We start from the raw sequence: 249071 nt of genomic DNA, 5'->3' as shown, positions 1-249071 counted from the left end.
GACGCGATCTATCTGACTTTCCGAAAGTGACATCTCTGGGTCCAAGCTTTATCCTTCATGAGATCTTATGACATCCCCGTGGAACCTGTCCTTGCTAACTCTTTGGTGAATTAATCGAACAATAAACCACAGATCAAAGGGAACGCAGAAACTAACACAGAGAGGTCAAGCTCTTTGAACAAGGTTACAGAGCACTTTAGCTGTTAAATTTGTATGTTGAAGTTCTGAACTCCTCAGGAACGGTAGTAAGGCAGTGGAGAACAGAGTGACCTGAGTTACTCAGCCTCCTCAAGCCTTGGGCAGAGCAATCCTTAGTTCAATCTTGCCTCCCCGATTCCTTTGTGGAAACTGAACAAAGAAGCCAGCAAGATGGCTCAATGGGTAAATGTTAATCCCACAGATTCGAGGAGAAAGGCCACCAACCCAAATCAGGACCAAGATAATTAAAGCAAACAATTAGTTAAAGCAAGCGTTTTAATTTACGTACATGGGTTGTCTCTCTCTAAAGGCCGGTTTAAGACATCAGTCAGCATGGACTGTGGGGAAGAGAAGTTTGTTTGATTTTTGGCGGTTGTTTTGTTTTGTTTTTCATTTTTGTTTTGAGACAGTGTCTGTCTCACTTTGTAGCCCTGGTTGTCCTGGGACTGGGACTCAGTATGTAGATTAGGCTGGCCTCGAACACAAAGATCTACCTGCCTCTGCCTCCCAAGTGCAGGGATTAAAGGAGAGTGCCACTAAACTGGGATGGAAGATGAGGTCTTTATAACTCAGGTTGAGGGGTTTCCAAATGGAGGGTTTGGGAGGCAAATTGGGTTACAGAAGCAGATCATAAGGGTAACTGGTTGGTCATAACACCCACCTGAAACAAAGACGTGTCATGACAAGGTAGTCACAACGTTTTGAAATTAAGACACGGTTGTCCTTTCCTGAAACTGGTAGTATAGAAAGAACCATCTGTAGTTAAGGCTACAGGTGGGACATAGCCCCAGCCTTGAGAAACAGAGACGTAATCATAGGCAGGACTGAGCCTGGATTGTCTTTACTACAAGATGGCTTTCAAGCCCAAGATGGAGTCAGCCTGGTCCTTCTTAAAGGTACTGACCTGGCCACCAGCCCCAATGATCTGAATTTAATATCCTAACCCATACGGTGGAAAGAGAAAACAAGAGTCCCAAAAGTTGTCTTTTGACCTCTACACACCCATGCTATGGCTTGTTCATGCCCAAGGCCGGCCCGGCTTCTCTGTGGAGCAGAGGATTGTGAGCAGGCTTTGCAATTGCCCACAGTGGAGGGACATACACCTGTCCCCAGAACCATTTCCTCTCTGATTTCCCAATAGCCTTTCTTTAACCTTCCAGACATGAAGAAAACAGAAATGAACTCTTTTTTCCCACATGTTTTGGGTGGGGCCAGTGCAGATCAAGTTTAGCAGCAGAGCATCTTGGAAGGAAGTCAGGTTAAGCTTAATATTAAGGCCTCAGGTTTCAGGGCTGTGTAAAGCCCCAAACTCTTCATCCCCAGTGTTCAAATGGGCAGGCTCACATCATGCAAGCTAATTTTGCAGGCCACTGTGGGACTCCCCATAGACTAATTCACTATAAACTTCCTGGCAAGAACGAAGATATTCTAAAGAAATGAGTCAGAGGTTAAGACCACTCTGCTCTTGCAGAGAACCTGAGTTTAGTTCCCAGCACCCATATGGAAGCTCAGAACTATCTGAAACTCCAGTCCCAGAAACTCTAATGTCCTCTTCTGGCCTCCACAGGCCCTGCACACACAAGGTGCACATAAATTCATGTGGGCATACATACATACACAAGGGTGGCATCTTTGCCCCTCCCTTACCTATCAGAATATTTAACAAGGGTCTCCAAAGATTAGAATTTCCCCAGGGACCAGGGGGTGGTGGCACATGACTTTAATCCCAGGACTTGGGGGGGGGGGCAGAGGCAGGCAGAGGGCTATGAATTCAAAGCCAGCCTGGTCTACAGAGTAAGTTTCAAGATAGCCAAGGCCATATAAATATAGAGAAACCTTGTCCCTCCCCCTGACACCCACACAAAAAGAATTTCCCCAGGGACCTAAGCCTCGAGCAACCGAAGTCAAAACTTAATTTGCCTGTAACAAGGATACCACACAATTCCAGCATCCTGTCAGACCTTTCAGGAGAGACTGAAGCTGAGCCAGCAATGGGCCAGCGACAGACAAAGGACTGTCGCCTGGACGGGACCACTTGGCTATTTACAGCTCTTGCCTTCTGTTCACACATGCAGGAAGATGGTTCAGCTGGTGAAGGGGCGTTGCCTAAACCTGGACTTGGGAATCAGCAGACCTCTTTACTTGTTCCTCTTCCCAATGTGGCCCTTCACTCTACCTGTTTGTCAGTGCGTGCGCCCCTGTGCAGGGGCCAGAGAAGGAAACTTGGGCTCTCCACCTTTCCTTGAATCTGGATCTCAAGGCTGCTCTGACAGCCGGCGAGCCCCAGCATCCTCCTGTTTGGACTCACCCGGCCCAGCCTTACGATGACAACCAGGTGCAGCCATGCCCAGAATGCTTTTCATGTGGGTGCTGGGGCTGGAGATCCAGAGCCTTATGCTTGCTTAGTGTAGCAAGCCATCTCTTAGCCACCAGACCATCCTTTTCAGCTCACACAGCCTTTGATGAGACAGGGTATCACTCTGTAGCCCTGGCTGGCCTAGAGCTCACCATACACACCGGGTTTGCCAGGAATTCAGAGACCCACCTACCTCTGCCTCCCCAGGACTAAGATCTAAAGGCCTGCACTGCCACGCTGTGCCTCCCAGGTTTAAGTTTTGATTCAGGGTTTCATGGAGCTTACACCGAACTCAAACTTGTATAGCCAAGGAGATCTTGAATTCCTGATTCTCCTGCCTCCACCTCCTGAGTGCTGAGGTGATAGCTGTATGCCGCCATGCCTGCTTTACGTGGTGCTGGAGATGGAGCCCAGGACCTCACGCATGCTAGGCGAGCACCAGTCCAACAGAGCCCCAGCCTGGACGCACCTGTGTCTTTAACTGGACCCTGGGGATGGATGGCTCAGCCTGACTTGTTATGGCCACCAGAGGCCAGGCTCCACCCCACAGCTCCAGCAACAACAGGGTCAGATGGCCAAGCAAAGAGGATGATGTCCCTGTGCAGAGAGTAGAGAGCTTCATTGTGGTCCTGCCAGGCTTTGAGGCAGAGGGAGGGAAAGAGGAGGGAGGGAATAGGGAGGGAGGGAAGGAGAGCTCCCAGAAGGCCTCATGGCTCCCTACTGATGCCAAGTGAGGCAAGGGTCAGGCAGTGGTCCAGCACTGAACTGAGCTGCCTCTACCAGTGATGCCAGCGTCACCAGCGGGGTCTGGGTATGGAAGCAGCTGACACTCCATTATGGCCCCACAGTGAAGAGCACTTGGCAGGGCTCCCAGCCTCTCTGCATGCTTGGACCCAGGCAAGATACTGTCTCCTCTTCCCTGTTTCCTCTCCCTCTGGGAATCCCCGGGTGTGTGTGTGTGTACACGGGTTGGGTGGGGGAGGGGCATGTCTTCAGTCCACTGTTGGCCAGGATCAACTAAAGCCAAAATGTCACCTGTCCAAGATTAGAGAAGGGGCCTCAGCACAGTGTGGCCTTTGGAATGGGTGCAAGTCTATGTCTCACCTGGAAGGTGGGGGTGGGGGAGCTTATGGTCCTAGAGTCCTGGAGGCTTGTCAACAATGAAAAGGTAGTTGTGGCAGAGCATGCTGGAGGCAGAGACAGGAGGGTCAGCAGTTCAAGGCTATTTGCTGCCATGTAAGAAGTCTTGTCTTAAAAAGAAAAAGCTGGGTGGCAGTGGTACAGGCCTTTAACCCAGTGCTTAGGAGGCAGAAGCAAGTGGATCTCTGAACCTGAGACCAGCCTGTTGTACAGAGGGAGTTCCAGGAAAGGCTGCGCAAAGGAACCCTATCTCAAACAAACAAAACAAAACAATAAAAACAATGACAACAAATCAATACTCAAACCAACCAAACAAAGATAAGGCCAGTGGCTGAGAGCGCATACAGCTCTCCCAGCAGCCTCCAGTTCAGTCCTCAGTGCTCACACCAGGTGGCTCACAGACTGCATCTCCAGCTAGAGGCTCCGATGCCTTTGGCCTCCACAAGGGTCTTCACACTGAATGGAGAGAGAGAGAGAGAGAGAGAGAGAGAGAGAGAGAGAGAGAGGACAGAGAGAGAGGAAGAGGAGGAGGAGGAGGATGGTGAAGGAGAAGGTTTGTAGATGTGAGGGAGAGTATAGCCAGCACAAGGCCATCTGGGGGGGCAGCATGAATGTGACCCTAAACTCAGCTATGTGAGCAGAGAGGGAAAGGAGAACAAGAGAGGATCCCTTCCCCCAACAAGGATGGTCCAGTTACATAATGGCTGAGTTATATAGTGACCAGGAGCTTGGTGGGGAGGGAAGGCCAGCCCAATGTCTGGGCTGGAGAGTTCAGGGGAGAGAGTGGGGTATGCCAACCAAGAGAGCCCTATACTGTAACAGATACGGACTGAGGGATGCTGGGAGAATCTGATGGCCAGTGTCTGGTTTGATATGTTAACAGGCTTGGGCTGGAGAGATGGCTCAGCGGTTAAGAGCACCCGACTGCTCTTCCAGAGGTTATGAGTTCAATTCCCAGCAACCACATGGTGGCTCACAACCATCTGTAAAGAGATCCGATGCCCTCTTCTGGTGTATCTGAAGATATGTTAACAGGCTTGAGACCTAACTCACACAAATGCACATAATTAAAAATAATAAAAATACTATTTTAAAAACCAAAACCAGGGGCTGGGGATTTAGCTCAGTGGTAGAGCGCTTACCTAGGAAGCGCAAGGCCCTGGGTTCAGTCCCCAGCTCCGAAAAAAAGAACCAAAAAAAAAAAAAACAAAAAAAAAAAAAACAAAAACAAAACCAAAGTAACTGGGTATGATGGCACATGTCTTTAATCCAAAGCTTGGGAGGCAGAGGCAGAGGGATCTCTGTGAATATGGGCTATCCTGGTCTGTATAGCAAGTCCCAGGCCAGCCAGGGCTACGTGGTGAGACTCTGCCTTGATTTACAAAAAAAGGAAGGAAGAAAGGAAGGAACAAACAAACGTGTCAGTCCTATTCTCTGGACCCTGAGTGGGTCCCCCGCTACAGACACCCTGAGCACAGCAAGGGTAGGGTGTCTTTGGATCTAGATTGTGAGAGGCGATTTCATTCTCCTTTTCAGACTATTTCTCTAGTGACACAGTGAGGTAGAAGCTATGCCAGACACAAACACGGGCTCTTACAGTAGCTCCCCCTTCAGCCCATCTCTCCATGTTATTAAGCAAGTGTTAAAGAGCAAGAGGGCCCCTCCTCAGAGAAGGAGACACCTTTGAGGGGCGTCCTCTGAGTTAGGACTCCCGGGGAGCTAAGGCTGTGACACAGCTAGCTAAAGCAGGGGAGGTCTGAGGTGGCCCAGTGCAGATGACTCAGGTTGCTGAGTAAGGTGACATGGATGTGTTGTCTCCAGCCCTTTGTGAGGCCCCACCAGACCTGGCTCCACAGAGCAGCAGGCACAGCACCCTGCAGAGCTGGCCCAGAGGCGGCGGCTGGGGCTGAGCATGGCTTCCGCACTCATGGAGGCTGCGGCAAGAAGCACCCACAAGGAGTGCACAGAGTGGGGCAGACAAATGTGGGAGGCCGCAAGCACGGCGACCTCTGTTCCTCGGAGTTGATCGATTGTCTGTTTCTCCAGCTCCATGGGATTCAATGCCCTCTTCTGGCTTCCATGTGTCCCCATGCACATGCCCATAAATAAATATTAAAACAAACACCAAGCATCAACAACAAAAAACTGGGATGGCTGGAAAATTAGAAAAAGCTGAGGGGGGAATGGTGTGATGAAGGAGTCTGTGGGGTGCAGTTTGGTTTTGAATGGAAGGCAAGGGGAAGCCAGGGGCAGGCTGGGAATGTGTTGGGGTGAGAACTACAGGGCCAGCCCCTCCCTCAGTGTCCCTGCAAGTGTCCCAGGAACACCTATCCCTGGGACTAAGGAATAGGGTTGAAGCCTGCCTACAGTCACACACATCACTGTCCCAGACACTAAGTTATGCAATCTAGGCAGTATAGGACTAGGAGACCCTTCACCTACATCCTGGTGTGTCTGTCCCCTGAGAGTGGAGAAGGCCGAGGTGACCTGGTCCAAGGTTCATGTCTATCCTTGAGCTGGCAGGGCCTCTCCCTGTCCAGTGGGGGAAGCCCAGACATCAGTGTGTCTGAGTTAGGATAACCCCCTACACACACACACACACACACACACACACACACACACACACACACACACTCACTTTGAAGAGCTGCAGAAGCAATGGCTGGTTCCCATGGAAACCAAGAGCCTTCTGGGAAAGGCATACCAGGTCCAGAGCTATGAGAGGGGGAAGGGAATATGAGACAGAGGCAGGAGGTTCTGAGGCCATTCTGAACCCCATGGGTCACACAAGTTCAGGAGCAGCTAGCTGCTTAGGAACCTGCAGAATGTTGGGGAGGTGGTGTGGGCATTTGAATTGGTGACAATGGTGTGCATTTCACATTGGGGAAACTGAGACTCAGAGAGACGTGGGCTGCCTAAGATAGTGAGGAATGTCAGGGTAAGACTGGTCTGGGGCAACATTCCCCGGATGACAAGGGCTGGAACTAATGATGCCTGTTCCCCTCCGTGCCCAAACACCCCATTGTTTCAGAAATACAGCAAGGCTCCCACAAGTCAGGCTAACTGCTTTCAGCCACAGATCTCAGATAACTGTCCTTGACCCCAGTCTCAGTGGCCTATAAAGACCAGGCTCTGGCCCAAAGGCCCCTTGGGCCTATAGCTACCTCAGGTGCCCTGCTCTCACTGAGGCTGTGGTCACAGCCCCAAGAGAGCTATGAAGAGACCCCACTAGCCTGCACTAGCAGGCTGCAGTATCAGGGACGAGGGGTGGGGCAGACCCTGACGGATAAATCTGAAATCCCTGCCCCCACCAGCAGTCCGGTTCTCGACCTATTTTACAGGTAAGAAAAATGAGACGCTTTAAATTTACACTTCTTTATTTAGTATGTGTGTGTGCACCATAGCACACATGTGGAGTTCAGAGGACAGTTTGAAGGAGTCACCTCCCTCCTTCCACCGTGTGGATCTTAGGGAATTAGCCTTGGCTGAAGCACCTCTACCCAGGACGCCTGCCCAAGGAGCAGGGTCATCAACTGCTTGGAGTGGTGCCCAGATTGCAGGCTGGCTCTGCCGGGACACCAGCTGGTAGAGGCCCCAAACTCCAGACAGAACACTGCAGTTCCATGTGCCCTTTGCCCCAAAGCTGCCGAGAAAGGCTGTGGTCGAAAGGGCACTGGGAACGGTGGGCCTCCATGTCATCACTGCTTCTCCCCACCCCCAACCCTAAGCTAACACACTTGTGCTCTGGGTGTGGGGACAGAGAGGCAGGGCCCATAGCCACCCCATGTTTTGGAGTCAGAGCTCTCTGAGCCAGGGTCACGGTGCCAGGTTGCCCTTCTTTCCTGTCCACAGTTCACGAAGCTCCACACGGCAGCCCAGGTCTCGCAGTGCAGCCTTGGCCACATCTTCACAGTCCGGGTGAGCAGCTCGGGCTTGCAAAATGAGCTCCTCCGCCCCCAGGTCCAGGATGGGCTTGGAAAAGACCTGGCTGCGGGACACCAGGTTTCGGATCAGCATGCAAGCCTGTTTCTGGAAGACAGAGAGGCTGTAAATAGGGGGAGCGGCCTGGGCTGGGGTCCACTCTGACCTCTGTACTCCTCAGAATATAATAAGACAGATATTCAGTAGACAGCTACATCAGACCAGGCTAGACCCATGGTTCCATGTGACCTTCTCAGTCCCATGTCCCACAACTCCTAAGTGAGCACTCAGGACAGAATCTGGGACCCAGGCAGCCACCCATGTCCCCTGAGGCGGGCCCTGGAGATGGTGCACAGAGGACATGGGGAGAGGGTGCCAAAGTTTGTTTCTCAATGAGTCACCCATTTGGGTCAGTTGCAGGACCCTTCAAGTTTTGTTTTTTGTTGTTTGTTTGTGTTTTGAGACAGGCTCTCTCTGTGTAGCCCCGGCTGTTTCAAAACTCACCCTGTAGACCAGGATGGTCTTGTACGCAGAGATCTGCCTGTCTCTGCTTCTTGTGTGCTGGGATTAAAGGTGTGCACCACTACATCCAGCCCTCCCTTGTGGATTTTAAGTCACTGATGCACAGGCACCGTCTTCCACAGCTGGGTCTGTGGAACAGCGTACATGCTCTATGGGCTGTCCTCTTGGCTGGGTGGCTCAGAACACAGCACAGTGGTGGCCGTGTGCATGCTGACAATGTTTACTGGTGACAGGTTGGTATGGTGGCACAGGCTGATGATGAGCCAGTGCCTAGAAGGCTGAGGCTGACCTCCATGCCTGCAGGAACTACAGACCTAGAGCTTGTTCCAAAGGAAGACTGGAGTGGGTGTCAGGGTCAGAGGTCAGTTGGTACAGTATTTGCCAAGCATGTACTAGACCCTGGGGTTGGTCTCAGTCATAAGTGTGGTGGCGCAGGCCTGTCACTACAGCAGTCACTGGGGAAGGCAAGAACAACAGGTGGTGAAGGTTGTTCTTGTAGCCAAAAGAAGTTGGAGACCAGTCTGTCTACTCTGTCTCAAAGGAAGAAAAGGAGGGAGAGGAAGAGGAGGAGGAGAAAGGGTATAAACCTAGAAAGACAATTTCAGGCATTTGTGCCTGCGCGTGCGTGCGTGCGTGTGTGTACACTAAAGTCCTTGTGTATGAAAGTGCCCAGGCTGTCCTGTAGTGTAGGCTGGTCAGTCTTGAATTCATGCCTTTTGTGGGATTAAAGCCACCACACCTGGCTCAATGTGCTTAGCTGATGGGAAGGAAAGGGCCCTATGGGCTCAGACTGTAGTGGGCACAGCCGCTTACTCACCTGGACACCAGCCTCCTGTGGATGCGCCTTCATGGCCTGCAGAGCAGCCAGTGCCCCGCCGCCCTCGATAATGACCCGGCTGTTCTCTGGCTTGCGCAGGGCCAGAACACAGAGTGCTGCACAGCTTTGCTCACACACCTGTGAGTGTGGAACAGGCAACTGAGACTGATGAGTGGACAGAGTCCCCCTCCCCGTCAGCACAGCTGACCACCCCAGCCTGGATATTCTGCAGCTCCCCTCAGTGGGTCTCTGCTGACTTGTGTGCCACAGCAGTGGTGGGCTGGGTGCCCAGGGGTGGTGAGAGCAGTGACCCGGGAAAACCTGACGTGGTGTAGCCTCCTAGGAGTACGGAAACCCCAGTCCTTCACCCAGCCTTGCTGACAGTGAGGAGGCAACCCTGACCATCTGGCCACTGTCCCGCCCACCCGTGTGTCTGGGGTGGTTACCTGGGGGCTGGCCAGGTGCCGGGTCATGGCAGCTACGATGGACTGAGTACCGCCTGCCCGCACAATAGCATCCTTCACGTCGTCATTGCCTGCGATAGCCCTCAGGGCACTGAGCACTTGCTTCACGAGGTCCTGTGTGGATGGCAAGGTGAGACCACCCTGGCTCATATGCCATCTGCAAGCCTCCTACTTGCTTGATGGTGGGAGGAGGGTGCTAAAAGGAGCACTCTGGCTGTTTCTCAGTCTGAGCAATGTGGCCATCCCAGGGCCTCAGGCCTGTCTGTGACAACAGGATCATGACCCGCCATACAGAGGAAGGGCAGACTGGAGGAGGGCAGGGCGGGTCTAAGTGAGATTTGCCTAATGCACCTCACATGAGTTGGGCATGAGACGTGGCCGAGGGAGGGAGAGCACTGAGCCCCCAAGCCAAGGATGTTCCATTGCCTCACTCCTGCTCCCAGGAAAGAACGTACAAGTGGGGCCTGGGCAGTGGCTCAGGGAGCAGTGTGTTCGCCTCCCATGCACAAGGCCCCAAGTTTTAGCACCCAAAACAACCACAATGAGCCAGGGGCAATGTAGCACATATGGGTCAAATTAAGGCCAGTCTGTCTCCCTGTCTATCTCCCTGTCCGCGCCACCCGCCCTACACAAACTCGCACACACACAGCCAGTGTGGTAGCTCATGCTGGTCATCCCAGGACTTGGAAGGCTGAAGCAGGAGGATTGCAGTATCAAACCCAGCCTGGGCTACAAAGACTAAAAAGGGCTGTGGTGTGATTTGTTGGCAGATGGCTTGCATGCAGAAGGCTCTAAGTCTTGCCAATATAGGGAAACAAGAAAAAGAAACAAAGAAAAGCCGGCAGAATGGAACCATGAGCCTAAGAGTGTGGGCAGGTCTTCTGCATTCAGACTTTCACCCTTCCTCAGTGGGGTCAGCCTGGCCAGCTGTGGCCTCAGGAGCCCTGGGGAAGCAAGACTTTGGGCTCCACCTGGTGGTCATTGCAGTCAGCCAGCAGGGTCACAAGGATGCCAAGGCCTCCGAGGTCTATAACCTCCTGGCAGAATTCATTCCGAACAGCCAGGCGGGACAGAGTGCTGCAGAGTTCGCTCAGGACCCCCGGGTTGTCAGAGAAAGCTGTGCAGAGGCAAGAGAGAGAGAGTTAGCGCTGAGAGGGACCAGGGACAAGCAGCTGTGTAAAGAGGAGCTGTCAGTCTTGGGAGAGCTTCCCACTTAACAGGCTGGCTGAGGTCATCCAATAAGCCCACGGGAGAATTGGTCCCTGGCTGGGCCTGCCATGCCCCATGCCAGCAGCTACAGAAACTGACACCACAGTGGCAAATAACTGGCAGACAGGCTCCTGGCATCCCCTAAGCAAAGAAGGGATGGGCATGGTGCACACCTTAATTCCCGGCACTCAGGGGATTTTAGTGAGCTCCAGGATAGCCTGGTCCACATAGCAAGTTCCAGACCCTCATCATGAAACACAGTCTCAAAGAAAGGTAGGAAGGAAACCAAACAATGACATGACTTTGAGGATCCTGTCTGGGAAGGAGTTTTCTAAACACCACAGGAAGCTGGTGAGGACACATGCAGATCAACTGGAGATGTACTGGGGGTCACCTGTAGGCTCTCTGTGGCACTTGCTACCTATGCTCACTGGTTCCCTCTTTTTCCGGCACAGGTTGATCTGAAAGGGACATGGATGTACTTTAAGTAATAAAAGGATGTGGTGGGCGGCCCATCCAATCAGGTAAAGGCTTTGGTAAGTAGGACACTGAGGTTTCTCAGTGGAGAGTGTCTGGGGGCATCTGGGAGTCTCTGGTCTGCCCTGGGGCCTTCAGACTACCAGAATGTGAGCCATCTTCTTAAAAAAAAAAACTACTTACGGGCTGGGGGGAAGCTTAGAGCTGGGCCCTGGGCTCAGCACAGAGTAGCTTGTGCTTAACATGAAGCACATGCTGTGCTGGGTTCCACAGCAACACCAGGAAGCAAAATGCAAGATGGACAAAGCTCCGAAGTTTGCACTCCTGCTCTACCCCTAATTAGCCAATTTCAAGCTGCCATAAACAAGCACAGAAGTGCAAACAATTAAGAAGCTGGCCGGCTTTACAGATGGTCAGGCGGGCCTCATTCCTCAGCCACTGTTGGGGTACAGAACAGGGACTGAGAAAGGTTTTCCCATCTCCCAGAGGAGTGGAGATCCCATGCACAGGCCCCCTATGGAGGTGGAACCACAGGGCAGGCTGGGAGCTCATTCTTCTAGCTGAGAAGCAGGCCTACCCTCCTCTTACCAGTGCTGCTCCTACCTCTGGCAGCCTCAATGAGCACCTTCAGGCCTCTGTTCTCCTGAACAATCATCTTGGCATGCTCGTGGGCATGGCCAAAGGGCACTCTGATATCATCATCGAAGGTCATGACCCGCAAGGCCCAGCAGGCCTCCCTGACCACATCGGCGTGTTGACCATGCTGTGTAATAGCAGCCGTGAGCAGGGGCAGCACACCGGCTTTCACCAAGCCCTGCCGATTCTGTTCATGCTTTAGGCAGACATGGCGCACACAGCGAATCCCACAGCATGTGAGTTCAGTGTTGGCAGCATTCCGTGCCAGCGTGGCCACGAGAAGATGCAAGCCCTGAGTATCCAGGAGGTCAGGTTGGCCATCAGTCAGCACTGCCAGGGCATTGAGAGCCTGGAGCAGAAGACCCTGGTCGCTAGTGGCAGCCAGCTGCCAAGCAGCCAGGAGGATTGGGTAGGCCCCCTTCTGGGCTGCCAGGTAGCGGCTGGCTTTCTGCTGCTTGCACTGGTCACAGAAACGGACAAGATGGGCAGACACCTCCTGGAGCTGAGAGCCAGTCAGGGCCTGCTGCAGATCATTGAGAGCCTGGGGAGAATGTCACAGTATTAGATGCTGATGATAGCCTCAGCCCCACAGGGAGTCTCAACCCAGAATCTGGGCCCAGGCTGGGAGATAGGGCCAGACCCATCTGGACACTTCTACAGCTATACTGTATTTTAAGATACCTAGACTACTCTTTTAAAACAGGATCTTGTGTGTGTGTGTGTGTGTGTGTGTGTGTGTGTGTGTGTGTGTGTGTGTATGTGTACACAATACCCTCAGAGGCCAGAAGAGGAGGTAGGATCCATTGGAGCTAGAGTGACAGGCTGCTGTGAGCTGTCACTGCTGAGCCATCTCTTCAATGCCAACACAGGGGCTTGATCTATAGCAAAGGCTGGCCTTGAAATTATGTTGTCTAAGCTGGCCTTGAACTCATAGAAAAACTCCTGCAACAGCATCCTGAGTGCAGGAACCCCAGCTTTGAGCCACCATATATGTATAATCACCCTATTTTAAAAATCTTGGAGTGTTATTCTATGCGTATGGGTGTTTTGCCTGCATATCTATCCAACAACTGAACCACTTATGGTGCTTGACACCTGAGGATGCCAAAAGAGGGTGTCGTACCCCCTCGAACTGGAGTTACAGATGGTTAATGAGCAGCCATGTAGGTGCTGGGAATTGAACCCAGATCCTCTGTAAGGGCAGCCAGTGTTCTTAACTGCTGAGCCAGCTCTCCAGAGCCTGCATTTTTTTTTTTTTTTTGGTTCTTTTTTTCGGAGCTGGGGACCGAACCCAGGGCCTTGCACTTCCTAGGCAAGCGCTCTACCACTGAGCTAAATCCCCAACCCCTTGCATTTTTTTTTTTTTTTCCGGAGCTGGGGACCAAACCCAGGACCTTGCGCATGCTAGGGAAGCGCTCTACCACTGAGCTAAATCCCCAACCCCTTGCATTTTTTTTTAAAAGATTTATTTATTTATTTTATGTGTATGAGTGTTCTGTCTGCATGTACACCTACCTGCACACCAGAAGAGGGCATCGGATCCCATTACAGATGGTTGTGAGCCACCATGTGGTTGCTGGGAATTGAACTCAGGACCTCTGAAAGAGCAGTCAGCGCTCTTAACCGCTGTGCCATCTCTCCAGCCCTGTCCCTGCATTTTTAAGTATTGTGGATTGAACCTGGGGGTCCATGTGAGATGGAAAATGCTCTTCCTCTGAGTCACATATATCCCAGCCCTCAATTTTTTTTTTTATTTTTCATTAATTTTTTTCTGTCTATCTGTCTCTGTCTCTCTCTTTTTCTCTAACACATGCACACACACACACGCACACACATGCACACATACACATACACACGCACGCATACACACACGCGCACACACACACACACACACACACACACATGCACATGCACACGCACACACGCACACATATACACACCGTGCATGAAGATAGCAAAGGACAACTCCTGGGAATGAGGTCTCTCCTCCTCCCATGTGGAGTAGCCCTGCACGGCAGATGCGTGCTCCATCATGGCCCACACCCATAGTTTAGAAACCTTGACTACAAGGCCATCGACTACAGAGCTGGGTCACTCAAGTGAAGTGAGAAAAAGTGAGCTTCCTTCAACTTTTAGTATTCGATGTATCAAAAATCAGAAAGTGAGCCCTTTCACGGTGCCATTTATGGTGCCATGTAGAGACGTGCCAGCCATCTCTACGGCTCTGCTAAGCAACTGCACGAGTGAGTGAAGACACACTAGAGTCTAAGTGCACTAAGAAGCCCTGGGCAAAAGAAGCAGATGAACTGCCTGGCTGAACCCAGCCGACAGAGCATTAGAAACACTTCAATGGCTGCTGCGGGGTTGTTCTACAGTGTAACTGGTCCAGACTGCTTCTGGAGGGAGAAGGCCTCTTCTTCAGACTTGCCCATTTGGACAGCTCCCTCTCATCCACTCCCCAGAAATTTACCTGCACAGGGAAGCCGCATTACACACAGGTTCCCAAGATGCAACTCTAGGCCATCAGGGGGAATTATGAAAAAAATACTAAAAGCAAACCCAGCCAGTCTGGATGACATGGCCTTAGGATGTACCCCAATGTGAACCAAAGTTAGGTCAATGTGCCTAGTGCTACTGAGATGGCTGGCAACCAGTCAATGAAAGGGAGGCTCAGCTGAAACCAGCAGCCTGGCCAGGGGGATTTGGTTCAAATTCAGCTACCAAAACAGGCAAAAACATCTGTCATCCAGCCTTTCCCAAACCAGCCTCAGGAAGCTGGCAGACCATGTGACAATGGAATGGAACATTAAAGAAGCCAAGGGGCGGGCTGGAGAGACAGCTCAGTGGTTAAGAGCACTGACTGCTCTTCCAGAGGTCCTGAGTTCAAATGCTAGCAACCACACGGTGGCTCACAACCATCTGTAATGGGATCTGATGTAGTTGATGTCTTTATGCAGGTGAAGGCAGGCACAAGATAAGGCTAGGCCTGTGATTGGGCAGTGAAAAAATAAGGCAGGCACAGAGTTTTGGAGAAGGGAAAGAGGAGAAGGAGGAGAAGAACCAAGATGGACATAGAGAAGGACTCAGATCTGTGTGGCCTTAAATGGCTATAGGTAGCTATGAAAATCTTATAAAGGATGGATTATTACAAGATAATTTGTCTTATCTAGGTGGGCAGTTTATATCATTGCTAATCGGTCTAGAGTTTATTGTGTGGACGGTTTGTGGAGTGAGAATTCACTGATATAAATCTGATTGATAAATTACAAGCTTATTGAATTTTGATCTTAACGGGTTACTGGTAGTTGTGACTGTAACCACAGGGCGCGGATGCTGGAAATGTGAACAGAGTTTACAGCAGAGAGTCGCAAGAGGGCTGTTGCTGCAGGGCCCAGAGAGTAGGCGGCACCAGCTTGGGATGGAAAATGGAAGCTTAGCAAGTCTGGTTGTGATGCTTTGCTGACTGAGATGAAGATATCCTTCAGATGCCATGCGGCCCACCGGAGTCGGCACTAGCTTGGGTTGGTAGATTCTCTTTTAATATTTACTGCTACAATGCCCCTTCCGGTGTGTCTGAAGACAATTACAGTGTACTTATATACATAAAATACATAAATCTTTAAAAGAAAAAAAAAAGCCAAGGGGCCAGGGAGGTGGCTCCGGGTACAGTACTTCCTACACAAGCCTAATGACCTAGGTTCAATCCCTGAGACCTACAAAGGGGGTGGGGGATACAACAGATTCCTGAAAGCTGTTCTCTGGCCTCTATATGTGCCCCCAATAAGAACCCTGATGCTGTTCAAACAGGATCATATTATGTGGCCCTTGCTAGCCTGGGTTCAATACCCCTCCTGAAAGGGTGGGGTGGGGCATATATTAAAGGCATGTGTCATTGTTTCTATAAAAGTCAAGGCCTGGGAGGGGAGGTGGCTGGGTGCACAGACTTGTTTAGATCCTCAGAACCCACATCAAGCGGGGTCAGAGGCTCTTGACATATGTGTGTCCTTGTCTCACTTGGGCAGTGAGATCATGTAGGTACTTGTATGTCTCAGACATGTCCTCCAAGTGGCTCAGCTGTCCCCAGAGGCTGGGCTGCCCTCACATGGACTTGGGAAACATGGCTATAGACTTCTACTGATCACAAGATGGACAGACTACTGACATTCAAATACTGATTTCTGCCATAAGGAACATGGGGAAGAGACCCGCCCCCTGCCCCCCTGCCCCCCCCCCCCGCCTCCCCCCCCTAGATTGTTCCACCGTGATTGGGAGACCATGGCTCCTACCTGTAGGACATCATGTGTGGGCTCCTGGAGGCCATCCAAGGATACTTTCGGTACTGTCTTCACAATGTTGCTCAGATCAACCCCTGCAGAGAGGAAGATGGGACGAGTGCTGGGGTCAAGTGACAGCTATCCTTTCTCAAGTCCCCCAGGTCAGGAGGTCCCTGCTGGAGGCCTTCCTTCTGGGGTTTTTCCCAGTACTACCTAACCACAGGCTGCAAGAAAGGTCATGCCATACCTGCTGTCTCTGGTTAGTGAGGTAGCAGCTCTTACCTGGCAGACAGATGGAGGGGTCCCCACAGAGTCTTTCCCTTGGAACTCACAGCCCTACCAGTCCCATTTGTATCCTGCCTCCTGAGGCCTCAAAGGCATCCCCTCCTGTGGTAGGTATTTCATGCGTGTGTGTGTGTGTGTTGTGTGTGTGTGTGTTTTAGAGAAATTTTTGTTTGTTTTTGAGACAGAGTCTATGTAGACCAGGCTGGCCTTGAATTTACTATGTAGCCCAAGCTACCTCGAACTTATAGAGCTCCACCTTCTTATATCTGCCAAATACTGAGATGACCAGAGTGTGGTTAAGGTGTTTTTTCAGGTAGTCTTGCTTTGGAGCCCACACTGATCTCCAATTCACAGTAATCTTCCTACCTCAGCTTCCCAAATCCTGGGATCAGCAGGTAGTGTTGATGAACACTTATTATCCCAACATTGGGAAACAGAGGCAGAAAGATCAGTATTCAAGCTAGCCTTAGTTACATAATGAGTAAAGAGGTTAGCCTAGGCTATATGAACCAGTCTTGAAACAAACAAACAAACAAACAAACCCAGTAACCAGGATGAGGAAGAGTTGGCAGTCACAGGTCTTTGCCACTGGGCTGTGCCTTGTTGGACACTATGTGTGTGTTTGTGTGTGAATGTGTTGAAGCGTGTGGGTGGTTATGGGGGAGAGATTTGTGTGTAGGGGTAATGGAGGCCCAGACTCAAAGTCACAGATGGCTCCTCAGGACCTCACTGGAACCTGAGACTCACTAACTAGACTAAACTAGTTGATTAACAAACCCCAACAATCTATCTGTGTCCACCTCAGTGCTAGGATTACAGACATACTCTACTGCCTGTGTACTGGCTGGTTGTATGTCAACCTGACAAAAGTTAGAGTCATCAGAGAGGAAGGAGCCTCAGTTGAGGAAATGCCTCTATGAGATCCAGCTGTAAGGTGTTTTCTGATCAGTGATTGATGGGGGAGGGCCCAGCCAATTGTGGTTGGCATCATCCCTGGGCTAGTGGTCCTGGGTTCTATAAGAAAGCAGGCTGAGCAGCACCTGTCCATGGCTTCTGCATCAGCTCCTGCCTCAGGGTTCCTGTCCTGACTTCCCTCAGTGATGAACTGCAATATGGAAGTGTAAGGCGAACAAACTCTTTCCTCCCCAATTGCTTTTTGCTCATGGTGACTCATCACAGCAATAGAGATCCTAACGCAGACACCTGGCAGTGGTGGTGCACACCTTTGACCCCAGCACTCAGGAGGCAGAGGCAGGTAGATCTCTGAGTTTCAGGCTAGCCTGGTCTACAGAAAAAGTTCCAGGACAGCCAGAGCCACACAGAGAAACCCTGTCTTCAAAAACCACAAAAAGACCTGCACACTTCCCCCAAATCAAACACATCTCATTATGGCTGGCTTTTTATGTGCGTTCTGGAACAAACTCAAGGCAAACTCAACAAGTATTTTAGCAAGTGGGCGGCCTCTCCAGTCATGTCCTCAGTGTTACCTGATTGTCCACTAGGACACCCATTTGTGTGTCCTGGAGGCAGGACTTCTCTCTCTTCCCTTCTGGCTGACTTTACTGGTCGCACGGAGAGCGAGACAGGAGGGAATGGGTTTGCTGCTACCTAGCACCCTGGCTCTCATCTTGAGCCTCTACCCCCTGCCCAGTGGCTCATGGTCTCCAAACCTTACCATTGCCACCACCACCATTCAGCAGCCCTACCACCCACTGTCCTCCATGACACTCAGGACCTAGACATGGCACATGCCATGTGGCTCTGTGGCTGAGGACTGCCAGCCCTTTCTTGTGAGGCAAAGTGGGATGCTGGTGACAAGGTAGAGACAGGCAGCAGGGCCGAGGTCGGCCGCACCTCACTACTGTGTTAGGCTGAGGGCTGTGGCCTCGTGTTACTCCAGCCTCTAAGAGCCAGTACTAAGCCACTGCCTACCTTGCGATTCAAACTGCTCCACAGCCTCTCGAATGGCCTCCTCAGCGCCCATCTCAAACTCCTCAATGTTCTCCCTCACTGCAGCATCAAAGGTTTCCTGGGTGATGCGCTTGGAAGCCATGGCTGCCTGTTGAGTAGAAAGGAATATTTGGTCAGAGGGACAGCAGGCAACCAGGAGTCTGCTACCTCAGGAATCCCAGTCTAGGGAGGGCAGAGACAGAAGTCTCTTGGCCAGGAGGAAGCCAGATAGTGAGAGATCGTCTCAAAAAGCCAGAGAGATAAAGCAAAAGGCCAGCTGGTGAGATAGCTCTGTGGGTAAAGACCTTGCTACCCAGTCTCTGTCGTAATATCGAACACGGTAGAGAATGGGCTCCTGAAAATTGTCTTCTGACTTTGGCTATGCAGGCTATGGCATTTGCATGCCCATAAATGTAAGATGAATAAAACATAAAAGAAAAGGAAGAAGAATGGAGGGGTTAGGGATTTAGCTCAGTGGTAGAGCGCTTGCCTAGCAAGTGCAAGGCCCTGGGTTTGGTCCCCAGCTCTGAAAAAAAGAAAAGAAAAAAAAAAAAAAAGAAAAAAAAAAAGAAGAAAAGAAAGAAGAATGGGCACTCAGGGGACTGTCTACCAGGGCCAGAGCAACTATGAGAATGCTCTTCTCACCTATACCTGACCTACCCACTGAAGAGCTCAGGCCAGCCATCCTAGCACTTGGGGAGCAGAGGCAGGTGGATATCTGGGAGTTCAAGGCCAGTGTCATCCACATACAGAGTTCTAACCCAGGCAAAGCTACACAGTGAGACCCTAACAAACAGGACAAAGGCAAACAAACAAATAAACCCAAGCTACGGGAATTGGTCTCAATAAGCAGTGAATTGGTCTCAATAAGCAATCCACCGAGATGAGGGGGAAAGGTAGCATTTGAGTAAACACTAAGGAATAAACAGAATACAATAGATGACAGGGTTACTTGGCAGTGTGGGGATGGTGCCCAGAGTCTTACGCATGCTAACAAGTTCCCCACCAAGCCTGACTCGGTTTTACAACCTATTTTATTTAATTTTTTTAAAAACTGCATTTTAGGGCTGGAGAGATGGCTCAGTGGTTAAGAGCACTGACTGGGGGCTGGGGATTTAGCTCAGTGGTAGAGTGCTTACCTAGGAAGCGCAAGGCCCTGGGTTCGGTCCCCAGCTCCGAAAAAAAGAACCACAAAAAAAAAAAAAAAAAAAAAAAAAAAGCAAAAAGCACTGACTGCTCTTCCAGAGGTCTTGAGTTCAATTCCCAGCAACCACATGGTGGCTCACAGCCATCTGTAATGGGATCTGATGCCCTCTTCTGGTGTGTCTGAAGACAGCTACAGTGTACTTATATAAATAAATCTTTAAAAAACAAAACAAAACTGCATTTTATCCACTTGTAAGTGTTGGCTTGCATTTGCTGTGTCACAGGCAGAGGTCAGAGAACAGTTTGTAGTTCTCTTCAACATGGAGATCTTGGGGGTTGAACTCACATCCTCAGGCTTGGCAGAAAGCACCTTAACCTGCTGAGCCATCTTACTGGCCTGAGTACTCTTTCTGATGATGTTCTTTAGAACACTTCATATTTGCCCATCCACTCTAAAATCACGAATCAGATGTGGTGGTATACAACTTTCATCTCAACCCCAGAAGTCTTCAGGTCAGGGATGGGGAATTCAAAGGTCCAAGAGATTGTCTCAGAAAACAAAAACAAAAATTCCATCCCTGAGGCTCACAAAGCCATAGAAGAGAACTGACTCCTGTAAGTCCTCTGATCTATCTCTACATGAGGGCCACGGTACATATCACTCACACACACACACACACACACACACACACACACACACACACACTTATACAGGACACACATATACAGTAAATAAATGGATAAAAATCAAATTTAAAAACCCATACTCTGGGGGGTTGGGGATTTAGCTCAGTGGTAGAGCACTTGCCTAGGAAGCGCAAGGCCCTGGGTTCGGTCCCCAGCTCCGAAAAAAAGAACAAAAAAAAAAAGCCATACTCTGGTTAGCTGGGCTTTATGGTACAAGCCTGTGATCTCCAGTCCCAAGCCAGCCTGGGCTACAGAGTGAGACCCTGTGTAGAAGAAAAGTGTGGAGGTTGAGGTGCTAGGGAGAAAGCTCAGAAGGAGAGGGTGTGCTGCTCTATCATTAGAACTGAGTTCAGTTTCCCACACACACATCTGGTAGTTCATAACTTGTGCACACATGTGAATGCACAATAACAATAACAAATATGTTAAATAACAATAACAAATAATTTATTAATAATAATACTTATTAAAGCATGAGTGAAGCAGAGGTAGGCTAACCTCTGAATCGGAGTTCCAGGGCAGCCAGGGCAACACAGAGAAACAAACTCTGTCTCCTTGAAAAACAACAAAACAAAACACACTAATCCCAGAACAATGGAGGCAGAAATGGTAGATCTCTGTGAGTTCTGGGCCAGCCTGATCTAGTCTAGTAAATGAGACCCTCCTGACACCTCCGCCCCGCCCCTCAAGTAAACAAAACCAGTCTGGTTCAAGCAGCTCGACTCTTCCATGAAATAATCCCCTCTTTTTTTTTTTTTTTTGTAAGTTAAGGCCTCAGGTAGACCTGACTGTCCTTGAACTCCTGGTCTTCGAGTCCCCAAACAACTCCGCTGACTTATCTGTTGTTTTTTGAGGCAGCGTCGGGTTTGGTATGAAACTCGCAGCAACAATCCTCCTGACTCCGCTTCTTGAGTGCACCACAACGCCTGTTCTTGCTTTTGGTTGTTTTTATTCTGAAATATGGGCTGACTACGTAGCCGAGGCAGGTCTAGAACTCATCAATACTTCTGCCTCTGTCTTCCTAAGGCACTCATGACAAGTCAAGCAACCACGCCCGCTCCATCACTACTATATATGAACAGCAACACCTTCGTCCCCTGAACCCAGAGCTACACAGTCTTGAACCTCCTGTACTCCAGGCTCTACTGCCTAAAATGCAGCTGAACACGTAGCAGGTGCTCAGTACACCGTTGCAGCATGAATGAATAAAATGAATGAAAGAACCTGCACCCCAGAGAGGCGAAGCATTTGGTTCCGAAGTATCTTTGGTACGAACCTCTCCTTCCCTCAAACCAAGTCCGAGAGTCGTGCAGACACCACCACCCCGACCCCACGGCGCCCACTCCCCCTCGGCGCCAGCCACAGGCACAGGCGGCCGGTGCTCCTCACCAGGTCTACGCAGCCACGTGGGGAAAGGGTGGGGCTCGCAGCTGTCACCGGAGACTTGACTTTACTTTGGCTCCTTCCGGCCACTGTACACGCGCAAGCGCAGAGGCGTCGCCTCGGCTCGGCGTCCCTCCTTCAGCTGAAAGGCTCCTTCCCGGGGCAACGAGGGCGACCGCAAGCACAGGTAAAGCAAAGGGAGACACAGAGTACGTGTGGGCCTGAAACCCTTGCAGTCTTCTCAATGCTCCTTCTAGGTGTCGCTTCCCCTTAAAAGAGATAGTTTTCACCTAGGTATAATCTGCCCTGAGAATTCAGCAACGCGCCTGCGTGAAAGAGCCAACATGGCTACTTTCGACGCTTGCGTATGAGGACCTAGGCGGTGGCAGCCAGCGCCTGCGCACCAAGGCAAGGCAGCGGCTTGCGCCTGCGCGACGGGGCGCTGCGGAAACCGTTGGCTCATTTGCATCTCCCCGCCTCGCTAGGCGGTGGATTAGGAGGCTGAGGCGGCGACGGCGGGGGCGGCACCGCGCGCGGCAGGCTTAGGGTGAGGCCCGGGCCCTGGCGACCTGGGAGGGCGGGCCCGGGGCGGGAAGGACTCTGAGTATCCCTGAGGCGAGCGCGCTCCTCCGGCCGGTCTCGCGGGTCCATTCATTACGCTTGAGCCCGCACTCGGCCGGGCGAGCTGGGCGTAACGGCGAGCGGGCTTCGGGCCTCCACAGGCTCCGTGGCTGTCAGTCCCATATACGGGGAAACGGAGGTGCAGACGATTAGGTACCTTGATTAGATTTCAGGACTAGCTGACCCGGAGGAGACCCTGCTGTTAAATGACAGAGAGAACAGGGGCGCCCTACAGCTTTCCCAGGGCGTAGGGAAACGGGGTGATGGTTATATAAATGACCAGAAGGGAGGTTTGCCTCTTGAAGTGTCGTAAGGCAGGCAGGCTGTCACTGATATAAATGCTACCTAATTTTTTCCTACATAAAGTGCTCTCACAATGAATGCCCTGCTGGTCAGGCTCAAGACTAGGATGCCTGACTCGGTGGTTCACTTCTCCAAGTCTGCTTTTTCTCCTGTGTCAACCTCTTTTTTTTTTTTTTTTTTTTTTTTTTGGTCTCAAACGGAGTATGATATTTCACCTCTGTAATCCCAGTGCCCAGGAGGCAGAGATAGGGTGGATTACACTTTCAATGCCAACCTTGGGGTGTGTGTGTATATACCCACACACAAAGTTTTGAGGCCAACCAGAGATGTGTGGGTAGATCATATTTGGAATCCCTCCTACTTGACCATGCTACCAAAACATCAAAAAATAGTAAAAATAAATAAAATGAAAAAGACTGGGTCTCCAGAACGTGGCAGTACACACTGGCAATTCTAGTACTTGGAAGGCAAAAGCAGGAGGATCAGAGGTTTAGTACCTGTGCCAGTGTAGACTACTCTCATGTAGTTGCAAAAATCCAAACAACAACAAAACAAAACCCTCATGCACACAGAAAACTGGGTCTTGCTATGTAACCTAGGCTGGAATATACTAGGTAGCCCACAGGCTTTAAACTTGCAGTGCTATTGCTCAGCCCCTTAAATAGCTGGGATTACATGCTTGTACCACTAGGTCTTATCCTGTATGGGGTGGGGGGAGAAAAGACCAAAAAGTGATATCTGGTCACTGATATTCAGTGATCTTCCTTGTTCTTTATCTTCATCAGAGATTACAGGCACATGTGTCTTCATGCCCAGCTTTGTTTTTCTGCTTAATTTTGTGTATTTCTGGGTACATGGGCACATGGGTAGAAGTCAGAAGATAGCTTGGCCAGATTGGATGCAGGCTGTCTTGTTTGGCCCCTTACTGAGCCAGTTCAGCCCCCATTCCCCTTTTAAGACTTTGTGATAGTTGCCCAGTGTGGATGCTGGGGACAGAATTGGGGCTCTCTGCAAGAGCAACAAGCACTCGTAACCACTGAGCACCTCTCCAGTCCCTCAGCCCCTTTTGTAAGTTCTCACTATAGTCTCGTGGCTGGCCTCGAACTGGAAATCCCATTGCCTCAGCTGGAATCACTGCCTGCAGCACCACACCCAGCTCCTTCTGTGCTTTAGGGACTCAGCTCTTGGGTGGGTTGTTGAAAGAAGCAAAAGAGATCTTGCTCTGAGACTAGCCCAGAGAATCCAGTTGCTAGCTTATTGTCCTCGTGTGAGATGCCACTCACTCATCCAGAGAATTTTCAGAGGTGAAATGAGCTCTGGGAAACCCTTCTCTAAACTGTGAGTCAGAGCGGTCACACCCTTCCCAAAGACTCTTCTAGGATCATCTTCCAGTTCTCTGGTGTGGGTGGTGACTTTTGACCTGAGGCAAGCTGTCTTGATTAGTGTGACTTCTCTCACTATAGGAGAGAGAAACATGGCAGCAAGGCGGATGGCACAGGAATCTTTGGACACCGTTCTACAGGATAAATCTAAACGGTACGGGGATTCCGAGGCTGTTGGTGAAGCTCTCCATCTTAAAGCTCAAGGTAAGTTAAGATGTTTGGCCTGTGCAGGAGGAGCTCTGTGGACTCTCATTCATTGGGTACAAGCTGAGCTGCTGTGAGGAGATCCTTGCGGGATTTGTCAAGAGGAGATCGTATTTTCTTGTGGCCCACTTGCCAGCTAAGTATGCAGAAGGTACTGTTGTCAGTAAGTAGAGTATGTCAGCCAAACATCATCCTCACTAAAGAATTTGAGCATGGCCTTACTTGTGCTAAAGCACATATTCTGCCACTGACTATACCCCAGCTTCTACAAATGGGTTCCTTTGTGTGTATATGTGTGCACACCACCTAAAGCAGAGGGCAGAGGACACTGCAGAAGTTGGTTCTCTCCTTCCACCATGTGGGTTCCAGAGATTGAACCCAGTTATCAGTCAGGCTTGTGGCAAGGGCCTTTACCCACTGAGACATCTCAACAGCTGTCCTCCATCATCACCCCCTTTTTTTTTTCTTTTCTCTTTTTCAGAGCTGGGGACTGAACCCAGGGCCTTGTGCTTGCTAGGCAAGCGCTCTACCACTGAGCTAAATCCCCAACCACCATCCCCCTTTTTAAGACAGTGTTTCTCAGTGTAACCAGAGCTGGGTGTCCTGGACTCGACTCACTTTGTAGAGCAGGCTAGCTTCGAACTCACAGATGTCCTTCTGCCTCTGTCTCTGCCTCCCAAGTACTGGAGTTAAAGGCATGTGCCATCATGCCTGAATGGCTGCCCCCCTTTTTAAGACACTGCCTGGGCTGGGGATTTAGCTCAGTGGCAGAGCGCTTACCTAGGAAGCGCAAGGCCCTGGGTTCGGTCCCCAGCTCCGAAAAAAAAAAAAAAAAAAAAAGACACTGCCTGGGCTCCAGCAAAGTGGCTGTACTGAAATCTTAGTTCTTAGTTCTAAACCACAGCTTGTGGTTTGCTATGGAGGTAGCCTGTACAAAACTATAACTTACTGAAAGATTTGTTGTTTAAAAGTTTTTTTTTAGCTTGATTTAGTTTTCCTGTGTAAACTTTATAGATTACAACCTATATCAAAAGGTTGAACATGCCACGATACTGAAGTGCCTGATGGGTCTTTGGGGACTCCTCTGAAAGAGGTCATGACCCACAGGTTCAAAAACACTGCTTCATGTAGTTCTAATTGACATGGAGCTTGCTATGGGATTAAAAGCCTGGTTAATCTGTTTTTTGTTCTTGTTTTAGGGTGTGGGTGTGTATGTGTGGTGGGGGCAGAGGGAGACACAAGATGACTCAATGAACCTGAAGCTCACCATTTATTTCGGCTAGACTGGCTGGCCAGTGAGCCCCTAGTATCTACCTGACTCTAACCTTAAGTGCTATGGCTGCAGCTTGCACAGTCATGGCTGACCCTTTTGTGGGTGGTAGGAATTTGAACTTAGGTCCTCTTGCTTGCACAGCAAGCATTTTTACCGACTGTGCCTCTCTCAACACATCACATCTTAATTTCCTCAAGAAGACTAGTGAGGGCTTGTGTTGTGATACATACATAGTAAGGAGCCTGAGGCAGGATGGTCCCTGTGGGTTTGAGGCCAGTTTGGGGTATATATCAAGGCCCTGCCTCAAAAAGAAAGAGAAAGGAAAAACTGATTGGCAGAGAAACAATAAGCCTTACAGGGTGCCGCGTGGTGTTGGAACAACGCTGTATGGGTGTTAGTCATCCTTTTTTTTTTTTTTTTTTTCGGAGCTGGGGACCGAACCCAGGGCCTTGCGATTCCTAGGTAAGCGCTCTACCACTGAGCTAAATCCCCAGCCCCTAGTCATCCTTTTTTAGGCTTCTGCTCTATCCTGGACATTTCTCTTTTCTGTAAACCTGGCATAGAAAATGCCTGGTGCAGCCACGATTCCTCTTTTTAAATTTTGTTTTGTTTTGTTTGTTTGTTTTTGGCTTCTGAGACAGGGTTTCCCTATGTAGCCCTGGCTGTCCCAGAACTCACTCTGTAGAGCAGACCGGTCTGAAACTCAGAGATTCTCCTGCCTCCCTTTGCCAAGCTGGGGATTAAAGCCATCAGGCCATCACTACCTGGCTCTGTTCTTGCCTCTTAACTCTGCTACCTTGACTGCACCAAGACCACAGTTAGGACCCAAGGTGATTTCCGTTTGTTTCTTGCTGGTGGAACTTCATGTCTGGCCCCACCCCTTTAACACCAGCTACTGTCCCTTCGCACATGATGAGAGTGTCTTAGGATGATATTTCCCTCTGTATTCCTGCTTATTGGATTGCCCTGCTTGGCACCCACCTTCTGCCAGTGTATGTATATGCATGGGGGTGGGGTGGAGGGTGTTCTTTTTCTGAGCTCAGGGTGAACTCAGGACCAGATATCTACTAGATAAGAGCTCTGCCACTGAGCCATCCTTCCCTTCAGTAATGGCAGTGCCTAATGTGTACACTTCAGTAAGAGCTTACTGAAGACAGGAACTTGTATTTGCCCAGGAGTGTGGATTTTTGTGTTTTCTTCAATTACTTGACTACCTAGTAACGTGTTCCCTTTCTTGCTCTTTTTTTACTGGGGAGGGGGAAGGTGTGCGCGTGTTCTTATTTATGTGCATTCATGTGGGGATGCCCAGGGTAACATTTGGTATCTTCCTCAATCATCCACCACTTTGTTTTGCTTTTTAAAGATGTCTTTTATTTTTAAGTTATGTGTTTGCGTGGGTGTGTGTACCTGAGTGAAGGTGCCAGAAGAGAGCATCAGCTCTCTTGGCTGAAGTTACAGACTTGAGGCTGTGTAATTTGGGGAACGGAGCCCAGGTCCTCTGGAAAAGCAACAAATGCTCTTACCACTGAGCCATCTCAGCCCCACCTTGTGTTTTGGATACTGGGAGCTTGCTGATGTGGCTGATTGGCTAACCAGTGGGCCCTGAGATTTCCAGTCTCTGCCTTCCCACCACTGGGGTTACAGACTTGTGCTGATATGTTAATGTGGGTCTTAAGATGGAATACAGGTTTTGCTTGTCCAGGCTAGCCTTGAAACTCAGTCCTATCTCCCCTCATCTCCTCAATGTTGGCCTTCCAGGTGTTTGTTACCAGTACCTTTTTGTCAGATTTTTTTTTTTCTTTTTTTTACTTTGTTGTAGATTTTGTTTTAAAATCCAAGTGCAAGAAAGATGCCTGGGGCCTGCTGCCACGACGGACAGCTTCTGGGGCAGCTTCTTGCAGTGTTTCTTTCTGTGTGCAGGAGAGACTGCAGCAATATCTGCTCACCCTTACCCTATCCCTGGGTGACACTTCACTCTCCTCCACCACAGCCTTACTTAGTGTGACTTCTACCCCTGCCTGCCTCTGTCTCTGCTTCAGCCCCAGAGACAGGAGGGTTAATGCCAGGCAGGTCTTTCTACCACTTTGGGGCCAGGGATCAGGTGGTTGCCTGTTCAACGTTGTGGTGGGGGTGGGTCAGGTTGCTGCTGCCTTCCAGTGGCAATTTGGGACAGGAAGTCTTGCAGGAGGCAGAGAGAGTGGCACCCTCTGTAAAACTTGTGAGAAAGTAGTGAGAACTCTGAAGTGGGCTAGGTACGATGAAAGGTCCAGGCCTATAAACCAAGTCTCTTCTCTAAAGAGTAGCTAGCTAGATTGATGGTGAACTCGGGAGCCTATGTCTGATGCTAATATGTGCCTGAAGGGTTCCCCGCTGTCCTGTCTTGGCCAATGGCCATAACAGGCACCAGGTAAGCACAAGCCTGGTGCTTGCAGACATGTCCTTGGTGCCCATAAGACATGGGTGTAGTTCTCAACCTTCTGTGTACCCAGATGCCTCTGGGAACCCCAAAAGAGTTGTGAACAGGGGCTCCCATACTCCTGTGTACCCAGATATTGCTGGGAACCGTGACAAGTTGAGAATGAGGCCCTGAAGACCTGGGATGAGCCCATGCTGTGGGGGATGCATATGACTTACTCAGGGTGGACCTAGATAAAATTCCTTTTGCAGTGCTCGCTTCGGCAGCACATATACTAAAATTGGAACAATACAGAGAAGATTAGCATGGCCCCTGTGCAAGGATGACACGCAAATTTGTGAAGCGTTCCATATTTAAAAAAACAAACAAACAAAAAAAAAAAAACCCAGAGACCTCAGACTGTGAGGTAATAAGAAATATCAAAAAAACAAAACAAAACAAAACAAAAATTCCTTTTGCAGGACTGGAGAGATGGCTCAGTGGTTAAGAGCACTGGCTGCTCTTCCAGAGGTCCTGATTTCAATTCCCAGCAACCACATGGTGGCTCACATGTAATGGGATCTGATGCCCTCTTCTGGAGTGTCTGAAAACAGCTATGCTGTACTCATATACATTAAATAAGTAAATACATTTTTTTCTTTTTTCTTTTTCTTTTTTTTTTTTTTTTTTTTTCGGAGCTGGGGACCGAACCCAGGGCCTTGCACTTGCTAGGCAAGCGCTCTACCACTGAGCTAAATCCCCAACCCCTGTAAATAATTTTTTTTTTAAAAAAGATTTCTCTTTTTAAAAAAATACCTTTTGCAGGAAGGGATGCCTGGGAAGGGAAGTTCATTGGGTAAAACTCGGGGGCCCTTGGATACCTTATTAGCATGGAGAACTCTAGGCTCTATGCTACATGACAGTTTGTCACAGTCCTCTTATTGTGGTCACATCCTCCAGGACAGGAATCTGGCCAGGAGCTAGTTTGGACTCCTGCCATTCTCAATTATAGTTTTATCAGGGTTCTGAACTTTGCTACTACTTTACAGGTTCTTCTGTCTGGTGGCCCAATCCATTGCCCCACACATGGGTTTCTAGCCCCTATATAGTGCAAACTTAGAAGATGCTTCCTGGTGGTGGTTTGGAGAGACGAAACTATGTCTTATCATTAATTATTATGTGAGAGCCTAAGAATTTAATCAGGGGGAAAGTGTGGAAGAGGACTAGGATCCAAATTGGCGTATTTCCCGACCTTCGCTGCTCTCTCGGCCCTTCCGCCAGCCTCGATACCAGGGTGTATCTCCCTTACTTCATCCCTGAAACAGCCTCTTTAACCCGTTTAAATGAGAATGTCCTTGGCCCAGAGAGTACTGCTCGCCTGGCTTTTCACACTGCTCTTCTTCATCATGTTGGTGTTGGAACTGGATGAGAAGGCACCCTGGAACTGGTTCCTCATATTTATTCCAGTCTGGATATTTGACACTATCCTTCTTGTCATGCTGATTGTAAAAATGGCTGGACGGTGTAAGTCTGGCTTTGACCCCCGACATGGATCACACAATATTAAAAAAAAAAAGCCTTGGTACCTCATCACAATGTTACTGAAGTTAGCCTTCTGCCTCGCACTGTGTGCTAAACTGGAACAGTTTACTACCATCAGTCTCTCCTACGTCTTCATTCCTTTATGGGCCTTACTGGCTGGCGCCCTAACAGAACTTGGATATAATGTCTTTTTTGTGAGAGACTGACCTCCGAATACATCATCTCATTTATGTTGCTGTTCAACAAGCTCTACAGTATTTTAAATCTTTGCAAGTTTCAAGAATAACAGAACCAAGGGAAAATACCAAGTGTAGTCTTAAACTACTATAAAACAGGATTTGTGCGGCATGAACTTGTAGCCAACCCAAAGCTAAATTATTGAATATTCGAGTTGATATCTTTATTATCCCTGTGTAAATAAAGCTTGTTTCTGACCTCATTTTTCCACATGCCTCCTCTTACCTTGTGTATAGTCAGAACTTGATGTAAATACAAAGTCTTTCATTACATAACTGCATATGCCTTTACTAGACTGTGGCTCTGTATAAACAAAGTAAATATGCTTTTAAATTATGAAGTAAAAAATTGGTTATGGAAATATCTTAGGAATGCCCATTCATGTTCCAACTCAACAGTCTCGGTGTGGCAGTTTTGTATAGGATGGCTCACTTTGAGCTTTCCCTACTGCTTAAGATGAGTGAGCTGCCTATTACTGCTATTACCGAAGTCAGGAGCCTACTTCCCACTCCATCAGAAACCAGTTATGCCAATTGTTTATCTTGGAAATCTCAGACACAGTGCCTCATTCACTCTGAAAGTGTTCAGGTTTGAGAAACTATGTGGCTACCACAACAAGGTACTTAACCAGTGCCGATGAAATCCAGGCAGCAATACTTCTGAAAAGTTTGGAAGTGACACACTTCAAAACCTGAAAATAAAACTATTTTGTTTGAAAGAAGAAGGAGAAGGAGAAGGAGAGGGAGAGGGAGAGGGAGAGGGAGAGGGAGAGGGAGAGGGAGAAGAAGAAGAAGAAGAAGAAGAAGAAGAAGAAGAAGAAGAAGAAGAAGAAGAAGAAGAAGAAGAAGAAGAAGAAGAAGAAGAAGCAGCTTCCTCAGATGAAGAAGAAGAAGAAGAAGAAGAAGAAGAAGAAGAAGAAGAAGAAGAAGAAGAAGAAGAAGAAGAAGAAGAAGAAGCAGCAGCAGCAGCAGCAGCAGCAGCAGCAGCTTCCTCTTCATATGTAATGGCATGGTGGTATCTGCATAGCAAAGAGGCACTCATCTTCCATGTGTTTTGAATCTTCCCAAGTACAGCCAAGAACTGTGGGCAGCAGTGCTCCCTGCTGTTGTATAGGGGGAACGCTGGGAAAGGCCATCCTGTGAGTGCAGGTGCAAGTTTCCCATGTATTTTTACTCTGGCTTGGTTGAATGCATGGCTGCAGTTCTCAGTGGGTCAGTGCAGACTAGCCAGTGGAGAGCTGGAGGGGGGAGGGGCACTATAGGCATTTTCCTTATGGTGTGTGTGTGTGTGTGTGTGTGTGTGTGTGTGTGTGTGTGTGTGTACACCTGTGTCCTCGGTGTGTGCAGTCATTCCCCAGGCATTTTCCACTTTATCTATTGAAGCTGTGGCTCCTCCTGAACTTGGAGTCACCAATTTTGGCCACTGTGGCTGGCCAGTTTGCCTCAGGAATTCCTTATCTCTACTTCCTGAGAATGGGACATTACAGGCAGCCATGCCTGCTTCGTTTTTACTGTGGGTTCTGGGGATTTGATCTCAAGTCCTTACACTTGCATGGCAAGCACTAAGCCATCCTGATGCCTCTCTACTTAATTTAAACAATGTTAGAGCAAACTGTTTACTTGTCTAGAGTGCGGGCCATTCCCTTGCAGTCCATGTTGTAAAGTGCCTTCTGTCTGTCTGTGGCCATCTATTTCAGATCTCTTACGGACAGGCTCCAGAGCCAGAGCAGATGTCTATGAGGACATCCATGGTGACAGCAGGTGCTCTGTCAGCGGATCTGCAGTGTACTCACTAGACCTGGGAAGAGAGGGTCTGAGAGGTGACATGTTTGTGGGACCCTCCTTCAGATCTAGCAACCAGTCAGTTGGCGAGGACAGCTATCTTCGAAAAGAATGTGGCCGGGATCTGGAACCAGCCCATACTGACTCCCGGGACCAGAGTTTTGGCCATCGGAATCTGGGACATTTTCCTTCTCAGGACTGGAAACTTGCGCTCCGTGGCTCTTGGGAACAAGACCTGGGCCACTCAGTTTCTCAAGAATCCTCCTGGTCACAAGAATATGGTTTTGGGCCCTCTTTGTTAGGAGACTTGGCCTCCTCTAGGCGGATGGAGAAAGAAAGTCGGGATTTTGACCTGGACCATCCTGGAGAGGTGGACTCTGTGTCTAGAAGCAGTGGGCAAGTCCTGGCCAGAGGCCGGTCTCTAAATATGGCTGACCAGGAAGGCACTCTAATAGGAAAAGGGGACACTCAGGGCCTGCTTGGAGCAAAGGGTGTTGGGAAGCTTATCACACTGAAAAGCATGACCACGAAGAAAATACCTGTTGTCAGTCGTATTACTTCCAAACCTCAGGGCACTAACCAAATCCAGAAAGCCGCCCCAAGTCCTGATGTGACTGTTGGGGCAAGTCCAGTGCTGGATGAAATCCAGTTCGCCGCTCTGAAGATTCCCTTGGGGATGGACCTCAGGACCCTCAGCTTCCCTAGAAGAAAGCTGGGTTTTGATGCCATAGACAAGGCAGATGTGTTCTCAAGGTTCGGCATAGAGATCATCAAGTGGGCAGGGTTCCACACTATCAAGGATGACCTCAAGTTCTCCCAGCTCTTCCAGACTCTGTTTGAACTGGAAACTGAGACCTGTGCCAAGATGCTGGCCTCCTTCAAATGCTCCTTGAAGCCAGAGCACAGAGATTTCTGCTTTTTTACCATCAAGTTTCTAAAGCACTCTGCTCTGAAAACGCCCCGAGTTGATAATGAGTTTTTAAACATGCTTTTAGACAAAGGTGCTGTGAAGACCAAAAACTGCTTTTTTGAGATCATCAAGCCCTTCGACAAGTATATCATGCGGCTCCAGGATCGGCTGCTGAAGGGCGTTACGCCCTTACTCATGGCCTGTAATGCCTATGAGCTGAGTGTCAAGATGAAGACCCTCACCAGCCCGCTGGACCTGGCCGTGGCCCTGGAGACCACCAACTCTCTTTGCAAGAAGTCTCTGGCACTCTTAGGCCAGACCTTCTCCTTGGCTTCTTCCTTCCGGCAGGAGAAGATCCTAGAGGCTGTGGGCCTTCAAGACATCGCCCCATCTCCAGCTTACTTCCCAAATTTTGAGGACTCCACTTTGTTCGGAAGGGAGTACATAGACCACCTGAAGGCCTGGCTCATGGCCAGTGGCTATCCCCTCCAGGTCAAGAGGGCTGTGCCCCCAGAGCCCCGAGAACAGAAAACCACAGCTCAAACCTGGGCTGCAAGCACTCTGAGCCAAGGTAAGGGTTTCTTTTTTTAAACAATGTTCTCTCTCTCTCTCCCTCCCCCCCCCCCTCTCTCTGTATGTAATATTTACTTATTTACATACATGTGCCTGAGTATGTACACTACATACGTGTAGGAACTGATGAAGATCAGAAGAAGGTACTAGGTTCCGTGGAGCTGGAGTTCTAGGCATTTGTGTGCTGCATAACATGGGTGCTGGGAATAGAACTTGGCCCTTTGCAAAAGCAACATGTGCTGTTACCTGCCATCTTCTCTCTGGAATGTTTATACACCTTTTTAAATGTTGAGACTTAACTCAAGGACTTGATTTTTTTTCCCTTTGTTTTGAGACAATCTCATGTAGACCAGGCTGGCCTCAAACTTCTGATCTTTCTGCCTCCACTTTTGAGTTCTGAGATGACAGTGTGTACTACCTTCCCTACCCCTACTTTCTGAGGTGCCAGGGATGGAGCCCAGGGCTTCATACATGCTACACAAGTGCTGTACCCACAAAGCCCAGTTCCCCAGCTTCAAGATTATTTTGAAAAAGAGACCTATGTGGGAAAGAGGTACAAAACTGCCTGGCCTTCACTAGGAACAATGCATGCATGACCCCGTTCAGCATGGGTTGGAAGTTAGGACTCTGTGTTCTGAAGTACTTTGTCCTAGGTGTCAATGAAGGCAGAGAAAGCAGGACTCCAAAACCCAGTGGATCCTGTGCCCGGGTGGTGGGAGGGGTGGTTACTAGGCAGGCTGTGATTGGGTACTGATGGGTGTCGAGGAGCAGCTGAGTCGTTCCAGGTGGTATTGGCACCTTTCATCCAATTCCTTCTAGACAACAGTCAATGGCGGCTCTGGTGCTGGTCAGGAAGTAGGATAGAAAAGCTGCTTGGTTTCCCTCTCCTCTCCTGTGATCCCAGCATGCTGTCACACCCAACCTTCAGAGGACATGGTACTCATCTTTTCTCTCCTGTGAAGTTACCTCTAGACCAGGAAGTGTCACTTTTGCCCCTGCCCTCCCCTTTATGGATCCCTGATTGCACCAGGTAGCAGATGTCCCAATACAGATATGTGACCACACTACTTCTAAAGAAAGGTTCTTTCCAGAAGCAGGCTAGACGCATTTCCTTTCCCATCCTCAAGTGCTGGAGGAGAAATGAGGACAGCAAGCACTGGGTGCTATGGGAGGCAGGGCTACAGGGTCAGACTTACCCAGCTCTCCAGGCAGGGCCCAGGCACTGCAGCAGCATACACACTGTCCTGAAGGTGCAGCTGCCTCTCCTCTCTTTTTAGGAGGAAGAGGAGGAGGAGGATGTTGTTGTTGGTATTGTTGTTTTAAAGAGTCCTTTTATGTAGCAACCGCGGCTGATCTGGAATTCGCTGTGTTACCAGGCTAGTCTCAAATGCAGAGAGATCTACCTGCCTCTGCCTTTGTGCTAGGTTTAAAGGTGTGTGTGTGTGTGTGTGTGTGTGTGTGTCCATCTATCTTTAATTGTAATAAGAACAGAAGCATGGGTATTAGGTCCCTTGACTGGGTGAGGAGATTGGCTTTTTGCTTGGGTGCTGGATGGACTCTGCACTCCAGTCCTCATGAGCACCAACAAGGACTGCTAACCACTGGAACAAAGCCCTTATTTGTCTTTTTTTTAAGTTGGGATTCTTGATATGTAGCCTACACTAGTTAGTCTCAAGCTTTAAATTCCCTGCCTCAGTTTCTCCATATGCTGAGAGGACTGATATCTCAGCTTATCTGAGTTTCTGCCATACTTGCTACATCATGACACTGATCATGTGTAAATGACCCCACTTTTCCCTCAGGGGCTTCCATTGTCTGGTAGTAGTAGAAGTTTCTGACACTTTGCTCTGAGTGCACAGCTGTGTGGCCAACCATAGGACTGCCCAGCTGCTTCAGCTAGTGTCACCTGTCCTTCTACAGATGCTCAGTGCTCATTGAGCTTGGCATGATGGCACAGGCCTGTCATTCTAGCCTGGGCCAAGAGAGACAAGATGCTGTAAGACCTTGACTCAGAAAGCAAAAGGGATGCTGAAGAAATGATTCAAGAGTTAAGAACACTAGCTGCACTTTCAGAAGACCCATATGCTAGCTCACAACTATCTGTAACTCCAGGTTGTCCAATGTCCTGACCTCCATGCTTATCAAGCCCATAAGTAGTACACAAACATGTAAACAAAACACTCATACACATAAAATAAAAATTAAAAAACTAAAAGAGGACATGATAAGGTGGGTTAAAGGCACTTGCCACCTAGTATGACAACCTAAATTCAATCCCTGTAATATTACTATATTGCCCAGGCTGTTTGGGAATTCTTGGGGTCAGACAGTCCTCATGCTTGACCTCCTGAGCTGTACCACGGGGCATACAACACTAACTCTGCCTCTAGCTGCATCTCACACGCATGTTTTCTAGGTTGATCCTGAAGCAGTCAGAATTTAAGCAGTGGCAGTGTAGTACAGTGGTAGTGGATGCATGTTTAACAGCTCCTCTCTGGAGTCTGCACCTAGCTCTATGCAGCCCAGTGACTCTCACTACTTCTGGCTACTGTGGGACATCTTTCAGCAGGACATTTTCTTCCTCAACCAGGCTTTCCTCTTTTCAACACCAGTGTTTTATGATTAAGGTTCCAGCTGCTATTGGCCTTGTGGATTTCTGCTGCCTTCCAGTTCTCTGTCCTGTTCTCCAGGTCTTTGTGGTTCACCATTGTTTTACAACATCCATTCTGTATATTGCAGCAGTTCCCCAGCGGGCAGATCACAGGGTGGTGGACACCATTGACCAGCTTGTCATGCGTGTCATCCAAGGAAGGCTATCTCCCAGAGAGAGGACACTTCTCCTGCAGGACCCTGCTTACTGGTATGCATGGTTTTTTTTTTAAACCATTTTATATTTTTAAGGACATGTCCTTATTTAAGAACTAATTATATTATGTGTGTGAATGTTTTGCCTGCATGTATGTCTGTGTACCATATTCATGCAGTATCTGAGGAGGCTAGAAGTGTGTATCAGATTACCTAGAGATAGTTTTCAGCTGACTATTTATTTATTTATTTATTTAAGATTTATTTCTTGGGCTGGGGATTTAGCTCAGTGGTAGAGCGCTTACCTAGGAAGCGCAAGGCCCTGGGTTCGGTCCCCAGCTCCGAAAAAAAGAACCAAAAAAAAAAAAAAAAAAAAGATTTATTTCTTTTTATGTATATGAGTACACTGTTACTATCTTCAGATACACCAGAAGAGGGCTCTAGATTCCATTACAGATGGTTGTGAGCCACCATGTGGTTGCTGGGAATTGAACTCAGGACCTCTGGAAGAAGAGCAGCTGGTGCTCTTAACCACTGAGCCATTTCTCCAGCCCCTCAACTGACATTTAGGTGCTGGAAATTGACCTGGGGTCCGCTGGAAGAACAGCAAGTACTCTTAAAGAGTTGAGCCATCTCTCCAGCCCTATTTTATTTTTTGCAAGAACAGTTGAGCACCACTCACCTTCTCTGCTGGAGTGTCCTAGGGTGCAAAGAGACAAGTATCCCAAAAGCACGTGGTAATAAAGGGAGTTTTATAGCCCTGGGAGGCAAGAAGATCAGAACTGACAACCAGCCTAGACTACAGGATAAAGACTCTCTGAAAAAGCCTAAGGCTAAAAGTGTACCACATGCTTGGTGCTGGAGAGATCAGAAGGTGGCATTGGATCTCTGGAATTGGAGTCATGGATGGTTTTGAGCCACTATGTGATTCCTAGAAATTGAACCTGGATCTACTGCAAGAGCAGGAAGTGCTTTTTTTTTTTTTTTTAAAGATTTATTTTATTTATTATATATAAGTACATTGTAGCTGTCTTCAGACACACCAGAAGAGGGCATCGGATCTCCTTACAGATGGTTGTGAGCCACCATGTGGTTGCTGGGAACTGAACTCATGACCTCTGGAAGAGCAGTTGGGTGCTCTTAACCGCTGAGCCATCTCTCCAGCCCTTTTTTTTTTTTTTTTTTTTTTTTTTGGAGCTGGGGACCGAACCCAGGGCCTTGCGCTTTCTAGGCAAGCGCTCTACCACTGGGCTAAATCCCCAACTCCCTTCCAACTCTTTCTTTCTTTTTTTTTTTTTTTTGGTTCTTTTTTTCGGAGCTGGGGACCGAACCCAGGGCCTTGCGCTTCCTAGGCAAGCGCTCTACCACTGAGTTAAATCCCCAACCCCTCCAGGAAGTGCTCTTAATCACTGAGCTAACCCTCCAACCTCTCTTGATTTTTAAAATTTTTTTTCTTAATTATAAGATAGGATATTAAGTTGTGGCTCAAGCTGTGCTCAAACTGTCTGGGCTGAAGGGACTCTCCTGGCCCAGCCCTGGGTGCTGTTGACTCCACACTGGCAATTTGTGAGTTGGTCTGAGGCTTCCCTTGCTTTACAGATAGAGGCACTGTGCTTGCAGGATGGATAGATAGGATGAGCTGGAGCGGAGATCAAGAGCAGGGGAGGAGGCTGGACAGCCTTAGCTTGGTGAGGGAAGCTGAGACCCCTTGATAAGAAGGCATCCTGGTGGGGTTGGGGATTTAGCTCAGTAGTAGAGCGCTTGCCTAGGAAGCGCAAGGCCCTGGGTTCAGTCCCCAGCTCCGAAAAAAAAAGAAAAAAAAAAAAAAAAAAAGGCATCCTGGTATAGAGGTCTAGGGTGATGTCACCAGAGGGACCTGATCTAGAGAGGACTGCCTCTGCCAGAGACACTGGGCATAGCCTAACAGCTGATGGTCACACTAGAGGTGGCAGATAGAAGCCATATTTGGTAATGTGTGGTGGAGGAGCTGACTTTGAACTCTGGCATTTCTCCTGCTTTAACCTCTACTGCTGGGGTGGCAGGTGAGACGAGCACAGAGGTGTGTAGCCATGCTTCTCTTTGTTGCTGACTCTCTTATCACTTGTCATTTGTAAGGGAAGCAGGGCTCTGGCTCTGCCAGTTGTTCCCTTGGCCTTTGGGTAACTGTCAATCACTGTTACAGGGACTTTTCAGTTGTCACCTCCAGTATCAGCAAAGGGCTGGGTTCAAAACCGTTGGGTCCTAAAGTCTGGGTGTTTGGTGCCCCATGCAGACCAGTGTTCTGTCTGCATGAGACACGTCACCTCCAACACACGGTTTGCTCCGAATTTTGAGAGTCTCTGTGTAACCTGGGCTGATCTGGCACTTGACATCCTCCTGCCTCAGCCTTCCCAGTGCTGGGGTTGTATGTGTGTGCCACCTCATCCACAGTCTTGTGTGCTTTACATAGTCTCTAGCTGGAAGCACTGGCAGCAGTGTGACGTGTCCATAGCTTCATTGCGAAAGGGCAGCGGCAGCAGGGCTGTCCTTCTCTTCCTGTTACATCCAAGCTCAGCTGACGACTCAGCAGCGAACCTGATAGTAGAGGGCCAGCCATGACAGTTGTCTGGGTTTTCGCTGTTGCTGTTTTTTGTATTTTGTTTTTGTTTTATGAGCTGGTGAATGCCAGGGTCCAAATGGAGGACACAGTTCCCATTCCTTCTGTTCTTTCACAGACAGCAGAGATTTGACATCCTTGTACCTGAGGGAGGCAGTGAGGTGACCATCTCAGCCTAGTTTATTCAGCTGTCCCTAGTACATTTGTGGGTGTCTGGGACTCCCCTCAGTCTTGCCACACCTCCCTCACTGGCACAGGGAAGCTCACAGAGCACTGGACCGTCTGGCCGTGTGAGAGGCGTGGTGCTGCAGGACAGTGGAGCCTGTAGCTTCCCAGGCTCTGAGCTCCCTCATGGCTGCTCACCAGAGTGGAAAAGGAATCCAATAAATGCTTGATTGCACACCTTTAATCCCCGCATTCTATAGACAGAGACAGATAGATCTCTGTGAGTTTGAGGACAGCTGGGTCTACGTTGTGAGTTCCAAGCTAGCCTGGGCTACATAGTAAGGCTATCTCAAAAACAAAAAACAAATGAAAAGATAATGTTTCACCAGTAGTGGTGCATTCTTTTAATTCCATCACACTGGAGGCAGAGGTGGGGAGATCTCTGAGTTCAAGGACATCCTGGTGTACAGAATGAATTCCAGGACAGCCAGGACTACACAGAGAAACAAAAAAAGAGAATGCTCATTTTGTAGTCCAGGCTGGCCTTGAATTCGCTGCAGTCCTCCTGCTTCAGCCTCCCCACTCTCTGCATCCAGCTGAATCACAGCTCCTGAACTCCTGGGGGCACCCGGGGAGCAGAGGGCAGCTGTGCCTTGCTGCACACACTACCGCTTTCATAGTGCTCTGCCCCTTGTCTGCTTGGCAGGTTTCTGTCTGATGAGAGCAGCCTGGAGTATAAGTACTACAAGCTGAAGTTGGCAGAGTCACAGCGACTGAACCACAGCTGGCCCATCGTAGAGCGGAGGCCCACGCCAGCACAGTGTGCAGTGCGTGCCATGCTGTATGCACAAGCTGTGCGAAGCCTCAAGCGCAGACTCCTCCCATGGCAGCGCAGGCGGCTGCTTCGTTCCCAGGGTCCTCGGGGCCTGAAGCCCAAGAAAGCCACCACTGCCCAGCAGATATCCCTGTCCTCAGGCACTCGGCTAAAACACCATGGCCGACAGGCCTCTGGCTCCTTGAGGGTAAAGCCACCACCACGGGATTCAAGTGATGCTGCCCAGGACTGCCTACCAGAGCCTGCCAAACCCTGTGCTCAGCCCTCCAGCCCTGGAGCCTTGGGCCCATCTCCTCAGCCAGCAGCAGGGGATGACTCGGAAGCCCTGCCAGCCTCTTCTCGATGCTCCTCTGCTAATAGTAGGTGATCACCCCTACCCCATTCTGTCCTGTGCTCATCTGGGTCCCTTGGGGTGGTAGGTATCGGGGTGCTAGGTGTTCAGTAGTCTGGAGCAGATAGCAAGCTAGAGTAGTCAGAAGAACCTGGGCAGGATGGGTACATGGCTGCACTGTCCTTCATATTCCTCCTGACATAGTGCTACCCAGGTCCTTGGCTGGGCACCCTCATGGGCTGCTGATATTGGGGTAGCCAGGCCAGGCCTGAGTCTCTATCACATGTGCCACCGTTAACTCCACATGTGCCAGAGCACTGAGGTAAAAGTCATGTGGAAAAGGACACAGTTTTCAGAGAACCTGCACGCACAGTCTTACTGCTTTGCTTGGCATTGGTTGTGTTTATGAGAGGTTTGAGACATGATCTTTCCATGCAATTCTGGAGCTCTCTCTGTAGACCAGACTGGGCTCAAACTCACAAAGATCCATCTATCTCAGCCTAATCTCAGTGCTGAGATTAAAGGCATCCACCACCATGGCCTGCAAGAGCTTATTTTGTGGGGCTGGAGGGAGATGGCTCAGTGGTTAAGAGTACTGATTCTCTTCCAGAGGTCCTGAGTTCAAATCCCAGCAACCATATGGTGGCTCATAATCATCAGTAATGTCAGTAATGAGATCTGATGCCGTCTTCTGGTGTGTCTGAAGACAGCTACCACCTATAGATAATAAATAAATCTTAAATAAATCAAAAAAGAGCTTATTTTCTGTAAGACAGAGTCCTGTAGCTCTGGCTGGCCTGGCCAGGACTGGGGCTGGGACTTAGAGCCACTGACCTGCTCCATGCTTATCTTCATGCCTGGCCTCTACTACATTTTCATCCTGCCTGGGTTGCTTACAGCATCTAGCAGCACCCACACTACATGAGGCTGGCGGTTGTAGGGCACACCTGTCATCCTAGCACTTGGAAGGGGGGACCCAGGAGGACCCAGACTTGCATGGTCAACCTCACCTATATGAGACCTTGTCTCAAGTAAGAGAAATAATTATTCCTGTATTATTTGGGGTGGGCAAGAACGTGAAGTATGAGCAGAGGCAGTGCTTTCTCTTTTTTTTTTCGGAGCTGGGGACCAAACCCAGGGCCTTGCGCTTTTGCGCTTGCTAGGCAAGCGCTCTACCACTGAGCCAAATCCCCAACCGAGGCAGTGCTTTCTAAGTGTCTTCATTAGTCTGGGTTCAGCAGTGCTAGCCATTGAGTGCAAGGCCACAGGCCTGCTGGGCAGACACTCACCACCAAGCTGTGCCCCAAGAGCATCGCAAGTATTTCCAACCTGGCCTGGGGTCCAGGTACTGCACACCCTCCATGGTATTTTCTTAGATGCCTCTTGTGCCACTCTGCCTCTGTGCAGCTGCACTGCTGATGATACAACCCCTTTGGTTACCGCCAGCTTTCCTTTCTGGCCCAGGGGTCCCTGCCAGCTTTAGGTGGGGACATGCGCAGACTGCACAATGCCCAAGCCTCACCATAGACCACCCACACTTCTTTGCTCCTCACTGACTCCAGCAGTGTCCTGAGCTGTTGGCTGGATGTCTGCTGACCTAAGCTTTGAGAGTCTGAGCCGAAGATTGGCAGCCTCTTGGCTGAGGTGATGAGGATGATGGCCATTTGCCTGTTCCCCACAGCCAGCCCAGGTGTCCATGGGGCTGCTGATGCTTCTGCCACAACTGCCTATCAGCTAATTGTGACACAGAGAAGACTCCAGAGTCACGTGGTACAGGAAGGACCAAGGGCAGGCAGCTTGAGTCAGGCTAAAGAGCCACAACCACTGCTTTCTGTTTTGTAGTGGATGCAAAGACCATGGAGACTGCTGAGAAGCTGGCCAGATTTGTGGCTCAGGTTGGCCCTGAGATTGAGCAGTTCAGCATAGAGAACAGCACTGACAACCCTGACCTGTGGTACGTGCGTTGGACTCCACCACACCCCATAGCCCATATGCTGGGAACAGGCAGGATGGGTTCCACCTTCACCAGAGCCTGGCCCAGAGCTGGTGTCTGTTGGGTCAGCCTTCACCCAGATCATCAGGAAATGCCTTGCCCTCTTTTCCATCCACCCTCACACAAAGAAAGAGGGCTGGGTGGTACCCCAGCGCATTTGTGCATGTGCCTCTCAGGTTGTCTAAGAAAAATCCAGAAAGCACCCCTGAACAGCCACAGATGCTGTGAAAACTCTAGCCTGTGGTGGAAGGCCTCCATGACAAAGATGCTCCTAGGCTCCTCCAGAGAACGTATGAGACCTCCCCACTTCCCCCGTGCCCATGTGTTCCCAGGACTGAGATTGGCACTACTGGGTTTCCTCCTACTTGCTGGAGAGCTGTGTCGTGGTCTGAGTGAAAATGTAGTTGGATATTTGGCTGTGTGCAAGAGGCCTGCTCTGTCCCTGGTGCTGCAGTAGAGTACAGTTAGAAACCTACAGGTTTGAGCCAGGGCTGGAATTAAGTTAATATATTTCTTGCCTGACTTGCACCAAGCCCTAGTGTCTGTCCCAAGCACTGCATAAGCCACAAGATGTTCCATCCCCGTGTTGCTAGCACTTAGAAAGTGAAGGCAGGAAAATCCGTAGTTGAATGTCATCTTTGCCACATAGGGAAGTTGAAGTCCTGCTTCTAAAAGCACAGACCAGAAGGATGGAGAGCAGGCAGGATGGACAGAAGGCAGACAGGCCGGCTCACAGTTGTAAAGAACTTATGGCTCCAGTATAAAGAGAGCATGCTGCTCTGGCTGGCTGCCTGGGCTTGGTGTATGCGCAGTGTCCTGCACTCGAGCCCTGGCCCAGGCTGCCTCCTACTCCCGGGAGAGCCAGTGTACCATGCTCAGAGTCACATCCTGCTTGCTGCACACATGTTCTGTCAGGGCTTCTGTGGTATCTCCTGGGTCTAATTCAGTGAAGATTACAGTTTGAAAAGAAACCTTGCTGTTCGTTTGTGTTTACATGGTTTGTTTACTTGGTGGTGGACATAGGCAGATGTGAAGATCAGGACAACTTGCAGGAGGTCCTGGGCTGTCAGGCTTGGAAGCAGGCAATGCCTTTATCCACTGAGCCCTCTTGCTGGCTCTCCAGAGTGTTGGGATTAAAGGCGTGTACCACCGCACTGAGCTGGAATTTTTAATTAATCTATGTTCTAACATACCAATCACCTAGAGAAGACCCATTACCCTTCTCAGTAGCAGGGAGCCATCTTGTTTGTGCATCTTTCAGTTTCTGAGTTGCTGAGCACTTGCCCACTTAGCATAGCACTGCAAAAATGTTTCCAGGCCCCTCTCCTTTCTACCTGCATATCTGCCCTCCTGACTGGTTTTGGCTCCCCTGCCAGCCTACAGTCATTAATAATACTTCTTTTGTTTTGTTTTGTTTTTTGTTTTTTGTTTTTTTTTTTCATAATACTTCTTTAACAGTGCTGTCCAGTGTGTTCATGAAGGAAACACCTTGACACCCGCTGACCCCATAGCCATTCAGCTCTGCCCCCCAAACCCTTTGTGCCAGCCAAGCTCAGCATGACCCTGTATGCTCCTCCCCACCCCGTCTCTTACCTCTTCCCTCCCCAGGCAGCTGCTCATCACTGTCCCTCTCAGTCTACTTGCTAGAACTACTGTGTATGAGTGTGCCTGTGTGTGCTTTTATATGTGTGTGTCCATGAGTCTTGGTGCACTTGCTTATATGGACACACAAGGAAGCCAGACACTGAATGCCTTCCCCAATTGCCTTTCCTCCTTAAGTTTTTGTTTATTTGATGTTTGAAGATTTATCTTTTAAAAATAAGTACATGTGTATGTGTGTGAGTTTATATGAACTGCATGTATACAAGTGCCCATGGACTGCATGTGTGCAAGTGCCCATGGAGACTAGAAGACAGCATTGGTTCTACTGAAATTGGAGTTACAGGGTGTTGTGAGTCTGGTGTAGGTTCTGAACCTGGAATCAAGTCCCCTGTAAGAGCAGTACACCTCATTATTAGTGTTGCGACATTTACAAAGTAGCTTCTGTAAGTATTTTTATAGGGAGATTGTGGAATAAGATACTAGGCCCTGTGTTCCGGCATCATTGAAGAAGGAGAGACTTTTTGTGGCAACTTGTTGCTATCTTGGGGACAAACCCTGAGGTCAAGAAAAGCTGGTTCTTGGCGCTGAAGATCTAGCTCTGCAGTTAAGAGCACTGGCTGAGGGCTGGAGAGATGGCTCAGCAGTTAAGAGCACCTGACTGCTCTGCCAGAGTTCCTGAGTTCAAGTCCCAGCAACCACATGGTGGCTCACAACCATCTGTAATGAGATCTGATGCCCTCTTCTGGTGTATCTGAAGACAGCTACAGTATATTTATATATAATAAATGAATAAATAAATCTTTAAAAAAAAAAAAAAAAAGAGCACTGGCTGATCTTCCAGAAGACTCTGGTTCAACTCCCAGCAACCACATGGTGCTCACAACTATCTCTAACTCCAGTTCCAGAGGATCTGACACCTTCACGTAAACATACATGCAAGCAAACACCAGTACACATAAAAAAATAAGATTAAAAGGAGTCATCAAAAAATTTTAAGAAAAAACAATGGCTGGTTCTTAGTGTGCCTGCAGGCTGAAGAGCACTAGCTCCCTTGGCCTTAACTTCTGTGCTTCTCACTCAGCCTTTGCACCTGTGTATGAGCTTCTGGTGCAGCTCAGGCAGCTCAGACCCTCTGTCCATTTACTTTATTTATTGTGTGTTTGCTGTGGGCATTTGTGGAGGTCAGAGGAACCAGGTTCTCAGTTCTGTGTGCAGCAAATGTTGTTATTGGTTGAGCTGTCTTGCAGACTTCTTCCTTTTCCTTTTTATTCTTCTTTTGAGTTTGGTAGGGATGGAATGGGGCTGCATCTTGCAAGTTGCAGAAGCATCTTGTCTTGACAAACCTCAGGATCATCTTGTCCTATCCAGAGAAGATTATTAGATTCAGCAGTCCTAGTCCTACAGGAGTCTGAACATTCTGTCTCCCATTAGCTGCTCTGTGAACCCATAGCAGGGTTATGGGGTGGCCTGGCCTCTGTCCTGGCCAGGTAGGAACTTTATGCTCCTGCAGCTCAGCAGTGCATTTCCCCTTAGGTTCCTGCATGACCAGAGCAGCTCAGCTTTCAAGTTCTACCGAGAGAAGGTGCTGGAACTGTGCCCATCCATCTCCTTCCAATCCACGGGTGAGGCTGGGGACTCAGTACAGAGTCCCACAGCTGGCAAGGAGGGTAAGGGTGAGCCAGAGGAGGGTCGCCCTGAGCAGGAGGCTGCACTGGAGGGCTCTGAGGTGCTGCCTGAGGAGGAAGAGGAAGATGAGGAGGAAAGCGAGGAGGACGAGGGCGGAGAGGAGACCTGCACTCTGACACCACAGACAGGAGCTGCCAAGTGTCCGGGCTCTGAGGGCAGTTCCCCTACTGAAAGCATCCCTGGAGAGGGGGCCAGGGAAGACCAGGCTGGCACCCCTGGCCTGTCACAGGCCTCTTCTGGCAGCTGCTTTCCTAGGAAGAGAATCAGCAGCAAGTCGCTGAAAGTTGGCATGATCCCTGCCCCAAAGAGGGTGTGTCTCATCCAGGAGTCAAAGGGTGAGTATCCCATAGTCGTCTATGAGAGACATATTCAGTGGCCATTCTGGCTGTGCCAGCCACAGTCAGTCACTCTACCTCCTGCTAACACCTGCTGGCCTTGTGTGTGCAGATTGTCCCAAGTGCCTGGCACAGTACTCAGGGTTCTCTGCTCTTGGGATTTAGGATTTGAGTGAGTTTTTGGGTTTTGTGGTGGTTTTCTTTGAGACAGAATATATGTGTTTAGCCTGTGTTGGCCTCATATGGTAATCTTCCTGGCCAGCTCCCACAGGGTGAAACTGCAGGTTTGCCACCACAACCAGGTTCTCCTTGGTTCACAGTGCTGGCAGGGGAGCCAGGCAGGCCAGTGCTATATGGGCCCTGGGCCTGTGCTTTGGTATTTTTAGCCATTGTACACTGCACTCTATGGTGTTAGCATGAGACCTGTCCAGTAAGGGGGCCTCCTTCCTTCCAAGGAGCTCTGTCACCACTAGGTTGTGGTAGAAGTTCAGCCTGCAATTTCCTACCCTTGACCTTGAGGCACACAGGGTTTCTCCCCATACCTATAGTGAAGCTGGGAAGATAGTAACCATTGGACCTTATGGGCTCTGTAAAACTGTCACTTTATAGTCAGAGATGTCCATTTGCCACACTCCTTAGGGCCCCACTGTGACTCTTGTGTCTGTCCTATATCTTGGCAGATGAACCATACTTCTATCTTACCTTAGCTACCTTGGTGCTTTGCACATCCATGAGTCAGGCCAGCTCTGTTCTCAAGTTGGACAATTAGGGGGCACAGTGCTGCCATGGCCTGCCTACAGTAGGAGAGTGTCCCTGTAGCCGTGGAGAACAGCCCAAACCGCAGGCCTCTATGAGGGCCAGCACTCTGGGGTTGAGTGGTGCCCTTGGCCCTGACAGTGCTGCTGCTTCATCCCAGCCATTCAGTCAGGTTAGGAGAGCTGGAGACGGGATGGGAGCCAGCAGCAGCCACGTAGTGCAGGCAGCAGGCAGCAGGCAGCAGGCAGGCTTGTCTTCACCAGGCAGCATGTCTGTCTACCTCTACTGGCATGGGGCAAGTGTCCACTGGGAACAGGTCTTTCCCTTTTGTCTTACAGTTCACGAACCAGTTCGAATTGCCTACGACAGGCCTCGGGGTCGTCCCATAGCCAAAAAGAAGGTGTGTGTGACTACATTGTGATACTTCTGTACCCCTGAAGGTTTGGGATCAGAATGGTTGACTTCCTGCTCATGCTGAGGCTTCAGGCACTTGGCAGAGCTGGGTGTGGAGCATGTGCCTGTGTCCGGGTGCTCAGAAGGCTGGGTAGGATGATTACTGCTGCACAGGAGCTCCAGGGTGGCCCAGACATCACAGCAAGCCCCAACCCCGAGACAGCAGCCAGGCACAGTCATGCCTGTTAGCACTCGCTGCCTTCAGGAGGCTGGGCTGGAAGGTCTGAGGTCTGAAGCCAGCCTGGGCTGGAGAGTGGGATTGCAGTCAACCCTACAATATAAACTATGCAGTGCACAGGAGAGCAGTCCACTCAGAAGAGGCTGGCTGCCAGAGGGCCATTCATCCTTAGAGCTCTCTTGTTCAGTCATTTCTGCTTTGGCCTGGGCCCTGCCATCCTCACAGGGTTTCCCTCATAGTCTCAGTACAGGGCAGCAGTATGCCGACCCACAGCCACTTACCAGTTCTAACCCTGGGGTAAGTAAGGAACCTGGCCTCAAGAAGCCCCCCAGCAGGGGTGTCACAGGGGAGCCGGAGGGAAGTAGAGCTCACCTCTCCACTACTTGTAGATCCAATGTACACTGCAGCAGACTGCTCTATCGACCCACCTCTCTCTCCTCAGAAACCCAAGGACCTGGAGTTTTCCCAGCAGAAACTGACAGACAAGAACGTGGGCTTCCAGATGCTGCAGAAGATGGGCTGGAAGGAAGGCCACGGCCTGGGCTCCCTTGGGAAGGGCATCCGAGAGCCCGTCAGCGTGTATGACATGGCTAGGGAGCCCTTGGGTGCCTTGGGCTGGGGCTAGACCAGAGTACACAGCCAGGTCATTTCTTTACTAGCTGTTCACTCAGACACACAGGGCGGCCAGCTCCTTCCTGTATAGACCACTGACAGCAACATTTAGTAATGGCACAGGTGTTGCTGGAAGCCATTACAGGCTGCAAGACACAAATCCTCAGCCCCTGATCATATGTCTAGAGGGTGTGTCCCTCAGCACCGACACACCCTGGATGAGGTGGCCTGTTGTGATCAGGCTGCAGACCTACAGAGGGCTCTAGTTAGGCCTAACTGGATCTTACCTGTGATCCTGGAAGGCTGGGGCAGGGATATTGTGAGATCTAGGCCAACTTGGGCTACATAAAAGACTGTCTCAAGCACAAAAGACCATGTTCCCAGGAGCTAGTGGCTTCCTTGTCTTGTTTAATTTTTGTTGTGCTAGGGAGAGAACTCTGGGTCTCACCACATGGCAAGTATTCATTGAACCGTACCCCAGCCCTCTGACTATTTCCTCCCTGAATATCTGTCCCATGTCCCTGTGCACCCTAGTTGACTCCTGATCCTAGCTCTGACTGTCACCTCTGCTCTGCAGGGGGACTCTCTCAGAAGGAGAGGGCCTGGGAGCTGATGGACCTGAGCAGAAAGAAGACACCTTTGACGTCTTCCGCCAGCGCATGATGCAAATGTACAGACACAAACGGGCCAGCAAATAGGTGCGTCCCAGGGCCTAGACCAGAGATCCGAGTGAGGCAGGGGCCTTCCTGCTGTGTGCCCTCTTCCTGTCCAGACATGCAAAGGAGGAAGCTCCCCAACAAAATGGCAGCTCTCTGGCTTCAGCCTTCCTTCCCATCATCCCTCCTGTGCCTCTGCCTGGCTTTGATCATGCATGCTGTCATGGGAGCAGGCCACCCTTGGCCATGCCTGTTCCTCCTCCAGGTTTCTCTCAAAGATGACAGTCCCTTGCAGGGGTCAAACAATTAGGACAGACCTGATTAGTCACTACACTCCTTCCTGAGGGCCTCAAGTGCTATTTTGTGAAGGGTCTACAGGCCTCATCCTTCCCACTCTTGGTTCTTTTTTTTATTTTAACTTTTACTGTGTGTATGTGTATAAGTAGGTGTGTTGAGGTGCCCACAAGAAGGGCAGAGGACAACTTGTGGGTTAGTTCTTCCACCATGTGGGACTCTGGAATTGAACTCAAGTCCTAGGGCTTGGTAGCAAGTACCCTTACCCATTGATCCCTATCGCCGGCCCTCATTCTTGGTTCTTGACCTTCTCTCCCATCATGCTCTATACACAGTTCTGAACAGCCATTCTCTTCTTAACTAGATCAGAGCCACTGGCGACAGAGATAAGCCTCGAAGCAGCCTTGCCCTTCCCGCCACCCTGCCCCGGACGCCTGCAACCTGAGCCTCGGTGTGTACTCGGTCAGCTCCACATCCCTAGGTCAGGTTCCACCAGGCCTTGCCACTCTGCACAGTGCAGCGGCCACTCAGGCACCCTTGTCTGTCCTGCTTCTGACTCTGTCTTTCATCTTATTCCTCTTTGTAGGGTGGTTCCTCGGCCTTGGTGCCAGGGCCTGGCTCCTCTCTCAGGTCTCCACACAGCCCTGCCTTCCAGAGCCCTGTGCTGCTGTCTTCAGAGCTTATCTGGAAACAGACAGGCTCCAGTGAGCGGGAGCACTGTGGAGTCTTGCTTTAGAGCAATGGTGTCTGAGAGTTTTGCAGGCTGGGGCAGAGGATCTAGGTCTAGTTAAAGTCCTGCCTGGCTGTGTAGCAGGGCTCTGTCTTGAGAGACTTCTCAAAATCTTAGCCCTAATTAATATAGTTGGTGGTTAGAATATGCCTGTTTCTGTCTCTGGAAGTGTGTTCTGAGGAAAACGCCAGTCCTTGCACCTCCAGCCTCTACAGTGTGTGGCTCCTGCAGGCGTGTGTTTGATGCTGCAACACAGTCTCCATGTACAGTGTCTTTCTGAAGCCTCTGGAAGGACGGCGCGGCCCAGCAGCAATGGATGTCTGTATTGGAGCCCAACTCCACCTATGCCTGATGCCCCCATTTGGTACAGATACTCTTGCTGCGCCCCAGCCTCCCTGCCACAGTGCTGGGCTTTTGAAATCAGTCCGTGGAAGTCTGGAAAGGCTGATGTCAGGGCTGAGGACATGGTGGTCAGGTGTCAACCATAAGTGCAGCTGGAGGATCTTGCTGTAGTGACATTCAACACTCACAGGCCGTGCGCTTAGCTCTACCTTCTGTTTCCCAGTGTGCTCTTCTTCACAGCTACTGCCGCCCACGCCTACCTCGCTCTCTTCTGTTGTCTTGGCAACTCACAGGTCTTTGTAGCTATGGAGATGCTGCACTGCCAATGGGTCTCAGTCTGACCCTTGAACACTGTAATCTGCAGGGTGGGAGGTGACAGGTCAGGGACCCCAGGCTGCGGCTTCATCTTCAGGTCTTTGATTTCACTTTCAAGCAGCTTCCATGTTGGCTGTGGGTTGGAATGGGGCCCTCGTTCGTGGTGGGCTCTTAGGAGGAGTTCCCATCCATAAGTGGAGCACGCATACCTGGGCATGCTGCTCCATCTACATCTCCAGCTTCTCTCCAGACATCTGCATTTGTGCTGGTCCATTGGTCTTCAAGATGATTGAGTAATTGTGGGTAGATGATCCTGGTGCCAAGTCTCTGTCACTCTGGGAGTTGAGACTGTTGGGCTGCCTCCCAAGTTGAGAATGACGTTCTTGGGCTCTTTTCTGGAGGTAGGATGGGTGGTGTGGGAGAGAGCTCATAGCTCAGGCCCATCAGTGTGAGCCGCCGTGACCCTCCTCACACACCCTGCTGCCCTGGCCCTTCTGGGTCACCTTGCTCTCCAGCCAAGCTACTCTGGGGGCAGGGCTGTAGAGGACACCTGATGCACATTTGTGTGACCTTGTCCCTGTCACAGTGTTTGTCCTGTCATTCTAGTTCCAGGGTCACATCCACTAGGACCATGGATTCCAAAAGTTGTGCTGGCCTGACCTGGCCTGGCCTGGCCTGGCTCCGGTGTGCTCCTGTCCCTGGATGTGCGTCGTGCAAGTTGATTGTGTACCTGGTAAAAGCTAGAACACACGTGTGATGTCACCACTTGGACGTAGCTGTATTGTAAGGATCTAAGAAGTCATGGTGTTCGATGTTGAGTGCTTGGAATAAATGAAGAGCAGTCCTGCTGCCCGGCTACCCTGCTGCAGTCACTGAGGCCTCCGTGGGGGTGCAGGCATGAGGACTTTGAGGCCAGCCTGGGTTATATCATACTCTGTATTGAAGAAGAGAAAATAAGTTGGATAGGGTAGCTCAGGCCTGTAATCTTAGCACTGGGGAGATTGAGGCAGGAGGATTGCTTTCAGTTCCAGGATACCCTGAGCTACAGAGTAAAGCTGTCTCAAACATGTGAGTCCTGTGAGGAGGACATGAAAGGTGGCAGTGAATACCTAGGCCTGATGGGTCTGATGGCCAGGAATGGGGACTTGAGCCCTGATGAGCAGTGTCCCTGGGTCCAGCAATAGTCCCCAGAGTCCAGCCCTGACCACAGAGATAGCAGTTCATCAACCCAGACCCAATGACAAGTGTCTAGCTCTCATGAGTCTCCCAGGTCTGATGACAGTGTCACCAGTCCCCAAAATAGAGGTCTTCCAGGACCAATAACACCATACCCTGACTTCGACAGATGTCTCCCAAGCCTAATGGTAGGTTGTTCCCTATGTGTGACGATGGAGTGGCCCAGGCCCACTGTATTTTGCAAGCCTCTAATAGATTTGTCCAGGTGCCTTCTGTGACCCAGGCTGGTCTTGAATTTAATATCTTCTGCCTCATCTTCTGGAGTTCTGGGATCATCACCAGATAGTCTGTCACCAGATAGTCTCTGAGAGAATGGCTGTCGATGGCTTACCTGCCTTGTCCCTACCTGGGGCAAGAGCACTGAGTAGTGGGGCCTCAGACATGATTTTGTTCTCGAAGGATCCCTTGCCTCTGGTTTTCCTACAGATACTTCCCTATCCCTAAGCAGGAGCGTGAGGAGACCAGGCTGGACATAGTTCACAGGGCAGTTGATGCCACACTCAGGAAAAACCCTGGGGTGGCCTAGAAACCAACAGTACAGGGCCCTTCAGAAGTTGCACCTCTTCTGCTTCATCCTAGAGGAATTCTGACCATGATGGTGGCCAGCCAAGCCCTGCCACCTGGCACCCTGTCTCCTGTTTCTCCTCACCACAGCCATTGTAGGCGCCATGTGGGCGAACACAGGGCAGAGTCTCCAGCCACAATGGGGTGGAGGATCCCATTCAGGCTTTGGCCTCTGTCCTCAGTTTCCTTTGACAGACCGTAAAGAGCCATCAGAAGGTAAAATGTCCTCGGTGTCTTAGGGTTTCTATTGCTGTGATAAAACACCATGAACAAAAAGCAATTGGGGAGGAAAGACCTACACTCCCATATCACTGATCATCATCACGCCATCAGGACAGGAACTTGCCACAGGGCAGAAAACTGGAGCCAGCAGCTGAAGCAGAGGCCATGGAGAAGTGCTAGTTTGCTCCATATTGATTACTCAGCCTGCTTCCTTATAGAACCCAGGACCACAGCCCAGGAATGGCCCTCCCTCCCAATCATAAGAAAATGGCCCTCCAGGCTTGCTTACAGCCCAGTTTTACAAAGACATTTCTCTCCATTGACATGGCCCCAGCCTGTGTCAAGTTAACAAGACTATCCAGAACACCCTTTGAATTTAGGGCTGTGTGGCCATTAAATGTGTCTCATACAGGAGATTGTTCCCCTCACTCAGCTTCCATGGTTCAGGGAGGCTGAGGATGTATATATAAGCAACAGACTGAAACATTAAAAACAAAACCCAGAGAGCAAGCTGTGTATAGTGACCACACATGGTCATGACTGCTTGGGACACTGAAGCAGGAGGGTCACTTAACGTAGAAATTGTGAACCCTACATGGAGGCCCCCACTCAGCACAAGCCAGATGCATGCAGAATAGAGCACAGAGGACCCTTCTCCTACATCTGCAAAGTAAAATGACAGGCACATATGAGCCCCAGCAACACGAGACAGCCAGGAGTTCCTGAGTATTTCCTTAATGCATGGAGCAAAACAGAAGCCTGTCCCCTTCCAGGGTGTTCTGCATACATAGCTTCAGAGAAAACAGGTTTGAGACAGTTGGAGTTGGAATTATGATTCATATTTCACAGCCTTTTTGTTAAAATTTTTAACAACAAAATTACTTATTGGGATTAATGATATGGCTCAGTAACTAAGAGCACTGGGCCTTCCAGAGACTGGGGTTCAGTTTCCAACACCTACATGGCACCTTGCACCCTCTGTAACTCTAGTTCCAAGAGACCTGTCACCTTCTGGCCTCAGGCACTGCGTGCACACTGTACAGTTATACATGCAGGCAAAACACCCATACACATGAAATAAATATCTTTAAGTTAAAAATTGGTGGGCTGGAGTGATGGCTGCTTTTCCAGAGGTCCTGAGTTCAAATCCCAGCAGCCACATGGTGGCTCACAACCATCTGTAATGGGATCTGATGCCCTCTTCTAGTGTGTCTGAAGACAAGAACAGCGTACTCGTGCTAAATAAATCTTTAAAACAAATTTTGGTGTGGGTATGTATGTGTGGTGAACAAATGTGGCTGTATATGCCATCGACCTGTGAGAAGGATGGGGAGTCAGTTCTCTCCAACCATGTGGGACAGAGTTTACACTCAGGTTATCAAGCTTAGCAAGTGCCTTTAGTCACTCAGCTACTCCACTGGCCCACCATTTAAAATACTGTTTTGTTTTTTTTTATATGTTTAATTTTATATATGGGTGTTTTGCCTACATGTATGTCTATACCACATGCATGCCTGGTACCTGCAGAGGCTAGAACAGGGCATCAGATCTCCTGAGACCATAGTTACAGGTGGTTGTGAGTCACCACTAATTTCTGGGAGTCAAATCCTGATCTTTTGGAAGAGTGGCCAGGGCTCTTAACCACTGAGTCCTCTAGTTCCTTAGAATATTCTTGTGTTTGTGTTTTTTGGTATTCTTGAGCCTGAGTGTGTAGTTCTGGTTGTCCTAGAACTCTCTATGTAGGCCAGAGTGGCCTTGAAGTCACAGAGATCTGCTCACCTCTGTCTCACAAGCACTGGTATTGAAGGCATGAACCATCATGCTCAACCCATTAAAATATTTTTTAAAGAAGTATTTTATGTATATGAGCACACTGTAGCTGTCTTCAGACACACCAGAAGAGGGCATCAGATCCCATTACAGATGGTTGTGAGCCACCATGTGGTTGCTGGGAATTGAACTCAGGACCTCTGGAAGAGCAGTCAGTCAGTGCTCTTAACCACTGAGCCATCTCTCCAGCCCACCCCTTAAGATACTCTTAAGGGAAACATTTACATATTGGGGCTGAGCAAGTGTCGCTTTTTTTTTCCCCCCCGGAGCTGGGGACTGAACCCAAGGCCTTGCGCTTGCTAGGCAAGCGCTCTACCACTGAGCTAAATCCCCAACTCCCTCTCTAGACTCTTAGTTTAGTTTTTTAGACAGTTTCACTACACCAAGCCACTGGCCTGGAAGTCTCTGTGTGTATCAGGCTAGCATCAAATTCATAGAAATCCATCTGCCTCTGCCTCCTAAGTGCTGGGATTAAACATGCACCTCAGCATACATCGTAGAATAACTTGAAAGTATACATACATACACAAATTGTCATGAAACACACCTCTCACATCCATTCGGCCCTGGCAATGAATCCCAGAGTTAAGGGTCACCCTGCCCCAATGTCTAGCTCTCTATCCCACCCATAGCCCTCTACTACCTGAAGTGGGGCTTCGGGCAGAGAGAAAGGGGATGCAGGCTCAACCCACTTCTTTTTTTTTTTTTTTTTTTTTTTTCTTTTTTTCGGAGCTGGGGACCGAACCCAGGGCCTTGCACTTGCTAGGCAAGCGCTCTACCACTGAGCTAAATCCCCAACCCCTCGATCCACTTCTTAAAGTCCATACAGTCCTGCACTGACATTACTGGCCTGTGGTCCAGGAGCCACTGACCGACCTGCAGGAACTTGAGCCCCTGGTGGAGTAGCAGTGGCCACACAGCTGGTGGCCAGTGGAGGGGCTGCCCACAGTTACAGAGTAAGCAGGGATGGGCTGCTGCTCACTGCTGCCCCTAACTTCCACCTTCAGGGCCCAGACTCGGGAGCAGGGGCCATCGGCCTGACAGGTGTCCACATTTCACAGGCAGGGAAACAGATCTAAGAAGAGCTGAGTTGCTCAATTCTTCAGAGCACATTTCCCTGTTTGGTCTTGACAGCAGGCGGCCATGCTTCCTACTCAGTGGAGGTTTACATCCTGGCCCAGAGGTCAGGAACCTCCTGGTTCTGTATGTGAAGTGTGGACAGGGAAGGTCCCCATACTCCAATCACTTTGCCTAGGCTGACTTTCCACCCATTCTCCTAGCAAACCCAGTTCCAGTCTTCCTTTCACTGATAAGAAAACAGAAGCTGTCTCTCTGGAACCCAGGCTGGCCTAGAACCTGTGATCCTCTTGCTTCAGCCTCCTAAACACTGGAGTGACACGTGTACATCAGCCCATCTCACATATTAACATTGTATGTACAGTGAAAGTGGGTGTGAACACCTTCAATCTTAGTGTCTGGATCCAATTTAAGTAACATACTGAGATGTTGTCCAAAAAAAGGGGAGGGGTTATAAGGAGAGGAGAAAAGGCCCACACAAGTTACTTTCTGGAGCTCACCTCATTTGGTCTGTAGGATATGCTGGTTTGCTCCTTGACAGATGAAGCCTAAACAGGAGTCTGGGCGAACAAGGCTGATATACTTAGTCTTGGCATGGTTTTGACAAAGGACCTCTCACCACAAGAGTCCCTGGGGCAATTAAAGCATCCAAGCTCTGAGACTAGGCCTCTGAATGGGGCCTCCGATCAGGGCCTAGAGCCCAGGATCTCTCACATACTAGGCAAGTGCTATTCACAGAGGCCCCTTGGCTTATCTTAGAGGCTCCTGCATGTACAACCTTGAACCCCAACCCTGCCACCTCTGGGGCACCACCACACCCAGTTTACCAGAAAAGCTTTCAATAACCTGTGTACCCTCTTGATCCTTGTGTGGGAAGTATGGGTGCTGTCCACTCCCCAGCCTGGACCATGTGGGAAGGAGAGTGCCTGCACAGTTCCAAACGGAGCCAAGGAAGAAGGAAAACAGGAAGTGTGAAAATGGCAGGCTGACATATGCTGAGGGAGCTGTAACCACGAGCTTTGTTTGGGAAGCAGCTGTGGTACAGTGAGAGAAAAGCCTCCAATTTGAACCAAACAGTGCCTTCCTGTGCCAGTGTGTTAAAGACAGATACGCTTTCACTCACTATGTGTTTAAGGAACACACTGTTTCCCGCCCCACTTATGAGACCACAATGAAATTAGAAGCTGCAGGGTTTATTTAAAGGATGCCTCTACAAGGAGTAGGAGAGTGAGAGAAAAGACCCTGAGGTCTGGAAGGAGGACCCGGAGCTTGGCAGGTAAAGGGAACAGCTCGTGCAGAGGTCTTGTGATGAAAATAACCGTGGCTGTCAGGAGTGTGAATCCCTTCCCACTACACCTGAGAGTTTTTTTAAAGATTTATTTGTGTCTATGTGTGGGAGTGAGTGCAGTTCCCAAGGAGACCAGAAGAGGGCATTGAATCCCCTGGAGCTAGAGTTGCAGGTGCCTGTGAGTCCCCATGTAGTCCTCCACTAGAGTCTCCAACCCCAGAAAAACTGAAAAACATTTGACCATGAATTGTTCCCCCACAGATTTGCAGGTTGATCACGTGTCCCTCCGTGGATGGTGTTTTCAAAAGGGTCTGGAAATGAGAGTGGGCGCATCTTCCAAATGGGACCACAGAGGGTCTTCAGGGACAGAAGTGAATGGCGCAAGAGCTTTGTGTTCTTGGGGGATGGGGGGATGAGAATATAACAGAAGCCCAACCTGGGTCAGGCTTTTTCAAGTGTCTGTGGCAGGGAGCAGGGGTGCCCCATAAAGAGGGGGTCACATCCTCTAGAGTTAAGTTATAAGTGACTTGGTTGCTTGGGAACCAAGCTCTAGTTCTCTACAAGAGCAGCAGGTACTCTGAGCCACTGGATGCTTCCAGATCCCAGGCTGTAGTTTTTGTGTGTGTTTAGAAGGCTCCGAGTGGCGATGGCACACACCTGTATTCCCAGCACTCAGGAGGTAGAGGCAGATGGATCTCTGAGTTTGAGGCCAGCCTGGTCTACAGAGTGAGTTCCAGGACATCCAAGGCTGCACAGAGAAACCCTGTCTCAAAACAACAAAGCCACACTCAGGTCCCCTTTGTAACTTAGGTGCAGTGCTGCATAGAACCTGTAGGTCCGAGGCTTTAAGCCCTCTCTAGAGGCCGAGGGCAGTGGTTCTCAACCTTTCTATGCTGCCACCCTTTAATATAATTCTCCATATTGTGGTGACACCCAAGCGTAAAAACTATTTCATTACTACTATGTATAACTTTGCTACTGTTGTGAATCTTGTGAACGTGTGTAGTTCCCTGTGGTGTTTTAGAGGGCGGTGAAGCACAGATTGAGAACCACTGGCCTAGAACACGCCAGAGCTGATGTACAGTTGCCACACAAACTCCCAGGACAGGGTCTCTCTCAGTTGGTGCTGTGCCCGCTCTCAGCAGTGGTGGCCTCTGGAGAGCCCATGATTTCCTCGGACCAGTGACTCTCATCCTTGCCACTCTGTGGAAAGACTTGAAAACCACGGGTGAGGGATGAAGATACACTCACTGCTCGTGTGAGTGAGGGCAATCCCCTTTCTGGAATGTTCAGACAGACATGTTCTCTGCTGGCTGTGATTGACATGCCATGAGCTCAGCGCTTTACAGAGAGACCCCCCCGTCTCTGATCTTGAGGTTCTAGAAAAGGAAAGGAGGGGAGGCCTGAGTTGTGGCAAAGAGAACAAGGAACTGAACGAACACTGGAAGAATGAACTAGTGAGCGAGTGAGTAGATGACTGAAGGAATTGGTGAAGAACACATGAGTGAGTGAATGGTTGTGCGAATTAGAGCACGTGTGGCCTTGGGGTCTCATGGCTGTGAAGAGGCACTGACCAAATGCTGCCCTAGCATTCTCCAGCCTGGGTTCCATCTCCCCATTCTTCTGCCTTCACCCTGTGACCTGAGGATCATTTCCTAAGGACAGCTCAGTGGATATAAGTGTGTGCAGGGGAGGTAGGGGTCTAGGCAAGGGTCACTGGGTCCCAGGTAGTACCTAGTTTATCCAGAACAAGCCCCCAACACCATCTCCCAAATGAGCCAGAAACAGCCAGGACTTGCTAACACAAAAGTACAACGGTCACGGGGCTGGGGATTTAGCTCAGTGGTAGAGCGCTTACCTAGGAAGCGCAAGGCCCTGGGTTCGGTCCCCAGCTCCGAAAAAAAGAACCAAAAAAAAAAAAAAAAAAAGCACAACGGTCACCTCAAAGGGGAAAAGAGTTTGTCCAAGGCCCGGGAACACAAATTCAGGTTATCCTGCTCCAGTGTGGTAACAGTTTTGAAGTATTTATAGTAACAGGACAAAGAAATCATTAATCAAGATGCTTTTCAAATGCATCGTTGGCCCACAGGGAGGTGGGTCACAGCAGAGTGAGGATCTCAGCTACAGGCCTGATGCTTGCTAACCGGTGTAGCCTTTAATGGGTGGGACTTGTGATCTGCTAACTTAATCCATACCAAAAGGTTCCCCTGACAGTTAATAAAGACATTAGAATGAACACAGACGTGGCCAATGATTGGCTCATAAGGAACTAAACACAGCCAAGGTAAACTGCAATTAGGCACTGGGCCTGCAGCACTACAGGTCTTCACAGCCACTGAAAGTTCGTCAGGGTGTCAGTCTTTCAGATGGCTTTATGTAGGGTGCAACCTCTTTCCAGAACCTTCCATCTCAGATTCCAGCCCATGTCCTCCCTATTGAACCCATGTCACCATAACTCCACAGGCCCCCACCTGTCCCAGGTCTGTCCTCTAGGCTGTCTGAGGGAGCTTTGCTGAGTCAGCAAAACTGCAAGGCTAGGAGGAATCAATTGGGTGTGGTTGCCACCCTCCCTCTGGAAGCTCTGACCCAGCGTTCCAGGGAAAAGGCCATGTTGGCACAGTGGGCACAGGACGCGAGCACCTTGTCCCCTTGGATGCTCCTGAGAAAGGAATCAGCTGGGCTGTGAGTGCAGCCTAGTTCCTGGCCTTACTCCAACTGGCCCATCCCCCAAACCTCCCAGATCAGGCCTCAGTAAATCCCATCCTCCCTAACTGCTCCCTCAGCCTCTAGAACATTCTTCCACTTGACCAGCTTTCCACGCCTGCCCCTAAGCGAGTCATCTCCCTCCACAGATATTGCCAGCTCGTGCTTGGCATCCCTGACAGCATCAGTCACTTCCAGTACACTTCTTCCTGCAGCAGCTGTGAGGAACATTCTAGAGCTTTCAAACTCACCTTAGTCACTGTTCTGTGGCTGTGATGGGACACCATGACCAAGGCAACTTATAAAAGAAAGGACTTAGGGGGCTGGAGAGATGGCTCAGTGGTTAAGAGCACTGGCTGCTCTTCCAGAGCCTGAGTTCAATTCCCAGCAACCACATGGTGGCTCACAGCCATCTGTGATGAGATCCGATGCCCTCTTCTGGTGTGTCTGAAGACAGCGACAATGTACTCCTATAAATAAAATAAATGAATCGAAGAAGAAGGAGGAGGAGGAGGAGGAGAAGGAGAAGAAGAAGGAGGAGGAGGAGGAGGAGGAGGAGGAGGAGGAAGAGGAGGAGGAGGAGGAGAAGAAGAAGAAGAAGAAGAAGAAGGAGGAGGAGGAGGAGGAGGAGGAGGAAGAGGAGGAGAAGGAGGAGGAGAAGGAAAAAGGAGGAGGAGGAAGAAAGAAAGAAAGAGAAAGAAAGAAAGAGAAAGAAAGAAAGAAAGAAAGAAAGAAAGAAAGAAAGAAAGAAAGAATTTAATGTGGTTTACAGTCCTGACTTAGTCCTGAGGCAAGTCTTCAGTCATCACAGTGAGGAGCATGGTGGCAGCAGGCAGGCATGGCACTGGAGCAGTGGCTAAGGGTTGACATCTGACTCTCTTACTGCCAAGTTGTAGTCAGGGATTGGGGAGACAGAGCCTGGCCTGGGCTTTTGAAACCCCAAAGTCCACTGTAATAATTTTTGGGGGGGAGGTTGTACACCCTCCCTTGTTCTCAAATACCATTGGCTGTTTCTACACACACTCTAGGCCATTTTAGCCCCAATAAAGACACAGAGACCTGATATTTTATTAACAAGATGCAAGTCTAAGTTGGGCAAGCTCTGAGCTCTTCTAATCCTCTAGGTCTGCCTATTTCCCGGCCACTTGGTCCTCTACCATCAATCTGAGTCTCACCTTGGCTTACTCTATCCGTGTGTGACTTCATGGAGACTCCCTTGGAAACCTGCTCATAGCAACTCCTCATGGTCTCTCCACACCTTCCTTTCTGTTCCTCTCTCCTTCCCCTCTCCCTCCTCTCCTTCCCCTCTCCCTCCTCTCCTTCCCCTCTCCCTCCTCTCCTTCCCCTCTCTCTCCTCTCCTTCCCCTCTCCCTCCTCCCCTTCCCCTCTCCCTCCTCCCCTCCCTCCTCCCCCTTCCCCTCCCTCCTCCCCTTCCCCTCTCCCTCCTCCCCCTCCTTCCTCCCCCTCTGCTCTCCCTCCTCCCCCTCTGCTCTCCCTCCTCCCCCTCTGCTCTCTGTCCTCCCCCTCCCCTTTCCTTCCTCCCCCTCCCCTTTAATTTTAGTCTATGTATGTTGATGTTCACCTGTATGTATTTCTGTGCTGCATCTGCATGCAGTGCCCATAGCATCCAGAAGAAGGCGTTGGAGTCCCCTGGGACTGAAGCTGCCAAGAGGGTGCTGGGGACTGAACTCAAGTTCTCTCGGAGAGCAGTGAATGCTCCTAACCGCTGAACTGTCTCTCCAGCCCTGAACTCCTCATTTCTGAGGTCTTCAGGATATGACAGAGAAGCTGGGCCCTAATCCCTTCTACCACAGCTCTAGCCTCTCTCAGAGCTCGAGACCTGGAGGTTCCCATGGTCCCTCTGCTGCTGTGCAAACCCACACCTCACTCCCAACCTGTTTCCCGAGCTGTAAAAGGCTGAGGCAGAAGCTCTACCCTACGGCAGGAGTCTGAGCTCATTCTTAGTTTTAGTGCGTGGACAGCAACTTACTCTTAATACTTTTCTGTTTGTTTGTCGGAATGTGACTAAGACCAGCCTCATCGACTGCCCTGCCTCTGAGCCACACCTCTGAGCCACCACACTTCTGAGCCCAGCCTCAAGGTCAACATTTATTCATTAATTCCTCAAGACAGGCTCTCCCCAAGTAGCCCTGGATGGCCTGTAACGCCCTATACCTTAAGGTAGCACAGATCTGTTCTCCCGTGTCCCAAATGCAGGGATTAAAGGTCCCAGTTATTTAGATTTATGTATACACAAGGTTTCATGTAACAGGCTGACCTCGAACTTAGTAAGTACCCAAGGCTGGCCCTTGAACTCCTGATCCTCCTGCCCTGGTCTACTGGGTGCTGGGATGTGTTCACCCAGCACCCTACTTCTTCCCCCCCCCCCCCGGAGCTGGGGACCGAACCCGGGGCCTTGCGCTTGCTAGGCAAGTGCTCTACCGCTGAGCTAAATCCCCAACCCCAGCACCCTACTTCTAAAACACCCCCACTAAGTAATCTGCCTGTCACCAAACCCAGGACTCCATGTGGAGCCCTCTTGGGAAGCTCTGAGGTTGAGAGAACAGACTCTCCAAACTCTAATCATACAGAGGAAGATTCAAGCCCAGACCCCTGGTAGTGTTGTGTATGTCTCCTTTGTGGGGCTTATTTTCCCCTTCCCTCAGTGACCCCCTTGCTGCAGCGCAGGGATTGACCCCTTGGACTGGGCTGTCCCTTTTACTCCCGGAAACAGGTGTCTTTCCTGCTACTGTGGCTGGGACTCAGTGATAAGACCCAAGGGTCCCTTGGATAGAGGAAGGCAGAGGGCAGGAAGAGGACTCCAGGGATGGGCTTCCTGTCAGCGCAGGAGGGAAGTGAACTCCAGAGCTCATCCCCAAAGAACAAAGCAGAGCTTCAGTCTTCCCGTCCTCTGCCAAGGCCCTGGGTTGCTCCATCCTCAGCTATGGAAATGGAACAAGAACAGAAGCTGGGTGTGGCAGGCTCAGTTGCTCATTCCACAGGGATGGTGGAGGCAGGGGGACCAGTTGACGGTTAGCCTAGCTACCAATTGAATTCACAGCCAGCTCGGGCTATATGAGACTCTGTCTCAAAACTGCTACTAGCCCTGGTGGTGGTGGCACACGCCTTTAATCCCAGGACTCAGGAGGCAGAGGCAGGAGGATCTCTGTGAGTTCAAGACAGCTGGGTTGCATGAGACCCTGTCTCCTCAAGAGACAAGAAGCATGTTCCTGAGGGCACACATTGTCCAGGTACCAGGGATTCTGAGCTTAGCACGGAAGGGAAGATGGGGGAGTCATCTTCTGCTCAGCCTCCTTCGATGGCTCATCCAGGGCCACCAGATCCACAGGGCCCTCAGTTACTCACTCTGTGCTAGAGGACTTTCTACCTCAGGACACACACACAGCACAGACACACACAGAGACACACACACAGCACAGACACACACAGCACAGACACACACAGCACAGACACACACAGCACAGACACACACAGACACACACACAGCACAGACACACACAGCACAGACACACACACAGCACAGACACACAGCACAGACACACACAGCACAGACACACACACAGCACAGACACACAGCACAGACACACACACAGACACACACAGCACAGACACACACAGCACAGACACACAGCACAGACACACAGCACAGACACACAGCACAGACACACAGACACACACACAGCACAGACACACACAGCACAGACACACACACAGCACAGACACACACAGCACAGACAGACACACAGCGCAGACACACACAGCACAGACACACACAGCACAGACACACACACAGCACAGACACACACAGCACAGACACACACAGCACAGACAGACACACAGCACAGACACACACAGCACAGACACACACAGCACAGACAGACACACAGCGCAGACATACACAGCACAGACACACACACAGCACAGACACACACAGCACAGACACACACACAGCACAGACACACACAGCACAGACACACACAGCACAGACACACACAGCACAGACACACACACAGCACAGACACACACAGCACAGACAGACACACAGCGCAGACACACACAGCACAGACACACACAGCACAGACACACACACAGCACAGACACACACAGCACAGACACACACAGCACAGACAGACACAGCACAGACACACAGCACAGACACACACAGCACAGACACACACAGCACAGACATACACAGCACAGACACACACACAGCACAGACACACACAGCACAGACACACACAGCACAGACACACACAGCACAGACACACACACAGCACAGACACACACACAGCACAGACACACAGCACAGACACACACACAGACACACACAGCACAGACACACACAGCACAGACACACAGCACAGACACACAGCACAGACACACAGCACAGACACACAGACACACACACAGCACAGACACACACAGCACAGACACACACACAGCACAGACACACACAGCACAGACAGACACACAGCGCAGACACACACAGCACAGACACACACAGCACAGACACACACACAGCACAGACACACACACAGCACAGACACACACAGCACAGACACACACAGCACAGACAGACACAGCACAGACACACACACAGCACAGACACACACAGCACAGACACACACAGCACAGACATACACAGCACAGACACACACACAGCACAGACACACACAGCACAGACACACACACAGCACAGACACACACAGCACAGACACACACAGCACAGACACACACACAGCACAGACACACAGCACAGACACACACAGCACAGACACACACACAGCACAGACACACAGCACAGACACACACACAGACACACACAGCACAGACACACACAGCACAGACACACACACAGACACACAGCACAGACACACAGCACAGACACACACAGCACAGACACACAGACACACACACAGCACAGACACACACAGCACAGACACACACACAGCACAGACACACACAGCACAGACAGACACACAGCGCAGACACACACAGCACAGACACACACAGCACAGACACACACACAGCACAGACACACACACAGCACAGACACACACAGCACAGACAGACACAGCACAGACACACACACAGCACAGACACACACAGCACAGACACACACAGCACAGACATACACAGCACAGACACACACACAGCACAGACACACACAGCACAGACACACACACAGCACAGACACACACAGCACAGACATACACACAGCACAGACATACACAGCACAGACATACACACAGCACAGACACACAGCACAGACACACACAGCACAGACACACAGCACAGACACACACACAGACACACACAGCACAGACACACACAGCACAGACACACAGCACAGACACACAGCACAGACACACAGCACAGACACACACAGCACAGACACACAGACACACACACAGCACAGACACACACACAGCACAGACACACACAGCACAGACAGACACACAGCGCAGACACACACAGCACAGACACACACACAGCACAGACACACACACAGCACAGACACACACAGCACAGACACACACAGCACAGACAGACACAGCACAGACACACACACAGCACAGACACACACAGCACAGACACACACAGCACAGACAGACACACAGCGCAGACACACACAGCACAGACACACACAGCACAGACACACACACAGCACAGACACACACAGCACAGACACACACAGCACAGACACACACACAGCACAGACACAGCACAGACACACACAGCACAGACACACACACAGCACAGACACACACAGCACAGACATACACACAGCACAGACACACACAGCACAGACACACACAGCACAGACATACACACAGCACAGACATACACAGCACAGACATACACACAGCACAGACACACAGCACAGACACACACAGCACAGACACACACAGCACAGACATACACACACACAGCACAGACACACACACACACACAGCACAGACACAGGCACAGGCACACAGACACATACATAGCACACACACACAGCATAGACACAGGCACACAGACACACACAGCACACAGCACACACACACAGCACAGACACAGGCACACAGACACATACACAACACAGACACACACAGCACAGTACACACACAGCACAGTACATACACACAGCACATACACACCACATACACAGCACACACACACAGCATAGACACAGGCACACAAACACATACACAGCATACACACACACACAGCACAGACACACACACACAGCACACACACAGCACAGACACACACACACAGCACAGACACACACACACACAGCACACACACAGCACAGACACACACACACAGCACAGACACACACAGCACAGACACACACACACACAGCACAGACACACACACACAGCACACACACACACACACACAGCACCAACACACATGCACAGCGACATACACTTTCCTTCTTCCTTTCCCTTCTCTCCCTTTTCCTTCTCCTTCCTCTTTCTGCCTTTGTAACCAACTTCAGCCATGTCTGGGGACACACCTGTCATCGCACACTTTGGAGGTTGAGACAGGAGCATCACAAGTCCCGGTCAGAGGCTGCTCCACAAACACCAATCATGGGGCCTGCAGGAGCCCAGCAGATAAAGGAGCCTGCCTGGTGCCTCACAACCTGAGTCTGAGTCCTCCACCTGCATGGTGGAAGGACAGAACAGACTCCGGCCCGCCTGGTGTTCTCTGCCCTTCACAGACCCTATGCAGCATGTCAGCAGTGCACATCCCACCCTCAAATTAAATAAATATTTTTAAATCTTTTAAAAAAGCAAACGACAAACATGAATCACAACAACAAAGGCCAGGAGAGGTCGAGGAAGGGGCGGGAGGAAGGAGATACTTCGTGGGGGCGGGGCTTAGGGGGGTCTTCTTGTCTTGCTTGAACCACGGGCAAATAATAGTTTGGTCACCTCTCTGAGGTCCCAGGAAACCAGAGAACTAGAACCCGGGTCTTTTTGAAGGAGCTGGTCTGGGGAAACTCCTACTGAGGGTCACCGGCCCTGCTTGAGGCAGTAGGAGCTGGGGCTGGCCTCCCTCTGTCCCTGTGCAGACTGGAGGCTGTCAGGCTGAGTCACTAGGCTGCCGGGGAAGTAATCGGCGCCCAGAGGCCCCGCGTGGGCTGTCACGCAGCGGGAACGCGGCCCCCGGAGCCCCTCCAAACCTCCTTCTCCACTCGCTGTTCCCACAGCTGCTCCACAGAAGGATCGTGGGAGGTGGGGGGCAGGCGAGAGCCCAGGCAAGGCCAGCAGCCCGGACTTCCAGCAAGGTGCAGCCTCTGTGTATCTGGGAGACTTTGCCTAGAATGGGGAAACTGAGCTCTAAGAAAGGCAGGGTCTGCTCAGGTCTGCATTCTCTGTGTGCAGACTCTGCCTCACTTGTACATCTGATCGTGTCCCCCTCCCTCTCTGGCTCCAAAGATTGCTATGGCTCCCCAGCACCCTCAGAACAAAACCCACACACCTCCCCGTGGCCCTACAAGGCCTGGCTCAGCTCCTGCAGCTTCTCAGCAGGGTTCACCCCCACCTCATGGTTCTCTGGTTTATTCGCCTCTGGCCATCTCAGCTTCCGCGTTGTTCTAGGAGAACCAGGCTGTCCCTACCTCGGGAACTTTGTACGGGCTGTACCCTCTGCCCCTAGTCCATCTCTCAATGAAGTGACAATTTTAGAAATCATGGGTGGTCACTGAGATAGCCACTTGGGAGTCAGGATTTGAACCCAGGACCATCTGACACTCTCCCCTTCCAAAGTGCCCTGCAAGGCAATGCCATGGTTTTGGTTTGGTTATTGTTTATTTAGTGACAAGGTCTCTCTGTGTAGCTCAGGCTGGCCCTCAGCAATGCCTCAGCCTCCTGAGTGCTAAGACGAGGAACAGGAGCGAAAGCTACTTTAGAAACTCCTTCAGGTCCATTGTTCAGTGAAGCTGGCTGACCCCCAACCTCTGAGGTTCCCCTGCCTGGGTGCCAAAGACACTTGGGCCCCTTCCTCCCATCCCTGCACAGATAGATTCCCAGAGTCCCTCCCAGAGTGGCCGCCATTCCTCCGGCCCACTTTCTGCCCTTCACAGGCACGGATGTCGGAGCCTACAAGGACATATTAGCCAAAAATAATCCTGCGACCTACTCCTGAAAATGGGCCGGCCCCACCCGGCCACCTGGCTCCCAGGAGGCAATTAGCACACGTGGTGAATGAGAATAATTAGATCTGAGGGAACGGAGCTCGGTCCAGCGCCACCTCCCCTTGCTCCTGCCCCTTGCTCCCTCTGGCTCCTTCCTCTGGAGCAGGCTGGGCTCCGGAGTTTCCTGGGGCCTTTCACTGAGCCAAACTTTGCCTGGGAAAGAAGTCACTAACACACTCCACCTTTCCCACACCCCCACGGGCCTGCGCTATGCTGTGGGAGAACACTCAGACGGGGCAGTCAGGATCTGTACAGAGACACTTTCTGGGGTCAGACCTGACACAGAAGAGAAAGAACTCCTTGGAAATGAGGGTGCTGGAAGTAGGCTTCTGAGGGATGAATAGGAGTTTTCAAGGAGGAAAAGGTCTAAAACTGGGCCTGTATATGGCTAGAGGTATGGGGTGGACGGGAGAGAAGGGAAGCTTGTGAGTTCCACACCATATTGCACCCATTTAAAATTAAATCACACTAATTACATTTTGAGACAGGGTCTTACTATGTAGCTCTGACACTTCCTGGAACTCATTCTGTCTAGAAGACTTGTTTTCTGGAAAGAGATTCGTGCTAAGTTGGCTCAATGTTGGTTTTAGGAAAAGCTTCCTAAGAAGGACACAGTGTCCAAGCAACACAGTAAATGGTCACCGAGGCCCGGGCTAAAGGCTCTCGGGAGCTCACGGGAAGCCTCAGAAAGAGTCAGTTTTGCTCTGATCTTGTGGAGAGAGAACCTGACTAGAGGCCATGGCTCATGTGTAGCTTCTGCGGTGTTCAGGGAGCTATTCTGGCTCCTGCTTGGTTCCTCCTGTGGACAGGAGGCTCATCGCTTCACAGTTCCTCAGCTATCAGGGAGCCACACCAGTCAAGGAGGGATACCCAAGATCCTTGGGAGATAGTCATTGGGGTCCAGGAGGAAGTCCCTGCAGCCTTACCTGTCACTCAAGGGACAGAAGGGCTGTGGATGCTGCCTGGGTCCTCCGGCCCCTCACCCTGCCTCGATCCACTGTCTAGGGGAAAGAAAAACCTGACACAAAGAAGAAGCTGCACTCACCCTTGGCTTGCTCCAGGCTAGCCCTGTTCTAGCCCTAGCTGAGAAGCCAATGCCAGGTACAGGTGAGGAACTCTTGTTTTTCGTTTGTTTTGTTTAGGAGACAGGATTTCTTTTCAGGCCTGGAACTTGCCACGTAGACCAGGCTGGCCTTGAAACCAACAGAGATCCTCCTGCCTCAGCCTTCTGGGGGCTCAGCTCTGCTGTTTGTATTTGACTAGTATCTCATGCATCCCAGGTTGGCCCTGACCTCACTTTGTAGCTGAGGATGACCCTGAACTCTCCAGTAGACAATGTCCACCTCCCAGGTCCTGGGAAAAGCCTCATTCCAGGAGAACTTTCTGCTCTCACATTCTTTCTTCCCACACAGAGACAAAGCCTGCCTAGGCTCTTAGCCACCCCACCCCCCACTGCCCAATAACCACATGTCTTGGCTCTACAGCTAGCTCAGTGCCTGACAGACCAGGACCGGCTTCCAGCCTGCTGCCCTGAGCTCAGATACTTAAAAAATGTTGCTAATAAGGAGAAAGTCACTCTGAACACAACAGACGGTATTTTCTTTGTTCCCAGTGTTCACATGTTCTGTGGCTCCAGGCCTGAGAGTGAAGCCAAATAGTTCCTTTGTGCATATGCCTCTCGAAGTTAGGAGCAGCTGGAGAGGACCTTGTTTTCCCTACCTGGGAAGTACGCATCAAGGAGGTTGGTAGTTCAACCCCTACCTGCCTGTGACTCAGAAATGAGTGAAAATATATCTACATATAATAAATGTATCAGAGCGCTGATGGGCAGAAGGCCAGGAGCCCTCAGAATTCCTGGTTTGGGCTGTCAGAGGCAGGGAACAGAACTACACAACCTGGAATGCAAAGGAGCACACACACACACACACACACACACACAGGTCCTTGGAGAGGTAGGCATTCTGGGAGGGTGAGGGAGAGAAACTCATCCCCACTGAAAGTTAGCCACCTGCTCAGGTCCCAGCAGACCCCAGAGGGCTTGACACAGGAAGCAAAGCTGAGAGCCACAGACCTGGATTTGGAGCTGGCCATTTGTCCCCCGAACACGGACACCCTTGCAGAAGTTTCTAGAAAAGGGCAGTAAGGGATTTGCCACAGGACTGGGACCCACAGGCAGATAGGTGATCCCCTAAAGGATTCTCAGCTAGCTGTTGTGGACAGAGGCAGGACGCAGCCCACAGAGCTGTAGGGAGCTTGACCATTCCATGGGAAGACCACACTAAGAGGACTCTTGGATCCCGAGACCATAACAATGAATAACCTAGTTACTCCCAGAATTTGTTTTTGAAAGTCAGAGTCTCGATATGTGGCCTTGGATGTCTTAGAACTCACTATATAGACCAGTCTAGCCCAGAATTCAGAGCCTGTTTCCTCCAAGTTGGGATTAAAGGGACCAAGAATCTGATTGCCTGAATGGAGCCCAGGGCGCTGAGGATGCTTGGCGAGGGCGTTACCCACTGATTTGCAGCCCCACACCCACCCTCGTTTGGGGAGCTGGGCTCAAACTGTTTTCGTGCTTCAGCTGCTGAGGGTCCAGGAACTTTTTCTTTTTTTCGCAGAAGCCACCTGAAGGCTCAGGGCCACCCTTGGTAGGAGGTAGGAGGGTGAAAGGTCGTTGTCCACCCATTTCCCGTGTTTCTCCCTATCTCTGGGTCAGTGGATCATACTCCAGGATGTCTGCTTCTGTTCCCACACCCTGGCCCTCAACCACACACCCAACACCCACACTTTCGTCTTCTCAGCCTTCAGCCCATCAGCCCAGTGCTCTGCCCCAAGGCCGGTCAGGACAGACCCTCCTTTGCCCCGCCCCCTCCACCCCTTTCCCCACCCGGCCACTGTTGTTCCGCAGCCACCTTCTGCCTCTCCCCGCTGCCCTCCTGGGTCCCTCCCCTCTGTCCAGTACTCTGCCTGATCCTAGGCCCCTGCCTCTAATCCCTCTGGTCCCAGCCCCTCACTTCATTGGCCCCTCCCCCTTCTTCAAAAGCCCCGCCCTCCCCACTTCCTTCAGTTGCCTCCCACTGGGTCCCCCTTCAGGAGTCCCTCCTCTTGACCTCCTGGTGCCCTCCTCTTCCTCTGCCCTTTCACCCCGCCCAACTCCTCCCCCCCCCGTCCGCCCTCCCCATCTTCCCTCTCGGGATCCCCGCCCTCCTCCCCTCCCTCAGTGGCAGGCCAGCAGGGGGCGCTGAGCAGAGGCGGGGCGGCGCGGGGACTGGCCGCGATGGGACCGGAGGCGACGCAGACAAAGGCGCGGGCGGCGCGGGGCTCGCGGAGGGCGCGGGCCGGAGGCAGCAGCGACGAGGACAACGCGGGGTGAGCCAGGCAGGGGGACCCCAGCTTCCGAGGCACAATCAGGGAGCGGGGGCCGCAGGAGACACAGATGGTTTCTAAAGTTGTGGACTGCGAGGCGGGGCCCGGGTGCTGCGGGGTACTGGCTGAGGGCTTGGGGTCCCGGGATGCGGGGTAGGACGTGGGCTCAGGTGCTGGCTTGGGTTCTGGGGCGCGGCTTCACCGGATCCTCCAGCCCAGGTCCGGGTGTTGGGGGCGCCGCATCGCAAAGCTCGGCGGCTTAGAAAGTTGCGGGTCAGTGGCTCCCGTAGTTGGCCTCACGAGCTGCCCTGGCGGGAGTGGGAAGCGGTACCAAGTGGGAATTCGGTGCGGGACTCCTAGCAGGGTCCCCGCCAGGCGCGACCGCGATTCTCCGCCCCGCGCCGCTGCTCCGAGGCGCGTGACTACTCAGTGAGTAACTTTTCCCGATCGTGGCAAGTCCCGGCAGGAGTGGTCCGACCGGAAGGGCCTGGGTTCGGGGACCCCTTTCCCCCAATCCCGTCAGTCCCAATAATGTCCCCGACTGGACCTCCGCATGGGGGCTCCGGTTTCGGACCCCGTGACTGCTTGGAGGGGCCTTGACCTTCCGCACTCGCAGGCCCCTCCTCCTCCCCCATCCCCTTAGAAGTAGTTTTGAGGGCTTAGGAGAGTGGTGGGTCCAAGCATTCCCAGGAGGCTGGGGAGCCCCCTCTCCCAGTCTTGTTTTCTGTTCACATGGTGGAGTCTGGGATGAACCGCTTGTGTACAATGTGTGTGTGTGTGTGTGTGTGTGTGTGTGTGTGTGTGTAGCCCAGGTTGGCTTCAATGTCTTAACATTCCTTTTCCCTCCTCCTCCCCAGTGCTGGGATGGCATGTGCCACCACACCAGGCTTTCATGTTTCCCTTTTAAATAGACTCCCTGGAGACTCCGACTCAGTTATTTGGGTTAAGTGGTCTTTCTTTCTTTAAAGAGTTATTTATTTATTTTATTTAAACGAATACACTGTCGCGTCTTCAGACACACCAGAAGAGGGCATCAGATCTCATTACAGGTGGTTGTGAGCCACCATGTGGTTGCTGGAGGGACCTCTGGAAGAGCAATCAGTGTTCTTAACCGCTGAGCCATCTCTCCAGCCCATAAGTGGTCGTTTTGTGGAAGCAGAGGTCCTGATTTCCCGGTTACGTCCCTGGAAGCACTACACTTTACTCTGAGATGGGGGTATGGCCATGATGACCAGGGTGACCTAGAACTCCTGAGATGCATGGTCAACTGCCTTGGCTTCCTCAGGAGACAGGATCCTCGACACTGATCCAGCTTTGCCCCACTTTTTGATGCAAGGCCCTCTGGGAGGAGAGGGGAACTGTTGGATGGGAGGGGTGAATAAAATGTCCCACTCGGTTGACCTCACGCCCAGTTCCTGTGGGAGGACAGTTGCCCAGTAGCTGGTCACCAGGACAGTGAGTACAATACTGTATGCCAAGGACCAGGCTGTTCTGCAAGCCTTCTCCTACCCTGGCAGTTTGGTGGCACTGTATCACCTCTCTGGTGACTCTAGAGATCACTCAGTCCTGTTGTGGGGGCTTCTCCCAAAAGCAGGGCCTTTGGGCTGTGCCTGCAGCTTGAGGTGGTTGGGGGCTTGTGTGGCATGCAGGGCCTCAGCGCCACATGAACCGAGAGTGATGGCACAAGCTGGTATCCCAGCACTTGGGGGGTGGAGGCCAGAGCATCAGGAGTTCAAGGTCCCTGTTGGCTGCAGAGTGATTTCAAGGCTGGTCTGGGCTGGGACTGAGGAGATGGGTGTCCGATCAGCGATGCTCACTGCCCAGTGTTGTTTCTCTCCTTTCTCGCTGGTTTTGCAAAGTCACCTGGAGGACCGACTTGGCCTGAGTATCTCTGGAACCTTACTCACAAGCTCCTTCTTTCCCCAGGGGACAAACAAGTGACTCCTGTCACCCCTCTGGGTGTCCCTTAGAGGTCATCCAGCCCAGCCTGACCAATGTCCACAGCCAGGTAAGTGCCCACCCACCGTGGTCTGGCCTTGCCCCTGGGTAGTGTCAGACTCCTGCAGAGCTTCTGTCCCCGCTGCAGGGAACAGCCAATCTTCAGCACCAGGGCGCACGTGTTCCAGATCGACCCCGCTACGAAGAGGAACTGGATTCCCGCTGGCAAGCATGCACTTACCGTGTCCTATTTCTATGATGCAACCCGAAATGTGTACCGCATCATCAGCATCGGAGGCGCCAAGGTCTGAGCAGGGGCCTGGGAGGGGCGGGGCCTGGGGGTGGGGCAGGTGTGCAGCCAACTCAGTGGTGAGATCTCCAAGAGGGGCAAAGCCATTTAGACTTTCAGTTCCTGACACCATTGGGAGACTAGACCTCGATGGGATAAGAATTCTACCGCAGCCCTTCATTGGGTGATCCCAGGTAGAGGTTCCACCCATAAGCCTTTCGCCTTCCGATAGCTCCTCACTGGGGGATTCTAGATAGGGATCAATTACTAAGACAGAAGCCTAGAATTTTTTTTTTTTAATTTAATTTTTAACCTCAGTTTGTAGTCCAAGGCTGGCTTATCTTCTGACCTGGAATCTTGCTTCCCCCACCCACCCCTAGGCCATCATCAACAGCACAGTCACTCCCAACATGACCTTCACCAAAACCTCTCAGAAGTTCGGGCAATGGGCAGACAGTCGAGCCAACACTGTGTATGGCCTAGGCTTTGGCTCGGAACAGCAGCTGACCCAGGTGGGCAGGGACGTGGGCAGTGATTGGCATCTGTGTGTGTTCCTCAGGGTGGGCTGACAGATACCAAGGCTTCTTGAGTGCCCTGGGTACGGTAGTCTTTTGTCACCTTGCTCCAGCTTTGCACACCCCTCGAGCCCCTTAGCCGTGTCGATTGGAAGCCTGGACTGAGCACATCCCCCTGGCTCCGTAGCACCTCCTTCCAATGTCTGACATCACCACTCAGTAATGAGTGTGTTGTCTTTTTCAGATATGTTTGTATGCGTTTGCATGTGCATAGGCCATGTGTGTGCTGGTGCTCACAGAGGTCAGAAGGTGGCATTAGATCTCCTGGAGCAGAAGGTACAGGCCATTGTTAAGGCACCCGACATAGCTGCTGGGAACTGAACTCGCCTCTTAGAAGCATTCTTAACTGCTGAGACATCTCTCCAGCTCCTCAAAATTTTTTAATTAAAAAAATTATTACTTTTTATTTACTTTGGGTGTGAATGTTTATGAATGTATCTGTGGAGACAGGAAGTGTGTGTGTGTGTGGGGGGGGCGGTTCAGCTCTCCCTGTCTACTGTGTGGGCTCTAGGAACGCAGTTCAAGTCATCAGGCTTGTCAACGAGCACCTCAGCTTTCACTGGACCATAATGTAGCCCCAAATTTGTTTTGCTTTGTTTTATTTTTCAAGACAGGGTTTCTCTATGTCTGTCTTGGAACTCACACTATAGACCAGACTGGCCTCCAACTCAGAGATCCACCTGCCTCTGCCTCCTGAGTGCTGGGACTAAGATTGTGTGCTACCAAGGGCAGCTTTTGATTTTGTTGTTGTTATATAATATTTTTATTTTATAAGTCTTTTGCTTCCATGTATCTCTGTGTACTTGCATGTGTATGCACTATGCCTGTGGAGGCCAGTAGAGGGCGCCAGATCCCCTGGAGCTGGAGTTAGTTGACAGCTGCCATGTGGGTGCTGGGAACAGATCCTGGGTCCTCTGCAAGAGCAGCCCGTGCTCCTGACCACTGAGCCGACTCTGCAGCTTCCCATTATTTTTATTTTATTTTGGGGAGAGTGTTTCCAGACAGGATTTTTCTGTGTTTCTCTGACTGTCCTGAAACTTGCTCAGTAGACCAAGATGGCTTCAAACTCAGATCCACCTGCCTCTGTCTCCTGAGCACTGGGATTGAAAGGCTGTGCCACCGCCCCTTCCTGGCTTTGTTTTTGAAGTGTTAGGCAGGGTCTCACTGTCGTCACTCTCAGCAGTCCTTCTGCCATTAGAGGGCTGGCTCTCAGGTGTGTGCCCCCACCCTGGCTTAGCTGTTTATTTTGGGTCTCTCCTACCTCAGACTTCCTCACAGCTAGAATCAACCCTTGCCTGGTTAAAAAGTAATACTTTCTGGGCTTGGAGAGCTGGCTCTGTGACTAAGAGCACTGGCTGCTCTTGCAGAGGACCCAGGTCCAATTCCCAGTACCCACGTGGTGACTCACAGCCATCTGTAATCCAGTTCCAGGAGATCTGGTGCCCCTGGGACCAGACCAGTGACACCAGAGCAGGCACAAATGTGCCCAGACACACATGCAGGAAAAACACTGATACATGTAAAATAAAAGTTTTTAACAATTATTTTCTTTTTCTATTTTTCGTTTTTATGGGTAGTAGGGTCTCACTACGTAGCCCCAGCTGGTATGGAACTTGCTATGTAGACAAGGCTGATCTCAAATTCACATTATAGCCGAGGCTAACCTTGAATTCCTTTTTTTTTTTTTTTTCTTTTCTTTTTTTCGGAGCTGGGGACCGAACCCAGGGCCTTGCACATGCTAGGCAAGCACTCTACCGCGGAAGCTAAATCCCCAACCCCAACCTTGAATTCCTAATCTGCCTGTCTGTGCCTCGAGGGCGTAGACAGCAGCAGCAGGTATAGCTTAAACTCTGTGGGGTGGGAAATGCCTCTATGGTGAAGGGCTGCTTGTGCAGACGAGAGTTCAATTCCCAGCACCCACTTGGTGACTCATTACCTTCTGTAAGTCCTTGGAGGGGAATTTAAGGACTCTGGTTTCTGGGGGCACTTACACATATGTACACCCACACAATCAACAGTAATAAAAACAAGTTTTCTTTTAAAAGTTTTTATTATATTGAATTATTTCTGTGTTGTGCCTGTGTGTGTGCATGTGTGCTGTGTCAGTTCCCTCCTCCCATGGAGGCTCCAAGGACCAACCTTATTATCATTGGGCCTGCAGCAAGCTTACTGAGTCAGGATTGCACCAAACTCTGAGATCCTCCTGCCTCTGCCTCCTGACTGCTGGGATTGAAGGTGTGCGCCACTCATGCCTGACTTTATTTTATTTTATTTTATTTTTTTTCCGGAGCTGGGGACCGAACCCAGGGCCTTGTGCTTGCTAGGCAAGCGCTCTACCACTGAGCTAAATCCCCAACCTTCATTTACTTTTTAAAAACTGTTTTTATGTGCACGCGTGTTCGTGCCTGTGTGTGTGTGTGTGTGCGGATGCCCCCCAAGACCAGCAGGGGCCGTTGGATCCCTGCAGCTGGAGTCACAGGCAGGCGTGTGAGAGCTGCCTGCAGTGGTGTGTGACCTGAGGTGGCTTCTCTACATCAGCCTGCCCTCATGACCGCAGAGCGTGGCTCCGGTCCTCATGTGTTCTCTTTAATAAACAAAAGTTACGTTAAAGTGAAAAGAAGACACATCACTGTAACCACAGAACCAGCGTTCGTTAGTTGTCAGCTGAGGAATTTAGGAGAAGGGGCTCCCACTGGCTGTGGATGTTGTCCCTGTGTTATGACATACTGGCATGTTTGAAGGACAGATGGGCAGCTAGCCTCAGGCTGGCCAATCAGCCTGACAGGAACAGAGTCCCTTTCTGTGTGGCGTGGTTCAGAACTTTTTAATGTCACCTCTGGAATTCACCAAACCCCCTCCCTCTGTGTGTCATTCTGACACCCAAGAGGCTCACAGGGTTGACTCTTCCCAAAGGCCCCAGGGTGACAGGGCAGGTACAGGTTGGGGTGATGGGAGGTATGATGGGAGATGTGGGAAATGCTTTCTGACTATCCCCCTCCCTCACCCCCAGTTTGCTGAGAAGTTTCAGGAGGTCAAAGAAGCTGCCAGACTGGCTCGGGAGAAATCTCAAGATGGTGGAGAACTCACTAGTACTGCCCTGGCCATGGCCTCCCACCAGGTAGGTGTTCCTACACCCCATGTCTATAGTACCCGGTGACTACCACACCCCTGAGGCAGCTATATATGCTTCTGATCTCAGGGTCCATGCACTGTGCTAGTGTCCAAGGGTGGCTGGTGGCCTTACTGCATTTATGTCTGTGTGCATACACAAATGTGCATGTGCCTGGGTGGGACTCCAAGGACAACTCGTGGGAGTCAGTTTTCTTCTCAGCAGGGCATCAGGCTTGGTGACCGGCTCCTTTACCTATGAGCCCTCCTGCTGGCTCGTGCCTCAACTTACCTGGAGGAGAGCAGCTCCAAGTGTTTGGATTCCTCTTTCTGTAGGTTGTTTCCATTTGGCCCTGAGGAGTTAGTGAAGGCCCAGGCAGGTGAGGGACAGGATCCCCCATCCTGAGGCTCCAAGGAGCTATGGAGGGTGAGGAAGGAGTACTGGTCATCATGGTCAGTTCAGATGCCCTGACCTCAGTCCTTGCTTCAATCACCCTTACTTCCTACCGAGTCCTTGGCTGAAGCAAGTGCTCACTGTGACCCCGTCCTGGCTCCCATGCACAGGTTCCTCCAAGCCCCTTGGTCAGCACCAATGGTCCAGAAGAGAAGCTGTTCCGCAGCCAGAGCGCGGACGCCCCTGGCCCCACTGAGCGGGAGCGGTTGAAGAAGATGCTGTCAGAAGGGTGAGGGGTGTGGTTGGCCGAGCCTGCTTGAAGCCAGGTTGGGCCTAGCTGGGGCCTAAGGGGTGTCTTGTGTCCAGACTGAACTTTTGGCTGGCAAGGCATGGTGTTTCTAGTGTCAGGGTCTTAAATGTCATTAAGGGAGTGTAGCTGGTACCAGGGGTGTGCTAGGGCGGGGCATCCGCAGGACAGACTATTAGGATGGTGTTCTAGAGTCAGGGTCCTGGCAGGTATTAAGGGGCGTGGGCATTGGGATGGACGTGGGCATCGAGGTGAGACCCATGGTGGACTGGTCTGCTGCAGATGAAGCTGGGTAGGGGTTGGGGGTGTAAGAATCTGGCCTGCAGACCTGGGAGAGGAGGAAGCAATAGGCTCCTGCTTCATCTGGAAAGCAGGCTGCACTTTCCTCATTTGCACCTCCATCTCCTTTGACCGGGCCCCTGACCAATCTGGAGGGCAGGGATATGTTTTCAACATTTTTGGAGGTAGGGTCCCAATATGTAGCCCAGAACTCATTATAGTCTAGGCTGACATCATTCTTAAGCAGTTCCGCCTGTCTCTCAGCCTCTCATGAGCCACAACACCTGTCACAATTTCATGGTCCCACTCCTTGGCTTAGTGTTGCTTTGGCCCTGCTTAGTCCAGGATGCCCTGCACCAGATGCTGCTTGTCCTGACCATGCACACCCCCAGCCCAGTGTCTTCTCCACAGCTCCGTAGGGGAGGTCCAGTGGGAGGCTGAGTTCTTTGCACTTCAGGACAGCAACCAGAGGCTGGCAGGGGCCCTTCGAGAGGCCAACGCGGCCGCCACTCAGTGGAGGCAGCAGCTGGAGGTCCAGCGTGCAGAGGCTGAACACTTGCGGCAGCGGGTGAGGACAGCTGCACCCCCACACCCCTTCTGCCCTGGATCAGTCCCCAGAGGTCCCGTTTCTTGCTGTAAAATGACTTGAAGCTGTGAGAGCTTCATATGGGCCAGCAGGCCCTGGGTGTCCCAGAGGACGGTAGGGCCACTGAGCTGCATGTGTGCAGGTGGCTGAGCTGGAGGCCCAGGTGGCTGCAGAGCCGGTCCGGGCAGGAGAGAAAGAAGCAACCAGCCAGTCGGTGGAGCAGCTGGAGGCTCGGGTGCAGACCAAGGACCAGGTGAGCCTGGGGCCAGCTCAGGGATCCTGTCCTACTCTCCTGGGGAATCCAGGGGCCTCTGAGCACACATGGGACACCTTCCCCCCTAGGAGATCCAGACTTTGAAGAATCAGAGCACTGGCCCACGAGAGGCTCCTGACACCGCCGAGCGGGAGGAGACACAGCAGCAGGTTCAGGTTGGCTGCAGGACCTCACCTGTAAGAGTGGCCCCCGGGGTAGAACAGGTAGCAACTGCCTGTGAGTGGGATAGGGCGGTCTGCTCAGAGTTGCTAAGCAACCTCATACCCAGTCTTCCCACATTTGAGCAGTCTAGGGTTCCAGGGAAACTTCCCAGAGACCTGGGAGCCGTCAAGAGCACCCCCAGTTACCCTGTTGTCTTTGAGGGTGGGCAGGAGCAGATTGTGCAAAGGCCCAGGACCTCAGAATCAGTGGTCCTCTGGGCACAGTACTGTGTTCCCCGGGAGAGGGTCAGCAGGAAGGCTGTTCTGTATGTCACTCATACATACGTGACTGTATTATGTTACATACCATGGGTTTCTGCATGTAGTGTCTGTGCATACATACATCCCATGTGTATCTGGAGACTGGAGCTGGTGTCTTCCTCTGTTTCTCCCTGCCCCATCCTTTGAGTCTCACACTGAGCTCAGAACGGCTGGGTGCTGAGTCAATGCAGTGGTGACCTGATCCCCCACCCTTGAGGTCACAGCTGCCAGCAGTACTTGGGGCATTAGACTGCAGTGGGTAAGAGGGGACTGAAGACCAGGCCCCTTGGCTCCGGGTCATGCTGTTGGTCATCTTGGGACTTTTGTTTTTATACTGACTGTGCCTCTAGCAGCAGCTGATCTGGGACTGGAGAGATCCTCCTGTCCTCAGCTTCCCGGATGCTGGGGTTAAAGGCCTGTGGGGCACCTTTCTAAGATTTAGTTATGTGTGGTGTTGTGCGCCAGTGCCATTCCCTCAGGGGCCAGAAGGGCCGGGCCCCTGGGAGCTTGTTTGTGAGTTGCCTCATGTGGGTACTTGGAGGTGAACTCTGGCCTTCTGCAGAACTTCATACTTAACCACTGTCCCATCTCTCCAGCCCATCTAGTTTTTAGAAAGAGGGTGTCTCACTGGCCTGGGGATGATTAGGTTGGCCAGTCTGCTCCAGTCTGGAGTCCTGCCTGTCTCCCCTTGGTGTCCTACCAGCCATGCTCGTTATGCAGCTATTGGGTCCCAAACTCAGTACTTCATACTTCCGTGGTCCTTTACTGACCCCGTGAAGACACAGACCGCATCAGAGAGGACTGGCAACCAAAGCTTCACAGGTTGTCCCACCCCTTGCCTCCCGCTGCAGGACCTGGAGACCCGGAATGCAGAACTGGAGCAGCAGCTGCGGGCGATGGAAAGCAACCTGGAGGAGGCGCGGGCCGAGCGGGAGCGCGCACGAGCAGAGGTGGGCCGGGCTGCGCAGCTGTTGGACGTGCGGCTGTTCGAGCTGAGCGAGCTGCGCGAGGGCCTGGCTCGCCTGGCAGAGGCAGCACCCTAGTTTGCTCTGGAGGCCTGCGGCCCCAAGGCACCCTGGCAGGGACCAGGGGGCCCCAGCTGTCTCTGAGCTTTGCACCGTGTAGAATTTTCTAGAATCCTTGGGCAGTGCTTCTGCCCAGGTAACATTTCTACGTGTGGCGTTGTTGACACCTGCTGTCCTTGGCTGCTGCTGCCTTGCACCCCAGGGACACTGTGAGGGAAGGCTGCACCGGTTATCCTCATGGGGCAACAGAGGCATTGGGGTCCTGTGACCGGAAGGCTCTACACTCATCCTGCCCCATTTTCAAGTCTGACTGACAGGTTCAAAGAGCATTTACTGAAGTCAGGGGCCACCTGCAGTAGGTTTACAGCTCAGTTCTGAGCCTCAGCCCTGGCTGGCTCTTGGGGACGAGGTCTGGGAGGACGCGACCGCCGGCCTGTGCTCCCTGCTTTCTGCTGCCGAAGCGTCTGCTCCACTTTCTCCTTGAAGCGCCGGTTCTGTTGCTTAATCTTGGCCAGCTCAGCTTTGCGCTTGGCCTCCAGGTCCGGGTCCTGTGGAAGGGAGCGGAGATTGTAGCTGGGCAGCTTCCCAGGGACTGGCTCCCCGGTCCCCAGGTCCCACCCACCCTATTAATCACACTCATGCCTGCCCCTGCACACCAGTCTCACACACTAGCATCTACCTTCCCCTCCAGGATCATCTGTTTCCGCTTGTTGATCTCCTTCTTTTCATCAAAATGCGAAGCCTCCAGTTTCTGGGGTGGGAAGGGGGGCATGTCAGGTCAGGCCCAGCACAGGGAGCCTTGCCCCACCCCACAGGCTGGCCCACACATACGATTTCACACTCCCTGCGCACCACGTTGACCTGTGTGAGGATCTGCAGGACCTGGGCCTCCTCCACTGCCAATTCAGCCAGCTGCTGTTCTGCAGGGACAGGAACCTGGGTTAGGCTGGGGTGCAGCTGGCCCTCCTTGCCCCCCTAGCTCTGGAGGTCTGGATCCAGCCACATGTGGACTATGCTGCCAAGCCTGGTAGCACATGCTCGTCATCACAGCCCTGGGAGGTGGAGGCAGGAGATCCCTCCTTTCAGCTGTGTTCCAGGCCAGCTCTGTAGAGCAATTACCCTCTGTCTCGAATGAATGAATGAATAAACAAATGAACAAATGAGTGAAGTTCGATCCCTGAGAGGCTGAGACAGGGCCCATGCTGAGCTTGCTACAGGGAGTTCCAGATGGCCAGTCTTGGTGGCTGTTGGTAGGAGTAGGCTGTAGGGCATGCCTGAGAACTCCTGTCCTTGTCAACCTCCAAACCACACATGGACGTTCAGGGTGGCTAAGGAAGGGAATTTATCTCCTGGGCTTGGACCCTGGGACCCCACCCACTTACTGATCTCCTCCTCGATGGCATGCAACAGGTGGATGTCGTACTGCGTCACCAGTGTGATGGCCTGTCCCTGCCTCCCTGTAAGGACAATCTGTTATAGAACCTGGGCCTTGTCAAGAGGGTTATCCCAGCTCAATAGCTCCAGGAGCCTCCTCAGAGGCGGAAGGGACTTGTTGAGAGGACCAGGGCTCCACCCAGGGTGGGGCCTGCATGTGAAAGCCAGAGGGGAAGTAGGGAAGCTGGAGGAGAGTGGGGAGCAGCTCTGTCCTACTCTACTGCCCATCTTCAGTGGTGACCAAAGCTGATACAGACCATTGGCTGACAGGGAACATGACCCACAGCAGCCGGCATCTAGGTGTTTGTTATTAAGACAAGGTCCCTCTCAGACTTCCCAAAACCCACAGGGGCAGGGCAGCAGGCCCAGTCTCTCCTGGTTACAGATGCATCCCTGGCCCCTGGGTCAGCACCCCAGTGAGGTCAGTCTGGGAACGTAAGCCAGGGCACTGGCAAGGTGGTCCCACTGAGTCCTTCCTTCTGGGTGATAGACCCTGTTCTCCAGTGTCTCTCACTGCAGCCGGAGCCCCTAACCTGGCTCTGCTCACCTGCACGGGCTGTGCGACCGACCCTATGGATGTAGATCTTGGGGAGCCCAGGGGTGTTGTGGTTGATGACCACCTGCACAGTGGGGATGTCCAGGCCTCTGGAGGTACAGAACAGTCAGCTGGAGTCCATGTAGGGAAGCAAGGCTTGCACTCAGCCTCCCCCCGCCCAGCTGCACTAGGCCTGCTCACCTGGAGGCCACGTCAGTAGCAATAAGAATCCGATAGGTGCTGGACTTGAATCTGGCCAGGGCTGCAAAGCGCTCTTTCTGTGCCATAGGCAAGGAGAGGTTTGTGAGCACATGGAGTGAGCCTGGGGACAGGGCAGAGACCAGAGTGGGGAGGACAGTGGTCCCAAAGCCAAAGGGGACAATAGAATGACATGGGGAGAGGGTGGGACATCACAGTGCTGTGATGTCTTCGTTTGTGGCTTTTTTTGGGGGGCGGGGGGGCCCAGGGCTGGGCTGGGTGTGCTAACACACACCTTTATCCCAGCACTTGGGAAGCAGAGTCACACAGATCTCTGAATTTAAGGACAGCCTGGTCTACACAGAGAGCTCCAAGACAAATAGGGCTACATGGAGAGAAGAGACCCTGTCTCAAAGTGCCAAAAACAAAACAAAGCAAAACAAAACCAAATAAATAAACAAAACCCCCCATAAATCAAAACAATAACAAACTCCCCAAAACAAATAAAAAAACAAAACAGAACATCCATCAAAACCAAAGACAGGGTCTCTATTAGCCTAAACTGGTCCTGAACTTCCTATGCAGACAAGGCTGGCCTTGAACTTCTGCTCTTCCTGCCTCACCTCCTGAGCGTACTATACATACCACTATGCCCAGTTAACAGGGTTGGGGATGGAACCCAGGGTCTCAGACATGCTAGGCAAGCACTCTCCCACTGAACCACTCCCCTCTAACACTGATCAACAGTACTCTACCGGCTGAGCTACATCCTTAGCCTCTGAGTCGTAATGTTTGAGACCAGAGAGAGGTGGTGACATGGACTATCACCTGCTTCATCATGGAGTGCAGTGCCACTGTGGGGAAGTTGAACTTTCGAAGCATCATACAAAGGATCTGGCAGGTCCTGGTGAGAAAAGGTTGGTTATGAGTGCGCTAGCCCACCAAGACATCACCCGAGTGGCTACAGAGTTGTAGAGCTGCTCAGTCTGCTGCCTAGGTTGCTGCTGGCCTCTCAAACTCAGAACCAACAAGAATCAGCCCTGACCATGGTACTCGGACTTCCAAACTAGAGCTATCAAGTTGCTGATTCCTGCTGTGCCTGTTGGCCGCTCTGAGGCCAACGTTCCCTCCCCTGTGGTGTACACAGGTCCTCTTGTCTCAAGGGGAGACGGCCAAAGGCTATTATTTTTGTTTTGTTTGGGTCAGGGTCTCACTGTGTAGCCCTGGCTGGCTGGGGAGAACTCTGCATGCCTTCTGGGTTCTGAGATCACACAGAGGCACCAGCAGGGTAGGCCGAGCCCAGTTCACCTTCACATGAGGGAAGGTGGGCCAGAGCCCCCAGCACAGGCGAGGCCAGCGCCTGTCACTCACTTGCAGGTATTGGTGAAGATGATGATGGAGCAGTCCTCCAGCTGGTCCTGGAAGGTCTGGACCAGGTGAACCAGGTAGGCGTCCTTCACCTTCTCAGGCACCAGCAGATAGCGCTGGTCAAGCTGCTCCACCGTGCGAACCCTGGAGGTGGAAGAGTAGCCTACCCTCAGTTTCTTCTGCCTCAACTCTCTGGTGTAACCCTCAGCACAGCTTTGGAACTCACGTGGCCTGTGCCTCCCAAAAGAAGGGCTGGTTGGTAGCCAGGCCCTGCAGCTCCTTGAGTGTGTCCGTCAGTGTGGCACTGAACAGGAGGGTTTGCCTGCGTGCTGGAACAGCTGACAGGATGGTCTCCAGGTCTGCAGTGAAGTCGGTGCAACCCTGCTCCAGCAGCCTATCGGCCTCGTCCAACACCTGCATGGGAGAGCAGGAGAGGAGACTGGACCACTGCAAGACCTTCAACCTGGGAGCTGCATCTCTCGATAAAAGCCCCACGCACAGTCCACCTGCCTTTCAGAGACTGTGAAATGGGTTCCTGAACACTGTCCTTAGCCTCAAGTCCAGGTCACCTACTGCGCGAGACTCCAGCAGGCCCTCGAGGACAGCCCGGCTCCTACATGCCTTGTCTCTGTCAGGCTTTTTGTTTTGTATGAGACAGGGTCTTGCTGTGTAGGACTGACTGTCCGGGGACTATGTGGACCAGGCTGGTCTTGAACTCACAGGGACCCTTCTGCCTCTGTGTTCCGAGTGCTGGGATGGAAGGTGCGTGTCAGCACGCCCTTGTCTTTATTTCTAGCCCTTTGCTCAATCATCAGGAATGTCAGGAATGGATGCCAGCTGAGCACAGTCATGCACATAGAGTCCCAGGACAGCCAGGGTTACATAGAGAGACCCTGTCTCACACAGAAGAGAAGAACGATGCTTCCCAGCCCAGTCTTAGTCCCAGGAGCAGAGCTGGCTCACCAAGAATCTGATTTTCTTCATGTTGAAAGTGTTGGAACTGCGCAGGTGGTCAGCCAGGCGCCCAGGGGTGGCAATAACCACGTGTGGCTTCCGAGAGAGCTCCAGGGCCTGCGTCACCATGTCTGAAGTAGAAGGAGAGGTGAGACTGAGTGGGAGGGATGAGCAGGGACCCCATGGCCCACCCCAGGCTCTCAGCCACCATACCCATGCCACCAACGATGATGCAGTCCTTTAGGCCCAGAGGCTTCCCCAGCACTCGGAACTGCTCAGCTATCTGGTAGGCCAGCTCTCTGTGGGTGACAAGAGCCAGCTGGATCAGTGAGCACTTGTGCCTATATCCCGTCCCCTCTCCTTCCTCCAGGCTCCTCCTGGCCTCCACTTCCCGAATGCTGATGGCCTCTTCAAAAGCAATGTTAGGGAGACTGGCGGCATGTCTCAGCTCTAATTGTTGTCTCCAAGACTTACTGCCTGTCTGCTAATAAAGGCCTAGTCCTGGAAGCTTCTAGCCTCCGTACAGTCTTATCTAGGGCTAGAATGTTTTCAGCCTCTGAGACTTGCTGCTGAAATAACTCATCCTTTCTAGTTCTGACCTCTTCCCTCTCCACACTGACTGATTCAAACTGCTCCCCACCACCACCACCATCCCCCTGCTTCTCCTGAGTTGCCCTGCTTAGCCTCATACTAATGCTGGCAATCTGTTCTAATCTTCTGGCTCGTTCTGTCTTCACCTGTGTCTAGTTGCTCTCTCTCTCTGCAACCTGCCTCTGTACAACTGTCCCAGTAAAACTGCCTCCTTCCCTCTGCTCTGCCCCTCAAGTAGCTTCCCTTTCCTCTTCTCCTGAGAGTTGGGCATGTGCTAGTCTGTCAATCTTTCTCTGATTCGTCACTTTGTCTGCCACTCAATTAGGTATCACTTTCAAACAATGGGTACTTCCTTCTACAAACTAACTTTACCTTCACTGTTTGGGATTAAAGATGTGTGGCTAAGGCTGAACCACACTACAACTTGAGACAAATAAATAGCACAATCTTAGGGTTTACAGTGTGATAAAATATCCTCCAACAGCAGGCAGAGCTCTGTGAATTTGAGGCCAGCCTGGTTCACAGAGTGAGTTCCAGGAGAGCCACAGCTACATATAGAAACCCTCTCTAGAAAATCCAAAAGGAAATAAATATAAAATAAGGTGGGGGTGGAGAGGCAGCTCAACAGTTAAGACCTCTTCCAGAGGTCCGGAGTTTAATTTCCAGCACTCATATGGTAGCTTACAACTGTCTCTAATAGGACTTAATGCCCTCTTCTGACCTGTGCACGTTAATCAAACCTTTGGCAGGGTGCCCACCTTTAATCCTAGCACTCAGGAGGCCGAGTGAGACAGGAGGATCACTGAGTCAATGCCAGCCTGGTCTACAGAGTGCGTTCCAGGACAGCCAGGGCTACATGGTAAGACCCTGGAGGATGAGCGGTGGTGGAAGGAAGTTTGAAAAACAAAGAGCCAACAGTTCGGAGCAAGTTACTGCTCTTGCAGAAGACCTCGTTTATATATAATATACATAATATATATGCATATATAATCTTCAAATAAAATGAGGCTGAGAGAAATTGAGTAAGATGCCTGATGTTAACCTCTGGCCCACATGTAAACACATGTCACCTTCTGTGTGACGTTTGAGGCCCATATTCAAGGTGCTCTGACAGGATCCTTTCTGTTCCCTGGCCTCTCAACCTATGCACACCAGAACCTATACACCTACAACATATTTTAAACACATTATTACATTTATTTATTCATGTGGGTGTACACATGCGGTGGCGCTCCGCCGCTCTGCTGGAGGTCAGAAGCTAATCTGCAGAAGTTAGTTCTGTCCTTCCACCCTGTGGGTGAATCCCTGGGGTCTGAACTTAGGTCATCAGGCTTGCAGGCAAACACCTCTGGCTGCTTAGCACTCTTGCTGGCCCAATAATATCACTTTGTTTCCCTAGCTGTTAGATTTGGTAGCTCCTCCCTGGCCAGCTACCTCCTGAGTCCTAGGAACGTTTCACACACCCCATTATTCCTGCTTGATTCTGCATCACCACAAGAAAGGAGTGATTCTTATCTCATTTCACACATGAGGAAAGTGCAACTTGGAAAGGTCAAGGCACTTGCTTCAAGAAAGCACATGTGGGCCGTGTGCTAGAGGCTCACCTAGTGGGTGTCAAAACCAGGCAGAAGATGCCATAAGGGTCCTCAGACAGCTTCTGCAGGATGGGAAGTACAAAGGCTGCTGTCTTGCCACTTCCTGTTTTTGCACAACCCAAGCAGTCCCGACCTGGGCAGACGGCAAAGCAGTATTAACATGAAGAAAGGCCATGATTGGTCCTGTGAGCATTCACTCATTATTGTAAGAAATAGATGGGTATGGTCTGCTTACAGTTTATTAGAGTTACAGGTGAGTAGGAGGTGCTGGGCCCTTCTCTCCCTTAGTTGGTGGCTGGCACCCGCATGTCTTACAATTCTAAGACTTGGAGACTTACAGGTGGTCTGCTATGTGACTGAGCCTATGATTATAAAAGGGGGGCAGTTTCAAGCCCCAAATTATTCATTAGATAAGAGTTGGGGCCCCAATGGACCAATGGGGTGGGGAATTTGGGAAGGGGGCAAGCCCTGCAGGATTGGGGGGAAAGCTTCGAAAACTTGCTTGAAATCAGTATACCAGTTACTTTATCCTTTTTTCAATGCCAGCACCCTTTTCTGCAGAATAGAATATTAAAAGCTGTTTTATGTTCACTAATCCCTTGAACATCATCTAATTTCCAACAGTTATTATGACTGCTTGTTTGAAACAATTTTTCAAGTATCCCAGGCTGGTTTGCAACTTGCTACACAGCTGAGGATTATCTTGAACTCCTGATCCTCCTGCTCGGTATTGAGATGACTGAGATGAGAGATGACCACGTTCGGCTCCAAGGATGCCTCTTTAATGGCAAAAGTGAGCTGAACTGAAGAGCACTGACACAAACACGGAGCCTGGAGTTTGACAGCCTCTGTTTCTGTTTGCTACGTCAAGGCCAGTTCTACTCCCCACCCCCTTTTTTTTGCCCCAGTGCCACGTTTTAGTCATTCACCGAACTCTCCCTAATGCTCGGGTTCTACGAAAATTTCAGAGGTTCCATCCATCACCTGTATGACAATGCACACGAGTCAGTCGAAGCCTAAATGCCAATGCTGCGGGTCAGGATCTCTGAAACACCCAATGCTGTCCTGATTCGTGGGACCCGGGGTAAGGAAGAGGGGACAAAGAAAGGCATTAAAAGAGAGTCAAGGACTCACCTTCCAGGATGGCCGGGATGCACCCGAGCTGCACCGGCGTGGGCTGCTTCAACCCCAGCTGTCGACACTGTTCCACCAGCCACGACGATAGCCGGAGCTCAGCGAACCCCGCCATGCTTCAGACTAGTGTAGAGAACCTAGTGGTGAGCACTTCCGGCGCGTGAATGGTACATCACGTCCACCCGGAGCAGTCCCGCCTGGGAAAGTTGTGAACGAACCCTGGCAGATGAATGTGACGTCACGGAGAGCCACTGCGCAGCCACCCGCTCCAGATCCCTCAACCAATCCCAGCTTCGACCGCTTTTCAGTGTTTTGGTCCTGAAAACCTTGTGTTTGTTCATCGAATCCGATCTATAGTTCTCGGGAGGCTTTGCATGGTTTCTGTTTCAACGCCTCCTATTGGTCCCATAGAACTACGTTTCCCATAGTTCCCGGCGGCAGGTCCCTGCTTCCGGCCTACGTGTCTCCCAGGAAGAAGACCGGTTAGAGGGGTGGTGACATGGCTCCTCCGGCTCCCGGCGCGGTCTCTGGCAGCTCTGGAGAGGTAGACGAGCTGTTCGACGTGAAGAACGCTTTCTACATCGGCAGCTACCAGCAGTGCATTAACGAGGCGCAGCGCGTGAAGGTAGGCAGCGTGCGGAGCAGTTCTGAGGTTTTGGTCGGCGGACTCGGTTTTTCTTATAGTCAAGGATAGTTTTGAACTTACTGTGTAACCGAGGCTGACCTGAAGTCCTACGCCTTCAGTCTCCACCCCTTGAGTGCTAGGCTGACAGGCGTGCACCCCTGTGCCCAGCTTCCAAAATTTTATTAGTTGATTGATAGCTCAATTCGTAGCCCAGGCTGACTTGAAGTCAGGGTAATGATGAGGTGACAGGTGTGCGCCACTGGCTCTATCTTGTAACCTCTTACTATTTCGTTTCTCCTCACTCCCCTTTCATTAAGTGTTTAGGCAGGCATCGTGGTGCACGCCTTCTATCCCAGCACTTGGGAGGCAGAGGCGGGCTGATCTCTTAGTTCAGAGTCAGCCTGATCTTCATGAGGGGTTCTAGGTCAGTCGGATAATACTGTAATCTGTCTTAATAACAGTCTCAAGCCAGAGGTAGTGTCGCGTGCCTTAAATCCCAGCACCCAGAGGCAGAGGCAGTCAGTTCTCTGCGTTTTAGGCCAGCCTGACCTACATAGCGACTTCCAGGGCAGCCAGGGTGCCACAGAAAAATCCTGGCTTGGACTGTACCCTCCTCGCCCTCCCACCCCACCCCCCCAAAAAAAGAGAAGTCCGATTATAAATGAAGACAGTCTCCTTTAGCCCAGGCTGGCCTCGAATTCCTCATCTTGCTGAAGAACACTGAATTCTTGATTTTTGTGCTTCCACTCTTGAGTACTGGGATTGCAGTGTGCACTGCCAGCCCCAGTTTATGCAGTACTGGAGGTGGGAAGCACAGCGTTGATGCAAGTGTTCTACGGACTAAATCCCAGCCCTGGCTTTGTTTTATGTTTTAAACAGTCGCACGTAGCCCAGGCTGTCCCTAGATTCAGCAGTCTTGCCTCAGCCCTCCCAGATGCAGGATGACAAGCCTGTGCTTGTCTTTAGTTCATTAAAAATGGGAATTGTCTGCAACAGCCTGTGTTGTTGACAGGATCACCTATCACTGATCCCTCTCTGCATGTGTGTGGAAAACAGCATTCCTGCTGGGCTCAGTGAGAGACAGAGTTGATGGAACTCCAGGCTTTCTAGGTGCAGTAGCCTCGGCAACAGAGGCCAGGCAGGCAACCAGGAAAGTGGTAGTCTCAGGCCTGGCTATTTTGACTGTGAAAACAGCGTAGCATTCCAGGGTCAGGGCATGATGGGCTGGAGTGTGGCTAGGGTAAAGTGTGTAGAGTAGTGTGTGGAGGTTTGTTCTTACTGGTCTCAAAGCTCTCTTTTCTTAAGGTTCTGGACAAGCAGCACTTCCTAGCTTTCCCAGCGGCTCTGTATTCACTGAAGACATCTAGCTCCTAGAAGGTTCTCTCTAGTCCCAGGCTCTTCTCCCATCTCAGAACAGCCAGATGTGGCGTCCTGTCATCCTTAGGACCTCTTCTATCTCCCTTCCCATAGGTCCCTTTCCTCTATGTCTCTGCTTTTAAGGACTTATGTGGTTAGGTGTAAGTTCCTGATTCTGGACTCTGAACTTTAGGGATGCGGGACAATAAATGTTTAGTCACCAGTCATTGACCCAGCAAGCTACTTCAGTGACTCTCTGTGATACCGGCATCTTTCCTTCCTCTCCTTATGCCTTTCAGGTTTAGGGAGACATCAAGACTCTTGTGTACTGGTCAGATGCCCCACCCTATGTCCTCGCCCAGTGTTGGTTGAAGCTTGTGCTCCCTCTCTCTCATCTTCCCTTTTAGTACCTACCACAAGTACACAGCAGCCCCACCTCCGACATCAGCCAGCCCAGTCTCCCTGGGGCCCTCAGCATGTCTCATAGTCCAGGCTGGTCCTTCTGCTGAGTTCCCAGGATCTCTTCAGATAGCATGCAGGTGGCCTGGTCACCATCTGTTCTTCCAGGCAGGGAGAGCTCTAGAACTGTAGGTGGCTTGAGGCAGGGCCTCTCCCTGCTGCAATTTCTGGCCACATGAGAGCTGCTGGTTGCTAGACTGCAGTGATCAGGGGCCCCTCGGTGTGTGGTCCAAGCTCCTCCAAAGGCTGAGGCAGGAGGATCATTAGACTCTGTCCTGGGTGCTAACTAAAATAAATGTGTGTATCCACCGACCACAGAATGGCCTAGCCTGTGTGCCCAAAACACAGTATATCATCACCCTGTCCTCACCCCAGGTATCACACCCAGGAGGCCGAGGCTGGAAGATTTCAGGTAGTTCATGATCAGCCTGGACTCTAAACTCAGTAGGACTTTTCTGGGCTGGGGCATGCAGCCCTGCTGCTGCTGCAGCCATATGGCACTGTGCCCTGATACCTGGGGTGATGACAGCCTCATTGAGATAAGATCAGGCTTTTTACACTGTGCCCTCTGTGGAGGCTCCTTTGGGGCTTCTGGGCCTCCTGGATTCCAGCTAAGGCCCTGAGCTATTAGCCTGAGTGCACCAGGGAAGCTCCCAGCAGGCTCCTCAGCCTCACTCAACAAATCTCCTCACAGCTGTCCAGTCCTGAGAGAGAAGTCGAGAGGGATGTCTTCCTGTATAGAGCATACCTCGCACAGGTGAGTGTGGGCCGCCTGGGAAGGGCACAGGTACTCTGCAGGAAAGCTGTGGACAGTCAACCCAGGGGCCTGGGTCACCATGCTTCATCATGGGGAGGGTTGGGTATGTGTGGTCTGAGGACAACTTGTGGGGATCCATTCTCTTCCATTGTATAGGTCCTGAGAATTGAACTCAGGTCACCAGGCTTGGCAGCCGTCTCACATAGCCCAGGCTGGCCTTGAATTCACTATGTAGCCCAGGATGACCTTGCTTCTCCAGCCTCCACCTCCTTTGTGCTACCATTACCCACATAAAACAGTGAGGTGTATTTTCACCCATTTGTTCTAAAAACAGCCCCCAAGCCGTGCAAGATGGCACAGACCTGTCGTCCCAGCACTTGGGCACCTGAGGCAGGAGGAGCTCACGTTTGAGGGTGCCCTGGGCTACACAGCTAATCCTGCTCAAAAAGATAGATTTCTAGTGACCTCTGAAAAGGTCTTCTTCATTCTGGCCTAGGGCAGGGCTCAGGTGCCCAGGAGGAGCCTGCCAGTCAGCCTCATCACAAAATGTGTGTCACAGCCTAGGTTTCATGCTCTGTGTGGGTCAGGGGAATACTGCGTGTAACTCTCTCAACAGGGCATGGCGACACACACATAATCCCCAGCACTTAGAAGGCTGAGGCAGGGGCATTGCTGCAAGTATGAGAGCAGCTTGGGTGAGAAAGATAGGTGGCTCCAAAAGTAGCCATAGGTGTCAGGAAGGGGTCTGCCAGGTGGGGGAAGGTGGAGCACAGCAGATGCCCTCTGTCCCCACACTGCTGACACATATCCCCAGCTACGGCAGCAGGGGAGACATGAGGAGCTTGCCGTTTGCTGCTGATGCTCATGGCACTGTTGGCTCGAGCAGCGGGTTGCTGATGTTGGCTGTGGTTTGGGAATACGAAGCCTCCAGGTAGGAACGACTGACATGCACCTATGACCGTAGAGGAAGTATGGTGTGGTCCTGGACGAGATCAAGCCTTCCTCGGCTCCAGAGCTCCAGGCTGTACGAATGTTTGCTGAGTACCTTGCCAGTGAGAACCGAAGGTAAGGCTTGGCCAGGGCAGGTGGCACTAGGCCCAAAGAACCTGGGGCCCAGGGTCTGCTCCCACTTGCAGAGAGGGTAAGATGTCCTTACTTCCTATCCCTTTACTTCTGGTGTCTCCATTTCCCTCCCCTGCTCAGTGGAGGTGATGACAGCCCCTTCCACACAGGCTGTGCTCAGCTGGGCGTGGCTGTATGTTGAGTGTGCTAAGTGTGCACATGGCCTTGGCTTCCTAGCACTGAAAAGAACATGGAGTGGGGGCTCTGGGAACCATTCAACAAGCCTTGTCCTAGAGCCCCAGACTCAAGAACACCGTCCCTTCCTAGCAGCTGTGCTGGCCATACCCAGGGTAGAGTAAATCTCACCTGCTTCGCCTGAGGCCAGGCCTGTTCACGGGCTCAGCACAAGGCCATACAGAGGCCTTTAGGATTCCCACCACACAGAAGTTGATCACTTCTGATGCAGTTTCTCAGCTGTCTCATGCCGTCCTCCAGCACACAGCTAGCCAGTCAGGAGTGCCTGTTCCCACCAGTTATGTCACCTGCATGAGAATGGATGGCTGCAGGCATCAAATGCTGGTCCCTGATGCAGCTTGTTGGGGTTGCCTGGTGCCCTGTAAAGATAGCCTGGCCACACTGTGGCTTGTTCCTGTGCACCCTGGGCTGACACCTCTGCGATCCTGAAGAATGGGATCCCTCAGAGACCCGAGGCCAACTCCTGCCTTAGCCTCACTCTGAGCAGCCACATCTCACAGGGACAGCATCGTACTGGAGCTGGACCGCGAGATGAGCAGAAGTGTGGATGTGACCAATACCACTTTCCTGCTCATGGCTGCCTCCATCTACTTCCATGACCAGAACCCGGATGCAGCCCTGCGCACCCTGCACCAGGGTGACGGCCTTGAGTGGTGAGTGCCTGAAGCCTGCTTCCTCTAGCTACTTTAAGAGACAGGGTCTCGGGGGCTGGGGAGATGGCTCAGTGGTTAAGAGCACTGACTGCTCTTCCAGAGGTCCTGAGTTCAAATCCCAGCAACCACATGGTGGCTCACAACCATCTGTAATGGGGTTGGGTGTGTCTGAAGACAGCTACAGTGTGCTTATATACATTAAGTAAATAAATAAATCTTTTAAAAAAAAAAAAAAAGAGACAGGGTCTCACTGGGGCCCAGTCTAGCCCCCACTCCCACAAGTTGTCCACTGATCTCCACACTTTTGCTTGGGCACACACATGCGCGCGCACACACACACACACACACACACACACACACACACACACACACACATCCATACAAATACTATACAAAGAAAAGAGAACTAGGTAAGTCCAAGCTGAAGGACCCCAGAGGGAGAGTAAGAGAGGAATACAATCAAAATATGTTATACTTGAGTATGAGTCGTCCAAGAATGGGTTTAAAGTTACCAAAATAGGGCTGAAGAGATGGCTCAGTGGATAAGAGCACTGACTGCTCTTCCAGAGGTCATGAGTTCAATTCCCAGCAACCACATGGTGGCTCACAACCATCTGTAATGAGATCTGGTGCCTTCTTCTGGCCTGCAGTTACATACGCAGGCAGAATATTGTACATAAAATAAATAAAGTTACCAAAATAAAGATAAAAAAGAAAGTGGGGATAAGCAGGCAAGGCAGACACCTAAAATCCCATCTCCTAGAAAGCTGAGGGAGGTGACTCAAGCCTGCGCGCGCGCGCGCACACACACACACACACACACACACACACACACACACACGTACATATTTTTTTCCTCCCTAATTTGGGGACAGTCATGTACAACAGTGCATGTGTGCTGCAGAGCAGAGAACAGTTTGTGGGAGTTGGCTCTCCATCCTGTGGGCCCTGGAGATTGAACTCAAATCATCAGACTTCATAGCAAGTGCTTACCCTCAGACCATCTCTCAGATAGGTTTTGAGGCTAGCCTGGGCAACATAGTGAGAGAGCTTGTTTCAAGTGGGAGTGGGGAGGCAAGGTCATTTGCCTTTCATCCCAGAACTTGGAGGTAGAGGGAGGATGATGTGGAATTCAAGGTCACCCCCAGCTAATGTCAAATTTGAGTCTAGCCTAGGCTACATGGAATCCTATCTGAAGGAAAGGGGGGCAGAAGATCACAGGTTCCATCTGGGAACTGCAGGAAACGTAAATAGAAGAGCAGTAGAAATGGAGCTGATGGCTACAGGACCTGGGGCCAGCCTGTCTAGAAGGGAAGCCAGGGACAAGTGGCCACATGAGTCATCTGTCTTCCCGGGAGCTGAGACAGAGGCTGATGATGGTAGGCAAAGGTACTCTGGGGCCATGGCATCAAGCAAGTGCTCTGTGTTGTCGCCCCCCACAGAGGCAGGGGTAGGTCTGGGCCCCTCTGCTTGGCCTACAGAGGAGTACAGGCAGCAGGTCCCACCCGAAGAGCCTAAGGAAGATCCCAGAGCCCTGTCATCTCACTGGAAAAGAGGAGGTGTTTCTCTTAGCAAGGCCAAGTGCCTGCCAACCACTGTCTCTGCCCTGTCCACAGCACGGCCATGACGATTCAGATCCTCCTCAAGCTGGACAGGCTGGACCTAGCCCGGTGAGCCACAGCCAAGACCAACCCAGACGTCAGCCTCAGCTTCCCCGAGGCCTCTTATTTCTTGTGCCCCATACAAGTGACACACACCCCTCTCCTAGCCTCTTCCTGGATCCTTTGCTGGGAACAAGGGTGTAGGGCTCTGCTTCCCTCTGTCATGCTGTGGGCAAACACTGTCCTATAGGGTGATGGGAGGCTCTGCGCAGGACATGTGGGAAGCCAAGTCCTATCTCCGTTCTTTGGGGGATGGGTGGGGATTGTTGGAGATGGAGTAGCAGCTCCCTAGGCTGTGGCAGGCCTGGAGCTTACCCTAGATGGTACCACACAGCTGAGCTCTGTCCTGGGTAGCATCTCTCTGCATCTGTACCATTCGGGGCAACAGGAGGGCCAGCCATGTCTTCTCCATATCAGCTGCACACAGACTAGTAGGAGAGTGTGCCAGGGTCCATCCCTAGGTTCTGGGGCCCCCAGGCCACTCAGTGCCCGACCTCTAATGTCCCAGGAAGGAGCTGAAGCGGATGCAGGAGCAAGATGAGGACGCCACCCTCACCCAGCTGGCCACTGCCTGGGTTAACCTGGCCATGGTAAGCTCCCCAGGAATCGGGAAGTGGGAAGGCAGGGACTAAGAAGTGTCACTCCTGTGGCTGCACCCTCTGTTTAACCAAACCTCACCTGCACATGATGGCAGAGCCCTGCAGACACTGACGAGGCTCCTGGAGAGAGAGTCCAGCCAGGCAGCTGGCCAGCTCTCAGTGTCCCCCAGACTTGGAGTGGTTCTGCCCTGCTCTCAGGGCTCCTTTCGTGGGCTGGTGACAGCCGGGCATCCTTAGCTCACACTGCCTGCCTCCTGCCACCTGCCCCATTCTGGTTTCTGGGCTTGGCCCCCTCTCTGAGCTCTTCTGCCCACAGGCCTTTACAGGAGAGCCCAGTGGCCCCTCAAGTGCTTCTCCTCTTGGGTGGGAATGGCCCCAGGTTTTCTGGAGGGGTACTTACTTAGTTTCAGTTTGGGTTTTTGGGTTTTTTCTTTCCTTATGGGACTGGCATGGAACCCAAGGTCTTACTCGTGTCTGGCAAGTGCTACACAGTAAACTACATCCCGGCCATAGTTTGCTTATTTTTATTTAAATTTAGCTTTGAAGGATTTTGTTCTGTTTTAAAAGCAAGTGTCACATAGCCCAGGGGTCATCGGATTGGCCATGTGACTGAGGCTGTTGTAGAATTTCTGATCTTCCTACATCCATCACCCTAGTACTGAGATACAGGCAGGCACCCCATGCCCTGCCCCTCTTACAAGATTGATTTTTGCATATGCATGCAGTACCTGAAGAGGCCAGAAGGGGGTGTCAGCCCCTCACAGCTGGAGTTACAGGTGGCTGTGGTGTGCCCAGTGGATGCCAGCAATGGGTCCATTTAAAGAGTAGCTGCTTACCCATCTTCAGCTCCCTGACCTTTTTTAAAATTTAAAATTTTTGAGCCAGATGGTAGGAGTGCACACCTTCAGTCCCAGCTCCCAGGAGACAGAGGCTGGTGGATCTCTGTGAGTAAAAAACTAGCCTGGTCCACAGAATGAGTTCCAGGACAGCCAGAACTCTACAGAGAAGCCCTGTTGCAAAAAGCCAAAAAGAGTGTTAATTTTTACCTTAGACAGAACTTCACAAGGTTCCACGTAGTGGCTTTGAGTTTACTGTGTGTAGTTTACTAGTATGGGACAACATGTGCAGAGGGGTGGAGCCTTGGTGTTTGTCCTGTAGGGTGATGGGAACTGCTGTCCTGCCTCAGCCCTCAGAGGAGCCGGAGTTGCAGGCCTGCCCTAACAGGCCTCACTGCCTTCTACCGCTTAGAGACTCAGTGTCCCTGTGGTCCCAACACACACCACTTCCCTGGAAACCCCTTTTCTATAGCATCTTAACAGTGGTTAGAGCGGGCAGTGTAGGAGGGACAGGCGGCCTCTGTGTCTTCATCCCTCCACTCAGGGTCCTCTGCTGGAAGGGAGGCGGGACCTGAGCTGGTCTAGAGAGTGACTCCCTGGGGTGCATCATGGAGGGTCGGGCCAGCAGGTGACCAGCAGTTGACCTAGGTGTCCCCACAGGGTGGTGAGAAGCTGCAGGAAGCCTACTACATATTCCAGGAGCTGGCAGACAAGTGCTCGCCCACACTGCTGCTGCTCAATGGCCAGGCAGCCTGCCACTCGGCACAGGGCCGCTGGGAGACCGCGGAGGGCGTGCTTCAAGAGGCACTGGACAAGGTGGGTGTGGCACATGCTGGCCAGCATGGGCAGCACTGCTGGCCGGCATGGGCAGCACTGCTGGCCGGCATGGGCAGCACAGCTGGCCATGGGAACCAGGTGACCTGATTAGTGAGCATGTGCGCTCTCCAGATCACTGCCTCCTCAGCTGCCTGCTGTGGGGGTCTCCAGGATGACAACTAGTTGTTTCCCTTCTGCTTGTCCCCAACCTTTACCTAATGTAGACCCACTGCCATCCCTGCCTCAATGGAGAAAGACTGGCGATGTAATTTTTGGCGTAGGGGTATGGGTGACTTCACAATTATCCAGCAGTTTAATGTGGAGCAAGGAAACTTGGTGCCCCCCAAAGCTAGGAGGACAGACCCAAGCCACGCTGAGCAGGAAGCACAAGGCCATGGTCCCTCTGCCTTACAGAGTGAATGACGAAAACTCTGGGACAGCCTGGTGCCACCTGCCTTCCCTGTGGTAACTTAGACAGGCTCTTTCTGGCCTCAGTCAGATGTTGGTCTGAGGGTTCAGGGCCTGGGTTTTGTTGACTGCCTGTTCTCCATCTTTTTCCAGGACAGTGGCCACCCTGAGACCCTCATCAACCTCATTGTACTGTCACAGCACCTGGGCAAGCCCCCTGAGGTAGGCTGGAGTGTGACTTAGGCCTCAGCCCCTTCAGGATGGTGGTGAGGACAGAAACAGGACAGGTAGAGGCCAGTGGAGACCTGGGGGAAGAGGAAGTTGGTGCAGCTTTCTGCATAGGTAACCAGGGTGCAGCTTGCTGAGCCCTGAGCCAGCATCTGTTGCTGTCCCAGTTGAGGACAGACAGCGTCCTCAGTGTTGTGTACACAGGGCTGGGCTGGAGCTGCCTGGCTTTTAGGTCCTAGAACAGTGGCTCTCAAGCTGAATGTTAAATGAGCCCTTCACATACCCGCATAGCAGATCTTTACCTCACAGTTGATAACAGTAGCAAAATTACACTTCTGAAGTAGCAAAGAAAATTTTATGGTTGGGGGTCAGCACAACATGAGTAACTGAATTAAAGGGCCACAGCTTTAGGAAGTTGAAAACTGTCTTAGAACCTAGGACATGACAGCTCAAAAAGCTTCATCAGCCAATCACCTGCCCTGGCCACTCCCTCCCTGGAGCCTCTGCTGCACCTCTGAGGCTAGCTGTGGATGTGCTTCCCGATCCCTTAAGCCTGTCCTGGCTCTCCGTTGGGGGTGGGAGTCAGGGTCCCTCCCATGCTCCCACCCCATCCTGCATGGTAGCATGGCTTTTGGATCCCCATATCTGCCCGACTAATTCCACCCCACTCTCCTCAGGTGACAAACCGATACTTGTCACAGCTGAAGGATGCACACAGGACCCACCCCTTCATCAAGGAGTACCAGGCCAAGGTGCGCAGAGCGGTTGTCCTCGGGATGGGGAGGGAGAAGGCTGTGTGTCTCATGCTGTGTCCCATCTCCCACTGTAGGAGAACGATTTCGATCGCCTGGCACTGCAGTACGCACCCAGCGCCTAAGGTGGAGATGCCGTGGTGACCCCACTGTGTGCTGCAGGATGCTGTCCTCTCTTCCTTGTCTGCCAATAAAGTCTGCTCATGGTCTCTCTGCCTGATACCAGGCGCTCACTCTGACAGGACTGGGTCTTGGAGGAAAGAGTCCCAGGCTGCCACCTCACTGTACATCACCAATCCTACACTCCAAGCTTCATGGTATCTCACCATGATCCCCTAGCCTCCCTCGGTCCCCAGTCTACCCTACAAGCACCCCCAGGTAACCTCAGTCAGCATCCAGGGAAACTGAGGTACAGACCCACCAAGGGAGCCGTCAATGAAGGATGTTTCTGCTCAAATCTAGGACCCTAGGGCCTATTGTCTGGGCTGCCACTTTGCACAGCATGACAGGTGCAGGGTCACTGGCGGATGGACCCATGTGGGCCCTGCCTACCATACTTAGCTATAGTGAGGGGCCCCAAACAGGTAAGGTCCCACTGGACAGGAAGGAGGAGGCCTATTAGCCCCTGTGTTGACTCTGGGCCACTAGTTGTGCTTGTGACCTCACCTTAACTGCTGGGGTAGCCATCTGACACCAACTCAGATGCCACTGCAGTGCAGCCACTGACAATTGGCCCTGTGGCAGAAGGGGACAGGGCACCAGTATCAGCCTAGCACAGGCTCCATTAGGGAACCCTGGTCCTGGGCCTACAGTCACATCACCCCACACCTCTTTGGCAGGCATCCCACCTCCCTTGCCAAGAAGAAACTCAGGCTGAGCAGGCTTCTTCACTTACAGATGGGCACTGTGTTTGCCAGATGGCACCAGGATTTGCCAGGAGGGACTGGGAAGGGCCCCAGCCCCTAGCCTGTCAACTAACAACTCAGGCGAAAAGTACAAGAGCCCCTCACCCACAGGGGTTTCCAGTCAAAAACACTTGAGAGGTCGGCACACCGATCACGTGGGCACTCTAAGGGAGCTGTGGGAGGGTTGGGTTCACTGCCCTCCTCAGCTGCATCGTGAGACCCTGTGACATGCTCAGTAGTGGGCCTTCCCTAGAAGCATGACAAGTTTGGGTTCCCAGTGTTCATGTAGAAGCCAAGGGCACAAGTGTCTGTTCCTGGGGTTGGGGGTTAGGGGTGGGAGACAGGAACCCCCCTAGGGTACATTGGCCACCTGGTCTAGTTGGATCAGTGAACCCACGGTCAGTGAGAGATCTACCTCAAAAACTGAACAGTAAGGACTGGAGAGGTGGGTCAGCAGTTCTGAGCCCTGGCTGCTCTTGCAGATCTCAGGTTCAGTTGTCAGTGTAACTCTAGTTCTACGGAGTCTGGTGTCCTTGCCTCTGGGCACCAGGTGGAAAAAAATACACCAAATGCTACATCTTTTTAAGGTCAGGGTGGGAGGGCAGGAGAGGTGGGTCCGTGTTATGAGCATGCACTACTCTTGCAGAGGATTGGGGTTCTGAGCCCACCAGCAATATCCATGCATCCAACAGCAGCCTGTGTCTCCACCTCCATAGGATCTACCTTCCAGTCCCATGTGCTCTTACACTCATGTGACCCATGTTCACACACACACATCAAAGGCTTTAAACCCTGATGGAGGAAGACCGTGGACACCTATCTCTGTCCTCTTCCCTTGGCGTGCATGAGTGCACACAGTGCATGTGTGCACATACAGGAGGCTGGAAATGTGGCCCCATTGGTAGCGTGCTTACCTAGCATGCACAGAGCCTGAGCTCACTGCCAGCGGTGAATAAACCACGCAAGGCAGGCAAAGTTGCCCTCCCAGCACTCAGAAGGCAGAAGAGAAAATCAGGAGTTCAAGGCCATCCTCAGCTACACAGCGAGGCAGTGCTCAGTTGGAAGATCAGCACAAGGGGCCATGTGGCTGGAGGAGTCAGAGTAGAGGAAACCCAGCAGGCTAATCTTTATGGCTTTGACTCACTGGTGATAGATAGAACAGCAGGAAGCTGGTCTTTGGACATTCCTCCTCCCACTACCATTTGTCAGCTCCACCCTCACAGTCTATCAGGGAACATCTATGGGGCTGTGCTAGGATACTCACAGGCTCTACATTCAGACCAGTGGGCAAACGGTGAGTGCCCACCCAAGCATGGTCCGAATTTTTTTTTTATTGTCTAGTTGCTTTTATTTATTTGTGTGAATGGGCGCCCAGGTGGAGGTCAGAGGATAATTTGTGAATGTCAGTCTGTCCTCACCTTCACCCGCTGAGCCAGCTTGACCGCAGAAGAGCCCCCATGGCATTCTCAGACTGAGCAGAGGACCACTTGGTCTCAAGCCGCACCTCAGGAGGGCAGGACTGGTGGTGCTCTGCATCGCGAGGGGCGGGGCCAGAGAGACCACGCCCCCTTCTCGCTGGCGGGGGCCCGCGCGCCCCCGGCCTGGCTGCGGCGCGTGACGCGAGGGCGCGCGGCGACTCGGACGGGTGCAAATAGCAGCGGAGACCGCGGACGAGAGGGTAGCATGGCTGCTGCAGCGACGACCACCGGGCTCGAGGCGCCAGAGCCCATGCCGAGTTATGCAGAGATGTTGCAACGAAGCTGGGCCTCGGCGCTGGCCGCAGCACGGGGCTGCGGGGACTGCGGCTGGGGACTGGCGCGCCGCGGCCTGGCGGAGCACGCTCATCTGGCTGCACCCGAGCTGCTGCTGGCCGTGCTCTGCGCTCTGGGGTGGACAGCGTTGCGCTCAGCAGCCACCACGCGCATCTTTCGGGTCAGTGAAACCTGGGGACCCCAGAGACTTGCGTGCGAGAGAGTGAGTGGGGCCTCTCCTCACGTATTCCTATGTCCATGGTGGCCGCTGGAAAGTGGGGGGCTCAGGTCTGGAGATGCCCAGGATGTTGGGGCCTCAGGCTATCCCGAGACCCTTTGCGCGGGTTGGATGCGGGGGTGTGGCTGAATTGGGGTGACGCTGTGATGGATTTAGTGTCCACTATAGCGTGGGATGTTCTGGGTATAGGGAAACCAGATCCACATCCTGTCCTGGGTCGTTTCAATAGAATCTAGGGCGATCCGCTCGGTACAGCCTCTGGGCTGTTGGGGACTGGAGGACTGACCTGGGGCCCTTCTGGGGGATCGACTTGTGGACCAGAGAGCCTAGATCCTGGACCGGGAGGCCTCGAGATGTAGAGAGGTCACCTGTGACCTGCGTCACCGGGAGCTGCTGAGCCTACACCCAGTCTGTGCAGTCGAGGCTCCACCCCTGTCTGGGGTCCAAATCACCCCCGAACCAGTGATGGCACAAGCCTGCGTGTCTCAACCTTGGAAATGACCCTGTCTGTGTCAAGGCTAGATTCTGCCGCCCCCATGGGGTGATGGTCAAAATGTTCCCTTTGTGGCGATAAAGAAGGCCACCGCCCAGGTCTGAAGAACGAGCCTGTCTTGATTGTACTGATGGCATTGGCACATGAGTTTACACTTCCCCTCTCTTGGGGTGAGAGGGTCTCTGTGGTATCTGGGCCAGTAACATGGTGGATACTCTCCTAGGGACTAGCTGGGGACATCCCGCCCCCTTCTAACTGAAAATGGCTGGGGGTGCGGGGACAGAGCATTGTGCCAACAAAGGGGCCTTTCTCTGCTGGCGGGAAGAGGCTGTTCCTTGTTAGGTCAAGACAGGGTGTTGTCCAGCTCCAGAGCCCACCCTGCCCGATGTCACCCACTGGAGGGAGCAACTTCAGCCTTAGCTGCTGGAGAGAGATCCCAGCAAAAGTGAGAAGGGCCGAGTGGTCCCCATCTGCCCTGGCCCTGACACTCTTGGGGCCCAGCTGGGATGCTGGAGGCCTTCAGGCGGCCTGATGCCACCCCGGTTCCAACCTCACCCTTCCTAAGAAAGGGGCGGAGGTGCTGTCCCACTCTCCAAGCTCAACTTGGCAGCAGCCTGGTTGCTAGGGGTTACAGGAGCTGGGCTCTGGCTGTCTCCATGACAACCGTTGAGTGCTCTGTGCTCCTCTGGCCCCCTCAGCCTTGAGAGGAAGGGGGCTGGGTTTGGCGTTCAGCTCAGGAGCTCCACCCCCCCAGGGTGCTGGAGCCTTCCCTGACTATAGTCTGCCAACTGTCTCTTGTAGTCTTTGAGACAGTCTCTCACTCTGAAACCCAGGTTGGTGAAACTCATGGCAATCCTGCCTCAGCTTCTCAAGTGCTGGGATGGCAGGCATGTACCTTCTAATTCAAGACACACTATCCGGTGACATCTCTGTATCCCCCAAGTCAGGTTGCCTCACCATGGCATGATTCCCCTTCACTTCTGTCCCCTCTTCTCCCTCTAACACCACCCTTCTTTCTCTTAGTAGACTCCCACTTCACAGTCTTTGGTCCCCCAGTTTCCCCTCCCAGGTGCCCTCTTATACTCAGTTTCCCTTCCTGTCTTCCTCCCAGCGTGGGAGAGCATTGTTCTTTTCAAGTTTTTCTGTCCCCCAGGGTATTTTCCTTCAACCTTTCTCCCTCCCTGACACACCCCCATCACTACTAGGACCTGAGTGCCCCCCCCCACCTCCCAGATTCCCTGGGCTCCATTGCTTAAAGCCTGAGTGCGTCGCCCGCCCTGTCCTCTCCCCTTCCCTCTCCTTTCTCCGCAGGCCACACAGGACAGCTGGGTGCTAAGTTTAGCCCTTGATGGGCTAACACATGGGCTCTGGTTACCCCAGATGATATGGGCACAGAGGCCCAGCCTTCTCTATGCCACCAAGCTGAGTCCCTGGACCTCACTTTGCCCCTTGGAGGCGCATCCAGCTCCCCAGTGATAACCATTACCCACCATGTCCCCACAGCCCCTGGCCAAGCGGTGTCGCCTGCAGCCTAGAGACGCGGCTAGGCTGCCTGAGAGTGCCTGGAAGCTTCTGTTCTACTTGGCCTGTTGGAGCTACTGTGCCTACCTGCTCTTGGGCACCAGTTACCCTTTCTTCCATGACCCGCCCTCTGTCTTCTACGGTAAGAGTCCTGTGGGACCAGTGCAAAGGACTCCATGGAGGCTGTCGAGACAGCACAGCCAAGCATGCACATGTGCACACCTTCTCCCCACCCCTTCTCTCTCACCTAATGAGATATCTCAATGGAAGTCTTGAGGCCAGCCCCAAGACAAGGGTGACTATGGACCCCTGGAGTGGAGTGGTCAGAAGAGGCTCTCGTCAGAGGCAGTGTTGCAAGGGCCCTGCGGCGTCATACGATGATTCTGTGAAGACTCAACTCTTGCCTGGAGTTTGTGTCTCAGAGATGGCTAATGGCAGAGATTTGTAGGTGTAAAACTGTGCAAAGTGGGAGGGGCTCCTTGCTAGGGATCCTGCTATGGGACTTATCAATGATCTGGGAGACATGCTCTCTCAGGGGGACAGGGAAAGGCTCAGAGGACTCTCTCTGGTGGTACACAACTAGGACCTATGGTGACTTTCTCCACATGGAAAGCACCACACGATTTTTTTTTCCTACATAGTCCAGAATGGCCCAAAATTGGGGATGCTCCTGCCTCAGTCCCCTAACTGCTAGAATCCCAGGTGTGCATTACCACTGAAAACGAACCGTCTTGAGTTTCAAAAGGAGTGGTGTTAGCTGTATTCAATGTGCTTTTCTGTAGGTAATTCATGGTCTTGTTCTGTTGTTTTGTTTTGTTTTGTTTGAGACAAGGTCTTCCTGTGTAGCCCTGGCAGTCCTAGAACTCACTATGTAGGCCAGGCTAGCCATAAACTCACAGAGATCTGCCTGCTTCTGCCTCCGAAGTACTAGAATTAAAGGCGTGCACTGTCGTGGGCAGCTGACAGACCCATGAGTGACCCATGTCTGGGACAAGGTGTTGTGCATTTATTGACCACCCACGGTTTTTTGTGGTTTTCTTTCTGGAGATGGAAACAAAGAAACTATTACACACTGGGCAGCGCCATAGCTGGTCCCATCCTCATGCATCACTGAGGGGTTCTGAGCTATCCTGAGCCAGGCCCACAGCCAGAGGCAGGGCTCTACCCTGAGTCACTGTCCCAGGCCTAATCATGGTATACCAGGTCAGCCTGTGCTAGACACAGCCAAGAGGAGGCTCCCAATCCCTCCAGGGGACATCCAGTCTGTTCACAGCAAGGAGAATCAAGAGAAAACAGGGGAGAAGTTCAGGGAGTATGGATATGTTAACAGGGGCAGGGACCCTACTTAAGGTGACTTTGGCTGAAATTCAAACTGTGACGGTGCAGGTAGGCACACTGTCAGGACTAGGGGCTTGCTAGAGGATGAAGAAAAGTGTGTGTGTGTCGGGGTTCTTCTCCCTCTTTTAAAAACGTATCCATTTATATTCATGTGGGAAGGGACACCTGTGTGTCACCATTTGCATGTGTGCATGAAGGTTAGAGAACAGCTTTTGTGAGTTTGTCCTCTCTTCTGTCGTGTGCAGCCCTGGGATCAAACCCAGGTCATCTGGTTTGGTGGCAAGCGCCTTTACCCACTGTCTTAGGGTTTTATTGTTGTGAACAGACACCATGAGCAAGGCAAGTCTCATAAGGACAACATTTAATTGGTGCTGGTTTACAGGTTCAGCGGTTTAGTCCCTTATCAAGGCAGGAACATGGCAGCATCCAGGCAGGTCTGGTGCAGAAGAAGCTGAGAGCTCTACATCTTCACCTGAAGGCTGCTAGCAGAAGACTGACTTCCAGGCAGCTAGGATGAGGGTCTTAAGCCCACACCAACAAAGCCACACTTACTTCGACCGGGCCACACCTTCTAATAGTGCCTCTCCCTGGGCTGAGCACATACGAACCATCACACCACTGAATCTTCCTGCGGATCTTATTGGAATTTTATACAGGATCTTGTGCAGCCTAGGATGGTCTCAGACTTTACTGCCATTCTGCCTCATGCCCAGTGCTGGCTGGGGGTCAGAGGCCAACTGAGAGTTACTCTTCTCCTCTACTTTTGTGTGGGCTCTGTGGGTGGGATTCTAGCCCCCAGGCATTTGAGGCAAGCACCTTTGCCTGTGGGACCGACTCACTAGCCCTGAGTCCTTCCGTGACTCTATTGCTTGGCTGCCTGAGCCTCGACTGTGAATGCAACTGGGGACACAGGTGTCACAAAGGCTCAGACGCATTCAAAAGGAGAGAGCATGGCGACAGGAGAGAGGAGGAAGCACCCGTTGGGAGCAGTAGGGGGCTCACCAAGGAGGGCAGACAATTTCCTGAGTGGAAAGGGATGTGCCTAGAGGCCTGGGAAGACTGGAGTGGAGGGCACAGTCTACAGGCAGAGCCCTCTGTGTGAGGCCCGCCCAGCACAGGGGAGGCGAACTGGAGCAGGCACTGGAGCCAGGCATGATGGTACAGACTTGTCATTTCAGCTCAGGAGGCTGAGGCAGGAGCATTGCGATAGGTTCTCAGGTCAGCCGGAGGTACCTAACAGTCTCTCAAACAACAACAACAACAACAACAACAGACCCAAACAAAATGGGGCTGGAGCTGAGGTGGTAGAGCGCTTGGCTTGCCCAGAAGGCCATTGGTTCCATCCATGTCAATCCGGCATGATACCTCCACACACACACAGCATTCCAGCACTCAGGAAGCGGAGGCAGGAGGATTATGAATTCAAGGTCATCCTCGGCTGCACAGAGATTTTGAAGTGAGCTTGGCCTACATGAAATCCTGACTTAAACACAGGGCAAAGGTTGGTGAGGTGACTCACCTGGTTAAGGTGCTGAGTGCCAAGCCTGCTGACCTGAGTGGGCCTCTGTTACCCCGGGGGGAAGGAGAATGGTGAGTCCCGAAGTGTCCTCTAACCTCCCCCACAGGGTCCTGTGACAGGCAGGTGCCCGCAGACGTCCACAGCGAATCATCTCAGATAAAATAGAGACTTATGGCCACCCCACATTTAGCACATTCCCTGTGAGCCTCAGGTACATGCCGTCTGAGGCTGTGTGGGGAAGTCTCAGGGGACATAGAGGCCCTGAAAATGACCGTGCCCATGACTCTTCCAGGCTGGAGGTCGGGCATGGCAGTGCCCTGGGACATAGCGGTCGCCTACCTGCTGCAGGGGAGTTTCTACTGTCATTCCGTCTATGCCACCGTGTACATGGACAGCTGGCGCAAGGACTCGGTGGTCATGCTGGTACACCATGTGGTCACCTTACTGCTCATCGCCTCTTCCTATGCGTTCCGGTGAGTCCATCAGGAGAGAGGGCAGGGAAGGACCCTGGCTCAGGGGTGCGTGAGGCCTCCGGAGAGGGTCTCAGAGACCTGTCCCCACTCTCTGCTCTCTTGGGTCTGTGTGGGGAAGTCCTTTCACATTTATTTTTTTTTTTTTTGGTTCTTTTTTTTTTTTTTTTTTTTTTTCGGAGCTGGGGACCGAACCCAGGGCCTTGCGCTTCCTAGGCAAGCGCTCTACCACTGAGCTAAGTCCCCAACCCCACATTTATTTATTTATGTGGGAGGTGGCCTGGAGGTCAGAGGGCAAGTTTCAGGAGCTTGGTCTCCTTCTACCACATGAGTCCTGGGAACCAAACTCAGGTTGTCAGATTTGGTGGCAAGTGCCTCTACCCACTGAGCCATCTCACCGCTGCCCACCCGTATGACAACTTCGATCCAGGAATACAGCAAGGGTTTACTCAGAGGGGATCCAGAGGTAGAGTAGCTTTCCTGAAGTTCCAGTGCTCGTGTGTTTCCAACTTCTCAGGGGGCCGAGGCAGGGTCACTTGAGCTGGGGTTCCAGGCCTGAGCTAGAGACAACTCTGTCTCTAACAGAATAGAAGCTAAGCTGGGCACAGGCCAGGACAGGTGAGGACAGCAAGAGCTGCAAGTGTGAGAACTGACCCAAGAAAGGGGAGCTGAGAAATGGCCCATAGCTAAGAGCACTGGCTGTTCTCTCGACGGCATAAGCTTCAGGTCGATGCCCACATGGTGGCTGCTCCAGGGCACTGAAGTCACTGCCCGCCCCAGGCACTGGCATGTGCACCCCACACAGACATAGATTACACAGTCGTACGAGAGGCTGGAGCCAGGGCTCAGGGTTCACAGCATGTGACCTGTTGTTTTGGAGTTTGCTTTTTTATGTGTATAGGGGTTTTGTCTGCATGGAGTGGGATCCCCTGCCACTGGAGCTACCGGTTGTTGTGAGCCCCCACACGGGGTCTGGGAAGCAAACTGAGCCATCTTTCCAGCCTCAGTTCCTAGCACGGTGTTCCAGGGATCTGCCAGCCTCTCCTGGGCTCCACCAGGCGCTGCACACAGATACACAGTTATATAGACACAAACAATAATAAAAACCCACCGTGGGGCCCCGGGCATGTGGCCCCAGCTCCGTAGTCCTGCTATGACCGTCCCCCCCACTCTGCAGATACCACAACGTGGGCCTCCTCGTGTTCTTCCTGCATGACGTCAGCGATGTGCAGCTGGAGTTCACCAAGCTCAACATCTACTTCAAGGCCAGGGGTGGCGCCTACCATCGATTGCACGGGCTGGTGGCCAACCTGGGCTGCCTCAGCTTCTGCTTCTGCTGGTGAGGGGGGTGTGCCAGCTGTGGCTCAGTGGGTGGGTAGGGCCAGACAAGAGGGGTGTGTTCTGTTGGATGGTGGTCAAAGCAAGGAAGAGGGGTGTGGGGCTTATTGGGGGATAGAGGCATGCATTGGGGTCTGTGGTTGGGTAGGAGATAGGGCCATAGAATAGTCCAGGGGGAGAGGCTGATTGGTAAGATGAGGAGGGCCAAGCAGAGGACAGAAAGGCCTGTCCAAGCAGGGAAGGGGCGGGGTCTGGCACGTGGATGGGGCTACCGGGCCGGCTGAGGTGCTGAGAGAGACAGAGGTGAATCAGGGGACCCTGGGGGTGAGTGACAAGTGCATGGTGAGGACAGTAGGGGGGAGCTGACAGAGTTGGGAGAGGGGGATTAAAGGAGGGGAGCGTGCTCTTCCTCACTCCGGTCTCCCTGACGGCCCCTCCCGCCAGGTTCTGGTTCCGCCTCTACTGGTTCCCACTCAAGGTTCTCTATGCCACCTGGCACTGCAGCCTGCAGTCTGTGCCTGACATTCCGTACTATTTCTTCTTCAACACTCTGCTGCTGCTCCTCCTGGTCATGAACATCTACTGGTTCCTGGTGAGTCCACCCCTCTGGGTCATCCTTGGGCCTGGGAGGGGCCTGCGTGCAGGTGCAAATGGCCTGTGGCAGCCACAGGGTTCATCAGTGCTTTTTTTCCTCCTGCAGTACATTGTGGCTTTTGCAGCCAAGGTGCTGACCGGTCAGATGCGTGAACTGGAAGACTTGCGGGAATACGACAGTCTGGAAGCGCAGACAGCCAAGCCCTGCAGAGCTGAGTGAGTGAGGCTGGGCCTCAGCCCCTGGCTCCTTCTTTCTGGAACAGCTACTGGCGTGGGCTCCTGGGAATCCCAGGAGTCCTCAGGGAAAGAGCCTGAAGCAGAGGCTTGGCTGTGTAGTCAGGAAGGAAACATCTGGGAATGAGCTAGAGAGAGACCTGGCAGGAAGTTGCTTGCTAGGCCAGAAGAAATGTGCAAGAGACTGGGCCAGACCCAGCCATGATCTCCAGCTCCCAAAGGACAGCCAGGGCTCAGGACAACACCAAAGCACTGTCCACCTGGTTCTATTGGCTTGGAGTCTGGGATTGGCTCAAGCAGCCAGCAAGAACTGGAACAATGCTGGGGTCTCAGTGACCTCTGGGGACCTCACCAACCCTAGTCTGGGCAGACAAACAGGTTTTAGGACATGCAGCCCCAGAAGACATTATGGTAGCATTGAGTAGGAGCAAGGGCAGGAGGCTGTAGAAAGTTCCAGAAGGTGCAAACCAGCCAGGCCTTGGGATGCCTCAGCTCAGACACCAGGAGGCAGGAGGTGAAGAGGGGAAGAGATATGATTTAATAATTTTTTGTATTTAAAGGAATATAGGAGGAAGATTTTTAAAATTTACGATTGTGGTGGGGTAGGCACGTGTTATAGTGTGTGGGTGGAGGTCAGAGGACAACCTTCAGATGTCAAGTCTCCTTCCACTGTGGGTCTCAGGGACCGAACTCAGGTCATCAAGCTTGGCTACAAGCACTTTTTGCTGCTGAGCAATTTTGGTCCTACGTCCTTTTGCTTTGCTCTTGTTTTTTAAATTATTTTCTGTGTGTGGGTGTTTTGCCTGCACGTGTGTCTGTGCATTATGTATGGGCAGTGCCCAAGAAGGCCAGAGAGGGCACTGGACCCCTGAAACTCTGAAACTAAAGACAGATGTAAGCTGCCATGTGATTGTGGGAATGGAACCCAGGCACTTCAAAAAGCAGTCAGACCAGGTTAGTGGTGGTGCTGGTGGCGCATGTCTTTAATCCCAGCACTCCAGAGGCAGAGGCAGGTGGCTCTTTATGACGTCGAGACCAGCTTGGTCTACAGAGTGAGTTCCAGATAGCCAGAGCTACACAGTAAAAACCCGTCTCAAAAAGACAAGGAGGAAGAAGAGGAGGAAGAGGAAGAGGAGGAGGGAGGAGGAAGAGAAGGAGGAGGAAGAAAAGGAGGGGGAGGAAGAGAAGGAGGAGGAAGAAAAGGAGGGGGAGGAAGAAAAGGAGGAGGAAGAAGAGGAAGAGGAAGAGGAAGAAGAGGAGGAGGAGGAAGAGGAAGAAGAGGAGGAGGAAGAGGAAGAAGAGGAGGAGGAGGAAGAAGAGGAGGAGGAAGAGGAGGAGGAGGAGGGGAGAGCAGTCATAGTGTAGATGCTTGGATTTGAACCTGGGTCCTCTGGAAGAACAGTCACTGCTCTTAACCAGTGCATGGCTCTAAATTCTTGAGAAGGGAATGGGTTCGGCCCAGTGGCATCCACTACTAATCCTAGCACTCAGGAGGCTGAGGCAGAAGGATCTCCTTCAGTTCCAGAACAGCTTCAACTACAGAGAGACTGCTTTTCAAAAGAAGACCTACACACATACATAGACACATTTCAGTCCCTGCTCTGTCTGGGGCTGCAGAGGAAGTGTGTTGCGGCCAGAGCTAGCTCCAGGGCATATCAAGTGTCCCAGTGTACTTCCTGTTGCTGTGATAAAGCACTGACCAAAGCAACTGGGGAGGGGGAGGGTTCAGCTTGTACCTCCCGATCACAGCTGAGCACGGAGAGAAGTCAGGGCAGGAAACCAAAGCAGAGATCTTGGCTGGCCACCATATTCACTCAGCCTCCCTCCCTCCCTCCCTCCCTCCCTCCCTCCCTCCTTCCCTCCCTCCCTCCCTCCTTTCTTTCTTCCATTCTCCCTTTGGTGTAGGGTTTTACTGTGCAGCTCTGGCTGTCCTGGAATTTGCTCTGTAGACCAGGCTGGCCTCAAATTCAAAGAGATCCATCTGCCTCTGCCTCCTTAGTGTTGGGATTTAAGGTGTGCACCACCACCTTCAGGCAACCTGCTCTCTTTTCTTTCTTTCTTTCTTTCTTTTTTTCTTTAAGACGTTATTACAAATAGTTGTGAGCCACCATGTGGTTGCTGGGATTTGAACTCAGGACCTCTGGAAGAGCAGTCAGTGCTCTTTTTTTTTTTTTGGTTCTTTTTTTCGGAGCTGGGGACCCGAACCCAGGGCCTTGCGCTTCCTAGGCAAGCGCTCTACCACTGAGCTAAATCCCCAAGCCCCCGCAGTCAGTGCTCTTAACCACTGAGCCATCTCTCCAGCCCGCATCCTGCTTTCTTATAGCACCCAAGGTCACCTGGCCAAGGGTGGAGCCACCCACAGCGGGCTGAGGTCTCTCAGACTGATCAATTGATCATGAAATGTTCCACAGACTTGCTTACAGGTTAATCTGATTGAGGCTTACTCTCAGTTGAAGTCCCCTCTTCCTAATGACCTCAGTTTGTGTCAACTTGACAAAACACTAACTTGTACAATGGACCATTTGTCAGCTAGACACACAAACACATCAGAAGTAAATGATAGGGGCTGGGGATTTAGCTCAGTGGTAGAGCGCTTACCTAGGAAGCGCAAGGCCCTGGGTTCGGTCCCCAACTCTGAAAAAAAAGAACCAAAAAAAAAAAAAAAAAAAAAGAAGAAGAAGTAGTAAATGATAACCTCTCTTTCCTTTTTCTCCCCAGTATCTCATGTTAATGTTAACTAATGTTAATGTCAGGATTATGTAAAACAGTCCAACAAGTCCCAAGTGTTTAAAATTTTTATCACATGCTAAGCATGGTGGCACATGCTTTTAATCCCAGGCAGAAAGCAGAGTCAGGTGACTTCACATCCCTGGGACTTCACAACCAGGCTGGTCCACACACTGAATCCCAAGTCTGAGAAGGTCTTAGTGAGACTTTGTCTGGAAAAGCATACAAGCCAGGTGGTGGTGATGCACGCCTTTAATCCCGGCACTCAGAAGGCAGAGGCAGGCAGATCTCTCTGAGTTCGAGGCCAGCCTGGTCTATGTGAGTTCCAGGACAGCCAGGGCTACACAGAAAAAATAAAAATAAAAATAAAAACAAGAAATTCCATCATTTGAAAGTTCAATCACTCTTAAATTTATTTGAAGTCTCTTAATTCCGGACTCCTGTCCATTCCAAAATAAAACATTTCTTATTTCAAATTGAAGAACCAGGACATACTCAAAGTAGAGAAAAACCAAATTCCAACGGTGTAAATGAAATCTGAACCTCACTCAAGATCTTCTAGACTCCAAAGGGCATAGGCAGCTGCAGCTCGTGGCTTTGCCATACACAGCACACAGGTCCTGTTGGTTCCACTCCACTCACCCTCCCATGGTGAGAGAGCTCCAACATGCTGGTATCTCCACCTTCATTCACCAATGACCTCTCATGCTTCTCAGTGGCCTTCTCATGCCTTCAAAACCAGTGCTACGCAGGAGACTCTTATATTTTACAAAGAAGGTGACCCCCTCTTGTATCCTGACTGAGGAAACACTCTTAGGAAGACTTCACCTCAACGATGCTGGTCTCAGTCACAGCCCATTCTTAGCAGAAGAATTTACCACTTACCAGACACTGTTCATTTTACGGGGCAAGGATAAGACCACTACCAAAATTTTTGAACCAAATTTGAAGCAAGCTTTATTCTGTTCTGTCCAGGATGACAAACACTGCCAGGTCCTCACCTGGGATTCCCAGAGAATTGTGCTGAATTAGGTTATCCAGGTGCTTGTAGGCAACACCCATTAGGGCTACGTACTTCCTGCCTTCATCCACTGAGGGCAAGCATACACCTGACACACTTCCTGTACACACACTCTCTGTGTGCGATCAACACATCTCGTGCGGCTGAGGCAGCCAGCCTTGTTTACTGAAGGGAACACAGGCGGCCTGTCTTAGGTGAACAACAGCCTCCAGTGTTCCAGGAAGCTGTCTGTCCTTGGCAAGTGGGACTTCCAGGTTAGAAGCATTTCTGTTTTGTAGGCCTCTTAAACACAGTAATTTAAACTTAAAACATAACTTTAGCCCTCACAGAACCACATATTTGTAGTTCAAAAGATGGTACAGCCCCGAGTCTACTGTCCTTGGCGTTTGTCATGGTGGCCTGATGCCAGCAAGCCCCACGGTAGCCAGAGCAAGCTGGTGACCCATGTCCCGAGAACATGTACGCATTCAACAGAAAGAACAAACTTCCAGAGGGGTGAGCCTAAAGCACTGGGCGCTGGCTCCCAGACTTTCTCTAGAAAAGCTGCTGCTCTTAATTTTCCCCACACAGCGCCATTCACTGAGCACCTGTGTTAGGTACAGGACACCACATCCAAGGGCCCCAGGGGATAGTGCAGCTCAGTGCAGCAAGCTCAGCCGGAGGATGAGTCCGAGGGAGCGTGCTGGAGGGACAGCCAGCCAGTCTGTCTCGCTCTGCTATGGGAACAGCTGGCTTGGGGAAGCATCAGATCGAGGAGTAGGTGAGCCCAGGCTCAGGGCTCAAACTGCTGTTTGCCTAGGTGGGGTTCAGAGAGGACAGAGGGGCTCATTTGGGGTGTGTTGCCTTGAAGTGGTATCTTTTTGTCTTGTTTTTCAAGACAGGGTTTCTCTGTCCTGGAATTCACTCTGTCACTCTGTAGGGCTGGCCTCCAACTCAGATTCATCTGCCTCTGTCTCTGCCTCCCAAGTGTCAGCTACCACCCAGCCCTTGAAGTGGAATGTTTAATGTGAGCCATGAGGTCTGTAGAGAGATGGTGAGGACATATTAAGGAAGCTTCTAGAACATTCTAGAGGTTTCCACAAGGCTTAAGAGACAGGTTTGGGAGACACTTAACCCATATGAGGCAGGAAGGCCCACTTGCTACAGACCTCATATATAGAGTAATGCTTGGGAATTCAGCACATCAGGCCCTGGAGGCCTGACCTCTGACTACCATCCCTGGAGCTACCTGCTCCCCAAGACCACAAACTGCACAGAGATGAGGGACACCAGGGACCCCTGCCAACATAGCTCCCTGTGCACCTCCCTCAGGAGCTGTCTACTGAAGGCTGGGAGGGGAGAGGCAGAAACTACTAGGCTTTTCTCTTATTGAGGGAACCTCAGTCTGGCCAATAATTCCTGCAAGAATAGCTTAGTCATCAGGCTGCCATTCTCTGAGTGACAGGACGAATGCTCTGACATAGAGTGTAGCCGAGGTCTGCCTTCCACCCCCAGCACCGGGGGGGGGGGGGGGGGGGACCTTTCACACTTTGTCAAAGATTCTGAGTGTTCAGGATGGTTTGGGTGGGAACCAGGGAGCAAGTGCTGTTTGGCAGGGACCCTAGTGAATTCTACCTGTCTGGGGGGTGGGGTTGGGAGAGGATCCTTGCGGAGGTGGAAGTAGGGGAGGTGAAGTTATTCGACAGGGAGAAGGAAGCATGGGCATCCCAAACTAATCTGTCTCTACTTCTGGCCCCTAGGAAGCCTCTAAGGAATGGCCTGGTGAAGGACAAACTCTTCTGAGTCTCTTGTCCTCAACTCCCGCCATCCAGGACTCTGTCCCGTCCTACCTGGGATACTGGCCCCGCCCCTGGAGACTGGACCCAGTCCCCGGAGGTCTGCTCCCACCCCTGGAGGCCTGGCCTCGCCTTTGGCGGCATGGCCACGCCTGCAGGACGATGGCCCCGCCCTAAGATGCAGGATGCCACCCTTCTCCAGGGACTCTGGCTGCCAGCAGCTCCGCCTTTCAGGTCAATTCTCGACCACCCACCTTGGGACCCAGCCCAGTCCTGCCCTCTGGGTAAGTGGGGTCTGGACACGCCCCCTCCAGGACCTCAAAGCACCCTCGACCTACGGTCACCAGCCCACTGGTCCTGGACGCAGTGGACTCTGCTGACTCTCTTGGACACCGCCTGGGAGGAAAATGCTCCCTGTCTGCCACCGTTTTTGCGACCACCTCCTCCTTCTGCTCTTGCTGCCCTCAACGACCCTGGCCCACGCGCCAGCATCCTTGGGCCCCGCTGCCGCCCTGCTCCAGGTTCTCGGGCTTCCCGAAACGCCCCGGAGCGTCCCCACACTCCGACCTGTGCCTCCTGTCATGTGGCGCCTATTCCGCAGCCGCAACCCCCAGGAGGCCAGAGTGGGGCGCCCTCTGAAACCATGCCACGTGGAGGAACTGGGGGTTGCCGGAAACATTGTGCGCCACATCCCCGACAGCGGTGAGTAGGGGGTTGTGGTTGGGTAAGGGTCCATGAGACTGAGGGTCCCTCACGCGACCTGTCTAGCTTAGTAGCAAGCTGGGACCCTGTTTTCCTAGTTCTCTAAAATCATGGGACACATGCTGGCAGCTTCCCAGGGCCCCATCTCAGCCCTGCCCCCATCCCGCCACTTCATATCCCTTGATGCCTTCCTTCAGGTCATTTTGGGCCCCCAGGTACTGGCTGGCACGTCCCCTTCCGCCCATGTCTGCAACTGTAGGCATGATGCCCCACAGTGTCCCTTCCTTGCAGCGGGTGCCCTGCCCCCACCCCATCCGTCAGTGGGGCTCCTGTCTCTCAGCGCTTCCCTTCCTCCTTGTCTCAGCCCAGCCCCTTTGCTGGGGCATTGCGCCATGTCCGCTCTCTCCTTGCACCTCCAGGTCTGTCCTCCAGGATCATACAGCCCGCCAGAACCTCAGGGCTGTGCCCCGAGTGGACCGTCGTCTTTGACCTGTCGAGCGTGGAGCCCATAGAGCGCCCAACACGCGCGCGCCTAGAGTTGCGGCTGGAGGCTGAGAGCGAAGATACACGAGGGTGGGAGCTAAGCGTGGCGCTGTTGGCCGAGGCTGAGCATCCTGGGCCTGAGCTACTGCGCGTGCAGACGCCACCCGGGCTGCCACTGCGCGCAGACCTACTGGGGACTGCAGTAGCGGCTAACGCATCGGTGCCGCGCACTCTGCGCTTGGCGCTGGCGCTGCACCCTGGGGCCGCTGCAACCTGTGGGCGCCTGGCTGAGGCCTCGTTGCTGCTGGTGACGCTGGACCCACGCCTGTGTCCCTTGCCGCGGTCACGGCGCCACACGGAGCCCAGGGTGGGAGGTGGTCCAGTGGGCACATGTCGCACCCGACGGTTGCACGTGAGCTTCCGTGAGGTGGGCTGGCACCGCTGGGTGATTGCGCCGCGGGGCTTTCTAGCCAACTTCTGCCAGGGCACGTGTGCGCTACCTGAAACACTGAGGGGACCCGGCGGGCCGCCTGCACTTAACCACGCTGTGCTGCGCGCGCTCATGCACGCAGCTGCTCCCACCCCGGGTGTAGGCTCGCCCTGCTGCGTGCCAGAGCGTCTGTCGCCTATCTCCGTGCTCTTCTTCGATAATAGTGACAACGTGGTGCTGCGCCACTACGAGGACATGGTGGTGGATGAGTGTGGCTGTCGCTGACCACCCAGGACACCCTTTCAGGGACGGCCCCACGCGAAAAGCAGGGACCGTTTGTTCATGTTTTATTGGTGACAAAAAGCTTAAAACAAATTTGACCAAAAATTAAGTTCCATTGCGTTGGCGCAGGTGTGCCTGGGTAGGGGTTGGGTGGCTGCCGCGGGAGGTGGGGGGGCCGGGGCAGGGCGCCCAGCAATGAGGCCTCCACCCACGATGGGGAAGAACCCGCGGGCCGTGCTCACGAGTTCGCCTGTAGCCTCTGAAGCTCCAACTCAAAACCCTCCTGCTGCGGTGCTGGCGGTGATCCCAGGCTGCGGGGCTCGGGCTTCTCAGCACTGCCTCTCCGGAAGCTTCTCTCATCTCCCAGGTCCACCAGTCGGGTCTTAGAGACAAACTCATCCAAGTACTTCCCATACTCCTTTGAAAGAATCTTTGAGGGGGAAAAAAAAAAAAGAAAAAAAAAAAAAAAAAAAAGAGAAAAAACCCCAAACACCGTATTTTCTTTAAATGAAACCCCTTAGCGCTGGGACCGCGCGCTGATGCTCTTGGCCGCCCGCTTGGGCACAGAAACGCGAAGTTCGTCCTGCTAAAACGTAGCCCCTCAATCACGAGAAACAAAGAAAAAGAACAGCGGGGCCGGTCCTGGCGAGGCCTCTCCCTCTGGCGGGCACGGCGCTGGGCCGGCCTCGCAGCGGTGCGGGCCTCTCTCCTCTCGCCGCCCGCAGGGGGCGCCCGCTCCTCGGCGCTCCGCTCTGTCGTCCTCCCTGGCCGCTCTCTGCTCGCTCTTGCTCCTCTTTCCTCTCCTCTCCTCTCCTCGGCTGCTCACACAGTGGTGCTTCAGTTTTAGCAGTGGAAAACAGGTATCCATTTATTTTTATTTTTTATTACCCAGAATAAGATGCTGATAGACTAAGCCACATAGCTTAGCTCTTCCGCCGCTACCTGTGATCAGGGACAGGGTGAGAGGTGTCAGAGCCAGCAGAGGTAGGACCTGCCAACACCCCACATCTACTGGCCCAGTTTGGCTGGGAAGACCTTGTTTGCCCACTAGGGCACTTGCCTTCTAGTACTGGGACAGCCCGGTGACCCCGCCGTGCTGGTATGCCCGCTCTCCCTGGTATGTGGAGTCTTGTGAGAGTGCCACGTCAATCTGTGATTTAAACTCATCACCGAGGTAGCTGTCCTGAAAGGCAAAGGCAGTGTGAACATGGCCAGGGCAGCCACTAGCCCACAGCCACCCAGTCCTCAGACCCACAGCAGTGGGGTCACTCACCCTTCAGAAAGGAGGCATAATGGTCCTGTGTGTCTCCCCCCCCCACCCCCCACCCCCAGTATAATGGTGAAGGCCCACCTGGGACAATTCTGGCTGGGAGAGGCCAGGCTGGCTCATCTGAGAGGGCTGGCTCATGGACACATAACCTTGTGTGAGGGCACCCTGCGAAAAGGGCTGTGAGGCCACATCCTGGCTGGCCTGGCTGTTGGGAAGGGTAGTCTGGCTGGGCCCAGGAAGCCCAAAGCGGTTCTTCTGGCGGCCTCCACGGCCAGTCTTGCTTTTTGGGGTGCCCCGACCTAAAAGACAGCAGTGAAATATGGCAAGTTCTACCTAAAGTTAGGAGAGGAGCCAGGGCAGTGATAGAAGCACTTACCAGCAGCTGGCCCGTTGGCCTGTCCGAAGTACCCAGGTGGTGGCATGGGAGGCATGACCAAGTTGAAGGGAATGGGGATGTTCATGGCAGCCACATGGCTGGGACCTGCGCTGATCATGCTAATCTGGTCATGGGTCTGGAAGTACATGTTTGAGGGCCGGCCTGCAAAACACTTGGGAGTCAGATGGAGGGCCCCAGTGGACACTGGCTGCCCTGAACTATAGCTACTACATCAGCCAGACAAGTAGGCGAGCAGAGGGAGGTCGAGTGACATGCGGGGTGCTGGTAGAGAATAAGAAACATAGAAGGGTTGGTGAGGATCTGGCCACAATGGAGCTTTCTAGGCAACTTAGAAGCTTCCAGAAAGCAGAGGCCAGCCTGGCTGAGGTGGACACGGGCAGCAGCACTCAGGCAGCCTATGCAGACAGGAGGTCCCGGCAGTTTTCAAGAGACCATGCTCCAAACCAACAGCAGAGGCCAGAACAGCCCTTGGGAACCTCGTTGGAGAAGCTAGACACCTATTGACAAGCTCCAGATGGAGGCCACCCATGGGGTGACAGGTTCGGACTGGGTCATGGGAAGGTAAACAGACTGGTGCTTGCCAGGAAGGCTCACCCTGGCTGCTGCGGTCATAGACAGATCCGGGGATGATAGCCTCACGGGCATCATACATGGCAGTAGTCATGAAGCGGGCCCCCTGCAAGGTGGCACAAGAGTGAGGAATGTGTCAGTCAACAGCAGCAGAGTTAGCTCAGAGCTCCCAGCCTCCCCAGGTCCCAGGCCAGCCCCTTGGCCCACCGGATTGACGGTGTTGACAAGCTTGCGAGGCTTGCTGAACTGCATGAGGCTCTCCCGCAGGTTGTTGAGCGGCCCTTCCACCAGCGCCTTCTGCTCCTTGTAGTAGCTCAGCAGGTGGTTCCACAGGGGCTGCTTCGACAGTGCCTTTGGGTTACCCACGATGATCACCCCGTACCTGCAGGGCAACCGACATACTGAGCCCATGGCCATACTCACTCAACCCCACTGTCCAGGGCTAGCACCATGAACGTGAACAGCTGGGTGCTGAGAACCAAACAACACATGAGGTGCGCCTGAGCAGTGGGAACTCTAAGTGCACTCTCAGCTCTCCAAATGCTGATTGTGAGCTCAATCTGTGTCCTATAGGATCATGGAGTTGTGTTCCTCAATCAGTAGGGTAGCAAGTAGGCCTCAAGATGGGGTTCCAGCATGCACGTCTACTTCCAGGACAGATATGGGTAAAATGGATGATAGGGAGGGTCTTCTTGTGGGTGGAGGGTGGATGGGAGCAATGGGCTGTGGCCTACCTTGCTCTGGTGAGAGCCACATTGAGACGCCGGGGGTCGTTTAAGAACCCAATACCCTGGTGCTCATTGGCACGCACGCAGGACAGGATGATGAAGTCCTTCTCCCGGCCCTGGAAGGCATCCACGCTTGCAATCTCCACTTCCTGAATGAGACAGTGTCTTGTCAGTCACAGCCCGGCCCCTCGCTCTCCTGCCTCTTCCTTCAGCTGCACAGGAAGGAGCTGCATCATTAAGTATGGTACAGCCAGATGCTACAGGTCCCCAGTGACAGAGATACCACAGGCCCAGTGAAGCAGAGACTGAGTAGGCGCTATGGTGTCAATCCTTGGCCATGCTAACCCCAATACAAAACCAACCAACGCTCTGCATCTGTCACACGCCCAGACAACGTACAAGTACCATGCCTTTCAGGTGGGACTGCCCCTTCCTGTCCTGTCCCTAGACTGCTTTCTTTTCAAGACAAAGCCTTACTGAACAGCCCTGGCTGTCTTAAGGCTGACAATCAAGGCTGACTTCAAATTCATAGAGACCAACCTGTGCTCGTGTGACCAAGGTGCTGAGACAGCACCACACTCTAATTTTGTCTCCAGCATACACTTACTGTGGCTGAAGGCACCGACCTGTGGGTCAGTGGGTCTGGGGGTACCTGGTAGAGCTTCGTGTGCAGGGAGCCGCTGAACTGCATGTACTGCACCAAGTAGGAGCGCTGGCCCTCGTAGGGAGTGATGATGCCAATCTGGTCAGGCTTCGCGCCTGCCTTCAGCAGCTTTGTCGTTATCTTCTCCACATTGGCTGCCTCCGTCCTGAGAACATCTGGCTGTCAGTGACAGGCTCCTTACATGTCCCCAGCCTGATAAACCTCCAGTAACCAAAGGGGCACAGGAGGCCACATGACAGTTGCCCGTCCCTGCCATTTGCCAAGGCTCCAGAAGAAACAAGAGCCTTGTGACTTCCCCTCACATGCTGTAACAAGCAGAACCACCCAAGAAGTAAGATGCTCTGGGTTTTGGGTCTGGGAGCCCAGGGTGAGAACAGGGCTCCATACCAGGGACGCAGCTGCACACCTGTTGAGGTAGGATGTGCCAGAGCTGGCAATCTCCTCCTGGCCCTGTGTCACGTAGAAGAACATGGGCTTGTCAGGCTGTGGCCACTGGAAGTCAAAACCTTTCTTGACACGATCGGCTGTCAGGGAAAGACAGAAGGTGTCACTGCTAAGAAGCCCAGGGCTCAAGTGCACACACTGAGAGCAGCAAAAGGGCTGAGTCAGCACTGTTTAAGACATAGTCGCCCACTGGGGACACAAGGATACTTCCTGTGCAAGCAATGACCAAGAGCGGCCGAGCCCAGGAAATACCAGGAGTCTCACATACTCCGGCAGTCACAGAGGGAATAGCAGGTCCAGCAGAGTGGTGCTGTCCCCACCTCTGGCTACTTGGATCCATGTGGCAGACCAGAGACACAGCTCTCAGCACGCAGTCCTGGCTGGCCCTGACCTCCCAGAGAGCCTGCCTGTCTGGTCCTAAGTCCTAGGATTAAAGCTGAGAGCCATGCCCAGCTGGTAAAAAAATTTTAAGAAAAACACCTTTATGCTGCAAAGCAAGTCAGATAGCAACCTTTCATTCCACTTCACTCAGGCTTCATGGAGGACAGCTAGGCCCACTTTGTTTCTGAACCAACCTGCCATGACAGCTTTGAGCCACAAACAGCTTCCAAGGGTGTGTGTATGACACTGTAGCTATGGCTGAGCTGATAGCACAGCACCATAGGCAGTGGCCTCCACAGACCGCTCTGCCTACTACCCAGGCTCTCTAGGTCCTCCCAACAGACACTGTGCAAAGACCCTGAAGGGGTCACTGCCATAAATAGTTTTAGGTGACCCTAGTGTCCTAAAATTCTCTGTTCACAGAGCTTCAAATTACCACAGGTAATAGACGTCACCAGCTGCTGAACTCAAAGACAGGCTCTCGCAATCTACTTCCCTGGTCTCATCACTGATGGTTTGTCAAGAAAACCCTGCTGTCAGGGAGGTTCAGTTCTGTCTAGGGTGCCTATCCTGGAACTGTCCAACACAAAGCAATGGCCAAGGGGTGGAGCCAGTACATGAGATGGCCACGGTGAAAGGCCCAGCAACCCCAGAACTCCCAGGCAGGCCCATCTACAGACCAGCTGTGCATGGCCAGTGTGTGTGTGGGGCAGCCACACTCCAACAGCACCTTGACAGCCATAGGGAGGACTGTGAGGTCATGACCCAACTGTTACCTGCAGTGACGCCATTCTGCAGCGAGCCCTCGTAGAAGATGTTGGACGGGAAGGCGCTGAGTGCAGGGTGCATGCGGTATTGCACCTGCAGGCGGATGGGCCGGATGCCCAGCACCACCAAGCGCTCGAAGAGCGATTGAGACAACCCGGCCTTGGCTGCCTTCTTGCACATCACTACTGGGCCCAGCTGGCAGTGGTCACCCACGAGGATCAGCTGCAATAAGAAGTCCCTCAGGTTAGACCTCAGGCTCCATGCTCCTAAGTGCCTACCACAGGGACAAAGGCTGGCCTCTACGTCTCAAAGCAGCAGACTGAGTGCCACTGAGTGGGGAGAGGGCTGCTCAGTGCGTACTGCTCGAGCACCAGGAGGCGGGGGCAGTGGAACACACGGGACTCGGCCCCCTTCAAAGAACCTCTTGCAGGTCTTGTGTCACCCAGCACCACTACAGGAGGGGATATCAAGGGCCACATGAGTGACAGGTACCCACCTGCTTGGCCCCAAGGACTACAGGCACCATGCACTCAGGCTCAGTGGCCTGGGTGCTCTCGTCAATGAGGATGGAACGGAACTGCATCTTGGCCAGCCTCGGGTCACCAGCACCCACACATGTGCAGCAGATGACATCTGCATTCTGGGGAAGGCAGAGACATCAGGGCACGTTGTGCCTGCCTGCCTCACCATGGCCAGATGGCTTAGGATTTGGAATGTCCTGCTCTACACCCACCCAGCAATTGTGTGTGTAGGTACTCCTGTGTGTGTAGGCACTCCTGTGTGTGTAGGCACTCCTGTGTGTGTAGGCACTCCTGTGTGTGTAGGCACTCTTGTGTGAGTAGGCACTCCTGTGGTGCACACGCAAAAGCTGCTCTGGCGGGGTCTTGCTGTGTTGCCCAAGGTTGGCTCTCCACAGTTCCCCAACAAGTAAACAGGCCACTTCTCCTGGAGTCCAAAAATGAGCATCACAGGTGACCATGCACATCAACTTTCAAAGTGGTCTAGCCTTCTGAAGCACACTCCCCAGCAGACACAGTTGCCTCTAGGACAGTGCTGAGCTGGTGGTACCCCAAGGCTGAGACTCTAGTTTTGATGGGCTGCTGTTAGACTAGAGATTGACAAGAGTGGCAGCCATGTCTCTGACAGTAGGCACAGATCAGGGAGACGAGGGCCCTCCAAGCTCTCAAAAGCAAAGGCACAGACATGCTACCAGTTTTCTGACTTGGACAAGTCTCTCAGGCCCCTCTGCCCACAAGGAACAGCCCCAACGCTCCTGGGCTGGCACTGAGCTCACCATGAGAAGTTCTCTCTCAGCTGTGCGCTTAAGCGCCCGGTACCGCTTCTCATCTGCAGATGACAGCTCGCCTGTCTCATCCTTCAGCTGCTGCAGCTTCTGCAGCTCAGGCATGCTACAGACAATGGGGTGGGAGTCAGTGCCAGCAGCAGGGTGCAGTCTGTACTGAGCCCCAAGCTGGAGACACTCACCTGTCCATGTTCCTGATCTGGTTGTGCAAAGCCAGGAAGGACACTGGGGAATCAATGGCCTCACGGCTCTTGGCACAGAGGCGTACGACCTTCAGCCCAGTCTGGTGGATCTTCTCCGTGAGCTGGTCCACGGCAATGTTACTTGGAGCACAGACTAGCACGGGCCTGCAGAGAGTGGAATAGGCTGTCAGCATCGCCCAGAGAAGCTCAGCAAAGGGCAATAGAAAAGCTGTGCAGCTGTGACAGGCAGGGACAGCCATGCCAAGGTAGAACAAGTAAAGCTTCCTGTCACCCGCCACCATCAGCTCCATGGCAGCCTCACCCTCATTCCTGTGTGGCAGGTCTGTGCGTTGTGGAACACACAAGGTGCCCGTATTGTGATACTGCCACCTCCCACCCACAAAGCTGTTGCTCCTAAGCACCTACCCATTGCCCTGCCGAGCAAGGTGGTAGACAATGGTGGCTGATGTCACAGTCTTGCCTGTGCCTGGAGGGCCCTGGATGAGGCTGAGGGGTCTCTGCAGCACAGTCTTCACAGCATACACCTGCAAGGACTGAGCATCAGCAGAGCTGCAAAGGCTACAGCCCCCACAGACCCTGCCCCTATGGGCCCAATGGCACCTGAGAGTGGTTGAGGTCGGGGAGCCCCTGAGCCGTGAAGCGCTTTGGCAGCTGGCACTTGATGACAACATCTTCCACCTCGTGGCCCAGCAGCTTGTGGTAAATATACCCTGACACAGAGGTCTCGTCCACAGCGAAGGTCTTCAATGCACTCTGCATCCTATAAAGAAAGCCAGTGTAAAACCCACACGGATCACAGGTACTGAAGGTGGACGGGGCCCCCAGGGGTATGGTCTTCATACAAACCTATCAAAAGAGGTTGACTTCCACACAAAATCCACTTGGAAGTTGTGGGTCACTTCCACGGGGGCACCCACGCTACTGCGGAGTTCAATGGCAATCTCATCACCATAATCTGGCAACTGAGTTAAGTCTGTTTCCTGTTCCACGTCACCTTCTACAGGGTCCCTGGCTTCATCACTAGACCAGTTCCCCTTGATGAGCAGCCAAAGGCTGTTTCACACATGTGCAAGCGCGCGCGCACACACATGCATACACACGCGCGCACACACACACAGTGCATGTCCCACAAACTGGAAAGAGGAAGGAATCATACACATCAGGGCCCTGGGGACAGCACCCATCCTCCTAGCAGATGTGGCAAAGGATACTATCGGGAACCTTGATGACGTGGCCAATCCCCTTCCATAGGGGTGCCAGATCCCCTTTGTACCGCAGACAGATCTCATCCCCCTGCATCAGCCGCATATCTTGCAGGAAGGAGCAGCAGAGTTAGCACTTTCAAGAGGGAAATGGCCTTCACCATGCAGAGTTCACATAAGGGACATGATATGGGGGACTAGGAATTTTATGCTACTTATGGTCACAAATATTTTAAAACTTAAAATCACCTCTTAACCAAATTATGACTAAATCCTCATTACCAGAGTCAGTCTTGGGCAAAGTGAAGAAGGCGATTCTCTTCTTGTTAAGGCCCAGGTCCCACCTGACCGTGATGTTATCTTGAGTCTGAACACATGAGAAACAGGGGCCCAGTTAGCCCCACCACTCATTCACAGGCTGGGCTCCCCACAGCTCAGAGCCTCTAGGAAGGCCATGTCTGTGCTGTGCTGTGCACAGCACACACAGCCAGGAACTCCAGCATCTGGGGAAGAAGCAACCAGGACCCCCCAATGCCCACTGCCTAAGCCAGTCCCAGAAGCAAGCTTTGTAGAGCCTCAGGAAACCCCACACATCAGGCTCTGTAGGGAGAGAAGGCACTTTGGGGGATTGGTGGCACGGGTCCCATATCCCAGAAATGTTCCTGGAGCTGCAGACAGAGCTGTGAAGCAGACACGAGGGTTTCCCCTCTGCACGACTGCTTCCACCCAGGCGCAAGCCCAGGAAGAATCCCTCACTCGGTTGTTTTTTTTTTTTTTTTTTTTTTTTTTTTGTTTTTTTTTGTTTTTTTTTTTTTGCTAGAGGCCCAGCCATGTCACCTGTGACTCCTTCAACTTCTTGTCATAGTCAGCCTCCAGCTTGACCAGTGGCCCGAAGATGTTCTGGTACTGGTAAGCATCCTCGTACCGCAGGAGCACGTGCTGCGGCTCCTCATCCACGCCCGGCTTCTCCAGATCCTCCAGGGTTGCTGAAGGATTTTCCTATGGCCAAGAATAGTGCTGTCCTTGTCTTGCTTAACTCGCAGCCAGTGGTCAAGAGCTTAGCAGAAACCCAAGGCCCCTCAGCAAGAACCCTCAAGGTAGAGTGGCCACTGGGCCGAGGACTGCGCTGAGTCTACTATCCTGATGGCCATGGGCATGTCCAACACCGTTTGGGCCCAAGAAACCTGGCAGCACCCCCAGGGCCCAGCACAATACTCAGGCCCACAACCAGGAGCCCCAGATTCAGCTGCCAGAGTGCCCGGCTTCTCCCAGTAAGCCAGGTCCATCTCCCATATTCTGTACCAACATGGCTCCCCTTTGACTGAATGCCCTCAGGGAGCCTCACTGTGGCAGACAGCAGAGAACCCGGACATACTGAGGTAACAAGAACCTGACCACCCAACTGCAAAGAGACTAAAGTGGATAAGCTTAGAAGGTTTCTGTCCAACACTACTTAGGATTTCTGGTTAGAGGGGGCTCAACTGATACCCTGAGCCAGACTTGGAGAACAAGGTCAGAGTCTGAAGCTAGTCAGAGCAGAACCCCACACCTACCCTGGAGCCCTGACTTGTCATTTGGGACAAGGACAGATCTCTCTGGAATAGGAATCTTGTCGCAACCTAAACCAGCTACTCAGACTATTCACTATGTCCCCTACAGAGCCCTGGGTCATGTCCTTCCCTCCCCTCCTTCCAAAGGCCCCAGTGTGAGGCTGGCCGGCCATGCCCATTTGTCACTGGGAGGCTCACCTTCCAGAGCTCCTCCAGCTTGTTGATCTGCTGTGCAGTGATCTGTCGTGCTCGCAGCTGCTCCTGCTCAGAGGGAATCTTGACCAGCCATGACAGGAAGCACCGGTCCTGGATCAGGGGCTGCCACTGGGAGCTGTCCCAGTTGATGTCCTTCAGGCTGCTCTGGCTGGCGCAGGGCTGCCTGTGCAGTTGTGGGGCAGGAGAGAGGGTTGGGACCTGGCCCAGGAGGCATCTAACTAGCCAGAAGGCAGCAGCATCTACAAGATCAGCTCTGGCCTCAGCTCACGGCAGACTTGTTGTTTTCCTTTTTTCTGTTTTTAGAGACAGGTTCTAACTATGTAGGCCTGGCTGACCTTGAACTCAGAGATACTTCTGCCTCTCTCCCCAATGGTAAGGTTAAAAGTGTACATTACCACACCAGGCCAGAATACACGCAGACCTTGGTTTGAGCCATCCCTGCCCTGCCCAGCCCAGCCCAGCCCTGCTACGGGCAGCTCACCTGCACAACAGCACCACCACAGAGTCCGCCTTCGCAGGGATGAAGCCCAGCAGGAAGACGTTCCGGCAGCCACAGTTGTAGCACTCCAGTACTGTCTCACCCAGGGGCCCGTCCTTGTGCAGCGTCACTTCCTTGCATTTTGCCCTCACGAGGTGATTTACAATGTGGCTGAGACCAGGAAACCATCAGCAGTTAACACCCTGAGCTTGGCTTTTCAGCACTTCCAGGCTGGGACCCCATACAAAATGTCTAGTACTGTTCATGGCCTGTCAGCACAGGCGTGAGACGGTCACACCTCATGGGCACAGGCGCCCAGGGAGCCACAGCCCTGCTCTACCCCATCTGCCTGTAGGAAACTGCTCACTGGCTCACACAACCCGAGTTTTCCTCCAGTCCCACTTTCTTTAGCCCCAGTTTATGGTGCTAACTTAACCTCTGGCAGGCGGGCACAGCAATGGCTTCTTCCAGGAAGAAGGCCCTTTCTCTCATGACTACTTACAGAAGAAGGTCACCTCCTGGCCGCTGTAAGCAAGGAGCTGCCCTGAGGACCACAGCTCTATTCTCTTCCCCCTGCCACATGAGGACATAGCCTACCCCAATGATGGTTCACATTGGCTGGCCACCTCATCCCTGAGGGCTCTCGGGCTCTGCCAGCTCTTCCTGACTGTCTTAGTTACACTTGTCTTTTTGTATGATCCCATGAAACCTTCACCAGAGCCCCCTGGTGGCCATTCAGCCATTCTTGGCTTTGCAGGTCTTACTCCTCCCCCTGAGAATGGGATGTCTAGTCCCTGAAAGTGACTTTAAGACCTTTTAAAGATGCTACCCCTGCCTCATTGTAGACCTGGTACCTACAGCTTTCTGTGGCATTCCTTTTAGAGAATGTCCTCACAAACTACACCCCTGCTGGCAGTGGGACACAGGCACATCAGGCCCAGACGTTTCTCTCCAGCAGTGTCTCCCGATACCTGACACTAGCACGAGAACCAGCATGAAGTTGGGGCTCAGCAGAAGCACTCAGATAGGGATAGCTCTAGTTCTTCCTGATGACTTGGAATCGTGAACCACTGTCCCAGCTGTGTGCCCTCAGCCTCCCAGGAAGGAGGACAGGCAGGCGGCTAGCCTCATCTCACGAGAGACAGGCGCAGCCTGAGAACCGAATTAAGCCAAACTCCTCACACAATGAGCGAGCCAGAGAATCAGTCAAGGGTAAACATGTCGAAGTGCTCACACGCCACCATCTGTTTCAAGTTACACCAGTCAAGGGGGAGCCCAGGTTCAGCAGCACCACTTCATTCCAGCTTCGCTCCAACATCACCGTAACTCACAGCAGCCTTAGTGTTGCTGATTAAACACACATGCATGGCTGTTAGCTACCTGCCAGAAGTATTTCCTCGGCCGTTGCAGAACCACTTCTTGCTGGTATTACAGTAAACCACGCAGGCAGGATCATGGATTCCGCAGTAACTGGAAAAGCCCAAACATCAACACTCAGTGCTGGCTGGCCTGCAGCTTCCGGATTTGGTTTAGCAGTGCAAGGGCAACACAGATGCCTAGGCGGCACAGGCCCAATGTGATCCTGTCCCTCCCCTTCAGCCTGTCAGTTACTAACACGGTTGTGGGTGTGGGAGCACCTGACTCCAGAAGGTAGGCACTATGCACCCAGGGACTGGCATGTCCAGCCCAGGCTCATGATGCTGCTATGAGGGCCCTGAATCACTGGGTCTTCATAGCTCTGCTGTGCACCGGGCAGGTTGGGGCATGAGGTGTCGAACCAGAACATGCTCTCACTGGGCTCCTAGTCTACTCCTGGTGGCAAGGAGAACTAGGGCTTCCAAGTGAGCCTGCCTGTGGACTATAAAGTCGTTTTATCCCCAAAAACACTTGTCAATCAGGAGAGAGCCATTATTGCAGGAGACAGGTGTGTGGAGGGAGAGGCCAAACTAGCCCTGTAGCGGGCAAGCAGGTGGGGGTTTTAAATGGGGGTGAAGGTGGCTGCACTGGGGTTCCCCTCCCAAGGACATTCCAACTCTTTAAGCTTCCAATTCCCTCAGGTGATCCTGATGGAGCTGAGTTAGTCAGGATCCATGCCCTGCCTTGGCTCTTCAGGGTCCTTGCTGAGCGGCTATGACAGGGGACGCACAGAGCCCTGTGAATCTGGGGTGTTAGGTACTGTGCTCAGGGTTCTAAATAAGCATCAGGGACCGTGGAGCCCTGCAGCCTACCTGCAGGCATGGACTGGGAGGTCCTTGGTATAATATGTGTCCTCTTCATCTTCCTCGAAGTTCAGCTCAGCCAGCAGCTGGCTGGTCTTGGCCACACTGTCATCCACAGCCCCATTTTGCAAGATGCCCTCTGGTCCAACCTACAGAGAGCACAGCATCACCAAGGCAGGCCACCAAAGGCACCCAGAGGCCCCACTCGTGAGGTTTCTGCTGTTGAATTTCATGCTCTTCTATCAAGCAGGACTAAATAAAGGGTCAGTGCTGGTTGGCAGCAGGGGGTCCCACTCAGTTCAGCCATGCCAAAACTGTTCCCACAGCCAAGGGGCACAGAACAAAACCACTGTTTCAAATCTGTCATACACATCCTAGGGATAGCCATGTAATGCAAAGACATACACCTAAGTCTACCTGAGTCCTATCATAGAGGCTCTGCAGGCTGAGGCAGAAACTGGAAGCTACCGCCTCACATGCCCGGGTTATGCCTTATGTGAGAAACACATAGCCATGAAAAGCCTCAAAGTCCAGTGCAGCATAAGATGTCTGCACTGAAGAGCCATGGCTCCACCATCACCCCAGGAACCTCAGCTCCAGAGCACTAAGTCAGCACCCCCAGCACTTAGCTACCGGGTGTCTTCAGGAGCCTAGAAGTAGCAAAGTCCCCAGGCCAAGCACCAGGACTCAAGAAGAGAAAGGAGCAGACACCTCCTGACCAACCATGGTAAGCTCTTGTCTAGCTATGGATATCAGTCATGTCCAGTCCCCAGCCTCAATCTTCAGCTACCTCCCAGATATAGATGTGAGCCTTCCATACTACATGCAGATATTTGCCAGTCATTTCTCAAACCCTAAAAACAGAATACCCAAGAAAGGCCAGGATTCCTGGGTCAATTCCCAACACCACCAAAACGCACCCTATAACTGGGACACATGGGGACTCAGCCTGGTTGCAGTCACCCTGTGTCTGTACTGATGATTCTAGAGCCAGGCAAGGGGGAGTGAGCTCTGCTATCTAAAAACTTTCAGAAAGGAAGACCCATCGTAACTTCTGGATTCATCTTCCTTAGCACTAGGGACAGAGTCAGGGCCTCATATGTACCAGGTGGAGTTCTACCAGTGCTCTCTCTAGCCCTGGCCCCAATTTCTGGACCAAACCATTTTATCACTGCAAAGGATCTCTTTAAAACTGTGACAGGGCTGATGCCTTGAGTGAGTGAGCATGTCAGGGCATTCTTTCTCCCTAAGAAATGTCTGTCCCACGATGGTCGCTCAACAAGCCCTTCTCCAGAGCCACAGCCATTCTGAACTCTGTGCGTGACGATACTAGGGAGTGTCTATAAGTAGGGCTATTACAGAACTTGACTTGCTCACCTCCCTGAGCCAAGTCCTGTGGGTCACTAGCTTAGGACCCTCCTACCCAAAACCTCAGCCTTGCTAGACAGAACCTAATAAGGTCCACCGTCACCCACCTTGGAGCTCCAGGTAATAGCAAAGCTGGTAAAGGTCATAGTGTCCCAGTGCCACATCAGCCTCTAGGAAGCCAGTCGCACATGCTGAAGCACAAGAAAATGACAGGTTTGCTAGCACTCTCGGGCAGGAGTTCCCACCTCAGCACTCAGTAGGGTGCATGGGATCACACACAGAAGACGCCAGCAAGAGCTCGGAGCCTGCCTGGGAGCTGAGCTTAAACAGGGCAGGTCCTACCCTAGATGGCTCTGTTGGTCTCACAGGTCTGAAAAGTAGAAGAGGTGGGAGACTGGGAGACCGGCAGATTCTCAATACTCCTGCCCACACAGCACACCTGCTGCTCTGAGGCGAGCATCACTTCTCCTATAGCCACACCATTTTCCACTCCCCACACAGGAACAAGAGCTCCAATTTCTGCCTGTCTGTGCCATGAACAGGTGTCTGCTACACACGCACATGGGGATGAGGTGGAATCCTAGAGTTGCCCTGAGCCACCGTCCAGGTGACCTGTGTAGCTGATGCCTGCACCTGTGCTTTGAGGAAGCTGCCTTGACTGCCAGAGAAAGTCACCAGGTGTGGGAGGTAGTTATTTCTTCAGTGGAGCTGGATGGAGCCCCAAGAATTCTGGGTGGGCACACCCTGCTGATCTGTACAGCAGCCACACATTCATGTCAAGAAACGGCCTCTCTGGGCCAACTACAGTGGTGCAGGAGGCAAAGAGAAGCAGATCTCTGAGAGTGAGTCCAGGTTAGCCTGGCTACATAAGTGATTTGGGTTAGCCAGGAGATCCTGTCTCAAAAATAAGGAGAGAAGCAGCTATCCTTTCTGCGTGTGCCACCAGTCAGTGTGGGACTGGTACCACCAGGACACCAAGATCCTAATAGCATACATTTGTGCTCACAGCCCTCATGCAAGCTAAGGGACAGGATGCCCTGGTCACCCTGAGAGACAAATACAGGACTCTCCAGCATCCCACAAAAGCCAAGCTGGACTGGCCATGACACCAATCACAACTGGGCCTCCTCTACATTTTGTGATTGTTAAAGAGCAAACACCTTCAGGCTCTCAGAGACATATGGTCCCAGATAGTGACAAGATGAGCTAACACTAAGGGACAGCACCAGGCACAGAACAGGGCCAGAGCCCACAGCAGGTAACACAGTAGGTTGAATGGACACTATTGCCTGGCCAGCACAGTGCTGCAAGTCCTTGCCCCGTGGGGAAGTCCAGGGCACAGTTCCCATCTCACCAGACTGAAAGGCATGCTGGCGGGTCACTGTGCCCAGCCAATTCAAGGGCCAAAGCTGTGTCTCTCGGGCCCCAATCAGGAGAAAGTCTGCTCTAACACAGTAACATTTAGGTCCACCCTGAATTTCTCAGTAATCAAGGCCAATAGGGTCACCAGCCTGAAGACTAATTCCTACAAGATACACAGAACTCAGACCCTGTGATAGAGCTTCCAGAAGAAACTTACAAAAACTAAGTCCCCATTGTAAGCTGCTATGACCTCAGACCAGAGGCATACTCCAGGATTCACAGGCATCACACCACTTAAGTCTGCTGGCTGGTGCCCTAGGACCTTGGTTGACATATGCTGCCCTAACCCTCAGCTAGGTTGGCTAAATGCCCCTCGAGGTGTACAGCACCTGCCAGGGCAGCCTTGGATCTGGATCTGGCCCCAGGGGACACTTTTTGGCCCGTTCCTTGTAGGAGCCCCACCCCTGAGGAGAGCCTGCCCTCCAGAAGGCCCCAAGAGTCTTAGCCAAATCCATGTCTGCCTTCAAAACACAATGCTGAGATACAAAGTGAGTCATCTTTGCTCTCCCAGGCCCTTAGCAAGAGATGAGTGGGAGGTGTGTAGCCTAGGGTAGCTGGCTACAAAGAAATGGGGCATCCTCCACCCCAAACCAATGAAGAGCCACATCCCTTCAGCCGGCCTTTCCAGCTGCAGAACAGACGTAGTGTCTGGATAAAGACCCAGCTGGGGCTGCTCACTGCCAGTGTAGTGTGGCTCTTAACTTTTCTTAACCTTAATTTGGACTCAAACTGAGTCGAAACCATTTTGACTTACAGAGGTGACAATTCAGCAAGAAGCCCTCGTTTCTCCATCCTGTGGTTTTTGACCTTTGCTCTCTGTGTGGTATGAGCTCACCCCTCTCCCACAGGCACACAGAACGGGACCACACAGCAAAAAGTGGCAAGGACAGATGACCTGAGTGCACGGCTAAACCCATGGGCAGGGCCACGAAGGGGAACTACACCCTCACAGGGCAGCACCCTTGAGTCCTGAGGAAGCAGCAGTACTGCAGGCATGCACCCAGGACAGGGCTGTGAAGAGCTGGAACAGACTGTCCCAAACCGTGAGAAAACCCCCTCAGTGACCACCAAACTGTTGAAGCTATGGGCCACCAATCCTGCACCTGTGGCTCTAGGTGCCTCTTCTCTCGCTAGCCCAGAAGGGCAGGGTGGGGCTCAACAGCCACTAAAAGAGAGGGCCTCATTTACAGGCAACTTACACATGTCCACAGGCATGCACGCAGCACTGCCAGAGACCCCTGCTTCCCTACGGCTCCATCAGAGTCACACAGTGCCATCCATCCTCTGCCACTCTTCCTCTTAGCCTTGCTCAAGGCCCTTCTGTCCAAGACAGATCACAGTACCCACAGCACAACCACATCCAGGCCACGCTCTCCCAACTCATCGAGGCTGGTGACCCCCAAAGGCTGCCACAGGCACTCAGGTCATCCTGCTACCTTCCTCTCAGTGTCTCAGAGTGGGCACCATGAGCAGCTGGTCAGGCCTTCCTCCACCAATCCACCATGCAGGAAAGGAAAAAAAGATGCTGTGAGGGTAGAAGCCAGGCCACAGGCTGTCAAGAGATCATGTGGGAACACCTGAGGGTACAGAGGTGGCGCCAGTCCCAGCCACAGCATCGTGAGGGCCTCGGGGCTGCCGTCAGCCTCACCTGTGACCACTGGCCAATGGGCCTCATGGGTGCATGTGCTGCCCAGGGAACTGCACCAAAGGAGAGCCACAGTGACTACTGTCTCACTTTATAACAGCTGTTCCCAGCAGTGAGGAGGGCTCACAGAGGCAGAGCCCTTGAGAGATCTTGATTTGCTCACTTCTCTCCTAGTAAGACAGAGCTGGGTGAAGGGGCTAAATATGACAAATGTCATAGTCATGCACCCACAGTTCTGCTCTCAGAGCCTCAGCACTTCAACAGAGGACAGGTTTCCACACACCCACAATGGGACCGTACAGGAGGCTGAACCGTAGCAGGCATGATGTGGCCCATGAGGCTAAGGAGCCGCCTGTGGACAGTGAGGCTGGACGGGATGATAGGTCCCTGTGAAGAAGACAGACCAGGAGGTACTGGAGCACAGGAGCATATCAGAGTCCTTGTTGCCATTAAATCCTAAGTCTCCAGTATGGGCACACAGTGGCATCTGTTTTCTAGCATTCTGATTTTTGCTATTTCACTGATGGCAGAAGGCCTATGTGCTAAAAAGCATGTGACAGTGGAGATGCCACAGGTCCCCAAAGACCCATCACATCCCAACAAGGGCAACTCAATCCTATCTGGTGCCCCCTACCCTGGCCCCAGCTCCCTCTTTGGTCGTTCTTATCCTGATAGTGTCTACAGTCAAGCCCTGATACTTCTTCTCCATTAGTGGGTCCTGTTCCCACCGACTTCACTGTCAGAAAGAAAGGTGACAGCAGCACTCAGGAGCTGAGACCAGGGGTCTCTCCCACAAGCCTGCATTCAAGTGACAACTCACGTCGCCTCTTGGTTCTCTAAGGAAAAGGGATCTGAAAGTCAAGATCGGGGAAACCAGCCTGTCTTATCTCAGGGACTCTGCAAAACAGTGCCAGCACACTCTTCCTGGACCCTCAAGTGTTCTAATGAACAGTAGGGCCTTTCACACACAAAATGGGGTTCTCCAACATTGAGCCAACAGTCCTCTACCTCTAGACTTCAGGGTCAAATTCCCAGGGTCAGTATCCAGAGCCACACATGCAGAGGGACACAGGACTCCAGAATAAGCTTCTTCCTCTATAAACTTCTCCCAAGGTACCTTCCGGCTCAGTGCAGTGCAGCCACTCAGTCCCAAAAAGAATACACCAACACATACCAGCACAGGGGCACTCAGGTTATGACAGCAACAACAGGGCCCTGTGGTTTGTCTGCACTCCAAAGTAATGAACCACAAACATGAGAGACACAGGACAAGTATACTATGCCATCTATCCAGCAAAGGAAGGGCCTGAGACATTCACATCCACAGAGGCCACAGGATTCTTGGTGGCTGAAGAGAGAGGCTGGGGGTACAGGGACTCAGGATGCTGAGACATTACTTGGTATTAATGATGGTGGCCCAAAAGGCCACTGTCCTGTCAGCTTTCCAGGGATATATGCAGGTTCCATGATTCTGCTTCAATAAAGCCAGAAGAGAACTGCCAGCAGCCCACAGGGGCAGCTCAACCTACTGAGTAGGGGGTCTATCCTCCTAGGATCCCCTGTGTGACCCATTCACCTCCAAGGATAAATAACGAAAAGCAATGTTTTTGGTGGCTGAGGACACTGGGTGTGCAAAGGATTTTTTCCACTTTCCAATTTTGCTCACTTTCTGCCCACAGATACAGGTCTTCCTAATACAGGATTGAAGGCCCTCCCTCCCTCCTTCCCATTCTCCCTTCCTCCCTTCCTCCATCTCTTCCCTCCTCCCTCCCTCCCTCCCTCCCTCCCTTATGATGAGAGGCCACAGGTGGGCGGCAGCTCATGGCTCAATCTATGGTTTCAACTGGCGGAGCAGGGCACACCCATGTGAGCACACGCATAGCACAAGTCTGCTTTGTACATTAGCTAGAGCTAAAAGACCTTGAGATGAAGCACCCCACTTCCACTCCTGGTCTCCCCAGCTGTGCCATCACAGCCTGCTGCACAGTGCCCCTCTCCAGGCCCATAAGGCTGGAAGGAAGGAAGGAAGGAAGGAAGGAAGGAAGGAAGGAAGGAAGGTAGGTAGGTAAATAGGTCTACCTAGTGGGGAAACTAACAGGAGGACTGGCCTTCTGGGCCACTTCACTCCTCCAGGCAACCTGCCCTCTCTCCACCTCCTTACGCTAAAGGTAAATAGCTAGAAACAACACGCAGGCACACCTGATCCTGCACCGCAGTAGGGGCTGACTCAGCCTTCTTCTCCTATTAGGGCTGAAAATGAGCCCAAGTGGGTGGTCTACCCACAAATATGACTCAACCAGCCAGCTCGAAGGCCCTCCCGGAACTCGGTCTGAGATCACTGCTGGAGACTGGTGGTGGCTCCCTAGCCCTAAGCACACACATGGACTGTAAGAACACCTGTGGCTCTAGTCGGCAGCTCCCCAGAGAATACAGGAAAACAAAGCCTAGAGGTGCCCAACACCAAGCCAGCCATTTGACAGGGAGGTAGGGATGGCCTGTCCCTAGCCCAAGCTGAAATGCCTACACCGACAGTCTGTCATTCAAAACAAAAGCCCCTCCCCAGGGCACAGTCACCCGTGTGATACCCATTGTGGTTGCCTCTAAGGAACAAAACTCAAACCCAACTTTTCCAAGCAGAGCCTAGGAGTTACATAACACTGGTCTCAGCAACAGGCAACCCAGAAGGAAAAAACGAACCAGCAGCTGTCTCTCAGCCACCTTAACCAGCCACAAAGTGGGCTGTTTCCACCCGAGGCGCCAAAACCCTAGATTTGCTCCAGAGAGCCCCTCCACCAAACTTGAACCCTGGCTGGAGGCGTGGTGGATGGAAGTGGCAAGAGGGTGAGATGGGATGGTTGGACTAGCCAAATAGGTGACCCTGGAGGACAGTGTGGGTCCAGAGGATAGCACTAGGGCCAGAGAAACCTAGTGTAGGTCACCTTAGACCCACCTAGAAGGGGAGTGAGGGCAGTTCTGGCATAAGCCTTGAGCTGGAGCAGATTCTGTGCTATACAGGAGGAGGGACACTAATGCAGGTCACTGCCCAGTCTAGCTGGGTGGAGGAAAACAGGACAGGTAGCAGAGACTAGGTGCAGGTGGCTAGGACAAGAGGCAGGGAATTAGAGGAGATGGTATGTAGTAGGGACCTGAGGCAGATGGCAATGACTGTGGCAGGTAGACCTGGGAGAGGTATTGGAAAAGGTAGCTGAAGGTGGAAGCAGAGATCTGGGAAAGGGGTAAGTAAACGGGAACCAGGGTAGGGTAGCAGAGATCTAGGACAGGTAACAAGGACCCAAGGCAGGTGGCAGGTACCTGGGCAGTTAAACAGGAATCTAGGGTGGGTAACTAGAGATGGTCAATAGGGATTTTGTTTAAGGAGCCAGAGTAGGAAGCATACACCCAGGCTTATTAACTGGACCTGGGGCCGGTAGCTCGGACCAGCACAAACTCGGACCTGGCGCAGGTTCACAGGGGCCCAGGGCTGGTTAACTGAGACCTGGCGCCGCAGCTCCCGCTCCCGCCCGGTTTCCGGCGCCGCCATGCGCCGCTCAACTCACTTGCGCGTCGAGCTGGCCGGCCGCGCCGCCTGCACCCGCTCCGCCTGGGCCTCCCGCGCCGCCGGGGCCGCCGGGGGGCGTCTGCGTCTGGCTGGGTAGGGTGAAGTCGGTGAACTCGAACTCGGAGCCCTGGGTGTCGGCACCGAGCAGCTCGGCCTCCTCAGTGTCCAAGAAGGTGAGTGTCTGAGAGCTGGGGCCGTACGCCTCCACGCTCATCTTGCCGCCCGGGCCGCGCCTTCCGCCGGCGCCTCACCGCACTCGAGCCCGAGGCTTCGCCTAGGCCTAGGCCGTAACCCGGAGCAGCCGCTGCCGCCGCCCTGAGGACCGGGCGGGCTCCGAGCCGGCCTCTGGAAGCAGAGCCCGGACTCCGGCTCCGAGCTCTGAGTTGCCGCCGCCGCTGCCGCGCCCCTCCGCAACGCTGCTCGCCTCAAAGCCGACCGCCGCTCTCAGCCCCCTGGACAGGAACCGCCGCCGCCGCCACCGCTGCGGTGCGCGTGCGCGAGCCCGACGCCGGCGCAGGCGCGCGCGTCCCTCCCGGAAAGTAGCCAACCGCACCGGGGCACTAGGAGCAGAGCGGGAGGGCGGAATTCGTCGTGCGCCTGCGCGAAGAGGCGGGCCTTCAACTGCCTAAAGGACCTGGGCTCGCGAACTTGGCTCCGCCCCAACCGCTGCCTAGTGATGCGCATGCGGGGTTGCGACATCCTCACCGCCAGGCTTCTGGGCTGCATGTTCATTAGGTGCTAACTGAGGCTCTTTCCAGAAGGTCTTGGGTGTAGAAACTGTGGCACAGGGACCGCGCATCTGCCTTCCTTGAGCTCTAGTTACCCCGTCTGCCACTTGACTCGTGGCCATCTTTACTATTCATCGATTGAATGAGTAGAGAGCAGGGATTCTGCCAAATGGTAGTCACTGCTACCCCTGGCACTCCTGAAGCCTGTGAAGATAACTGCTTCTTTCTTTTATCTTGAGATCAAGTCCCACTGGTCCGGGCTAGCCTGGGAATCGCTGAGAAGGGGTCAGATCCTCTAGAACTAGTTACAGATGATTGTTAGCCCCTCTTGTAAGTGCTGGGAGCCAATTCTTTGCCTCTGAGCCATCTCTCTAGCCTGTTTTGAAAGAGGGCCTCATATAGTAACCCAGGCTGGTTTGGAACTCTGGGGAATCTTCCTGCCTCAAAGCCCCTGGTGGTGCGATGACTGTACATTCGATATTGTCCACAGAACCCAGAGCTTTTGTATGCTAGGCAAAGGCCACCAACTGATGAGCATCCACAGCCAGAATCGAGACTCAGAGGAACACACTCCTTCCTCCCTGTGCTACCTTCCCACTCTCAGTGGAGGATGTGTAAGTGTCGCAGCTCTGAAGGGAAAGGCCTTCCCCCACAGAAGTGGATCCGCTCTGCTTGGGCAGGGGAGGTTTCCCCAGAGAAAGTGTTTCACTGTGTTCCAAAAGGTATCCTGGCAATTGGGAGCCAAGGAATACAACAAAGTCACAGCACACAACAAACCTCATAGGAGATTTATTGGGAGGGGAAAACCCAGGAGGGTGGCTGCCTCTGCTGAGGTGGCTCTCCCAGTCAGTACAGGGCTGGATGTGGTGGCACGTGCCTTAAAATTCAAGCACTCAGGAGTCGGAGGCAGGGGGATTGCTAACTCTGAAGCCAGTCTTGTCTACAGAGCGATGTCCAGGACACCCAGCATTACATAATCTCAAAACACAAAAAAGATGCTGTGTGTAGAGGCCCAGGCCCAGGACTCTGGAGATGGAGGAGTGTTTGTCTGCATGCATGCCTGTGCACCATGTATGTCTATGCAGTGCCCTTGGAAGCCAGAAGAGAGCACATGATCCCCAGAGAAATGGAGTTACAGATGGTCGTGAGCTGCCTGTGGGTGCCAGGAATTGAACCTGTATCCTCTGCAAGAACAGGCTATGCTCTTGCTCACTGAGCCATCTCTCCAGCCTCAATGCACACAATTTAAGAGACTAAAATATATTTTAAAGACCAAAACAAGGGGGCTGTTGACATGGCGCAGTGTACCCGAGCTCAAATTTCTAGACCCTATGTAAATGTTGGGGTGTGAGGACATGTGCCTGTAACCCCAGCTCCTCTTTGGGAAGATGGGAAGCAGGGTCTCCAGAAGCTTGGGGCAGGCCAGCCTGCAATATCCAATGCTGACAAGAGATCCTGCCTCACACAAGCTGGGGCTTGAAGAGGCACACATGGCATTGTCTGATGTTACAGGTGCCTGTGGTAAATGGCCTGCACACACAGGCTTGTGCCCATACTGTGCATGTCTGAGACTTCTCCACAGTGTCCCAGTGTCACAGCAATGTATACTTTGTTAAGAACCTGAGGTCACAGAGGAAGTGTGGGGCCACTGTTTCTTCTCCTCCTTCTCCTCCTCTTCCTTCTTCTTTAATATAAACCTTTTTTTAAAAGGATTTTATATGAGCACACTGTAGCTGTCTTCAGACACAGCAGAAGAGGGCATTGGATCCCATTACAGATGGTTGTGAGCCACCATGTGGTTGCTGGGAATTGAACTCAGGACCTTTGGAAGAGCAGTCATTGCTCTTAAGTGCTGAGCCACCTCTCCAGCCCTTTTCTTCTTTTTTAGTGAAGGACTCTGTTAGGAAGGAAAAATGGCCAGACCTGTAATTATACACCGACCTATGGTCTGTGACCTCACGCTCTGGAGAGATGAACCCACTTGCTGGGTCTCAGACGTCAAGACAGGAAAGATAGATAATGAAGTGACCCAAGGACTGATGCTGGGGCTCTGCTTGGAGCTCAGTTATTGTACAGTGCTGGTAGCTGAATAGGACGCCTGTTTATCTGAATGCACAGGACCCTGTGTTCTACCCCCAACTCCTTACAAGCTGGGTGTGGTGGTGCACACCTGAACCCTACCCCACCCCAGCACTCAAGAGATAACCCACTGAGCAACTCTGAGGCTGGCCTGTATGTATTTTGCAGGTTCTTCTTTCTTCCACTTTTCAACCCCCTAAGACTAGGTTAGAGAGAAAAAAGAACAGAGAGGAAAGAAAGAGATCTTTAAAGTTCAGGGATTGGAAAAGGGGCCACGTTAGATCTAGAATATTTCCTGCTGATTAGGGGTATTGAGTTCCTTGGGGGCAGGTTTGACCTCTGCCATCAGGATATCTTCTTGTGTTTCTTCTTTGTGCATAACTATTTAACAAACTGCAACCAACCTCTAACCAACCCCCAGCCCTCTCAGGGCTCTCACGTTTATTATACCTTCGGAAGAGTCCCCAGAGTTCCAAAGCCACACAATCGCCTAAACTCTCTGCAGCTGCAAAATCACGCCCCTGCTAGAGCAGGAGGCAAATCACGGTCAGCTGCTGTGGACGGTCCCATGCAGCCCCATCTCCCACAGCTGGGATTAAATGAAAACATACGAAACTAAAACTGTAAAATTTGTCACTGCCCCAGCCTGTGCTACATAATGAGAGGCTGACTCAAAAAAAAAAAATCACCATAGGAGGCTGGAGAAATGGCCCAGAGGTGCTCTCCCAGAGGACCTGGGTTTGGTTCCCAGCACCACATGGCAGTAGTAATCCCCATACCAAGGGATCTGATGCTTTCCTCCGATCTCCATGGGCACCTGGCATGGGCGCCAGGTATAAGCATGATGTACAAATGTACCTGCAGGAAAACAGCCATACACATAAAATAAATCTAACATTTTTAAAAATCAAAATAGAAGGCCTAGACCTTTAATCCTAGCACTCTGGAGACAGGAGCAGGTGACTAAGAACTCCAGGCCTGCTTGGTCTATATAATGAGATTATCTGAAAACAAATAAATAAGCCAAATAAATGAATCAGGAGTTTGAGAGATAGTGTCTTAACCAGGGTTTCTATTGCTGTGATGAAACACCATGAGGAAAGGGTTGGGAAGGAACATCATTGTTCATCACTGAAGGTGGTCAGGACACAAACTCACACAGGGCAGGAACCTGGAGGCAGGAGCTGATGCAGAGGGATGTTACTTACTGGCTTGCTCCCATGGCTTGCTCAGCCTGCTTTCTTACAGAACCCAGGACCACCAGCCCAGGGATGACAGACACCACCCACCATGGGCTGGGCCCTCCTCAATTAGATTACTAATTGAGAAAGTGCTTTACAGCTAGATCTCATGAAGGCATTTCCTCAACTGAGGCTCCTTTCTCTCTGATGACTGTATCTTGTGTCAGGTTGACACATAACCAACCAGTACAGATATCTCGGTGATTAAGAGGGCTTGTTACTCTTGCAGAAGACACAGTTCTGTTCCCAGCACTCATAGTGGGCAACTCAACTTCCTGAGACTACAGACTAAAGGGATCTAATGGACTCTTCTGACCTCCAATGCTACCTGAATCCATGTACACAGATACACACAGAAACACACACACACATAGACACATATACACACACTCATTTCACACCCTCACATACATACTCAGACACATTCACATACACACACTCAGACACATTCACATGCACACACACATGCACACACACTCCCACACATTGACAATTCACACAATACACACAATCACATACATAATTCAAATCTAAAATAGATTTATCCAGGCCCCAATTGCAGGAGAATGGAGAGTTCAGGGTCATCCTTGACTATATATTCATTTGAGGTAAGACCAGGTCTCAGAGAAGGACAACTCAGTCCTACCATGGTGGTACACGCCTTTAATCTTAGCACTGGGAATGCTAAGGCAGGAGGATTATGAATTCAAGGCCAGCCTGGGCTACACAGCAAGATCCTGTTTCTAAAATCAATAAAGTCAAGGTTGGTAGCACACATCTTTAATCCCAGCACTCAGGAAGCAGAGGCAAGGGGAAATCTCTGTGAGTTTAGGGCCGGCCTGATCTACACAGTGAGGTCTAAGCCACTACAGAACCAAACAATAATTGAGGGGGCTAGAGAGATGGCTTAGGGGTTAAGACTGTTCTTCCAGAGGTCCTGAGTTCATTTCCCAGCAACCACATGGTGACTCACAACCATCTGTAATGAGATCTGAAGACAGCTACTTATATATAATAAATACATAAATCTTTAAAAAAATAAAGAATAACTGAACACACACAGCCTTCACAATTGCTATGCTACGTCAGCCATCACAGACAGCTCAGATGGCTCAGGGGAGTCCCTGTGATCTACACAGAGGAAAGAGGACTTGGCCTGTTTTCTAGATGGTTCTGCACCATATGCAGCCCCTCACCCCACAGCAGACAGCTGTGGAGCCCCGCTCTGGTACATCCCTGGAGGATGCCTTTGAAGGTTGATCCTCCTGGCTGGCCGGGACCTCTACGCACACACCTGGTGCTCACTCTGGGGGGAGTGCAAGCTGGGCCTGTAATTACACATTGATTCACAGGCCACGCCTGTGGCTTCGGATGGGAGACCAGGAAATTGGAAGGAACAGGACTGGAGAATTGGTGAAGGAAATTGGGCAGAGGATAGACTATGTAGATAGATTTCCAGGGAGTGAGGCCCATCCCACGTGGATATACACTGATGAGGGACCTCAGCACATTTTAAAAATTAAGCTTGTTTTTATTATCAAAATGAGGAACCCTTGCCACAGTGCACATGAAGAGGTCAGAGGACCACTTGTAGGAGTCAGTTCTCTCCTTCCATCACGTGCATCCCAGGGACTGAACTCAGGATGTCAGGCTTGGCAGCAAGCTCCTTTACCTGCTAAGACATCTTGCTGGCCCAGCACAGAAGAATAATTTAATGGAGAGTATGCCCCACCCTCTAGGCAGGCACCTCCTTCTTGGCCTCCCCTGTCATCGTCCAAGGTGCCCATGAGTGATGTGGCCATGGTGAAGGACAGAAGCTACACATTGCTGTCAGCATTCTGGGTATCCACTCACAAGGGCGACCTGGGCTACGGATGTGGCTCAGTGCCAGAACGGTGTCGGGTGTCCTCCTTCAGCCTTGGCCTGGTAGTATTTCTCACTGAGCTGAGAGCTAGGCTGGCAGCCAGCAAGCTCCAGTGGTTCCTCCTGCCCCTCCCTGAAGCATTAAGGTTGCAGGCATGTATGACCACAGCCAGCTTTTAACTTTATTTATTTCTATATGTAGAAACAGTGTCTTAGTCAGGCAGCAGTGGTGCACACCTTTAATCCCAGCACTTGGGAGGCAGAGGCAGGTGGGTCTCTGTGAGTTCCCGATCAGCCTGGTCTACAGAGTGAGTTCCAGGATAGCTAGGGCTACACAGAGAAACCTGTCTCAAAACAAACAAACAAACAAACAAAACAAAACAAAACAAAACAAAATGACAAAAATAAAAACAAAACAAGCAAAAACAAGCATTTCACTTGTGTAGCTAGAACTCACTGTGTAGACCAGGCCAGCCTCAAACCTCAAACTCTCAGAGATCCACCTGCCTCTGCCTCACAAGCAGTAGGATTAAAGGCGTGCACCACCACACCCGACCTGGCCTTTTCACTTATTTAACATTTGTGTTAAACATTTGAACTCAGGTCCTCCTCTTTCACAGCCAGCACTCCCATCTGCTGCCCAATCCCCTAGCCACTGAAATGGACTAGTAAAGACACCAGACAATGGTGACATGGGGCCTGGAGATAGGCTGCTCCAGAGCACTACGAGTTGGTGTGTTTTGTATAATTACTTTAACATGTGTCGTATGTGTGTGTATGTGTGTACATGCATGTGTTTGTATGCTTGTGCACATGCATGTGTGTGGATAGCCACATGTATACATGATTGCATGATCACATGCATACAATTGGGTGTATTCGGGTGAGTGCATCTGTGCATGTGTGTGCATGTGTGTTTACATGTATGTTTTGTGTGCATGTTCATGTATGTTTTGTGTGCGTGTGTATGTTGTACAAGTGCGCATGTGTGCACATGCCTGTGAGTGCATGTGTGTGCATATGCGTGTGAGTGCTTGATGTGTGTGTGTGTGTACGAGTGCACGTGAGTGCGTGCATGTGGAGGCTGGGGCCCAACTTCAGGAATCACTCATGTTCGTTCCTCTTAAACATTTTTTCATTTATGTGTGTGGTTTGTGCATGTGAGTGCAGTGCCCTCAGAGTCCAGAAGAGGGCATCAAATCCCCAGGAGCTGGAGACACCCACAGTAGTGAACTATCCGGCATGGGTACAGGGAAGTACTTTGAGCCACTTCATGGGCTCTTTTTTTTTCCCTGTCCCTGCCTCTCTGTCTCTGTCTTTAATGAGAGAAAAGGAAAGAGGGAGGCAGCAGCTCTGCTCTGGTTGTGGGTGGAGCTTTCCTGACGAGGACAAGAGTGGATCCCCGCTGGCACTGCTCCCTCTGCTGGAGGTGTGATCTGCAATGGCGTCTGTGCCTTCCCTGTGAATAGGCTTCAAGTGGCCTTGACACCCCACAGAGTGCAGTGTACTGACCTCCTCCTGCACAGAGCAGCAGGTGGGGGTCCCCTGGACGTCTGGTAGTGTCCATTTAATAGTTCACAGTTCATTCACTATTCAAAGTGTAGTAGGAATGTATTACTGATCACATGAGGCCTGGAATCTTTGCCTCTCTCTGTTTCCTCCTTTTTACAATTAATTTTAAAGATTTATTTATTTTAATTTTAAGTGTATGTACATTTGGCCTGTATGTTTGTCTGTGCACCATGTATGTGCAATGCCAACAGAAGACAGAAAAAGGATCTGGAGTTACAGAAGGTTGTGAGCCACCATTCAGATGCTGGGAACTGAAATACATAGGTCTTCTCCAAGAGCAGCCAGTGCTCCTAGCCCGAGTCCTCTCCGCAGTCCTCTTGGGCTTTTTTCTGTCCCTGATTCTCTGTCTCTGTCTGCCTTTTCTTTCTCAGTCCTGCCGTATTCCAGGAAGACTGAAGCCCCGTCTGGTCATTCTGGTGATCTAACCCACCCCGCATGCCTAGTCCAGCCCTGCTCTTCCCAGCTGTTCAGGAAGTTCTAGGCATCCTCCTGTTCCAGGGTCCTGCTCTGGGAAAACAGCACTTTTCTCCTGCACCGAGAGAGGTCCCTCGAGCACAGATGCAGCCCAGGCCACCACAACCTCCTTCCAGTTGCTCTTGGCTTCATGCAAGAACCCCTGTATCCTGGCAGGGCGCCCTCCCTGGGCTGCTGCCGAGATGGACCCTGGAGACTCCACTTCCTAGGAATAGCAGCAGTCTGTGGGCCTCCTTCTTGCTCAAAGCAGCCTGTTGTCAGTGGGGGCCACACCCAGCTGCCTAAGATGCTGTGGGTTTAAAACACTCCTAGCCTCTCTTCAAGAGCGCTCTTTGAAGAGGATGGTGGGCTCAGCAGCTGGGGGGGGGGGCCATCTGAACCTAGAAGCCACAGTGGCGTTATTGGGGATGTGCAGGGGTGTCAGGAGCTGGCTTTCAGCTTGCCCTCAAAGTTCCACTTCCCACAGAGTCTCAAGGCTATCATTCAGAGTAGTGGGGACATCCGTCCTACAGAAGGAAGGTGCCCCTGGGCTGCTCTCCACTCTGAGCCACCATGGAAGATGTCCTTAGATGGAATGTCACTCTACTGTTTTAGACAGTGAGAGAAAAGGAGATTAAATACTCCGTCCCCGTCCCAGACACACTCTAAGGGTACTGTGACCGCTGCTGGTTTGAGTGGAGATGACTGTGGCTGTGTTTGACTATCTTTTTCAGACAAGACCTCGTGTAGCCCAGGCTGCCTGAGCTTTTACTACGTTGCTGAAATGACCTTGAACTTCGGTTCCTCTTGCTCCACAGCCCAAGTGCTGGGATGGAAGGGGACAATGCTTCCAAATGGGACCTCAGCACACAGTACATAGACACACCAGCAACAGAAGCAAGCCAGCATTTGCTGAATGAATAAACAGTTCAAAACACATCGGCCTGCACATCTGTTTCTCTCGGCCACTTCCCAGTCAGAAGAACCTGGGGGTAGATTGGATGGGACGGGAGAGTCAGCTTGGAGGGTGGGTCAGGTCTCAGGGGTTGGCAGGGAAGCCTGTAGTGTGACCAGGCCTTTCCACTCTCTGGTCTGATTCCGGGCTCCTGACAGCCATAAAATCACCCTGCTTAGACTGGCAATATTTTCCTTTAATGTGTTCCTGAAGGCTTTGGAAGACCAGGAGGAAAATTCCAGAGTAACAAGGAGAGAGCTCTTTCAGGTCCTGGGGGAAGGGAGGGGGGCAGTGGCGGCAGGACTCAGGGGCACCAGCAGCCCTGCGGTGTGTGTGGGGGGGCTGTCTGCTGATTGTCTGCTCAGAGAGGGTCTGTAGAAGGACAGAGGACCTCCTTGATCTCCGTGGTGTGGGGACGGTGGGTGGCCTTGCCTCTTTTAGCTGCTTCTCCACAGGAATTCATATAAAACTGTTCCAAGGTGTTTCTACCAAGCACTCTATGAGTCTGGGACGAGTTATGCACCGCACTCCCCCACCGCTCCCTATTGCTTTCTCTCTGCTCCTGCTCACCCAGCCCAGAAACTGCCTTCTTCCTCACCTCCACCTTCCCAGACTGGACTCAACACTTCCAGTGGCCTGACTCTTATTTCTCCTCCAATCACAGGGCAGAGGCTCTTCCTCATGGCCCCCAGAGCTGTCAGTGTGCCCCATCATGGCTCTAACCAGTCTGCATTGACTAATGGTGAAGTTCTGTGTTATGATCCTGGAGTGTTGTTGGGGAAATGGAAGGAGGTAGATGCTTTTCAAAATACATCATATAGCTGGCAAGTCACATGGTCCCTGAGAAGACACCACCCTTTCTGATGTGTTAGCTATGCTAGCAGCAGAGAAAACACATTTAAGTCAAGACCTATAGGCAAGAGGAGCTGTGGAAGCAGGGAAGAAGAGCTTTCAGACAGAGGTCAGCTTGTGCAAGGGCCCTGGGGTCAGGAAGTGCCAGTGGGCAGAGAGCCGCTCACGGGAGGCTTCATGGCTGGAGTGAGGACAGGGATATATTCTTTGGGCAAAAGGGAGCTACAGAGGGTGGGTGAGGGGGGGCATGGCCTAATTTATAATCTTTTTCTTTTTGTTTTATTTGGAGACTCTACATCCCAGGCTGCTCTTGGACTCTGCTAATCCTCCTGCCTCTGCCTCCTATGTGCTGGGGTGACAGTGGGAGTGTGGTCAGTCTGTGATTCAGGTGGGACCAGGGTGTGGCTACAGGGAGACCAAGGAGGAGTGTGTGTGTGTGTGTGTGTGTGTGTGTGTGTGTGTGTGAGAGAGAGAGAGAGAGAGAGAGAGAGAGAGAGAGAGAGACCTCCTAGGTCTTGGAGCCAGCACTGAGGGTATTGAGTTGTTGATAGAAAAAGACAAACACGGGGAGGGGATGCTGACTGAGGAGGCATAATCTAGCCCCCTGGGCTTAGTCACAGTCCTGTCTGAGCAGGAACTGCAGGCCTGCGCTTGGCTGACCCTGCTCTGGATGGCCTGTGAGCCTCCTGGGTGAGAATGGCTGCTGGTGAGTGGACCTGGATGGTGTCCATTGTAGCCAGGCCAACAGAGGCTAAGCCAAGCTGACCTCTGACCTTAATGGCGAAGGGAAGAGGCCCATGTTTTCCTCCTCCTGGATCTGTGTGCTGTGGCTGGATGCCAGGACCAAGTCCAAAATCCAGATGTGGCACTGGCTGAAACCCTGCGGCCATGTGGTATGATGGGCCAGGGTCTAGCCTTGGGTGAGCTGTTCCTCTGTGTGTGTGTGTGTGTGTGTGTGTGTGTGTGTGTGTGTGTGCTCATGCCTAAAGGCTTAGAACCAAGCTTTGGGCACAATACCTCTGGGCTGTAAAGGGACAAACTACATATTTATCTGACTGGGTGTTTACCTATGATCTCATGATGCAGTGTAGGCTAGCCTGGAGTGTGTCATCCTTCTGCCTCTGTCCTCTAAGTGCTGGGATTACAGGCATGAGCCACCATATCTGGCTAACGTGGTACATGCTCCAGTAAGAACTGTACCCACTGAGCCACAAGCATTCTAGTCACTGACTTACAAGTCTCTACCAACTGAGCCCAAGCCTAGCACAACACAGTACATTTTTAAGTTGGATGTTATTATCATCGTGCGTTATAATTTGTAACATAAAAAAGACAGAGCAACTCCCAGTCAAACTTGCCTCACTTTGACTGCACAGCCCTGGACGAACGCCTCAGCCTCTCTGGCTTCTGTTTGCTTGCGGCTGTCCTGGGGCATTGTGCCTAGCGCAGTCTTGATATACTCTGTGATTTGACGAGTCTTCCCATTTCAGTCTTTGGGAGTTCAGGGTAAGGAGGGTGAGCATCACTTGGACACCGTTAGGATGACAGGAAAACCAGCCCTGGCACCTCTGCTGACCACCAGACGTTTGGAAAGAACAGGCTGAGACTGCTCCAAGCAGGCTGCTCCCTGACACTCACGATTGCCTGGGACCCAATAAAGGGACCAGAGGGGAGCGACCGAGGCCGGACCTGAGGCCACGCCCAGTGGCAGCCATCCTGGGGCTGGGGTGGTCACCTTCGCATAAGGCTGCTGTAGACAGAGGGCCAGTCACATGCGGGTGAAGGCAGCTGGGGCAGCTTGGTATCTGCCAAGATCACTAGCTCAAATGACTGAGTCCCCAAAAGCCATATCACAGGGACCCACTAAAGTGTGAGGAGGTAACACATGTGCCTAATGCTTCCCGACTCTCACCACACCCCTGCTCTCAACCCAACATTTATCCCTGCTCCTTCCACCCACTCACCCACCCACTCACTCACTCACTCACCCACTCACCCACCCATCCACTCACCCACTCACCCACTCACCCACCCATCCACTCACCCATCCACTCACCCACCCACTCATCCACCCACTCACCCACGCACCCACTCACTCACTCGCCCACCCATCCACTCACCCATCCACTCACCCATCCACTCACCCACTCACCCACCCATCCACTCACCCATCCACTCACCCACCCACTCATCCACCCACTCACCCACGCACCCACTCACTCACTCGCCCACCCATCCACTCACCCATCCACTCACCCATCCACTCACCCACCCATCCACTCACCCATCCACTCACCCACCCACTCACCCACCCACTCACTCACCCACTCACCCACCCATCCACTCACCCATCCACTCACCCCCCACTCACTCACCCACTCACTCATCCACCCATCCACTCACCCACCCATCCACTCACCCATCCACTCACCCACTTACCCACCCACTCACCCACCAATCCACTCACTCACTCACCCACCTGCTCACCCACCCACCTATCCACTCACCCACCCACTCACCCACCCACCCACTCATTACCCACTCACCCACCCATCCACTCACCCACTCACCCACCCATTCATCTGTCCACCCATTGCCCCTTCCAGTCTCCCTGTCCTCTCTTCCTCACATCATTGCGATGCTGGAGGTACAGCAAATTACTCTGCTAACAGCACCATCCAGGTGACTGACAGAAGGAAGAGCTGAGCTGGGCTTCTGTTGGGGAGCAGTGGAGGCCACCAGATGATAGACACAGCAAGAATAAACCATTTGGAGGTGACCATGCTCCACAGTCACAGCCAGATGATGCCAGGGTGCATGCTGGGAATGCCTGTCTCCCATCACCACCCTTCTCCTCCCCTCCTCAGTCTGTGAACTGGTAAAGACTTACCTGCCTCAGATGCGTGGGCCAGGCCAGCCACAGGACCTTTGCATTTGGGTGCCCTGGCTTGGGACTCTCAGAAACATAGACACCTGCTCACCTGTGAGGGTTTGAGCTTTCTTGGCCCTCCAGTGTCCCTGGGCTACAAGACCTTCATCTCCACAGCTCAGTGCCTCTCACGTGCATGCCCCAGCCCTCCACACAGCAGCCTCTGACATGTGACATTTGTTTCACACCTTGCTGCCGAGCCACTTCTCTTCCTCAGGCCTGGGCCACTGCCAGGTGAATAAACACACAGCCTCTGCTCCATTCCTCACTCGGTGAACAAGGGCCCCACTGTGCAGGCACTGAGGCATGCTGTGAGATGGGGGGGTGCTGAGGCCCTGGGGCTCCCCTCTTTTGACTCCACACCCACTATTCCCAGCCAACTGCAAAAACCTGGGGCAGATTTTCTCCTGTGACCCATGTCTTTAGCATGAAGCAGGGAAGTGTCCCTCTCTGAGTCTCTAGTGGCCATGGGCACTGGGCAAAGAGTGAGGCCATCTTTGAGACAGGGCCTCACAGAGCAGGCTGGCCTCAAACTCCTGACCTTCCTTCTTTCATGCCAAGCACTGGGGTGACAGGTGTGTTCTGTGCCCAGATTCTGCTGCTTTTGAGCAAAGTTTCCCTATGTAGCCCAGGTGACCTGGAAGGAGTCATTCTGCCTCTACCTCTTCAGTGCTAGGACAGCAAACACACTTTACCATACCTGGCTTATGTGGTGCAGGGGATGGAGTCCAGGGCTTCCTATATGCTAAGAAAGCACCCTACCTACTGAGCCACAAGCACTGTAACAACTGAGTCACAAGCACCCCACCTGAGTCACAAGCACTGTAACAACTGAGCCACAAGCACTGTAACAACTGAGCCACAAGCACCCTACCTACTAAGCCACAAGCACTCCAACAACTAAGCTACATTTCCAGCTACTAGAATTGTATTTTAATTTCAGTTTTAGGTTTTTAGATAGTAGCTCCTATGGCCCAGGCTGGACTTGAAACTCTTTACATATGCGAGAGTGGCCTTGAACCCCTGATCTTCCTTGTACTTCCTGGGGGCTGGAGTAATAGTCACGAGCTGCCATGGCCAGAGTACTCATTTGGTTTTCTCAGGCACAGTCTCCCTGCGTAGCCTAGGTTGGCCTGGAACTATAGTCTCCTGCTGCTTCAGCCTCCCTTGCTCCTGCCACCATCCTGGGCCGTATGATTTCTTCTCTCTGCAAAGTTTGTGTGAGTTTGAAACAAGAGAACCACCTGAATAAATATGTGTGATTTTTGCATTGACCCTAAAAAGTGTGGCTCTTTTTTTTATTTGAGGGTGTGTGTGCACATATATGTGTATGAAACTGTGTGTATGTGCCTGTGTGTACTTGTGTATATATGCAAGTGTGTGTCTATATATGTGTATGAGCATATGCACTTGTATATGTGCCTCTATGAATGTGTATATGTATGTGTAAGCATGTGCCTGTGTGTATACATTCATGTGAGTGTGTATATATGTATGTGGGAGCATGTGGGCCTGTGTGTATACATGCATGTATGAGTGCATATGTGTGGGCATGTTTCCCTGTGTTTGTGCCTGTGTATATATGTTCATGTGTGTGTGAGCATCTGTGTACCCGTGTATACATACATGTGTGTTATTGTGTTTATATGTGTGTGCCTATGTGTATATGTGCCTTTGTGTGTGTGTGTGTGTGTGTGTGTGTGTGTGTGTTTGGAGCAGGGGTGGGGAACAGAGAGAAGAAAGTCTTGTAGGGGTTGCAGAGACTGCTCAGAGAGTAGAGTGCTTGCCATACTAGTACAAGGTGTAAACTCAAGCCTTGGAAGCCATGTGAAAAGGCTCAGAATTCCTGGGACTCATGCACCAGCCAGTGAGAGACAGGATCTCAAAGATCAAAGTTAGGGGCTGGGCCTGGTGGCAGTCATCTTTAATTCCATCAGAAGCCTGGTTTATGAAGTAGAAACTTAAGGATTCTTTGAAAAGTCAGGTGTGTTGGATGGGTTTTTTCTGGGGAAAACACATGAAGGAACGTCTCACTAAAGCAGACACAAGAGAAAGGATGTTCTGCTAAAGTAAGCATGTGAAAGGACACGTGATGAAAGATTCTTTGCTAATGACATACATGTATTGGTCTGCCTTGCATTTGTCAGGACCATAGAGAGAAAAACGCACAATCCCTTAGGACAAGTAGTTATAAAAGAGCCCATCGTACCTTAAACAAGATACTTATTAAATAAAAAGGGAGACTGAAACCCCCCAGGCAGACAAAATAATGCATTGATAACTCTCAATTCTCTTAATGTTAGGGGGAAAGGAACAACAGCAGCTGAGAGACATAGGGTTACTGAAAAGACTGAGGAGCTGATCCAGCCAATATGCTATAAGGGTGTGTCAACATTAGAATGGAAACCCCAAGTAGGTTTAACACAGAGACTGGGGAGCACAGAGACTGGGGAGCACAAGGACTGGGGAACACAGAGACTGGGGAGCACAGGGACTGGGGAACACAGAGATGGGGGTCACAGAGACTGGGGAGCACAGAGACTGGGGACCACAGAGACTGGGGAACACAGAGACTGGGGAGCCCAGAGACTGGGAAGCACAGAGACTGGGGGCCACAGAGACTGGGGAGCACAGAGACTGGAGAACACAGAGATGGGGGAGCACAGAGACTGGGGAACACAGAGATTGGGGCCACACAGACTGGGGAGAAGAGATTGGGGAGCACAGGGACTGGGGAACACAGAGACAGACTGGGGAGCACAGAGACTGGGCAATGAATGCTACAGCTAGCTTCTTTCAGACTAAGCTTTTTTCCCTTTGGGCCCAAATCAGGAGTTCTTCACCCCAATTCATCAGGAAACAAATACATATATATATAAGAATACCATCATTCCAATTCCCTAAATTGGGGTAGGTAGCTTTGGACTCTGATGTGTTATGGTTGTTATCATCTGGGGTTTAAGGTGTTTGGCTTAATTATTGTTTATTGATAAAAATTTATATTTTCTGTTTAAATATAAGGGTTTTCTTTAAATATTGTATTCTATATTGATAGAAATGTAAGTTTTTTGTTTAATTATTCTATATAATAGATATTTAAGGTTTTTTTGTTTAACTATTGTATAGTAATAAAAGTTTGGGGCTGGGGATTTAGCTCAGTGGTAGAGCGCTTACCTAGGAAGCTCAAGGCCCTTGGTTCGGTCCCCAGCTCCAAAAAAAGAACCAAAAAAAAAAAAAAAGTTTAAGGTTTTTTCTTCTTCTTTTTTTTTTTCTTTTTTTTTTTTTTTCGGAGCTGGGGACCGAACCCAGGGCCTTGCGCTTACTAGGCAAGCGCTCTACCACTGTGCTAAATCCCCAACCCCCTTTTCTTCTTTTTTTTTAAAGATTTATTTATTTATTTATTATATGTGAGTACACTGTAGCTGTCTTCAGACACACCAGAAAAGGACATCAGAGCTCATTACAGATGGTTGTGAGCCACCATGTGGTTGTGGGATTTGAACTCAGGACCTCTGGAAGAGTAGTCAGTGCTCTTAACCACTGAGCCATCTCTCCAGCCCCAAGTTTTTTCTTTAATTATCATATATTGATAGGTATTTAGGATTTTCTGTTCATTGTATAATTTAAGGTTGTTTTGTTAGACAATGTTTGACTATATTGTACATAAGCCATTTACTGAAAATGTGATGGTTCTTACAATTATTTCTATTCTGTATAGATTGTTAACGTTGGAGAAAAGGACAATTCTTTTTTTTTTTTTTTTTTTTTTTTTTTGGTTCTTTTTTTTCCGGAGCTGGGGACCGAACCCAGGGCCTTGCGCTTCCTAGGTAAGCGCTCTACCATTGAGCTAAATCCCCAGCCCCAGGACAATTCTTTTTTTTTTTTTTTCCTTTTCTTTTTTCGGAGCTGGGGACTGAATCCAGGGCCTTGCGCTTGCTAGGCAAGTGCTCTACCACTGAGCTAAATCCCCAACCCCGAAAAGGACAATTCTTAAACAGAAAGGGAGCTATGAAAGTGAAAATGTAAGGGTTCCTTGGAGAGTCAGTTGTTTTGGATGTGGTGCTGCTGAGGGAAACATGTGAAAAAATGTTTCATTAAAGTGGACACAGGTGTGAAAGGCTAAGGCAAACTCATGAAGGAACCTTTCACTGAAGCAGACACAGGATGGAGTATGTTCTCTGAAGCAAGCCCATGAAAGGACGTGATGAGGGATTCTTTGCTAACAACACACATGTATTGGTCCGCCTTACACTGCGTAGGTGAGCTGCATTTGTCAGAACACCACAGAGAGAAATTCACCAAAATACTTCCGGTGGTGTGCTGCAGTTTCTCGCCGCTTCCTTGGACTCAGGCTGATGGGCAGCGTGATGTCCGCTGAGATAGATGCACATGCTGAGGCAAGGCACGGCACATGGAGGACATGTGCTGTTTGGAGGGTATAGAAAGGACTACACAGAGTGACAGAGACAGAGCTTGGCAAGCTGTGCAACGCTTGTGGGTCTCGAGTCTTTGCTGATCTTCACTTCGCTGAGAGAGACAGCCGAGAACTTCTCTTCCTGTTCCTCTGGGTCCCTCCTGCTGACTTGTGCTGAGGCTGAGGCCTGGCTGTCTCTGCTAGGTCATGTCACCACTGCTGATTCATGTTTGCTAACCCAACTCTACCAAAATGGACTGCTGGTCTATCCATGAAGTGTTTTTTTGTTTTTGTTTTTGTTTTTGTTTTTTTGAAGTTTTATGTATTTATAAGTACACTGTAGCTGTCTTCAGACACACCAGAAGAGGGCATTGGATCCCATTGCAGATGGTTGTGAGCCACCATGTGGTTGCTGGGATTTGAACTCAGGACCTCTGGAAGAGCAGTCAGTGCCCTTAACCACTGAGCAATCTCTCCAGCCCCCACGAAGTGTTTTTGAATGGATAGAGCTGTCACTGCCTATGATTTCCAGACAACACAGACAGGAGTTGCTCCAAAAGAACCTTTCTAAACGGGGCCACTTCCCCCATATCCTTTCCTTTTCACTACCTCTGTCAGGTGGTGGGCTACAGAGGAAGTTAAAGCATTTAAGAACCATCATTAAAAACAGGTTTTGAAAAATAATTAAAGTTACACTCTACACAGTGAGTTCCAGGACAGCCAAGGTTACATAGAGAGAATCTGTCTCAAAAAATCAAAACCCAGGTCAGGACTGGTCTATGAACATAATAGAAAATGCCTTCTAGACATGTAGAGATATTAGTCAGATCCCACTAACCCCAAGTGATACCTGATAACCTGAACCCAGTGACACCACACACTGGAGAAAAGCAGACATGGTGGTCCTAGAACCCCATGATGCCCACTGCACAGCGGCGAATAAGCAGAGACCGAGAACAACGTTCCGCTCTCCACATCTGGAGAGAAACCACCTTGGTCTGCCCCGTGGCTGGAGAATCTCCTCCAGGATCCTGGCCCTCAAATCAGAGACTTCTGTTGGACGCTGGACCTGACAATCAGCTAAGACACATAGTCACACGGGTGAGCTGCTTGGGGAGCCAGGCTTAGGATTGTAGTTAGGAACTTAGACGTGAGCCTCAGCAGAGTAAAATACAACTCTCTGAATACTAGCTGTTTGTATCTCCTTGCTCTCCACTGGAAGACTGCTCAGAAGGTGAAGGCACTTGCTGATGACCTAACTTCTCCTCCCAGCACTTGTCCTCGGACCTTCACATACACAGTATGGCAATTGCTCAGTAACAATGTAACCGTTATAGTTACTGTTATCTTTCATCTGGGGAAAGTTCGGCATGAAAAGGTCTATGCTGAGGAAGGTGGCGCCTGCTGACAGCCTATGTAATCACAGGCCTTAGACACCCGCTCCCTGACCCCTGGATTTGGTCCTTATTTATGGAGAGTAAGTCTGGCCTGGGATGTGGGCATTACTAAGTGACCCTCCCCCTTGTTGGCTTGATGGATTCCCCAGACCAAGCCTGTGGCTGGGCAGGCCATGCCCGACATATTTCTCCTTTGGGCGGTGGCAGGCAGCCTGGGCGCCACACGTCTCCTGGCCCAGCAGGCGTCAATCAGAAAGGGCCCCTGGGCTCCACCAGCAGGCCCCGCCTGGCCAGGCTCCTGGAACCACTCAGCCTGGATGTCGGGAAGAAAGACTGGCCCAGACTCATGAGTTCCAGAATATCACAGCTATTGCCTGCCCAGGGCCAGAGCTAAGTCTGGATTCATGTGGAAAGGGATGTGTGCGGGTGTGTATGGGTGGGGTCATGTGTGGGTGTGGGGGGGCTGAGGATGTGTGTGTGTGTAGGGTGTTGTGTGAATATGGGGGCTGTGTGTGTGTGTTTGTGGGTGAGGGGGAGTTGTGTGTATGTGGGTCTAATATGGGATTGTTTGCATGTATAGGGGGTGTTGTGTATGTGTGTGTGTGTGGGTATCTAGCTCCCTAGATCTGGGTGTGGGTCATTAAGCTAGGACATCTCTCCTTAGAGGAAAATACGGATAGACCCCACCTCTGGCTGGGTGGAACCTGCAGTCTATCCTAGCACTTAGGAAATGGAAGCAGAAGGACCAGAAGTTCAAGATCATCCTTGGACACAGAGTAAGTTTGAGGCTAGCCTGGGCTACAGAAGACCCTCACAAGAATAGAAAACCAACCAAACTTACAAAACAATTGAAGCAAGACCCATTTAGAACAGTCGGTGTGTAAATTCCAAGTTACAGAGCCAGGCTGATTTGGGAGCCAGCTCACTAGTGATCCTCACAGGCTGAGAGTGCTCTGATATACAGATGAACATTCAATATTATGTCACAGGAAGACACAGGAAGACATGCTCGGACAGCACTGGAGGCTTGGAGAAGCAGATGTCTGCTGTGAAAGGACAGAGGAGAGGCACGGGCAGGCAGGCAGGCAAGAGGATACCTTCAGAGGGAAGCCAGGACACTTACAAGCTGCCTGGGAGAGGGTCCCTGCCCCTTGGGAGCCAGCAGACAGGGGTGAGGTCAGGCTGACTCCCCTCCCTTCTGTCCTCAGCACTGCCTCCACTCTTGTCCTTCCTTCAATCCTGACTCCCTTTCCCACAACTCCCTGAAGGGCTCAAGCCACGTGGCCCTGAGGCCCAGCCCCGTGCCTAACTTGTGGCAGACACCCGTTAGGCTGCTGTGTGCTCCTGCCTCAGCTGCAGGAGGCACTCCGGAGGCCACAGGTCTGCCCAGCAGTGGTGGTTTTCTGAAGGATTCCAGTGCTGGTCAGCAAGAAGAACTCTAGGTGTGCTGGGAGCCAAAGAAAACAGGAGGTAGCTCAGCCAGCAGGGCGGATGCCATGGGGACCTGGACTCTCTGAACACAGCCACCTTCCTCTGCAGGACTGTTTTCCCTCCTTTGCTCCCATCCCCACCCCACCCCCATGACTCCAACGACACCTTGGGCCTTAAGACATTGGCACTGTTTTCTGCTAGCCCCAAGATCTTGACAGCACACCTGAGGTCTATCCTGCAGCCCAGCCTCTTTCCTACTGAGGACAATTGAGCAGTTTCCACTATAGCCCTGCTGCCTCTGGGTCCTAGTGTAGCCATTTCCACACCCACCTCGGCTGCGTTTGACAGAGCCTGGTAACTGCTTCCTTCCAGTGTCTGTCCCCCAGCAGCTAGCTACCTAGCAGGGGATGTGACCCACAACAGGCACATTTGTTTGTGTAAAACATGGGTGTACCAGACATCTACACACACACCCTCCAACACGCACCCCGCCCCCCAACTGGAGCCACCTCACTGCTTTCCATGACTGATCTAAGGCCTTTATTCTCTTTGTTTCTTGTACTATCTGTCTCCTCCAGGCAGCCCTCCATGATTTCTTCTTGGAACAAGGGATCTTCCTGGGTTGCAGTGGCCCCAAGTGGGCCAGTCCCCCTCCCCCGAGCCCCAGCTTCTCTCTCTACAGACTGTAAGCTGTGAGTCCTGAAAGGCCAGGTGGAGAGGGTTAAAACTCCTGGAGGCTGAGGTGTTTTACAGCTCAGAGTGGGGCTGGCTCGGGAAAGGAAAATTTTCAGTTCTTTTTATGACAGGCTGTCTCCCCAGTGGCTGAGAAGCCAAGTTCAGCGCAGCCCAGTGAGAAGAGAACCCAGGGAAGCTGAGGTTCCCTCCTCCACCCATCCCCAGCACCGCTACTGTTTACTCAACTGTGCAAAAGGGGAAATTGAGGCACAGACATCATTTACTGAGGATTGTTTGTTTGGAGGTGGGGGTGGGGGTGCGGAGGAATTCAAGGCTTAACACCCTCATCCCTCACAACCTCCTGCTGACCCGGACTGAGCCACACCCATAGACCCCTTTTGCAGAAGGGGGTGTGGGGGCCAGAGTGGGAGACCTTTTGATTACTTGTGACTTTGTTTCCCCAATGTTATCTGAGGGGGCGGACGGAGATTGTATTGCATACAGCAGGCACTCAATGGTGAACCAGAGTGTTGGAGAACCCCACTTGACTCTCCAAGGCTCATGACTCTTTCTCTCCTCAGACCCCACCAGGTACTGATCAGCCGCGGGTCATCCCGCAGGGCCATGGGGCGCGGCCCTGAATGCAGAGCCTGGCCTGTTTACCTTGCGGCGGGCTCTGGGCAGGGCCGCGGGGGCTGTCCCGGACCCAGCGCGGGGATAAATAGGCCGCGGGCTTGAGGGCTCAGACAGCAGCTGCAGCTCCGTCGACATGAGCCCCACTGCCTGCGTTCTAGTGCTCGCCCTGGCTGCCTTGCGGGCTACCGGCCAGGGCCAGATCCCGCTGGGTAAAGCCGCTTAGTGAGGGGCATGGGTGGACAGAATGCCCCTCAGTTCCCTCAAGGCTCATGATTCCTGCTCCTCGGAGCTTGGGGTCCGCTCTCCAGGAATGTCCGGGGTTCCTGAAAAATGAATCGGCGGGTGGAGCTTGGATGGCCCTAGAGGAGGCGGGAGGGGTGATGGAGTGGTTGGGTCGCCCATCACTGGCCCCTGTGGACGCAGGTGGAGACCTAGCCCCACAGATGCTTCGAGAACTCCAGGAGACTAATGCGGCGCTGCAAGACGTGAGAGAGCTCTTGCGACAGCAGGTAAGGAAACAGAGAGGCAGACAGCAGCGATGAGACAGAACAGGGACAGGGCACACAGAGGGGACTGAGGACAGTAGAGAACAGAGAGGGAGACAGCGCCGGGTCAGAACAGGTGCAGGGGAACATCGCGGTGACGAGAAGGGAACAGAAGGGACAGAAAAGGACAGAGGAAAACAGCGCAAGAGCTGAGCTGACAGGGCGCGAGACAGAGCGGATGGAAACGGCTAGGGACAGGATGCCGGACTGGATGAACCTGGTCAGAGACAGGGAGACAGGGGCTCCGGAACGCGCTTGTACAAAGGCAGATTTAAAGGAGGTGGTTATGGGCACCGGGCTTCCGAGGAAGGGGGTCGTGGGAAGAGGAGGGGGACCGAGGAGAGGGGCTTGGGAAAGGGTCCCGCTGACTTCTTGCCGGGCAGGTCAAGGAGATCACCTTCCTGAAGAATACGGTGATGGAATGTGACGCTTGCGGTGAGCACAGCCCGGACCCAGGGGCGGAGGAAGGGTGGGGGCACAGAGTGGAAAGGAGGAAAAGGGCTGGGAAAGGAGGCTGGCGGGGGCGAAAGTGGACGGCGACCCAGCGGACTGGACGCGGGGAGATGCGCGGAGATCAGCTACAAGGCTGGAGGCTCGCACAGCCGCAGGGCGCACGCGCGAACATACCCAGTCCCAGCGTGGGCTAATTCGAGCCCCTTGGGGGCGTGGTCCCGAACGGCCCCACCCTGGGCGGGAGAAGCTCATCTTGTGGGCGGGGCCGGACAGGCACCTCCTCCGGGCGGAGCCCAGGATGGCTCCTATCCTGGGCGTGCCCTAACTTCTGTGGCTCTGCAGGAATGCAGCCCGCACGCACCCCCGGTCTGAGCGTGCGGCCAGTGCCGCTCTGCGCACCCGGCTCCTGCTTCCCTGGCGTAGTCTGCACGGAGACAGCTACCGGCGCGCGCTGCGGCCCCTGCCCTCCGGGCTACACCGGCAACGGCTCGCACTGCACCGACGTTAATGAGGTGCGCGGGCTCCCCACACCCCCGCCGTCCTGTTCCTACCCGGGCCGACCCCACCACAAATTCCCTCCATCCAGACGACGTCCCCCTCATCCACTGAGGGTATTCTCCTGGAGCAGCCCCTCGCAGCCCGGGACTCCAACCCAGAAGACCTCACGTCTAGCAGGGGGGCCCCACCCAGCTCAACTCCATCACTATATCAGACGCACGCTCTGACCACGCCTTTTGCCCATATCGACGCCCACTCCAACGACCCTTTGGACGCCGGGGGTGGCTCTCTCCAGCCCTTCCCCTCACCACTGGGGCTTGCTCGCCCGGACCACGTGTCTGCTTTGGAGAGTCGCCCTCGACGGGGTGATCGCTGCCGTGCTTGCAGGTCCAGGCGGCCACTTCCTCCCTCGGCTGGGGATGCCCGCCCCCCAAGTTCATTTTCTCATCCCTAAGAGGTCACAACTCCATGCCCATGAAGGCAAAGTCGTCAGCGACCCTCGGGTTCTTTATCCCGTGTGGCACCGTACTTCAAGAGCTGGCTGATGGCTCTTAAGCGCCCTGAAATGCAGAGGCTTGCCAATCCCTTTGAGTTCGAGGCCAGCCTGGTATACATGGTGTGTTCCAGAGCAGGGAGAGCTATGCAGTGAGATCCTGCCTCCAACAAAACAAACCCCTTGCCACATCCAGGAAGCCCCAAGGTCCGGGTTCTCTCTGTCCAGCTTTGGGCTCCTAATCCTGTGTGCTCCTTTCTCACAGTGCAACGCTCACCCCTGTTTCCCGCGCGTGCGGTGCATCAATACCAGCCCTGGCTTTCACTGCGAAGCCTGTCCCCCTGGGTTCAGCGGGCCCACCCACGAGGGTGTGGGGCTGACCTTCGCCAAGACCAACAAACAAGTAAGGGAAGCAAGGGACCCTACATTTACGGCAGGAGGGAATGAAAGGCATTTTGTCCAGAAAACTCGTTCTAGTGAGAAAGTTCTTGGAGGGGGGGCGGGCGCAGGTTACAAAGAGGCGTGACCCGTGTGAAACGTGTTTTGTCTGCCTGTGGTCTCTGTCCCCCAGGTTTGCACAGATATTAATGAGTGTGAGACCGGGCAGCACAATTGCGTTCCCAACTCCGTGTGCGTCAACACCCGGGTAAGGAAGGGACCGTGAGGTTGACCCCATCAAGGCGTGAGTGGGTGGCCCGCTGACGGCTCGCGCCTGCGCACAGGGCTCCTTCCAGTGCGGTCCCTGCCAGCCCGGCTTCGTGGGCGACCAGAGGTCAGGCTGCCAGCGGCGTGGGCAACACTTCTGCCCCGACGGGTCACCCAGCCCGTGCCATGAGAAAGCAGACTGTATTTTGGAGCGCGACGGCTCAAGGTCCTGCGTGGTGAGTGCAGGAGCATAGGGCGTGGAAGAGGGTCCCGGGGCTCCGGCGTGCCTGGACATTTCCACCGACTCCCCTATGCAGTGTGCGGTCGGCTGGGCCGGCAACGGGCTCCTGTGCGGACGCGACACAGACCTGGACGGTTTCCCGGACGAGAAGCTTCGCTGCTCAGAGCGCCAGTGCCGCAAGGTGGCCGTGGCCGGGAGGGCGTGACCGGGAGGGTTTGGTGAGCCAGATAGACACGCGCCTCACCCCCGTGTTCCCGCTCCCCAGGACAACTGCGTGACGGTGCCCAATTCAGGGCAGGAGGATGTGGACCGGGACGGCATTGGAGATGCTTGTGACCCGGATGCGGACGGGGATGGAGTCCCTAATGAGCAAGTAAGGCTGTGTAGGGTCCGTGGGCGGGGCTTGGTGGCAGCGTGACCTCTAGGCTTTCGCTAGTTATCCAGCTTCCGGAGGAGGGACCAGACCTTCTTGGAGATGGGCTGGTCTGGGAAGTGGTCTTTAAATTTTATTACATTTACTTATGTGTATGTGCGCGCGCGAGTGTGTGCTCGCGAGTGGGACACTGTGTGTGGAGGTCTAAAAGGCTACTTGCAGGAGTCGGTTCTCTCTTTACATCGCGTAGGCTCCCGGGAAGACTTAACTATGGCTTTTCCTACTCCCCTGCCAGGCAACTGGGACATGATCTCTGTCCCATGCTGACCTTGCTTTCTACTCGTCCTGCCTTCTAGGACAATTGCCCGCTGGTTCGAAACCCAGACCAGCGCAACTCGGATAAAGACAAGTGGGGAGATGCCTGCGACAACTGCCGGTCCCAGAAGAATGATGACCAGAAAGATACAGACCGGGATGGCCAGGGCGATGCCTGCGACGACGACATAGATGGCGATCGTGAGCATGACTGAGGAGTGGAGGGTGGGACCCATCCCTCAGTGGAGGTACCTGCAAAACTTGAAACTGAGTGGTAACTTGGCCTAGAGAGCCCTGATGTGGCTAGAGTTAAGCAGAGGGAAACAGGAAGCCATTCTGGTAGAGAGGAGAGCTGAGGCATGAGTGGCGTGGTTGTCCAGTTTAACATCCCTGGTGAGCTTCAACAAGATGCGTAGCAGGGGATGGCCGGGACTCCTGATCTTCCTGTCTTCACCTGCTGAGTACTGGGATGACAAGTGTGTACAACCATGTCCTCCTTGGCCACCCTTTTTTATTTTACATTGTTGTTACTGTTTTGAGACAGGGTCTCTCTACATAGTCCCAACTAACCTGGAACTCACTGTACAGACCAAGCTGGCTTCAAACTCACAGAGATCTGACTGTCTCTGCCTCTTGAATGCTGGGATTAAAGGCGTGTGCCACTGTGCCTACTTTAATTTTTTTTAAAGATTTATTTATTATATATAAGTACACTGTCCCTGTCTTCAGACGCACCAGAAGAGGACATCAGATTCATTACAGATGGTTGTGAGCCACCATGTGGTTGCTGAGATTTGAACTCAGGACCTCTGGAAGAGCAGTCAGTGCTCTTAACCACGGAGCCATCTCTCCAGCCGCACTTTAATTTTTTTTAAAGATTTACTTTATATATATATATATATGTATCTATATACATATATACATATGTTTGTATGTATACACACACACACACACACATATATATATATATATATATATATATATATATATATATATATATATATGCTGTAGCTGTCTTCAGACACACCAGAAGAGGGCATCAGATCCCATTACAGATGGTTATGAGCCATCATGTGGTTGCTGGGATTTGAACTCTGGAAGAGCATCTGCGCTCTTAACCTCTGAGCCACCTCTCCAGCCCCCCCACTTTAATTTTTTAAATCTTGTTTTATTTGATTTATTTTTTTCTAAGACAGGGTCTCACTATGTAGCTCGGTCTGTCCTAGAACTCAGCACAGTGCTCTGCCTGTCTCTGCCTCCAGAGTGCCAACATGCCCAGCAACGTTTTTATGTTTTAATTTATCTATTCTGTGTACATGCGCCTGTGTGTGTATGAATGCCATGACACACATGGAGGTCAGAGGGCAGCCTGCATTGCAAGAGTGGGTTCTCTCTCACCACATAGGCTCCAGAGATCAAACTCAGCCCCCTTGGCCATCTGTTTATGCCCGTAGAGTTCTGTCCCAGCCCTGATCTGTGTGGGGATGGTACCATCCTAGCCTGGCCCTATTCTCAGGATCCTGTCTTAGTTCTCTGATTTGTCTCAGGAATCCGAAATGTAGCTGACAACTGTCCCCGGGTGCCCAACTTTGACCAGAGTGACAGCGATGGTGATGGTGTTGGGGATGCCTGTGACAATTGTCCCCAGAAAGACAACCCGGACCAGGTGGGCCACTTTCTATGTGAACTTTAGTTTGTGGGGCACAATGGATCCTGCCGAGGGCATCCTGAGGGTGGGAAGGATCTGATTTCCTAGCCCTGACTGTGATCCTTGACCCCATTCCAGAGGGACGTGGACCACGACTTTGTGGGTGATGCCTGTGACAGTGACCAAGACCAGTAAGAAGCCTTTGGGAAGGTAGCAGTGGAATGTCCCATGATAACCTCTTTTCTGAGTCTCACTGTCCCTTCTCCACACTCAAGGGACGGGGATGGACACCAAGACTCCCGGGACAACTGCCCCACAGTGCCCAACAGTGCCCAGCAGGACTCAGACCATGATGGCAAGGGTGATGCCTGTGATGATGACGACGACAATGACGGAGTCCCTGACAGCCGGGACAATTGCCGCTTGGTGCCCAACCCGGGCCAAGAGGACAATGACCGTAAGGGTGTAAGGGTGGTGTGAGCGTGGTTATTACCTGGTAGGTGGCCTCTTGGTCAGTAGCAGGTGTGGGCGTGGCCAGCAGCTGGTGTGAGGAGGCAGAGGTGCCTGGTGTGGGCGTGGGCAGCAGCTAGCATAAGCTATTGGGAGGGGCCAGAGCTGAGCCCACAGTGTCCTACCTTCTTTCAGGGGATGGCGTGGGTGACGCTTGTCAGGGTGACTTCGATGCTGACAAGGTTATAGACAAGATCGATGTGTGCCCCGAGAACGCCGAGGTCACTCTCACCGACTTCAGGGCCTTCCAAACAGTTGTGCTGGACCCCGAGGGTGATGCGCAGATCGACCCCAACTGGGTGGTGCTCAATCAGGTGCGGCTAGGACTGGGATGGTGGTCTAGGGGAGTCCGGGCGCCGCCTCAGCAAGACCTTCATCACTCGGCGCTAGCCTGAGGCCTTTGTTCTTCCGACCTCACCAGGGAATGGAGATCGTTCAGACCATGAACAGTGACCCTGGCCTGGCTGTGGGTGAGGCGGGGCGGGACGAGGGCGGGGCTATGGGGCGTGACCACGGAGGGCTGGGCTACAGAGCAGACCGGTCAGCTCTGTGCAGACCGGAAGGGTTGGGGTGGGTCCTTTGGGGCGTGGTCGTGGGAGGCGTGACCCCTAAGAGGTAGGGATCGGAAGTGCTTGAGGATGTGGCCAATGTTATGTTGGGGTGTGGCCTTGTTTGGGGGAGCAGGTCTTGTTTGGAGGGGCAGGGCCTGACTCTGAGGTGTCTAGAGCGAGCATGCTTCTGGAGGACCCCTTCCTCTCTCCCCTGCTACAGGTTACACGGCATTCAACGGTGTAGATTTTGAGGGAACGTTCCATGTAAACACCGCCACCGATGATGACTACGCTGGCTTCATCTTCGGCTATCAAGACAGCTCAAGTTTCTATGTGGTCATGTGGAAACAGATGGAGCAGACGTACTGGCAGGCCAATCCTTTCCGGGCAGTGGCTGAACCAGGGATTCAGCTCAAGGTGCTGGCTGGGCTGGTGCCTTTCTGGTCCCTGTGCCTACACACACTATACTCTTCAGCCTTCACCCCCAAAGCCTTCATAGCCCTCCAACATTGTCCCACAACCCTCAAATTTGTCATCACTCCTCATCTCCCTCACTCCTGCCTGGCCCCCACCTGCACCCACCACCACTGCCATAGGCTTGAATCCTCCCACAGGCCCACAAATACTTTATCCAGAGGGTCGGGGAAGATGCCTCCTTGTCACAGTGCTAGGGGCACAAGCAAGGAAACTGGAGTTTGGGCCCCCAGAACCCACATAAATGCTGGGTCTGGATGGTGACCCACCTGTAATTCACAGCCTTGAAAGGCAGGGACAGGAATGATCCCCAGAGCAAGCTGGCTAGTGAGACTAGCCACACTGGGAAGCCCCAGGCCTCATGGAACAAGGTAGAAAATCTATTAAGGATGACTCCCAACAACTTCTGCCCTTCACTTACATGTGCATGCACCCACGTACATGCAAAAACATGCATACTCAGAAAAAATGAAGATAGGGCCTGTATAAAAAAAATACCCCTTGGGGTCACCACATGTACCTTTGTGCTCCCAAGCCTGTCATGGAGCCCTAAATTTCCCTGGACACCCGATGTCCTCCTGCACACACCTCACAGCAGGTCCCCAGTTCTGTTATCCCAGCAGGCTACCACATCCTATAAGGAGTCAGGCCCTGTAGATCCCCTAAAGTGTGCCTGTATTTCCAGCACACAAACACACACACACACACACACACACACACACACACACACACACACACACACACACACACACACACACACACACACACACACACACTCCTGGCACCCACAGTGGCCCAGCCAAGAGCCAGGCCTTCCCTAAACTCCATCCCCTAGAACTCCCACCTGTTCTACTAGACTGGGCTCTGATCCCTTTCCTCCCCTGGCCTGTGGCAGGCTGTCAAGTCCTCTACAGGTCCCGGGGAACAGCTCCGAAATGCGTTGTGGCACACGGGGGACACAGCATCCCAGGTGCGGCTGCTGTGGAAGGATCCTCGAAATGTGGGCTGGAAGGATAAGACATCCTACCGCTGGTTCCTGCAGCACCGGCCTCAAGTCGGCTACATCAGGTGGGGACTGCCCTGCTGCTGGGGGCCCATGTTTTGCTACTGCTTTAGGAGAAACGGGTTCCACTTACAGTACACCATGGATCTATCTATGGACAGATGCCAGGACCCTGGTACCTCCTATGTACAGGGCCCATGAAACACATTCTTACAGAGGGAAACTGAGGCAGGGGCCCCGACACTAGTCCTTATCTTTTTTTTTTTTTTTCTTTTCTTTTTTCCGGAGCTGGGGACCGATCGTCCTTATCTCTTGAGTATGAACCAGAGATAAAGCAAGTGGCAAACACGGGAACCCCACCTCATTGCTTGTACCTCACAGGGTGCGGTTCTATGAGGGTCCTGAGCTAGTAGCTGACAGCAACGTGGTGCTGGACACAGCTATGCGTGGTGGCCGCCTGGGTGTCTTCTGCTTCTCCCAAGAGAATATCATCTGGGCTAACCTGCGCTACCGTTGCAATGGTGAGCTAGAGGCCAGAGGGCTGGATCTAAAAGGCTCCAGAAACCTCTCTCACCTGCTGCCTTTCAATCTGCAGATACAATCCCTGAGGACTATGAGCGTCACCGGCTGCGGAGGGCCTAGGGACCCTAAGAGGGGCCCCGCTGACCGATGGACTGCGGTAGCATCGGCCACAGGTGTCTGGGGGGGGGGGGTCTGGCATCTTTCTGAAGGGATGTCTGGCCTGGGGAGGAAAGGCAAATAAAGAATGTATGTGGGGGACTGGCTGACTTTGGCCACTGCAGAAGGAGCACTGTGTGGAGGGGCCTCCAGGAAGGCATAGGGTCTGTATACAGTGCCCTAGTCACTGATAGAGTCAGGGGCATGCAATTCACTACAGAAGGTGACACCTCTGGAATATTCTAAGGTATGATCAGATGGGTGCCTCCAAGTTTGAGGAATCCCAATCACTGAATGGCTCAGTGGGAGGTATTCAAGGGTCTCGGACCTGTGTGGGGCTCAGCCACAGGAGGATGAGGTAACTGGGAGGGAGACTGCAAAAAGAGGAAGAGGCCCAGACGAAAACATTGGGTTTTTATTACATTTCATTACAAAGGGCGCAAAAATACAAAGAAGCGTCTGCGCCAGAAGGTGGGGCGGGCGGCCGTGCGTGCCCTGAGCAACCTGACCCCCAACTGCGGTGCCCACGCGCACGGTCCACAGACATCCGCAGCAGCGGAGTGCGCATGCTGGGGGCAGAGCCAGCCTGGGCACGGGGAGGGGAATGTGGGACCAGCCATTTGCATATATCAAAGGGGCTTCCCAGCCCATGGCGACCTGTTTCCAACTAAGGGCTGAGATGGGGCCTGAGAAACAGAGCCTGGCCTCTGGATTTAAAGCCACAGCCCTGTTCTCATGTCCCTCTGTGATCAGAACTGCTGGGTTGGATTAGGCTAGGCCTGGGTCACCCTGAAATTCTAGAGCCCCAAGAGATGGGGCAAGACTTTGCCCCGTGTGATGGATCCCTGGCCCCAAGGAAAGGCTGAGTGCAGAAAGGGTAGCTGGTACCATCATGGGGCCCTGCTGCTGCCCCCACCCTGCCCAGGAGGTTGGGCCCCTGAGCCCAGCAGGGTTGAGAAAGAGGAAAACAGGTTCAGGGCACCCCATGGTCTTGGGAGTACCCCAGCACCCAGGCTCGAGAGGATACAAGTCCCTCCATCTTCTGCCCTGACAAGGAGATGTGGCTATGACCAATGGGTGGCAGGCAGCTGTGCCACACTGAGGGCCATGCCTAAGACAGGAATGATCAGGGTCTCCAAATCACTCACCAGATCCCTGAAGGAAGAGGACCCCTCCCCCCGCCCCCTGGAGCCAAGGTGAAAGGGGTTTAAAAAGGACCAGGTTACCACCACACTAGAGTCAGACCACGTGGGGTAGACTGCACCACAGTGTCCTCAGCTGGACAGCTCTTGAGGGATAACAGCCAGGCCCAGGGCACAACTATATAACCCCATGCCTGCGCACACAGCTAGCTCCATCAAGACCCTGATCCCAGCAGCCCTCTCAGCCTGTGCTGAATCTTCTCTGCAAAAACAGGAAACTCAGAAGGCAGTGGACCAACTCTAGGCCCACTGTGAGAAGAACAGCGGCCGACACTGGTGCGGGGTTGCCGCCTCCTCCACACGCCTTTTGCCTGCTCTTGTCCTGACTGGAGTGCCAGGACTGTTGACTCTTGACACCAGGCCCAGTGTGACAGCTGTCAGCCATCCTTGGGTGCTGTGCAGTAGCATATGGGTCCCGCTAGGGGGCTCCCCTGTATAAGAGTCTTCCAAAGAGCTAAAGGCTAGGCTAAGTACCAATGGACTTCACAGAACAGCATTGGATAGTGTTGCAGAAAGGGGACGTGACAGGGCCTTGGGTGGAGGGGACAAACCATTTCTTAGGACACAGAAAGGGGCTGGGTCCAGTTGCATTGCTGTTTTGTGGGGCTTTGGGTAGATAACTACTGCCCCAGAGGCCTTAAAAGGATAAGGTAAACTGAGGCAGCTGGGCATAGTGTTATCAAGATGCCCCAGTCTGATTTCTGATTCACGGAAGTGGGTTGGACACCCACATGGCCGAGAGGCGTGGCTGAAGCTGGTGACACATGGCTAAGGTTGAGGGGGAAAGGCCAGGCCTGGCTCATGCACCTGACCTCAAGGGTGGGTGTCAGTCTGTCCTGAGAGCACAGATGTGGGCAGAGCGTCTATGCACATGCTGAAGGGTGGCTGCTCCCAGCAGTTCAATGGCTCACAGTATATGCGTGTCACCAGCTGAGGCCCCCACGGCCTTGAGCTGTCATCTTGGGATGTCTTGGCAATACAGGGGTATTATCGGACAGGCGACCTACGTCTAGAAAACAGACACCTCCCAGGAGTCCCCGACGGCAACCAGGCCCCGGGGAGGGCAGGGTGAACCCTCTGGAACATGCGTGCACTCCAGTGCTAGCCCCTGGCTGGGTCGTGAGATGCCCACAGCTGCCTGGGGTGCTGAGGCAGGGGCATATCACCTCATCCCAGAACTTGGCAATGAACTGTCACATTAACAAAGCTCCATGCACTCTCGGCTGTAGGGCATTGAAAGCCGGGCCACCAGCATAGGAGGGCCATGGGGCCATGTCTGTCCTGTCCTGGCTCACTGAGAACTTGGAAGGCCAGTGACCTGGAAGCAGAGCCTTGCCTGGGAACTGTATCAGCCTCTCTGCCTTGTTAAGACCATTTGTTCAGACTTCTACAATTCAAAGAGAATCAGACCCCATTCATGTGTACTTTCTCTTTCGCTTTTTTAAGCAGGGTCTCATGTAGCTCAGGCTGGCCTTGATATTTTAATCCTCCTGTCTCCAGCTCTCCAGTGCTGGGGTAACAGGTGTGTGCCACCATGCATGTTTAATAATAATAATAATCATAATAATAATAATAATAACAATAACAACCCTAGGATTTCCTTCAAGCCCGCACCATGGTGATAGAAAGGCCTGAGACCTGGACAGGTGAACTGGACAAACCAATGCTGTATCCCCAAGTCCAGGGGGAAAGGGACGGTGATGAAAGGGCAGCAGCTTTCTCATGCAGGCAGCCACCTAGTTGCTTGGAGAAAGATACACACAGCTCTTGTGCTCCCCAACCCCCAGCATGGGCAGTGGGCAACACCATAGAGAAATGATCAAGCCAAGGCCTGGGCCTGTGGGGCAGAGGCAAACGACATGTCAAGCTATAACTTGGGGTGGTGGGGATCTGAGCTTCCAAGCCAAAAGTGGCCCAGAAGAGACAAGCCAAATCCACAGCCCCCAATTGTCATAGGGAATCTTAGTGCAGAGACACCAGCCGACGCCAGCCACCTGCTGAGGCCTGGCCGGCACCTTAGGGAAACTCAGAGGGAGAGGGTTCTCCGGAGGCCCCAGTGAAAGCCAAGGCCGTTCCTAGAAATCTGTCCTGTGGTTCTTACAGACACGCCCAGCCACCAGGACCTTGTATCCAGCCTAGTCTTTGCCCACCCGGCTCTTTGGAGTTGAGACTAAGTGCCGGTAAGCCCAGGTCTGGGTGAGCAGCCCAGGTCTGAGTGAGCAGCCCAGGTCTGGGTGAGCAGCCCAGGTCTGGGTGAGCAGCCCAGGTCTGGGTGAGCAGCCCAGGTCTGGGTGAGCAGCCCAGGTCTGAGTGAGCAGCCCAGGTGCCCCCAGCTTGCAAGTGCTTCAGGCTGCTGTTCCAGTTAGTTTTAAAGAGGTCAGGGAGAGACTGGGGGTAACACATGCTGCCAGGCAAGTCTGGGGGGGGGGGTCAGCTACCGAACGCCAACAGAAACTGAAGGAAAAGCAGAACCCACCAGGGCTGCTGCTTCCCGAGCCCCAGATCTTAAAGAGCAGTGGGGACTGGTCACGGGACAGGGAAGAGCGAGGAGAATGCGCAGGTGGCCTGTGACCCTCTATCTCTGCACCACCATGCTGACCGTTGCCCAGCAGGGGCAAGGGTGGCCAAGGAGGGCACCAGCTGCTTCAGTGGGCTCTGTCCATGCCGCATTTGGCCACCGGTCGATTGTTGCGCTCTAAGAGCGCTCAGGAATATAAAAGGCAGCCATCCAAACAGTGTTTATTCTGGTCCAGGTCTGCCCCTTCACTCTGCTGTCTTTGCCCTGGGCACAGTGGGCATGCATGATCTGACCAGGACTGGGGATGGCGGTGGGGGGAAGGAAGGCAGTGACAGCTGAGAACAGTCGAATGGATGGCGCACCTCAGCCTCTGGGGCGCTCTGTGCCCACACCCTAGCCCTCTTTGCACAGCACATCTGGGAGTGACACTTTGGGTATCTTGGAAGTGGACCACTGATGAGGGAGGGCTCTCACATCCCCAGTAAGGGACGAGGGAGTGAGCATGGGGAAAGTCCATGGGGCCAGGTGCTCACAGCCTCGGCCATCAGCCTGGCCCCAGGTGGATGGACGGACAGACAGAGAGCCAGCCTAGTACACAACGGCCTCACGCCAGGCATCATGGGAGGTGAATAACCGGGGTGGTGGCTGGCAGGGGGCGCCGGGCAGCATTGCAAGCTCAGAATCACAAGCTTGGCCGTTGGCAAAGGGGGGCGGCACTGCCATCCCCAGTTTGGGGCAGCGCCGTTGGAGACTGACCAGCAGCGGGTGGCAGGCTGACCAAAGCCACTCACAGGCGGTCCATTCGGAAGGTGTCCTCGGTAGCTGGGTCAGCGAGGACCATGTCAGGGTCATTCAACATATGAAGTCCGTCCAGGGTCAGGGGATCAATTTTCAGCTCGTCCAGTGGAAACTGGTGGTCCGAATCAAAGCTGACATCACTGACCCCTGCCAGTGTGCTGCTCAGTTCCTTAGAGAGGCTCGGGGGTGACTCCCCTGTCACTGTCGGGTGGGGACAAACAATAGGGCTCAGCCTTGGCTCCAGGGAAAAAGCCACCAGGCCATTACCTTCCATCAGTGTGAGAAGCAGGGGTGGAGGGGACAGCTCACCCCAGGGATTGTTCTGCAAGGCACCCCTAGGGTGTTCTCTGCACCATGGGGAGGTAGACACGGACACTGGGCAGGCAAAGCAGGGCCATGGATCTGCAGAGCATGAGTTGGTCCCAGCCCCGAGGACAGAGGCCAAACAGCTGCAAAGCCACATGGTAGGTAGCAGGTGACAGTGTGACCTGACCTGCAGGATACGCCCTTGCACTTGGGGTCTGAGGTGCACAGGTGGGTAATAGGCTGTCTCCATGGGGATCCAGCTCCTTTTACTGTCAGGGAGGTGCCTGGCAGGTCCCCAGGCCTAGAAATGAGACTATTCTGACGAGGCTGCTGGGACTATTAGCTTAGATGGGATTCTAAGCACAGAGGGTGTCCTATAAACCACAGGGGCCCTGAGGTCTCTACCCTGGGTGTGCCACAGTGCCCACAGGAGTGGGTGTGACAGTGTCCCCAATAGATCTAGACTATACAGAAAGCATTCCTTTTTCAGGCTTATAAGATAAAGGCAGATGGTTATGGGCACTTGGGGTGAGGCAGCCATTGGGGAAGCTGGGTTGTGTGCTAGATGGAGTCAGGTTTGGCCACACTGTTCTCTGTAGGGATGGAAGGGCCTGCCCCTTGGGTATGCGGGTTCTGGGTTCTGCCAGCACATGACAGAGAGACCACTGGGTTGAAGTATGACCAGTTTGGTCCTAAACAGAGGCCCCCGGTGTGTGGTGAGTCTCCCTGGCTGAAGATGAGGACAGGGTCATAAAAGAGGGCTGGATTGGGCTGGAGAGATGGCTCAGTGGGTTAAGAGCACTGACTGCTCTTCCAAAGGTCCTGAGTTCAATTCCCAGCAACCACATGGTGGCTCACAGCCATCTGTAATGAGATCTAATGCCCTCTTCTGGTGTGTCTGAAGACAGTTATAGTGTACTTATATATAATAAATAAATCTTAAAAAAAAAAAAAAAGACTGGTGAGGAGGGAGAGGGAGCACAATTGTAGTGTGAGGCCAGGGAAGAGCAAAGACAGCTCGGCCACAGGGTGGGCAACAGTCCCATGTATGCTGAGACAGCTGAGGATAAACACCACAGTGTGAGAGCGTGGACTGGGGTGGAGACAGAGTCCAATATGAGGAGACTCTGAGGGGTACAGTGGGATGCAGGGTCCGTCTGGGCCTTCGGTCCCCCATTCTGTGGAGGAGGCTAGCCTCAGCCCCATCCCCTTGTCTGGCAGGGGCACTTGTGAAGATACTTTTCATGCCCCACCACCAACACCCCAGGCCTTACCGGTGAGGATGATGTTGGGGATTCCGCCATGGCCTGCGTAGCCGAGTTGCTGTGGGTCCTGAAGGCCTCCGTGGCTCCCGCTCAGACCCATCATGGCAGCCTGGGAGTAGTTGAGTGTGGAACCTGGGTTGTACAGGCTGCTGGAGCTGATGGCATTTTCCATCATGTTGAACTGCTCCAGCTATGAAGGGAAACCGAGAAAGACTGAGGACAATAGGCCGCTATGACTCCTCCCACCCCTGAGGCTACTCCTCACATCCACAGCCTCGCTGGCAAGATGGCGGATGGAAGATGGATGGCAAATGAAACTCCAGGCAACCACCAAATCCTCCCCAGCTTCTCCGTCCAGCAGTCCCCACCGTGCCACTGCATGGTGCTTGAGGCTGGCCCTTCCTCCCCTGTGACCTTGAGCTCCACTCTGCAGGAGTGTACAGAGGTCAAGGGGGTGTGATCAAGTCATCCTCGGGGACCTTTGCCCCCACAGCCCACAGCAGGATGCTGGTAGAGCAGTGACCTGGGCCCGCTCACCTGGCGGGACAGAGCATTGGCCTGCCTGGCTGTCATCTGCTGCTCATAGTACGCATCCCCAAACACGCTGCCCAGCGTGGACGTGTGCTGTGGACAGAAGAGAAGCCCGCTGTGGTTGCACCCTGAGGCCCAGGAAGCAGTGGGGCGGGTTGTCTGATGCCTTTGCTGGGGTTCCTGGTCTGTGCCTCCCACCGCCTGGCTGACTGGGATAAAAGTCCCTGGGGACTCCCAAAGGGTGGAGATCACAGACATTTATCTTGGAGTGCTCAGGGGAGTGCCCTGGCCCGAGGGTGATGGTTTTTCCCCATACCTACTCCCAGGGGCCTCTAATGCTCCCCAAAGCACTGCCCCATAGATGCCCCTCCCTTCCCTGAATACAGGAAACATCACTTCCTAGGGAGCAGGGACTGTGGGGAGGTGCTGGCGAATCCTGACGCTGAGGACTGGTGACAGGCTGTGTGTGCAGTCCCTGTTTGGGATGTAGTATGTTCTTGGGAACACATGGAGACAGGGCAGAGGACACATTCTCTAGACAGTACAGTGCAAAGGACACAGCAGGGGACAAGTCACTGCCTGGGGCCGCCTGCCTGTGAGACCCCAGGCTCTGTGGTGTTGAAATTCTATTACCCTTGCTTATCAGCCGAGGGGAGCTAGGTGCTTTAGGGTCTAGGGAAGCTGGAAAGGAGCCCCTGTAGGCCACATCAAGGCTGTGCCTGGAGCTGGCTGGGACAAGGACAAAGGGAAGTAGACAGTTGTAAGTGTAGCTAAGTCACACCCAAGGCACCCAGTGGTCCCAGCTAGACTTGTGGATCACAAGTCAGATCCCAGATGCCCCTGAGTGCTCCAGTGTCACTGGCTGGCAACAGTCTAGGTGAGTGGGAGTCCATGGCCTCCACCTCTCTATGAGAGTCACCTAGGCTGAGCTCACGATCTGCGCCCTGAAAGGTGGCTGACTTCACTCAATCAAACCCTGCCACCGTAAGACCCCACAGCCTCACCAGCAGCTAAAGGTCCCATCAAAGGGTGGGGACAGGGCTAATTTGGGGGTGTTTCTGAGATTCTGTCCCAGAGCCTTGTGAAGCTGCCCTTGAAGGAAGAAACTCAGGGTGAGGCCTTAACCTGCTGAGGTACAGGCCTGACTGGACAGCCACAATAGCTTGTGGAAAGGGTACATCGAACACGAGAGAGCTCATGGCCAAGGCCCAGTGGGCGTCTAAGGAAACCCAATGGGAAGTCAGATGTGGTTGTGTCCTGGCACCTCTGGGTTCTGGGAGAAGCTTTTGCCTCTGCAGCCTCCCATGGGGGTCAAATACTCAAATACCCCAGCAGCATGGTCCAGGCCAGCATGATATACCTATTTTCCATATCAGAGACACACAGAGACAGAATGAATGAAACAGGGTGAGCTGCCTGCCCTGGCTAGGACAACCTACTTCTGCTTAGGACAAAGAACGTAATGTGACTTTTCAGAAGTGTGTCAGGGACTGTGGACTCCTACTCTGTCCTACCTTCTCTGTGTCCCTGGAGCCCAAGAAGATCTCAGTATGAATGGACCGAGAGGTGCTGACACCAGGTGCTGAAGCAAGTGGATGGTCATCATGGGGGACCTTATCTTTGTCTTTGTTCCCGGAAGCAAGGCAGCCTGGTGTTCCTGCCTGGTGCTCCTGCCTGGTGCTCCTGCCTGTCAGGAACCTATTGCCCCTGTACTGGGTTGAGGATGGTTAAAGACCAATACAAGTCTCTCTGCCTGGTGACATTTAGGGTGGGGTGGCCCCAGGATGGTGAGGCCCTGACAAGTTCTGAGGTGACTGAGTCACACAGCTCAGCTCCTCAGCTCAGTATAGAGTGAACAGGGCAGGGAGCCAGACTGCAAGGAGAAATGAGGGACACTTGCTTAGGCTGAGCTGGACCAAAACAGAAATCAGAGGCCTGGCTTGGCAAGGGAGCAGGCTCTGGTGCAGGACTGCATCGGGTCGGCAGAAAATCTGGGGCTGGCTTGGTGGGCTGCCACAGAGCTGTCATCCTAACACTGGGGAGGCTGAGGCAGGAGGATTCAGAGTTTGAGGCCATGTGGGCTACACAGTGAATCAGGGGATTCCCTGGGGTGTATAAGGCCCTGTTGCAGGATATCTGATCATATTGTGAACCCTGAGATTGTGTTATTTACTGGAAAAAAACCTATCTTTAGTTGTGGTAAGGCTCAGCCTTGGCACACACCTGTAACCCAACAGCTTTCTGCTTAAATATTGTAAACAGGATTAAATGAAGTCAACCATGGTCAAGAGGCGGAGCAAGCAACCACTTGGCAGAAAGTGAACATAGGATTATTAAGATAAGGACTGGAGAGATGGGTCAGAGGTTAAGAGCACTGACTACTCATCCAGAGGTCCTGAGTTCAGATCCCAACAACCACATGGTGGCTCACAACCATCTGTAATGAGATCTGATCCCCTCTTCTGGTGTGTCTGAAGACAGCTAGCTACAGTGTGCTCATATATATAAAATAAGAAAATAATTCTTTAAAAAGAAAAGAAAAATCCAGAGTACATAGGAGTCAGGAGGATGGATAGAGCGGCACAGGAAGTAGAAGTGAGGCACATTCAGTCTGGAGGGAGGGTTTTTTTCTAGATGTCATAGGAGAGAGGCACTGCTTCTGGAACACTGGAAGAAGGTGAGCTGGGGGCTCCTCTGCCTCCCTGAACCAGCAGGCTTTCACCCCAGCATCTGGCTCCTGAGTCTTCATTGGTAAAATTGAACGATTGAAATTTTGTTAAAAAACACAACCTTGGGGCTGGCGATTTAGCTCAGTGGTAGAGCGCTTACCTAGGAAGCGCAAGGCCCTGGGTTCGGTCCCCAGCTCCGAAAAAAAAAACCAAAAAAAAAAAAAAACCACAACCCTGTGTGAAAACAAAACTCCAACAAAACAAAGGCCACAGTCAGTCAAGGGAGGTTACAAACTGTCAGCTGTGACACTGACAACAGATCCAGGGACCAGGGGTGGAGGCAGGGCAGCCATAGGCTGGCTGGCTACCTCAGCTATGCCCCAGAGAGGCTCCACCTTAATCTTCATAGGCCTTGGAGCTTCAGGTTCTGTGCCCTGGGGCTGTTCTGGTGTCCTGAGAACCTTTGAGCTTGCCTGGTGGGTCACGGCCCTGGGCTGATGGAGGACAGAAGGTATGGGGTGGAGGACAGCACTGGGGAGCACTGGGCACATGGGGCACACAAAGGCATGGGGTGGAGGACAGTACTGGGGAGCACTGGGCACATGGGACATGAAGTGGCACAGGGCCAGTGGAGGGGGCCTTACCTGTGGGGAGCTTCCGGGGGAGAAGCCTTGGTTGGAGACCGGTGAGGTGGGGGACTGGGTGGCTGGTGACCCTGCACCCGTGCGGTACTGCAGAGCTGGTGCCTGTGATGACAGACAGTTATGCTTTACTGATCCCTGCATGGGCCCAACAGACCTGGGCCTGATGCCTGGGCCCTCAACAGTGGACTCCACACAGGTAGTCAGTGGCTTGTGAGAATCCAAGTGTCTCCCTTGAGCTCTGAGGTGGAGAATGTGACTGTGAACCTGGCGTCTCAGGGCAACTGCACACAGAGGGTTGCAGGGCCCACCTGGAGCCCACAGCAAGGACTCCTGCTGATGCTAGGCCTGCTCCTGTGCAGAGCTGAGGGCATCGGGCACAGTGCCCTCTGGATGCACCTGCACATCCCGACATAGCTGCACATCCAGACTGTGATCCACACGCTCCTAAAGCACAGCGTGTGAACACACACAACTGACACTCACCTGCACGACCCTACTCATAAACACCCGCACACATTAACACACATCCCACACACGAGCACACACACACTGAGGGCCCAGAGACTCCCTCTCAGGCTTACCGAGGTGACATCAATCCCCATTGGTGGCTGGCCTGGGCTCTCTGTAGGTGACTGGGGAAGAGTGGATGGTACAGTGACTGCGAGTGGTGGCAGCTGGGGCCCCCGAGTCAGGCTGGCACTGGGCAGCAGTGGGCCACCCTGGGGGAGCCCCACAGACACTTGTGGGGGTGGTGGCTGCTGTTGAGATACAGGCGGAGGTGGGGGCGGTGGCTGGGGCTGCGGGGGAGGCTGCTGTGAGCCGGCCTGGGTGAAGAAGGCGTAGGGCAGCTGCTGCTCCAACGACAGGGCATCCATGGCCACGGCCTACATAAGACAAGGATGAGGGGGAGACACTGACCATGGTGCCAGTGGGAGCATGGGTGACTCTGTGGTTCTGACCCCCACAGTCAGTTCTCCTTGGAGCAAGAGAGCCAAACGTGGTGAGGGCAGACCTTCCACAGGAAGTGAATGAATAGGCAGGGGCCCTGGGCAGTACTCGGGAAGCTGAGGTGGGAAGGTCACTGTAAGTATGGGGCCAGCCTGAGCTGCTGACTGACTGTCTGCCTTGTCATTCTGATGCCTGATGATGGCCCTTGGGCCACTACAAGACCACTAGGTTAGCCAGGAGCCACCGGTGACACAGGAGATGGGAACTGAGGGAAGATGAATCCAAGGTCACCCTCATCTACTCAGTGCTACATGAGCCTTGTCTCAGAACCAGAAGTACCAGGAAATATTCATCATAAAAACCCTGGTTTGTGCAGTTTCTGTTCAAACTTTTGTGGATAAATAGTACCAACAGAGCTGGAGAGATGGCTCAGGAGTGAGAGCACTGGCTGCTCTTGCAGAGGACTTGGGTTCAGACCCCACACCCACATGGTGGTTCCAGGGGACCTGACACTTCTGGTCTCTAAGGGAACCTGCATGCACATGGTGCACATAATTCACTCAAGAACATATGTACACATTAAAAATACATACGTACATAAATAAAACTGGTAAAAACAAGACCAAGGTCCCACCCACCTCGCCCTCGCACCTGAGTGATGGGTGACAGTGGAGACAGGGTGGGTGGCACCTGCTGGGCCTGCTGCCGCCTGGCCTCTGTGCTCAGGGACAGGGGGCTGACGACTGCTGGCCGGCGCTGTGGAGAAGAGCTGGGGGTGTTCATACCTACAAAGGAAAAAGGGGCTGGGCCAGGCCGCAGCACAGCCACCCGTGGGAGAAGCTGTCCCTGGCCAGCATGGGATGGGGCTCTGAGGAGGGTCCTGCCAGTGACCATCCTGGTTTCCCCAGCCCAGCCCTGCCCAGCAGCCTACTTTCTTCTACCTGCCCAAGGAGGGCGTGTCACAGGGCCCCAGCCAATCAACACTGCTTCTAAAGTAACCAATCAGAGCCTATCTTGGGCTGGGGTGGGGGCATGTGCTGCCCATAGTTGGTAGAGGGGAGTTCTCAGTGCCAGGGTCCTAGTAGTCCTGCTATCCTGATGACAGGGGTAGTGGGTGTGGGTGTGTGCTGCTACCCAGATATCATGGTATTCCCTGGCTTTAGAAGATGATATGCCTCTCTACTGCAGCACACACACACACACACACACACACACACACACACACACACACACACAGAGGTATAAATATGTATGTATTATATATGCATATAATAAACACATGTTATATAGTGTTGAAGTGCTTTGCCTGAATATGTCTGTGCATACACCATGCGTGTGCCTAGTGACCATGGAGGCTTCCAGTCCCCTGGAACTGTAGTTATGTATGTTGTGAGAGACCCTGTGGCTGCTGGAAACTGGACCTGGGTCCTCTGGAACAGCAACAACTGTTCTTAATCTCTGAGCCAACTCTCTGATCTCCTTTTAGTTTAATGAATTCATTTTTTTGTTTGTTTTTTTGAGACAGAATTTCTTTGTGTAGCCCTGGCTTTCCTCAGACTCACTGCAGACCAAGCTGGCCTTGAACTCACAGAGATCTGCCTTCCTCTGCATCCCACATGCTGAGGTTAAGCAGATGCGCCACTGCTACTTTATATTTCTGTTTATTCTTTTGAGGTTTGTTTATGGGTAGCTCAGGCTTGTCTCCAGATGGCTATATATTGAGGATGACCTTGAACTCTTGAGCCTCCTGTCTCTGCCCCGAGTCCTAAGGTGACAAGTGTGAGCCAGTTTTTGCTGTCCTAGGGCTCAAACCCAAAGGCTTCGTACATGGTAGGCATCCAAGCTCATTTAATACAGGGCTAGCCTGGAACTCACTGAGGATCGCCACCCCTAGCCCAGGCTGGCTCTGGTGTCAGAGCAATCGCCCAACCCGTTTCTCAGACACATTTCAGGTCTTTGCCATCACAGCCCATCTCCCATTCTGTCTTGGCTGGGCAATTCTATCATATGGGAGGTCGGGTTTCTATAACACCAGGGCCCTCCCCAGTTGCTACCCAAACTTGTTCTTTCCTGTCAAGGCATTTCTTGATGACCCAGTGCCCTTCATCCACATCCTTCTTTGGCACCCTCAGGATGATGGAGTCCCTTCCCAGCACCCCTTCCAAGGCTGCCTGAACTGAAACCAGAATCCTCGACACCCTGCCCCAGCCCTGCCCCGGAGTAACAGGCCTGTACCCGCCAGGGCCACTGTGGGCCTGGCTGCCCCTTCCCTCACCCCGCCTTCCCCCAGGAATCTAATCCCTGAATGCTGAGGTGATGAGGGACCTGGGTGAGATCAAGGGCACTGGGCAGAATGGGGGCTGCTGCTTCATCCTGGGCACCAAGCCAAGCAGGCAGCAGGCCCTTTGATGACAGGGGAGCCCTGAGGGCCCTGCATTTGATGCCCCCCCCAGGTTACTAGGACACTGTTTCCTCATCAGGAGCTATCAGATATTAACAGTGGAGGCCTCAGGGAAGTCAGCAGCATAGGGAGGACTTGGCACCATGGAGCCAAATGAGGCCTCCTGACTCACCAGGAGTTTTAGGGCCTGCCTGCCTGCCTGCCTGCCCTGGGCACCTTGTTGCTGAAGGTGGGTGAGTGGGGACACACCCAGCACTCCTGGGGGAGATGGCAGGGCAAGGGGCTCTTGTGCCTGAGGCAGGCACTTGTGGGACAGCCTACATTTTTCCTCGGATCCTGGTTGGCTCTGCCCCATCCAGTCCTGTGCTATGATGGCAGTGGCAGAGACCACTAGGGGTCCGCTATAGAGGCACAGTCAGTAGACTCCTAGGCAGGAGGAATCTGGGAGGCAGCGCTCAGAGTGCAGCTGAGTCCAGGACTTGGGCTATGGCCTTGCTTCTGAGTGACAGCTCCCTCCTATGTCTGTCAGGGCTGAGAAACACTTCCTGTTCAGATCTGGAGCAGATGCTGGGCCCAGAGAGTTGACTCAATGGTTAAGGGCACTGGCTGCTCTTGCAGAAAACCTGGGTGTAATTCCCAGCACCACACGGGCTCACAATACCTGTCCCTCCAGCCCCAGGGGACCCTACAGTTTCTTCTGAGCTCCAAGGGCATAGCCACACAAACGGTACATGGACATGCATACAGGTAAACACTCACACACAACATAAGTCTGCTAAGGAGAGGTGGAAAGTTGGCACTTGGCTAAGAAGGCGGCTCACAGCTTAGTTGGTAAACTGCTTACCTAGAGTGCACAAAGTTTTGTGTTAGCCCCCAATGCTACATTCACCAGTCAGAGTGATGCATGCCTGTCACTCTGCCCTTGGGAAACTGGGGCAGGAGGATTACGAGTTTGAGGTCTTGCCTGACTACACTGCAAGTTCTAGTCCAGCCTGGGCTACATGAGACCCTGACTTCAACAAAACAGAAGTGAGGGGGGCTGGGGAGATGGCTCGGGTGTGGAGCCAGGACACCTGCTGCTCTTGCAGGAGACCCAGAACCGTCTAGCTTCAGCAGGCCCTAGGCATACCCGAGGCATGCATGCACAAAATGCCTGCACATACAGGATCACAGGTGGGGCAAACGGCTAGGTAGGACCTTCTGTAGAACAAAAAGAAGATGGTTTTTCCTATTTTTAAAAATCTTTCTGAGGGGGTTGGGGATTTAGCTCAGTGGTAGAGCGCTTGCCTAGCAAGCACAAGGCCCTAGGTTTGGTCCCCAGCTCCGAAAAAAAAAAAAGAAAAAAAAATCTTTCTGAGATAGAGTCTCACTATATAACCAAGCTGGCCTAAAACTCAATGTGATTCTCTTGCCTCAGACTCCTGAGTGCTGGGATGACAGGTGTGAGACATTACGCTTTGTTTGGTTTTTTTAAAAAACTGGCATGGTGGTGTAAACCTTTAATCCTAGCACTCAAGAGTCTGAGGCAGGTGGATCTCTGAGTTCCATGTCATGAGTTCCAACACAGCCAGGGCCCCCATCTCAACCCTTCTCCCCCAATAATTTTTAAAATTGTGTTTGTGTGTGGGGCATGTGTATGTGCATGCAGGTGGCCTGAGAGCCTGAAGTTTCCCCTGGGAGCTTCCAGGATCCCCTGGAGCTGGAGTTACAGGTAGCTGCGAGTCACCTGGTGGGCCTGCTGGACTGAACTCCAGTCCTCTGGAAGAGTTGTAGGGGTTTTTAACTGCTGAGCCATCACTCTGGTCTGGTTTTGATTGTTTAAAAATTCTTTTTAAATAAATTTCTCTATGGGGTGGGCTGGTACAGGCACATGGGGACATGTGTAGCGGCCCAAGGACATGCTGAAGTTTTTTTTCTCCCTGCGCTGTGTTTGTCTAGGACTTGAACATAGGTCCTAAGGCTTGGTGTATATGCCTTTATCCACTGAGCCATTTCAATAGCGCCAAGGCTTGCTTACTTGATTTATAGACAATGTCTCAATGGGTAGCCCTGGCTGTTCTTGAACTCACAGAGATCCGCCTGCCTGTCTTCGGAGATATTTTGTCATATTTTGCCCCTGGCTTGATTTTTTTTTTTTTCTTTTTTTCAGAGCTGGGGACCGAACTCCTGGCTTGATTTTTAAACATGACTTCAAAGGGACTAACAAGCAAGAGTGTGCGTGCACACAGGCACCACAGGCTGACAGGAACACTTATGCACATACACTCATGCACACACACACACAGACCAACAGATAGACATACATGCGTGCATACAGACAGACAGACAGACAGACAATCTGTGGGCCAAAGAATTCACACCTCTAGCCGGTATGTTTAGCCTGGTCTGATGCCCACTTTAGTCCTTGCCTAAGCACCATCACACCCAGAGAGGCCAGATGGGCAGGCAGGCCTCATGGGTGTCCTGCTGGCTGGCTTCTCTGCCCAGCCTGGATCACCTTTGGAGCAGAGCCAACTGGAGGGGAACTCTGGGCAGGGGAGGGTGGAGCAGGCTGGCCAGGTGGCAGTGGCTTGGCTCTGGCACACAGCCCTGGTGATGGAGCCCTGAAGGCCCCTGGAGCGCAGCCAGCAGTGGACACCGGGTCACCTTCTTGTGTACTGGTCCTCAGACAATGTGGGGCAGGGGCTTGGTCTCCCAGCTCCTCTCCTGTACCAGCGTCTGGCACTAGGGTGAGGAGGTGGAGACTGTGTGTGTGTACCAGGGCCTGGCTTCATGTAAAAGGTGCCCAGAAAATAAAGTTCATGTGAAGGGGACTGGCTGGCTCTTAAACAACCACACATGGCACATATTACCGGTCAGGCTTGGCCAGCAGCAACGCCACAGAAGCCATTTTCCTAGGCTTGCTTACACTGGAACTGCAGTAGGGGTGTGGAACCCCGAATCCTTGTTTCCCTGGACCTCACAGTTGGGGTCTGCCAGGCACAAGGGCCTGCATACCCTCACTCCAGGGTCCTGCTCTCTTGGCCTTTGACCCCATCTGTTCACCTGGAAGCCCAGGAAAGGAGCTGAGGAGGTAGTGTGTGTGGCTTAGGGGAAAGGTACCGGCTGGGACCTGTGGGTTGGCCCATTTCTGTCTTTAGCATCGACTGAGCAGACACACGGCCCCAGGTTTTAGCCCCAGCAACAAGTGAACTTCATGTTTCATCTCAGGAAAGAAAATACCCCAGGCACACTGGCACCTCCCTCTCCCATCCCCTGGGGGCTGGCATCAGTGACAAGCCTGGATGGCCCTGGTTTCATCTCCCCACATCAATCCTACCTCAGGGGCCATAGAGCTCCTTACCAGCCCCTAATCCCAGGCCTGGAGAGCAACTCCACACAGAGCCCACCATGTGATCTGTCTCCTCCACCATCTGTCCTCATCCCCACCATCTGTCCTCATCCACGTCGCAACCTACAGCCCCAGCAGCTTGGGGCTTGCTGTGTCATGGCAGGAACAAGGGATGCTGAAGAGGAGTGGAAGGTGCTGGTTGGGCAGTGTGAGAGAGTGGGACACAGGGCCGTGACCAGGCAGCTTGTGCAAAGGCCCTGGGGTGAGCAGTGCGGCTGAGAGGTCAGGCTGGGGGGCGGGGTGGAAGACTAAGCTTTCATGGATGCTGCAGAAACAGAAGTTGACCTTGCACAGGTTCAGGCTCATGGTGGGGCTGACAGGGACACCGTCAATGAGCAGGGGGTGAAAGCAAAGAGGTCAAGAGTCACAGTAAACAGGAGAAGCAGTGTTGGATCAGACTGGGAGCCAGTGGGATAGGCAAGGAAGTGGGCATTGCCAGGAAAAGGCCAAGGGGAGAAATGAACTTTTGAAAGGGGGAGGTTGGGGGTTGGGAATTTAGCTCAGTGGTAGAGCGCTTGCCTAGCAAGCACAAGACCCTGGGTTTGGTCCCCAGCTCCGAAAAAAAAAAAAAAAGAAAAGAAAAAAGAAAGGGGGAGGTTGGCCTGGAGAGATGGCCCAATGGTTGGAGCATTGGCTGCTCTCCTAGAGGATTAGGTTGAGTTCCCAGCATGCACATGGCTGCTTACAACTGTGCATAACTCCAAATCCAAGGATCCAGCACCTTCTGGTCTTAGCAAGTACTGTGCACAAGTAGTGCACAGTCAGGCATGCGGGCAAAGTACCCATACACATAAAACTGAACTTGGGAGGGCCAAACCGGATGGTCACAGGCAAACCAGGTCAAAGCCACTAGTGCTCCCTCCTGACTCCCACCCATTCCCTGAAGCCTGGAGCTTCCCGGCACAGCCCTAGTGCCACAGCCTGATTTCTGGGGGGTAGGTGTGCCACCGCTAGCTACAGACCCACGAGCTCCTCACCGCAGTGCATGCTGCCAGCAGGGACAGCATGGGGGCCTTACCCTGGCCTGTGCCGCCAACGCCTAGATGAGCCAGGCTGCCGGTGCTGCCGGAGCTGGTGAGAGCAGGGAATGGAGGCTCCTCGGGGTCCAGTGGGGTCGGCAGTGGGGAGGGGAAGTGGATGGTGCTGAGGTCAGGAAGGGAGCCTCCTGTGTTGTGGGTAGCAGGGATCAGGGCTGCTGTGTTCTCCTGGTCTGCAGATGGAAAGATGCTGGGAGAGGCCGGGGGAGGGAGGAGGAGACAGGACATAAGGTCTGGGGACAGTGACTAGCAGGCCAGCCCTGCCAACCCAGGACAACTGCAGTAGGACAGGAGAGACTGGGGAGATCAGTGGATACCAAAGAAAACCCTTTACTGAGCCCCAAGCACAACAGGACCCCAGGCTGGAACAGGGGTCATGATGGCCAGGACTTGCTGGGTGACCTCTGGGGGCATGCTCAGGTTCGCCCCTGACAATGGGTGCAGGCTTGGAGAGAGAAGAGCCATGGGGAGCAAAGGGGTGACTTACTTGATTCCAGGGACTTCGCAGGACTTGGGCCTGGAACCCGCCTGAAAGAGAGCAGAGCAGATGGCAGGTGCCAGGTGGCAGGCATGGTGTCCTGTGTGCTGAGCCCAGGGCTCTTTCCCTTTCGTCTAGGACAACCAGAAGCCATGTAGTGCAGGGATGGCTTCAGGAGCCCCAGGCAGAGCCAGGAGCTATAAGGAGGGGCCTTCCCACACCTTCCCCAGATCCTGTAGCTAACCCTGTGTGTAGCCATATTGAGGGCTTTCTGCAGCCCCACACCTAGCTCTAGGCTAGTCCTTGGCTGCCTGGGGTCTCTGAGAGCCTGGTCCTTTAGGGGCCAGTGCTGCAGGCTAGAACACAGACCAGAGGGATGCAGGGCAGGCAGGCAGCACCCACGGGCTTCCCTGAGGGTGGCTTGTGACCAGCAGAGTTGGCAGGAAACACAGGAACAATGGGTTGGAACAGATCTCCAGAGTAAACACTTGTCAGACCATGGGCTGGGTAGAGGAAGATTTACAAAAGCTTTCTGGGACAGCTGTATGGCTTAGCCAGTACAAGAGCTTGCCACTTAGGCCGATGGTCTGAGTTCGATTCCCAGGACCCACATGGCAGGAGGAAAAATACTGACTTCTACAGTTGTCCTCTCTTTCCACACACTTGCGGGATGAACGTGCGCACACACCACACTCATGTACAAAATACATTTTAAAAATGTAATTAAAGGAAAGGCAAGTGTTTCATGGGTTCAGAGACCCTAACAGCTTTCTTAAGAAAGGCCTCACCATCTCTAAATATATATTCATTCTTTCTTTATATTTTCATTTTGGCAAACTCTCAGGTAGTCCAGGCTGGTGCACATCCTTCCTCTCCTGCCTCAGCCCTAACGTGAGGCTGACAGTATAACTCCTGTCTTTCTTGAGCTGGAGGTCAGCGCAGGCCGCACTTACCCTGCTTCTGAAACTGGGCCAACAAGGAGTTCAAAGTTGTGGGGGATGGGTAGAAATTGTTTTCTTTCTGATTTTGGTTTGAGACAAAGTTTCCCTGTGTAGCCCTGGCTGTCCTGAGACTAACTCTGTAGACCAGGCTGGCCTCGAATTTACAAGAGATCCACCTGCCTCTGTCTCCCAAGACAATCTGGCTGGGATTAAAACCGGGGTTGGGGGGTTGGGGATTTAGCTCAGTGGTAGAGCGCTTACCTAGGAAGCGCAAGGCCCTGGGTTCGGTCCCCAGCTCCGAAAAAAAGAACCAAAAAAAAAAAAGCCGGGGTGGGAGTTGTTGGCCACACCATTTCTTCACTGTTGGCAATGGAATCTGCATGCTTGGGAGCACGCTACCCCCACCCCGCCCCCAGCCACATCCCCGGCCACATCCCTAGCCTCCTTTTAACTTTGAAAGAAAAAGATTTTGTTTATTTAGTTTTTTTGAGACAGGTTTCTCTCTCTCTCTCTCTCTCTCTCTCTCTCTCTCTCTCTCTCTCTCTCTCCTCGTGTGTGTGTGTGTGTGTGTGTGTGTGTGTGTGTGTGTGTGTGTGTGTATGTAGCCAGGATTGCCCTGGTGTTCACTCTGAAGACCAGGGTGGCCTTGAACTTGAAGATATTCCTGCCTCTGCCTCCAAAGTGCTCAGACTAAAGGTGTGCACTACTGCCTGGCCTTTTTCTTTTTTTTCCAAATATTGTTTAATGTGTATTTTGCCTACATGCATGACTGTGTATTATCTGTGTCCCTTGTGCTTATGAAGTCAGAAGAGGGTACCGGATTCCTTGGGACTTGAGGGGGAATTGGTGTGGAAGTCAAAAGACAACTCAGGGACTTGGTTCTCTCCTACCAAATGTCTCCTCAGGATGGAACTATGGTGGCCAGGCTTGGTGGCAACCACCTTCATCTGCTGAGCCCCTCACTCACCCTGATTTTGCTTTGTGTTCTGAGGCAAGGCCTTGTTCTATGGCTCTGAATCTCAAACCACAAGACTGGGCTAGGACGTGGGGTGCTGGGGTCCCAACTGGGATGAGTGTGTGTTTTTGTCACTGCCCTAATTAGCCACAGATGTCAACACCTTGAGCTGTTTCTGGTCAGTCTGACAGGCCAGCAGTCGGCGTCAAAGCCTGGGTACAGCAAAGCTGAGCAAGGTTCCTATCTCAACGTGCCCCTGGCTATTTGCTTCCAGGCTGGGGTTGAAAAGAACATGAAGAAAAAAGGTTGGCCTACCAGCAGCCCTTACCTTCTTTGAGTCCCATGACTGCTTAGAAAGGGTCTTGTCTGTCTCGGATCCGGTCTCCTCCATTCCTGGGACTGTGAGCAGTAAGACTGGATGTAGGGGGAGAGAAGGGTCAGGACAACATGACTACACAGCTGAGTGACCGCAGGGCCCTAACAGAAAGCTTGGAGGCTCTACTGAAGCTGTGGAAGGGGCCTAATTAACAAGAAAACCCCGCACAAGGATCATCAGTGGTGCAAAGAGCTGAGACAGCAGATGGAGCCAAGGCTGATCAGGATCCCACCAGGCCCCCACCCAGGCCAGGGCCCTGGAGGCCTTGGCTGTACAGGTCAGCAGAGACTCTGAGACTGCCATCTGCCACCCTGGTAGCATCTGTGGTGACTGGGCACTGCTTGCACCCAGTGACTGGGCCAGGCTTGGGTCCCCACACTGAGGACTGGTTCTGACCCTATTGCTAAAGCTACCTGGGATTTAACTGATCTGCCCAGAGTATGTGTGCCTGAGAGTGAGCCGACAAGTCAGAAGGAGCCTCAGGCTAGACAGTAGGTGGGACTTTGAAAGGCCGAGTGAGAGGCCCAAGGGATGAGATGGATGGATATTGGTTGATGCCCTGGAACCAACCATACCAGAAGCCCACTTTTAGTCATGGCGAGTGTCTTTCTTCCTTCCTCTCTCCCTTCCTTTTCTCCTTTTTAAATTTTGTTTGTTTTGCAATGCTGCAGATGGACCCAGGGCCCCACACACGCTCAGCAAATGTTCTGTTGCTGCCAGGTTCTTTTCTTTCCTGGGCCAGGAGAAACAATGGCCGATGGGAAAGAGCTTCACCAGAGAATGTCAGGAGGCAGCCGGAAACCTGTTCCCTTGGTCCCTCTAAGGGCACGGGGAGAGGGGACATGGGTCCTCCCACATCAAGGCCGAGTGGATTCTGGGTACGAGAGCTTAGGTGCATCCCTGTGTAAGGAGGACTCACAGGACCTTCTGACCTCAGCCCTCCTGCACTGTACACAGGGTCTTCAATTTGTAGCCTTGGCTCCCGCCAACCCCCACACCCAGGGTGAGTCCTTTAACCAGGAAAAGCTCCCTGGGACCCAGTGGACTGCCACACACAGGCCTAAGATGCAAGACGGGTGACTTCTCTGGCTCTGGTGTGAAAGGTCTGCTGCACCCAGCTTCACAGAACCCAGAGTCCTCACTCTTCAAGATGATTGGTGCAGGAGCTGTGTCAGGGACTAGCTGCCATGTGGGAGCCCAGAACTGGGGGCGCAGCCTCAGCTATAGGGCTTTGTGCACAGCCCAGCCAGTGAGGAAGCTCACCCCAAACCTGGGACAGAGAGAGCCGCTTTCTCATACAGAGTTACCTGGCTGGGTCCTAGGAGGGATGAAGATGGCTCTGGGCAGTAGAGCTGTAAGCCTGCATCAAGTGGTACCCACTGCTAGGGTCTGTCCCTAGCTACTGTGTGAGGTGACAAACCCTCTGTGCTCTGCACAGATGTGCTGGCGTCCCAGTCAGTCACAGGCCCAGTGTACACCGGCGAGGGCGGGAAAGATGCTTCTAAACACGTGTCCTACTGAGTCTTCCTCTAAATGTCAGTCCCCCAGAGACTAATGACTGCCTGGGACATGCAGGCTGCTGGGTTGCCCAAGCCCGGCAGAAACACCGAACCCCTCATATACCTCTCTTCTGGTGCGCATCCTGGGGCCCGCCTGTGAAGGATTCTGCCTGGGTGGGTGTCATTGTGCTCTGGTGCAGGGCAGAGTCAGAGTTGGTCCTGCGAGACAGAGAGATGGTGACACTCACAGGAATAAGCCTCAGCCTGATCTACCCATATCAAACACTTTTAATCCTCACAAGGGTCCAGGAATGTGCCCATGGGTTGGGGCAGCCTATGGTGTTCCACCAGCTGTGTGGTCCCAGGCCAGTGATCAGACCTCTCTGTGTTCAATTTTATTATGGTAAAATGGATGTAAAAACCCTGTTTCTAGAGGCAGGGTCTCATGTAGCCCAGGCAGGCCTTAAACTCACTGCACAGTTGACCTTAAACCACTGATCCTCCTCAGTGCTGTGACCACATGCCCATGATGTGATATGAGTCAGCCTCGGGTGCTAGCTCTCCAGTCCACCTTCTGGGTCCTTGTTGTCACTGTTGTGTACTGCAGGCTGCCCGGCCTGACCTCCTTCAGGGACCCTCCTGCCTCCACATCCTGTCTGTAGTGGTCCTGGGCTTGCAGATGAGTGCTGCGATGTTCATGTGGGTTACAGATTTGAACCCTGGTCCTTGTGTTTTGGCACAATTTTAATAAAGAAGCTGTCCACCACCCAGCTCCCCATGCCCAGTTTTGTTGTTTTTGAAGAACTGTGGTATTTTAAAACGTTTATTTAGTTTTACTTAATATGTATGGGTATTCTGCCTTTGTGTATGCCTGTGTGCTACATGACATTCACGGAGGTGTGAAGGTGTCAGATCCCCTGGAACTGGAATCATAGATTGTTGTGAGCCACCGTGAGGTCCTCAGCACAGGTTTAGTGGAGCTGGGATGGAACCCACACTTTGTACCTGCTAGGTGAGCTCTCTAGCCACTGAGCTCCAAGGACTCCACCTGCAGCCCCTCCCAGCTCGGCCTGCTCTAACTGACAGTGAGAGCTGCGGATGATAACGCACATGTTGGTCCCCGAGACAGTGAAGACAGAGGCTGTGTGAGCCCAAGAGTCTGAGGCCTGCCTGGAGCCCAGGAGAAGCCATGTTTGAAACAGTCAGGCCAGCAAGAGGGTGGAGAGGTGAGAGAGCTCTCAGAAAAGTCTGATGACCTGAGAAGTGTTAGCCCCGGGACCAACATGGTGGGAGAGAATGACAAGCTGACCTCTGGCCTTTCATCTGCAGTGTACGTGTGTGCTGTCCCCCAAAAAGCCAGGTGTGGAGATCACAACTTTAACTCTAGCACGTGGGAGGCTGCAGGAGGCAGATCTCTGCGAGCTCAAATCCAGCCTGGTCTACAAAAGCAATCCAAACCAAACCAAACCAAACCAAACCAAACCAGCCCTGGATTGTGACCCAGGTGGCCAAGTGCTCCTCTGGTATCCACACGGCCTTGGGCTCCATCCTAGCACCACATAAACAAGGTGTGGTGACACAGGCCATCCCAGTGGCTAATGCTAGAAGGCATTAGATGTAAAATCTCGGGTTGGCCTGAGGACATGAGACCTGCACAGAGGAAGGAGTAGCAGCAGAGTATGTTCTTTAATATTGTCGTTATCCAGGGTCCGAACCCGGGTCACTCAATCCCCTGACACACATCCGCTAGAGCAGTGTGGGCACAGAACCTTCACATCCTCCCAGAGCACTGGATAGGACACCCACACTGTGTGCTGTACTGCACTGTTATTTTCAAGGTTTATTTTATTTGTGTGTATGTGTGTCCATGTAATGTGCACATAGTTCCCTTGTAGGCCAGAAGAGGACACCATATCCCTGGATCTGGAGCTACAGGCACTTGTGAGCCACCATGTGGTACTGCCACTGGATCCTGGGTCCTCTGGATGTGCTTAACTGCTGAGCTGCATCTGCAGCCCCTTGTTTCTAAGGCAGGGTCTCAATGTGCAGCCCCCACTGGCCTGAAGTCAGAGATCTGCCTGCCTCAGACTCCTGCGTGCTGGGATGACGGGGTGACCCATCATCTTGCAAATATTGACAAGCAGTGTTTCCTACAGTGCCCTTCCTGTGTTGCTGGACATGGAAGCAGGGTCCTCATGCATGGCCGGTGGGGTTTGCCACAGATGTGCATCTCAGTCAATAAAGACCATTTACATATGTGTCAGCAACGTAGCTTTCATAGAGGCGAGCGCCAGGCTTGGCAGTGAACACCTTTGTTCCTAGCTTCTCTGGAGGCTGAGGCAGAGGGACCAGTGAAGCCTGGGAATATGCAGCCCAAATAGGCCACAGAGTGAGAGAGAGAGAGAGAGAGAGAGCGAGAGCGAGAGCGAGAGAGAGAGAGAGAGAGAGAGGGAGAGAGAGAGGGAGAGAGAGGGAGAGAGAGGGGGAGAGAGAGAGAGAGAGAGAGAGAGAGAGAGAAGAGAGAGAGCGAGCGCTTGTCTCATGAGGGAAGCAAAATAAAGTGGAACAGGCAAGATACACCATTCACTAATCAATTCTGAAAAGAAGTAAGAAATATGGAAAACAGAGAGAAGGAGAAGACAGGAGGAGAAAGAAGGGAAGAGGAGAAAGAAGAGAAATAGGAGGAGAAAGAAGGAGGAAGAGGAGAAAGAGGAAGGAGAAGAGGAAGAGGAAGATGAAGGAGGAGAGGAGGAGGAAGAGGAGGAAGAGGATGGGGGAAAGGAGGAAAAATGAGGTTCTGTTCTGAAGGCTCTCAAGCCATGCTCTCCACAATTCAGAGCTGACTTCTGGGATCTTTTGCAAACCTCTTGCTTACTGCAGCACTTGCAGTGCCTATGCTCTGCAGGTGATAAAGTCTACACTGTTTCCTCCCAGAGGCTGGGCGCCCCCTCCACTGACCTCCTCCAGCTGGTGTCCGCAGGAGGCGAGAGGTACACGGTGCCATAGGGGCAGCTGTCGGCGTGAATGAGTTAAGGGAATCTCAGAGTGTGCTCTGACCCAGGAAGCCTGATGCAGAGCCTGTGGGGCTAAGCTGCTGGGAGTGGCCTCTGCTCCCAGTGCGTGGCTGGGTCTGCAGATAGCTGGCCAGGAGGGCAAGGGGCATTTTCTGCCTAAAAAAAGCAACTACGGGTGCTGCGGTTCCCCAGGGGCCAGACCCATTTACTTACAACTCAGCACCGTCCTCCCAAACCATTCCAAGAGGAGGCCTGGGCCTCAAGCTGGGTTCCAGATGCCTTAGGGAGGCCAAGTTCAACTGACCTCTTCCACTGAGGCAGCTCCCAGCACCAAAGCCTCAGAAGTAAGAAGCAGCGGGCAGGCAGACAGCTCCATTCTGCAGACTTGAGGGTGGGGGAAAGAGTAACCCAAAGCCACTCTAGTGATGGGGATCTGGCTGGGGCAGCCAAGTTAGAAGGGGGGCCCTGGCAGGTGTCCACCCTCCAAACAACAGAGGCCGCTTTTATGTGTGGAGTCACTGTCATGCCCATGCTGCCTCCGAGCCACGCCCCACTTCCTGCAGCCCTTGAAAGCTGCATTCCCAATGGCTCCTTGTGTTCCAGTCCTCTGTGGTTTGGGGTCACTCTCCTTAACTCTTCTCTCTACCCCAGTTCTGGCTCCAACATCCTGTGTTGAGGCCTTCCCCAGGTCTCCCTGATCTGGTGTCCACAGGCAGCAATGTGTGCCTACCCCCTGTCCCCTCCCAATCCCACACATCCTCTGCAAAAAGGATATCTGTCGCCCATGCTTGTCTACTGACAGGGGACGGCGGTGCGGGGAGCCAAGTCTGCCACGCTCACGATATACTCTGTCCACAAGCCCATGATGTCGTGTGGTCCGACTGGTGTCCAGGCCTGAGGACTGAAAGGGGGTCTGGGGAAGGGGATGGGTCAGGAACAAGGGTTCAGAAAGGATACAGCGGACTCACAGGTTACTGGCTGTAGCTTGAGGTTCCCCTAGCTCAGCCCTTGGAGATCTCTGCTCTGGGGACACACTTAAACTCTATTCCATAGGCACTTCTGGCAGCCCAGCTCCTGCTAAGCCAGCAGTGCTATCCCAGAAAGGGCAGGAGACACACAGTCCAGCCTGCGTGCTCGGGCCAGATAGGGCAGTATAAGCTTTGCCTGGTGCCAGGGGTGCAGATGACTGAGAAGCTCTCCCAGCTGGCCAGGTGCAGACAGGCCTCCACCCTCTCTCCCCAGGCCAGGCCGGCCTCCTGTCCCCACCTACGTCATCTCTGGAGGGGCCTGCCAAGAGAGGCCCCCAGGGCTTCGAGCCCAGAGCTGCTGTGGGGCCCACCTGGCCCAGCGCTTGTTCCCAAGATGATTGAGGCGGAGCCCAGAACTGCTCTGGACTGCGCTGTGGCCCCCTCTCCTGTCCCCTCTCCTGCTCCCACCCCTAGCATCTCAGCCAGGCACCACTAAGAGCCAAGTACAGGCGCCTTCTGGGGCTGTGGTGTAGCTGATGGGGCTTCTTACCAGCACCTGGACTGGCATAAGGTTCCAGGCGAGCCTTGGAGTCCCCAAGGCTGCCAGGAGCCTGTCACCATGCTAAGATGAACTCACTTGCCTGTGCCAGCCCTGGACATGACTTGTCCCCATGCCTGCCTGGCTATCTGGGCCCAGGGTCCTTCTGTCTCCCAGGCAGAAAGCGAAAGCCATTCTGATATTTAAAGAGGCTTCTCTTTTAGGATATTTAGTGGCCCAGCCACTTCTTTTTCTGTTTGCCTTCAAGGTTGTCTGAGTGGCCACTGCCAAATCTCTGTGACCCAGAAGACCCTGCTGAGTCTGTGCTTTTCTACTTTTTTTTGTTTGTTTGTTTTGTTGGCTATCTCGGAACTCATCCTGTAGAACAGGCTGGCCTCGAACTCAGACTTTTCTACATTTTTACCCATAGAAAGGCAATGAGTCCCAAGATGTCCATGAACCTCACCATTAGGGCCTATGGAGGGTAGGAGCCAGTCATCTCTCTGAGACATCTAGAAGGGAAACTGAGGCAACTGCTACCCATCTCTCTCATCTGCCCACGTCTCCAGGCCCCTCCCAGCTCTCCAGCCCTGAGACACAGCCCTTGGGAACGTACATGCTTGGGGGCTTGGCCCACGCAGCTTGGGGCACATGCTTAGATTCTGCTGTAACATACACTGGGATATGTGCACATAGCATCTGTCCAGGAAGGACTCCAGGGGTCCTGGGGGACTTTGAGTGACATCCATACGTACTTCCCAAGATGGGGGCATTGAGGCCAGCTCGCCTCAGGTAGGTGGATGGAGGAGGCACGTCCCAAAGAGCCACAGTGACAACTGTGGGCTACACAGGCCTGACCTGTAGGTCAGGGTCTTACAGGCTGGTGCTGGGTGAGAACAGCCTCAGTCTGGGCTCAGTTACCAGAAACACTGAGCTGCGGCCAGAGCTACCCCCAAAACCCACTACACTAAAAATGCAAAACCCCAACACTCTGAACCATTAGGTGGGCATTTGCGCCTTGGGCAAATGGGTTCAGTAGGGTCCCTGGTGCCCTTGGACTGAGGAGCTCACTGTGATACCCACACAGGGTTAAATGAGGGGTAAGAGGGTACTCAGGTAGAAGAGGAGGAACTGGGAGACAGATGAACTGGAGATTCTCTGCCATAGAGAGCCAGTGACTTCAGCATGCCACCGGGACCTGGAACTTGACACGGTGACCAGGACCAGGCTAGCAGCCCCAAGTGCACCCAGGCTGCCTAACCCAGCAGCTCACACCACCGTGTAGTGCAGTCAGGGAGAAGCCGAGGACAACTCCGGAGCCTGTGAGCTCTTGGGGAAATGGTTGTTCTCAGACCCTTGGTAGCACTGTATGTGAAGGCCTTGTCTGCACACAGCCCCTCCTGCTTCTCCTAAAGACTGGGGTCTGGGGAGAAGACACCAGCCCTTATTATTTTGACAGCAGCCTGTGGCCTGAGGGAGCCATGCAGGGTGTGCGGCTCTGCCAAGAACTGTCTGCAGACAAGTGGGGTCAGGCGGCAGGGGCTTCCTTCTGAGAACTGCTGGGCTTGCAGATCAGTGAGGCGGCTGGAGCCAAGCCCCCAAGGCCCTGAGCTCTTCTCAGGGCCTCCCAGCCTGCTGGCAGGTGCAGCAGCTGCTGAGTGCTGTGAGTGGCTGGGGAAGGGGGGAGGTTGGGGGGTGCTGATGGTGTGTGCTGACTCCAGGAGTCTGCAGCTCAGGGAAACTGGCTAGGCTGCTCCCCTCTCCTGGGCCCCAGGAGACAAGAGGAGTGTTTAAGAGTGGGAAGCTGGCCTCTGTGAATTTCAGGGGACAATGGCACATGCTTAATTTAGGGGACATGGCCCATCTTCTGTGAGCCAACCAGCTGTCCCTGGAGTCTGTAGCTGGAGGAGGCCCCAGAGTGGGACACCACTGAAACAGGAAGACCTGGAGTATCACCTAGGAGGGGCGCAGAGCCAGGAGAATGGGGGCTCACCTGGAAGGAGAGGTCCATGCTGCTACTTCCAATCTGGTTCACGTTGGGCAGGGACCCGCCATAGTACTGACCACGGCTGGGGCCCAGTTGGAGATACTGCGACTTCTGCAGTTGAAGCTGGAAAAGCAAAGCCACCAACGGTCACCATGCAGAAGGGGACATGTTCTCAGTATACCCCATGGAGTAGTACCCAGAGGATTTAGCTGGTGGGATTCAGGGACCACAATGTCCTTTTGACTGAGGCTTACAAAAGGCAAAACCCAGTGCACCCTGAGGAGCTCCTAATCATGAACTTGTGGAGCCGGCTGCCTGGCTCACTCCCTTGAGACCTGGGGAGGCCTGGCAGGGACCATGGATGTGCTAGCCATTGGGGAGCCTCTTTCAATGGTGGGAAACTGGTCATAGATTTACTATGTGCCCCACTGCCACAGGGCCTGGGCAGCTGCCTGGTGCCCTAAGCACTTGGGGATCCAGACTAAGTCTAAGTCGGCCCCCCAGCTCCTTGGGACTCCGAGTTGACACCTCGGAATTGTAGGGACAATGGAAGACGTTTAATCTGGGGGAATGGCCCAGGACCCTCATTGACCAGGGTCCTCAGTGCCTACTCAGTGTGCTCTGTCCCACAGGATCTTGCTGTCTGGTGTTGTCTACTCCGGCAGGGCCTGGTGGTTGCTAGGGTCCAGCACTGTGTACACAACAGGGGCTGGTTCTCAGGTCTCACAAACGACTCCTGGCAGCCCAGCCTTCCCACCTCTCTTCCACACCAGCCCTGCTTCCTGGGGAGGCCTTGGACACTGGAGGGGGAAGCAGAGCCCAACTGGCTGCATGCCCGGCCAAGTACCTCGCCCAGGTAAACAGCTGTTTCCTGCGAGCTCCAGTGGAGGCCAGAGGAAGATGAACGGGCCTGGTTCCTAGGTACCTCTGCTGGGTCTGTACTGGGAGATCCCTGTGTTCTCAGTGGATACCAGCTAGTCCCACCCACAGGGTCCCCACTGAGTCTCCCAGCAGCTATGAAATATAGAAAGGGGCTGGGGAAGCAGCTCAGGCGAAAACTTACTAACAAACTTGAGGACATGAGTTCAATCCTTGAGTCCCAGAGAGAGCTGACTCCTGCAACTTGTCCTCAGACCTCAACATACATTTTATGTGGATTTCACCCAACAAGTAACTGTAATTAAAAATACAAACCAAGCCAGATGCTTGGGGTGCTTCTCGGGGTGAGGTCCACGCAGTGCCTTTTGCCCTCCTTGTTTAGGGCTGTGTGGGTCTCACACACAGGTGAGTCTGGGTTCTACCAGCCCCGTGCGGACAGGAATGACAGTGCACAGTATGTGTGCCCACAAATGCTTCTCCTGGATGTACAGAGCCACATGTTCTTAGAGACTGGAGATCAGGGCGGTGCATACCAGGGCCACTGGGCTCACTGCTATGTGTGGGGACAAAGGAAGCCTAGTGTTTGGGGGCAAACCTCAGAACTGGGTCTGACCAGTAAGACACTCAGGGCTCCCAGGCCCGACCGCACAAACCTTGATGTCCTGCACTGTCCCTGAGCCCACCCGCCTTGCTCAGCACCCTGGGCCCTGCAGCCGCTCTGCATTCAGGCTGGTGTGGCGGGAACTCCACCATCCCCAGGGCAGCCAAGCTCATCTTGGGTGGCACACAGAGCTGCACAGGAAACAGAGGTCTGGCTTGTACCCCTCGTCTCCAGGGCCTTCAGCATGTCTGCCCTGACAGCATACACCGGTGGCAGGTCACAATTCACACCTGTCATCCTAGCACTCGGGAAGGGCAGGAGGTCAAGGCCAGTGTCTTAGGTTACCATTGCTGCCATGAAGCACCATGACCAAAATCACATTGGAGAGGAAAGGGTTTATTCAGCTCACACTTCCACATCATTGTTCATCACTGAAGGAGACAGGAACTCACAGGGCAGGAACCCGAGGCAGGAGCTGATGCAGAGGGTGTGGAGGGTGCTGCTTACTGGCTTGTTCCTCATGGCTTGTTCAGCCTGCTTTCCTATAGAACCCAGGACCACCAGCCCAGGGATGGCCCCACCCACCATGGGCTGCCCCTCCCCCCTTGATCACTAACTAAGGAAATGCCCTGCAGGCTTGCCTACAGCCCAGTCTATGGAGGTATTTTTCTCAACTGCCTCCTCACTCATCCTACTCTCTAATGACTGCAGCTTGGGTCAAGTTGACATAAAACCAGGCAGGACAGCCAGTCTTGGCTACATGAGATCCTAACAGCTGTAGGAAGCAGGAAAATTTAAGGCGACTCAATAGAGGAGTGGAGGATTTCTGTTAGTTTAAGCTCCATGGGAAATCTGGTAGTCTGACTGTGAACTGGACAGCAGGTCAAGGCCAGGCCCTCTCCGCAGTGATGGGAAGCACCATAACCCTCCTTTACAGCAATGACACCAGGAAAAGCTCACCAACCCAACACCAGTGTGCCAAGTCACCTAAGAGCCTCAGAGAACCAGCACCGACGGGCTGGCTATGGTACAAGAAACTCAAAGCGCAGGTGCGTGAGAGACGGCGGATGGGGTAGCACCTCTCAAGGGTTGACCTTCCTGCTGCTCCTCTAATCCGCTGTGAGCACCCAACGCTTGTTATCAAGACTTGGTCTCTGCAACAAGGATGAAAGGTGGGCTATGCAAGCTGGTGGATCCACTGCTGACCAGGCTGGCTCTGAACCCAGAATGCACAGCTTTCACACACGGTGGCTGGGTGGACGGATGGATGGATGGATGTGTGGATGGATACATAAAGTTTTTTTGAGGAGTGTCACTGTGTACCTGGGGCTTCAAGGCAACCTGACCTTAGCCTGACTTCTGAGGAAGCTAGACTCTGGACACTGAAGCCAACCATGATGGTGGCTACTTAGTTGGAAAGATTGAACCCCAACCAGAACCCAGATGCCCTGGTAGTATGGCTGTGCTGGCATATACTGGTGCCGGCAGGCTGACCATGCTCATTTGATGCCATGAGGTTGGGACAATTGAAAGGTCTGCCCCATGTCTCCTACAATGCAGTGCTCCCTGAGGACGCAGGACTTGTCCTCAGAGGACACTGACATGTTATCCGCTGATGAGACAGACTCAAACGGGTGAGGGAGTATGTGCATGAATGAATGAGTTCATGAATGAATGAATGGCCACGAGTGAACAAGCACTCGGGTAAATAAATGTGAGGAGTGGGGAGTGAGTCTTGTGCTCACTTGCGGCTGCCCACCTAGGATAGTCCATCAGCCCTCCTGAAGCTACCCTGCATCTAAGCAGTGGTGCTTAACCCTTTGAGGACCAACAACCCTTTCATGGGGATCGCATGTCAGATCTTGTTTACATTATAACTCACAACAGCAGCAAAAGTACTGTGACGTAGCAATGAAACAATCTTACGGTTGGGGTCACCAAAACAGGAGGAACTGTATTAAAGATCTGCATCGTTATGAAGGTTGAGGACCACTGATCTAAAGTGCCTGATCTTCAGGCCACACTGGCCACCTTGACATGAGTGGATGCCATGTAGGCACTAGCTCTTTGAGGGACCTTCCAGAAGCTTCAGCAACTCCTGGCTGCCCGGGGCAGAGCTCAGGGCCCACACCTGTCATGCACCTCCCCTCTCCACCCTCACAGCTGCTAACAGGAGGTCACACCACAGCCTTCTGGCTCAGGTCCTGTAGGTCAAGCCCAGGGCTCAAGTCAGGACCCCCAGGTCTACCTTCTCCGTGATTCAGAGAACCCACCTAAAAGGACAGTAAGCAGGCACTCACATGTTTGCTTCAGCCTGCTCCCTTCTACTTCACCCATTGCTGGCAATCCTCCTGTCTCAGCCTGAGTCCTGAGATTACAGGTGAGTGCCACCAGAGAAAACAGATGGGACCTCATCAGTGGCTTGCTTTCAACTCCACGGCCCTTGGCAACCCTTGCCATGAGCTGGTCTTGGAGAGCCAGTCTGCAGCACATGTCCCTAGACCTGGTCTACCAGTAGCTGTTGTATTCAGAACCAGGACAGGTGAGCAGAACCTGCAAGCCTGGCCTCACTTCCTGTCTGCTGGCTGCAGCCTTGGATCCTTCCAAACAGCTGCTGATCTTCAAAGCTGTGCCTAACCACTGGAGTCAGGGTGGGAAGTGTCCCTGACATACTCATACTGCTGTCCTGTGGTAAGACAACGGCTGGCCCCAAAAAGTTGATGGGTGGAGAAGCAGTCCACCTCACACTGTGGCCATGCTGGGCGTGTCTCCAGACAAGGCATCTGCAGGGGTGGCAGCTAGATGGAGCATCTCTGGGTGTTCCCTGAGCCCCTTCAGCTTAGGGCAAATTGAAGTGGAAACTTAAGGGTTCTTTGGAAAGTCCGTCTGGTGGTGTGTCGCAGTTTCTTGCCACTTCTGTGAACTCCGACTGATTGGCAGAGTGCTGTCAGCTGAGGCAAGACACATGCTGAGGTAAGGCTCTTGGAGGACACGTGATGTTTGGAGGACTCAATGGACAGTGACGGAGGCTGAGCTTGGCTTGCTTATAGAGCTCGCTGTGCAACGCTTGTGGGTCTCACATCTTCACTGATCTTCGCTTCCCTGAGAGAGGCATAGTTGCGAACTTCTCCTGACATTCCTCCTGGTCCCTCCTGCTGACTGGAGCTGAGGCTGAGGCCAGGCAGTTCCTGTTAGGTTGTGCCACCGCTGCTGCTGACCCAGTATTTCCATGAGATGTTTACAAGTGGATCGAGCTGCCACGGCTAACCTGTGATCTGAACTGCCAATTTCCAGATAACATAAACTGGAGTTGCTCCAAAAAAACCTTTCTAAACAGGTCCACTTCCCCACTATCCTTTCTTTTCCACTACCTTTAATGTGTAGTGGGCTAAAAAGAGGTTAAAACATTTAAAAACCATCATTAAAAATACGATTAAGGTCTGGAGAGATGGCTCAGCGGTTAAGAGCACCCGACTACTCTTCCAGAGGTCCTGAGTTCAATTCCCAGCAACCACATGGTGGCTCACAACCATCTGTAAAGAGATCCGATGCCCTCTTCTGGTGTATCTGAAGACAGCTACAGTGTACTTATATATAATAAATGAATAAAATCTTTAAAAAAATAAATAAAAATACGATTAAAAAGTTAAAGTTATAGCCTCATCAAATCGCCATGTGAGTCTCTCATGTTAATCTGTATCAGCTGACATCACTCTGCCAATCTCCCCAAATCCGAGGAAACAACAAAAAGCCACCAGAAAAGCACCAGAAGTTTTTTGGTGCTTTTCTTTCTATGAAGTCAGGACAAACATGGCAATTAAGGACTGGCAGGGCGTGCCAATACCATCCAGTGTCATCTGTGTCTGTTGGGTCCTTCTTGACATCTGGTGATCTTCCATGTGTTTGTTTTTGCAAAACATCTTTTACCTGTGTCTGTGTCAAATGTCTGCTCCAGCAAAACTCCATCCAACACAACTGACTTTCCAAAGAAACCCTAAGTTTCCACTTCGCACCTGACTCAGATTTGGGGAGATTGGCAGATTGATGTCAGCTGATACAGACTCATGTGGTGACTTGATGAGATAAGACCCATGGGAAGACACGTGATGTCTGGGGAGTATAAATAGGACCCAATGGACAGTGATGGCGGCTTCCATAGCTGGCTTTACAATGCTTCATTCTTCTCACTTCTTCATCTTTACCGAGCTTCGCTTCATTCAGAGAGGCACAGCAGGAACTTCTGGCATCCCTGTGGTCCTGGTGGCTCCTGCTGACTTGTGCTGATTCAGCAGAGGCCTGGCTGTTCCTGCTGGGTCATGCCACCACTGCTGATTCGTGTTTGCTCTTCTGACTACTGAATTAGTCACCTGACATCCTGACAATTGGAGATTGAAATTGCCCCAAGGAACTATTTCTAAACAGGTCCACTTCCCCATGTCCTAATAGCCTTTCCTTTCTACTACCTCTGGAGGGTGGTGGGCTAGAAGGGAGGTTAAAGCATTTCAGAACCCTTAGTAAAAGTAGATTTTGAAAAATTGAAGCCTACACAGGTATTTCAAGTTCTGTGGAGAAATTTCCAGAAAAATTAGCAGAGACTCCAATAGCACCCCCATCAGAGAGCAACCTGAGCACTGGGGTTTTGTGTCCATAGAGCTCCTGACACCCAACCCAAACAGACACCAAGGGGTGCTGAATCAGCCCTGAGATTTGACTCTCACCTTAGCCCAGGACTCACCTTGAGGCTATATTATAAAACATATAATTTAGACAGCTGTAGTTGTGCATGCCTTTAATACCAGCACTTAAGAGGCAGAGGCAGGCTGATCTATGAGACAGAGGTCACCCTGGTCTACAGAGTGAGTTCCAAGACAGCCACAGAGACACAGAGAAACCCTGTCTCAAAAACAAAACAAAATAAAAACATGTATTTTATTTTTAATTACATGGGTGGGTGTCTGTGTATAGGCATGTGCACATGTCTAGAGATACCAGAAGGGGGCGCTGGACAACCTGGAGCCTGAAGGCACCCAAGGTTCTCTGCAGAACAGTAACTTCCAACTCCTAAGTCCTGAGCCATCTCTCCAGCCCTTAATTAAAGACTATTTCTGCACGAGGTCACAGTCCCTGCCTCTGGAGCATGAGGGCACACTGCTAGGGAGACACAATCTACTCCTGATGGACACGGCAAGCCTAGCAGGGAGGTAGCTAAGCATGGAGGATTATTCTACAGACTGGGCCCCAGGTTCCCCAGGCTCCAAGGGGACACCCTCCCACTGCAGATGGAACACCTCCCCAGGTGGGCCGCTCAGTGGGGGCATCCCTCTGGCTAATGTCCTCGGGGTGGGCTGGCCAGAGGATCATTAAAAACCCACCTCTGGCCTTGTGCAGAGCTACTATGGTAAGTCCTGGGGATGGGACCTGGCAGGCCTCAATGTTCAGATGGAGTGGCCTTGGGCAGGCCAGGACTGCCTGGAGTCACCATGGCAACAGACTGGCCTTGTAAAGAGATTAAAGGGAACAGGCCAGCTGACACTGGGGCTCTGTCCTATGCAGACACTATAGTGGATCGGAGTAGGAGGGGAGACCAGGAAAGGGATAAGTGTTCCCTGCATGCCTCCGCTTTCCTCTGTGCTGGCCTGGCCCTCTGCTCTCCTCAACCTCACAGCCCTTCTAGCAGATAAGCCAGGAGCAGCTACCTCAGGACCTCTGCACAGAAACCAGCAAGGGATTGATCGCTGTGGCGGCCGCCTAGAATTCCATGGAATTCTCCCTTCCTCAGTTTACCATCTGACCCTCCTTAACTGAGGGCTGTCTCCTGCCACACTGTCAGGAGTGGTAGCCAGGAATAGAACCTGGAAGAGAACCAGGGCTTGGGTATGCAGGCAAGCAGCTAGAAAAGCACTTGCAGGGCTATCCAGAAGGGCAGGTCTCGGGGACTCAGGCGGGACACAGGTTCTGTGTCTAGACAGAGCAGCTGCCCCTATGCTGATGGATGGAATGGGGAACAAGGCTCACGGACTAACCATGGCCTTCCCAGTGCTAAGACAGCAGGCACCCAGGAGAGTCTGACAGCACACAGTCCTGGGGTCCACACCCTTGGGCCCTGCAGCCTCTGAGCACAGATGCAGAAGAAGGCCAAGGGCAGAGGACCCTGGAATAGGGCCACCTACTCAGTGTTCTGAGAGGGAGCGCCAACCTCCCTGGACTGAAAGCACCCTAGGAGGCAGCAAGCTCAGGGTAGGTTGGAGGAACTGCTGAAGTGCAGGAGGGCAGGTACAAAAGCCCTGGGGCAGAATGAGCAAGGGCAGGGACCTAAGACAGCACTGAAGCCACGCCCACATAGAAACTGAGACTCCTCCCCTACTACACTGGACACCTTGACTGCCTCCCCTGCCCATGCTGCCCCAGCCCTGTCACCACCCACATCCCTAAGCTCTCCCTGAGAGGCACCATCTGCTCCCTACAGCTAAGCCCTCAGATTCAGAACAGGCTGTTGCACATCTCCACCCCACACAGGGATCCCAGCTCAACCAGCCCTAGGTGGAGCAGAACCAGCCACTAGGCAACAAGGACTGGCTTGCTACAATCAATTCCCAACACTGCGAAGGGAGGGCTCCAGGGTGGCAAGGGAGATGGGGACAAGCACTGTACCCTTCCATCCAATCCACTCCCCACGTTTCTCAATGAGGCCTGTCACAAGGTGGGGAGATGCCCTGTGATCCCATGTTATCCAAGACCTGACCTCCCTGCTGTGGATGGGAGTCAAGACCCACACAAGCCACTGGGGGCTGAAGCCAGGGGTCTATCATGCTCACCAGGGCTTGGGGACAAGCAGCGACCTCACATGCACTCACCCCAGTGACCCTCAAACTCCTTCTCTGCTCCCTTGAGAGTCTAAAGGAAAGTGTCCTCAGCCAAAGTGCCAGGATGTGTTCTTACATGCCTTATACGCCCTGAGACACATCCGAGCACAGTCCAGTGACCTAGACCTCTAGAGGCTGAAGTGTGGCAGTGGTGAGAGACTGACAGGTGTAAGAATGCCACTCCTACAGGGACAGCCTGGTACAACTAGGGACAGTGTGCGAGGGCCTCTGGGATGGCCAACTGCGCTGAGGCCAGTCCCTCCTCATCCTAGCAGCCTTGACTCTGCTTCCCATCTCTCTAGATGTTCTAGACATTTCTCAGCCCCAGCTATGCAGGATGTGGCCTTTCACGTCTGGCTTCTGTCATGTCCTGTCTGTCTGGGGTCCATCTGGCCCACTGCATGCCCCAGGATGGGCACACGATGGATGTTACTGTTTATTTATTACTCGGATGATTGACACAGGCATGTTTTCCCATCTTCCGATGGTTGGGAATAATCTGGGAACCTAAGTGTGCAAGTGTGCGCTGGAGCCCCTGCCTGCCAATCCTAGTGTACACCTGGGAGAGGGAGTGGGAGTTGTGCTGCACACCAGGGAGGGAGCTCCCAGGGAGGGGAGCATCGGTACTGCCTGGCAGTTCTGGGTCCCTGGCTGTGGCGTCTTCCCCAACAGCTGCATGTGTCAAACCCCCACAAGCTCGAAGCTTCCAGCCTCACCTCCTCCCCAACACTTGTTCCTTTTTGGGTCTCTTTGTTTTCGCAGTGCTTGGGTGAAGCCTAAGACTAGAAGCACACTAGACAAGTGTTCTGCCTTGACAGGATCTCAGATTCAAAGCAATCCTCCTGCCGCTGCGTCTTGAACAGTGGGGCTACAATTGTGCACCAATCACTATGCTCAACTTTTATTTTTATGATTTTATTCAAATTACACACACACACACACACACACACACACACACAGAGAGAGAGAGAGAGAGAGAGAGAGAGAGAGAGAGAGAGAGAGAGAGAGAGACCTGTTTACAGGAGCACACAGGGCCAGAGGTGTCGGATCCCCTGAGCCCCCTGAAGAAGTGCTGGGAACCAAGCTCAGGTCTAGGCAGAGCAGCAGACACTCCTACTGCCTGATCTCTCATTTTTTTAAGACGGAGTCCTATAACCCAGGCCGGCTCTGAGCCCCTGCTGCAGCCTCCAGTGCTGGGGTGACAGGCATGCACTAGTACCCAGCTGGTCTTCACTTTTGATTCTGAAGGAGCCAAAGGTTCCAACTCTTACATTTGGGTTGTTGTTTTTTTTTTTTTTTAATTAAAAAATTGTTTTATTTTTGAGACAGGGTCTTACTAGGTGGCTCTGGCTATCCTAGAACTCAATATGTAGACTGGGTTGGCTTCGAACTCAGAGATCTGCCTGCCTCTGAGCACCGTGCCTGACTCATTTGGGCTCACATCTCTCATCTGCTGTGATGTTGTTGAGGTCCTGCTGGGTCACCAGGATGACCTGGCCCACTGAGGACACTTTGCCCCCAGGAGGGAACACTGCCCAGGTTGACAGAATAAATGGAGGAGGACACAGGCAAGTAGATTCCAGGCTGAGTCACCACAGCCCCCGGTGGGCCTCCAGCCTCCCCCATCCCTGCAGCCCACTATAAACACAGACTGGAGTACACAGCACGGTGGAGCCTCGGAATGCCTTTAATCAGGCTCTGCAGCCGTTGCCAAATTTCCAGACCCGGGAAGGAACGGCCTGTGGCGGGCGGCGCCGGCTGTTCCTCCAGACAGTGGTGGAGGTTGGACACATGCACTTGGGCCCAGAGCTGTGACGGGTCCCTTGGGGTCTGTGCAGAACAGCTGTTTTTGTGGGGCCCTCCTTCCTCCACAGGGTACCCCAGCCCTCTGGCTGAGTGCCAATTCCTGAGTGGGGTCTTACAAAGGGAAGAGACAGTTCTGAATCCTCAGGTTCCAGTAAGGAGACTGAGGCACCAAGGGGCCGCAGGTCAGGAAGGAGGCTCTGTTAAGAGCCAGCCTGTCCCATGAGTCAATGGAGGGTGTCTTGTCACCATTCTGGTTAGAGCACTATGTGAAGACTAACAGTTGTACTGGGGCCAGGAGTTGGGGTGCACACCTTTAATCCCAGCACTGTGGAGGCAGAGGCAGGTGGGTCTCTGTGAGTTTGAGGCCAGCCTGGTATACAGACAGTGTTCCTGGACAGCTAGGGCTACACGGAGAAACTCTTGTCTCGAAAAACAAAAAAACCAAACCAAACCAAACAATAAAACCAGTTGTACTACAGACTGGAGATGAGCTCAGTAGGCAGAGTGCTTGCAGCTCAGTGGGCAGGGTACTTGTCAAGCACGCACAAAGCCCTGGGTTCTATTCCTAGCACCACATACAGCAAGTGTGGTGGCACAAGCCTGTATTTCAGGAGATGGAGGCAGATAGATCAGGGATTTAAGGTTGTCCTCGGTTTTACAGACTGCTTGAGGTCAGCCTGGGCTACATGAGACCCTGTCTGCCAAAACAATGATAACGTGGAAAGCCTAGAATACCCACATGACATGCCCCAAGTCCTCAGGGATGCAGCACCCACAGCCTGTTAAGACTAGAGATGCCAGGTCCTCTGTGTGAGCGCACAGCATAGTATGGTTCTGCAGAGGCTTCTTAGCCTGGGCTCTTTTGTGCTGAGGTGAGGGCCTGATCAGCTGTCACCTGCTTCTGGCTGGGCTGGGACCTGCGGGCTGGTAAGTATGGGACGATTTCTGGGTTTAGGCACTGTGCTTTAGTAATGGCCCTACCTACCATGCGAAGCAGCAAGAGGCTGTGGGGCAGGTGAGCACACAGGGTTTCTAGTTACATGTTTCTAGGGTGAACAGGCATAAGGACTGCCCTCCCCCGCACTAAACAAAATTGTGCCCTACCAACAAACACGCACCCACCCAAACCTCAAAGGTAACTGCATTAAAACCTGGGGTCTCCGCAGAGTCTGCTAAAGGTCTGAAACATGAGGCCTGGACTTAAGGAGAGGGATGTGGCCAGAAGCCAAGGGATGACAGGATGGTCAAAGTCACAAGCAAGGGCAGATAGAGGATTGGGCCTTGTGCTGCATGGCAAGCCACACATCCATGACCTCATGTCATTGTGACATTAACTCAGCAGAGGCCCAGAGTGTAACAGAGAGTCACAGGACACAGGCCAAGGGGACCCCTGGGAGATGTGCAAGGAGGAAGGTTGGGCAAGCAAGAGCAGGGTAGAGTATAAGGTGCAGAGTGAGTGGAGTGGGTACCAGGGCCTGGCCAGCCTGGCTCCCAAGGGTGGCCAGCATACAGGGGCCAGGAGGGTGAGCTAGACCATGACCAGACCAGGGGCGCTGAGGGCCTGGAGGGCTGTGGACTCAGGGAGCTGATATAGGCTAGACTCTAAGGAACTGAGGCTCTCTGGCTATAGACTAGCTTTGTGCTGTGGATGATCGTGAACTTGTGCAGGCCTTAGTGCTAAGATGACATCATGCATGTGCAAGAGTGTGCTTGTATGTGGAGGCCAGATGTCAGCATCGAGTTTAATTCCTTAAGAGACACCACCTCGTTTTGGGAGAAAGCTTTCCTTGCAGGCCTGGAAGCAAGGTCTCATGTAGCCCATGCTGACCCTGAATTCCTAATTCTCCTGCATTCACTTCCTGAGTGCTGGGGTGACAGGTGTACATTACTATGCCTGACAGCAGTTTTTGGTTTTTGGTTTTGTTTTGCTTTTTTCCTTTTGGGGTACTGGCATGGGCCACAGGAGGATGTGGGCAGTGGGGTTGAGAGGAGCCTCTCTGAAGATGCAGAATTTTCTAGAAGGTCTCTGTGGAGGTTGCTGGGACACAGTAGGGCCCAGTCATGGCCAGGCTGAGCAAAAAGAGGCAGTTGACCATCAGCGGAGGATGGGACAATAGACTTGTTCGGGTCCAGGAAAAATTAGGGCCAAGTCTTCAGAGCCGAGCCTTCTTCCTGACGGGCTCCAACTCCAGAACCAGTGCCTAGGAGATCACAAGCAGAGCTGTTGCCGGCGTGAACAAGCCTTTCTGTGTGGATTCAGGTTGGCCCGATGGGCACAGGTCGGCTTGTGCTGTTCCTCTAGCACCGTCTGCCAAGTTAGTTGTGAAGTGCATGCGCCCACAGGAGCCACAGGGACACACGTCTTTCCATGTCCCCTCCTGGATCTTTATGTATCGTTTTTATATTTGCTTACCTGTTTAATGGGGGTGGCATGGAAAGTCAGAGGAAAACATGGAGGAGTCAGTGTTCTCCTTCCACCTGTGATCCCAGGACAGAGCTCGGGTTTGCAGGCTTGGTGGCAGGGGCCTTTACTGGCTCAGCCATCTTGCCTGCCCCCTACCCCACCCCCGTTCTAAAGACAGGGTCTCTCACTAGCCTAGAAGTCACTGACTAGAGTAAGTATTCTGGCCAGAAAGCTCCAAGGAACCTGTTGTCCCGCTTCCCACTGCTAGGATCACACGCGTACCATCTTACTTGCCTCTGACCTGGTACCATGCAGCCTCCTGAGTGCTGGGATGGAGGCATGCACCACCACATGCCCAACCTGCCCTTTTGCTCTGGGCCTCTGACAGTCCGTGACACACACTGTGAGCTTCCAGTCCCCAAATGGCCACCCAGCAGGAAACACCTCAGACTCCTTTCTCTCCTTCCCGAGTTCCAGCCAAGGCATGGAGCTGCCTACAGGACTCAGAGACAGGCTGTGCCACTCTCTAACATTCAGTGCTTTGGAGCTCTTGCACCCAGAATACACTCTCTCTCTCTCTCTCTCTCTCTCTCTCTCTCTCTCTCTCTCTCTCTCTCTCTGTGTGTGTGTGTGTGTGTGTGTGTGTGTGTGTGTGTCAGAGAGAGAGACAGACAGACAGACAGAGAGAGACAGAGACAGAGAGAAAGACAAAGAGAGATAGAGAGAAAAAGACAGAGACAGAGAGAGAAAGACAGACAGACAGACAGAGAGAGATAGAGATAGAGATAGAGAGAGAGAGAGAGAGAGAGAGAGAGAGAGAGAGTGCAGAGAGAAGACAGAGCCTATGTGTAACGGGGATGGGCTACAGGCCTATGTGCAGGCAGTGATGTGAGGAGGGACACATCCCCTCCGACTACAGAGACCAGGGCTACTGTGGCCTTGGCAGCAGTGTGTGGGTTGCTGTGTTCTAGAATCGTGTTCAAAGCTAGTAGTGGTGGCGCATCTGTCATCCTAGCACTTGGTAGGTGAAGAAAGGAGGTTCAGGAATTTAAGGTCACATTCTTGCCTACAGAGTGAGTTCAAGGCCAGCCTGGGCTACATGAGACTCTGTCTCCAAAACAAACAAATAAAAGGGGGGAAAACTCTTCAAAATACAAGTAAGAGTTAAAACTGTGGGCACTGTCAGGTGTGGTGGCACATGCCTTTTATCCTAGCACTCAGAGGCAGAGGCAGGAGATCTCTGTGAGAGCCAGGCCAGCTTGGGCTGCACATTGAAACCCTGTGTAACAAAACAACCAAAGACCAACCCAAAACCCTGGCACCTTCACCTGCATAAGCAGAACACTACTGGGACAGATGGTCTTCAGATGCACATCATTAGGTATGGGGCTCTAAAAGGCAGAAGAGGTGGGGACAGCAGGCTGTGTCAGTGGAGGGAGGGGGACAGCAGGCTGTGTCAGTGGGGGAGGGGGACAGCAGTCTGTGTCAGTGGGGGAGGGGGACAGCAGGCTGTGTCAGAGGGGCACGGCAGCTCTATCAGAGGGGGGACAGAAGGCTGTGTGTGTAGTGGTGGTACAGCAGCCATGTCAGAGGTGGGGATGGAATGCTGGTCCAGGGTGCTGACAGTCAGCTAGGGCAGGAAAGTGTCTCCTGGCCTCTGGAGCAAGCAAAGTGGCTGACCTGTGGTCAGAGACTTGCCTCTTGAGCCAGAACACGTGGCTACTGGCCTTAGTCCCCAGGTTTGTCTCAGCACCCAAAGGCTGCAAGGCTCGGCTCTGGCACACAGTGTGTGTGTGTGTGTGTGTGTGTGTGTGTGTGTGTGTGTGTGTGTGTGTGTGCTCATGCATGCATACATACGTGAGTCCTTATATGTCAGAGGACCAAACTCTGCAGCAGTTAAACCCTGGTTGGAAAGACTAACACGATGCCCCAATTGGGGTGGGGCTCCCTGAAGCTGGACCACACCTGATCAGGCTGGCCTCAAACTCAGTGATCCACCCGCATCTGCCTACAAAGGCTAGGATGAAGACTATGCACCACTTGCCCAGGCCCAGGGCTCAGAGAGGTGCTCAGGTAAGGGCAGCTAGGTGCAGGTGGAGGAAGTGGTGACATCCCCAACCCTGGCAACACAAGGGACTTCTTTGGAAAGTGGTCCCACACTGTTATGCCACATCACTGGGATCACAGCTGAAACGGGCCTGCGGCTCCTCATGGCTTCCCCAGGGGCGGTGAAACCACAGGGAGATAAAACAAAGTAGAGATGGCCTCATTACCATGGCCCAAAATAGCCAGAATGCTCTGCATTTCAGAGTGCTGGGCCGGGTTATGTAAGAACTCAGGGTTAGGGGTGGGGCTGTGACCCCAAGGGAACCCCGCACTCAGACTTCCACGGGCCCTGTGTGTTCCAGATCTCAAGACCTGGCCAGGGGGACCTTGCTGGCATCTGCTGAGCACACCATGGCCGGCAACCCTATGATGCTGATGATGGAGGGCTGTGGGGCAGCATCCACACTGGGCAAAGAGGGCAGCTCAAGCCACGCAGGCCATACCAGAGACAAGAAGAGATGCCCAGCACCCCAACCCCACCCCAAGCCTTCCCACACCCCTGAGCTCTCCTTGGGCTCCCAAGACAATGTCAGTCTTTGGTCCCAGCCTGTGCTGCTCTGATACCCAGGTGTCTACACAGCCTTATTCTAGGCCCACCCTGGCAGGCCACCCCATCCTGTCACTGCTGTGTGACCCAGCTCCAATGCCCTCGCTCTTTTTTTCTTTTTTGTAACACCAGTAGGTTTCTGTTCTATTTAAAATGAAGCCAGCTTGCTCAGAACTTCAACAGATACAATATAAAATGACCAGCATCCCATCCCCAAGGACAAGGAGAAGACACCAAAGCACATGGTCATGGTAGCTTGGCAATGGGTAAGAAAGGAAGCCCCATTTCCATCAGCAATGCGTGACTAGGAATAGACTGGGGTGAGGGACTATTGGTCAGCCCTGAAAAAGGATGAGGCTCTGACATACCATAACAAAGACAGACCTAGAAAACAATCCAGGGAATGTCAGAAGCCAGAGAATAGGACCACATTGTGTGTTATCCCAAGGATGCAAAATATCCACTCAAATCCTCAGAGCAAGGAAGTATATCAGGGGCTGCCATGGGCTGGAATGAAAGCGACTGCTAACAGAGAAAAGCTCTCCTTTTAGAGGTATGGAGTGTTCTAGAACTGGGTGTAAGTTAACAGTTGCACTGCAGGATAAGTGTACTTAATGCCACAGAAAATAGGTTTGAGAAGGGACATCAAAATTAGCAAGTATAAAAATGAGATTCAAAGCCAGTCCTGCCCTGGGGCTGATGGAAGCTAGATGTCTATCCACTATGTGAGAGGCTGCTCCTACTAGAGAGTCTGGGGCCCTCAGGTCAACCTTCAGCAGGTTCTCCTGCAGTGGGGTGACCAGAGGAGCCTAGACTTCCCTACACTAGCACCATTTAACTGGAAAGCGGTCATGGCCCTGTGTCCACATAGAAGAGGACCCCACTGGTGATGGGGACACAGTCACACAGTTTACAGGAAACTTCTGGGGCTTCCCTGCCCACTTCTAAAGGAGCCACGACTGAAGCATCCTTAGCCAGGGGGACAGACACAGATGAGGCCACTTGGGCATTTCTCTCCTTCTACCATGTGGGTCCTGGGGATCAAACTCCTGTCATTAGACTTGGCAGCAAAGGCCTTTACTCACTGAGATGTCTTGCACCTCGATTATTTTTTGGTTCGGGTTTTAGGTTTTTGAGACAGCTCTCTGTGTAGCCCTGGCCTACCTGAGACTCGGAGGTCTGCCTGCCTCTGCCTCCCTCCCGAGTGCTGAGATTGCAGGTGTGCTCCACCATCCCCAGCTAGACTAAATTGTTTTTAAGAATTAACTTATGGATCAGGATAGCTGGCTTCTGCCATACCAGGCTGGATGCTGGGTCTGGAATGGCTGGGACCTTATCAGCTAGCTCCCCACCAACACTTCTGGGACTGGAAGCAATGGGTCCCTTATACCCTGGGCTGAGGTGACCCAGCAGATGCAGGCTCAGGTCAGCCCCAGCCAGTGCCAAGACCCCGTGGGCTGCAACCCCACCCTGAGCTCTCTCTAGCTCTCCCTCGCAGGCTGCTGTGCTGGGTCAGGATGGCACACAGAGCAAAGGCTAGCATGGAGGCCAAGCTCAGGCTCGAGCAGGGGGCTCACCAGCAGCAGTGCCCAAGACGACAGCACCTGCAGAGGTTCTAGGACAGGCTCAGGTCAGACCCAGGCCTAACCATAGGCTTTTTCAGGAGTTGGGGACACCTGTCACTAAACTTGCCACCAATTCCTAGAACCCACAGAAAGGTAAGAGAGAACTGACTCTACAAACTTCCTCCACATGGGTACCACAGTGCAGTGGCCCCCACACAAACCACAGATACACATGGCTCTGCTAAATTAGAAGGACGAGTGGAAGGACCACGGGGCTCTGGAGAACTGTCTAGAGCTCTCATGGAGGGAGCAATGTGTATGCCCAGGGCCTCCTTGGCACCCTTCAGCAGCCTCTTTGATTCTTAGGAGGCCAGGCAGGAAGCGGAGGAACACACAGCACCCAGCCGGGAAGCCAAGCTCACAGCTCACAGAGCAAGCTGCAGCGACTAGACAGGCACAAGGTGGAAGAGAGCTCCCATCTGAGGAGCTAAGCGAGATACACAGGAAACAGCATGAGCAAAAGACCTAGGGTTGCAGGGTGAACGTGCTGCTGGAGGGACCAGGCCACACCACGAGCAAGGACCACAAGAGAGCCAGCCATGGAAGGTGACTTCATCCAGATGAGACCTAATGAGCCCCCGGTCAGGCCTCTGACAGGGAATGTAGACAAATGGGAGGTTACCAGGCACGAAGATATCTGTCCAGGGCAGCAAGGATATGGGGACCCACCTTCCCAGGGATGCAAGCCCCTCACATTCCAGTTTCTCAGTCTCTGTCACCCATACAGCAAACCCCTGTCCTCTAACAGCAATACCTCGTTCTCCACCCCAGACATTATCCTGATCTCAAGGCTACACCCGAGAGTCCTGAAGGCCCAGCGCTATTCTGGCTCTGCTCCCTGCCTGTCCCCTGCAACAGCAGATGGCACCTGCTATGAACTGGCCATCCCCATAAGATGGTGGCCTTGTACCAAAGTGTGTTAAGTATTGCAGACAACTCATTCCCAATTATCCCTTGACTTGTACACATGTGGATGCCCCCAGCAAGTAATTATTAAAAAATAAGCCTTAAAAAGTTAAATGCACGGGGCTGTGGGGTGTGGGTGGGAGTGTGGGTGTGGTGCAGACCTTTAATTCCAGCACTCAGGAGGCAGAGGGAGGTGGATCTCTGTGTTCGAGGCCAGCCTGGTATACAGAGCAAGTTCCAGGACAGCCAGAGCTTACCAGGGAAACCCTGTCTCGAAACCACAAACAAAACAAATCAAACCACCAACCAGTGTAGAACCAACAGGAGAGAACACTCCAGTGCCAAGACACTGGATGGGAAACCTTTGTGCAAAGGGCTCTGGGAAAATCGCATTCTCACACATACAGAAAGAAAGTAATGTGACAGACAGCGTTCAGAATCCACACTAAAGACCGAGGATAGAACCCAAGTGCAACTATCTTGGAAACTGCAGACCTCTGAGGCAGGCAGCCATTCTTGGATATGACACCAAACTCAAGCAATTAAAAACAAACAAACAAACAAACAAACAGAACCAAGAATTGGAGTTTGTCAAAAAGTATAAACATTCACGCATCAAAGGGCGCCATGGATGGGGTGAGAGGAGGCCCAAAGGGGAGAGACCTGCTTGCAAGTGCCTCTGATCTGAGTGGGTTCCTGGGTAAGCACTGGGGAGCAAGGGGAAATGGGGCCCTAATAGGTTGTGCTGTTGCAGGTTGGTGATGGCAGTCAGGAGACTGAGGCAGGAGTATTGCCACAGGTTTCAGGCCAGTCTGCTCTATAGAGCTGAGTGAGATTGTCTCATGAGGCTGGGTGTGGTGGTGCACATCTATGACCTCAGCACTTAGGAGGCTGAGCATCGGAGTCTAAGGTCAGCCTCCAAACAAAACATACTGCCTTACAGAGGGGAAACCGAGGCCCAGGTGGGAACGATCACCTTAGAGCTATATTTAACGGGCTGCATGCCCAGGGTTGTGGTGGTGGCAGAACTGAGTTGGGTAGTCTCAGGCAGGCACCCTCCCAGGCAGCCCCAGGGCATCCATCTGTTTGCAAGGTTACTGCTTGGCCTAAAAGACCCGAGTTGCCAGGGGTTGTGCCCTCAACTAGTCACCACACCTGCCTGCCAGCACCCTGAGGACAGCCAGGGAGCAGGGTGCCCCTGAGCTGTGGACCTCCAACCATGAGTGACAGGACCTCTCACTAGAAAAGCCAGGAGCAAACTCTTTCAGGGTTCCCAGGTAGACTAGATACCCACTGCTCACCTGCTGGGTACCTGCTGAATACACTACACACCTGCTGAGTGCCTACTGAATACACCACACACCTGCTGAGTGACTGCTGAATACACCATATACCTGCTGGGTACCTGCTGAATACACTACACACCTGCTGAGTGACTGCTGAATACACCACACACCTGCTGGGTGCCTGCTGAATACACTACACACCTGCTGAGTGACTGCTGAACACACCACACACCTGCTGAGTGACTGCTGAATACACCACACACCTGCTGGGTGCCTGCTGAATATACTACACACCTGCTGAGTGCCTACTGAATACACCACACACCTGCTGAGTGACTGCTGAATACACCATATACCTGCTGGGTGCCTGCTGAATACACCACACACCTGCTGAGTGCCTGCTGAATACACCACACACCTGCTGAGTGCCTGCTGAATACACCACACACCTGCTGGGTGCCTGCTGAATACACCACACACCTGCTGGGTACCTGCTGAATACACTACAGACCTGTTGGGTGCCTGCTGAATACACCATACACCTGCTGGGTGCCTGCTGAGTTCACCACACACCTGCTGAGTGCCTGCTGAATACACCCCACCACACACCTGCTGAGTGCCTACTGAATACACCACACACCTGCTGAGTGACTGCTGAATACACCCCACCACACATTTGCTGAGTGCCTGCTGTATACACCACATACCTGCTGTGTGAGTGCTGAATACATCACACCACACACCTGCTGAGTACAGCCTGCACCTGTTAAAGTACGCCCCATGCTTTCTAAGTCAGCCTGTGCCTACTGAATATATTTTGTCTGGATATTATGTCCCCCAGCTGCCCACCAGCAACACAGAGAGTCACTGGTGCTGAGCTGCTCTTCTCTCCTCACAATAGTTGACAGAGGCCATGCAACCCTGCTTCACTCTCCAAAGAGAGTGCAGAGCTGAACAGGACAAGAGGCAGCCTTCCACCAACCAGGCCTGCACACACCCTACACCCTCTTCCCAGGAGCACTGGGCTGCTGCACCTCACTTGCTCTTAGCAAATATTAAAGTTGACTCTGAATCCCTGGCCCTCAAGGCATACAGGGGCTCCCTCATTTGTCCATCCAGGGACACACAGCGACACCTGGCTGGGACAGGCACCCACCTGAACAGGCCATGCTAGAGGGGCAGTACAAGAGGAGTGACAGGGTACTGTCCATAGCCACGGCTGCCCATAAGTTCCAGGACAGGTCTCCCACCCCACAAACACTATACCAGGGAGCCCCCCCCAAAAAATCTTTGCACCCTTTCCTACAGCTAAGGCAGACAAAGAAAGAGACATTCCCTGACAAATGACCTAGAGGCTCCACATCCAGTGTGTAAGGGAACAGATATGAGGATGTGCAGGTTATGAAAACCAGGGCAATGGACACACCTCAGTCAGTGGGTGCATGATGGTCAGTCCTCACAGTGTCTGACGTGTATGCATGTATGCCGGGGTCAGTCTTCACAGCCCCATGTTGGAAGGCCAAGAACACTAGGAAGAGACTTGGGCTAGAAGCTGAATTCCTACACTCCGAGCCACAGGACTTCTTACCTGAGCAACACAGACCGTGATGGGTTCCTCCTGGGGGCTGCTGTCACTATAGGAGCACCTCCAATGCCAGCCCCGGCCTCTCACACTGTCTTTGCGCAGGAGCCTTCCACAGCTCCTGTTACCACCTGCCTACTTCCCTGCCAGCCATGCTCATGGTGAGGCCTCCATCCTGATAGCCGTTTCCTTTGTGCATGGGCTCCTGCAGCCTGGCACACCCCACTGCAGCTGGGCAGGCTGGCATGTTCTCAGACTGCATGAGAGAAATCACTCTGGCTACTGGGTCAATCTGTCTTGCACAACTCACTCTGTGACATGTGCTCTCTGGGTCTCATGCTCCTGTCTCAGGGGTGCTACTGGTGATCCAACACTCACCGTGACAAGCTGCCATGCATGGTCTCATGCAACCATGATTTCTGCAAAGCCACCCCCTTCCTATGTGCATGTCCCCCCAGGCACTCAGAGCCAGACTCCTCAAGTTGTGACTGCACAACATCCCCAAGGGAGGCTCAACTTTGGGTGAGCTCTCTACTCCAAAGCCATTGGGAGCCACCATGCTGCCAAGCCTGGCCTGGAACCTACAATCCTCCTGCCTCAGCCTCCCAAGCAATGAGATGGGAATTGCAGCACTGACAGTTGCTTGGTTAGAGTTTCAATATAGAAGCAAGGCTGAGCTCTATGCTGGAGCCATCCTGTGGCTCATGCCCTGCAGCTCAGGGTATACCCAGGAAGCCCCACATCTTGGGGTCACACTGTGTCCATGGGCGTACGGCAGCCATGGGTTGACACTAAGTGTTTCCTCAATGGCTCTTGCCTTGCTTACTCTCTCCGGAAACTACAGCTCACTGGGCAGCAACAGCCCCACACAGGGATCAGAGGCCCACCAGGACCAAGCAGACTATGAGGAACCAAGGCAGGAGACACACAGACACACAGACACACACACACACACACACACACACACACACACACACACACACACACACCACACACACATACACACACGCAGAGAGAAAGAGAGAGAGAGAAAGAGGAGGGAGAGAGGGAGAGGAGGGAGGAGGGAGAGAGGGAGAGAGGGAGAGAGGGAGAGAGGGAGAAGAGATAGTTTATAGAGAATTCTTGCCTGGTGCCACTGTCCCAGGGCCAGTGTCCAGTTGGTCCCCAGCAGAAGGCTCATTCTTCTTCCACTAGGGTGAGCTAGGCAGAGGCCCACAAAGTTCTGAGAAGACTAGATGAGGTGCTGCTTAATTTGGGGTCACCAAAGCTCAATGAGGGGTGGTGATGTGGGGTGTGGGGTACACGTGTGTACATTCGAGTGTGGGCAGAGCGGGACGTCAGGTGTCAGAGAGCAATATGCAGAAGCTGTCTCTTCTAGCACGTGCTGGCTACATGTATGTCAACTGACATAACCTAGAATCGTTTTGGAAAAGGGAATCCCAATTGAGAAAATGCTCCTCCAGCTGGACCTGAGGACATTTTCTTGATTGACGATTGATGAAGGCCTGGCTCACTGTGGGTGGTGCCATCCCTGGGCTGGTGTCCTGGTTCTATAAGAGAGCAGGCTGAGCAAGCCAGTAAGCAGCACCCCTTCACAGCCTCTGTCAGCTCCTGCCTCCAGGGTCCTGCTCCAAGTTCCTGCCCCCCTCCTTCAGTGATGGAGCGGGTTGAGAGTTTTAAGCTGAAATAATCCCCAAGTTGCTTTTGGTTGTGTCTGATCACAACAGAAACCCTAAAGTTCACCACATGGTCCAAGACCAATCAGGTCGTCAGACCTGGCAGCACTTTCCCACTGGAACATTGCACCTCAGACGGTCTGCAGATCCTGGGGTCTAGGGCTGCAGAGAGGCTGCTGCGGTTACGAGCACTGCTGTTCTTACAGAGGACCACATGGGGTTCACAACTATCTATACCTCCAGTTTCAGGGGATCCAATGCCCTCTTCTGACCTTCTCGGGAACCAAGCAGACACAAGATGCACATACATACATGTAGACAAACACTGCACACATAACATAAGTGAAAAATAAGAAAGTAAATAATGTTTTAAGTGACCAAGAAGGCCAGGTGTGGTAGCACAAACATTTAATCCTACGGGAAGAAAGGAGGCAGGCAGACCTCTGAGTCCAAGGCTAGCCTGGCCTATAGACAAGTTCTATGCCAGCCAGGGATACATAGTAAGAACCTGTCTGCGTACTGCCTGCACTAGGACCTGAGTTTGCACCTTTAACATCCACATAAGAATGTGGGTGTCCTCGCACCTTCCCATAGCCTCAGAGCACGGAGGATGAGAGGGCTCGAACCTAACAACGCAGGTTCAGGACTAACAAGGGCCGTGGAATAAATAGAATAAGATGAAGGTGACAGCAGTCCCTGAAGTCCCCCTCTGCCCACGCTCACACGTACACACGTGCACCCCACACCCCACATGACACCTGAAGTCCCCCTCTGCCCACGCTCACACGTACACACGTGCACCCCACACCCCACATGACACTTGAAGTCCCCCTCTGCCCATGCTCACACGTACACACGTGCACCCCACACGACACCTGAAGTCCCCCTCTGCCCACGCTCACACGTACACACGTGCACCCCACACCCCACATGACACCTGAAGTCCCCCTCTGCCCATGCTCACACGTACACACGTGCACCCCACACCCCACATGACACTTGAAGTCCCCCTCTGCCCACGCTCACACGTACACACGTGCACCCCACACGACACCTGAAGTACCCCTCTGCCCATGTTCATATGTACACACGTGCACCCCACATGACACTTGAAGTCCCCCTCTGCCCACGCTCACACGTACACACGTGCACCCCACACCCCACATGACACTTGAAGTCCCCCTCTGCCCATGCTCACACGTACACACGTGCACCCCACACAACACCTGAAGTCCCCCTCTGCCCATGCTCACACGTACACACGTGCACCCCACACAACACCTGAAGTCCCCCTCTGCCCATGCTCACACGTACACACGTGCACCCCACACCCCACATGACACTTGAAGTCCCCCTCTGCCCACGCTCACAGGTACACACATGCACCCCACACGACACCTGAAGTACCCCTCTGCCCACGCTCACATGTACATACATGCACCCCACATGATACCTGAAGTCCTGCTCTGCCCACGCTCACAGGTACACACATGCACCCCACACGACACCTGAAGTCCCCCTCTGCCCACACTCACATGTATATACATGCACCCCATACCCCACCTGCTGTCCTGCTCTGCCCACGCTCACAGGTACACACATGCACCCCACACAACACCTGAAGTCCCCCTCTGCCCACACTCACATGTATATATATGCACCCCATACCCCACCTGCTGTCCTGCTCTGACCATACCCATATACATGGGCACACACACATGCATACACACGCGCACACACATCTGTGGAGACCCGGAGCATGGCTCACACCTGTCACCCTCTCATTCTGAGGCCAACCTGGCTATAGAGTGAGACAGCCTCAAAACCCCACAGAAATGTCACAGCTGTGAAATGACAGGGATGCTGTCACCCTGTGCCTGACAGACACCCAAGGTGGGCATTCTTCTGCCTAGTCTCTGTATGTGGAGTTTCTTAGCAGTTGCTGGCCTCTGTTCCTGTCCTTGCATCTGTTTTCACACAACTGGACCACCATGGTCCTGTGGCATCTCATCTTTATTGTACTGAGGATTTATTGGAGACAGGGTCTTCTACAGCTAAGGCTGGCCTTACCCTCCCCAACACTAGGAGACACATGCACTCGCCCATGCTGGTCACCTCCAGTTTCAGGAAGGTGCTGCGGCCTCACCAATCCCGTCTACAGAGTCCTTTCGCCTACAAAGCTCTCTCTGCCAGGTCCTGGGGCTGTGCACAGACAGATGGTTTTCACTTTACAGCTGCCCACAACCTAGGGGAGCTTACAGAGAGAGTGGGACAGTGATGAGGGTGGCAACCCTGTCTTCTTGAGAGCAGCTTGGGACGCTTCCTCTGCAGAGATCACACATGGCAGTGACAGCCCTGGTACCCAGCAGTACAAGATAAAGTGCCAAAGGGCCAGCTAGATGGCTCAGCAGGTATAAAGGTGACTGCCACCAAGCCCAAAGACCTGAGTTCAACCTCCAGGACACACATGGGAAAAGGCAAGAACCAATTCCAGCAAGCTGTCCTCCGATCTACACACACACACACACACACACACACACACACACACACACACACTCATGCACACACACATACACACAATCACACACACACAATCACATGTACACGCACACGCACAAACCACAAAGCTTCCAGCTCTTATTCTCAGCAAAGCCACCCATATCACTGGTAAAGCCAGAATACCACCCCTCAGTCCAGGCAGGGCTAGCCTGCACTACTGATTCTGTGAAAGTGGGCCTCAAATACTCCAGCCTCCCAAGCACCTGGGACAACACATAGGTGTCACCACACCTAGTGAATATGGATGTTCTGTGGCCCAGCTCCTGTGGCCCAAAATACTCAGTGTCAGCTACATCAGGAACCCAGTGCTCCAAGCCAATGGCCAACAAGTGACACATACATTACCTTCATCAGCAAGGGCACGCCCACCCTCCTTCCTTCTGTGTCTAGAAAGTTTGGTCGAGAAGACACTCCAGTCACCCCGTTGCTCAGGCTAGCCCTCTCATTTGCACCCCACACACGGCCCCAGCAGTCTCCAATGGCCGTGCTGTCATCCCATGTGGCAGAGACACCTGTGTTCAGGGTGCAATCCCCAAGGGGCCAAGAGGAGAGGATCCCATGGTCCAGCAGACAGACTGCTCTGGCTCTATCAGTCCCCCCGATGCCTCAGAGGGGCAGGCACAAGCTGGTGGACCCAAGATGTGTGATAACCGTCAAAGGGGCCATCAAGATGACTCAGCAGGCAAAGGGTGAAGGAGGGCTTGCTGCCATGCCTGATGGCCTGCCTATGACCTCTGGGACCCACCCACATGGCAGAAACTAACCAGCCCTACAGAGTTATAGCACAAGTATGACTCTCAAGATCAATTAAAATGTCATCATGTTAAAAAAATTAGGTAAAGTTGTCATGTTTTTCTTTTTTGGTGTGCACACATAAAGATGTACATGTGTGTGCATGTGTGTACACACGTGTGAGTATAGACAGTCCAATCTGAGGCATTGTTCTTTAGGAGCCTTCATCTTGTTTCTTTTTCAAGACAGGCTTTCTCTATGTAGCCCAGGCTATCCTGGAACTCCCTCTGTAGAAGAGGCTGGCCTCAAACTCACAGAGAGCCTCCTGCCTCTGCTGGGATCGGAGATATGCATCACCACCATGCCTGGCCAATTTTGATTTTTAAATTATGAGTAGTGTGTGCAGCTGCATGTGAGTTCAGGTGCCCAAGATCCCCTTGGAGCTGGAGTCACTGGCAGTTGTAAACTGTCTGCTGTGGATGATGGGAAATGAACATGAGCCCTCAGCCAATGCTGGTACCACAGAGCATCTCTCCAGTCTACCATTTCACTGAGTGGCTAGACAGGCTGGGGTGGGTGGAGCCTTGATATCCTCCTGGCTGAGTTCAGTGGCCTCAGTGCATGCTGGGGACCAAGTCCCTGGGCTTTTTGACAAGCACTTTACCTTACTACACACACCATGACCTCAGCAGCTCCCCCTACACACACACCCCACACACCTTTCTTTTTTCTTCTCTCTCTTCTTTTCTTTTCTTTCTTTCTTTTTGAGATTTGCCTTGCTTTATGGCCTAGGCTATCGTTAAAGACCTCACACTCACAGCAATCTCCCTGCCTCAGCCTTCAGACTGCTGAGAGACAGGCACGTGTGACTGTACCCACCTGTTACATATATTCTGAACTCAGGTTCCCAGGCTTGGTGGACAGCACTTTCACGAAGCGAGCTCTCACCAACTTGCCGCATTATTAATGAGGAATGGGACATGGATGGTTGGAGTGTGGGGACCAACTCCACAAAGACAGAGGGCTGTGATCCCAGAACAGCTGTACCCACAGGGAGGGGATGTGGCTCAGGCTGCTGAAGGACCAAGCTTCTCTAGGGCAACAAAACTGTTCTAGAAGACAGTGGTGTGGTCACATGATTCAAGGAATAAATTTAGAAGCCACGGGTCACAAACAGACCTTACTTCTCAACTACATTCCAACCAGGCTGGTACGTCCTTTCAGGACCTGTCCTCCGAGGACTCAGGAAGCGGAAGCAGGAGTGTCCAAAGTCATCCTCAGCTACTCAGTGAGATCAAGGCTAGCCTGTGCTACATGAGACCTTGCCTCAGTCATCTTTTCCACTCTCAATCCCATGAAGAAACCAGATGTCTGTCAAAACTTCAGCCATGAAGCTCTTTGCTCTGGTTACACTGCAAACATTTGACACCAACTGTATACTGACACCTACTATGTGCTAGAAACAAGAAGCAGACTCGGCTGCCTTCTAAGTGACACAAGGATGACACACTTTTTTGTTTGGTTTGGTTTGGTTTTGGAGATAGAGTTTCTCTGTGTACCTCTGCTGCCCTGGAACTCCCTCAGTAGACCAGGCTGGCCTTGAACTCACAGAGATCTGCCTGCCTCCGCCTTCCGAGTGCTAGGATTAAAGTTGTGCACCACGATCTCCACCCAGCAGATGACACACTGCCCTTTCTCAATGCCTTTTTCAATATGCTAAGGGAGAACACGTGTCCCCCCTCCTGAGGGCTCTGGGGACAGAGTCTGGTTGAAAGTGAGGAAGCCACCACATTCAAATGCTCATTTTGTCTATGATGCCACAATCTTGGAAAAACAAGCACCTGATTATAAAACCACCTGACCCAAAGGAGCCCCTGATGAATCAAAGCCTCACTTAAGTGCCCCTGACAGGTCACGTGGGACTCAGAACCCAGGCCTAAGGGTGTGCAGAACATGCCACACTGCAGCATCACCTCCTTGACCCTTGAGGAACATCTGACACCACACACTTGACATGAAAGGATCAGGTCCCACGTCCACTCCATTTGGCCAAGAACCCAGCAAGGCCAGACATGCTTGTCAAATGGCCCAGCCACCTGAGGCAGTTACACCCTCCATCTCAGTCTGGTGGCAGCTGTTCCCTGTCATGAATAGAGGCCCACAGCCTGGTCCCCAGCACAGAGGCTGCATGGGAACCAAGCAACCACCTCTATGCTGATTCCAAACATGGAAGACCACTCAGCTACCCAAGAGGGATAACATCTGCTCCACGCAGAAGTAGGAGCACCCAAGGAAGGAACAGGTGACGATGCTACAGTATCACCTCCTCCTCAGGTGGCAAAGGCGTGACAACTGTGCCTCAGATAACGATGAAGGGACACCTCTCCTTTAAGTAGAAATGAAGGGTGACAACTGTCCACTCAGGTAGCAATAATGGAGACCTGTCCACTAAGCATAAAGGGTGACAACTATACCCTCAGGTAGCAACAATGGGGCCGCTTATCCACATAGATAACACAACGGGAACAACTATCCCTGAAGGTAGCAATGGTGGGGCCACCTATCCCCACAGGTGGCAATGAAGGATGACACCTGCCCCACCAGGTAGCAATGATGGAGTCGTAGGTCCTATGAGGTAGCAATGATGGAGTCCCTGTACCATCAGGTAGCAATCAGGGGGGTGACACGTGTCCATTCTGATAGCTATGAAGAGGGCACATGTCCCCTCCGGCAACAATAATAGATGACACCTGTCCCCTCAGGTAGCTGCGATGGGACCACCTGTCCAGTCCAAAGAGCAATCTCGCGAGCAGCCGCTCTGCACCGGCTGGCGGCGTGGGGACACCTGCGGCGGCCGCAGCCCCGCCCCCGCGTCTCTTCCTCCTCCCCTCCCTCCTCCCCTCCCCTCCCCCGCGCTCTCACCCGCGCGGCTCGCGTCAGGCTCAGGTCCTTCATGACCTCCTCGAAGGCCGCCGTCTCCTCCGCCTGCTTCTGGTTGTGCAGTGCGATCTTCTCGCTAAATTTCCGCGGATTGTTCGAAGTCGCCATCTTCTCGCCGCCTCCTCCTCCTCCTACTCCTCCTCCACCTCCTCGCCCCCCCACTCGCGGGCGCCACAGCGCAGGCGCCGGCCGGGCCCACGGCCGGAGAGCAACGCGCAGGCGCATGCATGGCCCAGAGCGTAGCGCAGGCGCACCGGAGAGGCATGAGGCGCGGAGGTGGGGGGTGTAGGTGAATACGCCTGCGCTGCCTGGGCAGTGCGTTGGGAGCCCGGGAGGGGAGTGGCTACGCAGGCGCACGGTAGCGCGCGTGGCCCGCTGGACAGCGGTCGCCTAGTTGTGGGTCCTGTCCCATCAACCAGGGACTTGAGTGGCGAAGAACTGATACCTGCATTCACTGGAATCCAGCATTCACTGAGGACTTGTAGAGCGTCTGCTGTATACCAGGGCACAGGCGTGAGCAAACAGAAGTGGTTCCTGGGCTAATGGGGTACACAGCCGGGGAGGGGAGCAAGCCTCCTACCAGGAATGGAGGCAGGGGTCCTGGGGAGAGTTCCCAGGCAGAAGCCAGGGTTCGGTCCCCAGCAACACACACACACACACACACACACACACACACACACACACACACACACAATTATAATAAAGCTTCAGATGGTAGAAGTGTTGCGCCTTCTGCAAGGACAGTGCTGAGTGTGATGGTTGAACCAGCTGGAGCCAGGGGGATGGGAAGTTCAAACCATCCTGTGACACATGACACTGAGATTAGAGAAAAAAAAGAAAGAAAAGAGGGGGCTGGAGAGATGAGAGATGGCTCAGAGATTAAGGGTGACTTTGTGATTCCGTGGGGCAGCTCACTCTGGTTCTAAAGTATCTAATGCCTTCCTCCGGCCTCGGCAAGAAGTTAAATACATATGTAGCATGTGCACACACACAGATGCATAAGCAAATTTTTTTAAATTTACAATTAGAGCTAAGGACAGGCATGGTGGCACGTGCCTTTAAACCCAGCAGAGGCAGGCAGTTCTCTGTGAGTTCAAAGCCATCCTGGTCTACAAAGCAATTACCAGAACCATCAGGGCTACCCAGAGAAACCCTCTCTCAGGAAAACAAAACAAAACAAAACAAAACAAAACAAAAAAACAAATGAAAAAAATTAGAACTTTAGAGAAGGCTCTGTCATAATAGCATTGACTGTACCAAGTAGGAGGAGCTGAGTTCAAATCTCCAGCTGGGCATGGCCATGGGTGCCTGTGACCTCCGTGTTAGCGAACTGCAGATAGGAACTGGCCAATCATTCTACTGAAAGATGAGCTGCAAGTTCAGTGAGAGGCTCTGCCTCTAAGGAACTGATAGAAGGGATTAGAAAAATACACCAGACACCGTCCTCTGTACACATGTACACACACAGACACACATGCAGTGCTGAAGGTGACTGTATGAAACACAGACCCACAGAGAGGAAAACAGAGTCTCAAGGTGGTAAGATTTGAGGTCCTGTGTCCAGCTGTGCCTGAAGCTGGAGACCCGGGCCTTACAGCTCCATGAGGCCATTGTGTCCTTCCCAACTTACTTAGGTTAGTCTTTCCCCCCTGGCACTGCTTGAGACCACCATTTCTGTCCAGCAGAGGGGAGATGGGACACACTTCTGTGTGCCAGCTAGTTCTACTACTGTCCTGAGAGGTCAGAGGGCACAGACAAAGCCTACAGCTGCCAGGATTTAAAAGGGGGCCCTGGGGCTGGAGAGATGGCTCAGTGGTTAAGAGCACTGACTGCTCTTCCAGAGGTCCTGAGTTCAAATCCCAGCAACCACATGGTGGCTTACAACCATCTGTAATGAGATCTGATGCCTTCTGGTGTGTCTGAAGACAGCTACAATGCACAATACAATAAATAAATATTTTTTAAAAAGGGGGCCCTGGCTAGAACTGGGATCTGACTGATCCTGACTGTCTCCCCACATGGCTTCAAAAGGCTTCAGTGAAATGTATGCGTATTGATAAACACCGGCTGTCTCTGCCACTTACTCTGGTCTGAAGGGAGCCCATCCCAGACACAAGAGAATGGTGCAGACAAGGGCTGGGAGGGAGCAGAGGTTGGCAGTTAAGAGCTCAGGACTATGTCCTACTCATTCCATTCACCCCACAGCTATGCCAGTAACTGGGTCAGTCCCACCCCCGGGTGGTGGAACAACAGGTTGATCATGACTGGATCCATTGACCACTGCCCCCCAGGACTGATGTGGGAGATATGGGGTTCCCCTCCCTCATTTCCTCACACTTGTTATCCAAGCACTGGGGAAACTGAGGCAGAAGGATTGCATGTTCCCAGGAAGGGCTTGGAGAGACGGCTCAGCAGGTAGTGTGGTGGTCTGAATACAATTGGCCCCTGTAGGCTCACATATTTGCACACTTAGTTACCAGGGAGAGGCCATTTAAGGACTAGGAGACGTGGCCTTGTTAGAGTGAGCATGTCATTAAAGGTGGGCTTTGGGGTTTCAAACACTCAAGCCAGGCCCAGGGTCTCTCTGCCTGCTGCCTGTGCTCCATCTCTAGAACCAAGTCTGCCTGGACACTGCCATGCTCCCTGCCTTGATGATATTGGACTGAACCTCTGAAACGGTAAGCCAGCCCTAATCTAACACTTTGTTTTATAAGAGTTGCCTCGGTCATGGTGTCTCTTCACAGCAATAGAACGGTGACCAAGACAGTTGGTGCTTGTGTTCCAATCCCAGCTTCTGCACAGCAGCTCATAACCATCTGTAGCTGCAGCTCCAGGCCCAGAGGATCCAATGTCCTCTTCTGGCCTCCTTGCTCACTGTCCTCACACAGGCATACAGAAATAAATAGGTTTGGGCTGGAGAGATGGCTCAGAGGTTAAGAGCACTGACTGCTCTTCCAGAGGGCCTGAGTTCAGTTCCCAGCAACAACATGGTGGCTCACAACCATGTGTAATAGGATCCGATGCCCTCTTGTGGTGTGTCTGAAGACAGCGACAGTGTACTCATATACATACAATTAATAAAACTTTAAAAAATAGAAAGAAATAAGTTATAACTAACTAACTTAACTTTTTTTTAAAATAAAATATATAAGAAGTAGGAAACTGGCTCCGTGGGTAAGCATGCTTGCTGTACAAGCATTTGGACTGAGTTTGGATCTCTACATGCATGGAATAAACTAGCTGCGCTGTAACCCCAGCATTGGGGAGCAGAGGCAAGTGGATCCTGGGAGTTTGTGGGACCAGCCAGCCTGGCGAAATGATAAAGACTGTCTCATGAGAATTAGAGGTGATAGGGATCGTGGAATGGTCCAGCCATTCTGCCCTGGTCTCTGCATGCTCACAAACAGATGCAAACCACTTGCATGGACGGAACACACTCGAACATAACTCACACAGACTCAAATTCATTCACTCACACACTCATCAGCATTGCTGTGCTAAAGACAGCCCAGCAGGTTGACCTTGCTCTGGGAAACCAGGCTGGATGGATGCCGTCAATAAAGCCTGAATCACCCAGCCACATGGCCTCAAGACCTTGCATGAAGGGGACTTCTGTGTGCGACCCTGTCTGGAATCTTTTTAGGTCTCCTCCAGTGTTTCAGCTCATACCCATCTGCCAGCCAATGCAGTACGTCCTGCGAGTGTTGGCATGGAAAGAGCTTTGCTGAGTAACTCTCTGCCTAGGAAACTCTTATTCATCCGTCAAAACCTGCCGCAAAGACTCCCTTTGCAGAAGTCCCTTCCTGATCGATCTCCAAACACTTGCCTTTCTCTGGGTCGCTCCCTGGGAGGGGAGTACAGATGCCAGAGAACACCATTTGCAATGCAGTGCGCTGAAGTGCCCACCTCGACCAGCAAGGAAGACGCAACACCGTTGGATTCTTCTCAACAGCTTTTATTGCAGGAACACCTCATTCTTGATACGGGGGACCCCGAGGAACAAAGGCACTCGCCTTAAATACAAGACAGACTGGCTGTAAACTTGTCCTCTGGGGATTGGTAGAGTATAAAATACCTTATTAGCATGAATATCACTCCAGTCTGATTGGGGCACACAGGTGAAAGGATGTTTTCCTAAAGCAGACACAAGAAAGAATGCTTTTCCGAAGCAGACACAGGAGAAAGGATGTTTTATAGCAACAAACAAATATAACCCAACAGATGGTGGATGACCTAGGTGATATTGGTACACCTCGCCATTCCTTACTGGTCGTTGTTTGTTGAGACTCAAAAGAAATGCACCAAAAAACTTATGGTGGTGTCCTCGAGGCTTCTTGCCGCTTCTCCAGACTCTGGCCAATTGGCAGAGTGAAATGGAAGTTTCTGGATATGTCAGCTGATACAGACTCACGTGGAGTTTTGCTAAGACAGATTCACATGGTGACTTGATGAGATAAGACCCATGGGAAGACACGTGATGTCTGGGGAGTATAAATAGGACCCAATGGACCGTGATGGCGGCTTCCATAGCTGGCTTTATAGTGCTTCATTCTTCTCACGTCTTCATCTTTACCGAGCTTCGCTTCATCCAGAGACGCACAGCAGGAACTTCTGGCATCCCTGTGGTCCTGGTGGCTCCTGCTGACTTGTGCTGATTCAGCAGAGGCCTGGCTGTTCCTGCTGGGTCATGCCACCACTGCTGATTCGTGTTTGCTCTTCTGACTACTGAATTAGTCACCTGACATCCTGACAATTGGAGATTGAAATTGCCCCAGAGAACTATTTCTAAACAGGTCCACTTCCCCATGTCCTAACAGCCTTTCCTTTCCACTACCTCTGGAGGGTGGTGGGCTAGAAGGGAGGTTAAAGCATTTCAGAACCCTTAGTAAAAGTAGATTTTTGAAAATTTTAAGGCTACAGGTGTGTGCAGCCCGAGTGCTGGGGCCTGGGAAGCCAAACAGTGCGCACTGGAAGTGCAAAGGCCCTGAGGCAGGCTGCAGCCTGCTGGAGTGAAGGGCAGGAGAAGGGAAAGGGGGAGGTGACACTGGAGAAGTTGGCATGGAACACATTCCAGGCAGAGCAAAGGAGTCAGATACAGCTAGGACCAGAGGACAGAAAACTGGATCTGAGCGCTGAGATGCTCAAACAGCAGAGTGGTCGCTGTGCCTGATGCATGCCTCTAATCCCAGGATGGAGACGGTGTGGACTGCAGGATCCCTGGGGCGCACTGGCAAGCTATACTAGCTGAATGTGAGAGACACTGAGAGATGGCTCAGCAGCTAAAGGCATTCGTTGTGCTGAGCGACAGCCTGAGTTCAGTCCCCAGGACTGCCACGATCCTCTGATGCCTACATGGATGGTTTGCACACACACACACACACACACACACACACACACACACACACACACGCATGCACGAACGCACGCACACACACACAAGTAAACTGGGAGAGTGAGAAAGGCACTCACAACCAATTTCTGACCCACACATGTGCACACACTCGAATGCACACACCCATTCACACCCACACATGAACACATACACATCACACATGCAACCAGGTCCAAGAGGCTTGGCGAGCGGTTTCTAAGGTGCGGTTCGCACTGCATCACAAATGGTGTTCTCTGGCATCTGTACTTCCCTCCCAGAGAGCGACCCAGGGAAAGGCAAGTGTGGAGACTCACATCTGTTTGGAGATCGATCAGGAAGGGACTTCTGCAAAGGGAGTCTTTGTGGCAGATTTTGAGGGGTGAATAGGAGCCCCTCAGGCAGATCCAAAAGAGAATCACAGAAGTCCCCTTTCGTGGGGTAATATTGAGATCTTATGAGAAGTTAAAGTCAAACTGAAACTCTCATGGTGGCAGGCGGCAGGCAGACTTTCTCTCCGCTCTTCTCTGTGCTTTGCTGGCACAGAGCTCCACCCAGCATGGAGATGAAGGAGATGCACTTAGCTCACTCTGAAAGCCATGGCTGCCCAGGGAAACTACCAGGACTGGACCAGACTTCCCTTAGCTGATCTTTGTTTTATAAGATGCCAGCTCTTCAGGGTGCCCATGTCTTGAAGAAATGAGTCCAGACCACTGAGTCCATCAGGCAAAGAGGTGAGTCCAAGTTGGAGCCGGAGCCAGACTTACAAGTCAGGAGAATAAGAGCTGCTGTCATGCAAGCAAGAGGCGGATGGCAATAGACACCCAAAACAGCAGAATTAGAGCGGTAGTGCACAGGAGTAGTTCCAGGTCCCCTCCCAGTGCTGCCAAAAGGCAGCCCCGAGAGTCCATCTGGATGAACCAGGCGAGGCCCCAGGCCCCATCATCCACCCTGGGCTTGAGCTGAGGAACAGCAAGATAGCTAACAAAAGTTTGCAGCCTAGCATCAATCCCCTGAGTTCAATCCCTGGGCCCCACGTGGTGGAAAGAGAGAACTGACTCTTGCAAGTTGTCCTCTGACCTCCACATGTGTGGCACATATGCACACACACACATACATGCACTCACAATATAAAGAGGAAGAAAAACCCTCAAAGAGGCTAGGGCTGGAGAGATGGCTCAGTGGAGCCCTGGCTGCTCTTCCAGAGAACCTGGGTTCTATTTCTGGTACCCACATGGCAGCTAAGGAGTGTGTACAGCTATGCTTGGACCTGGCTTCTCCTGACTGCCCAGGATCTAGGATCCTGTTCCCCTTTGGGGGGTTTGCCCACATGAATACATGTCCCCAAGTCAATGTTCAGGGTCAAACCATTGACTTCCATTCCCCATCGGCTCCTGGCCTCGTCCAGGGGATTCTGGTTCTTTCTTTTCAGTGAGAAACATCCGTTCTTCATGTTGGCCTTGGCCTTGCAGCTCTCTGCAGGGTGTGTAATGGAGAGCAGCTGCAGTGACATAGGGCTGTGATGGTTTGTATATGCTCTGCCCAGGGAGGGGCACTATTGAGACATGTGGCCTTGTTGGAGTAGGTGTGTCACTGTGGGCGTGGCCTTAAGACCCTCATCCTAGCTGTCCGGAAGCCAGTCTTCTCCTAGTGGTCTTCAGATGAAGATGTAGAACTCTCAGCAACTCCTGCACCAGGCCTGCCTGGATGCTGCCACATTCTTGCCTGGATGATAATGAACTGAACCTCTGAACCTATGAGCCTGCCCCAATTCAATGTTGTCTTTATAAGAGTTGCCATGGTCATGGTGCCTATTCACAGTGGTGAACCCTAAGACAGGGGCCCACTAGCTAGACTTTAGCAGTGGAATGTGACTCCACATAGCCTTGGTCTCCCGTGCAGGAGGAAGGGGTCCTGGCTTGCTCTGGTCTCCGAAGTGCACATGACAGGACCCAGTCCCACCAGTGAAAACCCTCATACCCATAAGCCAACTGCAGTCAGCATTCCAGGAAAGAACTTCATTAACAATCCCTGCAGGGCTGTTTCTTGGGTGCTTTTGTTTTGAGCCAGGATCTCACTTGGTAGCCATAACTAAGCCAGCATGCTCTCTCAGAGACCCACTTGTTTCTGAGGACTGAAGGGACTGGCTATGGCTGTTTCTTACGTACCAGCAGCTCACAGATGTGCTGTCTCTTACTGCAGCAGCTGAAATGTGGGCAGAGGATACAGACTAGGTGTGGAGGTTTGAGTGAGAATGGCCACTATAGGCTCAGATGTTTGAGTACTTGGTCCCGGGTTGGTGGGACTGGGAAGGATAAAAGGTGTGGTCTTGGAGGAGTCATCACTGGTGGGTTTTGAACTTTCAAAAGTCTATACCATTCCATGTACCCTCTGCCTGGTGATTGCTGTCTCAACACGTAAGCTCCCAGTGCTTCAGGGCCATGCCTATGTGCTGCCACGTTCTGCCAGGATGTTCAATGCCATCCTGCCATTGATGTTCTCATCTCTGTAACTCTAAGCCAGTGAACTTTCTCCTGTGAGTTACCTTGGCCATGGTGTCTCTTCCTAGCAACAGACGAGGACCAAGAACACTGGGGCAGCAGTTGTGGGTTTTTCTTCTCAACAATAGTAGGAAGAGGCAAGGTGGCTCCTTGCATAAAAGGAGCTTGCTAGCAAGCATGGAGACCTGAGCTCAGTCCCTGGGACCTCCACAGAGCAAGAGAGCCAACTCCGGGGAGCCATCCTCTCCTGCGCATGCTCCCTGTAGCTTGGAGTGAGGATTCTGTCCTCAGCTCCCAGGATTATAGCATACCTTCAGCTCAGCGTCTGGCCACCTCATCCTCTTGCTTCTTCTTAACCCTAACCCACCTGCCCTATGTAACCCAGAGTAGCCTCGAACTTGCAGTCTTTCCTCCTCAGTCGAGGGTGCTGGGATGGCAAGTGTTTGCCACAATGCCTGGTAGTATGTCCAACTGTGTTACTTAACAATTAAATGTTGGGCCTCACACATACTAGTGGAGTACTCTGCATGGGGCCACCTGCTTGTCTATCACACACACAAGGGGAGGACTCTGCATGGGGCCACCTGCCCCTCTGTCACACACATTATGAGAGTACTCTGCATGGAGATACATACCCTCTGTCACATTCACGTAATACTGTGCACAAGCAGAGGCGGATGATGTCATACATCCTGCCAATCTTTTTGCAGTCACTAGCCCTCCACTCTCCACAGGTTACAGACACTTAGGGCTACACCATTTCCTGAATGGGTGTTGGGATCTGAACTCATGGCACCCACAGCTATGTGCCAATTTCCATTTGGTGTGAATGTGCATAGTGTGTGTGCAAACCATGGGACACATATGGAGGTCAAAGGACAACATGCAGATTCAGTTCTATCATGTGGGGCCAGGGGGTCAAACTCATGTTGCCACTTAGCCATCTAGGTTTCAGCCATCACAAAATCTGTCTTTATTTGGTTTCTAGTAGCAGGGTTTCTCCTGGCTGTTCTGGAACTCACTCTGTAAACAAGACTGACCTTAAACTTAGATATCCTCCTGCTTCTGCCTCCCCAAGTGCCTATGCCACCACCATCCAACTGTTGTCCACTATGGCGTAAGTAGCATTTCGGGTAACAAGGAGTCTGAGGTCCATGGGAGAAGGCCTCTGTGCCGGAAGGCTTTGGGAGGCAGGGATATCTTGTGACTCACTTACCTTGCCCCTTACAGCCACAAGACGGCTGTAGCAGCTCCTGGCATCTTAGCAGAGAAAGCAGCAAGGGAGGGGAGGGGGCAACAACGTCTCTCTCTTGTCCCAAGAAACTTCCGACCCTTCAGAGCTTGCTGGCCAGAGCTGGGAGCTATGCCCAGACTGAAAAACAACCCCAGCCAAAGGCACTGCCAAGAACGTTTCGGACCGAATCTTAAATCAACCCCTGGGGCTGGGCACATGGCTGCTGGCAGCATATCAGAGTTTTGGTGGTGAGGAAGGAGCTGTGGCTGCTGGGTCAGCCCCTGGGAACACTAGGAGGGGAGCTAAGCAGGGGCCCTGACTTGGGTGGGAGGGTGTCAAGTGATGGTGCCACAAATGCTGGATTTGGAGCGCTGACTGGCAGTCACCTCTCTTGTGTATGGACATCTTCTGGTCGGTCCCTCTGGGCCAGGTCCCAGGCTGCAGAGACAGGCAGCCAGGTGCTGCCAGCACCAGAGCACACAGAGAGGATCTCAGCCGTGAGAATGTTCGAGCTGGAACTGACTGCTGGGAAGCAGAGCCAGGGGCGGTCTTCCAAGCTGACCAGGTCCAGGCGGATTCCCACCTCACACGGCTCCCTGGAGGCCCCCATGGCCTGACTCACCGAGAGGCCCTGGAAGTCACACTTGGCCTGTCTCTCGGGCCTGCAAACCACCGTCCCCTGAGAGAACAGTTTCCCACAGCCAGAGCCCAGGTGTGGAGGGAGGTTCCCGAGGACCTTGGCCAGGCCTCTAAGAAGAAGCCGGAAACAGCCCAGTGTCCCTAGGCTCAAGGAGGTTCAGGGCTCAAAGACTATAAAATAAAAGGCAAAGAGAGGCCAGGGGCAGGGATGCTACCAACCTGCAAAAGGGCATCTGCCAGACACTGAGGCTGGCTTCCTTATGTGTAATGATAAAAACCAGGGGCTCAGACATACTAGGTTTCTCCTTTACCACGAAGACCTGCCCTCGGTCTCTCATGGGGGATTCTAGGCAGGTGCTCCACCCCCGAGCCACACTGCCTGCCCCTCAGCAGGGCATTCTAGGTACGAGCTGCACCCTGAGACAAGCCCTAGCCTGGTGGACTTGCCCTCAACCATATGCAAAAGTATGTGTGTGTTTGACACAGCGCACGGATGGAAGCACATGGGGTTGGCGTGTCCATCTTGGCTACGTGAGCTCATGAGTTGCTGTGTGTCCTTGAACTCAAGTATGCCCTGTCACTCAGGTGTGCATGTGCGTGTGTGTGTGTGTGTGTGTGTGCGCGCGTGTATGTTATGCGCATGTGCAGTACACAGGCGTTTTCTTTTCTCTGAAGGACACAGACGTTCACTGACTGAACGTGCAAGTCAGCTTCTGCTAATTAAAAACAGCTTTTTCGTGTTTAAAGTTTACAATACAAAAAATAATTTTCCTTTCTTCGGGGGGGTGGGGTGGGCGCCAAGGAAGGGGCAGGGGCCCCCAAGAACATTCCATAAACTGGCTCAGATGGGCTCTGCACAATCGCCCTAGTTAGATACAGCAACTCCCCCTTCCCCGCCCCCCCTGCAGGCTCCCCGGCCAGCTCATTGGGGACAAGATGTTGTGAGGTGCTATGTGATCTGGGGGACTTGTGGCTGGCAGACACTTCACCCTGCCCCTCTGCAGAAGGCAGCTAGAATGTCTCCGTGGGTTGCTTGGAGCCCTGGCAGCCTGGGCTATAGATCAGTTCGGATTTTAGTAGCCACCACCTGAGCCTTACTGAGGAGGTGGCTGGAATAGCAGGGAAGTGATCTTGGGATGAGGTGGAGGGGACAACATAAGTCTTCTTAGTGAACTGTTCTGAGTGTCAGTCACTTGTCCCCAACTGTGATCCTGTGCTGGGCTAGGGCAAGGATCCTGAAGGTCACCCCCTCCCCGACAGGGGAAGCCTCTGGGAGAATGGAGACAGGTCTGCTGACTGACCAACCATGGCCTCAGAAGCTTATCTGCAGTTGGGGGGTATGACTGAGCAGAGACTGTAGCTCCTGGGGGCTGTAGCCTCCTATGAAGAGGTCCCTCCACGGCCTCCTGTGTACTCCTCTTCTAGGCTGCCCAACAAGCCTGGCCCCTAAGCCCAGCCCAGACACGCAGCAGCCCTGCAGCTCCCTGTTCAGCAGGGAGGTTGGAGAAAAGGAGATAGAGAGGGGCCCCCTAAGCCCGAGGTCACACAGGCTGCAGGGACTGAACACCAGGTCTGCTCCATCCTTCCTCCATAACGCCTTTATTAAATCAAAGGACTTGTCAGCAGAGGCTGAGGCAAAGGACTAGGGTTAATTACTCATGTGCCGAGCGGCCGCACAATGGTGACATCCGCGTCTGTGAGCAGCAGGGGACAGTTTAGATCACCAGAGAACACTCTCATTTGGAAGACAGTGGGGCTGGCTTCCTTAAATAAGAAACAAAGAAAACATAAGGGTGAGAGTTCAGGGTTTAAACAGCAAAACAGCAGGCTGCCATCTTGGGAGGCTGCTGGGGCTCATGCTGTCATAGCACTTCCCACCACCCCACCCTGGGTGGGCCAGACCTGGGGACATGGCTTTCTGCAGCGAACATAGGAGATGGGCACCCGGCTGGCTCTCCTCCCAGGCCATCTGACAGGCTACCTCACCTGAGGTGGCTTTCGTGTTTCCTCTGCTTTTGGTTTCTGTGGATTTCCTCGATGTTTTGGGGCTTTGAGACAGTCTTATTTTGAGGCCCTGGCTGGCCAGGGACTCACAATGACCCTCCCTCATTAGCCTCCAGAGTACCGAACAGGCCACACTTGGCTTGGTGTTCTTCTACAAGTGGATGGCACAGGCAAAGAATGCTGGGTTATAGGGGCTGGGGATTTAGCTCAGTGGTAGAGCGCTTACCTAGGAAGCGCAAGGCCCTGGGTTCGGTCCCCAGCTCCGGAAAAAAAAAAAAAAAAAAAAAAAGAATGCTGGGTTAACTGGACAGGGAGCCTCTTTGGGATGCTCCGGAGTCCACAAGTCAAGGCAGACAGGGAGCTTGGCTGCATCTGTCACCTGTCAGGGTGCCTCTGGGAAACTCTCTGGCTCCTGGCTCCTGAATGCTGTCCAGGCACCCGAGAGCTGATTTACAACCTTGCTCATTTGATTGTGTGTGTGCATGAGTGTTCCATGGTGCCTGCATGGAGTTCAGAGGGTAAGTCTGAGCAGTCTCTCTCTGCCTGTGGATCCCATGGGGAAATCCAGGCTAGGATTTGGACAGAAGATTTCAGTCAGGAGACAGGGAGAGCTGTTTCTCCCAGGACTGGGTGCTTTACATCTACAAGCTTCTGTCTGTTGGGCTAGGGTTGTGGGAAATCAAGACCTAACAACACAGGACAGAGCAGGTCTTCCCTTAGGCAACGGCTGCCATGGTGCCGAAACCTTTGGGACCAGATCTCTCTGCTGACTTGGGGCTGGGAGGTGGGGAGCCCCTAGCCGGGGTCTACACCTGTGGGGAACACAGCCAGGCCGGGATCCCGCGCTACCTCCCATGACCTGAGCGGGGCAGCAGGACAGCAGCACAGGCAATGCCTGCAAAGGACTCGGGGAAGTGCAGGTCTCTCTCCCACTCATCCGTCTCAGTGTTGTACACCTGCACAATGCCTGTGACATTGTTCAGCCTCCAGTTGTAGCCACCCACAATGTAGATCTTCCTCTCCAGCAGGCAGCAGCCAGCTTCTGACTGACCAGCACGCATGGGGGTCACACTGGTCCACTGGTCAGCATCTGGCACGTAGTACTCCACAGCCAACACATCAAAGCAGCGGTCCACGTGGTCCATGCGGCCACCTAGGGCATAGATGCGGCCAGCAGCGCCCAACATAGCGTGCAGCACGCGGGGCTCACGCATGGGCGCCCTGGGTTCCCATCGGTCGGCTGCTGGATCATAGCACTGCAGCGCCTTCTTGTCCTCCGCTGAGACGCCATAGCCACCCGAGATGTAGAGGCGACCAGCAGCCGCAGCCCCCGCGTGGCCCCAGGTGCGGCGCTTGAGTGGGCAGGCAAAGTCCCAGCTGTCGCGGCGTGGGCAGTAGCGCTCGACAGACGCCAGGCTGCCCGCACGATTGCGGCCACCAGTGGCATACAGCAGCCCACCCAGTGCAGTGAGCTGGAACTGTACGCGGCTCTCACGCAGTGCCCGCAGCCGCAGCCAGCGATTGCGCTGTGGATCATAGCGGTAGCAGGCGTCCACGGCGCCCTCGCCACTGCGGTGCTGCAGGTGCTGGCCGCCAGCCACGTACACGAAGTTATCCAGCACAGCCACGCCCGCGTGGCTGCAGCCCAGTTCCATCTCCGTGAGCTCGCGGAAGTGGCGGGCCCCAGGCTCAGGCAACTGGAACACCTTGCTGCTGACAGCTCGGTCACTGTCGGTATACGGTGTGCCTCCGAAGGCCACCAGGGACGCCACATCGGAGCGCACAGCTGTGCGTGGAGACTGCATGTCATGCTGGCGGCAGGGCAGCACGTGGTAGCTGAAGGCCTCCAGCAGGTACTGGCGACACAGGGCATCGTCCAGCATGACGTCGAGTGTCTGCACACTGTCCACCAGCTCAGCAGGCTGCATGAGCGGGAAGCGCACATGGCGTAGCACGAGGCTGGCGCGGGCACGGCGGGCCGGATCGTGCTGCAGCCAGCGCACAGCAGCACGGAACAGGTCAATCTCTGCACAACTCTGTAGCCGGTTGCTCTGCAGAAAGAAGACAAGGCGCTCGAGTGGCAGGCGCAGAAAGTCCTCCTCTGCTGCTATCTGCAGAAAGTGGCGGAATGTGAAGGCATCTACTGACTCACGAAGTGATGTCAGGCTGAAGGTGGTAGCCATCTGGCCAATGTGCAGGCACGTCTCTACGCTCATGGCAGCTTTTAGGAAGTCCTCGCACAGCTCCACCACCGGCAGCATCTGCAGAAACACGGCAGCACCCAGCACATCCTGCACACAGTCTAGGTCCAGTGTTACCTCAGCACTGTAGGCGAAATCGATGATGTGACGCAGGCCACGTGCAGACACACCCTGCAGCTGGATGACGGCCTGGCTGGCCTCACGCATGCCGCCAGTGAACATGGCCCTGGAGATGGGAACACACCCGTGAGCAGGGCCCGCAGAGAGCCAAAGCTTGCTGTACCCTCAGCCCAGCCTCTGAGCAGCCACAGGGGAGCCAGCTATCGCTGCGGGCACATCTGTGTGGGCCCAGCCCTGAGGCTGACTGGTAGGTTTCCTGAGGAAGTTTAAGTTGTAGATGCACAGCTATCTGCCACCTTGAGCTCCAAGTCAGGGACAGCCTGTGTTTGCCCCCCATGCTCCCCAACACACCAGAACCCAGGATCTCTTCACTGACTGCCTGCAGGCATAACCACCTTCCCCAGCCTGGAATCTACGAAATGAGGGTCAAAGGATCTGCCTGTTTCCCCTAAGCTGTTGGGAAGGTCCCAAGGGGTCACTGCCCACAAGGGGCTGTGTCCATTACTGCTGTCTACAGGAAGTTTTAGAGATGGCACTCATGCCCAGGCATGGCCCAGCATCAGCTGAGTCCTCAGCCTGTGAAAGACTTTTGTTAAGGGCCCCTGGAGCCATGTGACAGCTAATATGGGGGTGTGGGGACGGGGGGGGGTGGTTGCAGACCCATGCATGAGGTCTCTGGAAAGGCTTGGGGTCAAGTCTCAACTTCCAGCAGGAAGGAGAGAACTGTGTCCATAGGGGTCCCTGGGTGACATTCTGTAACACTGTACAACAGCCCTCACAACTGTGAGCAGGCCTTCCTGCCAGAGAGGGAGGATACCCCACCCATCATCAAAGGTGATATCCACCCTACAGTGGTCTGCTTGATGCACCCTAGGCTCAGGTTATAGCAGGAGTGAGGCCATGGGTGTCACGGAGGTGCTGTTGCCCAATGCCATCGTCCTGTGGGACCGCGTCCTGGGCCTCCCTAGGACCATGAGGAACAGCTCATAGCCCCAGCCCCTGCCTGTCCCCCAGAGTCCCCACCAGCCCTGGGCACTTCAGTAAGAAAAGAGGCCAGACCAGACAACAGGATGGAGTTTTGCCTTTTAAGGCCTCATGGGCCACATTGCCAGAGCGGGGGTGCCTTTAAAAGGCATTGCTGGCTAGGCTGCCCACCCGCCCCCAAATCCAGAGTAAAAATAGCACCGATGCCCCAGTTGGCTGCAGCAGCTCCCCATAACAGCTTCGCTGGGCCCCAGGGAGTGTGCTGGGCCGAGAGGGCCATATGGCCTGATATATGTGCCTAGGTGACAGTGGACACGGAGAACGAAGGCCTAGCACAGGTCTCCAAGGACAACCATTCCAGCTCCCTCCCTCACTGGCAGGAGCATCCCCTGATGAGACAGCTCCACTGGGCCCTTAGTTCTGCCTCATTCCCAGGACAAGGAAAAGTAGATGGACCATGCATGCCTGGGGCAGGATACAGGACACAGAGGAGACAAGAGACCTCTCTGGGCTCCAAGAGCCACTTTCACAGACACCTCAGGGCCTGAGCACCAGAGCTCCCATGTCCCTCCAGGCTCTCGGCTGCTAGCTTTAGTGACTTGGAGGGGACACCATGGCAGCAAGGGGCTCACTACTACTTTATCCCTGCTGGGCGTACATGGCATCAATGCTGACACACAGCAGGTGTTGGATGAAGGCTTAGGAAGGGGAGGCTGAGGCTGGGTTGGTAGAGCCTGCCTGAGCATGTGTGAAGCCCCAGGTGTACTGCTGCACACTGTCTGCCTAGCACTGAGGAGGTAGAAGTAGAGCATCAGGAATTCATGGGCATCTTGGGCTATACATTGTGAGTATGAAGCTAGCCTGGGCTATGTGAGATCTATCTCAAGAGAGAAAAGTGAGGGGAGGGGCAAGAAAGCCTTCAAGATGGCTCAGTGGGTGGGGGCTCTTGCTGCCAAGTCTGACTACCTGAATTCAGTTCCCAGGATCCACGTGGTGGAGAGAACTCACTCCTACAGGATGTCCTCTGACCTCCATGTGCACCACGGTACACACATGCCTTCACCCCCCACTCACTATCACATGCACACACATGAAAATGAAGTAAATAAAGTGAAGAGAGATGAGGGATGCTCTCGGTGGTTAGAGTGCTTACTTAGTGTGCAACAGGACTGAGAAATAAAGACACACACAAAACCTTGGAGGTCAGGTGCTGGCACACGAGGATGAAGCTGGGGCATTTTGACTTGTGGTTAACCCAAGCTACGCAGCAAAACCTGGTTATTAAAACAAGGAGGTGGCTGCTACATATGTCCCCAGTGAACGTGGCAGAGGTGTCAACTCAAGTCCCCAGGGCTAGGCTTACCTAAAGTAGTCACTGCAGGCCGCCAAGACCACCTTGTGTGCATGGAAGGCTTCACTGTTGACAGTGAGGACCACATCGAGCAGCTGGCCCTGTGCACGGAGGGCAGCCAGGCCCTGCAGGAGGCCAGTGCTATGGCCAGCCGCAGAGAAGGTGCACTTGAGGGCCCCATTCCTGTCAGCCAAGCTGCAAGGACAACAGAGGAGAGACGTGGTTCAGAGACCTCCAGGTGGACACACACACCCATACGCACGCAGTGACATGGGTGACACTTGGTACTGTGGTACTGAGTGCAGAAGCAGCTAAGACAGCGCCCCACACAGGGAGGATGCAGGGTAGCAGGCCAATGAGGGAAGGGGAAGAGACCATTAAACACACCAGGATCTTCTTATAGAGAAGCCCTAAAACCAGGCAGAGGCCCAGCCTATGCCACACAGGGAATACAGCCTGACTGTCCACCATGGTAAGGGCCCTACCTAGAATCCCCCGTGAAGGATTGCACACCTTGCATCCCAACACTCTGGAAATGGGCACAGGCGTTCAGGTTACCCTCACTACAGACTGAGTTTCACGAAAGCCGGTGAAGGCTGGGTGAGAACTTATTTCATAAAACGAACGGAGGATGGTGGTGCACGCCTTTAGCCTCAGCACTCGGAAGGCAGAGGCAGGTAGATTTCTGCGAGTTAGAGGCTAGCTTGGTGTACAAATAGGGTTCCAGAGCAGTCCACAGTGGGGCTGTCTAAAACAAGAAAAGGCAAATCAAACACACACACATACCCCTTCGTGGCCTGACTCCCATTACTCCCTCCAGCCCCACCAGCCCCTGTTGTTCCCTTCAGACACCTGTTACTGAAGCTCTGCACAGAACACCACTCACCTCTGTCTGTGTCCCTATAGCCATCTCCCTCCCTATAGCCATCTCCCTCTCTGAACCACCAGCCCTCTTGGACCTGCCCTTCCATTCTGGGGCCAAGAATGTGGAACATTGGGAAAAGAGGGGGGGTTGGGGATTTAGCTCAGTGGTAGAGCGCTTGCCTAGGAAGCGCAAGGCCCTGGGTTCGGTGCCCAGCTCCGGAAAAAAAAAAAAAAAAAAAAGAGAGAAAAGAGGGGAGGGAAGGATTTGGGATGTCTACCCACCAGTTCCCAAACAAGGAGCTATCAGAGGCTCGAGCTGCTCTATCTGCATGGATCCCTGACTCCCACCATCACTGGCCTGCTGCCCAATTTGGATGGCCTTCTAGAGACCCTCAGGTGGGGAATCAGACATTGCAGGACTGGGCACTGGTTGATGAGATGGGTGCTCAGACTCAGGGTAAGGGTCAATGGTGTTTCGAGGTACAGGCTGCCCTGGATAGGAAGCCGTGAGTCCTTGGGGTGGCAGGAAAGCTGTCTTGGAGGCTGGCCAGCACTGCAGGTACCTGGCTGCTGGGGTCAGGGAGAGAAGGAGTACAGATAGACCAAAGGTACTAGCTTGTCCTAAGGTCTCTCCTGGGCCAGTGAGACTAGCACCTGCCTCTGTCCTCTGAGCATAGTGACATTCTTCCCAGAATGTCTGCTATGGCCATCCAAGGCCCAGGCTTCTCACACCCACAACAGACATGGGACTCAGAGGCTCTGGGAGGTATTGCTACATCAAGGCCAAGGGCTTAAGGCCACCTTTATGCTCCATGGGCAGAGCACCACAGCTTCCTGTGGCCCAGGCTGCCTAGACTCCTGGTGCTACTCCTCATGAAACTGCAAGGGACTGGGGACACTGACACCCTCGGTGGATATATGTAGGCTGTGCAACAGGGACAAAGATCACACAACATCCCGGCCTGGTGTTGCATCCCAGTTGCAGGTGGGGCATGCAGGCCTTATCGCTCAAGAGATAAGGAGCTGGCCAAGAACTGGGTAGAGTCTGGAGCTGGCAGACCCCTGCTGCTGCTCCACTGGGGGAGACAGTAAGGCTCATTGGTTAGGGCAGAAGCCATAGACTGACAGCCAGGCTCAGATGTCACTGTAGGGAGGTGACAGCCTGTGTGACCCTCTCACAAGACAAAGGTGTTTCTCCCTCCTGGGAAGCTAATTAAAATATGTTCCTGCATTCCCTGCCCCAGGGTTCTGAGACAGGAGGACTGCTGCAAATCCAAGGCCATCCTGAATTGAGCACCACCAGGTAAAGACAGAATAAAAAGGCAAGCACAGTGGCCCTGACGGTAAAGGCACCAAGTTTATCTCCTTAACCCACAAAACACTGAGAACTGATCCATGCAAGTTGTCCACACACGGTCACTCACCCCCCCAAATAAATGTAATAAATAATAAAACACCAGAGATTAACAGCTTGGGGGCCCCAGAACAAGTGTCCCCACAGCAAGGGACCTTGGCTACACATGTTGAGGGTGGGCACAAATACAATCTTCCACTGTGGTCCCCAGTCACCCACAGCTGCAGGCTAGCCTAAGCCAGGTTGAACCCCAACAGCTATGAGACACAGCTTTAAGAGATACCACTCAAGGGAGCTCACCAAACTGTGACTTAATGGGCCATAGGATGGCAATGACCTCTCAGGCAGGCCAGTGTCTTGGGCTCTCCTGGGAACCTGCACACATGGGGTTGATCAGGTCAGATCTCGAGGCTCTTGAAGGTTCTCCTCTTACCTGTAATGCTCACTCATTTATTCATCCAGTTACACATGTGACCCCCACCTTGTGATTTCATAGGCCTTAAGAGGAGCAGAGGGAAACAGGACGTTTGTGTATACCCCAGACAGGACACAGAGAGAAAGTGTGGTGATGGGGGGGGTGATCAGCATTGCCAAGCACTTGCCCACAAGATACAGGAATGGTGTGGGAGAGCAGACATGTCCTCAGGGCCACAGTGCTACTGTTTATTCTGCTGGCAGAGAGCTAGCACCCATAGTGACAGGCTGGGCACGCAAGACGGCTCAGCAGGTAAAGGTGCTGTGGCTTCTCAGGGGAAGGAGAGCTGACACCTACAAGTTGCTTCCTGACCTCCACAGCTACTGTGGCATGTTCCCCATCTCCAGCACAGCAAGTACAACTGTGATGATTTCTTAAAAGACCTGCGGGTACATGATGGACTTGGCAGGAGCCTTCTGACATACCAGGTCAGCTTTTCTCAGCTGTCAAGGTAGCAAGGCCCTCTGAGATCACCATGCAGCTCTACAGGAACAAAGGCAAAGCCTTCCAGCCACTGAGGGACTTCTTAGTTCACAGAGACTTTGGGGCAGGAGAAGGGCTTTGCACCAGATATAAATAGCATCATGTAGCAAGTGTCCACTGAACATTGAGCTACTGTGATTCTCCAAATATAAAGAACATCATGAAAGTAATATAAAACCTGTGTCCTGATGAAAGGTGCTTGGTGTGAAGAGATCACTCAGTGCTTAACAGTACTCTACCCTTGCAGACCTAAGTTCAGTTCTTGGCACCATCTTAAGTGGCTCCTAACCACCTGCTATTGTGGTTCAAGAGGAGCTTATGCTTCCTTTCTGCCTCAGTGGGCACCCACACACACGTAGTCAGCCCTCATATAGGCACATAGACATAAACAAACAAACAAAAAAAACTTCTGCCAACAGTGGTGGTACACATCTTTTATCACAGCACTAGGAAGGTAGAGGCAGGTAGAGTTCTATGAGTTCAAAGCCAGCCTGATCTATAGTGAGTTCCAGGATGGCCAGGGGTACACAGAGAAACTGTGTATTGAAAACTAAAAATAGGCTGGGGAGATGGCTCAGCAGTTAAGAGCACTGACCGCTTCTTCCAGAGGTTCTGAGTTCAATTCCCAGCAACCACATGGTGGCTCACAACCATCTGTAATGGGATCCAGTGTCCTCTTCTGGTGTGTCTGAAGACAGCTACAGTGATGTACTCATATAAATAAAATAAATAAATCTTTAAAAAAACAATAAAATAATAAGAATAAGAATAAGAATAAACAAACAAAACAGCAAAGCAGGAGCTGAAGAAATGACCTAGTGGTTAAGAGCACTGGCCCTTCTTGCAAATGACCACGTTTCAGTTCCCACACCACGTGGCAGTTCACGTCATTTATAACTCTAGATCCAGGAGATCTGACGCCCTCTTCTGGACTCCACAGGCACTACACACATGTGGTGCACAGACATGCAGGCAGGCAAAACACACATACATTAATAAGAAATGTAGAATGAAGAATGACATAGAAGCTGGGAGCTGAGAGTTAACAAGAAAGGAAGAAGAGTCCCTAAGAAACAGCAGAAAGGAAGCTCACACCAGCAGGAGCTCACACGTTAGTGTGGACATGCTCAACCTTCCTACCTGCAAACAAGCATCACTTGGAATCTGTGAGGAACAGAGTCTGTGGCCTGCATCATGATGCCTTATGTGCAACCTGTGCCACCCTTCCCACTTTCTGTCATCTCCAGATGACACAACGCCTAGTGTGACACAATGCACCGTGTGGCTGTCCTGGTGAACTGAGTGAGGAGTAACAAGGAAGGTCACTGCTGCTCAGCTTTCCCAGTGCCCCAAGTGCCACATGGGCCACATGGAACAGAAACATCACCAGCAATCTTCCCCAGGGCTGGATCCTGCACTACACTGACCTGACAGTGAGATGTGGGTCAGCAGTGCAGTAGTGTGAGGTCACAGGGGTGAGCAACTGCTGACTGAACTGGTGCTGGCTCCTGGGAGGGCATCTGTGCTGGTACTCCAAACTCAGCCAGAAGCCCTTGGCCCTGTGGGGTGGGAGGGTGCTACTACCTTTGTCCTGTTAAACACACATGCTGTCAAATTGACTTCAAGATGCTCCCATTGTAAGCTCTGGGATTAGCACTGCTCAGCCGCGGCCACAAACACTAGACAGCAGCTAATTCAGACTTGGTCAAAGTACTCAGAATAAATGACTAAGTGCTCAGTCCTGCAAAGGACAACGGTACCCCACCCTCTAGGCTTAGGGGACACTGTGGGTGGAAGGGGACAGAAAGAATGTAAGCACTGGAGGATGGGAGGAGGACTGTGGCATGCTGTCCTCGGCCGGCATATGGCATAGGGCTGTACTCAGGAACTTCCCTGCACAAGGACAAGAGCAAGCCACCCAGCTCAGCCAGCATTCCAGCAGGCAGCATTAACTGGACTCTGTGGCACACATGCGCACACACGCACGCGCACACACACACACACACAAAGGAGAGGACACAAACACGAAGCAGTGGGTAGAGAAGCTGAAGGTGCATAGAATCATAGCACATATGAAATTACCGAAGAATAAAAGGCTTTTTTAAAAATGAAAACCTGTGTGTATGGTGTGGATCCATTTTTCTTCAAATACTGTCTGTCTGTTTTGCTTGCCTGAGAACCAGGCATTAGGGCAGGAAGGGCCATGGGGTCTCTGTCACAGGTGGCCATTGCTACATTCTCAGGCAGCAGGGAGGCACTCAAGAGCCCAGCTGGTGGGAGCCAGCCCAAATCCTCACTGGTGAGGACAGTGGAGCTAGACTAAGTGCCCTGTCTCCCGAGTCCTCTGCTGTTACATTTCTCTGGGGAAAAAAGTAAAGGACCCAGAGTTGATCCGGCACTTGCCGTGAGTAAAAACACTTGCCACCAATGACACAAAGCTGACAATCCCTAGGGTCCACATGGAAGGACAGAGACAACGTCCACAGGTTGTCCTATGACTTCTACAAGGCACTATACCGCATGTATGCACACTCACACACAGGGATAGGATAAAAAACCAATATAATTAGTTTACCCAGAGAAGTGACCAGAGTCTGGGATCCACCAAGGAAACAGGCAGCCTGGGCCTGAAAGGCAGAGGCAGCACACACGGCCAGGGGCACCTTTGGTCTTCTGATCTCTGCAGCTGGTGGCTTGGACTGAGCTTCTGTCCCTTAGGCATTAGCAAGTCCCTGACATGGTCACTCTGTCCCTTCTGGCTGAGAAGCCTCTGCCATGAACCTACCCACCTAGGCTGAGCCACTCTGGGGTACTCTGAGTCCCCATAGTTGAGACAGTGCAGCTCAGCCAGGTCATCGATGGACAAGACAGGGCTGTCCTGCCTGGGCTATGACTAAGGTCACCTCTGCCAACCCCAGGACCAGTACTGGGCGGAGGGAGGACCCATTACTCAGAACAGTTCTAGACAGTGGGCGGCCACATGGTGGGGCCCCCTGAGCCAGTCCGAATCTCCAGACAGCCACTCGAGTCATGGTGGCCGGCCTGTGAGTCATCGGTCAGTGCGTCAGCAACCCTGAACCGGACAGTCTCCAGAGGCCGCTCACCACCCACCCTGGCTGTACCCTCAGCCTGGGTTTGGAGTAGCCTCACATTCCATCTCAGGCCTGGCCCAGGTCCAGCCATCCTGCCATTCTCCCATCCATGATTCCCCCTATACTGCCCAAGGGACCCAGGCAGGGTCCAAGTCTGTGCTGGACACAGGCATATACCAGCCCATCAAAGTGTGTGAAGCCCTGGCTGGGTGCATGGCCCACCTGTTTGGAGACCCAGGTGTGGGGACTGCTACTTGAGTTCTCAGCCCTACAATCCTGTTCTAGGGACATCATGCCAGACCAGGCAGCTAGAGAAAGGGCCCACAAGCTCAGACACACCAGCTGTGGCAGGCCACCCTAGTGACCAGAGCCTCATGGAGCACTGGGAGCTAGGAGCTGGCAGGGGACATGGCCCTGGCCCCCACCCACCCGCTGGCCTTGTCCTCAAGGCCGGCTTTGGCTTTCCAAACCCCAGAACCATTCTTCTCAGAACGTCAAAAAAACAGGCAAGAACAAGAAGGAATTTCATGGAAACATTTCTTTGGGGTTTAGTAAAATCCGTTCCCACCCCCACGCAGAGTACAGGCTCGCTGCCTTGCACACCCTGTTCTGATGCCGGTCCCTGCTCCCCCAGCCCGGCCACTTCTACTTTCAAAGCCAATTTCACTTTTATTGTCCATGTGGTTCGCTGCAGCACAGCACAGCTAGCTGGCTCACACCCTGATTGCACTGCTGCCCCACCCTCGGTCCCCCAAACATGCAGTGGGGGACACAGCTTCAGGAAACAGTATAGTATCAGATTGGTTTCCTCAGATCAGCAACAGGGCCCTGGAACATCTCCAAGACCAGTCCCAGAGAGCCTGGATGGGTGGGGATCATACAAGGACCTGGGTGACAGGACAGTAGAGTGTCAACAGATGTGGATGTCAGAGACCTTGAATAAGGGGAGCTCAGGCTGGAGCATAGTGGCCCAGGGCCTCATCTCAGGCCCTCAGCCATGTTAGGACCACTTCCCTGACCATCCTCAGACCCTTCCCCAGGACTCTGCAGCTTCCCCATGAGCTAGCAAATGTCTTTCTTTTAAAATGGGGAAACTGAGGCACTGGGACCTCTCCTAGCTTTGAGTACCTCATCTTCTTATTGGTACAGCATTCTGTTCCCAGCAAAATCCCAGTGGCTCTGGCCCTAACTACTAAGGCAGAGGGTGTAGAGCTCTGGGGTCCAGCAACCCACCCCTTCCTGTTGCCATGGTTACCCAATGTTTCCCAGTCTGGGCACAGCACTCCAGCTACAGGATCAGCTCACTGTGCTCTGGCACTTCCCACCAGCCAGAGACATGCAAGCCAGCAGCCCCCACTCACTCACTCACGTCAGCAAACCCTCCCCTGGGATGCTCCCTGGCTCTTGGCCCACAGCCTGCTCTACAGTGGCAGCCCTCTCTTTTGGGGTTCATCTCTAATGTCAGGGGGAACAGCAAGGTACCTGCTATAGGCTTGCACCAGGCTAGCCTGTGGCAAAAGAAAGCCAGATTTGGGAGGGGCAAGCAGAAGCCCAGAGGCCACTGAAGGTTCCCAAACCACTGACAGCAAGGGAGAAGCCATGAGACACATATTGCTGGAGGTAGGCCACAGGTCTGAGGCAGAATGCTAGCCTAGGATAAGCCTGGCCTTGGGGCCCAACCTTAGCCACTTGAAAGACCAGACTGGACTCTCTGCCTCCAGACTCAGCAAGCATCTTCTCCACTGAGGCAATGTTTCTGGGCTGCACCTGAAGACAGCCTGAGGGGCAGTGGGAGGTGAGGTGGGAGTAAGAAAGAGGGTGCCTGTGTCATACTGGACTAGGAGACACTTCCTTAAAGGAACCAGCACCAGGTCCCCCAAGAACTCCTGGGAAGTGAGAGATGTTGTTCCCAAGCGCAGGTGAAAGGTGAGCCCAGCAGAACTGCCCATTGTCTCCCTGGAAAATGGGGTGTGGTAGGGGTCAGTTGGAAAGCACTAGTTAGCAAGATGGGTTCCGAGAATGGAGTGCTAGCAGGCTAGGAGCAGGCTGCTTTACATGCCCATCTCTGGCAGGTCAGGAACCATCTGAGGACCGGACTGTCCCTGTGAGCACAAAGACTCACAGCCAATGACAAGCCCCACCCTTGCCCAAGTGCCGATACCTGTTAGGAACACCAAAGAGCAGGTCATGCGCTACAGAGGCTCAAAGAGGATATGGGGTATTAATGTGCCAACTTCCTCCGACCACTGCTTCTGTCATCTGGACTCACAGCTGGAGCACAACACTAGATGTCACCATAGGGATATACTCTGCAGGCTGTGAGCGGAATGCTCCTACCTGACGGGCTCACCAGTGACCCGGGAACATTGAGGAAACACTCTAAGACCCAGAGAGGCTCACACTTTCTAAAGACCACAGAGAAGGGACTAGAACTCCTTACCAATTCAAGCACTTGCTCCCCTCAGCCCCAGACAAAAGGTGCAGGATGTCACTGAAACGCAGCTGCAAGGTCGCTCCTCAAAGCCCAGCTGAATTGGGGCATGGAGCTCAGGAGCCGGAGGAGGCAAAGCCCCCAGACTTTATCCCAGAGGACACCATGAGGCACCCCACTGCCTTAATGAGGAATGGAAGTTCCCTGCAGATGAAGGCCTGACAGCCACCCTGGGAGACTGCAGGGCCTGGCTGCTTTCCCTGCTCCTCGCTCCCTTCAGAACTTCATCCATCTGCTCCTAGCCTACCTCCCCATGGCTGAAACAGGAGCTCTGGGAGGCCAGCCAGAAGGGCTTCCTCCTGCCACATCCTGATGTCCACCCCCACAGGGAAGGAGCTTTGCCACATCAGTGACCTGGACAGTTGGTGGCAAGGTCCAGGTGTGAGTGTGAGGGGTGGCTGGAGAGATGGACGAGAGGACCGTAAATGTGTGCTTTGGCATTGGTGTCTCTGTTTCTAAGCATGGTCTCTACACCCTCACATTTGTACAAGTGTTCAGCTCCCTCTGCTCTGACTCTCACTACTCTGTACTCCCAGAGACCCCCAGTGAACTCCGCTATCCCACCTCCACATGCAGTCAGCCTGTTGTAGTCCCTTCCATAGCCCCATAAGGCCCAGTTCTTGGAGTGCATTCATTCATATTCTCTCTCTCTCTCTCTCTCTCTCTCTCTCTCTCTCTCTCTCTCTCTCTCTCTCTCTCTCTCTCTCTCTTCCCTGGGACTTTGTTTTCATGACACAGTTTCTCTGTGTAGTCCTTGCTGTCCTAGAACTTGCTCTGTAGATCAGGCTGACAGAGACCCCCCTGCCCCTGCCTCCTGAGTGCTGGAATTAGAGGTGCGTGCCACCACTGCCTTGCATTCCCTAAGACTTCTTAGCTCCAGATGGAAGGAAGCTCTTTCCCCTGTGGAGTTGCAAGACTGGAGGGGTATGCAAACCTAGGTCAGGGCGGCAGCTAGGAAAAGGGATGGATTCGCTGAGATTTCTCCATGCATGCGTATGTGTGCATATACATGTGCCATGGCGTGCATGTGTTCACCACCTGGACCCAGGCAGGTCATGACGGCAGGGCCGCTAACCACTGAACCTTCTCTCTGATCAGGCTGATGGCCTTGAGACAAACCTGGTCCAGAACTCCGACACCAGGTCCTGCTCCATCATTCTGCAGGGCACTCCTTTGAGACATGGTCTCACTGCACCTGGAGCTAGGCTGGTGGCCAGCCAGCAACAGTGCCCTCCTGTCTATGCCCTGCAGTGCTGAGTTGAAGGCAGCATACGGCACCAGGCCTGGGGCCTTCCTGGGTGACTAGACTCAAGTCTTCAGGCTTATACAGGCTCAGATGCCTCTCAGCCGTCTCTCCAGCTTCCTCAGCCCAGGAAGCCTTCTCACAGCAAAAACTTCCATCTTCCACAATTCCTGCCACTTTGCTTGAAGCCTCCCCACCCCACCCCACAGTAGGCAGCTGCCCGTGCGAGCCTGCTGAGCTTCCTAGGTAGCCAGGGTGAGGAGGCCAGGCTGGTGATGAGTGGTTAGCAGCTATGGCAGGATAGCCAGCTCCACTCTGGCCACTGAGAGGCCCCAGAAAGGTCAGCAAGCTGCCAGCACTACCCACACCCTCCCAGAGTGACAAAGGCTGATGGGAAAGGGGTGGTGGAATCTATGCAGCAATTCCTGTGAGCAAGGATGTGT

The 249071-nt window shown here is 52.7% G+C and overlaps 12 protein-coding genes, 1 long non-coding RNA gene and 1 other non-coding gene across 62 annotated transcripts in view; 9 read left to right on the top strand and 5 right to left on the bottom strand.

The window, feature by feature from the left end:
• Window positions 1-7053: 7053 nt before the first annotated feature.
• On the bottom strand, window positions 7054-21842 carry Armc6 (armadillo repeat containing 6). Of its 4 annotated transcripts, none has more exons than XM_087588253.1 (8): window positions 21472-21842; window positions 18232-18358; window positions 16027-16109; window positions 11693-12281; window positions 10390-10535; window positions 9401-9532; window positions 8955-9092; window positions 7054-7723 (listed from the first exon to the last, which is right to left on the bottom strand). In XM_087588253.1, exons 2-8 carry the CDS (start codon window positions 18350-18352, stop codon window positions 7511-7513), a joined length of 1422 nt encoding a protein of 473 aa, XP_087444379.1. In that variant the 5' UTR covers window positions 18353-18358; window positions 21472-21842; the 3' UTR covers window positions 7054-7510. The 4 variants fall into 4 exon arrangements, with proteins under 4 accessions (XP_087444379.1, NP_001100776.2, XP_087444380.1 ...); NM_001107306.2 differs by having other exon boundaries at window positions 11708-12281; window positions 21472-21834; XM_087588254.1 differs by having other exon boundaries at window positions 21359-21488.
• On the top strand, window positions 21573-52652 carry Sugp2 (SURP and G patch domain containing 2). 24 transcript variants are annotated; one of them, XR_015639489.1, is made up of 13 exons: window positions 21573-21652; window positions 23853-23925; window positions 24003-24126; window positions 31119-32684; window positions 35426-35546; window positions 38959-39446; window positions 41261-41372; window positions 44547-45034; window positions 46129-46190; window positions 46864-47000; window positions 47611-47731; window positions 48348-48434; window positions 49977-52652. XR_015639489.1 is itself a non-coding variant. In XM_087588632.1 (12 exons), exons 4-11 carry the CDS (start codon window positions 31247-31249, stop codon window positions 47729-47731), a joined length of 2964 nt encoding a protein of 987 aa, XP_087444758.1. In that variant the 5' UTR covers window positions 21573-21652; window positions 23853-23925; window positions 24003-24126; window positions 31119-31246; the 3' UTR covers window positions 49977-52652.
• On the top strand, window positions 27915-28021 carry LOC120097646 (U6 spliceosomal RNA). Its single transcript, XR_015640537.1, has one exon. It is a non-coding gene; the product is annotated as a U6 spliceosomal RNA (small nuclear RNA).
• On the top strand, window positions 28895-29624 carry LOC100361056 (transmembrane protein 60-like). The gene has a single exon (XM_087589502.1). The coding sequence runs from the start codon at window positions 28987-28989 to the stop codon at window positions 29389-29391; it is 405 nt and encodes a 134-aa protein (XP_087445628.1). The 5' UTR covers window positions 28895-28986; the 3' UTR covers window positions 29392-29624.
• Window positions 52653-69755: 17103 nt separating the features above from the next.
• Window positions 69756-80270, top strand: Homer3 (homer scaffold protein 3). 12 transcript variants are annotated; one of them, XM_087588013.1, is made up of 11 exons: window positions 69756-69877; window positions 71801-71882; window positions 71961-72117; window positions 72482-72613; window positions 75687-75794; window positions 76349-76467; window positions 77176-77332; window positions 77493-77603; window positions 77693-77800; window positions 78937-79035; window positions 79926-80270. In XM_087588013.1, exons 2-11 carry the CDS (start codon window positions 71869-71871, stop codon window positions 79968-79970), a joined length of 1050 nt encoding a protein of 349 aa, XP_087444139.1. In that variant the 5' UTR covers window positions 69756-69877; window positions 71801-71868; the 3' UTR covers window positions 79971-80270.
• On the bottom strand, window positions 78829-87064 carry Ddx49 (DEAD-box helicase 49). 6 transcript variants are annotated; one of them, XR_015639352.1, is made up of 13 exons: window positions 86920-87064; window positions 85795-85918; window positions 83813-83898; window positions 83609-83730; window positions 82872-83059; window positions 82649-82789; window positions 82106-82181; window positions 81281-81401; window positions 81092-81189; window positions 80493-80567; window positions 79942-80030; window positions 79790-79861; window positions 78829-79658 (listed from the first exon to the last, which is right to left on the bottom strand). XR_015639352.1 is itself a non-coding variant. In XM_087587769.1 (13 exons), exons 1-13 carry the CDS (start codon window positions 87032-87034, stop codon window positions 79479-79481), a joined length of 1443 nt encoding a protein of 480 aa, XP_087443895.1. In that variant the 5' UTR covers window positions 87035-87064; the 3' UTR covers window positions 78829-79478.
• Window positions 87065-87375: 311 nt separating this feature from the next.
• On the top strand, window positions 87376-97595 carry Cope (coat protein complex I subunit epsilon). Its single transcript, NM_001399438.1, has 10 exons — window positions 87376-87544; window positions 90054-90116; window positions 91081-91181; window positions 91934-92086; window positions 93703-93756; window positions 94256-94337; window positions 95843-95998; window positions 96560-96628; window positions 97312-97386; window positions 97464-97595. Exons 1-10 carry the CDS (start codon window positions 87419-87421, stop codon window positions 97509-97511), a joined length of 927 nt encoding a protein of 308 aa, NP_001386367.1. The 5' UTR covers window positions 87376-87418; the 3' UTR covers window positions 97512-97595.
• A 2351-nt stretch (window positions 97596-99946) lies between these two features.
• On the top strand, window positions 99947-115312 carry Cers1 (ceramide synthase 1). Its single transcript, NM_001044230.2, is given in 8 exon segments — window positions 99947-100223; window positions 102277-102436; window positions 105444-105624; window positions 106799-106960; window positions 107404-107551; window positions 107660-107769; window positions 113275-114012; window positions 114432-115312. Coding segments are annotated over 7 exon segments (1053 nt in total). The 5' UTR covers window positions 99947-99974; the 3' UTR covers window positions 113318-114012; window positions 114432-115312.
• On the top strand, window positions 99947-115312 carry Gdf1 (growth differentiation factor 1). The gene is given in 8 exon segments (NM_001044240.2): window positions 99947-100223; window positions 102277-102436; window positions 105444-105624; window positions 106799-106960; window positions 107404-107551; window positions 107660-107769; window positions 113275-114012; window positions 114432-115312. Coding segments are annotated over 2 exon segments (1074 nt in total). The 5' UTR covers window positions 99947-100223; window positions 102277-102436; window positions 105444-105624; window positions 106799-106960; window positions 107404-107551; window positions 107660-107769; window positions 113275-113717; the 3' UTR covers window positions 115211-115312.
• Upf1 (UPF1, RNA helicase and ATPase) lies at window positions 115256-136088 on the bottom strand. 4 transcript variants are annotated; one of them, NM_001427359.1, is given in 24 exon segments: window positions 115256-116149; window positions 116268-116390; window positions 116559-116776; window positions 116854-117015; window positions 117469-117550; window positions 117652-117826; window positions 118179-118321; window positions 118825-118981; window positions 119243-119360; window positions 120438-120651; window positions 120926-121069; window positions 121724-121838; window positions 121915-122079; window positions 122341-122459; window positions 122536-122695; window positions 122782-122890; window positions 123147-123245; window positions 123420-123504; window positions 123975-124136; window positions 124886-125066; window positions 125385-125552; window positions 126762-126851; window positions 127610-127749; window positions 135593-136088. In NM_001427359.1, coding segments are annotated over 23 exon segments (3342 nt in total). In that variant the 5' UTR covers window positions 135809-136088; the 3' UTR covers window positions 115256-116149; window positions 116268-116270.
• Window positions 136089-156946: 20858 nt separating this feature from the next.
• On the top strand, window positions 156947-165348 carry Comp (cartilage oligomeric matrix protein). 2 transcript variants are annotated; one of them, NM_012834.2, is given in 19 exon segments: window positions 156947-157028; window positions 157243-157328; window positions 157748-157799; window positions 158160-158329; window positions 159074-159211; window positions 159380-159454; window positions 159531-159689; window positions 159771-159875; window positions 159960-160067; window positions 160424-160583; window positions 161930-162048; window positions 162169-162221; window positions 162306-162487; window positions 162676-162854; window positions 162962-163010; window positions 163312-163508; window positions 164461-164633; window positions 164950-165089; window positions 165164-165348. In NM_012834.2, coding segments are annotated over 19 exon segments (2268 nt in total). In that variant the 5' UTR covers window positions 156947-156952; the 3' UTR covers window positions 165211-165348.
• Window positions 165349-165639: 291 nt separating this feature from the next.
• On the bottom strand, window positions 165640-222374 carry Crtc1 (CREB regulated transcription coactivator 1). Of its 3 annotated transcripts, NM_001047115.3 has the most exon segments (14): window positions 165640-169965; window positions 171345-171525; window positions 171873-171959; window positions 175180-175281; window positions 175761-176063; window positions 176779-176912; window positions 182938-183146; window positions 183444-183484; window positions 185659-185744; window positions 187330-187424; window positions 190164-190225; window positions 190995-191132; window positions 193719-193835; window positions 222207-222364. In NM_001047115.3, coding segments are annotated over 14 exon segments (1893 nt in total). In that variant the 5' UTR covers window positions 222333-222364; the 3' UTR covers window positions 165640-169753.
• Window positions 206963-211556, top strand: LOC102549994 (uncharacterized). Its single transcript, XR_015640279.1, has 5 exons — window positions 206963-207646; window positions 208282-208338; window positions 208674-209184; window positions 210850-211089; window positions 211315-211556. It is a non-coding gene; the product is annotated as an uncharacterized LOC102549994 (long non-coding RNA).
• Window positions 222375-232894: 10520 nt separating the features above from the next.
• Window positions 232895-249071, bottom strand: part of Klhl26 (kelch-like family member 26) — a 25044-nt gene continuing 8867 nt past the window's right edge. Inside the window, 2 exon segments of the mRNA NM_001106075.1 lie at window positions 232895-236397; window positions 238639-238821. Coding sequence (NP_001099545.1) covers window positions 234816-236397; window positions 238639-238821 — 1765 coding nt within the window. The 3' untranslated portion in view covers window positions 232895-234815.

Source organism: Rattus norvegicus, chromosome 16 (genome assembly GCF_021556685.1).
Source record: "Rattus norvegicus strain SHRSP/BbbUtx chromosome 16, alternate assembly SHRSP_T2T, whole genome shotgun sequence".
Taxonomy (NCBI): domain Eukaryota; kingdom Metazoa; phylum Chordata; class Mammalia; order Rodentia; family Muridae; genus Rattus; species Rattus norvegicus.
This window is presented reverse-complemented; position numbering and strand designations above follow the sequence as displayed.

Excerpts from the sequence above, each read along its gene's own strand:
- Homer3 (XM_087588011.1), top strand. Across the intron at positions 75,795-76,348 it reads TGGCCATGGCCTCCCACCAG|GTTCCTCCAAGCCCCTTGGT; the intron begins GTAGGTGTTCCT and ends TCCCATGCACAG. Across the intron at positions 77,828-78,936 it reads TGGCCCCCGGGGTAGAACAG|GACCTGGAGACCCGGAATGC; the intron begins GTAGCAACTGCC and ends CTCCCGCTGCAG.
- Armc6 (XM_087588253.1), bottom strand. The coding sequence starts at position 18,352 with ATGGCTTCCAAGCGCATCACCCAGGAAACCTTTGATGCTGCAGTGAGG. Across the intron at positions 16,110-18,231 it reads GGAGCAGTTTGAATCGCAAG|GGGTTGATCTGAGCAACATT; the intron begins GTAGGCAGTGGC and ends TCCTCTCTGCAG. Across the intron at positions 12,282-16,026 it reads CCACACATGATGTCCTACAG|GCTCTCAATGATCTGCAGCA; the intron begins GTAGGAGCCATG and ends CATTCTCCCCAG.
- Upf1 (XM_087589114.1), bottom strand. The coding sequence starts at position 135,808 with ATGAGCGTGGAGGCGTACGGCCCCAGCTCTCAGACACTCACCTTCTTG. Across the intron at positions 123,246-123,386 it reads AGTCATAATTTGGTTAAGAG|ATATGCGGCTGATGCAGGGG; the intron begins GTGATTTTAAGT and ends CCTTCCTGCAAG. Across the intron at positions 118,322-118,824 it reads TGCACACGAAGCTCTACCAG|GAAGTGGAGATTGCAAGCGT; the intron begins GTACCCCCAGAC and ends TGTCTCATTCAG.
- Crtc1 (XM_087589111.1), bottom strand. The coding sequence starts at position 222,332 with ATGGCGACTTCGAACAATCCGCGGAAATTTAGCGAGAAGATCGCACTG. Across the intron at positions 193,836-222,206 it reads GCCTGACGCGAGCCGCGCGG|CTTCAACTGCAGAAGTCGCA; the intron begins GTGAGAGCGCGG and ends TTGCTTTTCCAG. Across the intron at positions 190,226-190,994 it reads TAGACAAGCATGGGCGACAG|GCCGACAGCTGCCCCTATGG; the intron begins ATATCCTTTTTG and ends TAACTCATTCAC.
- Cope (NM_001399438.1), top strand. The coding sequence starts at position 87,419 with ATGGCTCCTCCGGCTCCCGGCGCGGTCTCTGGCAGCTCTGGAGAGGTA. Across the intron at positions 93,757-94,255 it reads GACAGGCTGGACCTAGCCCG|GAAGGAGCTGAAGCGGATGC; the intron begins GTGAGCCACAGC and ends CTAATGTCCCAG. Across the intron at positions 95,999-96,559 it reads TTCAAGAGGCACTGGACAAG|GACAGTGGCCACCCTGAGAC; the intron begins GTGGGTGTGGCA and ends ATCTTTTTCCAG.
- Sugp2 (XM_087588624.1), top strand. The coding sequence starts at position 23,864 with ATGGCAGCAAGGCGGATGGCACAGGAATCTTTGGACACCGTTCTACAG. Across the intron at positions 35,547-38,958 it reads CTGCAGGACCCTGCTTACTG|GTTTCTGTCTGATGAGAGCA; the intron begins GTATGCATGGTT and ends TCTGCTTGGCAG. Across the intron at positions 47,001-47,610 it reads ATCCGAGAGCCCGTCAGCGT|GGGGACTCTCTCAGAAGGAG; the intron begins GTATGACATGGC and ends TCTGCTCTGCAG.
- Ddx49 (XM_087587769.1), bottom strand. The coding sequence starts at position 87,034 with ATGGCGGGGTTCGCTGAGCTCCGGCTATCGTCGTGGCTGGTGGAACAG. Across the intron at positions 81,196-81,286 it reads CTTATTGCTACTGACGTGGC|CTCCAGAGGCCTGGACATCC; the intron begins CTCCAGGTGAGC and ends ACTGTTCTGTAC. Across the intron at positions 79,862-79,941 it reads TGCGCAGGGAGTGTGAAATC|AAACTGGAGGCTTCGCATTT; the intron begins GTATGTGTGGGC and ends TTCCCACCCCAG.
- Comp (XM_087587489.1), top strand. The coding sequence starts at position 158,860 with ATGGCTCTTAAGCGCCCTGAAATGCAGAGGCTTGCCAATCCCTTTGAG. Across the intron at positions 159,876-159,959 it reads CAGAGCGCCAGTGCCGCAAG|GACAACTGCGTGACGGTGCC; the intron begins GTGGCCGTGGCC and ends CCCGCTCCCCAG. Across the intron at positions 160,584-161,929 it reads CGACGACATAGATGGCGATC|GAATCCGAAATGTAGCTGAC; the intron begins GTGAGCATGACT and ends GATTTGTCTCAG.
- LOC100361056 (XM_087589502.1), top strand. The coding sequence starts at position 28,987 with ATGAGAATGTCCTTGGCCCAGAGAGTACTGCTCGCCTGGCTTTTCACA.